Below are 235,501 nucleotides of genomic sequence, written 5' to 3'. Positions count from 1 at the left end.
AACGCTACGCGTACTAGTGGCTGTACAAGAAATGGTCACTGCTTCACAAGCGGGGATTTTTCTGGCGGGGGAGAAAGAAACAATTGCGCAGCGCGCCCCGCGGCGTTGCGCGGGCAGTTTGGGGCCATATAAATACGGGCGCACAATGGAGCTCTGCCTTACTCCGCCCGCCCTCGCCGCTGCCCTCGCAAAACCGGGCATTACTTTATATATTTACTTTATTTTCTGATCAGGGGAAGGAAGACACCAAGCCTTGGGGGCGTAATTTTATTGACATGATAAATAATTCTGCAGAAGTAAAACAGGCTTTTAAATAGGACTTAACAAATGTATAACATAGCCGTGGCTAACGCAAAGTACACGAAACATCTTAAATTGTACACCCGTAGTAAAACGTAATCTTATAGCCTAGTAACAAACTCTGCAGAAACCTAATGTCCTAATGTCTAGAATTAGCAGTGAGGCGAATGTAACAAATCTAATACTAAGTATAACAGGACACCAAAGTGAACAACATAACATAAGGGAAACCCTAGCTGGAGAATAATCAGGCGGCAGAAAACATAGTGACTGGGGAAGCCTGATATGTATTTGGAGAAGAAAATAACCCCAGGCCAGAGGCCGAGCCGCCAAGGAAGGAATTACCTGACAAGGTAGGGCTTACTAGTAGAATGTCTGTAAAGTCAAAGTAGTAGCTGCGGACAGCGGAACACTTGGGGACGGGCGCTGCACCCCCCCCCCCACCCATCCCCAGTGAAACGGGAGGAAAACGTGAGGACCAACGACTGACGTAGTCAGAACCGTGAGAACTGGCAGCCAGCAGAAAGGGGGAGGAGGGTGGGCGCTTCGTGAATCTTGGACCTGGTCGGGAGAGGGAGTGAGAGCGGGACCTGACTTCCCGCGCCTTTTATGCCACCCAGGCTGGCCGCACCACGCCTGCGGGACGCGATGCGCAATTGTCTCTTCTTTCCCCCGTCAGAAACTCCACCGCCTTTCGTCAAAAGGCAGTGGGCCATTTTCTGATCAGGGGAAGGAAGACACCAAGCCTTGGGGGCGTAATTTTATTGACATGATAAATAATTCTGCAGAAGTAAAACAGGCTTTTAAATAGGACTTAACAAATGTATAACATAGCCGTGGCTAACGCAAAGTACACGAAACATCTTAAATTGTACACCCGTAGTAAAACGTAATCTTATAGCCTAGTAACAAACTCTGCAGAAACCTAATGTCCTAATGTCTAGAATTAGCAGTGAGGCGAATGTAACAAATCTAATACTAAGTATAACAGGACACCAAAGTGAACAACATAACATAAGGGAAACCCTAGCTGGAGAATAATCAGGCGGCAGAAAACATAGTGACTGGGGAAGCCTGATATGTATTTGGAGAAGAAAATAACCCCAGGCCAGAGGCCGAGCCGCCAAGGAAGGAATTACCTGACAAGGTAGGGCTTACTAGTAGAATGTCTGTAAAGTCAAAGTAGTAGCTGCGGACAGCGGAACACTTGGGGACGGGCGCTGCACCCCCACCCCGCAGGCCAGCAGGCCGGACCCCCCCCCGAAGGGCGAGTGCCCGCTGGCCGCGAGGGAAACCTCAGGGAGGCAGAGCAACTACGCTACAAAACTAGGAAGGAAGGAGGACAAACTGGAGGAGCTCGCACATCGCCTCGACTTATGCCCCCTGGCCTTGGCCCGTGGGCGACGGTCGGTGAAGGTGGGGGGCAGGGGCGGCTGTAGCAGCCGCGGCAGGGTCTGCCTCGGTGGTTCCCATGCCCTGAAGGCTTGTGACATGAGAGGGCCCCCGAGCCTGCGCGAAGGGCGCCTGCAGCGTCGTCCAATCGTCGGCCGAAAAAGGTGGAGGCTGCGATGCTGTGCCACCCGCCGCTTTGCCGGCAGTGGCCTCTGGGAAGTGTGGTCGCCGTGCACATCAGAGCCGCCCGAGGAGGCCCCCGAGGGGGGGGAGGCGAAGCGAAGGTCGGCTGCGTCCTCACCCCACTGCGCTGTTGTCCTCACGCGACGTCGCCCGAGCCCTCTTCCGTGTTGCAGTTGCTGCGTGATCCGGCTTCTTGCTACTGCGGAAAATGAAAAAGTAAGCATCGACAGGTCTAACGGGGGAAAACAGGCAGGGAGGCCCAGCTGCCGCACCGGCAACCGGCACATACACAAGTAGACAAAAGCAAGGTAAAGTTAAGTGTCCATAGTGATTGAGAATACCGGACATAGCCAATGCTATCGTAATAAAACCAATGTAATAAACTCTGAGCAGTTAAAATAGATTAAGAGAGTAATATTCATGTATAGATTGAACAGTAATATTCATGGTATAGTTTGGTTATAATAAGACCGTATTACTCATTGTATAGTTTGTTTATATTAAGACAGTATTATTCGTGGTATAGTATAGAAGAATTCAAACAATAATAATCTCGAAAGTAAAAACAAAATTAATTGAGTATCCCACTAGAATAGTACACTGCTTTAAAACTGCAACAGTGTTATTAAGTAAATACCGGGCATAACTGGAGCTGGACTATGTAACAAATTAATCTTAGAAACTTAAATAATATAAATAACATAGCGAGGCCAAAACAGTAAGAAAGGCATAAGGCGTAAGCAGTGCTAGAAACAGAGAATAAATAGCGGAGTAAATACAAGACAAACTGAAACTGAACAAGTAAATAGCTTAAGACCGTATTATAATATACTTGTATTTAAGCTGAACAAATAAAAGATATAATATACTTGTATTTAAGCTGAACAAATAAAAGAGTAAACAGTGATAATCATGGATAATATGGGTAGATTAAAGCAGGACTATACAAGGTATAGGATGGTTAGGTTGAACAGTAATATAGGCATGGTATAGTTTGGATAGATTAAAATTGTAAAGTTCATGGGATAGATTGGTTAATTAAACAGTACTTATTCATGGAATAGATGGTCTAGAGTAAACCAATAATAGTCTCAAAAGTGAAAACAAAATTATTTGCATATCCCACGGTAATGGACACTGCCTTAACGCTGCAACAGGAATAGTAAGTAAATACAAGGCATAACTGAAAGCTGAACAAAGTAATAAAATAATTTAGGGAACTTAAATAAATGATAACATGGCGTAGCTCACCCAAACCGACAGACCGCTCTACGGCATGCGCCTACCCTGGAGGAGTAGAACAGAACAGTGAGAACGGGAGGGGAATAATATATTCTAATAATAGAATAAGACCGTAATATAATGTACTTGCATATAAGCTGAACAAAAGAAACAGTGGTAATCATGGGAAGATTTGGTAGCTTAAAGCGGGATTAATCAAGGGATAAGATGGTAGGATAAACAGTAATGTGCATGGTATGGTTTGGATAGCGTAAAACTGTAATGTTCAAGGGATGGAATGGTTATTAAAACAGTATTAATCAAGGGAGAATGGCTAGCCTAGCAATAATATTCTCAAAAGTGAAACAAAATTAGTTGAGTATCCCACAGCAATGGACACTGCATTAACGCTGCTAGAGGAATAGTAAGTAAAGACAAGGCATAACTAAGCTGAACAATGCAATAATTAATTTAGAAACTTAAATAAAAGATAATAACATAACATAGCCCACCCAAGCGGACAGACCGCCCGACGGCATGCGCCTGCGCTGGAGGAGGACAGGACAGGGAAACAGTGAGGGAACGTGTACGTGCAGGAACAACAGGCGGCTACCGAGTGGACGAGACGTCAAGGTACAAACGGGCCGGTCTACCCCGACCAGGCCAAACGGCTGGGTGAACATAACGTGGGACACCGGGGCCAGCAAACACCTGGGGACGAACAAACCGGGATACACCGGCCAGCCCAAGCGACTGGGTACGAACAAGCCGGGATACACCGGCCATCCCAGACGACTGGGTACGAACAGATCGGGCTACACCGGCCAGACTGAACATCCGTGTACGAACAAGCCGGGCTCCACCGGCCAGACAAAACGTCTGTGACGAGCAAGCAGGGCTGCGCCAGCCAGACAAACAGCTGAGACGAACAAGCTGGGCTACACCAGCCAGGCAAACGACTGGGACAAACAAGCTGAGCTACACCGACCGGACAAACAACTGGGACGAACACGCTGGGCTTCAACAGCCAGACAAACGACTGGGAAGAACAAGCTGGGTTACCAGTCAGGCAAACAACTGGGACGAACAGACTGGCTTCAACAGCCAGACGAACGACTGGGACGAACAAGCAGGCTAAACCAGCCAGACAAACGTCTGGGACGAACGAACTGGGCTACACCCGCCAGACAAACGTCTGGGGCGAACGAGCTGGGCTACACCAGCCAGACAAACGTCTGGGACGAACGAGCTGGGCTACACGAGCCAGACAAACGTCTGGGCGAACGAGCTGGGCTACACCAGCCAGACAAACGTCTGGGCGAACGAGCTGGGCTACACCAGCCAGACAAACGTCTGGGGCGAACGAGCTGGGCTACACCAGCCAGACAAACGTCTGGGACGAACGAGCTGGGCTACACCAGCCAGACAAACGTCTGGGCGAATCGAGCTGGGCTACACCAGCCAGACAAACGTCTGGGGCGAATCGAGCTGGGCTACACCAGCCAGACAAACGTCTGGGCGAACGAGCTGGGCTACACCAGCCAGACAAACGTCTGGGCAAACGAGCTGGGCTACACCAGCCAGACAAACGTCTGGGGCGAACAAGCTGGCCTACTCCGGCCAGACAACAACTGGGACGAACAAGCTGGGCTACACCAAGCGGCCAAACGTCTAGGGACGCACAGGCTGGGCTACACCAGCCAGACAGACGTCTAGTACGAACAAGCTGGGCTACACCAGCCAGACAAACGTCTAGGGACGAACACGCTGGGCAACACCAGCCAGACAAACTTCTAGGACAAACAGGCTGGGCTACACCAGCCAGACAAACTTCTAGGACAAACAGGCTGGGCTACACCAGCCAGACAAACGTCTAGGACGAACAGGCTGGGCTACACCAGCCAGACAAACGTCTAGGACGAACAGGCTGGGTTACACCAGCCAGACAAACTACAGGGACAAACAGGCTGTGCTACACCAGCCAGACTAACGTCTAGGAACGAACAGGCTGATCTACCCCAGCCAGGCAAAACGCCTAGATACGGACAAAACGAGCAACACCGGACGGACAAACAACTGGGACGAACAAGCAGGGCATCACCGTCCAGACAAACATCAGAAGAACATGCCGGACGACACCGGCTGACGCAAGTCAGCCAATAACAAGAAAGTGTTGGGCCTACCCACCGGGGCACTGCCGCCACACGGGCGTCTCCTGCCCGAGGGCGAGAAGGGAGAAGGACAGGAAGGAAGCGAACACAGCCCAAGGCAAGCGCTCCTGGAGCTCCATGCCACGTGGGTGATGCCGTCCTTGGCATGGGCCCCTAGGGTCGGGCCCTAGGGACAAAGACAACTAAAAACCCGGCCAGGAGGCGTCGCCACCAGGGTGACGCCAGGACGCTCGCAGGGAGCCTGGCCGGTCACGCACGTCCAAGCGCATCACGAACCCTGGCCCCTAGGGCCAGCCAAGAGGGCGCAACAAACCAGGTTCCGGGGAAAACGCCTGGGACGGGGAAGGAAACGAAGGGCATCCTTGGGGCGAGTGCTTCACCGAGCTCCAAGCCACGTGGGCGCCGCCTACCGTGCTTGGGCCCTAGGGCTCAGAACCCCGGGAACCGCCGCTTGGCGTCGCCACAGAGGGCGATGCCAGACCACAGAAGGAGCCTGGCCGCGCACGCACGGCCAGGCGCGGGCGAAACATGGCCCCTAGGAAACATGGCCCCTAGGGCAAGCCTAGGGGCACAGCAAACCGGGGAGGGCACACCTGGGACGAATGGTCCACCGAGCACGCAATAGGGCCGGGCCCCAGGGCACGGGACCACCGAAACCAGGCCACATGAAGTCGCCGCAGATAACCAGCGCACCAGTCCCTGACCTGGAGGAACGCCACAACCCCAGGGAGGCAAGCAGGCGGAAGGCCCTAGGGAACTAGCTAAGCGGCACGAACGGGCCGCGAGGGACGGCGCAAACACACGCCAGCACTGGGGGGAGTCCTGACTAACTTGTACAGGAAACTCTCTTACCTTAGGGTTTGCTGGGTAGGGCAGGGGGCCCCTGCGGTACCGGCCTGGGATGTGGGAGGCCCCAAAGGATCGGAGAATATCAGTTGTGGGACCATAGTAGCGGAGAGGGAGCCCGATTGCTTGAGAAATCCCGTGTACACAGTAAACAAAACGTAGAAGTGGGAAGGGTACTGGCCCACGTGTCGATGAGGCGTGGTGCTGAGCGTGGAGCCGCTTCGTGAATCTTGGACCTGGTCGGGAGAGGGAGTGAGAGCGGGACCTGACTTCCCGCGCCTTTTATGCCACCCAGGCTGGCCGCACCACGCCTGCGGGACGCGATGCGCAATTGTCTCTTCCTTCCCCCGTCAGAAACTCCACCGCCTTTCGTCAAAAGGCAGTGGGCCATATATTTTGATATAAACGTTATATATTTACTTTATATATTTACATGTTCAATATTAAGTTTAATATAATATCAACTTTGTTATAAGTCTATAATATAAACCGTGTTTAATATAGACTTTATATAATTACTTACTTTATATTTGAACTTTATATATTTACATGTTCTGCAGAATTTAATCCTCAATAAACTTTAACGCCCCATACTGCCAGTATCTTTCTCCCCCTGGTCAGAAATGTAACAACTCTTGTATATATCTAAAAAAAAAAAAAAAAAAACATAGCTGTGGCGAGGGCGTTGGCAACGTTCCATGACAGGTGGCTGCGGTCCACAGCAAGCAGCAGTAGTAGAGGTCCAGTGAAAGTCCATCGTGGCTGCGTATCGCCGAAACTCTCTGGAGTCACCAATGTAACGTACAGTTATGTTACGTTGTTGGGTTGATTAGATACACAGTGTTTAATGAGTTTCATATTTATTTAGTAGTCCTGAAGATACAGCAGTGTCGTAGACGTTGAGACGAAGCCTGCAGCAGAGCAGAGAGCTGAGTGTGGCCGGAGTCGTACGGAGCTCTATGTGGGAGCGCGTGGCGGCTCAATTGGGAATTGTGTGTCTAAACTTGGGGAGCGAGAGCGTACCTGGCGGCTCGATGCGGTCGTATAGTCTGCTGTCTGCTCTGTGTCGAAGCTGTAGCGTCTTGGGTCGATTAGAACTGCCTACGCCGAGTACTACATTCTTGACTGGAGATTGTACTGGCTTGCTATACGATTGATGATTGATTGATGAAGATTAAGCCACCCAAGAGGTGGCACGGGCATGAATAGCCCGTAAGTGGTGGCCCTTTCGAGCCATTACCAGTATCAAAAGATGATACTGGAGATCTGTGGAGGCGCAACTGCACCCTGCGTGACGGGAGATGTCTCCCGTGTTGCTATACTCAAATTGCTGGCTTATATACGGTTACTACACCTCACAGTAAGATAGGAGGGTGGAAAAACCGTTACCTGTAAATAGGGATAGGATTATAGCTTGTGTAATTAGTTATGCCATTAAGATGATGAGATAATGGAGCGAGTATAGGTTTACTCGCTACAATCCTATCCCTATTTACAGGTAACGGTTTTTCCACCTGCCTATCTTACTGTGAGCTGTAGTCACCGTATATAAGCAAGCGATTTGAGAATAGCAAACCAGTACAATCTCCAATCAAGAATGTAGTACTCGGTGTAGGTAGTTCTAATCGGCCCAAGACGCTACAGCTTCGACACAGAGCAGGCAGCAGACTACGACCTCATCCAGTTAACGCTCTCCCACATAGAGCTCCACGACTCCGGCCACACTCAGCTCTCTGCTCTGCTCCAGGCTTCGTCTCAACGTCTACGACACTGCTGTATCCAGGACTACTAAATAAATATGAAACTCACTAAACACTGTGTATCTAATCAACCCAACAACGTAACATAATCGTACGTTACAATCTTAATCAATCAATCAGCGGACAGTACAATCTCCAGTCAAGAATGTAGTACTCGGCGTAGGCAGTTCTAATCGACCCAAGACGCTACAGCTTCGACACAGAGCAGACAGCAGACTACGACCCCATCAAGCTACAATGCTCTTGCTCCCCGAGTTCAGACACTCGCAATTCCCAATCGAGCTGCCACGCTCTCCCACATAGAGCTCCGCGACTCCGGCCACACTCTTTGAGCAGAGCTCTTTGCTCTGCTCCAAGCTCCGTCTGAACGTGTACGGCAATGCTACCAACCGACTACTGTAATCAAGACTACTAAATAAATATGAAAACTCACTAAACAATGTGTATCTAATCTACCCAACAACGCAACATAATCGTACGTTACGGATTGATGGAGATTAAGCCACCTAAAAGGTGGCACGGGCATGAATAGCCCGTAAGTGCTATTCCCTTTTGAGGGAATAGCACTATTCCCTAATAGCCCTTTTGAGCCATTACCAGTAACAATAGATGATACTAGAGATCTGTGAAGGTGCGACTGCAACCTGCGTGACGGGAGATGTCTCCCGTCCCGCTATTCCTCATATCGCTTGCTTATATGGTGACTACACCTCAGCTCCCTCCAACAAGATGAGAAGAGTATTACATGTAATTGGGGAAAGGATTGTAGCTTTTGTAATTAGTGCTAATTAGTTATGCTCTTAAGATAATGAAATAATGGAACGAGTATAAAATTAACTCGCTACAAATTATATGATCAAGTGCTATGTATATATTCTTATCTTATTATCATCTTCTATTGTCATCTCTATTATCATCTCTTCTATTTCTTATATATATAAACGATCTGCCTAATGTCTCTAATATTCTCAAACCTATATTGTTTGCTGACGATACTACCCTTATCTACTCAAACCTCAACCCACATACACTAAATAATGTTGTGAATAATGAATTAAAAAAAGTCCACTTATGGATGTCAACGAACAAACTAACATTAAACATCGAAAAGACTTACTACATCTTATTTGGCAGCAAATCATCAAATGCAATTCAGCTACAGATAGACAACATTAACATCAGTAATAAAAATGATGGCAAGTTTCTTGGCCTATTCCTAGACAAGAGACTCAACTTCAGCACCCACATTCAACACATAACTAAGAAAGTCTCTAAGACAGTTGGTATACTCTCCAAAATCAGATATTATGTTCCTAACTCTGCTCTCCTCTCACTATATTATGCACTAATCTACCCCTATCTTAATTATGGTATCTGTGCATGGGGGTCTACCACTGCAAACCACCTTAAGCCCATCATCACACAGCAAAAATCTGCTATCAGAATAATAACTAACTCTGCTTTCAGACAACACTCAGCTCCCTTGTTTAAATCTCTAAACTTGCTAAATATTAACTCCCTCCACACATTCTCTTGTGTCAACTACATTTACAAAACCCTGTTCTTAAATGCAAACCATGCTCTGAAACTCTCCCTGGACAGATGTAATAGGACCCATTATCACCACACCAGAAATAAATATCTCTTTGATATCCCCAGGGTCAAACTTAATCTGTGTAAACACTCTATGCAAATTAAGGGACCTAGTCTATGGAACTCACTCCCTAGTGAATTGAAAAACTGTAAAACTTTTGCCTTATTTAAAAGCAAAACCAAAAAGTACCTAACTTCATCTATTTAGTTTCCTACACTGAGCTTTAAATTTGCTCTGTACCTAGTGGTACCCAATCTCCTAATTTTTATGTAATATCAAACAACCTTATCATTGTGTTCATTGCTGTCTTCTTTTATGTGCTAGCCATATGCTGTATTGTGACTACCAATTTTTGTCAACTACCATTCAAGCTGTCATTGCAATCAATCTTATATTGTTTCTGCTGTATTGTGCCTACCAATTTGTTGTCAACTACCATTTTAAGCTGTCATTGCAATCAATCATAGCTACCTATGTGCTTTAATATACTGTACCTATAATTTTCTCTCATCTTTTTTTTTTTTTCATTCCATGTAATCTGTTATCATTTTTTTGTCTATAAATTTTGCAAGTATTTACCTCCTTAAAATTTTCTTAGATTAAGGACCTGCCCGAAACGCTGCGCGTGCTAGTGGCTTTACAAGACTGTAATTACCATAATTGTATCCTCACATTCCTTATGTACATTCTTGTATATGCATAAATAAAAAAAATAAAAAAATTGTCTTGTTTATAATTGTATCTTGGAAGACGAGAACGGCAGCGAACTCACGCCAGCGCATATGTATATACGAAATGATTCAGTTATACAAACTTGTATGTGAACGAACTAGTTGTTTTGTGTACTAAATGCGACCACTCACCAGCTGGTGACAGTAAACACTGGACCAGGCCAGGGTGACCTGCCTCCTTCACCAGGCGCGGAGTATGTGAGACTTGTCAGGTGAGTCCCTGAGTATGTGAGTCCCCTGAGTATGTGAGACTTGCCAGGTGAGTCCCTGAGTATGTGAGTCCCCTGAGTATGTGAGTCCCCTGAGTATGTGAGACTTGTGAAGTGAGTCCTTGAGTATGTGAGACTTGCCAGGTGAGTCCCTGAGTATGTGAGACTTGTCAAGTGAGTCCCTGAGTATGTGAGACTTGTCAAGTGAATCCCTGAGTATGTGAGACTTGCCAGGTGAGTCCCTGAGTATGTAAGACTTGTCAAGTGAGTCCCTGAGTATGTGAGACTTGTCAAGTGAATCCCTGAGTATGTGAGACTTGCCAGGTGAGTCCCTGTGTATGTGAGAGTTGCCAGGTAAGTCCCCTGATTATGTGAGACTTGTCAAGTGAATCCCTGAGTATGTGAGACTTGCCAGGTGAGTTCCATGAGTATGTGAAACTTGTCAAGTGAATCCCTGATTATGTGAGACTTGCCAGGTGAGTCCCTGAGTATGTGAGACTTGCCAGGTAAGTCCCCTGAGTATGTGAGACTTGTCAAGTGAATCCCTGAGTATGTGAGACTTGCCAGGTGAGTCCCTGAGTATGTGAGACTTGTCAAGTGAATCCCTGAGTATGTGAGACTTGCCAGGTGAGTCCCTGTGTATGTGAGACTTGCCAGGTAAGTCCCCTGATTATGTGAGACTTGTCAAGTGAATCCCTGAGTATGTGAGACTTGCCAGGTGAGTCCCTGAGTATGTGAGACTTGTCAAGTGAATCCCTGAGTATGTGAGACTTGCCAGGTGAGTCCCTGAGTATGTGAGACTTGTCAAGTGAATCCCTGAGTATGTGAGACTTGCCAGGTGAGTCCCTGAGTATGTGAGACTTGTCAAGTGAATCCCTGAGTATGTGAGACTTGCCAGGTGAATCCCTGAGTATGTAAGACTTGTCAAGTGAGTCCCAGAGTGTGTGAGACTTGCCAGGCAAGTCCCTGAGTGTGTGAGACTTGCCAGGCGAGTCCCTGAGTATGTGAGACTTGCCAGGCGAGTCCCTGAGTATGTGAGACTTGCCAGGTGAGTCCCTGAGTATGTGAGACTTGCCAGGTGAGTCCCTGAGTATGTGAGACTTGCCAGGTGAGTCCCTGAGTATGTGAGACTTGCCAGGCGAGTCCCTGAGTATGTGAGACTTGCCAGGCGAGTCCCTGAGTATGTGAGACTTTGCTAGGCGAGTCCCTGAGTATGTGAGACTGCTAGGCGAGTCCCTGAGTATGTGAGACTTTGCTAGGCGAGTCCCTGAGTATGTGAGACTTTGCTAGGCGAGTCCCTGAGTATGTGAGACTTTGCTAGGCGAGTCCCTGAGTATGTGAGACTTTGCTAGGCGAGTCCCTGAGTATGTGAGACTTTGCTAGGCGAGTCCCTGAGTATGTGAGACTTTGCTAGGCGAGTCCCTGAGTATGTGAGACTTTGCTAGGCGAGTTCCTGAGTATGTGAGACTTGCCAGGCGAGTCCCGCAGTATGTACTCTCCTAATTGTACTCACCTAATTGTGCTTGCCAGCTTGTGAGTATGTGAGACTTGCCAGGTGAGTCCCTGAGTATGTGAGACTTGCCAGGTGATTCTCTGAGTATGGGATACTCGGTCCGTCTAATTACCCAAAGCTACCCAAATTTTCTCAAAGCTACCCAAAGCTTCCTAGTATTATGTAAATAATGAAGAAATATGATATATTTACTTTTTGTATTGTTGGTCGTTAAATGACTGCCGCTGCCACTATGACTTGTGCTCGCTGCGCTCTTTACTCAGAGCTGTATTACAGCCCCCAACTACCCCCAGATGATGTAGAACACCACCTACAGGCAGCTAAGTTCATGGAATCCAAGCATGTCATAACACATCGTCAGTAACCAACCCAATCAACTCATTCCATCGCAAACAAAATTCAAAACAATCCTTTCCTGCTGTGAGTACCAGTGCATGCTGCCCGCCTCCGCTCTGCCTGACACAAGTTTCAGCTACAACATATACCCCAGACCATACTCGACCAACTATGTCTTTCAAAAGCAAGGCTGTGCAGGGAAAAAAAGAACAACAAATCTCCAAACAGGGCATCTACCCTGACCAACACCAACAGCCATCGTGTTTCGCCCTCTGGGAGCTCTGGGGTCCGGGGCTGCAGCTCTGCTCTCCCCTCTACTCCACCAATGAGCCAGGGGGGGCTGTGTCCTCTCAATCTTCTCCAAGTTCCTCGCTAGCATCCCACTTTTCGCATTTCAAGTGTGCTGCTGGTCCCTCGCTGGATTTCCTAACTGGGCAGAGAATCAATGGTTTAAAAAGCTGTGTTTGGTTATTGAGGCTCAAATTACAATCATTCAGAGCCTTCAAAATGAGGATCAAGCGAACCGCGCAAACCTACATCAACAGCAACAAGACATAATTCTTCTCCGCAAGGAGGTTAGAGCTTGTCAAGCTAGCTAATAATAACTCCAGTATGACAAACGATTTCTGTGAGGAAAATACGTGGCTGAAAACTAATGAATCCATCAAAAAACAAGAGGAAGCTCTCAACAAAATTAATGTATGTATCGATACTTTCCCCGCCCAATATTCTATCTCCCAGGACGAACAAGACCAGCAAGAGCTGCTTGACTCTGTTATTGTGTCGTTTCCTTCCATTACTATGGAAAGTGAAGTTGAGAAGTGTATTGATATAGTACATACTCTCATAAAAAATTAACTGCATTATAATCTCAACGAAACGGGCATAATTGCTGCATACAGAGTAGGCAAAAAGAATCTCTCAGGACAAAACCAGAGAAAAATTTGCCTCAAGCTAGCTACCCAGTCCATAAAATCTGATCTTGTCCAGTCAGCAGTATCTTCACGTAAGGGGATTTACATCAACGAGTGCTTGACCAGAAAAAGGCAGGAACTCCTCTTCCGCCTGCGTCAAATTCGAAAAAATAACCCGGGTGTGATCCAGCAGGGCTTCATGAGAGATGGTATGATAAAAGTGAGAAAAGTGTCTTTAGGTAAAATATTTACAATCAGAAATGAGGATACTTTCAAAACATTTCTCAACCAGTGTGGTTTGACTGACCTGGCTGATCCTATCAGTTAGTCAGGCCAGACTGACCTGACATAACCCTTTCACCTGTGCCTCTTCTTATTTAACCCCTTAACTGCGCGGCCTCCAAATATGACATCCCCCAGTGTGCAGGAAATAAATTCTCTTGAAAAAATTCTTCTCTGGGGGGAGCCCCTTCGGCTTCCCGGAGCTTATCCAGGCTGATATGGTAATGTCAGGCTTTGGCATCAGTTATGTGTATGGAGTTCTATGGGCTAACCGGGGACCAGGAGCCAGAACCTGGCCCCCTCAGAGAAGCAAGGGAAGCAATGGCCTATAGAAACCCCTGTGTGGTTGGAGGCATTCTATGTCTGCTATCGACCGGGTCAGGCACCCAGAAAGGTAAGCGTCCCAAAACAAACCCCTATTCTGCTGAAAATTGCTACCGCAAGCCGAACAGGTGAATAGAACTCCACTAAAAGAAACGAGCAAACGATCATGACGTCACACGTCGCTGCGCCGCTGTCTGCGCAGCTCCTCCCTCCCTGGGAGGGGGAAGGGGGAACCCCAGACCTACCTCACCGGCTATCCACCATCAGTTCTTCGGCTGATGCTAAAGGCTGAGGTCATTTGCTCTGGCTTCGGTGGTTGTTTCAGCACTGTTACCTTGAGGTTACCTTGAGGAGCTTCCGGGGCTTAGCGGGACGCTAAGCCCGGTCGTCGACCAGGCCTCCTGGTTGCTGGACTGATCAACCAGGCTGTTGGACGCGGCTGCTCGCAGCCTGACGTATGAGTCACAGCCTGATTGATCAGGTATCCTTTGGAGGTGCTTATCCAGTTCTCTCTTGAACACTGTGAGGGGTCGGCCAGTTATGCCCCTTATGTGTAGCGGAAGCGTGTTGAACAGTCTCGGGCCTTTGATGTTGATAGAGTTCTCTCTCAGAGTACCTGTTGCACCTCCGCTTTTCAACGGGGGTATTCTGCACATCCTGCCATGTCTTCTGGTCTCATGTGATGTTATTTCTGTGTGCAGGTTTGGGACCAGCCCCTCTAACATTTTCAACGTGTAAATTATTATATATCTCTCCCGCCTGTGCTCAAGGGAGTACAGATTTAGGCTCTTTAGTCGGTCCCAATAGTTTAGGTGTTTTACTGAGTGAATTCTAGCAGTAAAGGATCTCTGCACGCTCTCCAGGTCGGCAATTTCTCCAGCTTTGAAAAGGGCTGTCATTGTGCAGCAGTACTCCACTCTAGAGAGCACAAGCGTTTTGAAGTGTGTCATCATCGGTATAGCATCTCTAGTGTGAAAAGTTCTTGTTATCCAACCTGTCATTTTTCTTGCAGTTGTGACGGCTACTTTATTGTGTTTAAAGGTAAGGTCTTCCGACATGAGTACACCCAGATCCTTTACATTGCCTTTTTGTTCTATGTCATGATTTGCCTGAGTTTTGTACGTGGTTTCCGTTTTTATATTTTCATTTTTTCCATAGCGCATGAGCTGGAACTTATCTTCGTTAAACACCATATTATTTTCTGTAGCCCATAGAAAGACCTGATCTACATCTGACTGGAGGTTTGCCGTGTCCTCTATGTTGCCTACTCTCATGAAGATCCTAGTGTCATCTGCAAAGGATGATACAGTGCTATAGGTTGTGTTCTGGTCTATGTCCGATATGAGGATGAGAAAAAGTACTGGAGCAAGCACAGTACCCTGGGGGACTGAGCTCTTCACGGTTGATGGGCTGGATTTTATTTTGTTGACTATTACACATTGGGTTCTGTTGGCCAGGAAATTGTAGATCCATCTGCCTATTTTTCCGGTAATTCCTTTTGAACGCATTTTATGTGCAATAACGCCATGGTCACATTTATCAAAAGCTTTTGCGAAATCTGTGTAAATTACATCAGCGTTTTGTTTGTCTTCCATAGCATCTAATGCCATATCATAGTGGTCCAGCAACTGCGACAGGCAAGAGCGCCCTGTTCTGAAACCATGTTGTCCGAGGTTATGGAGATGCTGTGATTCCATGTATTTTGTGATCTTACTTCTTAGCACTCTCTCAAAATTTTTTATAATGTGCGATGTTAGTGCTATCGGTCTGTAATTTTTTGCCTCTGCCTTATTTCCTTCTTTATGAAGTGGTGCTATCTCTGCTGTTTTTAGTATATCAGGAATAACGCCAGTATCTAGGCTTTGTCTCCACAGAATGTGGAGGGCCTGCGATAGTGGTTTTTTACAGTTCTTGATGAATATGGAGTTCCAAGAATCCGGGCCTGGTGCAGAGTGCATAGGCATACTGTTTATGGCTTATGGTTTATCACTCTACTGTACCTAGAGTGTGGTGACTATCTTTTATGTTTAAATGACAATGTGATGTCTTACTACAGACAAGTGTTAAAATGTAGGGAAAAACAAGTGTCTTTAGACAGATTCTTAGTAAGACAAGCAAGTCTTAGTGGTATGCAGGCAAAACGTGCCAGTGTGTGCACACCAGTGAAGTCCTCACTGCCTGATGTTATAATGGAAGGGGACTCCCCTTCCAAACAATAACACCTATCCTCCTCCTTCCTCCTCACCATCTTCCATATGCTAACAGCAGTCATCAGCAAGGGTAAGTAATAACTTGAACATAGTTTTGTAGGTTTATTTAGATGAATTAGGTAGGAAATTTAGTTTGAAGTGAGGTTTTTGGGTAGTCAGGAACGGATTAATTCATTTCCTATTATTTCTTATGGGGAAATTAGCTTCATATTACGAGTTTTCGGAATACGATCTGTCTCCAGGAACGGATTAAACTCTTAAACCGAGGTACCACTGTATAGTGTAATAACAGCAAAACTATTTGTTTATTGTTTTATGAACATAAGTGAATCACTAATATGCACACCATACTTTTGAGTATAGCGATGATTCACCCCTTTTATTATATAAATCTATCACACTACACACTATTGAATAATATTAATGCAAAAAACTAAGGAAAAATCAATCGGTGACATTGAAATAATTAGGTAATAATAGCTTTGTGGCAACTCCCACCTGATAGCTCGGGTTATGCTGACTGCCTCTGATGATTGCTCTGTCAACGCCCGCATTTTTCCAGACTTCCTTAGCTTATTGTGGCCAAAATATGTCGCCTACGATTTTTTTCCCTGTGCTCAGGAAACACAAATTAACATTCTTAGAATTTTTTTTCTTGTGCACAGGGGTGTAAATCTCCTCAGGACCCCTTAGCAACTTATGGGTTAAAAATACTACAAACTAATTGAAAACAAAAGAATGAATTTGACTGATAAGGGGACATAAAGAACAAAGAATGACAATAGTTATATGTTGTGTTAAGAACCCTTCCGTAACTGGGTTCTTTTAAAACTATTATCCTACTAAAGATCAGAGGTCCCTAACCTTAGTGGAAATGTAGTGTAATGTTTAACCCTTAAATTGCGCATCGCATCATATGATGCTTTGACCGACTTGCAGTAAATTGCGCATCGCATCATATGATGCTTTGGAGTATTACGCAAGTTTTAAACGGCCCGTGGATACACGGGGTTCACCACACCTTCATCAGGGCTCTTGTAAACAGACGCCATTTTAAAAAAAATCGTGGGCCAAATTCCCGGGTGTTAGGGGCCTCAGTATTGAGTGAGCTACCAAGCCTGATGCACGCAGCATGAGCTCACAGCACTGCTGTTCAGCTTGTGACCACAGAATTGCCTAAAAATGCCATAATATACTTGTTCATGCTTTTATGTAGTGATGATATTATTATAGAAAACCCCTGACTGTGATAAAACTGACCAGGGTTCTGATAATAGCAGGATTGTGGTGATATGTGGTGATGTACAAGAATGTAACAACTCTTGTATATATCTCAAAAAAAAAAAAAAAAAATATTTAGCGCTGTGCTCCATGGAGGGAGGAGTAATGCTGTGGGAGGGGAGGGTAGTGGCGATTGTCTTCTGACTATCTGTGTCCACCGTTTATTGACTGCACTCACCATACCAACTTAGTGGTTTGCTATGAACACAAATGTAGATACTTATATATAACGTGTGTATAGAGGGTATAAACAGCAAGGAGTAGGTTGGGAGCCGCCATTTTGGTGAGGGCGGTGGCGTTGTCTGCACAACTTATCATGTTGTTTACTGGTGACCACAATGGCCTTTGGGCACCATACCAGTTTACTTGTACAAGTATTGTGAATAAAACAGGTAGCTATTTATATATAATGTGTGTATATAGCGTAATAACACCACAAACAGTATTGTTGGAGGAGAAATATTAGTGCGTCTGGCCTTGAGGGCGGCAGCCACCAGCTGACTTTGTGTGTAGCTACGTCTTTGTGTCTTTACTCACCATACAAGCTTAGATGTACATTTATGGTGAACAAAACAGGTAAATACTTATATAAAACATCTGTATATAAAAGCAAAAACAGTATGGTGGGAGGAGAATGGTGGCAAGTCAGGTGAGGTGAGGGAGGGAGGGAGGGAGTGGCAGCCAGTGGCGGGCTGCCACTGCCACGCAGCATACCAACTTAGTGGTTCGTTATGGTGAACACGAATATAGATACTTATATATAGCGTCTGTATATAGTGAATAAAAGCAAAAACCGTATTGTGGGAGGAGAATGTGGGTGAGTCAGGTGACTTGAGGGAGGGAGGAAGTAGCAGCCAGTGGCGGGTTGCCACTGGCACTGCCACTCAGCATGCCAACTTAGTGGTTCGTTATGGTGAACATGAATGTAGATACTTATATATAACGTCTGTATATTGTGAATAAAAGCAAAAACAGTGTGGTGGGAGGAGAATGTGGGCGAGTGAGGTGTTGAGGAAGGGTGTGAGTGGCTGGCTGGAGTGTGGCGGTCACTCCTCGTTACTTTTTGACTCATAATGGCAACTTAGTGGTTCGTTATGGTGAACAAAACATGCAGATACTTATATATAACCTGTGTATATAGTGTAATAACCGACAAAGTATTTGTTCACTATTTGATGAACATAATTGAATGAACAATATGCACACCATATTTGTGAGTACAGCAATGAGTCCCTCATTTTATTATATAAATATATCACACTACACACTATTGAATAATATTACAGGAAAAAAACTACGAAAAATCAATCAGAGACATTGAAATAATTTGGTAATTATCTCTTTGTGGCAACTCCGGCCTGACAGCTGGCGAGCAGCAGACCGCCTGGGACGTACGCTGAGTCAGCGCCTGTTTTTTGCCAGACTTCCCCACCCTATAGTGGGCAATAGTCTGCGTCGTTTCGCAAACTGTCTCGTGCATTGTTTCACCTCCGGCCTGTTCATGCGCCGCCTGAGCCGTCCTGGTCTTTGGACAGAGTGCTCGCTTTCCTTTCGTCTCCTCGTTTCGTTGTGGCCCCTTCGGTCCAGGATTGTTTTTCCAAGGCTCTTTTCTTGTTGGCTTTGGCCTCTGGGGGTTGGGTAGGGGAGCTTCATGCTCTCCTCTGGTGCAGGGGTTTTTGCTCTTTTGGTCGTGGAGATTGTTTTGTTCGCTTGCAGCCGTCTCCTTCTTTTCTGGCGAAGAATGAGACTGCTGCGTTCCGGAGGAGTCCGTGGGTGTTTGATGCTTGGTTGGTCTGGCCGGGGGTGCATCATGTTTTGTGTCCGGTTGCGGCTCTTCGCCGTTATTTGCACGCCACGGCTTCTGTGTCCGGGGACGCGCTGTGGGTTGATCCGGTTTCGCTTCTTCCCTGTTCGCGGGTTCGGGTCTCCCAGGTCGTCCTGCAGGGTTATTAAGTTCAGCCAGCCTGCGGTCTATCCCTGTGCCCATGACATTCAGTAAGTTCGCGGCTCTTGCTGCCGTCTTTGGGAATATGTCTTGGTCTGATTTTCGGGCGTGGAGATTTTGGCGGTCGAACAGGGTCCTGGCTGCTTGTTACCTTGTGAATGTTCAACGCTGTTTTTTTCTTATTTCGTAAACAAATCTGCAAATTATTGCTTGGTTTTCAAAATCTCTTAATGACTGATTCTACTTTGTGACGACCATTGACCATGCGTTTTAAATTACTCTTCAAAAGTAACACCAAAAATCTTATGCTTTGCATTTCTTTAGTTCATATCATGGAATGTTGGCTCTTTTAGTTCTCGTATCATTTATGAAAATGATTGTAGTTACATAATAAAATTACTGTATATGAATTATATTTTTCAGGAAATGGACTGCAGTCGTAATGGCTTATCCACAAGTGAGGCCCTCGGTCGCTTGCATGAGGATATTGCCAGTGCTTTGGATGAATATCAGAAATCAGAAGCGGAAAAGTAAGTAATTACCTAAGTGTAGTTACGGGATGACAGCTATGCTTGTGGAGTCCCGTCTTCTCAGTACTCTTTGTCGCATAACGGTTTGAAACTACAGACAGTTTTGACCTCCACCACCACCTCGCCTAGCATGTTCCAGCCGTCTACCACTCTGCAAAGGAAAACGTTCAAATATTTTTCCAGAACTTTTGTTTCCTTAGCTTGAATCTGTGTCCTCTTGTTCGTGAAGCTGCAGGTTTCAGGAATTTCTCTTTGTCAATTTGGTCATTTCCTGTTAGTATTTTGTAAATGGTGATCATATTACCTCTTTCTGGGGGGAGCCCCTACGGCTCCCTAGGAGCTATCCAGGCTGATAAGGATATCCCTAATTTTGGCATCAATCGATGTGGCCTAGAACTCTAGATTTTATTTATGGGGAGGACACTTAGTTCTTTCTCTGCTTTACGAGTGTGGGGTGGCTTTGAGTGGCTCCGCCTCCACCTTTATTCTACACCTCATCTTCTCTGGTTCACGCATCTCTGGACATGATCCTCTAGTGTTGTTCCCGGAATGTTACACGGCTCAGCTGTAGTGACGCGATAGTGTCTATGCTTTACAGGTGAGAGTATATGTTCTGGTGACAATGTCAGCCAGGCACTGGTTCTCGTTTTTTGGACGAGTGTTGTCTGTTGCGAGTTGATCGGCTATTTTGCGTGCATCTTAACGTGGCCTTCCCATGTGTTTCTCTACATGCTTCTCTGCCCCAGGTTAAGGCCTGATTGTGGGGGAAGGGTTCCATGGAATATCAGTTGGACACTCCTTCCTCGCCTGTCTGTTTTCTTGATGCTCTTTCCTTGCTGGGCACTCGTACTTTGCCTCCATCATGGCTCTCTGGACACTCATTCCTTGACTCAGTTCTTGCTTCTGGTCACTCTTCCTTGGTCATTGTTTAGTGCTTGGCTGCACTGTATACATTGGAGTGTCTGTATATTTACTTGCTCGTGTACATTTCAGTTTTCATTGCATTCCCTACCTCTATACTACACATTGTTGTGTGTCTTAGTATGTGCTTATTGGCTATACTAGTGTTGGTGCTAGGTTGGACTGTGTACATGTTCAGTTCCCTGTGCTTGGACAGCCCCACTGTTCAGTTGTAGAACCTGGGTTCTTTCATCTTCTTGTATGTCCCCACCAGCTTCTGTGTTGCAATGTCTGCTGGTGGCTGTAGGTTCTATTCACCCATCTCCTGCCCCTCCTGCTCCTTTTTTGTTGGGACAGGGTGAGCTAAGGTTACGGCCCTGGCTACGGCCTTTTTCTTGTGTTCCTTTGCCGGAAAGTACATTTTGCCTTAGTGTCCTCACCTAGTTGTCCTCTCCTAGTTGTGCTTGAGGGGGTTGAGCTCTGGCTCTTTGGTCCTGCCTCTCAACTGTCAATCAACTGGTGTACAAATTCCTGAGCCTATTGGGCTCTATCATATCTACATTTGAACCTGTGTATGGGGGTCTGCCTCCACCGCATCACTGCCTAATGCATTCCATCTGTTCACTACACTGACAATGAAAACATGAGGTGCATTTTACGCGGACTGTTCTCGTGACTCATGCCTCAAAGTTCTGGGCCAAGCCTAGTGGCATACCTCTGTACTTTTCAAGCTTCGCCTTGTGCTTGACAAGGTACGGGCTCAATGCTGGGGGCCTGCATACTCCAAGATTGATCTTACATATGTGGTATACGAGATTCTGAATGATTCCTTACACAGGTTCCTGAGGGAAGTTCTGATGTTAGTCTACCGGAGACATGTAGTGTGGTACACGTCCAGGGTAGTTACATTTCTCTGGTACTAGCATGCGTCATTCTGCCCTGCTGGTGCCGTTTGCACTGCTCCTGCGAGTTGCGGTGTAGCTGTTCTTCACCTCATGTTTCGCGTGTCGGCTCGTGGTGCTCTCTTCTTCTTTGGCCTCTGCCTGGGCCCTGGCTCTTTGGTTTTTGTCGCCGAATTTGTCCTTGCTGTTTGCAGAGTCTACGGTTCGGCTCTTTCGGCAAGCGGCGGTTTCTCGTTCTCAACTGTTCTTGGCCTTGTTGGCCCTTTCGGAGTCCCAGGGGGTTCCTCCCGGACGGGGTGTACCTGCTCACACGGGTTGGTTCTTGCCCGGCTCACTGGGTTTGGGTTCCTGGTTCCCTGGCGGACGTTTCTTGCCAGCCTTCTTGCTTCTTCTGGTTCCTTGCCAGCTTTTGTTTTATTCGCTGCTTGCTCAGTGTCCGGTTCCAGTTTTTTTCCCTGGCTCCGCCTCTTCTCATGGTTGGTTTAGGTCGTCGACAGGGTTCTTACGTCTAGCTGGCCTGCGGTTTCTTCCTGTGCCCTTGCCGTTCGTAAGTTTGCTCCTCTTGATGCCGTCTTTGGTTACATGTCCTGGGCTGACATACGGGCAGGGGGTTTTTGGCGGTCAAACAAGGTCCTGGCTGCACGCTACCTCGTTGCCGTTCCTGGGCCTAGTCGGGCCTGTGTCGCTTGGGTTGGCGGCTACAGCCTGTCTCGGCTTTGAGTTCAGGTGTGGAGCACTGTTCCCTCCTCCTAAGGGAACGTCCCCTTCATTATTTTGTCTTTGGTGAAGTAGCTCTGGAGAGCCAAAGGAGCTCCCCCAGAAAACCAGCGTTGAGTGTAATGAAACGCCGTTTTCTAGGTGAGTCCTAGAGGCTCCCCGGCAGTCCTCCCTCCCTCCCTTCAGTCGGCGTTTTTTTTGTGTATTTTGATATCCAGCCTCGAAACTGATGGTGTGGATCGCCGGCGTGGGGGTCTGGGGCTCCCCCTTCCCCCTCCCTGGGAGGGGGGAGCTGCGCAGATATGCGGCGCGGCTCGTGTAATGTCATGCTTGTTTGCTTGTTTTCAATTGGGAGTTCCGTCCACTCGTTTGTCTATTTTTGTTGTTTTTAACCAGAATAGGGGTTTGTTTTGTGGCGCTTACCTTTCTAGGTGCCTGTCCCAGTCGATGGCAGATATAAAATGCTCCAAAATCACATGTGCATTCTATGGGACATTGCTCCCTGTGCCTCTCTGAGGGGGCCAGGTTCTGGCTCGTGGTCCCCCAGTAGGCCTAGAACTACACCCACATTGACTGATGCCAAAGTTAGGGATATCCATATCAACCTGGATAGTTCCGGGAGCCTCCGGGACTCGCCCAGAAAATGGCGTTTCATTGCTTTCAACGCTGGTTTTTATTCTATCTTCTAGTTTAACCCTTAACATGCTAGGGGTATAATATCCTTTCTTCCCCACAGGCGCATGTAATTTTGAAAAAAAAAAAAATATTTTTTCTTCCTAACCTGTTAATTTGTGTTCACTGATCACGGGAAAAATAATAAAAAAATCGTAAGTGGCATATATTGCCCGCTATAGGGCGGGGAAGTCTGGCAAATTATAGGCGCTGACTCAGCGTGCGTCCCAGGCGGTCTGTTGCTCGCCAACTGTCAGGCTGGAGTTGCCACAAAGAGATAATTACCTAATTATTTCAATGTCTCTGATTGATTTTTCATAGTTTTTTTGCTGTAATATTATTCAATAGTGTGTAGTTTGATATATTTCTATAATAAAATGAGTGAATCATTGCTGTACTCAAAAATATGGTGTGCATATTGTTGATTCAATTATGTTCATCAATCAGTGAACAAATACTTTGTCAGTTATTACACTATAAGCACAGGTTATATATAAGTATCTGCATGTTTTGTTCACTATAACGAACCACTAAGTAGCTATTATGAGTCAAAAAGTAACAAGGAGTGACCGCCGTGTACCAGCCAGCCACTCCCGCCCTCCCTCAAGTCTTCTGACTCACCCACATTCTCCTCCCACAATACTGTTTTTGCTATAATTCACTATATACAGACGTTATATATAAGTATCTACATGTTTTGTTCACCATAACTGTACATCTAAGCTTGTATGGTGAGTAAAGGCACAAAGACGTAGGACCTCACACAGTCAGCTGATGGCTGCCGCCCTCAAGGCCAGACGCACGAATATTTCTCCTCCAACAATACTGTGTGGTGTTATTACGCTATATACACACATTATATATAAATATCTATCTGTTTTATTCACCATACTTGTACAAATAAACTGGTATGGTGCCCAAAGACCATCGTGGTAACCAGTAAACAACACCTGTCATCTGCACGGTGGCGTTGTGCAGACGACGCCACTGCCCTCACCAAAATGGCGGACTCCCAACCTTCTCTTGCTGTTTATACCCTCTATACACATGTTATATATAAGTATCTACATTTGTGTTCACCATAGCGAACCACTAAGCTGGTATGGTGAGTGCAGTCAATAATAGGTGGCCACACACAGTCAAAAGACATCGCCACCACCCTCCCTCCCACAGCATTACTCCTCCCTCCATGGCGCACAGCACTAAATATCACCACAATCCTGCTATTATCAGAACCCTGGTCAGTTTTATCAGTCAGGGGTCTTCTGTAGTAATATCATCGCTACATAATAGCATGAACAAGTATATTTTGGCATTTTTAGGCGATGCTGTGGTCACAAGCTGAACAGCAGTGCTGTTAGCTCATGCTGCGTGCGTCAGGCTTGGTTGCTTGCTCAATACTGAGGCCAATAACACCCGGGAGTTTGGCCCACGATTTTAAAAAAAAATGGCGTCTGTTTACAAGAGCCCTGATGAAGGTGTGGTGAACCCCGTGTATCCGCGGGCCATTTAAATCTTGCGTAGTACTCCAACACGTCATATGACGTGATGTGCAGTTGACTGGAACAATGTCCAACATGTCATATGTCGTGATGCGCACTTTAAGGGTTAAGCCCTGAGTCCTGTGAGTGTTGCTGCTTGCTTGTGACTCAATTTACCCAATCTTCTGATGATTCTATTCAGGTACAGGCTGCGAGTGTGATGCAAGCTAGGTTTCGTCAGTTGCAATGCGCTCCGTTGGTTGCTCACCCGGATGCCCCGGGGCTGCCCCACTATGCTTTTCAAGACCCGGACTTGGGGGTGGGGGTCGCTTCGATTCTGGTTCAGTCCGCACCTTCTTGTCCTTCCCCTCCTGTTTGTTCTGCACCCCCCCCCTGCTTCCGGCCCCGAAACGTCTGAGGGTTTTGGAGTCAGAGCAGGGGTTACTTGATCTCGAGACTCAAGCAGCTTCAGGGGATGCCCCTTCTGGGGGGTAGGGGCAGCGGAGGCATTCGAGTCTTAATTGTCTCTTGGCCGAAGCTTCTGGGTCTGACCGGTGGGGCCCCCTTTCTTCCGGCTTCTACGGCTGCTCCGTCCATGTCTTGTGGGGTCGGTGCTTGGGGAGAGGACTCGGCCCTCAGTCCTGCTGTGAAGGACCTTGAGGCTGGGGAGGGGCTGACTTGGGGCCCTTGGGCCCTGCTGGACCCCGCCTGGGTTTTTCTTCCCTCTGAGCGGGGCTTGTTGTTACTAGGTGTGGGATTTTCTTTTCCCCCCTCTGCGTACGAGTTGGATTTCGTGTTGGCCCCTCCCCGGTTTGGTTCCGTGTTCCGCCGGGTGCGTCGTTTCCATCTTACTGGAAGTTTTTGGCTTATCGCATCCAACTTAGTGTGGTGTGGGCGGCTCTTGCAGCGTACCTCCTGCGTGACCCGGATTATGCCTCGGAAATGGATCCGTCCAAATTCAGGTTTGGGACTTCGTTCCTTTTCTGGCTCCATTACAAGGTTCCGGAGTCTTCCTGGCTAGTGGACTGCCTCTTGTTTGTTCTGGCCTCCTGGCATTCCTTCTGTCGTTCCTACACGCTGGAGTGGCAGGAGCTTCCACGGTGATTTAGGTTTTCCTGGGGGGCAATATTGAGTACCTGAACGAGTGTTTGTTTGCCCCTGCCCTTCCCCGCGATGTGGGCGTTGTTCAGCTCCATGTGCAGGTTCTCTCCCTTTCGGCGGCACTCATGGAGGAGGACTTGCGTGCCCGGGGCCTTTTGGCTTCGGCCTTGCGGTTCTTTTCCCTCCTGGAGCTGTCTTCGGATTGGCATGTGGAGGATGTGAGGACGCTTGGGTCCGTCCCAGGGTCCGGCGTCTTGTCCTCAGCAGCACGTTCGTCAGCTGCCTTGTTGAAGCTTTTCGTGCTGATTTTGCTGGATGTGGCTTCCCTGTTTTATGCTTCCCGTCTCGCGTGTCGGCAGGTGGTGCTGAGTTCCTCCGTGGAATCTGCTTGGGCTCTGGCTCTTAGGCTGTCTTCGCCTTTTTGTTCTCTTCTGTTTGATCAGTCGGTCGTGGCGCAGTTTATCCAGGCTGCGTCGTCGGCTTGTCGTCCGATATCGGACTTGTTGGTTTTCCTGGGGTCCTGTGGTGGGTCTTCCCGGAAGGGTCGTGCCAGGGCTCGGGGTTCCTCTTGTCGTGGTAGGCCACTGGTGTCAGGTTCGGGTTCGGCTCCTGCTTCGGACCCGCCCTCGTCTGGTCGGCACGGTGTTCGCTCTGTGCGGGGTTCTGGGTCTCATAAGGGGTGCTGGCCCTTTTGCAGTTTGCCCCATTGATGGGGCGATGGGGGGGGGGGTGCTGGAGAGGCTTGCGCTGTTCGCCCACTCCTGTCCTACGATTTGTGGGCATTTCGGGTCGTGTCTGTTGGCCTGCAGTGGCGTTGGGTTCCCCCCCCCCCCTCCGTTTTGGAGGGGGCGGGGCTGGCAGAGCAGGTTTCTTCCCCTGTGCTCTGTCAGGTTGTCTTGGAGTGGGTTTGCTTGGGCGTCGTTAAAACGACGACGTCCCTCAGATGGGTTTCCCGTCTGTTTCCGGTCCCGAAACGGGACTGTGCGAACCTGCGGTTCATTCTGAACTTGTCCCATTTGAACCTCTGGGTTCATTGCCCCTCCTTTCGGATGACTACGCTGTCTCAGGTTCGGCTCCTCTTGGAACCGGGTGCTGGGATGGTGTCCCTGGACCTCCGGGACGCTTATTGGCATTTCCCGATTCATCCGAGGTTCCGGGACTGGCTCGATTTTGTTGTGGGGCATCTAAGTTACCGTTTTCATTGTCTCCCGTTTGGGTTGAACCTGGCACCTCGTGTGTTCACGCGCCTTACGCGGGTCGTGGTGGCCCGTTTACGTCTCTTAGGTCTTCGGGTGTTGGCCGACCTCGACGACTGGCTGGTTTGGGCTCCCAGCCGGTTGGCTTGCTTGCTAGTCAGGGATTTGATTCTTTCCCAGCTCGAAGGGTTCGGGTTCTTGGTGAACCGGAGGAAGTCCCATTTGGTCCCCTCTCAGGTTCGGACTTAGCTGGGTCTCGTTTGGGACTCTCAGACCGCTTCCTTGTCTCTCCCTCTGGAATCTCTCCTGCGGCTGAGGTCCCTCGTTCGTCTGTTTCTAGTGGGCCTTTGGGTCACCCGGCGGTTGCTCGAGGGGCTGTGCAGGAGCCTGAACTTCGCGATGGTAGTCTACCCGCTGGGTCGGGTTTGGCTTCGTTGACTGTTCTGGTTCCTTCGTGGTCACCCCTTCCGCCTCTCTCGTGATCGCAGAGTTCGATACCCGGGGGCCTTGCGTCGGCTGCTGTGTTGCTGGCTTCCTCTTTGGGTTTTTCAGGGTTCAGTGCCTTGGCGCCTACCCGAGCCCTCACTCGATGTGTACACGGATGCGGCGTCTCTTGGCTGGGGCTTTGTGACCAGTGCTCACCAGGCCGGCCAGGGGCGTTGGGGTCCATCCTTCCGTCGAGCTCACAGCATGGTGCGGGAGTTTGCGGCAGTGTGGTTTGCTCTTCGGAGGATTCGGGTCACCCACGGATCGATGATTTGGCTCCATTCGGACTGCTCTCCGGTGGTTCTTGCCTGAACCATGGGGGGTTCGATGCGGTCCTTGTCTCTTTGGGGATGGTCGCTTTGGGTGACTCGTCTGCTGAGCTCTTGGGGTTTGGCTCTCTTGGTGGTTCACGTGTCCAATGTCTTGGCTGGCAGCCTGTCTCGCTTCATTCCCCTCTCCACGGAGTGGACGGTCGACGACGTACCTGGTTGATACCTGGTTGATGGAGTTCTGGGAGTTCTTCTACACCCCAAGCCCGGCCCGAGGCCAGACTTGTGAGAGTTTGGTCCACCAGGCTGTTGCTTGGAGCAGCCCGCAGGCCCACATACCCACCACAGCTCGGTTGGTCCGGCACTCCTTGAAGGAAACAATCTAGTTTCCTCTTGAAGATGTCCACGGTTGTTCCTGTAATATTTCTGATGCTCGCTGGTAGGATGTTGAACAACCGTGCACCTCTGATGTTCATACAGTGTTCTCTTATTGTTCCCATGGCACCTCTGCTCTTCACTGGGTCTATTCTGCATTTTCTTCCATGTCGTTCACTCCAGTACGTTGTTATTTTACTGTGCAGATTTGGGACCTGTCCCTCCAGTATTTTCCATGTGTATATTATTTGGTATCTCTCTCGTCTCCTTTCTAGTGAGTACATTTGGAGAGCTTTGAGACGATCCCAATAATTTAGGTGCTTTATCTCGTCTATGCGTGCCGTATATGTTCTCTGTATTCCCTCAATTTCAGCAATCTCTCTTGCTCTGAAGGGGAAAGTGAGTACTGAGCAGTACTCAAGACGGGACAACACAAGTGATTTGAAGAGTACAACCATTGTGATGGGATCTCTGGACTTGAAGGTTCTCGTAATCCATCCTATCATTTTTCTGGCTGACGCAATACTTGCTTGGTTATGCTCCCTAAACGTTAGGTCGTCGTACATCATTATTCCCAAATCCTTGACATGCTGTTTTCCTAGTATGGGCAGATTTGATTGTGTTTTGTACCCTGTATTATGTTTAAGATCCTCATTTTTGCCGTATCTGAGTACCTGGAATTTATCACCGTTAAACATCATGTTATTTTCGTTTGCTGCCCAATCGAAAACTTTGTTAAAATCTGTTTGTAGTTTATCAATGTCTTCAGCAGAGGTAATTTTCATGCTGATTTTTGTATCATCTGCAAAGGATAACACGAAGCTGTGACTTGTGTTTTTGTCTATATCTGATATGAGAATAAGGAACAGCAGTGGTGCAAGAACTGTACCTTGAGGTACAGAGCTTTTAACTGCACTCGGACTCGATTTTACTTGATTGACTGTTACTCTTTGTGTTCTGTTCGACAGGAAATTGAGTATCCAGCGTCCTACTTTACCAGTTATACACATTGACCTCATTTTGTGTGCAATCACTCCATGGTCACATTTGTCGAATGCCTTTGCAAAATCTGTGTATACGACATCTGCATTATGTTGTTCCTCTAATGCCTCAGTGATTTTGTCATAGTGGTCAAGTAGCTGTGAGAGGCATGATCTTCCTGCTCTAAATCCATGTTGGCCTGGATTGTGGAGGTCATTGATTTCCATGAATCTAGTGACCTGACTCGTGATCGCTTCCTTCCATTGGCTTTGCCAGACGTTCGGGCGCCCCGAGGTGGATCTCTTTGTGTCGGCGTAGTCGAGGCGCCTGCCTGTTTATGCGGCGCCCATCCCCGATCGCGAGGCCGTCAGGGTCGATGCCTTTCGGCTGGACTGGTCGAGGTGGGGGGTTCCTGTACCTCTTTCCCCCGGTTCGGATGTTACTCCTAGGCCTGACTCGCTTGAAGACTTACCAGGGGAGAATTGTCCTTCTGGCCCCTTGGTGGCTGGCCCAGCCTTGGTTCTAGGCGCTGCTTGCTCGGTGTTCGACCCTGAGGGTTTTCCCGCGGCTCTACCTCTTTCAGCAGATCGGGCCAGTGCGTCACGTGGCTGGTTCGATCTTCTCCTCGAGTCTTCGCGTATGGGTTTTTTGACTCGAGTCTATCATCATCTCTATGGTGATCAGGTGGCCTCCTTGTTGGTGTCCCACCTGCGGGCTTCTTCTCGGCGGCAGTATAAAGTTTCCTGGCGGTCCTTCTGTTTCTTTTTGCGTCTTCGTCATGTTAGTTCGATGTCTGTTAGGGTGGTCTTTTCCTTTCTCTCTTGGTTGTTTCAGAACCGTCATCTTATGCCTAACACTGTCGCCTCGTGTTGTGCGGCGCTGGCGGAGCCGCTGCAGCTTGCCTTCGGTATCGATGTTACGTCTGCGCCGTTTCGCAAGCTGTCGCGTGCTTTGTTTCACCTCCGGCCTGCTCATGTGCCGCCTGAGCCGTCCTGGTCTTTGGACAGAGTGCTCGCTTACCTTTCGTCTCCTCGTTTCGCTGTGGCCCCTTCGGTTCGTGATTGTTTCTCCAAGGCTCTTTTCTTCTTGGTATTAGCCTCTTGGGGTCGGGTCGGGGAGCTTCATGCTCTCCTCCGGCACAGGGGTTTCTGCTCTTTTGGTCGTTGAGATTGTTTTGTTCGCATGCAGCCGTCTCCTTCTTTTCTGGCGAAGAATGAAACTGCTGCGTTCTGGAGGGGTCCGTGGGTGGTTGATGCTTGGTTGGTACGGCCAGGGGTGCATCATGCTTTGTTCCGGTTCGCCGTTATTTGCACGCCACGGCTTCTGTGTCCGGGGTCTCACTTTGGGTTGATCCGGTTTCCCTTCTTCCCTGTTTGCGGGTTTGGGTCTCCCAGGTCGTCCGCAGGGTTATCAAATCCAGCCAGCCTGTGGTCTATCCCCGTGCCCATGACGTCTGTAAGTTAGCGGCTCTTGCTGCCGTCTTTGGGAATATGTCTTGGTCTGATATTTGGGCAGGAGGTTTTTGGCGGTCGAACAGGGTCCTTGCTGCTCGTTACCTTGTGAATGTCCCTGGGCCCCGTCGGGCCTGTGTTGCTTTGGGTCGGCGGTTGCAGCCAGTTGTCTCAACTTCGAGTTGAGGAGTGAGCGACGACCACCTCCCAGGTAAGTCTCTCTTTTTCCGTCTGTGGGTAGTTAGCTCCGGGGAGCCGATGGGGCTCCCCCCAGAAAACCACCGTTGAATGTAATGAAACTCCATTTTCTGGGTGAGTCCCAGAGGCTCTCCAGCATCCCTCCCTCCCTCTGGCCGGTGTTTTTTTTTGTGTTTTTGACATCCAGCCTCAAAACTGAGGTGTGGGTAGCGGGCTTGAAGGGTCTGGGGCTTCCCCCTTCCCCCTCCCAGGGAAGGGGGGGAGCTGCGCAGACAGCGGCGCGGCGATGTGTGACGTCTCACTAGTTTGCTTATTTTCTGTTGGGGAGTTCTATCCACTAGTTCGGCTTTTAGTAACAATTTTAACCAGAATAGGGGTTTGTTTTGGGGCGCTTACCTTTCTGGGTGCCTGATCCGGTCAATGGCAGACATAGAATGCTTCCAACCACACGGGGGTTTCTATAGACCATTGCTTTCCTTGCTCTCTGAGGGGGGCCCGTGTAACACCGTAAAGGTGTTTGGTTTAGTTTAATTAAAATATATATACTGTAGTTCATGAGTCACAGACAAGGATTTGAGAGGCGCCAGTTTGTCGGCCTGAGACTCACACCTCTAAGCGTTAATGACCTCAAGTGACCTGAGGTCAGTTCATGTGAATTTCACCTTGCTTCTGCTAATCGGATAATTGTAGCCTGGTAGCCTTCAAACATGCCGACGTGTAAGGAGTGGTTTCGTAGAGAGCCTCGGGCTATCTACTTGTGGGCGGAGTTAGCTACTAGGTTCCCCAATATATACTCGGAGAGCAGAGCATAGAGAGAAGCAATAGGAGACCAGCCAGCAGAGCAGAGCAGAGGCCAGCCGTCGAGATAGGCTGTCACCGGACGGTGGGTGACGCTGCCTGACAACTGCAGAGTCTCCCCCTCCCTCTCTATCCAGCTATAGACAGACACTTGCCGAGTTGAAAATTAAGGTGACTTGGTCGTGTTTACAAGTGTTGTGGGAGGATCAGGGGCAGACAAGTTGTAGGGTTCTCGAATTCTTGGATGATGACTCACTTTGCATATTAATCTTGAACATTTGAATTGCTTAAATTATGATACTTATGTGAAATATAATTGATGAATTTATTATTTAAATTGTCTTTAACTTTGTTCCCTAGAGTTTTTGAGTTGAGGTGAGAAAGCCTCTGCGGTTACTGGGTTCATGATTTTAATGAGTACAGGTTTAGAGTTGATACATGGTAATAACATCTTTTAGTACAGACAAGTTCCATTCCTTGTCTTGTAGGTACGGACAAATGAATGGATAGTGGCAGCATTATTTCTTCTACTCTTCTACTTCTACTATCTACTCTTCTACTTCTACCTATCTACTCCTCTCCCTCCACCAAACTCTCACTTTCAACTGACGACCCTCCTCGCTCCTCCCACCTCTCTCACCCCAAACCCTCACTAATTACTTCATTATTCATCTCTTTCCTTTCATTTCTCTTATACATTTGTGGCAGGGAAATGTATTCTAGAGTTCTCTAGGGTTTCGGGTAGCTGATCAAGTTACGGCGCCTTGTAGTCCCAGCACCTAGGTAGTCCCAGCACCTAGGTAGTCCCAGCACCTAGGTAGTCGAATACCTAGGTTACAAGGTGTTGAATGAGAGAGGTTGCTGTAGGAACTCTGGGGGGTGCTCTAGAATAGTTAGCTAACTGAGGGCGGGATAACGGACTAAAGAGAGCTGTTTCCCCCGGCTTCGTTAGTTAACTGGGGGTGGAATAATAGACAAAAGAGAGCTATTTCCTCCACCCCCATTACACCCAGTTCTGGCCGTGGGCCCCGGTAGGCCTAAGAACTCCATACACATGACTGATGCCAAAGTCTGACATTAGCATATCAGCCTGGGATAGCTCCAGAGAGCCTCTGGGTCACGCCCAGAAAATGGCGTTTCATTACATTCAACGCTGGTTTTTTGGCAGTAATATTATTCAATAATGTGTAGTGTGGTATATTTATATAATAAAATATGTGAGCAATGTTATAGTCAAAATTATGGTGTGCATATTAGTGATTCAATTATTATGTTCGTAAAACAATAAACAAATAATTTTGCCGTTAGTGCACTCTATACACACATGTTATATATAAGTATCTGCTTGTTTTGTTCACCATAACAAACCACTAAGTTGGTATGGTGAGTCAAAAAGAAACAAGGAGTGGCCGCCACAAATCAGCCAGCCAGCTACTTGCCGCCACTCCCTCCCTTAACATTTCCCACTCGCCAACATTCCTCCTCCCACCATACTGTTTTTGCTTTTATTCACTATATACCGACGTTATATATAAGTATCTACGTGTTTTGTTCACCATAACTGCACAACTAAGCTGGTATGGTGAGTTGAGGCAATAAGAGAGGTCGCCTCACATACAGCTAATGGCTCCCTCCCTCACTGGTTCCAGGCCAGACCCACTAACATTTCTCTCCCAGCAATACTGTTTGTGGTGTTATTACACTATATACATACATTATATATAAGTATCTACATGTTTTATTCACCATAACTGTACAACTAAGTTGTTATGGTGCCCAAAGAGCATAGTGGCCACCCTCTACACAGCATGTCAAGTCATGCCATCTCACTCACCCAAATGGCTCTCCCAACATACTCCTTTTGCTGGTATTTTACTAATACACATGTTATATATAAGTACTGTACCTACATTTGTGTTCACCAGAGAGAACCACTGAGCTGGTATGTTGAGTGCAGACAATAACAGGTGGCCACACAGAGCCAGCAGCCAGCCAGCAATAATGCTGCTCCCTCAGCATTACTCATCCCACCATACTACGCACAGCACTAATTATCACAACTATCTTGCAATTACCAGAATCCTGGTAATTTTCATCAGTCAGGAGTCTTCTGTAATACTATCATTGCTAAATAATACCAGTTACATATATATTTTGACTTTTTAGGCGATGCTGTGGTCACAAGCTGAACAGCAGTGCTGTTAGCTCATGCTGCATGCGCCAGCCTTGGTTGCTCAGTCAATACTGAGGCTCTCACACCCAGGAATGTTGCTCACGATTTTTTTTAAATGGTGTCTGTTTACAAGAGCCCTGAGGAAGCTGATGTGAACCCCGTGTAGCTGCGGGACTTTTATATCTTGCGTGGTACTCCAGCACATCAATAGCTGTGGTGCGCAATTTCCTGACAGTTAATCACCACAGCTATTGATGTGTTGTGCAGTTTAAGGGTTAAATTAAAGGAGGTTACACAAGGGGACATTGGTGGAAGCTGAACATGCAGATGAATCATGGAGATGTAAGGAAGTTTTTGTTCCCTGTATGGGCAGTCGGCAAGTGGAATGATTTGAAGGAAGAGGTTGTTGAAGCCAATTCAATCTAAAGCTTTATGAAAAAAATATGATGAATGTAATGTTGAAAGAGGTAAATGTGCACCAGATGTAAATAGCTAGGAGGCAGGGTATAAGGTTCTAGATGTCACTCCCTCATAGTCACTTATGGGTAAGTACATGTCACTCCCCATTGCACACTATCCATGTTTGTTAATATCTTTAGCCTTTATATCTTCTTCCCTGTTTTCTCTAGGATCATACCTCCCTACCTGATATAAATAGGAAACTGAGTAATGACAGTGATTCATATATTTCATATGAACAGATAAAAAGTTAATCATTCTATTTCAGAAACAAAGGTTTTGGAGTCAAGAGTGTTCTTTATGAAGCCTTCCATCACAAGAGTTACATCTCTGTATTTCGTTGGACATCAGCATTGGCATTAATTGTTGAGGGTGTTGTGCTGCTTGTGGCCTTTGCTGCTTGTAATGATCCAAGGTTGGTACTTTTTTAGGATTATATTATTTATATCTATGTGCACCAGATTATCTTCTTTTTATCTGTCTTTTTCATGTAATTTTCTGTTGAGTAGCCCCCTTGTGACTCCCTGAAGCTATTACACTGATTCAGTGCTATACTACACCAAACTGACATCATAGTACTATAGGAGACACTGGTGGGAGATAACTTCAACCCAAGGTTCAGCGGTTATCACAAGTTCGCCCTGCCCTCTGAAGAAAGAAAACTGGGTCTTATTACCTATGTCAGTAACACCATACCTGCACAGATTATTGATAATCTCCACATGGGGGATGAGTATGAATTCTGGGGGTAACCCTTCACTTAAACAATAATGCCCTACATATGATCAACCTATATGTGCCACAGAATAAACTTGACCTAGACACATTAGCTGAATTTACTAACAAAGAACCTATCCTGCTGGTCGGTGACCTTAATGCCAAACACCCACACTTTGATGCCAACTGTCATCAGACCAATGTCAATGGATGGGAACTGTCACTATGTTAGGGGAAGTGAAAACCTTAGGGTCCTGGGTGATGAACAACCAACTCACCTCAGAGGAGGAAGATTAGACTATGCTCTCCTGCTGAATGCACAGGACACAGATGCCAGCACACACATAGAACAGTGCAAGAAAGATATGCAACTCACTTATGCACAAGTGGCCAAGGAGAAGGAAAAAATAGAAGAAGCAGTAAAGGAAGTCAAACACTGCAGCAACCAAGATAAAACAAACATTAGGCTGGAAGTGAGAAAAGAATTGGCATCTAACCCGAAGTTGGTGCAAAACACAGTTGATCGGAGTAAGTCCCTGATCATTTTTGGCTGCAAAGAAAAGGCGATAACATCTAGGTCAGAAAGAGCTGTAGAAGAAGCTAAAGTAGTAGATAAAATTGTTGGCCTCGTGGAAGGTCTTACAACCATAGAGAATGTGTGCGACTAAAGGAGAATAGGCAGGTACGTAAAAGGGAAAGATCGACCTTTGAGGATCACCCTAAACGGTGCGAAACAGATGGAAGAAGTACTAAGGAATGCTAGAAAATTGCAAAGTGATGAGGATGGGAAAGGGTGGTCGTTAAGACGAGATCTTTCAAAAGAAGATAGAGAGAAGCTGAAACTGAACCTCGCCGAGGCAAAACATTTAAATGAGAGCAGGAATGAAGAAGAAATAAATTCTCTTTTCTACAAAGTGATAGGGGTAGGCAAACCAGTAAAGTGGTACATAAAGGCAAACCAACAAAATCAATAGAGAGAGGGGGAGTGAAGAATAAGGAGAGGGGGGAACAAGTTCCTGAAGCTTGCATACACCAACATAGATGGAGTGAGATCGAAGATACTGGAGTTAAGTGATGTAATACAGCTGCAGACACCAGACATTGTTGCACTCACGGAGACAAAACTTGAAGATGTAATTTCAAATGAGGTCATATTCCCAAGGGGCTACTCAATTTGGAGATGGGACAGAAAAATTAGGAAAGGCGGTGGCGTTGCTGTGCTGGTAAAAGAACACCTAAAGGTGAGGGAAATAATGACTGCCAATCCACAAGAAGTTGACATAATAGCACTAAAGATCTGCCATGAGGATGATAAACTAATGATAATAAATGCATATAGTCCACCGCCAAGCAGCACATGGTCAAAGGAGGAGCTAGATAGTAAATGTGAAGGTCTTATAACAATAATGAGAGAGATTATAGCGAGAGCGGATAACGATAGATCACGACTGTTGATAGTTGGTGACTTCAACTTGAAATCCATAGACTGGGAAGCATGTGAAGCTAAAACAGAAGATTTTTGGACCTGTAAATTTGTAGACCTCATCCTGGAAACATTCTTGTATCAACATGTTAAACAAGCTACGAGGATGAGGGAAGGGGACGTTCCCTCCATGCTAGATTTGATATTTACCAGGAAGGAGGAAGAGATATTTGACATTCAGTACCTTCCTCCCTTGGGTAAAAGTGACCATGTCTTTTTGGGAATAAAGTATGCAATGCATTATAAGCTGGAAGAAAATAAGGAGGTTGAAGCAGTTGAAAAACCAGACTTCAGGAGAGGACATTATGGTGACCTTAGAAATTTTTTTAGTGAGTATAATTGGACAGACTTGATGCTAGGCAAGGAAGTGAATGAGATGTATGTCAAGTTTTGTGAAATATATGATAAAGGCACAAAAAAATTTATACCAAAACAGAGATGCAGAACTAGGGAACAGGATTGGTTCAATAGAAATTGCAAGAGGGCTAGAGACCAAAAGACACAAAAATGGAATCAATACAGGAAGAGGCCGAACCCCCAAACATACCAGCGATACAAAGATGCGAGAAACAACTACACGGCAGTGAGGAGAGAGGCAGAAAGAAATTTTGAAAAAGGGATTGCAGACAAATGTAAAACAGAACCAGGTCTATTCTATAAATTCATAAACAACAAATTGCAGGTAAAGGATAATATTCAGAGGTTGAAAATGGGAAATAGATTCACGGAAGATGAAAAGGAAATGTGTGAAACACTAAACGAAAAGTTCCAAAGTGTGTTTGTACAAAATGAAATCTTTAGGGAACCAGATACAATAAGAATTCCAGAGAACAACATAGAGCACATAGAGGTGACTAGAGACGAAGTGGAAAAAATGCTCAAGGAGCTCGGTAAGAACAAAGCAGCTGGCCCAGATGGCGTTTCACCATGGGTTCTGAGAGAATGTGCATCTGAGCTCAGCATTCCACTTCACCTGATCTTTCAGGCATCCCTGTGTACAGGAATCGTAGCAGACGTGTGGAAACAGGCTAACATAGTTCCAATCTACAAAAGTGGCAGCAGGGAAGACCCCCTCAATTATAGACCTGTATCATTGACAAGTGTAATAGTGAAAGTATTGGAAAAACTAATCAAAACTAAATGGGTAGAACACCTAGAGAGAAATGATATAATATCAGACAGACAGTATGGTTTTCGATCTGGAAGATCCTGTGTATCGAATTTACTCAGTTTCTATGATCGAGCCACAGAGATATTACAGGAAAGAGATGGTTGGGTTGACTGCATCTATCTGGACCTAAAAAAGGCTTTCGACAGAGTTCCACATAAGAGGTTGTTCTGGAAACTGGAAAATATTGGAGGGGTGACAGGTAAGCTTCTATCATGGATGAAAAATTTTCTGACTGATAGAAAAATGAGGGCAGTAATCAGAGGCAATGTATCGGAATGGAGAAATGTCACAAGTGGAGTACCACAGGGTTCAGTTCTTGCACCAGTGATGTTTATTGTGTACATAAATGATCTACCAGTTGGTATACAGAATTATATGAACATGTTTGCTGATGATGCTAAGATAATAGGAAGGATAAGAAAGTTAGATGATTGTCATGCCCTTCAAGAAGACCTGGACAAAATAAGTATATGGAGCACCACTTGGCAAATGGAATTTAATGTTAATAAATGTCATGTTATGGAATGTGGAATAGGAGAACATAGACCCCACACAACCTATATATTATGTGAGAAATCTTTAAAGAATTCTGATAAAGAAAGAGATCTAGGGGTGGTTCTAGATAGAAAACTATCACCTGAGGACCACATAAAGAATATTGTGCAAGGAGCCTATGCTATGCTTTCAAACTAAAGAATTGCATTTAAATACATGGATGGCGATATACTAAAGAAATTGTTCATGACTTTTGTTAGGCCAAAGCTAGAATATGCAGCTGTTGTGTGGTGACCATATCTTAAGAAGCACATCAACAAACTGGAAAAGGTGCAAAGACATGCTACTAAGTGGCTCCCAGAACTGAAGGGTAAGAGCTACGAGGAGAGGTTAGAAGCATTAAACATGCCAAAACTAGAAGACAGAAGAAAAAGAGGTGATATGATCACTACATACAAAATAGTAACAGGAATTGATAAAATCGACAGGGAAGATTTCCTGAGACCTGGCACTTCAAGAACAAGAGGTCATAGATTTAAACTAGCTAAACACAGATGCCGAAGAAATATAAGAAAATTCACCTTCGCAAATAGAGTGGTAGACGGTTGGAACAAGTTAAGTGAGAAGGTGGTGGAGGCCAAGACCGTCAGTAGTTTCAAAGCGTTATATGACAAAGAGTGCTGGGAAGACGGGACACCACGAGCGTAGCTCTCATCCTGTAACTACACTTAGGTAATTACACTTAGGTAATTACTCACACAGTCAGCTGATCGGCGGCCGCCCTCAAGGTCAGATGCACTAATATTTCTCCTCCAACAGTACTGTGTGGTGTTATTACGCTATATATCTTATATACAGACGTTATATATAAGTATCTACATGTTTTGTTCACCATAACTGTACATCTAAGCTTGTATGGTGAGTAAAGGCACAGAGATGTGGCTACTCACACAGTCAGCTGATCGGCGGCCGCCCTCAAGGTCAGACGCACTAATATTTCTCCTCCAACAATACTGTGTGGTGTTATTACGCTATATACACACATTATATATAAATATCTACCATTTTTATTCATCATACTTGTACAAATAAACTGGTATGGTGCCCAAAGACCATCGTGGTAACCAGTAAACAACACCGTCGTCTGCACTGTGGCGTCGTGCAGACGACGCCACCGCCCTCACCAAAATGGTGGCTCTAAACCTTCTCTTGCTGTTTATACCCTCTATACGCACGTTATATATAAGTATCTACATTTGTGTTCACCATAGCGAACCACTAAGCTGGTATGGTGAGTGCAGTCAATAAAAGGTGGCCACATACAGTCAAAAGACATCGCCACCACCCTCCCTCCCACAGCATTACTCCTCCCTCCATGGTGCACAGCACTAAATATCACCACAATCCTGCTATTATCAGAACCCTGGTCAGTTTTATCACAGTCAGGGGTCTTCTGTAATAATATCATCGCTACATAATAGCATGAACAAGTATAATTTGGCATTTTTAGGCGATGCTGTGGTCACAAGCTGAACAGCAGTGCTGTTAGCTCATGCTGCGTGCGTCAGGCTTGGTTGCTCACTCAATACTGAGGCCAATAACACCCGGGAGTTTGGCCCACGATTTTTTAAAAAAATGGCGTCTGTTTACAAGAGCCCTGATGAAGGTGTGGTGAACCCCATGTATCCGCGGGCTGTTTAAATCTTGCGTAGTACTCCAACACATCATATGACGTGATGCGCAGTTGACTGGAACAACGTCCAGCACGTCATATGACGTGATGCGCACTTTAAGGGTTAAGGGTTAAATACGTACTGCAGTGCATTATGCCGTTAGCACTGTGTTGATTAAAAGTAGTTTTGCTGTATGTTGAGTACTACAATACAGTTTATGAAAACTATTGTACACTAAAATTACTGCAACTTTAATTTTAACACTGTGTACACACTTAAATTTAACACTTGTTCTAACTGTTCACGCTGCACACGATGTTTTTAGATGTTTGCATCAGCTTTGCTGGTGCTCGCTGCTGCTGTGGGTTCAGCTGCTTCTGATTGGAAAACAATCAATTTACTGCCACGCCGTTCGTCTGCGCAGCCCTCCTCTCCCCGGGAGGGGGAGGGGGGGCCCCGACCTCACCACGCCGGCTGCCTTCAATTCGCAAACTAGTGTCAACCGGGATAGACGCTTCTCTGGCCTCAAATTCCTGGGCGGTGTTTGTCTTGTGTGGCGTTCTCTGCTGTTTTTGTGTTGTGTGTGGTGGCCAAGAGTACTTCATCAGTGCCGGGGCTGCATGCGCCTAGGGGCTTCCTTCCCTAGGCGCCCTGTGAGTACTGCCCTACATGTCAGGGTTATCTTCTCTGGGGCGTTTTCGCGTTTGTTGAATCTTAGCTTCCGAACTGAAGTGCTATGTAACCGGTGCTTTGAGGTCCAGGGCCCCCCTCCCGCTCCCCCGCTCGGGAAGGGAAGGGCTGCGTGGACGAGTGGCGCGGCAGTAGTGTGTTACGTTTGCTTGTTTCCTTGGGATTGTTGAGAGTTCTAACTCTCTGTTCAGTTTTTGTTGTTAGTTTCTTACCATGTGGGGTTTATTTTGTTATGCCTACCTTTCTAGGTGCCTAACCCCGGTCGATGGCAGTTAAGGAAAACCCCCAACCACAGGGGGGTTTTCCAGGGCTATTGCTCCCTGAAACCTCTCTGAAGGGGCCAGTTTCTGGCTCATGGTCCCTGGTAGGTATCAACTCCATAGCTAATGTCCCGGTCTAATATAACATACATTAGCCCGATAAGCTCCAGGGAGCCTCCGGGGCTCATCCAGAAAATGGCATTTCATTACATTCAACACTTTTTTTTTTTTAGTCTGTAAACTACAAATCAAAATCTTGATATGATTATCTTAATTTTTCAACCACTCTTAGTGTAAAAGGTCCTTACTGCATATTAGTAGAGATGTATATGTGAATATGCAAAACACAGCAATGCAGGATTGCTAAATCATTTCATTCCAAAATTAGACATGTATATCAATGGGTTTGGGTTGTATATAAATTGAAGCTGTCTTGTGTGGGGCCAAAATAAGTTTTCTGTAGTCTTTATTTTTTGTTCGTAAAAAAACAATGGCTTGTAAACAGGGTTGTTGATTTATGGAAAAAATTATCTGGTGATAATTTGGGATGAATGTAATTTGGAGCTGCCTCATATGGGCCAGTACAGGCCATCTACAATATCATTTATTCTCATGATCTTATTTTATACATAAACATGGGAATTGATTAACAGTTTTTCAAAGATTTATGGGAGAGACGGCTCATCATTAATGTATTAATTTTCTCATTATATGCAGATACCATCACCTGCCTGCAGAGTCCTTGTTCATTGTGGTGGCAGTAATGCTCAATGTGTACCTGGTGTGGTGGGACACACAGCTGAGACACAAGGAGCTTCCAAGACTCACTCAGAATGTCTTGAATGATCTTAAAGGTACTGTAGTTCTTCATGGTGGCATAAATATGTCATTAAAGTGCATCCTCACTCTAACAAACCCCGCTCTATCGAATTCCCGGATGATCCGAACAAGTTGAATTTGGTACTAAATGTTCAATGGAACATACAAATGTTCGACTAAGTGAGGATTGTTCATCCAAGCGATCATCGAGACCAAGCGTCGGAGGTGGCTGTCATCAACTATGATTTACCAAAGTGTAAACAGTTATACAGTGTTTTATTATGCTTAACCATTGTTTCCAGGAAGAAGTGGTTGAAAGATGATAAAAGGGTGTCAGGGGTCATTTGTGAGAGTTGTTGTCAGGGGGAGCAAATGGTGTCAATAATTAAGGTTTATTGTCAGGGGGCAAGTGGTGGAAGTTATTTTCATGGGAGGAAGGTGGAATTAGTGGTGGAAGTTGTCAGGGGAGGCAGGTGGTGTCAGTGGTGGAAGTGGTCAGGAAATGCAGGGAGTGGTGTAACGGGGGTAGGAATTGTGAAAGGGGATAAAGGAGAAATGGAAAAGAAAATGAATAATGAAGTAATGGGTGAGGGTTTGGGGCAAGGAAGGTAGAGAGGAGGGAGGAGTAAGGAGTGGAGTCTGGGAGTAGCGAGGAGTGGTCAGTTGAAAAGGGAAAGTGTAGAAAGGTGGAGGGAGAAGAGAGAAAGTAGGAAGTGATCTTCTTCTTGAGGTTATCTTGAGATGATTTCGGGGCTTTTAGTGTCCCAGGAAGCAGCCTGTGACAGCTGACTAACACCCAGGTACCTATTTTACTGCTAGGTAACAGGGGCATAGGGTGAAAGAAACTCTCCCCATTGTTTCTCACTGGCGCCTGGGATCGAACCCAGGATCACAGGATCACAAGTCCAGTGTGCTGTCTGCTCGGCCGACCGGCTCCCTGTGATGGTAGAAGGTAGATGAGTAGAAGTAGAAAGGAAGGAATAGAAAGTGCTGCCATCATCCATTCTAGTCAATTACATACAAGACAAGGAATGGAACTTGTCTGTATCACAAAATTATCAAAGATGATGTTAGCATGTGTCAACCGGAATCATGTATCTTGTTCCATGCAAGACTCTTAAAGTCAGTAAACTCAAGAGTACTCTACACTCTAGTTTGCAGTACATCAGAAAATCCAAGATCTAAGGAAACAAAATTAAAGACAATTTAAACAATAAATTCACAATTATATTTAATATGATAAATATCATAATTCAAGCTTTATGGAACTTAAGGTTCACTATGTCCAGATAAATAAGCAATGTGGGTCACCACACAAGACATTGAGGACACTATAGCTGTCTGCCCCCTGATAATCACTCAACTCTTTTAGTTTTGGAAACACGAAATAAGTCACCTTAACGTTCACTCACCAAGTGTCTGCATAAGCTGAATAGAGAGGTGGGGTAGGGTCTACAGTTGGCAGGTAGAAACCCCCCGTCCGGCCGACAGCCTGTTTCGGCTGCAGTTTATTGATGTTCTGCTATGTTATGCTATGCTGTGCTCTGCTGTCCTCTCCCCTGCTCTTGAATGTACAGTTCCCTGGGTATTTATTGCGATTCTGGGAGCTAACTCCACTTACTAAATAGATAACCCCAGGCCATCTACCAAGCCACACCTTAACCGGCGGCTTGTTTGAAATACACACCCAGCTACCTGGCTGCAATTATTAGCTTAGCAAGGGCAAGGTCCTGACCACGGGTCCGGGGCCAGATTCACGAAGTAGTTACGTACGTACTTACGAATGTTTTTCTGCTTAGCCCTTTCGTAGCGACTTCGTCGGTATTCAGATATGCATTTAAGAAGGAAAATCTTCGTAAGTATGATCCGTCGCGCTAAGGTTGCTGTCGACCACTCGTAGCTTTACGTAAACTGGATATAACTAAATTTTTCTCTATTACACAATATGGAGGATTGATTTTATAAGAAACAAAACATTTTAGTTTCATCAAGAGGCGTCCTTCGTGTTAACTATTTGTGCATTCTCTGCTTGAAACTTGTAGTAAATATGTCTTTTATGATATTAGAATTAGTTTTATAATAGCAAGATTGAAGGGTTAAATTGCGCATCGCATCATATGATGCTTTGACTGACTTGCAGTAAATTGCGCATCTCATCATATGATGCTTTGGAGTACTACGCAAGATTTAAACGGCCCGTGGATACACGGGGTTCACCACACCTTCATCAGGGCTCTTGTAAACAGACGCCATTTAAAAAAAAAATCGTGGGCCAAATTCCCGGGTGTTAGGGGCCTCAGTATTGAGTGAGCTACCAAGCCTGATGTACGCAGCATGAGCTCACAGCACTGCTGTTCAGCTTGTGACCACAGCATCACCTAAAAATATCATATAAACTTGTTCATGCTATTATGTAGCGATGATATTATTACAGAAGACCCCTGACTGTGATAAAACTGACCAGGGTTCTGATAATAGCAGGATTGTGGTGATATTTAGCGCTGTGCGCCATGGAGGGAGGGTGGGAGGGAGGGTGGTGGCGTTGTCTTCTGACTGTGTGTGGCCACCTTTTATTGACTGCACTCACCATACCAGCTTAGAGGTTCGCTATGGTGAACACAAATGTAGATACTTATGTATAACGTGTGTATAGAGGGTATAAACAGCAAGAGGAGTATGTTGGGAGCCGCCATTTTGGTGAGGACGGTGGCGTCGTCTGCACGATTTATCATGTTGTTTACTGGTGACCACGATGGTCTTTGGGCACCATACCAGTTTACTTGTACAAGTATGGTGAATAAAACAGGTAGATATTTATATGTACTGTGTGTATATAGCGTAATAACACCACAAACAGTATTGTTGGAGGAGAAAGTGCGTCTGGCCTTGAGGGCGGCAGCCAGCTGACTGTGTGAGGTCCTACGTCTTTGTGCCTTTACTCACCATACAAGCTTAGATGTACAGTTATGGTGAACAAAACATGTAAATACTTATATATAATGTCTGTATATAAAAGCAAAAACAGTATGGTGGGTGGAGAATGGTGGCAAGTCAGGTGAGGTGAGGGAGGGAGGGAGTGGCAGCCAGTGGCGGGCTGCCACTGGCTGCCACTGCCACTGCCACTCAGCATGCCAACTTAGTGGTTCGTTATGGTAAACACGAATGTAGATACTTATATGTAGCGTCTGTATATAGTGAATAAAAGCAAAAACAGTATTGTGGGAGGAGAATGTGGGTGAGTCAGGTGACTTGAGGGAGGGCGTGAGTGGCTGGCTGGTACACGGCGGTCACTCCTCGTTACTTTTTGACTCATAATAGCAACTTAGTGGTTTGTTATGGTGAACAAAACATGCAGATACTTATATATAACCTGTGTATATAGTGTAATAACCGACAAAGTATTTGTTTACTGTTTGATGAACATAATTGAATCAACAATATGCACACCATATTGTGCATAATACAGAGAACATATACGGCATACATAGACGCAATAAAGCACCTAAATTATTGGGATCGTCTCAAAGCTCTCCAAATGTACTCACTAGAAAGGAGACAGGAGAGATATCAAATAATGTACACGTGGAAGATACTGGAGGGCCAGGTCTCAAATCTACACAGTAAAATATCAACATATTGCAGCGAAAAATAGGGAAGAAACGGCAGAATAGAACCAGTGAAGAGCAGGGGTGCCATAGGTACAATCAGAGAACACTGTGTAAACATCAGACGTCCACGGTTATTCTACGACCTCCCAGCGAGTATAACAAATATTACCGGAACAATTGTGGACATCTTCAAGAGAAAACTAGATCATTTTCTCCAAGGAGTGCCGGACCAACCGGGCTGTGGTGGATATGTGGGCCTGCTGGCCGCTCCAAGCAACAGCCTGGTAAACCAAGCTCTCATAAGTCGAGCCTGGCCTCGGGCTGCGGTAGGGGGATAAGAACAATTCCCAGAACCTGATCAAGCAGGTATCAAGCAGGAGATCTGGCCTGAGGTCTGGTCTGGCCTAAGGTCTAGACTGGCCCAAGGCCTGGTCTAATGCCTGGCCTGAGGCCTGGTCTTGTCCAAGGCCTGGTCTCAGGCCATATGTCTGGCCTGAGGCCTGGTCTGGTCCAATGCCTGGTCTGAGGTCTGTCTTGAGGCCTGGTCTGGCCTGGCCTGAGGCCTGTTCTGGCCCGAGGCCTTATCTGGCCTGGTATGGCCCAAGGCTTTATCTGGCCTGGTCTTGAATGAGACTTTATCTGGCCTGGTCTGGCCCGAGGTGGATATGTGGGCCTGCTGGCCGCTCCAAGCAACAGCCTGGTAGACCAAGCTCTCATAAGTCGAGCCTGGCCTCGGGCTGCGGTAGGGGGATAAGAACAATTCCCAGAACCTGATCAAGCAGGTATCAAGCAGGAGATCTGGCCTGAGGTCTGGTCTGGCCTAAGGTCTAGACTGGCCCAAGGCCTGGTCTAATGCCTGGCCTGAGGCCTGGTCTTGTCCAAGGCCTGGTCTCAGGCCATATGTCTGGCCTGAGGCCTGGTCTGGTCCAATGCCTGGTCTGAGGTCTGTCTTGAGGCCTGGTCTGGCCTGGCCTGAGGCCTGTTCTGGCCCGAGGCCTTATCTGGCCTGGTATGGCCCAAGGCTTTATCTGGCCTGGTCTTGAATGAGACTTTATCTGGCCTGGTCTGGCCCGAGGTTTGATCTGGCCCAAGGTTTGATCTGTCCCGAAGCCTGCCATTCTGGCCCCCCCCCCCGTCTTCCTTTTCTACCGACATACTACAACACCCCCCCCTCCCCTCCTGCACCTGACTACCAGTGGCTGGCCACCACCTTCCCCCACCAATGACGGCCCGCCAACAGCCCCCCTCCTCTTGTCAGTTTGTTGAGAAAATTATGTGATTTTCCTTTATTGGATTTAATAATACTCATATATGTAGCATTTCTGGGGGAGACCCTTCGACTCCGTGGAGCTTTCCAGGCTGATATGTATATTATTAGACTTTGAAATCAGTTAGTGTGAATGGAGTTCTAGGCCTACTGGGGACCACGAGCCAGAACCTGGCTTCCCCCTTCCCCCCTCAGAGAGGCATATAGGGAGCAATGGCCTATAGAAATGCACATATGATTTAGAGAATTCTATGTCTGCCATCGACCGGGCCAGGGGCCAGATTCATGAAGCAGTTACACAAGCACTTATGAACCTGTACATCTTTTCTCAATCTTTGGTGGCTTTGTTTACAATTATTAAACAGTTAATGAACTCCGAAGCACCAGGAGGCTGTTTATAACAATAACAACAGTTGATTAGGAAGTTTTTATGCTTGTAAACTGTTTAGTAAATGTAACCAAAGCCATCAAATATTAAGGAAAGATTTACACGTTCGTAAGTACTTGCATAACTGCTTCTCAAATCTGGCCCCTGGCACCCAGAAAGCACATCATGCTCATTTGCTTGTTTTTCATTTAGGGGAGTTCTGTCCACTCGTTAGTCATTTATTGTTCTTTTAACCAGAATAGGGGTTTGTTTTGAGGCGCTTGCCTTCAAAAGGTAAGGTGCCGACAGCTGGGTGGATAGCGCTTCGGATTCATAGTCCTGAGGTTCCGGGTTCGATCCCCAGTGGAGGCTGAGACAAATGGGCAAAATATTTCTTTCACCCTGATGCCCCTGATACTTAGCAGTAAATAGGTACTTGGGAGTTAGACAGCTGCTACGGGCTGCTTCCCAGGGGTGTGTAACAAAAAGGAGGCCTGGTCGAGGACCGGGCTGCGGGGACGCTAAGCCCCGAAATCATCTCAAGATAACCTTAAGATAACCAGGATACCTTTCTGGGTGCCTGGCCTGGTTGATGGCAGACATAGAATGCTCCAAATCGCATGTGCATTTCTATAGGTCATAGCTCCTTGTGCTTCTCTGAGGGGGGTCAGGTTCTGGCTCGTGGTCCCCGGTAGACCTAGAACTCCATTCACACTGACTGATGCCAAAGTCTAAAAATATACATATCAGCCTGGATAGCTCCGGGGAGCCTTCGGGTCTCGCCCAGAAAATGGCATTTCATTGCATTCAACACTGGTTTTTTATACCAAATTGTTTGTAAGTGATTTTTCTATCAAATGTCATTAGTAAAAATGAAGAATTCATAATAAATGAATTTTTTATGAGTATCCATTCGATTTAACGGTCTCTTATTTACCGATCTGAAGGTTCCATCGACCGGTTTGGTAAACCGGTATCTGGAGCCTCATATACTGGTGTGGCGGTCAATATAACGATAGGTCAGTATTGGGTTTGTTAGGGCATCGGCGGACCCTCACATGGCAACAGGCCACCGCCTTCGATCGTCCAGAGTCATAAAGTAAATATTTTTTGGATACCATCCTGAGGGAGCAAGGGGAGGCAGTAAGGGAGAGATGGAGAGTATTGAGGGAGGGATGAGAGGCAGTGACTGATGGAGGGAGGCATTGATTGATGGAGGGAAGGAGAGTGGTGGTGGTGATGAGGAAGAGCATTGGTGGTGGTGAGGGAGAGTGTTGGTGTTGGTGGTGGTGAGGGAGAGTGTTGGTGGTGGTGGTGGTGGTGAGGGAGAGTGTTGGTGGTGGTGGTGGTGGTGAGGGAGAGTGTTGGTGGTGGTGGTGGTGGTGGTGGTGGTGGTGGTGGTGGTGGTGGTGGTGAGGGAGGCGGTTGGAAGGCTCGCTGACCAAGCGATGGTTGCCAAACCCTCCCACCTATACTGTATTAAAAATTTTAATAGCTGTACATTATTTATGCCAAAATATGTTAATTTTCGTGTATTACTATATATTATTAACCCCTCAACTGCTTGGCTTTCAAATATGACACCCACCCAGTGCACAGGAAATAAATTATCTGGAAAAAATTATTTTTTGGTTTGAATGTGTGAGAAACCCTTCCCTGAGAATGGTTATAGTAACAGATCTCGGATCTCTATAGATCTTTGCCGGACATATGGACTCCTGGCCATGGACGTCTTCGAGTCGGCGTGGTCTTGGCGTCGCCCATTCTATGTGGCGCCCTTAGCTGCCTGCGAGGCTTTCTCGGAGATACCTTTCGGCAGGACTGGTCGAGGTGGGGGTACCTGTTCCTTTTCTCCCGGTCCAGCTGTTGCTTCAGGTTCTTGCTCGGTTGGAGCCCATTCCCACGAGAGTAGTCCTTATGGTCCCTTGGTGGCCGGCTCAGTTTTATTTTCAGACGCTGCTTGATAGGTGTCCGAACCCGGGGCGTTTTCCCGCGGCTCCGCCTCTTTCGGCAGGTCGGACTGGTCCTATACGTGACTGGTTCGGCCTTCTCCTCGGCTTTTCGCGTCGTGGTATTTTGACGCGGGTATCACCATCTCTGTGGTGATCAGGTGGCTTTGTTGAGGGGTTCCCCTTTGTTCGTAGGGGCTCCCCACAGAAAACCAGAGTTGAATGTAATGAAACGCCATTTTCTGGGTGAGCCCCGGAGGCTCCCTGGTAACCCTCCCTTCCACCGGTCGGCGTTTTTTTCGCGTTGGTTAAAGCTTAACTTCCGAACTGATGCTAGGCAGCCGGCGCTGTAGGTCCGGGGCTCCCCCCTTCCCCTCTCGGGGCGGGGAGGGCTGCTTGGACGATCAGCACGGCAGTAAAGTGTGATGTTTGCTTATTTGCTTGTTTCCTTGGGATTGTAGGGAGTTTCTTCCTCTCTGTTCGTTTTTTTGTTTGTTTTTTACCATGTGGGGTTTGTTTTGTTTTGCCTACCTTTCTGGGTGCAAACCCCGGTCGATGGCAGATAAGGAAAACCCCAACCAGAAGAGGGTTCTCCAGGGCCATTGCTCCCTGAAACCTCTCTGAATGGGTCAGGTTCTGGCACTGGTCCCTGGTAGGTCTGAACTCCTTAGCTAATGTCCCGGTCTAATGTAACATACATTAACATGATAAGCTCCAGGGAGCCTCCGGGGCTCACCCAGAAAATGGCGTTTCATTACATTCAACGCTGGGTTTTTTTTGGCGAAGAATGTGGCAACCAGTTCCCGGAGGGGCTTTTGCTTGTGAATGATTGCTTGGTTTGGCTGGGGGTTCCTATCTCTCTTTGTCCGGTGGTGGCTTTCCAGCGCTGCCTTTGTACTGCTGGTTTTGCTTTGGTGGGCACTTTGTTTGGTTGTTCTGGTTTTCACTGGGACAATTTCCAGGGCTCGTGTGTCTGGTACACAGTTTGTTATGTTTATCCAGTCTGCAGTCTTCCCTTGTCCTCGTGTTTTTGTATGTTTGTCACTGTTGGCTGTTTTTACATGTGTGAAAAGCAAGGTCGTAAAATTTTATGCAGTTCCCGTGGCGCAGTGGTAAAACACTCGCCTGACACTTCGTGAGGGGTTTGGCATGGGTTCGTTTCCAGGCTGGTGAGGATTGGCTAGACACCAATCCTTGACTGTAGCCTCTGTTCATCCAGCAGTGAATGGGTACCTGAAGTTTTGGACATATATTCAGGCATGAGGGTTTTTGGTGTAAGGGTTTGTTGTTGCCCCTGGTTTTTCAGTGGCTTTGTGTTAACCTGGGGTGTTTGTGTCACCTCTTGATCTCACCTTTGGGTTGTTTACTGCAGTGTTTTTGCCTCTCTGTTAAGTCCCCTGTTTTCCTTGCTCTGTGGGTAGGGAGGAGGAGCCTCAGGGAGCCTCCAAGGCTCACCCATAAACTGACATTTCATTAAATTAAATGCATTATTTTTACACATGGTCATAAGGAGTATTAAATCTGATCACATTAATGATTTATTCTGTAATATGAAAACTTTAGGAAAACATTAACAAACACAAATTATTTATACATTTATGTTTCAGAAAACCAAAGCAGTGTGTTGTGGTGTGCAGAGAACTATCCACACCTGCACTCACCTCTGTCCCCCTGCATAACCCTGCAGTGGACACGGCGCGATGGTCACACAGTCAACCTTCCTTGGTCACTCCTTGTGCGAGGAGATATCATTTTTCTGAAACCTGGACAGAAGGTGCCTGCAAGATGTAAACCCTTGCAGGTAAGACAGTAGCAGCAATTTGTAATTTTACCACAAATAAGTAAACACACATAAGGGAAGGTTGTAATCGATTGGCATATTTTGAGCTCCATTTAATTTTGTGAAAAATTATCTTTAAATCCTTCCTCTCCCCATCATATCTCAGAAATAAATTGCAATACTGTGTCAATGCAACCTTTAAAATCTGGAACTCCAAATAATCAAATTCTCTAAATAGCTGACAGATCTTCCTAATGATCGAATTCTCCAAAATTCAAATACAGCTCTGCACCCACAGAAACAATTGCTAAGAAATCTGGATTGACTCTGTTGGCTATAGTCATTTCTAGTTCATCTTATTGTTTAGTACTTTCTCTATTCATTTGTTTTTAGTACAGTAGCAAATAATAATAAAAAACCAGCGTTAAATGTAATGAAACACCATTTTCTGGGTGAGCCCCGGAGGCTCCCTGGAACTTATCGAGCTAATGTATGTTATATTAGACCGGGATATTATCTCAGACCTACCAGGGACCATGAGCCAGAACCTGACCCCTTCAGAGAGGTCGCAGGGAGCAATGGCCCCTGGAAAACACCCCTGTGGTTGGGGTTTTTCCTTATCTGCCATTGACCGGGGTTAGGTACCCAGAAAGGTAGGCATAACAAAACAAACCCCACATGGTAAGAAACTAACAACAAAAGCCGAACAGAGAGGTAGAACTTCCTACAATCCCATGGAAAGAAGGAAACAAGCAAACGTAACATATTACTGCAGCGCTGACAGGGACAGGGCCTGGACATCACCGCGCTGGCTGCATAGCACTCCAATTCGGAACCTAAGCTTCAACAAACACGAAAAAAATGCCAACCAGTGGGAGGGGCTCACCCAGAAAATAGCATTTCATTACATTCAACGCTGGTTTTCTGTGGGGAGCCCCTATGGCTCCCTGGAGATTCATAAGAAAAGGCTGACCCGGGAGGTGGCCGCCACAAACTCTGCAATACGAAGTCGAGACAACATACTGCAACCAGCGACCCAAAGCAACACCAGAATGCCCAGGAGCAGATATGCTCAGAAAATAATGGGCTGCCAGGAACTTGTACGACTTCCAAATCCCTGCGCCCGAAATGAGCCCAAGACACGTTACCAAACACGGCAGCGAAAGCTGCAAACGTCCGAACGGTACGGGCACGACGATAGACCGCAGGCTGGCTAGACTTAACCCTGCGGTCGACCTGGGAGACCCAAGCCCTGGAACAGGGAACGACGGAAACCGGATCAACCCCAGCCACGGCACGCGGGTAACGGCGAAGAGCCACAACTGGACACAACACATGACGCCCCCCCGGCTGAACCAACCAAGCATCAATGACCCAAAGATCCTTCCGGAAAGCAGCCGTCTCGACCTTCGCCAGAAAATACGGAGAAGGCTGCAAACGTACAAACCTACCACCAGAACCAAAAGAGCAGAAACCCCTGTGCCGGAGGAGAGCCGGAAGGTCCCTGACCTGATCCCCAGAGGCCAATGCCAACAAATATAGGACCTATGAAAAACAATCTTGAACAATCTATGTGGTAGCCCCAAAGGGGCTACCACATAGATTGTTCAAGATTGTTCAAGATTTTCCTCTACTCGGTTTGTGGTAGCCCCAAAGGGGCTACCACAAACCGAGTAGAGGAAAGATATACGAGTACCCTGACCAAGGACCAGGACGGCTCAGGCGGCGCATGAGCAGGACGAAGGTGAAACAAAGCATGAGAAAGCGTACGGAACGGGGCGGACGTGACGTCCACCCCGAACGTAAGCTGGAGCGGCTCCGCCAGCGCCGCATGATACGAGGCAACAGAAAGAAGCATCAAAAAATGGTCCAGAAAACCAAGAAAAGACAAGACAACCCGTTGTGAATGAGAAGACAACCTACGAAGAGCAAGAAAAGGGCGAATAGAAATGGCAGGAAACTGCATACTGTCGCCGAGACGAAGCTCGCAGGTGGTACACCATCAACAAACCCACTTGATCACCATCAATGAAGCAACTTGATTACCATTGACATGGTGATACACCCGCATCAAAAAACCAAACGTAAAGAGCCGAGGAGAAGGCCGAACCAGTCACGTACTGGACCGATCTGCCCTGCCGAAAGAGGCGGAGCCGCAGAAAATGCCCCGGGCTCGGACACTGATCAAGCAGCGTCTGAAAACAAGCTGTACCGACCACCAAGGGGCCTTGAGGACTACTCTCCATGGGAAGAACTCCAACCGAGTCAGATCCTGAAGCAACAGCTGGACCGGGAAAAGAGGAACAGATCAATCCACCTCGACCAGTCCTGCCAAAAAGCATCCACCACGAACACCTCGCAGGCGGGGAAGGGCGCCACATAGAATGGGAGATGCCGAGATCATGCTGACGCGAAGACGTCCACGTTCGGGAGTTCGTACATCCGGCAGAGCCAACGAAATTGGCGACGACCGGCCAATCCATGAACTGAGGAATGAACCGAGGCCGTCCGCCAGGACGTAGGACACTCCCCAGACATGAAACGCACGGAGAGCCAAACCCCGAGAATCCAGCAGACGAGCCACTCGAAGGGACCAATCCCAAAGGGCAAGGACTGAAGAGAACCCCTGTGGTTCCACAATGAACCACCGGAGAATATTCTGAATAGAGCCGAATGGTAAAGCCCCAAGTGACCCAAACCCTCCGAAGCGCAACCAGACAGCTACGAACTTCTGAACCCGCTGTGAGCGAACTTCTGTGAGCCTGACGGAAGGATGAACCCCACCGTCCTCGGCTGGCCTGGTGAGCACTGGTCACAAATCTCCAGCCGAGAGACGACCCATCCGTGGACACATCGAATGAAGGCTCGGGGAGGCGCCAAGGCACGGAACCCCGAAAACCCTGAAGAAGAAGCCGGCGACGCAGCACCAACACAAGGTCCCCGGAGGACGAACCCAACGATCGCAAGAGAGGCGGAAGGGGAATCCCTGAAGGAACCAAAACAGACGCCGAAGCGAAACCCGACCCAGCGGATAGACTAGCATTGCGAAGTTCAGACTCCTGCACAACCACTCGAGTAACCACCGAGTGACCTGGGACCTCCTCAGAAACAACCAAAGGCGGGACCGCAGCCGCAGCAACGCCTGTGGAGGGAGAGAAAGGAGCGGTCCAGTAGTCCTAAGCAAGACTCAGCCAGGTCCGAACCCGGGACGGAACCAGATGGAATGGCCTCTAGTTCATCAGGAACCCGAACCCGGTGATCTGGAAAGAACGACACCCCTGGCGAGCAGACAAGCGGACCGACTGGAAGCCCACACCAGCCAGTCATCGATGTTAGCCTGAAAACCGAATCCCAAGCAAACGCAGACAGGTCACCAAGATCCTGTAAAGATGCGTAAATCCACCAAGTGCCCATTACAAACTAGGGAAGGCCAATGTAAAACCAGTGTAAAAACCAACACTTAAGCATTCCCAAGGGAACAGAAGACGGGCAGAATACCCCAGAAAAGCAAAGAAACGACAACAGGAGGATAATTATACTTGGACTGACATTTAGGCATGGTGGGGGGTTTGGAGGTCGAACAGGGTCCTGGCCACTCGCTACCTTGTCAACGTTTGTGGGTCAAGTCGGGCAGCCAGTTGTCTCGACTTCGCTTTGAGGAGAGAGGGTCAATCACCTCCCGGGTAAGTCTCTCTTGTTTTTGTCTTTGTGTAAGTAGCTTCAGGGTGCTGATGGGGCTCCCCCAGAAAACCAGCGTTGAATGAAATATAATGCCATTTTCTGGGTGAGACCCAGAGGCTTCCCGGCAACCCTCCCTCCCACCGTATGGCGGCTTTTCGCGTGTTTTGACATCCAGCCTTAGAACTGTAGGGTGGATAGCTGGCACTGAGGTCTGGGGCTTCCCTTCCCCCTCCTGGGAAGGGGGTGGGGTTGTGCAGACAGCGGCGCGGTGACGTGGTGAAATCATGCTCGTTTGCTCGTTTTCATTTGGGAAGTTCTGTCCACTAGCTCGGCTTTCAGTAGCAATATTTTAATTAGAATAGGGGTTTGTTTTGGAGCGCTTACTTCTCTGGGTGCCTGACCCGGTTGATGGCAGACATAGGAATTCTTCCAACCACATGCGGGGTTTCTATAGGCATTGCTCCTTCTGCCTCTCTGAGGGGGGGGCCAGGTTCTGGCTTGTGGTCTCCAGGTAGGCCCAGAACTACATACACATTGACTGATTGCATGATCTAATTACATTCATATCAGTCCGGATAGCTCCAGTGGAGCCTCCGGGTCTCACCCAGAAAATGGCGTTTCATTAAATTTAATGCAGGTTTTTGTATTTGAGAGGAATTAGTATTGTATGATAATTTTGAAGAACTGAGAGAGAGATTTATTTTGAAGTATTAACTAGAAAGTAATTATAAAGAAGATACAAATGAGCCTAGTTAATGTTGCAGTGTATATGGAGTTAAAAGTAAAAATATATGCACAGAACAACATGCCAGGAGAGAATTTTGTAGTCAGGAGAAGACTAGAGCTGATGCTACTAAAATTATAGCATATTGAATTGGTTGTAATAAGCTACCATGCTGCATTTTGGTAAACGAAGTCTGTTAGATATTTAATATTATGTTGATTTACAGGACACCTTTACCGGGGGTGGAGGAGAGATGCACATGGGAGATATCTTTTCTCCAAATCTCGAAGGGGTCGGAGAGGGCTTCAGCTCTCCCAAGGCTAGAACTCCACTCAAAGCTACACCTTACATTGTACTAGAAACTCCATACATTACCAACCTGAAAATCTTGCTTACAGAAGCTCTGAACAGACCAGTTACTGTTTTTAACAAGCAGCGCTTCTACTTGTTCAGTTGGGCAATGGAATCAGTTATTTTACCTCTAGTTTTAGTAAGTATTATAAGTATGCAGGTTTTTTATTTAGCAAGAATGACAGGCAAAGATCATAATGCTTGTAATAACATTATAATATATAAATAAATTATAATATGTAAATAGTAATATTTAATGGTTTTGCAAGATGTTTTTGCTTGCATAATAATATTTATCAATAATAAGCCAGGACCCTGAAAGTTGGCCTTTAACCCTTACACTGTATAAATGTTATGACATTCTCCTGGTGTGCCAAAAATAAAGTGTTCCAAAAACAAAATTTTTCCTTTTTATATTGTTAATTAGTACTTAGGAAGAAAAAATCCAAGTAAAAAATCTCTACCTCGTATAGTTTTGCTGTAGTGGCCTGGAGAAGTTACATTTTTCTGAGGGGAGCCCTTTCTGAGGGGAGCCCTTTTGGCTTCTGGGAGCTGTACCGGGCTGGGGTGCGATGGAGTTCTAAGCCTACTGAGGACCAGTGCCAGAACCTGGCCTCATCAGAGAGGCATGAGGAGCAATAGCTTATAGACACCTCAGTGTAGTTGGAAGCAGTCTATATCTGCTATCTACCAGGTCAGGTACCTAGAGAGGTAGGAATCCCAAAACAAACTACAGCTGGTGAAAATTGCAAACCGAAAGCTGAACGTAAGCAGGAACTCCCCAATCAGAAAACAAGCAAACAAGCATGACATCACCACAACTGCCGTGCAACTAGTCTGTGCAACTCCCCCGTCCCCAGGAGTGGGAAGGGGGAGCCCCAGATCCCCAGCGCCGGCTACCCAACCCCAGTTCTGAGGCTATTGTATTAGGTGGCGGTCGATCGACTATGGCTCCAATCCTTGAACAGTGCTGTGCCTTGTGGTGGTGTGCAAACCAGGTGTTATTCAAGAAGTACTGGGGCTGCATGCACCTAGGGTTCCCTTCCTTAGTTGTCCTGTAAGTACTGCCCTTGCAGTTTTTGGTTACCTTCCACAAACATTCAACTCTTCCACAGCATTCCTCTTCAACTGATTTTTCAGGCATCCCTGTATACAGGAGTTGTAGCTGATGTGTGGAAAAAGGCTAACATAGTTCCAATCTACAAAAGTGGAAGCAGGGAAGACCCCCTTAATTATAGACCGGTATCATTGACAAGTGTAATAGTCAAAATATTGGAAAAAATAATTAAAATTAAATGGGTAGAACACCTAGAGAGAAATGATATAATATCAGACAGACAGTATGGTTTTCGATCTGGAAGATCCTGTGTATCGAATTTACTCAGTTTCTATGATCGATCAAAAGAGATATTACAGGAAAGAGATGGTTGGGTTGACTGCATCTATCTGGACCTAAAAAAGGCTTTCGACAGAGTTCCACATAAGAGGTTGTTCTGGAAACTGGAAAATATTGGAGGAGTGACAGGTACGCTTCTAACATAGGATAAAAATTTTCTGACTGATAGAAAAATGAGGGCTGTGATCAGAGGCAATGTATCGGACTGGAGAAATGTCACAAGTGGAGTACCACAGGGTTCAGTTCTTGCACCAGTGATGTTTATTGTCTACATAAATGATCTACCAGTTGGTATACAGAATTATATAAACATGTTTGCTGATGATGCTAAGATAATAGGAAGAATAAGAAACTTAGATGATTGTCATGCCCTTCAAGAAGACCTGGACAAAATAAGTACATGGAGCGCCACTTGGCAAATGGAATTTAATGTTAATAAATGCCATGTTATGGAATGTGGAATAGGAGAACATCACCTGAGGACCACATAAAGAATATTGTGCGAGGAGCCTATGCCACGCTTTCTAACTTCAGAATTGCTTTTAAATACATGGATGGCGATATACTAAAGAAATTGTTCACAACTTTTGTTAGGCCAAAGCTAGAATATGCAGTAGTTGTGTGGTGCCCATATCTTAAGCACATCAACAAACTGGAAAAGGTGCAAAGACATGCTACTAAGTGGCTCCCAGAACTGAAGGGCAAGAGCTACGAGGAGAGGTTAGAGGCATTAAATATGCCCAAACTAGAAGACAGAAGAAAAAGAGGTGATATGATCATTACATACAAAATAGTAACAGGAATTGATAAAATCGATAGGGAAGATTTCCTGAGACCTGGAAATTCAAGAACAAGAGGTCATAGATATAAACTAGCTAAACACAGATGCCGAAGAAATATAAGAAAATTCACTTTCGCAAAGAGAGTGGTAGACGGTTGGAACAAGTTAGGGGAGAAGGTGGTGGAGGCCAAGACCTGTCAGTAGTTTCAAAGCGTTATATGACAAAGAGTGCTGGGAAGACGGGACACCACGAGCGTAGCTCTCATCCTGTAACTACACTTAGGTAATTACACTTAGGTAATTACAAACTGTTCGGGGGCTACCTCAGCAGGGTTGTTTTGCTGCTTGATAATTGCCTGCCCATGGGGTCAGCTGGTTTTTCTGGGGGAAGCCTCTACGACTCCCCGGAGCTATCCATGGCTGATATGGATACCCTAACTATTTTGCATCAGTCGATGTGGGTGGAGTTCTAGGCCTACCGGGGACCACGAGCCAGAACCTGGCCCACTCAGAGAGGCACGGGGAGCAATGGCCCATAGAATTGCACATGTGATTTGAAGCATTCTATATCTGCCATCGACCGGGACAGGCACCCAGAAAGGTAAGCGCCACAAAACAAACCCCTATTCTGGTTAACAACAAAAATAGACAAACGAGTGGACAGAACTCCCGAAGAAAAACGAACTAACAAGCATGACATCACACGAGCCGCGCCACATGTCTGCGCAGCTCCCCCCTCCCCAGGAGGGGTAAGGGGGAGTCCCAGACCCCTGCGCCGGCGATCCCCGTCCCAGTTCTGAGGCTGGATATCAAAACCGCACAAAAAACGCCTACCGGAGGGCAGGAGGGTGCCAAGGAGCCTCTGGGACTCACCCAGAAAATGATGTTTCATTACATTCAACACTGGTTTTCTGGGGGGAGCTCCTACAGCTCCCTGGAGCTACTTCACCAAAGACTACCTAAGAAAACAAGGGGACACACCCGGGAGGCAGTCAGTGCACCACTCCTCAACACGAAGTCGAGACAACAACCCAAGGACCCCTCCGGAAAGCAGCAGGCACATCTTTTGCCAGAAAAAGGGAGACGGCTGCAGACAAAGAAACCTATGACCACGACCATAGGAGCCAAAAAACCACTGCGCCTGAGAAGAGCATGAATCTCTGCCACATGATCCCCAGAGGCCAATGCCAACAGAAAAAGAGAGCCGTAGCAAAGCAAACCTGAACCGAAGGAGCCACAACAACCAAGGAGAAGAAAAACAGGAGAGCACCCTGTCCAAAGACCAGGATGACACAGGCAGTGCATGAGCAGGTCGGAGGTCCTCCCTCCCTCTGTTGTTGGGGTCAGTGTGTGTTTTCTTGTGTGTTGGGGGTATCCCTCACTAGGCCCCCATGAGTGGACACGTCCCAGGGGGTTCAGGTTTTAGAAGTTTGTTTGGTATACTTGGGTGCTGGTTTGCAGTACCCTGCCTGGGCTTCCCTTAGCATCTTAAAATGGCTAAGGGCCCCTGAGAAACCTCGCAGGGGCTCCGTGGTCCGGTGGACGTGACCTTTGAGTCCCCTCTCGCTTCTTGCGAGTTTGAAGGTTGCTCTGTTCCTTTGTCTTTGGGCAACATTCACTAGTTGTGCCTCCGCCATGCTACCTGTTGGGTCTGTGATTCTTTTGACTTGGAGTCGTGTCCAAGGAGTCGACGTTGTTGTCTGTATATGCTCCAGTTCACCCCATGCTACTCAACATATATGGGTGCAGGCAGCTGCTGCGTTGCATGCTCGGTTTGGTTGCTGCAGCGCGCTCGGTTGGTTGTGGCCCCGGATGCCCTGAAACTGCTCCGTTTTGGTTAAAAGGGGTCCGGACTTGAGGGTGGGAGTCGTTTTGGCTCTGGTTCTGTCCGCCCCTCTTAGTCCTTTCCCTTCTGTTGTGCATACTTTCCTTTCCCCTTGCTTCCGGCTCCGAACCGTCGGTGGGTTTCGGAGTTGGGACAGGGGTCTTGTTGGTGTTGAGACTTGGGCCTTGGGATGGGGTTTTCCTGAGGGGGAGGGGGGCAAACAACTGGGGGGCTTCCTCTTCTAGGGATGGCGGTGGAGGCATTCGAGCCTGTTCCTCCAGCCGTGGTGTATGGGTCTGAGCTGTGGGCTCCCTTCCTTAGTGTTTTTACAGCTGCCCCGGCTTTTTCTTGTGAGGCCGGGGCTTTGGGGGGACGGCTTGGCCCCGGGTTCTGTCGTGGAGGCTTCCGGGGTTGGGGAGGGGTTGCCTGGGGGCCTTGGCCTTGTTTGCCCTGCTTGGGTTTTTGTGCCCTCGGAGTGGGGCTTGCAGTTCCTCAGTGTAGGGTTTTCCTTCCCCCTCTGCGTCGGAGTTGGTTTCGTGTCTGCCCCTTCCCGGGTTCGGTTCCGTGTCCTTTTGAGTTTGTCAGTTCCGTCATTCCTGTGGGTGCTTTTCACCGCTTACTTAACCTTTTTCTCTTGGACATGTCCTTTTCTCCATGTCGCAATCATGTTCCCTTCGTATCGGGATCCCTGCATGACCCTTGGTTATGGGTGTCATTGGGCCCCGTCTGTGCTTTCATGAATTTGTGCTTCCCCCAAACTGTTCCCCCATGGTTCATTGTCTCAACCGAGGTTGGGTTCCCTTCAGTCCGTGCCTCTTTGGAGTTGGTCACATCAGGTAGCTCTTCTGCCGATTTTTTAGGGTTTAGCTCTCTGTGTCGTTCATGTTCAGGTAGTGTCTAACGACCTAGCAGATGACCTGCTTTGCTTCGTTCCTCTTTCCAAGGAGTGGACGGGTAGCGCTGTTTCCTTCCTCTTGCTTTACTGGACATACAGGAGCCCAGAGGTGGACCTCGCAACGGCATAGTTACGCTGTTCCCCATCTTCTGCGAGGCTTTTGCGGTGGATGCTTTTCGGCAGGACTGGTCGAGGTGGGGGTTTCTGTACATTTTTACCCGGTCAAGGTGTTGCTCCAGGTTCTGTCTCAGCTCGAATTGGGAAGGTGATCCTCCTGGCCCTATGGAGCCGGCCCAGCTTTGGTTTCAGGCACGGGCTTGGAAGTAGGGGACCACTAATGGGGGGGGGGCTAGTTGGATGAAGTTTTGCTTTTTTTTTCTGGTGGTGTTCTTTTGCTCTTATGAGGACGTAACTTGCAATTTTCAACTAAACAGTGGTCTGTTTTGATTCTCCTACCTTTCTGAGTGCCTTCCCTTGTCAATGGCAAGTATAACTTACTTTAAATGTAAAGTGTTCATAAGCCATTGCTCTCTGTGCCTCTGAGGGGGGCCAGGTTCTGGTGCTATTCCCCAGCAGGCAACAAGAACTCTGTGACTGATGACCCCAAATAGCATGGCACACTATCAGTGGGATAGCTTTAGGGAACCTCCAGGGCTCACTCAGTAACTGACGTTTCATTACGTTCAATGTTGCGTCTCCTTTAATGTGTTTTGCTGGTGGAAAAATTTAGTTGTAGTTGTTTGCAATGAGTTGATTTCTAATCCTTACATGGTGTTCTCTGCCTCCTGTTGAGACGTAAGACAGATTGAAGACGTTCTTGTCTCAGGTGGGTTGATATAATCACATTGTGGCATACCCACATGTCATAATTATGTCATTGACAACCAAATGGGAACTATTGGGGTACTGGCCAGAAATAGGCATTTCATTACACACTATGTTCTATATCATTGTATAGTACCGTATATAATAATGTGTCCCGATGTTGTTTCCATCTGTCAGTTTTCACCTTCCGAGGTCTTAAATGAAGGTTTTTACTATTGTATATTACATTTTCAGCCTCGTATTCTGTTGTATATCTGTCATAATCCTCAGTAGACGGGCTCACCATAGCCCGTGCTACTTGGAACTTTTTGTTCCAAGTAGCAAATTTTAAACAACAACAACATCCTCAGTAATTTAGTATTGACAACATCATATTGCTTCATAAACATTTGGTGTTTCATTATACAGTACAACCTCGATTCAACGTACCCCGATTCAACGAATCTCCGGCTAGTTCGCACACTTTTCAGGCCGGATTTTCTCACCCGGTTTGACGAACAATGGTTCGCCGAAGCGGGGGATGTTCGGATTTGCTTATGATATCGAGGCAGAGTTCACAGACTGATGGAAAGCTTTCCCATTCTATCACAGATTACAATTAATAATTCACTCATATGACAAGTTTGATCACACAAGTGGACCACACAAGTGGATCGCACAAGTGGTCCACAAGTGGTCCACAAGTGGTCTACATGCTTATGATGTTGGGACAGAGTTCACAAAGTGGTGGAAAACTTTCCCGTTCCATCACAGGTTACAATTAATAATTCCTTCATATGACAAGTTGGACCACACAAATGGACCACACAAGGACCACACAAATAGACCACAAGGGGTCCACAAGCTTACGATGTTGGGACAGAGTTCACAGAGTGGTGGAAAAGTTTCCCATTCTATCACAGATTATAATTAATAATTCCTGCATAAGACAAGTTGGATCACACGAGTGGACCAGACAACAAGTGAACCATATGAATCAAACACCAGCCAGAATGATTCACACGACAAGTGACGCATATTAACCAAACACCAGCGAAAGTGGTCCACACAAGTGAACGACTGAGTCTCAATGATTTTCGTTCACCGATTTGTGGCACACGTATCTTTGTAAATTAATTTAAAGGCTGAAGCGTGAATAGCTATCTAATGTGTTGAAATCTTCTTGTATACATTTTCTGTGATGAATCAAGATGAGTGAGGGGGGACAGATAAGGGAATACTGTACAGTAAACCTCACTTTACTGTGAGGTTTCAATCACTTTTGTCTGTTGTTATAGTTCAGTGACCCATGACTTTGAACATTTAAGATTAATAAATCATTTCAAAAACTTGTGTTTTAATAACTTATTATTATCCTAATTAAACTAAATAAAATGAAAAATATACTGTAATTTGATAGATATTTGCTATTTGAGAAATTATTCATGGTTTTGGCAACACAACCCCAGTGCGAGTGGACGGGTCTGATCCATGTCCACACAACAACATGCGTGTTTTGTTCGATTTCGTCGCTACAATTCAGTGACCTACGACTTCGAAATAATAAAATTAATAAATTAGTTCTAAAATAAGTATTTTTTATAGCTCTTATTATCGTAATAATGTTGCTAAACTAAATATATAACCCAAAAATATATAATTTTATGTAAATCAAATATTTGAGAGAACTCTATGTTACTGGATCTGGCTTAAACACCAGCCTACTGTAGGGTGTACATATAGACCTAGTTTGCATTCGTACAGTATGCACCCAGTGCCCTTAGCTTTGTCTGCGATTGACATACAGTATTTATCCGCTGGTGGAAGAATAATCATGGTATTTATAATGTTTGGACTACAGCTGTATTGTTACACAACAAAATGTCTCAGGGCCTTATTAATAGTGCTTTATTAATGCCAAAAATGAAGCAATATTTTGCAAGAACTAGTAGCAGAAAATTAACCAGCACAAGCACAGCCGTACCCAGCACGAGCACAGCTGTACCCAGCACTGGTACAACAGCAGCCAGCACCAGCTCAGAAGCAGCTGAACCCACAGCAGCAGCAAGCACCAGCAAAGCTGATGCAAACATCTAAAAACATCGTGTGTGGCGTGAACAGATAGAACAAGTGTTAAATTTAAGTGTGTACATAGTGTTAAAATTAAAGTTGCAGTAATTTTAGTGTACAATAGTTTTCATAAACTGTATTGTAGTACTCAACATACAGCAGAATTACTTAATCAACACAGTGTTAATGGTATAATACACAACAGTACGTATTTACTGTACAGCATTCACAACTCCACGAGACTTCAAGATGGACTTAACTCCAACAATAAGGTAAATAACAAATGTAACACTATTTTTTAGTAGGGTAATAATAAAGAGGTACAGTATATAATATGATGCATTTTTATTGTGTACAAGAAAAAAAAGACACCAACGCAAACGCCTCCTGAAGGTCACCTCTTGCAACACATTCAACGCTCCAACGCACCGGGGTTGGTCCCATATAGTGCGTTGAATCGAAGTTGTACTGTACTGTATACCCAAAATTACACAGTAGAATTTAATGCTGTGAATAATAATAATGATATAATTGATGATGATAGGCATGTTGACTTGTGTCTATGACAGCCAATGTAACTGATGTTCTTGTTTACCAGGGACTTATCCTAGTGATCAATGCTCTTAGAGTATATTATGGAAGTTGGATTGGGGACTGGACTGAAGCACTCTTAATCGGCCCTGTGTGTGTAGCTCTTCCTCTCATTCCTCTGGGCCTGCCCCTAGCTTGGCTTGTGCTCAATTGGCTGGGCATAGCACGCATTCTTACCATGTATCACCATGCCAATAAATTGCAGGTTGGTGATAATATTATTTATATTTTGTATATATTTTAATTGATAAGGCTTTCAGTAATGTTAGTTTCAGACCAAGAATGTTTTTGACTTACATGATGTACTTACATTAGCTTTGTTGGTATATCTGCATGAAAAGGAAAATTTTGTTTAAAATTACTGGGTAAATAACAACAACAGCAATAATAATAATGATTACAAAATCAGTAGGGACCATACGAAGGATTAGAACCTTAACACTGCGTACTCTCAATCATACGTTAATGTGATTTCTTTGTGCAAATTTTGAAAATGTGATTTGGTATCAGGTGGATGCCTCAGGACCCCCTGGAGGATTCAGTTGAATCCCAGGTTATATTATGTTTGTATCATTTTGTCGTCCAGTTGTTTAACCCAGGAGTACTGACACTTCTTATAATGCAACACTCAGGTGTGCATAAAATTAAAAAAATAAATCAGCATTTTCATTCCCTCTAATATTGTTAACCCTTATAGCCGCGTACATCATATAAATGATATCAGTGACAAAACTGAAACCGTGCACATCATTTATATATGCTTTCGTGTCTAGCGCTATAATTTAAATGACCCGCATGGGATAGGGGTAGTCATCGACGAGCCTCAACCATAACCAAACCCCGCCTGGGAAAAAAATCCAGCGTGGGTCCCCTTTGTGTACAGGCCTCAGTTACCCGGCGGACGCCATGGCGAACTCATCAAGTTCCAACGACCGACCCCGCTCAGTGAGGCGTTCCTCGCGACCTCTGACCGAGGACGAAAATTAATCGTAATTTGTTCCCGGATGGTGATGAGTCTGATATAGACTGACTCAGACTTTGATCATGACTACACACAGCCCTCAGAGGTGGATACGACCGACGACAAGTGTGAACATGCTGGACTCCACCAGGGCTAGGCCTAGCATCTCGCCCATGCCTCCTCGCCCTCACTCGACCCCAATTTGTGCAAGACCACACAGTTCATGTGCTCCCTTGCAAGATATTGATGTTTTGCTCGACGAGTCTGAAGAAGATGAATCATTTTCCTGTTTTAGTGACTTAGAATCGGAAAATAGTTTCGCTAGTGCAAGTGGAGTGTGTGGTGTTGCCAAGAGACAACTTGTTGCGTCAGCAGCATCTGGCCAATTCCATGCGGCACCGCATGGCACCACATGAACAAAGACCCTCAACATCGAGTAATTTTCTGTCACCGTCCCTGCCCATCCCCAGTGTTCCTAGACCTGCTTCAGCTCCTGGTCCACGGTTTCCTCGCCGTGGTGCCGCTATTGACTCAAAAGACAACCGGTGTTTTTGTGTGGAGTGATGGGACAGATTTTGTTCCACAAATTCCTGTTTTTGATAATTCGGATGTTGGAATTACAGATATTTTCCCTGATAAAGGTGCAAATATGTGTGAAATGGACTGTTTTACTACATATTTTGATGAGCCACTAATGGAATATATTGTTCATGAAACGAACAAATATGCGACTGATCTCATTGATGATGAGGAGTTATCCGATTATTCACGTTTGTAGCGATGGAAAGATACGACTGTAGGTGAAATGTATGTGTTTTTGACACTGTGTATGTTGATGAAACATTGTGTCAAACACGTAATCGACCATTATTGGAGCAAAGACCATACTGTTCCAACACCGATGTTCGGCAAATATGTCTTGAGACAGATTTGCGATAATCCTCAGGTGTCTTCACTTTGCAAATGATGAAGACCGGAATGATGATGATAGACTTTGGAAAGGTAAGGCACGTCCTGAATGAACTTATCGGAAAGTACAGGGATTTCTACTGTACCAGCTCAGAAGCTGGTGATTGATGAATCCCTTGTGCTTTTCAAAGGACGTCTTGCCTTCAAGCAGTATATTCCCTCTAAACGCCACCGATTTGAATTGAAATTCTTTGTACTCTGTGATTGTGAAACAGGAATGGTATTACACATGATAATGTATACGGGTACAAATGTAGACATTCCTGCTAATGACCAACATGGCTTCTCAGGTAGTGTGGTGAAGGCACTGCTTGCACCATATCTGAACAAGGGCCACATATTATACACAGATAACTCTTATACCAGTTCTCTTACTAACCAGGTTCTTGCTTGATAATAAAACTGGAGTATGTGGCAGTGTAAAGCCAAAATGAAGTTAAATGCCAGTGTTTCCAGGTGCTATGCAGGTTGGTGACTGTGAGCTCAGAAAAACAGGTGGAATACTTTCAGTGTGATGGAAAGACAAGCGTGAAGTGAACATGTTGACCACCATTCACGCTGGAACAATGCTGGACAGTGGCAAGGTGAACAGAACCACAAGATATATAATCTATCAGCCAGATTGTGTCTTGGACTATAACATCAACATGCGTTTGGTGGATAAATGTGATATGATGGTGGGGGCAGTAGAGTGTGTACGGAAAACAGTGAAGTGGACCAAGAAAATGTTTTTCCACCTCGTTGACGTTGACGCCCATTTGTAATACCAACAGATTTTGGGGCCTTGTTTTGTTTGTTTCCCTTTGCCAGGGACCGCACTCTGCTGCGGCATCCCCGACACTGTGCTCTGCTCCGGGGCCTGTGACACCGCGCTCTGCTCCGGCGCCGTTGACACCGCGCTCTGCTCAGGGATCCCCGACTCCGCGCCCTGCTCAGGCGTCCCCGACTCCGTGCCCTGCTCAGGCGTCCCCGACTCCGCGCCCTGCTCAGGCGTCCTCGACTCCGCGCCCTGCTCAGGTGTCCCCGACTCCGCGCCCTGCTCAGGCATCCCCGACTCCGCGCCCTGCTCAGGCATCTCCGACTCCGCGCCCTGCTCAGGCGCCGCTGCCACCGAGCTCTGTGCCATATCTGGTTGTACCTTGGTGTCATGTACAGTTTAGTTTGAAGACATTAGAAATTGCTATGCAGGCATTAATTAGTAATTCTCTGTTTTCAGCAGGAGTTTTATCCAGGATTTCCATCATCTTCAAAAAAGTTACATCATCCTTCATCCTATCAGTATAAATATTCCTTGATATACAACAATGATCAATCAATCACCCTATCAGTCCTAGAACACACATGTATGTCTCTACAGGTAATCCAGCCTATGGTTGTAACTCTATACTTCAGTATAAATACTAATTGGCACAAAAATGGTAATCAATCACTCGCCTTTCACTGCATCTTGCACGCTAATGGCAACCAAACACTCTACCAACTCCCTACAATTTGTCAATAAAAACTTCCCGTCCACATCTGGAAGTTCACTACCTTGACATCATCAGGTTCTTCTGGGTTTATCTACCAGGATCCTCCACAGCTCTTCCAGGCTGCTACACCATGAAGTCTTCCTTGAGCAACTATGGTGCTTCACCACTGGTATCACAAAAGCATGTGAAACTTCATTCCACTACTCCTCTTCTCACAGCTTGAGGTCCTCTTCCTCACTGTATGGCTGCTCTCCCACAGAGCTCAGTACCTTCTACAACCTTGGAGTCTCATCAACCACTCCCTCTCTGCTGGCTTCGAAGTTCTCAGCAACTCCTTCCCCAGACAAACCAGCAACCCATTGACACGCCAATAAAAATGTTTCTCTATAAGCACATTAACGAAATAAACCACACAATATGTTTACACCCAATATCTCTCTGCTCTCTACATGCCGTGATAGTGGAGTTCCCTGTTTGAGCTGGTCCATCCTTTGCCTGGCGGTCACTCCACGTTGCTTTTTGACTCAGAAGACCAACTTAGTAGTTCGTTATGGTGAACAAAACATACAGATACTTTTATATAACCTGTGTATATAGTGTAACAACAGCAAAACTATTTTTTTTATATTTTTATGAACATAATAATTTAATCACTAATATGCACACCATAATTTTGAGTTCAGCGATGGTTCACACATTTTATTATATAAATATACCACAATTCACTGTGTGGAATAATATTACTGCAAAAAAACTAAGAAAAAATCAATCAGAGACATTGAAATAATTAGGTAATAATATATTTGTGGCAACTGCCGCCTGATAGCTCGAGCGGAGTAGACCTCGTCTGGCGAAGGCTCTGTCAACGCCCCTTTTTTGCCACACTTCCCTATCCTATGGCGACTAAAATATACCACCTATGAGTTGTTTGTTATTTTTTCCGTGATCAGGGAACAAAAATAAACACTTCTATAAGACAAAAGAATTTTTTGGATTTTTGTTGTTGCTCGTATGGGTGTGAATTCCATTTGGGCCCCTAGTGGTTTGAGGGGTTAATACCGTAATGGTGGGAGGGTTTGGCAACCATTGCTTGGTCAGCAAGCCTTCCCACTGCCTCCTTCACCACCACTACCACCACCACCACTCCCTCACCATCACTCCTTCACCACTACCACCAACACCAACACTCTCCCTCACCACCACCACCACCGCCACCACCACCAACACTCTCCCTCACCACCACCACCAACACTCTCCCTCACCACCACCACCACCAACACTCTCCCTCACCACCACCACCACCAACACTCTCCCTCACCACAATCACCACCACTCTCCCTCACCACCACCACCACCACCAACACTCTCCCTCACCACCACCACCACCAACACTCTCCCTCACCACCACCACCACCACCAACACTCTCCCTCACCACCACCACCACCAACAACACTCTCCCTCACCACCACCACCACCAGCACTCTCCCTCACCACCACCACCACCACCAACACTCTTCCTCACCACCACCACTCTCCCTCACCACCACCACCACCACCAACTCTCTCCCTCACCACCACCAACACTCTCCCTCACCACCATCACCACCAACAACAACACTCTCCCTCACCACCACCACCACCACCAACACTCTTCCTCACCACCACCACCAACACTCTCCCTCACCACCACCACCAACACTCTCCCTCACCACCACCAACTCTCTCCCTCACCACCACCACCAACAACACTCTCCCTCACCAGCACCACCAACACTCTCCCTCAACACCACCACCACCACCACCAACACTCTCCCTCAACACCACCACCACCACCAACACTCTCCCTCACCACCACCACCACCACCAACACTCTCCCTCACCACCACCACCACCACCACCAACACTCTCCCTCACCACCACCACCACCACCAACACTCCCTCACCACCACCACCACCACCACCAACACTCTCCTTCACCACCACCACCACCACCACCAACACTCTCCCTCACCACCACCACCACCACCACCAACACTCCCTCACCACCACCACCACCACCACCACCAACACTCTCCTTCACCACCACCACCACCACCACCACCAACACTCTCCCTCACCACCACCAACACACTCCCTCACCACCACCAATACTCTCCCTCACCACCACCACCACCACCACCAACAACAACACTCTCCCTCACCACCACCACCACCACCACCAACAACACTCTCCCTCACCACCACCACCAACAACACTCTCCCTCACCACCACCACTACCACCACCACCACCACCACTCTCCCTTACCACCACAACCATAACCACCACCACCACTCTCCCTTATCACCATCACCACCGCCACCACTATCCCTCACCACCACCACCACCAACACTCTCCCTCACCACCACCACCAACAACACTCTCCCTCACCACCACCACCAACAACACTCTCCCTCACCACCACCACTACCACCACCACCACCACCACCACTCTCCCTTACCACCACAACCATAACCACCACCACCACTCTCCCTTATCACCATCACCACCGCCACCACTATCCCTCACCACCACCACCACCAACACTCTCCCTCACCACCACCACCGCCAACAACACTCTCCCTAACCACCACCAACACTCTCTCTCACCACCACCACTGCCACCACCACCACCACCAACACTCTCCCTCATAACCACCACCACCACTCTCCCTCACCACCACCACCACCACTCTCCCTCACCACCACCACCACCATCACCACCACCACCACTCTCCCTCACCACCACCACCATCACCACCACCACCACTCTCCCTCACCACCACCACCACCAACACTCTCCCTCACCACCATCAGCACCACTACCACTCTCCCTCACCATCACCACCACCACCTCTCTCCCTCACCACCACCACCACCAACAACACTCTCCCTCACCACCACCACCAACAACAACAACACTCTCCCTCACCACCACCACCACCAACAACAACACTCTCCCTCACCACCACCACCAACAACAACAACACTCTCCCTCACCACCACCACCAACAACAACAACACTCTCCCTCACCACCACCACCACCACCAACAACAACACTCTCCCTCACCACCACCACCAACAACATTTTCCCTCACCACCACCACCACTCTCCCTCACCACCACCACCACCATCACCACTCTCCCTCACCACCACCACCACCATCACCACTCTCCCTCACCACCACCACCACCATCACCACTCTCCCTCACCACCACTACATTCTCCCTCATCACCACCAATACTCTCCCTCACCACCACCAATACTCTCCCTCAGCACCACTAATACTCTCCCTCACCACCACCAATACCTGGTTGATTTGTTTCTCGCATCTTTACCTGGTTGATGGGGTTCTGGGAGTTCTTCTACTTCCCAAGCCCGGCCCGAGGCCAGGCTTGACTTGTGAGAGTCTGGTCCACCAGGCTGTTGCTTGGAGCGGCCCGCAGGCCCACGTACCCACCACAGCCCGGTTGGTCCGGCAATCCTTTGAGGAATAAATCTAGTTTCCTCTTGAAGATGTCCACGGTTGTTCCGGCAATATTTCTTATGCTCGCTGGGAGGGTGTTGAACAACCGTGGACCGCTGATGTTTATACAGTGTTCTCTGATTGTGCCTATGGCACCGTATCTTTGTATCGCTGGTATGTTTGGGGGTTTGGCCTTTTCCTATATTGATTCCATTTTTGTGTCTTTTGGTCTCTGGCCCTCTCGCAATTTCTGTTGAACCAGTCCTGTTTTCTGGCCCTGCATCTCTGTTTTGGTATGAATGTTTGTGTGCCTTCATTGTATATTTTGCAAAATTTGGCATACATTTCATTTACTTCCTTGCCTAGCAACAAGTCTGTCCAATTACACTCATTAAAAAATTGTCTTAGTTCCCCATAGTGACCTCTCCTTAAATCGAATTTATCAACCGTTTCATTGTCCCCATTTTCTTCTAGATGATATCTTAAAGCATATTTAATGTCTAACAGGACATGATCACTCTTTCCCAAGGGAGGAAGGTAATGGATGTCAAATATCTCTTCTTTCCTGGTGAATACTAGATCCAGTACTGATGGTACATCTCCTTCCCTCATTCTTGTGGCCTGCTTTATGTTTTAATACAAGAATGTCTCCAGAATGAGGTTCACAAATCTGCATGTCCAAATGTCCTCCGTTCTTGCTTCATAGGCCTCCCAGTCTATTGCTTTAAAGTCCCCCAGTATCAACAGTTGTGATTTATCTTTATCTGCTTGTACAATAATATCTCTCAAGACCATTATGAGGCCCTCTCGTTTGTCATCCAGTTCTTCCTTTGTCCATGTGTTACTCTCTCTCACCATCACCAACACTCCGTCACTACCACCAACATTCTCCCTCACCACCACCAACATTCTCCCTCACTACCACCAACACTCTCCCTCACCACCACCAACATTCTCCCTCACTACCACCAACACTCTCCCCTACCACCACCAACACTCTCCCTCACCACCACCAACACTCTCCCTCACCACCAACAACAACACTCTCCCTCACCACCACCACTCTCCCGACCTCCATCAACCAATGCCTCCCTCCATCAATCACTGCCTCTTATCCCTCCCTCAATGCCTCCCCTCCCTCCCTCAGGTTGGTAGCCAAAAGTATTTCATTTACAACTCTGGACGATAGAGGTCAGTGGCCTGTTTCCATGTGAGGGCCCGCTGATGCCAAAACAAACCCAATACCAACCTACGGTTATATGGACCACTAGACCGGTATATGAGGCTCCACTTACTGGTCTCTTAAACCATTCAATGGAACCAGCAGATCAGTAAATAAGAGGCCGTTAAATCCAGTGGATTCTGTATATACATCAGCCTGGATAGGTCTGGGGAGCCTCCGGGTCTTACCCAGAAAATGGCATTTCATTACATTCAATGCTGGTTTTTTGGACTATCATCGTGTGTCCTAAATTTACCCTATCTGATTGTCTTCTAACTTAGCTTACATTATCGCATTCTGTGCTTATCCATCCTGTCTATTCTTTGCTGAGATATTTCACCCCCAGCATTAATGTTGCAAGTTTGTTTCTCTGTCCTACTTACTATTCTTTGCAACCTTCGTCATATAATATGGGCATTAAATTCTTGTCTGCTAAGTAATATCTTCAATTACAGAGTGATCCAGTTGAAGACCCCTTTGAGGATGCAGAGCTGGAGGCCCTGCAGTTCTCCGAGATGTCTGTCAAATGGTTGGAATTACGAAGGCACTTCATGCTTACTATTTACGGCATGGAGCCTTCTCCCATTAGAACAGCCAATGTTCTTCACGTTTTAGCATCAGTAACGGTATGGATGGTAGAAATGCACAACATGCGCAATAAACTAATTGATTCATATTCAATTCATTTCTCACTTAAATGGAGTTGGGAAAGAAAAATATTTCTTACTTTCATGGAGCTGGGAGAGAAAGACATTAAGCAGCATTCAGAAAGATATCCAATTGTTTGTACTGTACTATCTTCTACTCTCAATGTTGGTTTGGCAAATTGTTTCAGGAGGGACTTCCTGATTGCCACTTTTGTGCTGTTTCCTTCACAACCTGATGCCCAGACCATTCCCAGTCTGTGTGGATCATTAAGATTTTTGGATCCCTAACATGACCTTCCTCAATGATTGTTTGGGCTTTCAGTCATCATTATTGTCTCCTGGCCAGGGATTTGGGTTTGTGTGTACTAGGACTCCCCAATTTTTCTGGGAAAGCCCCTTTGACTTCCCGGAGCTTATCCAGGCTGATATGCTAATGTCAGACTATGGCATCAGTCATGTGTGTGGAGTTCTGTGGGCCTACCGGGGACCATGAGCCAAAACCTGGCCACCTCAGATGAGGCATGGGGAGCAATGGCCTCCCTGTGTGATTGGAAACATTATATGTCTGCCATCGACCGGGTCAGGCACCCAGAAAGGTAAGCGTCCCAAAACAAACCCCTATTCTGGTGAAAATTGCTTCCAAAAACCGAACAACTGGATAGAACTCCCCCAAAAAGGAACAAGCAAACAAGCATGACATCACACGTCGTCGCGCCGCTGTCTGTGCAGCTCGTCCCCCTCCCTGGGAGGGGGAAGGGGGAGCCCCAGACCCCCTGCCAGCTTTCCACCCTTCAGTTCTAAGGCTGATGCTAGAGGCAGAGGTCGTGTGCTCTGGCTCCAGTGATTTTCCAGCACTGTGCTTAAAGTGTGGTGGCTGCCTTCCAGGGGTGTGAGAGCCGGGAGTTATTCTACAGTACTCGGGCTGCATGCCCCTAGGGTTACCTTCCCTAGGTGCCCTGTAAGTACTGCCCTTGGGGCTTGGGGCTACCTTCCACAAGTTCCTTAGGTCCTGCCTTTGCTGGGCTGTTTTAACTGCTCAGTTTTTCGGCCACCCTTTGGGTACTTGGGTGTTTTGTCTCCCTTGTTTACCTTAGGGTAAGAGGTAGTTTACACTGGTACGGGGCACAGCGTGCTGCGTAGCTTGTTTTCACGATTCATAGCGGTTGGCTCTTCCTTTGGGTACGTTGTCCTTTTTGCGGGGTTTTGTTTTTCTTTTTCTTTTTGCCTTGTGGGGGGGGGGGGTGTCTGCCTTGCTTGCCCTTTGGTGGTTGACCTACTACGATTTTCTAATGGTGGTGCCCCCTGCTAAGTCCCTGTGAGTGTACCCGTCCCTGAGGCTCAGCTTTAGACAGTTGCTTGGTAGTTTTGGACGCCGGTTAGCAGTACCCTGCCTGGGATTCCCTGAACGTGAGTTTCATCTCAGGACCCTGGGAAACCCCACGGGGGCACCTGGGTCCAATGGATTTGACCCCAGAGTTCCCCCCCCCCCCTCTCTTCGTGCGAGTTTGAGGCTTGCTCGGTTCCCTTGTCTCAGGGTGACTCTCACTGTTTTTGCCTCTGTCACGCTGCCTGTTGGGTCGGTGATGTTTTTGACCCAGAGTCCTGCGAGTTCTGTTGCTTGCTGGTGACTCAGTTTACCTCAGTCTAATGATGATCTTCTATGGGTACAGGCGGCGCAGATGTAGTATGTGAGCTTTAGGTTGTTGCACTGCGCTTGGTTGGTTGTTCACCCGGATGCCCCGAGGCTGCCCCGTTTTGCTTATAGGGATCCGGACTTTGGGTGGGGGGTCGCTTCGACCTTGGTTCAGTCCACACCCCCTCATCCTTCCCCTGTTTTAGTTTGTTCTGGCCCCCATCCCTCTGCTTCTGGCCCGAAACTTCTGAGGGTTTTGGAATCGGGGCAGGGTTTAGAAGGTCTTGAGACTTGGGCAGTCTCGGGGGACGCCCCTTCCGGTGTGGCAACAGAGGCATTCGAGTCCGATCTTCCAGCTGAAGCCTCCGGGTCTGACCAGTGGGCCCCCTTCCGTCCAGCTTACTCGGCACCTGCCGGCCTTTTCTTTAGAGGCCGGTGCTCTGGGGGACGACTCGGCCCCGATTCCTGCGGAGGAGTATCCTGAGGCGGGGAAGGAGCTGACTTGGGATGCCTTGGGCCCCGCTGGACCCTGCCTGGGATTTTCTGCCCTCTGAGCGGGGTTCTCTTTTCCCTCCTCTGCGTACGAGTTGAATTTGGTGTCTGTCCCTCTCCGGGTTTGGATCTGTGTTCCCCCCCGGGTGTGTCGGTTCCGTCTTTCTGGAGGTTCTCGGCTTCCCGCATCCAACTGTCTGTGGTGCGGGCGGCCCTTGCGGCTTACCTCCTGCGTGACCCAGATTACGCCTCGGTAATGGATCTGTTGTCTTTCAGGTTTGGGATTTCGTTCCCTTTCTGGGTCCGTTACGAGGTTCCGGAGTCTTTCTGGCTGGCGGACTATCCCGTGTTTGCTTTGGAGGCTTGGCATTCCTTCTGTCCTTCCCATACGCTTGAGTGGCGCGAGACGTCGAAGGTGGTTCAGGTTTTCCTGGGAGGCGACCTTGAGCATCTCAATGAGTGCTTGTTTGCCCCTGCCATTACCCGGGATGTTGGCATCGTGCAGCTCCATGTGCAGGTTTCCTCCCTTTTGGCTACGCAGGTTGCTGAGGACTTGCGCGACGGGGGCCTTTTGGCTTTGGCCTTGCATTTCTTTTCCCTCCTGGAACTGTCCTTGGACTGGTTTAGGGAGGCTGTAGGGACGCTTGGGGCTGTTCCTGGGTCCGGTGCCTTGGGCTCAGTGGCTCGCTCATCAGCTGCCTTGTTGAAGCTCTTTGCGCAGGTCTTGCGGGATGCGGTCTCACCATTTTATGCATCCTGGCTTGCGTGTCGGCGGGAGGTGCTTGCCTCTCTCTGGAATCGGCCTGGGCCCTGGGTCTTAGGATGTCTTTGCCTTTTTGTCCTCTGCTTTTTGAGAATTCTGCCGTGGCGCAGTATAAACAGGCTGCTTCGGCTATTTGTCGCCCCTATGTATGCCTCTGACTTGTTGGTTCTCCTGGGGTCCTTGGGGGTGCGGGGGGCCTTCCCGGAGTGGTCGTGCCGGGCTTGGGGTTCCTCTTGTCGAGGTAGGTCACAGGGGCCAGTTTTGGGTCCGGCGCCGCCTTTGGACCCCACCTTCGTTGGTCGGTGCAGTGTTTGCTCTGTGCAAGGTTTTGGGTCTCGTGAGGGGTGCCAGCCCTTTCACGGTTTGCTCCATTGACGGGGCGATGGGGAAGAAGGCTTGCGCTGTTCGCTCACGCCTGGTCCCACAATTTGTGGGCGTTTTGGGTTGTTTCCTTTGGCCTGCGGTGACGTTGGGTGGCCCTTCCTTCTTCGGGGGGGTTTGGGGCTGGCGGGGCAGGCCTCTTCCTCTGCGCTCTGTCAGGTCATCTTGGAGTGGGTTCGCTTAGGCATGGTCGAAACAACAACGTCCCTCAGATGAGTTTCTCATCTGTTCCCAGTACCGAAATGGGACTGTGTCTGGATTTCATTCTGGACTTGTTCTATCTGAACCCCCTGGGTTCATTGCCCCCCTCTTTCGGATGACTACACTATCCCAGGTTCGGCTTCTTTTGGCACCTTGCTCTTGGATGATGTCCCTGAACCTCTGGGACACTTATTGGCACGTCCCGACCGCTTCCTTGTCTCTTCCTCCGGAGTCTCTCCTACGGCTGCTGTCCTACATGCACCTGTTTCTGGGGGGCTCCCGGGTCACCCGGTAGTTGCTCGAGGGTCTGTGCAGGAGCCTGAACTTCACGATGATGGTCTACCTGCCGGGTCGAGTTTGGCTTCGTCGGCTGTTCTAGTTCCTTCGGGGACGTCTATACTGCCTCTCTCGTGATCGCTGGGTTCGCCTCCGGGGGGCCCTTGCTCTGGCTGCTGCGTCGCCGGCTTCCTCTTCGGGTTTTTCAGGGTTCAGTGCCTTGGCGCCTGCCCGAGCCCTCGCTCGATGTGTTCACGGATGTGTCATCTCTTAGCTGTGGCTTTGTGACCAGTGCTCACCAGGCCGGCCAGGGATGGTGGGGTCCGTCCTTCAGTTGAGCCCCCAGCATGGTGCGGTAATTCGTGGCGGTGTGGTTTGCTCTTCGGAGGGTTCGGGTCACCTGCGGATCAACGATCTGGCTCCATTGGAACTGCTCCCCGGTGGTTCATTGCCTGAACCAAGGGGGTTCGATGCGGTCCTTGGCTCTTTGGCGCTGGTCGCTTTGGGTGACTAGTCTGCTGAGTTCTCGGGGTTTGGCTCTCCTGGCTGTTCACATGTGGGGAGTGTCCAACGTCTTGGCTGACAGACTGTCTCGTTTCTTTCCCCTTTCCACGGAATGGACATTTGAAGCCGACTCCTTCCATTGGCTTTGCCAGACGTTCAGGCACCCCGAGGTGGACCTCTTCGCATCGGCGTGGTCGCGGCGCCTTCCCCTGTATGTGGCGCCCTTCCCCAACTGCGAGACCGTCGGGATTGATGCCTTTCGGCAGGACTCGTCCGGCCTGCTCTTGCACCGCTTGAGCCGTCCTGGTAATTGGACAGTGTGCTCTCTTTTCTTTCTTCTCCTCAGTTTGTTGTGGCCCCTTCGGTTCAGGATTGTTTCTTGGAGGCTCTTTTTCTGTTGGCATTGGCCTCTGGGGGGTCGGGTCGGAGAGCTTCATGCTCTCCTCCGGCGCAGGGGTTTCTGCTCCTTCGGTCGTGGCGATAGGATAGGTTTGTCTGCAGCCGTCTCCTTCTTTTCTGGCAAAGAATGAGACTGTTGCTTTCCGGAGGGGTCCTTGAGTTGTTGATGCTTGGTTGGTCAGGTCGGGGGGTGCTTCATGTTTTGTGTCCGGTTGCGGCCCTCCGCTGTTATTTGCGCGCCACGGCTTCTGTGTCCGGGGATGCGCTTTTGGTTGATCCAGTTTCCCTTCTTCCCTGTTCGTAGGTGCGGGTCTCCCAGGTCGTCCGCAGGGTTATGAAGGCTAGCCAGCCTGCGGTCTATCTCTGTGCCCATGACGTTCGCAAGTTCGCTGCTCTTGCTGCGGTCTTTGGCAACATGTCCTGGGTTCACATTCAGGCATGGGAATTTTGGCGGTCAAACAAGGTCCAGGCTGCTCGATACCTCGTGAACGTTTCTGGGCCTAGTCGGGCCTGTGTAGCTTTGGGTCGGCGGTTGCAGCCAGTTGTCTCGACTTCGAGATGAGGAGGAAGCCCCCAGAAAACCAGCTTTGAATGTAATGAAACGCCATTTTCTGGGTGAGACCCAGAGGCTCCCGGCATTCCTCCCTCCCTCCGGTCGGCAGTTTTTTCGCATGTTTTGACATCCAGCCTCAGAACTGAAGGGTGGATAGCTGGTGGGGGATCTGGGGCTCCCCCTTACCCCTCCCGGGGAGGAGGGAGCTGCACAGACAGCGGCGTGGCGACGTGTGACATCATGCCTGTTTGCTTATTTCTTTTTGGGGAGTTCTAGCCACTTGTTCAGCTTTTGGTAGCAATTTTCACCAGAATAGGGGTTTGTTTTTGGACTCCTACCTTTCTGGGTGGAGTTTCATGTCTGCCATCTACCTGGTCGATGACAGACGTGGAATGCTTCCAACCACACAAAGGTTTCTATAGGCCATTGCTCCCCATGCCTCATCTGAGGGGGGCCCAGGTTCTGGCTCGTAGTCCCCAACAGGTCCACAGAACTCCATACACATGACTGATGCCATACACAAGAAAATGCAAGATTGAACCAGTGAAGAGCAGAGGTGCCATAGGCACAATCAGAGAGCACTGTATAAACATCAGAGGTCTGCGGCTGTTCAACGTCCTCCCAGCGACTATAAGAAATATTGCCGGAACAACCGTGGACATCTTCAAGAGGAAACTGGACAGTTTTCTAAGAGAAGTTCCGGATCAGCCGGGACCAGACTCTCACAAGTCGAGCCTGGCCTCGGGCCGGGCTTGGGTAGTAGAAGAACTCCCAGAACCCCATCAACCAGGTATGCCAAAGTCTGACATTGGCATAGCAGCCTGGATAGCTCCAGGAAGCCTCCGGGTCTCACCCAGAAAATGGCGTTTCATTACATTCAACGCTGGTTTTATTATGCTTTTTGGTTGATCTGTGAGCAACAAACTGCACCTTTCCTGTTAGAGAAGGCCAAATTCTGGTCTTGGCTCCTGGTAGATTTGAGTGGGTGTCGGAAGCTTGGTGCAGTTCTGTATATATTGGTGGTCTGAATGCTTTAGCTACGAGGTGCTAGTGAGTGGCCCATTAGAAAAAAGACTTTACATATATTGCTCGATTTTTATAAACATAAAATATAGTAATGTTAATTTCTACAAAGTTTAGTCAAATAATGAATGTAAATAATAATTTACATAATTATAATGAAATGAAAGTATAATGATAATGAAAGTAAATTTTGACTACAAAGTTGTATTATATATAAAACTTCAAAGACATTTATGATACATTTGGTTAAATTTATATTTTATCCTTGGCCCGGCAGAACTTGTGTTGTGTCGATAAGAAAGGTGTTCTCTCGTGGCCCAACCCTACAGCAGAAAAAGTGTTTTTCCTCAAGAACAGAGCACATAACCTTGCTTCCAGGTATGTACTATATATAAAGAATTACAGCAATATATATTCAGAGATAGAGTTGAACAAGATAATATATCAAATTGTGAACTGAATTTATTTTGAAACTTTAGGCATTTAAGAATGTTGAAGCTATTAGTATTTCGGCAACCATTTGGGCCTATTTCCAGTATTATATTTTCTGTTGGGAGCCCCACAGTCGATGTCGACTCCTTCTGTTGGCTCTTCCAGACATATGGGCTCCCAGAGGTGGACCTCTTCGCGTCAGCATAGTCTCGTCATCTCCCGATTTATGTGGCGCCCTTCCCCCGAAATGGTCGCCTTTCGGTGGGACTAGTCGAGGTGGGGTTACCTGTACCTCTTCCCCTCAGTCCCTTCTTCCTGTTACTTTGGGTCCTGGCTCATTTGCAGACTTATCACAGCAGAGTTGTCGTAGTGGTCCCTTGGTGGTTGGCCCATCTCTTGGTTTTAGGCACTTTTTGCTCGGTGTCTGAACCCAGGGCGTTTTCCGTGGATCTGCCTCTTTCAGCGGATCGGACCGGTCTGGTAGGTGGATGGTTCGGTCTACTCCTCCGCTCTTTGCATCTGGTCTTTTTGACGCAGGTTTATCACACAGGTGGCTTCGTTGATGATGTCCCACCTACGAGCTACGTCTCGGTGACATTATGAAGTGTCTAGGCGATCTTTTCACTGTTTTCTGGCTCTTTGTATGTTTTCTTCTATTTCTGATCGGGTTGTCTTGTCTTGTGGGCATACTGCCCACTCTTCTCATTAGAGGCTTTGCACTCATTCTGTCGGTCCCTTGCACTTGAGTGGAAGGAGGCTCAGACAGCATTGCAGGTTTTCCTGGGGGCGGATTTGAACATCTCGATGCATGTTTGTTCATCCCTGCCCTTCCGTGGGATGTTGGTATGATGCAGCTTCATGTGCAGGTTCCTTTCGGCTGCCTTGGTCGCGGAGGATTTGCGTACATGTGGGCTGCTGGCATTGGCCCTTCATTTCTTCTCCTTCCTCGAGCTGTCCTCGGATTGGCTTGAGTTGGATGTGGAGAAGCTTGGGGCCGCCTCTGAGTCTGGTACGTTGCCCTTGGCGGTGCATGCATCGTCTGCATTGTTGCAGCTGTTCACGCCACTCCTGTGGGATGTGGTTTTGTGGTTTTTTGCTTCTTGACTCGCATGTCGGCAGGCGGTGCTTGTTTCTTCCTTGGAATCCACTTTGGCCCTGGCCTTTAGGTTGTATTAGTGTTTTTGTCCGCTGCTGTTTACAAAGTCTGCGGTTGTGCAGTATCTTCGGTTCTGTCTGTTTCTGGTCAGCGTGAGGATTACCCTGTGCGCCGCTTAGGTTCTTGTAAAGTGCATTAGTCCTTTCGTGGTTCATCCCATTGACGGGGCAGTGGGGGGGAGGCTTGCTTTGTTTGCTCGCAAATGGTCTCACAATTCGTGGGTCTTTTGGGTCTTTCCGTGCGGCCTGTGGTGGCGTTGGGTGGCTTCTCCTCCTTCAGGGAGGAGAAGCCACATGTTAAACATGATGGTACTGTTTAAGCCACTGTTAAACATGATGTTTAACAGTGATAAATTCCAGGTACTCAGGTACGGCAAAAATGAGGATCTGAAACATAATACAGGGTACTAAACACAATCAAATCTGCCCTAGTAGAAAAACAGTATGTCAAGGATTTGGGAATAATGATGTCCGACGATCTAACGTTTAGGGAGCATAACCAAGCAAATCTTGTGTCAGCCAGAAAAATGATAGGATGGATTACGAGAACTTTCAAATCCAGGGATCATATCACAATGGTTGTACTCTTCAAGTCACTTGTGTTGTCCCATCTCGAGTACTACTCAGTACTCACTTCCCACTTCAGAGCAGGAGAGATTGCTGAAATAGAGGGAATACAGAGCACATATACGGCACGCATAGATGTGATAAAGAGCCTTAATTATTGGGATCGTCTCAAAGCTCTCCAAATGTACTCACCAGAAAGGAGACGAGAGAGATACCAAATAATATACACATTGAAAATACTGGAGGGCCAGGTCCCTAATCTACACAGTAAAATAACAGTGTACTGGAGGAACGATATGGAAGACAATGCAAAATAGAACCAGTGAAGAACAGATGTGCTATAGGCACAATCTGAGAACACTGTATAAACGTCAGAGGTCCGCGGTTGTTCATCGACCTCCCAGCAACTATAAGAAATATTGCTGAAACAACCGTGGACATGTTCAAGAGAAAACTAGACTGTTTACTAAAAGAAGTTCCGGACCAACCGGGCTGTGGTGGGTATGTGGGCCAGCGGGCCACTCCAAGCAACAGCCTGGTGGACCAAACTCTCATAAGTCAAACCTGGCCTTGGGCCGGGCTTGGGGTTCAGAAGAACTCCCAGAACCCCATGAAGCAGGTATCAAGCAGGGGGGTTCGGGGCTGGCGGGGCAGACCTCTTCTCCTGCCTTGTGTCGAGTCGTTTTGGAGTGGGTTTGCTTGGGCATGGTCGAAACGTCCTCGTCTCTCAGATGGATCGCCCGCCTGTTTCCGGTCCAGAAACGGGACTGCGCAGATCTCTGGTTCATTCTGGACTTGTCTGAACCCATGGATTTATTCCCTCCTCCTTTCGAATGACTACTCTGTCCCGGATCTGTTTTCTGTTGGAGTCAGGAATTTGGATGGTGTCCCTGGACCTCCAGGACGTGTATTGGCATGTCCCATTTCATCCGCAGTTCAAGGACTGGCGCGGTTTTGTTGTGGAGTCGAGGTTACTGCTTTTCTTGCCTTCTATTCGGCTTGAATCTGGTGCCTCGCGTATTCACTCTCCTTACTCGGGTCGTGGTGGCCCGCCTGCGTCTGTTAGGTGTTCGGGTTCTGGCCTACCTCGACGGCTAGCTAGTTTAGGCTCTCAACCTGTCCACATGTCTGCTCGCCAGGGATTTGGTTCTTTCCCAGCTCGCCGGGTTCGGGTTCTTGGTGAACTGGCAGAAGTCCCATCTGGTTCTTGTATGGGCCAATAGGACTTCTACAGTTACCTTTGTTCTTATGTTCCCTCTCAGATTCGGTCTCAGCTGGGTCTTGTGTGGGATGCTCAGATCGCTTCCTTTCTCTTTCTCCGGTGGCTCTGCCTTGTCTGCGTTCCTGCTTTTGTCTGTTTCTGTGGGGCTCCCGTAGTGCAGCGGTTGCTCGAGGGTTTGTGCCTGAACTTTGTCATGATGGTCTACCCGCCGGGTCGGGTTTGTCTTCCTTGGCTGTTCTGGTTCCTTCGGGGACGTCCCTTCCGCCTCTCTCCCGACTGCTGGGCTCAGCCTCCGGGGGCCTTGCGTCTGTTGCTGCGTCGCCAGCTTCCTCTTTAGGTTTTACAGGGTTTAGTGCCTTGGCGCCTACCTGAGGCCTTGCTTGATGTATTTACGGATGTGTCTTCTCTTGGCTGGGACTTTGTGACCAGTGCTCACCAGACTAGGGAGCCGGTCGGCCGAGCGGACAGCACGCGGGACTTGTGATCCTGTGGTCCTGGGTTCGATCCCAGGCGCCGGCGAGAAACAGTGGGCAGAGTTTCTTTCACCCTATGCCCCTGTTACCTAGCAGTAAAATAGGTACCTGGGTGTTAGTCAGCTGTCACGGGCTGCTTCCTGGGGGTGGAGGCCTGGTCGAGGACCGGGCCGCGGGGACACTAAAAGCAACGAAATCATCTCGAGATAACCTCAAGAATCAAGACTGGCGAGAGGCAGTGGGTTTTGTCTCTCTGTTGGGCTCACACCACGGTGTGGGATTTTGCGGCGTTCTGGGGCCTAGTCGGGCCTGTGTTGCTTTAGGCCGGCGGTTGCAGCCAGTTGTCATGACTTCGAGTTGAGGAGTGAGCAGCGACCGCCTCCCGGGTAAGTCCCTATTACAATTTTTCTCTGTGGGTAGTTAGCTTCGGGGGAGCCAAAGGGGTTTCCCCCAGAAAACCAGCGTTGAATGTAATGAAACGCCATTTTCTGGGCGAGTCCCAGAGGCTCCTTGGCATCCCTCTCTCCTTCCGGTCGGCGGTGTTTTCGCATATTTTGACATGCAGCTTAAGAACTGATGTGTGGACTGCCAGCATCGGGGTCTGGGGCTCCCCGTTCTCCCTCCTGGAGAAGGGGGGTTGCGCAGACAGCGGCGCGGCGACATGATTGTCATGCTTGTTTGCTAATTTTTGTTTGGGGAGTTCTATTCACTCATTCGGCTTTTGATAGCAATGTTTTCACCAGAATAGGGGTTTGTTTTGGGGCGCCTACCTTTCTGGTTGACAGATCCTGTCAATGGCAGACATAAAATGCTCTCAACCACACGGGGGTTTCTATAGGCCATATCTCCTCATGCCTCATCTGTGGGGGCCAGGTTCTGGCTCATGGTCCCTGGTAGGCAAGAACTCCATGAACATTGACTGATGCCAGAAAGCTAATATAGCCTCTGGGACTCGCTCAGAAAATGGTGCTGCATTACATTCAACATTGGTTTTTCTGTGAACGCTTGATTTTCGGCTCACCACCAGAATGCCATAATAAATGTGTTGCATTACAGAGGTTAATCAGTGTGATAGCTTCAGGGAACCTCTGGAGCTCGCCGAGAAACTGATATTTCATTACATTCAATGATGTTTTCTGTGGGGGAGCCCCTACGGCTCCCTGGAGCTTATTGGGCTAATGTATGTTATATTAGACCGGGACATTAGCTAAGGAGTTCAGACCTACCAGGGACCAGCGCCAGAACCTGGCCCCTTCAGAGAGGTTTTAGCGAGCAATGGCCCTGGAAAACCCCTTGTGGTTGGGGTTTTCCTTATCTACCATCGACCGGGGTTAGGCACCCAGAGAGGTAGGCATAACAAAACAAACCCCACATGGTAAAAAACTAAAACTAAAAACCGAACAGAGAGGTAGAAACTCCCTACAATCCAAAGGAAACAAGCAAACAGGCAAACATCACACTTTACTGCCGTGCAGCTTATCCGCACAGCCCTCCCCGCCCCAAGAAGGGGAGGGGGGAGCCCCAGACCTCACCGCGCCAGCTGCCTAGCATCAGTTCGTAAGCTAATGTCAACCGGGATAGACGCTTCTCTGGCCTCAGTTTCCTAGGCAGTGTTTGCCTTGTGTGGCATTCACTGCCGTGTGTTGTGCGGTAGCCAGGAGTACCTCATCAGTGCCAGGGCTGCATGCGCTTAGGGGCTTCCTTTCCTGAGCGCCCTGTGAGTACTGCCCCTGCATGAAAGGGTTATCTTCACTGGGGCGTTCGGGAACCATTCCCGTAGAGGTTCTTGCTGCTCGGCATTTGCCTCGCCCTTGGGGCCAGCTGGGGCTTGGGGCCCTTGTTTGGCCCTGGGTAGGGACTGGTATTGTGCTGGTTAGGGCGTCAAGGTGTTGCGCGACCTGCCACCTAAGCGGCGACCAGTTCCTGTTGCCTCTGGAGACAGTGTACTTTTGAGGGGTTTTTCTTTTGTTTTATTTTCATTTGCCTGGTGGAGGTTTGCCTAGTGTGGCTATAGTTCCACTGGTAGTGTTTGGTGGCCCTCTGCTAGGCCCCCGTGATTGTACACGTCGCAGGGGTTTTCAGTGTTGTCCTCTACCCCCTTGTTATTTTTGGGTGTTTAACCGGTTAGCAACAACTTGCTCGGGCTTCCCGTAGTTGTTACCCCTACGGGCCCTGGAAACCCATGTCGGGGCTCAGTGGGCCATTGAATGTGTCTTCCGGGTTCCAACCCGTCTTGTACGGGATCGTTGGTTGCTGTGCCCTTGTCTCCGGGTGACAGTCACCACTTTTACCTCCGTCATGCTGCCTGTTGGGTCATTGACACCTTGACCCGGAGTCTTGCGAGAAATATTCTCTGCTTGTTCCCCATTACTCTTCTGATGTTATTACTGTTCAGAGTACAGGCGGCATCCGTGTTGTAAGATAGGTTAGGTTGCTGCAACATGCTTGGTTGGTTTCCCACTTGGATGCCCCGGGGCGGCCCCATTTTGGTTAGGTGTTGTTCGCCCCTTTCCCTCCCTGTTCCCGACTCCTGACCGTCTGCGGGTTTCGGGCTCGGGGCGGGGTTTAGTTGGGGCCGAGACTCGGGCGGTTTTTAGGGGCTGCCCCGTTCGGGTTGGGGACGGAGGTTTTTGAGCCTGTTCATCCTGCCAAGGCTTCTGGGTCTTACCAGCGGCCCTTTCTTGCTGCCTTTCCCATGGACTCTTCCTTTTCTTTAAGGGCGGAGGACTTGGAGGATGGCTCAGCCCCGGGACCTCTGTTGCAGGTTCCTGGGGCTGTGGGGAATGCCTGCTAGCAGTTCTGGGGCGGTTTGCCCCTGCCTGGGATTTCTGCTTCTGGGCGGAGTTTTTCGCCCATCCAGTCTGCTTGCTTCCCACTTTTGCTGGTGTGTTTTCGTATCTTTTTCGTCGGTCACAGCCCTCTGTTCTTGTAGCCATTTTTCTTTTGCCGGTTTCCCGGCGTGGCCACCAGGGCGGCGTTGCGGTTTGTTTATATACACCTGGGTGTGCGAGTGAGCGTCTTGGGTGAGTTTCTTCACCTTTTTCAGGGGTTTTATTCTCCTGTTGTCGTTTCTCTGATTTTCTGGTGTTTTCTGCCCGTTTTCTGTTCCTCTGGGAACATTTGAGTGTTGATTTTACACCGGGTTTTCCGTTTTGTCTGTTTTGGGTCTGGGCTCTAGGGTTTGGGCTCAGTGTCCCTGTCTGTTATGCTTCCTCCCACGCCTTGTCCCTTAGTTTTTGGTCTGTTTTGACCATTTCCCTGGGGGTTCTGTCTGGGGGCTGTGCTTTGCCTTTCTGTGGTGTATCTCCGCCGGCAGATGTAGTGCTTTGGGCTCCCCTGGTTCGATTTCGGGTTCCTTTGGGTTCTTTGGTTTCGTTCCGGAGGTTTTCTTCCTCTTGGGCCCCCTTTGTGGGTTCAGGGGGGCTTTGTTTCCTCGTGTGTGACCCTGTTCTGCCTTCTGGGGTTCCGGGATTTTCTTGGCTTGCAGACTGATCTTTTTGGGTCTTGGCACGTGTTGTGGTCGTGCTTGGACTTTGGAGTTTTGTTGTTGAAGTGGGCCTTTTGATGCAGTTTTGTGCCTTCTTCGCCTGGCCGGTGTGGTGCTCTCTGCCCACTGGTTGGTGGCTTGTAATTTTCTTTACACGCGTATGTGTGTGTACACATGTACATGTACAAGTGTATGCTGTGTGTATGTGTAATTACCTAAGTGTAATTACCTAAGTGTAGTTACAGGATGAGAGCTACGCTCGTGGTGTCCCGTCTTCCCAGCACTCTTTGTCATATAACGCTTTGAAACTACTGACGGTCTTGGCCTCCACCACCTTCTCACTTAACTTGTTCCAACCGTCTACCACTCTATTTGCGAAGGTGAATTTTCTTATATTTCTTCGGCATCTGTGTTTAGCTAGTTTAAATCTATGACCTCTTGTTCTTGAAGTTCCAGGTCTCAGGAAGTCTTCCCTGTCGATTTTGTCAATTCCTGTTACTATTTTGTATGTAGTGATCATATCACCTCTTTTTCTTCTGTCTTCTAGTTTTGGCATATTTAATGCTTCTAACCTCTCCTCGTAGCTCTTGCCCTTCAGTTCTGGGAGCCACTTAGTAGCATGTCTTTGCACCTTTTCCAGTTTGTTGATGTGCTTCTTAAGATATGGGCACCACACAACAGCTGCATATTCTAGCTTTGGCCTAACAAAAGTCATGAACAATTTCTTTAGTATATCGCCATCCATGTATTTAAATGCAATTCTGAAGTTAGAAAGCATAGCATAGGCTCCTTGCACAATATTCTTTATGTGGTCCTCAGGTGATAGTTTTCTATCTAGAACCACTCCTAGATCTCTTTCTTTATCAGAATTCTTTAAAGATTTCTCACATAATATATAGGTTGTGTGGGGTCTATGTTCTCCTATTCCACATTCCATAACATGACATTTATTAACATTAAATTCCATTTGCCAAGTGGTGCTCCATATACTTATTTTGTCCAGGTCTTTTTGAAGGGCATGACAGTCATCTAAATTTCTTATCCTTCCTATTATCTTAGCATCATCAGCAAACATGTTCATATAATTCTGTATACCAACTGGTAGATCATTTATGTACACAATAAACATCACTGGTGCAAGAACTGAACCCTGTGGTACTCCACTTGTGACATTTCTCCATTCTGATACATTGCCTCTGATTACTGCCCTCATTTTTCTATCAGTCAGAAAATTTTTCATCCATGATAGAAGCTTACCTGTCACCCCTCCAATATTTTCCAGTTTCCAGAACAACCTCTTATGTGGAACTCTGTCGAAAGCCTTTTTTAGGTCCAGATAGATGCAGTCAACCCAACCATCTCTTTCCTGTAATATCTCTGTGGCTCGATCATAGAAACTGAGTAAATTCGATACACAGGATCTTCCAGATCGAAAACCATACTGTCTGTCTGATATTATATCATTTCTCTCTAGGTGTTCTACCCATTTAGTTTTGATTAGTTTTTCCAATACTTTCACTATTACACTTGTCAATGATGTGTACATGTGTATGTGCATACACATGTTTGCAGCACACCTTGTGTGTGCATGTATTTATATATGTGTGTGTATATGTATATATATATATGTATACATATATTATTAAATATGACCGAAAAAGTAAGATTAATAAATTCTAACACGAATTTTCTCTATCTTTCTTACGTTTCTTTTCACTGTTGATGGTAATTCAACGATCAATTCTCCAAAATTCATTTTTATTTCTAGTCTAGAAATTTCTAGACTAGAAATCCCACCTGCGAGCTTCGTCTTGGCGACAGTATGACGTTCCTGGTGTTTCTTTGCTCCTTTTTTCTTGCTCTTCGTAGGTTGTCTTCTGTTTCGCGTTGGGTTGTCTTGTCCTTTCTTGGGTTTTCAGGACTGCAGTTATTTGATGTTTCTTACTGTCGCCTCATTTTGTGTGGCGCTGGCGAAGCCGCTCCGGCTTGCATTCGGGGTGGACGTCACATCTGCCTCGTTCCGTACGCTTTCTCGTGTTTTGTTTCACCTCTGGCCTGCTCATGCGTCGCCTGAGCCATCCTGGTCCTTGATCAGGGTGCCCTCTTATCTTCTCCTCAGTTTGTGGTAACCCCTTCGGTTCAGGTTTCTGCTCTTTGGTACTGGTGGTAGGTTTGTACGTTTGCAGCCTTTCTCCATCCTTCTAGCGACGGTTGAGACGGCTGCTTTCCGGGGATGGGGGGGTCCTTGGGTTATTGATGCTTGATTGGTTTCGGCCGGGGGTGTGTCCTGTGTTGTCCGGTTGCGCCTTTTGCCGTTATCTGTGTACCGTGTCTGGGGATGCGCTTTGGGTTGTTCTGGTTCCCCTCGTTCCCTGTTTCAGGGCTCAGGTCTCCCAGGTCGTCCGCAGAGTTTTTAAGTCTTTCGGCCTGCGGTCTGTCCTTGGGCTTGTGCTGTTCGGACGTTTGCAGTTTTTGCTGCTGTGTTGGTGACATCTAGGGCTCATTTCAGGCGCAGGGATTTGAGGGTCACACAGGTTCTTGGCTGCCCCATTCTTTATGCACGTCTGCTCCTGTGCGTTCTTGTTGCCTTGGGTCGCAGGTTGCAGCCTGTTGTCTTGGCTTTGCGTTGTGGAGTTTGCGGCGGCTGCCTCCCGGGTCAGCCCTTTCTTTTCCTTCTCTTTGGGTATGAAGCTCCAGGGAGCCGTAGGGGCTCCCCACAGAAAACAAGCGTTGAATGTAATGAAACGCCATTTTCTGGGTGAGCCCCGGAGGCTCCCTGTCAACCCTCCCTCCCACCGGTCTGTGTTTTTTTCGCATTGGTTGAAGCTTAGCTTCCGAACTGATGCTAGGCAGCCGGCGCGGTGAGGTCCGGGGCTCCCCCCCCCCTCCCCCTCTCGGGGTGGGAAGGGCTGCGCGGACAATCGGCACGGCAGTAAAGTGTGATATTTGCTTGTTTGCTTGTTTCCTTGGGATTGTAGGGAGTTTCTACCTCTCTGTTTGGTTTTTTGTTTTAATTTTTTATGATGTGGGGTTTGTTTTGTTATGCCTACCTTTCTGGGTACCTAACCCCGGTCGATGGCAGATAAGGAAAAACCACAAGGGGTTTTCCAGGGCCATTGCTCCCTGAAACCTCTCTGAAGGGGCCAAGTTCTGGCGCTGGTCCCTGGTAGGTCTGAACTCCTTAGCTAATGTCCCGGTCTAATATAACATACATTAGCCCGATAAGCTCCAGGGAGCCTCTGGGGCTCACCCAGAAAATGGAGTTTCATTACATTCACCGCTTTTTTTTTTTTTTTTTTTGCAGTGCCCCATCTCTGTATGGAGATAATGTTATGTTTGAAGAAGTCAAGTCTGAGAGAGTAGCATCTTCAAACCCTACAAAAGGTATGTTTCATAAATTTGTTTTAAATAAAATGTTTCTCATATTTTTTGTGGGGTATTGATTGTTTCTTAATTGTTCTTTTTATAATTTTAAATTGACTAAAAAATAATATATCAATATAGATGAAGCTTTTTTTCTTTGCGAGCTGGTCACACAGTCCCTCCCATAGTCAGTATCAACAAGCCATATGAGAAGGACAGTAAACACTTGAGAATTCTCAATTCAGCCCTTCTAAGACCATCAGGAGGTACATTGCTATGTACTCAAAAGCCCTTCAAACAATAATTGAAATGACAGTACAATCAGGACAAATGAAGGACATATGAACAATTGATTGTCCATCAAAGAAAGCAGCCTTTCGTCTACTATGAATGACTTAATTTTAACGTTGGCCTCTGAGTTATTCCCTTTAGCCAAAAGTGAATGCAACCATAAAGTGAAATAAAAATAGTAAAGAGAGGGAAAAGCTGACATGTGCCACAGCAGGATTCCATGTGCCAAGGTATTGATGGGTAATGTAATCTTGAAAAAACATACATCCTAGGCCTGACCCTCATCAACGAGGAGACTAGAGACATCCTAAAATCATAGACGAATGACAGACATTGAATGTAGGGATAGTTGACTTTGTTATGTGTGAGGTTTGTTTTCCAAAACCACCAAGCACGTATAACTGAACATGTCATATCAAAGAAAAATACTGAAAGTGTTGCAGGCTATTGTTGGTCATAGTTGTGTAGGCAGGCTTTGAAAAAAAGTACTTAAGTCTGTGGGTTGATGAAAATGCATTACAAATGGGAAATGCTGAGACACCTGAAGATACATCCCCAAGAACAGCCAGCCACTGGGCACAAATCATGAAGGACAGATGACTACACAGATTAGGCCCACATTAGAATAGGGCCCTGCCAGAAAGAAGACATCTCATTGTTTGCCTGGAAGGCAGGAATCAGGATGGGTGCAAAAGAAAAAACAAAAAACAGCGATGAATGTAATAAAACATTATTTTCTGGGTGAGACCCGGAGGCTCCCCGGAACTTATCCAGGCTGATATGCTAATGTCAGACTTTGGCATCAGTCATGTGTATGGAGTTTTATGGGCCTACCGGGGACCACGGCCAGAACCTGGCCTCCTCAGAGAGGTAAGGGGAGCAATGGCCTATAGAAACCCCCGCGTGGTTGGAAGCATTCTATGTCTGCCATCGACCGGGTCAGGCACCCAGAAAGGTAAGGATCCCAAAACAAACCCCCTATTCTGGTGAAAAGTGCTACCAAAAGCCGAACTGGTGGATAGAACTCCCCTAAAAGAAACGAGCAAACGATTATGACCTCACACGTCACCGCGTCGCTGTCTGCGCAGTTCCTCCCTCCCTGGGAGGGGGACGGGGGAGCCCCAGACCTACTGTGTCAGGCTATCCACCATCAGTTCTAAAGCTGGATGTCAAAAAATGCGAAAAAATGCCAACCGAGAGGGAGGGAGGGAGGGATGCCTTGGAGCCTCCGGGTCTCACCCAGACAATGGCGTTTCATTACATTCAACGCTAGTTTTCTGGGGGAAGCCCCTTCGGCTTCCCGGAGCTAACTACCCACAGAGAAAAAAAGAGGGACATACCCGGGAGGCGGACGCCACACACTCACCAACTCAAAGTCGAGACAACTGGCTTCAACCACCAACCCAAGGTGACACAGGCCTGAATGGGCTTGGGAACGACACGAGATATCGAACAGCCAGGCCCCTTTACGACCGCCAAAAGCCCCATGCCTGAATGTCGGCTAGGACCTGCCGCCAAGACGGCAGCAAGAGCGGCGAATCCACGAACACCATGGGCACGGGGATAGAACACAGGCTGGCTAGCCGTAATAACACGGCGCATGACCCGGGAGACCTTCACCCGCGAACAGGGAAGAACAGGACCGGATCAACCTAAAGCTCGTCCCGGACACAGACGCCATGGCGCACAAATAACATCAGAGGGCCGTAACCGAACACAAAACACGATGCAACCCCGGCCTGACCAACCAAGCACCAACAACCAAGGACCCCTCTGGAAATCAGCAGCCTCATTCAATGCCAGAAAAGAGGGAGACGGCTGCAACCAACTAACCAATCACCACGACCGAAGGAGCAGAAACCCCTGCGCCGAAGAAGAGCAAGAAGCTCAATGACTCGACCCCTAGAGGCAAATTCCAACAGGAAAAGAACCTTCGAGAAACAAACCCGAACTGAAGGGGTCACAATCAACTGAGGAGAAGAAAGAGCACGCTGTCCAGAGACCAGGACGGCTCAAGTGGCGCATGAGCATGCCAGAGGTGAAACAACACATGAGACAACTTACAAATGGCGCAGATGTAACACCAAGACCGAAAGTAAGCCGAAGCGGCTCCATCAGCGCTGCACGAAACGATGCGACAGTATGAGGCAAGATGACGGCCCCGAACCCCCACCAGAAAAGCCAAGCCGATGCCAACAAACGCATCCACCTAAGAAGGGACAGAAGAAAAAGGAAGGACCACCGAAATATCCCATACTGCCGCCAAGAAGAAGCACGCAGGTGGGACGCCCTGCCTAGAGGGTAAAAAAAACCCCACGGGGTCCAATGGGGCCCGAGGGCCCCTGAAGTCAGCCCCTCCCTAGCCACAGAACCCACACAGCAGGCCCCGGGGCCGGGCCATCCCCCTAAAGCCCCGGCCTCACAAGAAAAAACTGGGGCAGCCGCGAAAATACTAAGGAAAGGAGCCCACTGGCAGACTCTTACAACACTGCTGGAGGAACAGGCTTGAATGCCCCCGTCGCTACCCCGGAAGGGGAATTCCCCGAGATCGCCCGAGTCTCAAAACCAACGACTCCGCCCCGACCCCGAACCCACAGACGGTAAGGATCCGGATGCAGGTAGGAAGGGGAGGGGGGGACCAGATTAGACCACAACAGGGGAAAGACAAGGGGGCGTGGAAGGAACCGAAGCAACCAACACTCCCAAGCCCCAACACCAACCAAAACGGGGTAGCCTCGGGGCTTCCGGGGAGCAAACATCCAAGAGCGTTGCCACCATCGAAGCTCGACGTGCAATCGCCCTGTGTTGCCTTCACCCGCATAGTCAGCATAAGACTGAGTAACTTGAGTCACAACAAGCAACAAAACTCGCAGGACTCTGGGCCAAAGTTGTCACTAACTCCACAGGCAGCAGACGGAGGCAAAAACAGAGTGTGTCATCCTGAGACAAGGGGTGAGAGCAACCCTTAAATATGCTGGAAGCAATGGGGAACTCTGGGGGCACATCCATCGGACCCGCGTGCTCCCAGGGGTTTCCCAGGGGTTTCCCAGGGTCCTAAGCATTTACTATAATAGGACTCGCGCTCAGGTAATCCCAGGCAGAGTACTGCTAATTGGAGCCGAAATTTACCAAACAACCTTCTAAAAACTGAATCCCCGGGGCATGTACACTCACGGGGACCTAGCAGGGAGAACCACCGGAAGAAGGAAGAATACTCAGTACACTGGGGACACAGGGGGGCAAGAACGAAGGCAGACCCCCACCAGGCAGATAAACAAAAAGAAAAAGAAAACCCTGCAAGAGGACAGCGTACCCAGGCGGAACAGAGCCGGCCGCCATGATTGGTGAAAACAAGCTGCACAATACCCTGTGCCCCACCAGTGCAAAACTGCCCCTTATCCTAAGGCAAACAAGGGAGACAGAACACCCGAGCACACAAAGGGCGGCCGAAAACCAAGCAGTAAATGGCCTAGCAGGAGCAGAACCCAAGGAACTTGTGGAAGGTGGCCCCAAGCCCCAAGGGCAGTACTTACAGGGCACCTAGGGAAGAAAACCCTAGGCACATGCAGCCCGAGTACTGGAGAAACACTCCCGGCTCACGCACCACCTAGAAGATAGTCACCACACTCTTGGTACAGTGCTGAAACAGTCACTGGAACCGGAGCACAGGACCTCAGCCTCTAGCATCAGCCGAAGAATTGATGGTGGATAGCCGGCGCGGTAGGTCTGGGGCTCCCCCTTTCCCCTCCTGGGGAGAGGGGAGCTGCGCAGACAGGGGCACGGTGACGTGTGACGTCATGATCGTTTGCTCGTTTCTTTTAAGGGAAATTCTATCCACCTGTTCGGCTTGTGGTAGCAATTTTCACCAGATTAAGGGTTTGTTTTGGGATGTTTACCTTTCTGGGTGCCTGACTCGGTCGATGGCAGACATAGAATGCTTCAAACCACACAGGGGGTTTCTATAGGCCATTGCTCCCCATGCCTCTCTGAGAGGCCAGGTTCTGGCTTGTGGTCCCCCAGTAGACCCATAGAACTCCATATACATGACTGATGCCAAATTCTGACATTAGCATATCAGCCTGGATAATCTCTGGGGAGCTGAAGGGGCTCCCTCCAGAAAATAGGTGTCATCACACCCATTCCTAACACATTCTGGATGAAACAGTAGAACATTAGGCTCTAGCAGCCAGTACCATAGTAACACAGTTTCCAATGGCAGATCCTGAAAGAACTTTGTACAATGTTGTGGCCTGTGCATTCTTGCCTGTGTGCTTGCATGTATTCTGATTCTTATTCGCAATGGCTGTATGACTTGCAACTCACTGCTGAAATTAACAGTGGAATGGACAACAAAACAAAATTGCCATAATAAAAATTATGCGAGTGTGAAGATTGCAGGATCTACCTTTTTTCAGGGGAACTCTTCTCTGAACTCTCTTCTTGTCTGAGCACTCACTCACTGCCCTTCACTACCATCTTCTATAGCATAGCCTTCTTCAAAATATTCTTTACATTATTTCTGTATCGTTTTAATAAGAGTTAGCAGTCTGCCACGGAATATCTCTCTCGGGTGACATGTGGCCCACGTACACACAGTTAGTCCAACCTGATCTGGGTCACTCACTTATCTTAGGTTCTAATTTTGTATGCAACAGTTATATTAGTACAATATATAGAGCCAGTCATCCTCTTACAGAATCTGAATCTGTGCTGATGTCACTAACTCATGACCATCAGACAGCATTTGGGCTTCAGTTTGATGACCCAATGTGGAGGCGCTACCTGTTATCACTCAAGCCTCTTGGCCTGAACATATTGCTGAACACCTGCAACCCTGCCACTCAGAATCACTACACACAGTTTTGTGCACATATAACATGTGAGGCAATGTATAATGAAGATCTTGTGCCAGTCTCACAAAGGAGGTAAGACTTTTGAACATTTCAAGTTTGTTTCATTATTAATTCATAAACAAACAAAAATATTATGTTTTATATGCTTGTAGTTTATTACTCTAAAACTTGATTAAAGACTAAAATATGATTTATATTTTTCTGTAGTAAAGTTCTGTTTTTCTGTGGTGAGCCCCGGAGGGACCCTGGAGCTCTCTGAACTGATATGTGCTATATTAGTTTGGGGTCATCAGTCATAGGAGTCCCTTATGCCTACCGGAGACCAAGAGCCAGAACCTGGACCCCTCAGAGAGACTGCAGGAAGCAATGGCTTATGAGCACTTTACATTTAAAGTACTGTATGTCATAATTGTCATCGACTGGGGAAGGACCTAGAAAGGTAGGTGAATCAAAACAGACCACTGTCTGGTAACACTATGCAATGTACAGTGCATCCTAAAAGATCAAAAATATCTCCCCCTAGAAAGAAAACAAACAAACAAACAAGCAACACTTCATGCAACTAGCCCTCCCGCTTGTAAGCGCTACCCCAACCCGAAGGGGTTTGGGGAAGCCCGCTCAGGCGAGCCGGCAGTTCTTGAACTGATGTGCTGGTGATCAGATCGTCACCTATGGCCTCAGTATTCCTGTTCTGGATTTTCACCCTGTGTGGCTTTTCCAGCTGTGTGTTGGTGTGGTGGCCAGGTGTCTTAGTGTACAGGAGCAGCAAGTGCCTAGCATGACCTTCAATAGGTGTTCAGTTAATACTGCCCTTGCATGCCAGGATTATCTTCCCTGGGGCATTCAGAAATCACTCCCTGTTGAAGACTTCGTTGTTCAAGGTTGTCTTTGTCCTTGGGGTGTGTCAGGGGTCTTGGGCTTTTCGTCTTGCCCTGGGTAGAGAAGTGTTATTGGCTGGGAGGGGCGCACTGCTTCTGGCATAGCTAGCTTTACTTCAACTCCACGGCCGATGTTTCTCTCTGACTGTCAGTTTGTCTGTTGTGTTTCTTCATGAATTTTGTTTTAATTTTCTGGCATGGTTTGCCTTTTCTGGACAGAGGAGGTTTGCCTAGCTTCTTATTAGGATAAGCCTAGGTTGTGTTGGTGGTTCTCCTCTGTTGCATCTGAGATTTTACAGCTGCTACTGGTGGTCAGTTTGCCTGCTAATAGACAGGGTTCTACTGACTTTACTGTCCCTGGTGCTTGGGCTTCCAGTAGGGCTTATTCACTCTGCAGGCCCTGAAAAACCCCTGTGGGCTCGGTACCATAGTTACATCTTCCAAGTCCACTCTCTCCCTATGTGAAGTTGAAGGTTGTTTGTCGCCTCTGCCTTGGGGAGACGATCATCTATCGTGATGCCTCCATCGTGATGCCTGTCGGGTCGGGAAACACCTACAACCTAGAGTCTTGCAGGACTTGTTCCCCGCTTGTACTTCAAATTTTTTATCCTTTATCTGGTATCTCAGGGATCTGGGGGCGGCCTCGTTGCATGCTCGATTCTAATGTGTGAATGTAGTGTTGGGGTTTAGACAGGATGAGGCTCAGGTGACTTCGTGGGCTGCCCTTTCTGATTCGGGCATAGATATGGTTGAGTCCGGTTTTCCCGCAGGGGCTTCTAGGTCAATCCAGCAGACACCCTTCTTCGAGGCCTTTCCCTTGGAATCCACTTTTTCTTCAGGGATGGTGGGCATAGATGAGGGCTCCACATTGGGCCTTTGTTGGGGGGGGTTCCTGGGGCTTGGGGGCAGTCTGCATGGAGCTTTTGCTTCTTTTGCCCATGCTTGGGCCCTTGTGCTCTCTGCGGAAAGGTTGTTGCCGCAGGGGAGGAGGTTTTCGTACCCTCCTTCCCTTCACTGAATTCGTATTACCATATTTGCCAGCAGTGATTTACGCACCCTTGAACCAGACACATACATCTTTTCCTTGGATTTTTTTTTAGGGGAGGGGGGGGGGGGAAATTACCACTATTTTCAAGTAGTTTCGTCTTCCATGTATTGCCCTGTTATTTTAATGTGGTTTTGGTACCCCTTACTCTTAACGCCTCTCGGATCAGGAGTTGTTTAATTTTTGGGCAAGTGTATTGCTGTACAATTTGTGAACCTTGTGTTTCAGGTTGTGGTGTTTTGTGTTGCCATGGCTAGCCACCAGGGCGGTGCACCAGGTCATGATGCATCATCACACAGCTGGGGTTTGTTGTCATCCACTCCCTGCAAATGTCTGCTGGGCAGTTGAAAGTTTATTATTCCTTTCCTGTTTCTTGGGCCATTATTCCTTTCAGTAATGATCCATTGTTCTTACTGGGAATTTAGTTGTTACCTAATGTATGACATGTCTCAGGTGTTGGTTATGTCTGCTGGTTAGAGAGGGAGTGAAATGTGAGCTTCTCTCACACCTGCCGATATGTCATCAATGGTTTTCATTAGTTTTTACTTGCCTAGTTATACTCATCTCATTGGTCTTGCAGGGGTTGAGCTTCAGCTCTTTGGTCCTCTCAACTGTCGTTCTACTGGTGTCCATATTCCTGAGTTTCTTGATCTCTGTCATTTCTACATTTGATATTGTTTATGGGGTCAGCCTCCACCACTTCACTGCCTCCTGCAGTCCATTTCCTTGCTACTCTGCCACTGCACAAGTTCTTTCTAATGTATCTGTAGCTCATTTGGGTACTCGGCTTCCACCTGTGTCCCCTGGTGAGTGTTCTGCCTGTGTTGGTTCATCCATCTTTGTTTGTATAGTATTCCCTCAGTCTTGTGTTCACAGACTGTGGTAATTCGGGTTGCTTTCATTATTTTTTTTTCATAACTTAATTTTCTGTAATATATTGGCTTGTTTGCATTGTTTTATGATTGGCACCAGTTTTGTTCCTAGCAAACTTGCACTGTAGGGTTGTCCGGCTTCCTCACCTGCGGCGCTCAATCTTTCATCTGTATTGCGGCCATTTTAGCTGATGGGCTACATTTTATAAAAAAAAATCAAAGTTCTGTATCCACGCGCTAATCCGAACTATATGGGAAGGACCCCCAGCCGGATTATCACGTTTTCTGGATTAACGTACTTTTTCACCTTGAGTCCAAAAGGGAACATTTCCAACAATTGTTATACCAAAAGCATGATTTGAATTGACAGCCCCCCACACACTAATTAGTGTGTGGGGGCTGGGTGGGTGGTTAGCCGCCTAGTTGGTAGGTGGGCAGGCAGGCGGGTGAGTGGGTGGGCAGGCAGGGATAGGTGGGTTCAGGCAGGTGGGTTTTGGATGGGTGGATGGCAGGCAGATGGGCTTGGTGGGTGGGGTATCAGGCAGGTGGGTGAACAGGTGGGTGGGTAGGGTATCAGGCAGGTGGGTGAACAGGTGGGTGGGTGGACTATCAGGCAGGTGGGTGGGTGGGCTATCAGGCAGGTGGGTGAACAGGTGGGTGGGTGGGTGGGCTATCAGGCAGGTGGATGAACAGGTGGGTGGGTAGGTGGGTGGGTGAGCAGGGCAGGTGGTTGAACAGGCAGGAGCTTAGCAAACAGATGTGGGCAGAGTTGTCTATTTTTTTTGTGAGATTGGTAATGTGTTCAGATAAGATTTCATCTCTTGCAAGGTGTGCGGGGATATCATTTTGGCCTAGGAATTTAGGCTGTGCAAGAACTGTTGAGATTTGGCTAGTCACAACATTACTTGTGTGTTCATATGTCAGTTGACTCCCGTGTGTCATGCTTGTTAATGCTCTCTAACATTGTTTTATTTTGTGGCTCCTATTGAGTCACTTTGGAGCCCTCACCTTTCTTGTCCCTTGTGACAGAATAACTTAGGCTTTGTCCAGAGCACGAGTCATTCAACCAGGTGTCTGCTTGTGATCTCTTATGTGGAGGCTCACTCTAGCACCTTATTAGCTTCTTGTCAAGTCTATAGCATTGCAAGCAGGGAATCTCTGTCTATAATGGATTATAATTGTACTTGGTGCAGTGTATAAGGTGCTGTATTGTGCTCTTTAACACTGACAGACATCTCTGCTGTCCTCAGCACTATTGCTGGATTAAGGGTCATGTGTACTTTATAACTTACATACCTGTTTAGGAGATATGAAATCTGGGCTTACCATCAAATCATCCATCCAAGCCTGTTTTAAGTTATACATGACAAAAAGAGAGAGAACATAAATATGAGCCATCCGTAGTGTGCTGACTGGGTGAACCTTTCACTGTATATTTGTCCACTAACACAGTGTACATATTTATCTTCCCAAGTATTTTCTTGTGACCTTGGTTCTGGTACTTCTCTAAATATGTCCCTCTAAGAAATATTATAGAACACCCTAACATAGAAAGAAATGCAGATGACTACACACAGGAAGAAAGGTTTCACAAATAATAAAGTGCCCACAAATGTACCAAGAAAGGAAAGCAGACTACAGATAAATAACAGGGATATGGCAAAAATTTAAAGCACTTGTATCAGAATAAAGAGTTACAAGAACAGAAAGCTATCGAAGAAAGAGGGAAAAACAGATAATACTTCTTTACATACACAAAAATATACTGTATAAGAAGTTTAGCAAGTATAGGTCTTTTACTTACGAGAAAAGGTATTTACACTGAAGATTATAAAACATGAGTACAATCATTACAGAACAATATGGATCCAGGTTTAGCAATGCAAAGAAAAAGTTTATAGTAGAGAAGATGATCCTCTGAACATTTTCATGAACTCTGCCCACCCAGAAAGGTATATTTCGGATATTATAACAAATACCACAAATTTTTATGATATGAATAATACAGTATATACAAACACTGAGTTCTGTTACCAAATTCTTGACATTGATCTCGCACACTGTGAAAACCAGACGCCACTCAAACACTAAGGAGTGGTTACATAACTTTGCACATCATAAACCACAGCACTGCACACCTGTTCATATGACAACACTGTGGTGTACAAAAAATATACAAATCTTATTTTCTTTCTACTATTGTCATAATGATTATGGAAAACTAAAAATTTTCTGGGGGAGTCCATTGGCTCCCCGGAGCTATCCAGGCTGAATGGATATGTATAACTTTCTGGCATCAGTCAATGCATGGAGTTCTTGCCTACCAGGGACCACGAGCCAGAACCTGGTCCCCTCTAGAGAGGCACGAGGAACAATGGCCTATAGAGACCCCCCTTATGATTGTGAGCATTCTATGTCTGCCATCGATCAGGATAGGCACCCAGAAAGGGTAGGCGCCCCAAAACAAACTCCTATTCTGGTAAAACTATTGCGACCGAAGACCGAAGAAGTGGACAGAACTCCCCAAACGAAGACTAGCAAACGAGCATGACGTCATCACGTTGCCGCGCCGCTGTCTGCGCAACCCACCCCCCCTCCCCCAGGAGGGGAAAGGGGCAACTGCAGACCTAACCGCCGGCGACCCAACCCACAGTTCTTAGGCTGATGGGAGTCTGGTGCGGTCGTGCCTCTGGCTCTGGTGTTTTGTTACAGTTTTGTGCTTTGTGGTGTGAGCTGTCCTTTCCGGTTGTGCATGGGCCAGGAGTGATACTCTACGGTTCTCGGGCTGCATGCACCTAGGGTTTCCTTCCCTAGGTGCCCTGTAAGTACTGCCCTTGGGGCTTGGGGCCACCTTCCACAAGTCACCTCGGGATCTACCTCGGCTGTGCTGTTTATTGCTCGATAATTGGCTGCCCTTGGGGTCAGCTGGCGTTTTTGTTGCCCTTGTTTGTCTCCGGGTAGGGGGTAGTTTTCGTCACTGGCAGGGGCACAGGGTACTGCTCAGCTAGTTTTCACCAATAACAATGGCCGGCTCTGTTCCGCCTGGGTACGTTGTCCTCTTGCGGGGTTTTTCTTTGTTTTTGTTTTCTGCCTGGTGAGGGGGGGGGTCTGCCCTATTGTCCCCCTTCTCTGTTCTTGGGGTTATTGTATCCATTTACCTTGTTTTGGTGGTCCACCCCGCCTTGGCCCCCGTGAGTGTACACGTCCTGGGGGTTCAGCTAGAGAAGTTTGTTGGTAGATTGGGCGCTGGTTCGTAGTACCCTGCCTGGGCTTCCCTTAGCATGTATCCAAGGCTAAGGGCTCTGGGAAACCCCACGGGGGGCTACGTGGTCCGATGGATGTGACCCCTGAGTTCCCCCTCGCTTCTTGCGAGTTTGAAGGTTGCTCTGTCCCCCTGTGTCTGGTGGACATTCACTGGTTTTGCCTCCGCCATGCTGCCTGTTGGGTTGGTGATTGTTTTGACCCAGAGTCGTGCGATGTGTGTTGTTTCCAGTTCACCCAGGCTATTGGGCCTGATACGCAGGTGCGGGTAGCTGAGGCGTTGCATGCTAGATTTAAGTTGCTGCAATGTGCTAGGTTGGTTGCTGCCCCGGATGCCCCGAGACTGTCATGTTTTAGTTATAGGGACCCGGACTTGGGGGTAGGAGTCGCTTCGGCTCTGGTTCCGTCCACCCAATGGGAGCCGGTCGGCCGAGCGGACAGCACGCTGGACTTGTGATCCTGTGGTCCTGGGTTCGACCCCAGGCGCCGGCGAGAAACAATGGGCAGAGTTTCTTTCACCCTATGCCCCTGTTACCTAGCAGTAAAATAGGTACCTGGGGGTTAGTCAGCTGTCACAGGCTGCTTCCTGGGGGTGGAGGCCTGGTCGAGGACCGGGCCGCGGGGACAATAAAAAGCCCCGAAATCATCTCAAGATGATCGATCTCTCTATCTCTCTATCTCTCTATCTCTCTATCTCTCTATCTCTCTATCTCTCTATCTCTCTATCTCTCTATCTCTCTATCTCTCTATCTCTCTATCTCTCTATCTCTCTATCTCTCTATCTCTCTATCTCTCTATCTCTCTATCTCTCTCTCTATCTCTCTCTCTCTCTCTCTCTCTCTCTCTCTCTCTCTCTCTCTCTCTCTCTCTCTCTCTCTCTCTCTCTCTCTCTCTCTCTCTCTCTCTCTCTCTCTATCTCTCTATCTCTCTCTATCTCTCTCTCTATCTCTCTCTATCTCTCTCTCTCTCTCTCTCTCTCTCTCTCTCTCTCTCTCTCTCTCTCTCTCTCTCTCTCTCTCTCTCTCTCTCTCTCTCTCTCTCTCTCTCTCTCTCTCTCTCTCTCTCTCTCTCTCTCTCTCTCTCTCTCTCTCTCTCTCTCTCTCTCTCTCTCTCTCTCTCTCTCTCTCTCTCTCTCTCTCTCTCTCTCTCTCTCTATCTCTCTATCTCTCTCTCTCTCTATCTCTCTATCTCTCTCTCTCTCTCTCACTCTCTCACTCTCTCACTCTCACTCTCTCACTCTCTCACTCTCACTCACTCTCTCACTCTCACTCACTCTCTCACTCTCTCACTCTCTTCATATTTACAATGATTAATTAACCTATCAATGGTATAGGTTAAGTAATAATTGTAATTAAGAAGCAATAAGATGCTTATCTTAACATACTAAGAATGTTAGGTGAGGTCGGTGTTTTCTATGAAGCTTTTCAAGGTAAACTAAATATTCACAATCAATTAGTATGTCACATATGCACTTATTAAATAAGCCAATATTGACTGTAAGCAAGTGCGAGAACGGGTTGCCCAGGTAAGTCCCTCTTTTACTTATCTATGAGTAGTTAGCTTCAAGGAGCTGACAGGGACTTCTCACAGAAAATCAGTCTTGCATGTAATGAAACACCATTTTCAGGGCAAGCCCTGGAGGCTCCCTGAACTTCCTCTGGTTGGCAGTTTTTTCATTACTACAAAGTGAAAAGGTGGGGGTGTGGCTCGCCTGAGTGAGCTCCTCCTCCAGCCCCCCCTTCCGGAGGGGGAGGGGGAGAGGCACAAACGAGCAGGCGTACTCATTGGATGACTGTTTGGTTGTTTGTTTTCTTTGGGGGGGGGGGGATTCTTTGGCTCTGTTCAAATGTAGGTTGCAATTTTTACCAGTTGGGGGTTTGTATTGTTTCATCTATCTGAGTGCTCTCCTCAGTCAATTGCAAACATGACATACTCTAAATTTAGAATGCTCGTAATGGTCATTGCTCCCGACACCTCTCTGAGGGGACCAGGTTCAGGCTCGTGGCCTCCAGTAGGCACAGAATTCCCGTGACTAAAGACCCTTAACTAATACAGCACATGTTAGCTTCAGGGAGCCTCCGGGCTCACCCAGAAAATGGCGTTTTATTACATTCAATGCTTTTTTTTTTTTTTTTAATTATTTTACATTTAAGATAAATAGTTGAACTGTGTACAAAGTTAAGCAGTATCGGGTGCTCTTCAGATGTGTTTTTATTTATTGGTTTTATGACTTGAATGTGCAAAAGTAGGAAATATATATAACTAATTTTTAATATTAGGGTTTTGTTGTTTCTCATTACCCATCTTTTCATTTATTACAAATTGAGTTAATAACTTGGTGTGAAGTTTTCTGTGTTTAATCAGTAACTAATTGCATGTTTATAATTATGTTTTACCATGTCTAATTTGTTGATTTTAACCTAACCATTTTAATCAGTTATTTTTATTAGGCATTTTTTTGGTTTATAAGTTAAATGTTTTTTCTGTTCAGAGAGACAGAAGACTAAGTTTGCCATTTCTCATTTGTGAGCAGCAATGTAGAACATGGGTGTGAGCACCGGCACGTAGTACATATGGACATTCCCGTGTGCAGTCGTGGGTAGGCTATTACTGTGTTTTAGTAGTAGTTGATGTTGGGGACTCCACCCTAGTCCTGGTAACTGTTTACAACTGTAGCCACTTCAGGTTAGAATGTCTTTCTTCACTTCAATTCACTTTATGCACACAAGCTTCTCTAAACCTGTAGGTTATGTTGTCGAGCTTATAGTTATTGCCGTCTGGCTCACAGCTTTGGTACTTAGTTGTTTCAAGAATATTAAAATATGAAGCATGTGTAATAAATTAGTATTAACACTGTTTGAATGTTTGAAGTCAATGTGAGTGTTTTCCTTGTTATGTGACATGTAACTGGTTGTCACAGTACATGAGGTTCTCTAATGGAAGATGATGATTTAGCCTTGATGATAAAACACACATACAAAGCTTACAGCATAGTGCTGACTTGACATGAATCTACATGAGCAAGTATTATGTTTTTTCCAGTACTCTTGTCATAATGTGAGTTTTATGACCATTTGTATTATTTCTATATGAATAACAGGTTCATGTTTATAAAAAATTATGATGGCTTAGGTGCTTGCAGTATTTATATCAAGCTTCTCGCCCTGTGCTCAAGTTGTAGCTTCTTCATTACTAACTGTGTGTGTGTGTGCATGGTAATGCAGGCACAGTGGCACTGTGTCTCACCTCTCAGGTGGTCAGGTGGCACTGTGCATCACCTCTCAGGTGGTCAGAGTGGCACTGTCTCTCACCTCTCAGGTGGTCAGTGGCACTGTGCCTCACCTGTCAGGTGGTCATGTCTAACTTCTCAGTTGGTTAGGTGGCACTGTGTCTCACCTCTCAGGTGGTCAGTGGCACTGTGCCTCACCTCTCAGGTGGTCAGGTGGTACTGTCTCACCTCTTGTTTAGTCTGAGTGGCCCTGTGCATCACCTGTCACCTAGTGGTACATTGTACCTGCTTTAACTATATATATGGACTTTGCTTCATTTTGATTTTGCAATCAATTTTCTCCATTCTTGTATAATGTAGCATTGATTGTGTTGTTCCACTGTAGATTAACACAAGCACATGGTTCCAATAGTTCACTGTCATTTGTCATTGAGTTATGGGGGAAGAGTTTAATGAAGGCTGATGCTTATGTGCAAGACTCACAACTTTACATTATAGAAATAATGGATATTGATACTATTGATACCAAATGTTTGTTTTGATAAATTTTGTCTTTATTCTTCTACCTCTCTTTTGTATATTTAGTTCCACAGTTGTTATGTTTGCATTTTGATAAAGCAATAAATTTACTAATATACAGTATATAAGTATATGTAAAATATGTATAATATGTATGATTTTTAATTCCCTTGTTCATGCCTTGGCATCTTATAAATGTATACTGTTCAGCATGTGTGCCTGCGTGCATGTGTGTGTGTGTGAGAGTATGTGTGTAATTATGTTCTTACCTAAGTGTAGTTACATGTTGAGAGCTACACGCGTGGTGTCCCTTCTTCCCAGTTCTCTTTGTCATAAAACGATTTGAAACTACTGACGGTTTTGGCCTCCACCACCTTCTCACGTGTAGCTTGTTCCAACTACTTACCACTCTGTGAAAGAAGACTTTCTAATATTTTTTTGGCACCTTAGCGTGAATCTGTGTCCTCTTGTTCTTGAAGTTGTGAGTTTCAGGAATTTCCCTTTGTCAGTTTGGTCGATTCCTGTTAGTATTTTGTAAGTGGTGATCATATCACCTCTTTTATCTTCTATCTTCTAGCTTTGGCATATTTAATGCCTATAGTCTTTGTGACTCTTGTTTTTGAGTTTCGGAAGTCATTTTGTACATATCTTTACATATTTTCCAGTTTATTAATGTGTTTCTTTGAGATATGGGCACCATACAACTGCTGCATATTCCAGTTTTGCTCTCACAGAGGTCATGAACAGTTTCTTTAGTATTTCATCATCCATGTAATTAAAAAGAGAGTCTGAAGTTGGAAAGAGATGCATATGCTCCTTGCACAATGTTCTTTGTGTTCCACAGGTGAATGTTTACTATCCAAAATCACCCCTAGATCTCGTTGTTTTATTGGTGTTCTGTAATTCCTTTCCACATACTTTGTAAGTTTTGTGTTGTTTATTTTGTCAGATTCCACATTCCATAACATGGCATGTGTGTTGTGTATTCACCTAGTTGTATTCACTTAGTTGTGCTTGTGGGGGTTGAGCTCTGCTCTTTCAGCCCACCTCTTGACTGTCAATCACCTGTTACTATTTTTTCTGGGGGTAGGGGGAAGCCCCTCCTCTCCCCTCCCCTGAGCTTATTGGGCTGATATGCTAATGTCAGACTTTGGCATCAGTCATGTGTATGGAGTTCTGTGGGCCTTCCAGGGACCACAAGCCAGAACCTGGCCCCCTCAGAGAGGCAAGGGAAGCAATGGCCTGTAGACACCCCCGTGTGGTTGGAAGCATTCTGTGTCTGCCATTGACCTGGTCAGGCATCCAAAAAGGTAAGCATTCCAAAACAAACCCTATTTTGGTGAAAATATTGCTACCAAAAGCCGAACAAGTGGATAACACTCCCCTAAAAGAAACGAGCAAACGAGCATGATGTCACACATCGCTGGTTCTTCTCTGGTGGTGCCCCCTGTTAGGTCCCTGTGAGTGTACACATCCCTGGGGTTCAGCTTTAGTGACTTTGCTTGGTAGTTTTGGACACCAGTTAGCCTGGGAATCCCCTTGGGGGCACGTAGGTCCGATGGATGTAACCCCGGAGTCCCCCTCCTTTTGTGCGAGTTAGAGGGTTGTTCAGTCCCCTTGTCTCAGGGTGACCCTCACTGTTTTTGCCTCCGTCACACAGCCTGTTGGGTCGGAGACACTTTCGACCCTGAGTCCTGTGAGTTCTGTTGCTTGCTAGTGACTCAATTTACCCAGTCTAGTGATGATCTTATTTGGGTACAGGCAGCGCAGGCGTTGCATGCGTGATTTAGGTTGTTGCAACGTGCTCGGTTGGTTGCTCACCCGAATACCTCGAGGCAGCCCCGTTTTGCTTATAGGGACCCGGCCTTGGGGGTGGGGGTCACTTTGACCTTGGTTCAGTCTGCCCCCCCTCGTCCTTTCTCTCCTGTGGTTGATTCTGGTCCCCCCCCTGCCTTTCCCTGCTTCTGGCCCCGAAGCGTCTGAAAGTTTCAGAGCCGGAGCAGGGTTTAGATGGTCTTGAGGCTCAGGCAGCCTCGGGAGATGCCCTTTCCAGTTTGGGGACTTAGGCATTTGAGTCTAGTCTCCCTGCTGAAGCCACTGGGTCTGACCAGTGGCCCCCCTTCCGTTCGGCTTACACGGCTGCGCCGGTCTTACCTTTTGAGGCTGGTGCTTTGGGAGATGACTCGGCCCCGGGTCCTGTGGAGGAGGATCCCGGGGTGGGGGAGGGGCTGACTTGGGGGCCTTTGGCTCCACTGGACCCCGCCTGAGTTTTTCTACCCCTCTGAGCGGGGCTTGTTATTACAAGGAGTGGGGTTCTCTTTTCCCCTCTCTGCGTATGAATTGGATTTGGTGTCTGCCCCTCCCCTGGTTCGGTTCTGTGTCCTCCTGGGTTCGGTTCTGTGTCCCCCCGGGTGCATCTGTTCTGTCCTTCCGGAGGTTTTCGGCTTCTTGCATCCAACCTTCTGTGGTCCGGGCAGCCCTTGCAGCTTACCTCCTGTGTGACCCGGATTATGCCTCGGCGATTGATCCGTCTTTTTTCAGGTTTGGGACTTCGTTCCCTTTCTGGATCCGTTACAAGGTTCCTGAGTCATCCTGGCTGGCGGATTGTCCTGTCTTTGCTTTGGAGGCTTGGCATTCTTTCTGCCATACCCGCACCCTTGAGTGGAACAAGGCTGCAACGGTGGTTCAGGTTTTCCTGGAGGGCGACCTGGAGCACCTCTGTGAGTGCTTGTTTGCCCCTGCCCTTTCCTGGGATGTGGGCGTAGTGCAGCTCCATGTGCAGGTTCCCTCCATCATGACTGTGCAGGTTGCTGAGGACATGTGCGCCCGTGGCCTTTTGGCTTCGGCCTTGCATTTCTTTTCCTTGCTGGAGCTGTCTTCGGACTGGCTTGACGAGAATGTATGGATGCTCGGGGCCATCCCTGGGTCTGGTGGTTTGGGCTCGGCAGCCTGCTCATCGACTGCTTTGCTAAAGCTGTTTGCGCCAATCCTGCGTGATGCAGTTTCCCTGTTCTATGCTCCCCAGCTCGCGTGTCGGCAGGCGGTGCTTGCCTCCTTCCTCGGAAACAGATTCTCAAAAAATGAAAAGGAAATGTGTGAAACATTAAATGAAAAGTTCCAAAGTGTGTTTGTACAAAATGAAATCCTCAGAGAACCAGACACAATAAGAATTCCAGAAAACAACATAGAGCGGATAGGGGTGTCTAGAGATGAAGAGGAAAATATGCTAAAGGAGCTCAGTAAGAACAAAGCAGCTGGCCCAGATGGAGTTTCACTAGGGGTTCTGAGAGAATGTGCATCTGAGCTCAGTATTCCACTTCACCTGATCTTTCAGGCATCCCTGTGTACAGGAGTCATAGCAAACATGTGGAAACAGGCTAACATATTTCCAATCTACAAAAGTGGCAGCAGGGAAGACCCCCCCCCCTCAATTATAGACCTGTATCATTGATAAGTGTAATAGTGAAAGTATTGGAAAAACTAATCAAAACTAAATGGGTAGAACACTTGGAGAGAAATGATATAATATCAGACAGACAGTATAGTTTTTGATTTGGAAGATCCTGTGTATCGAATTTACTCAGTTTCTATGATCGAGCCACAGAGATTTTACAGGAAAGAGATGGTTGGGTTGACTGCATCTATCTGGATCTAAAAAAGGCTTTCGACAGAGTTCCACACAAGAGGTTGTTCTGGAAACTAGAAAATATTGGAGGTGACAGGTAAGCTTCTAACATGGATGAAAAATTTTCTGACTGATAGAAAAATGAGGGCAGTAATCAGAGGTAATGTATCGTACTGGAGAAATGTCACAAGTGGAGTACCACAGGGTTCAGTTCTTGCATCAGTGATGTTTATTGTCTACATAAACGATCTACCAGTTGGTATACAGAATTATATGAACATGTTTGCTGATGATGCTAAGATAATAGGAAGGATAAGAAACTTAGATGATTGTCATGCCTTTCAAGAAGACCTGTACAAAATAAGTATATGGAGCACCACTTGGCAAATGAAATTTAATGTGAATAAATGCCATGTTATGGAATGTGGAATAGGAGAACATAGACCCCACACAACCTATATATTATGTGAGAAATTTTTAAAGAATTCTGATAAAGAAAGAGATCTAGGGGTGTTTCTAGATAGAAAACTATCACCTGAGGACCACATAAAGAACGTTGTGCAAGGAGCCTATGCCACGCTTTCTGACTTCAGAATTGCTTTTAAATACATGGATGGCAATATACTAAAGAAATTGTTCACGACTTTTGTTAGGCCAAAGCTAGAATATACAGCGGTTGTGTGGTGCCCATATCTTAAGAAGCACATCAACAAACTGGAAAAGGTGCAAAGATATGCTACTAAGTGGCTTCCAGAACTGAAGGGCAAGAGCTATGAGGAGAGGTTAGAGGCATTAAATATACCAAAACTAGAAGACAGAAGAAAAAGAGGTGATATGATCACTATATACAATATAGTAACTGGAATTGATAAAATTGATAGGGAAGATTTCCTGAGACCTGGAAATTCAAGAACAAGAGGTCATAGATTTAAACTAACTACACAAAGATGCCGAAGAAATATAAGAAAATTCACTTTCGCAAACAGAATGGTAGACGGTTAGAACAAGTTAGGTGAGAAGGTGGTGGAGGCCAAGACCGTCAGTAGTTTCATAGCATTATATGACAAAGAGTGCTGGGTAGACGGGACACCACGAGCGTAGCTCTCATCCTGTAACTACACTTAGGTAATTACACACACACACACACACACACACAATCGCACACACACTCGCACTCGCTCACTCACTCACTCACTCACTCACTCACTCACTCACTCACTCACTCACTCACTCACTCACTCACTCACTCACTCACTCACTCACTCACTCACTCACTCACTCACTCACTCACTCACTCACTCACTCACTCACTCATCCACACACTCTCACTTTAAAAGGTGACACCCCTAGTGTCAGCACCTGTATCAGAGGAGCTGCAGGATCTTTAACAATTACTAAGTATTGTAGTACAGGTTGATGATAGTGAGTGGTGTCCCAAGGAACATAAAGGTGTAGTGCTTTGGAAAAATAGGTGAGATAACACGAATGTGAAAAGTGAAGTGAAAATTAGATGAGAAAAGTTGCCCAAGTGTTCACAAAGCAGACAACAACATTCAAGATGACCGCCGGCAAGAAGGAAAACAAAACCATGCTAGATTTTTGAGGTTTTAATGAAGAAACATTGACATAACCAATTCTACATAATAAATTGTAAAAATTAGATATTACTGTATATTGAACAATCATGTAGAAATAATCAGCAAATTGAAAGAAAGTAATGAGCACTTGAGTAGCAGAGTAATAGGTCTTGAGGGGTTAGTGAAAGACTTATGCAAGGACAAGAATCAGTTGGAAACAAATTGCAAAGCCTTGTAAGAGGAAAATAAACAATTAAAAATAGCTTTGGAAGAAGTTAAAGTAAATTTAAACATAAATGACTCCCATAGGTAAGGAAATTCAACAGGAAAAACAACTTTTGTCAGTCCAGATGGAGAAAGTTACACAGGAGATAAAACAGTGCAAGAAAGTTATGCAACTCACCTATGCACAAGTGACCAAGGAGAAGGAAAAAAATTGAAGAAGCAGTAAAGGAAGCCAAACACTGCAGCAACCAGGATAAAACTGAACATTAGGCTGGAAGTCAAAAAAGGAACTGGCATCATTTCCTAAATTAGTGCAAAACACAGTTGATCGAAGTCTCTGATAATTTTTGGTTGCAAAGAAAAGGAGATAACATCTAGGTCAGAAAGAGCTGTAGAAGAAGTGAAAGTATTGGATAAAATTATTGGACTCTTGGAAGATCTTACTACCATTGAGAAAGTCTTTGACTACAGGATGATTGGAAAGTACATAAAAGGGAAAGATCGACCTTTGAGGATCATCCTAAACGGTGCCAAACAGATGGAAGAAGTACTGTACAAAGGAATGCTAGAAAATTACAAAGTGATGAGGAAGGAAAGTATGGTCATTGAGACAAGATCTTTGATAAGAAGACAGAGAAGCTGAAACTGAACCTCCTAGAGGCAAAACGTTTAAATGAGAGCAGGAATGAAGAAGAAATCAATTCTTCTTTCTACAAAGTGATAGGAGTAGGCAGACCAGCAAAGTGGTACATAAAGGCAAACCAACAAAATCACTAGAGAAAGGGGGAGTGAAGAATAAGGAGAGGAGGAACATGTTCCTTAAAATTGCATACGCCAACTTAGATGGAGTGAGATCAAAGATACTGGAGTTAAGTGATGTAATACAGCTGCTGACACCAGACATTGTTGCACTCAAAGAGACAAAACTTGTAAATTATATTTTACTCTTACTCCCAAGGGGCTACTCAGTTTGGAGACTGGACAGAAAAATTAGGAAATTTGATAGCATTTGCTGTGCTGGTGAAAGAAAACCTAAAAGTAAACGAAATAAGGATTGTCAATCCATGAGAAGTTGACATAATAGCACTAAGAGATCTGCAATCAGGATGATAAACTAACGATCATAAATGCATATATTCTGCTGCCAAGCAACACATGAACAATGGAGGAGCTAGATAATAAACGAGAGGGTCTTATAGCAAGTAATGAGAGAAATTATAGCGAGAGTTGATAAAGATAGATCACGACTGTTGGTAGTAGGCGAATTCAACTTGAAAGCCATAGACTGGGAGGCATATGAAGCTAGAACAGAGGATTTTTGGACTTGTAGATTCATAAACCTCATCCTGGAAACTTTCATGTTTCAACATGTTAAACAAGTTACAAGGGTGAGGGAAGGGGATGTTCCTTCCAAGCTGGATTTGATATTTACCAGGAAAGAGGAAGAGATATTTGACATTCAGTACCTTCCTTCCTTCGGGTAAAAGTGACCATGTCTTTTTGGGAATAAAGTATGCAATGTGTTATAATTTGTTAGAAAATGAGGTTGAAGCAGTTGAAAGACCTAATTGCAGGAGAGGTCATTATGGGGAACTCAGACATTTCTTTAACCACTTGACTGCACCAACCAAGTATTTTTGGTCAGGGAGGAAACTGTGCCAACCAAGAAAACTGTTTTTGATTTTTCCGTACCCATTCTAAATGTGTGCGAGGTTGGTTGTGTACGAAATGGACTCTTAGGACCTCCAGTGAGAGGCAGCCATCTTGGAAAAAATTCCCAGAATGCCCTAGGGCTGCTTGCTGGGTTAGTTCTGAGTGACCAACCATGGGTGACGCACGCGCCTCTGGCTCCCAACACCTGTCCGAAGTAGTGTTGAAAGATAACGCTCTGTCTATGAAATTCAAACCTTATTGTTTGAAGAACAAAAGGGTCATAATATTGATGAAGCTAGGTGCAATAAGGACCTAACACAAAGGTCGGATGCAAGTGATACAGCACCTATGAGGACGATACAGCAAGTGTATCCAGTTGTAGCTCTGAGAATCACCTTTGCAATCCTATGCTATCTCCAATTTATTTAGACAATACATAGATGAATCGTTTTCTGCGTTCAGTGATGATGCATTTGATACAAGTAGCATAGATGAACAGTGTTACCAGCTTCCATGATGGTGTTTTCCATAGATATTTTCAAGAATACCTGAATCACTTCCTAACTGACGGCACACTCTTTGAGGCTAGCTGATTCTCTTTCTGACTGACGGACACCCTTTGAAGCTGAATCTCTTCCTGTGTGGGACCATACAAAGCGATCTTTTCAAAACTACCTTACAAATTGATCTTTTCCTATAATCTTTTTAATACTACCTTATTCTTTACAAGCTTGGCTACAGACAACCTACAAGTACTAAAGCCAAGGGGTATACAGTGAGTGCGTTATTTGCAAGCACACAGAATGAAGAAACAGGAAGCGAAAATTAATGTATACCTGGTGCAACGAGAGTGAAATCGCGCTGCACACAATGGAATAAATCGTTGATTATTACGCGCTTCCGAAGTACTGAATGTGTAATATAGTGTGTTACTGTGTAAAAAGTGTGTGAAACTGTCCATATTGTAATTTTAGTGAAATTTTAACAAGTAATATTGCGACAATAAACATTTATTGTGGAAACTTTACTGACACATGTATCACAGTCCCATAGAACATTATGAATGTTCTACTGTTTACATATTGTAAAGGACACAAATATGTATCATATATGATAAAAAAACAAATAAAACCTCATTGGAAATACATAGAACAAATAAGTGAAAATATATTTGTGGCAGCACCCGGTGCTTGAATGGCCTGCACGACCGTGTCTGGGCGATTCATGCATGGGCGACCAGACCCGTATGACATCACAGCACACCTTGTCTACATTCCCACAGCTAAAGAAAGTGGAATTTGGTATTTATTTTTACATAGACATGTTAATTAATAAGGGAAGGGAATTTATAATTTTATGAAGAAAAAAATAATTTTTTGGGAACACATTATTTCATGCACACGGGGAATTTCACAATAAACTCGGCACAGCACGGTGGTTTTTTTTTAATTTGACTGGAAAGACTTGCTGTTAGGACATAAAGTAAATGAGATATGTGTCAAATTTTGTAAAATATATGATAAAGGCACAACAAGATTTATACCAATGCAGAGATGCAGAACTAGGAAACGGGATTGGTTCAACAGAAATTGCGAGAGGGCCAGAGACTAAAAGACTCAAAAATGGAATCGATATAGGAAGAGGCCAAACCACCAAACATACCAGCGATACAAAGATACGAGAAACAACTACACAACAGAGAGGAGAGAGGCAGAAAGAAATTTGGAAAAAGGGATTGCGGACAAATGTAAAACAGAACTAGGACTATTCTATAAATTCATAAACAATAAATTGGAGGTAAAGGATAATATTCAGAGGTTGAAAATGGGAAATAGTTTCACGGAAAATGAAAAGGAAATGTGTGAAACATTCAACAAAAAGTGCCAAAGTGTGTTTGTACAAAATGAAATCTTCAGGGAACCAGACAGAATAAGAATTCCAGAGAACAACATAGAGCACAGAGAGGTGTCTAGAGAGGAAGTGGAAAAAATGCTCAAGGAGCTAAGTAAGAACAAAGCAGTTGGTCCAGATGGAGTTTCACCATGGGTTCTGAGAGAATGTGCACCTGAGCTCAGCATTCCACTTCAACTGATTTTTCAGGCATCCCTGTGTACAGGAGTTGTAGCTGATGTGTGGGAAAAGGCTAACGTAGTTCCAATCTACAAAAGTGGAAGCAGGGAAGACCCCCTTAATTATAGACCTGTATCATTGACAAGTGCAATAGTCAAAATATTGGAAAAAACAATTAAAAATAAATGGGTAGAACACCTGGAGGAAAACGATATAATATCAGACAGACAGTATGGTTTTCGATCTGGAAGATCCTGTGTAACAAACTTACTCAGTTTTTATGATTGAGCCACAGAGATTTTACAGGAAAGAGAAGGTTGGGTTGAGTGCATCTATCTGGACCTAAAAAAGGCTTTCGACAGAGTTCCCCATAAGAGGTTCTGGAAACTGGAACATATTGGAGGAGTGACAGGTAAGCTACTAACATGAATGAAAAATTTCCTAACTGACAGAAAAATGAGGGCCATAATCAGAGGCAAGGTATCTGATTGGAGGAATGCCATGAGTGGAGTACCACCGGGTTCAGTTCTTTCACCGGTAATGTTCATTGTCTACATAAACGATCTACCAGTGGGAATACAGAATTACATGAACATGTTTGCTGATGATGCTAAGATAATAGGGAAGATAAGAAACCTAGATGATTGTCATGCCCTTCAAGAAGACCTGGAGAAAATAAGTATATGGAGCAACACTTAGGCAAATGGAATTTAATGTGAATAAATGCCATGTTATGGAATGTGGAATAGGAGAATATATACCCCACACAACCTATAAATTATGTGAGAAATCTTTAAAGAATTCTGACAAAGAAAGGGATCTAGGGGTGGTTCTAGATAGAAAACTGTCACCTGAGAACCACATTAAGAACATTGTGTGAGGAGCCTATGGTACACTTTCTAACCTCAGAATTGCTTTTAAATACATGGATGGAGAAATGCTAAAGAAATTGTTCACGACTTTTATTAGCCCAAAGCTGGAATATGCAGCGGTTGTATGGTGCCCATATCTTAAGAAGCACATCAACAAACTGGAAAAGGTGCAACGACATGCCACTAAGTGGCTCCCAGAACTGAAGGACAAGAGCTACGAGTAGAGGTTAAAGGCATTAAATATGTAAAAACTAGGAGGTAGAAGAAAAAGAGGCGATATGATCACTACGTTCAAAATAGTAACAGGAATCGATAAAATTGATAGGGAAGAATTCCTGAGACTGGGAACGTCAAGAACAAGAGGTCATAGATTTAAACTAACGAAACAAAGCTGCCCGAGAAATATACGAAAATTCACTTTTGTAAACAGAGTGGTAGACGGTTGGAACAAGTTAAGTGAGAGGGTAGTGGAGGCCAAAACCATCAGTAATTTCAAAGCATTATATGACAAAGAGTGCTGGGGAGACGGGACACCACGAGTGTAGCTCTCATCCTGAAACTACACTTAGGTAATTACAGTACTTCTATAAAACGAAAACAAAAATTGAATTTTTTTATTTCGTGCGCCTGGCGATGTTGAAGACTGTTAAGCCAGGAGCCTCCCAAGGTTAATACTTGCCTGTTCACCCCCGTGATCCCTTGCAATGCTTGTGAGATGAAACTCCATAGTAAGGTGCCCTCATTGTTGTCGTCATTTGTGGCATATGTGCTTCAGGCCCATCAACACTTGAGTGCTGTCGTGTGCTTTCTGTGGGGAGCCCCTATGGCGCTCTGGAGCTTATCGGGCTAATGTATGTTTTATTACACTAGGACATTAGCTATGGAGTTCAGACGTACCAAGGACCAGTGCCAGAACCTGGCCTCTTCAGAGAGGTTTCAGGGAGCAATGGCCCTGGAAAACCCCTTTGTGGATGGGGTTTTTCCTTCAACCACAACTCCCTACAATCTCAAGGAAACGAGCAAACAAGCAAACATCTCACTTTACTGCCGCGCCGTTCGTCTGCGTAGCCCTCCTCGCCACTAAAGGGGAAGGGGGCCCCCCGGACCTCACCGCGCCGGCTGCCTAGCACCAGTTTGTAAGCTAATGTCAGCCAAGAGACGCTTCTCTGGCCTCAGTTTCCTAGGCGGTGTTTGCCTTCATGGCGCTCACTGCTGTGATTTTGCTGTATTTGCACTGCTGTATAAATATCTACCTGTTTTATTCACCATACTTGTACAAATAAACTGGTATGGTGCCCAAAGACCATCGTGGTCACCGGTAAACAACATGATAAGTCGTGCAGACAACGCCATCGCCCTCACCAAAATGGCAGCTCCCAACCTATTCCTCTTGCTGTTTATACCCTCTATACACACGTTATATATAAGTATCTACATTTGTGTTCACCATAGCGAACCACTAAGCTGGTATGGTGAGTGCAGTCAATAAAAGGTGGCCACACACAGTCAGAAGACAACTCCACCACCCTCCATCCCACAGCATTACTCCTCCCTCCATAGAGGCTAAATATCACCAAAATCCTGCTATTATCAGAACCCTGGTCAGTTTTATCACATTCAGGGGTCTTCTGTAATAATATCATCGCTACATAATAGCATGAACAAGTATATTATGACATTTTTAGACGATGCTGTGGGCAAGCTGAACAGCAGTGCTGTGAGCTAATGCTGTGTGCATCAGGCTTGGTAGCTCACTCAATACTGAGGCCCCTAACACCCGGGAATTTGGCCCACGATTTTTACCAAAAATGGCGTCTGTTTACAAGAGCCCTGATGAAGGTGTGGTGAACCCTGTGTATCCGCGGGCCGTTTAAATCTTGCATGAAACTCCAAAGCATCATATGATGCGATGCGCAATTTAAGGGTTAAACATCATGTTATTTTCTGATACCCAGTCGAAAACTTTGTTAATATCAGCTTGAAGTTTTTCAATGTCTTCAGCCGAGATAATTTTCATACTGATTTTTGTGTCATCTGCAAAGGATGATATGACTTGTATTTTTGTCTATATCTGATATGAAAATAAAGAAAGGCAGCAGTGCAAGGACTGTACTCTGAGGTTCAGAGCTTTTAACTGTGCTTGGACTAGATTTTATATGGTTGACTGTTACTCGCTGAGTCCTGTTTAACAGAAAACTGAGTATCCAGCATCTTACTCTACCGGTTATTCCCATTGACTTCATTTTGTGTGCTATCACGCCATGGTCACATTTATCGAAAGCCTTTGCGAAGTCCGTGTATATCACATCAGCATTCTGTTTTTCTTCTAATGCTTCAGTGACTTTGTCGTAGTGATCAAGTAGGTGTGAGAGGCACGATCTTCCCGCTCGAAATCCTCGTTGGCATGGGTTGTGAAGGTCATTGATCTCCATGTAATTGGTGACCTGACTCCTAACCACTCTCTCTCAAATACTTTTATTATGTGCGACGTTAGTGCAACTGGTGTATAATTTTTTGCCAATGCTTTGCTCCCTCCCTTGTGTAGAGGGGCAATGTCTGCTCCTTTAAGTGCACCTGGTATCTCCCCCGTGTCCAAGCTCTTCCTCCACACTATACTGAGTGCCTGTGTTACCGGCGTTTTTCATTTCTTTATAAATATTGAATTCCATGAATCTGGACCCGGGGCCGAGTGCATGGGCATGTTTTCAATTTCTCTTTCAAAGTCTAGTACGCTCGTGTTGATATCAGTTATATTTACAGGGGTTTGGATATCCCACATAAAAAAATTGTCTGGATCTTCCACTTTCTTGTTGTTAATTGGAGTGCTAAACATGTCCCTATACTGCTTTTTTAGGATTTCACTAATTTCTTTGTCATCCTCCGTGTATGAACCTTCACTTGTACGAATAGGTCCAATACTGGCAGTGGTTTTTGCTTTTGATTTTGCATATGTGAAGAAGTATTTTGGATTTTTCTTTATTTCCTGAATTGCTTTCTGATCTAACTGCCTTTCTTCAGTTTAATATGAGTGTTTTAATTTCCGCTCCATTTCTTCAATCTCCCTATTTAAATTATTCCTTCTTTGACAGGAAATTCGTGTCTTCATAAGCATTTCCGTTATTTTTTTCCTTCTTATATAGTGTCATCTGCGTTCTCTTTCTACGTTGGATCTCTTTCTGGCTTTCCTCAAAGGAACATATTTCAGACAGACTTGATACGCTTCCGGAGTCAGTTTTCTATTCCTTCTGTAGGACTTGCATTACTTAGAACAGTTTCCCATTTTCCCTCTATTTTGTCTAGTTTTCTAATATTTTTGTTTTTCTTCATCGGCTCGTGACTTCTCGCGACCCACATCTGGCATCCCTGCCTGCGTAGGCGCCGTAGTTGTTTATTTTGATGTGGAGGGTGCGCACGTGTGCTGGTGTTCTGTGTCCTTTTCTCTCGGGTGCTTCCTCTCTCGCTCCTCTCAATTCTCCAGTCCGTGCCCAGTTGCTACTGGGGGTGTTCTGGTTTGCCGCTCTGGGTAGAATGCAGGGTTTTCCCTGCGTATGGATGTCGGGTTCCTCCTTTGCCTCTCCCCTACTCTTCTCCTGCATGTGCGGCTTTGTCTTCTTTCACTGGCGGTGCTCCCAACATCTTCTCGGCTACGTTGTGTCGTGACACGTTCGTGCCTACGTTCTGCAGGTGAATTTCTGCAGTCTGGCATCTCTTTTTGGCCAGGCATTGGTTCGTGTTTTTTGGCTACGGATATATGAACATGGGAACACTGGTGACTGCAGCAGGCCTCTTGGGCCTTATGAGGCAGCTCCCATTTGTACCCATCCAGTCCCACTCTTATGCATGTACAGCCCATGCTTGAGTCCGGCACGGGGCCCCACCTTCCACCAGGTTTCAAGATACGATGGTGGGGGTATATGTTATGAGGTACATATTTTTGTGTCAGGATGTTATAAGGTGACATTTTACTGCAGTTTTTCTTACTGTGGTTGCGTGTTGGGGATTGGTTGTGGAGTTTTGTTTGGCTCGTCTTGCAGTGTCTGGCTTAGCCTTTCCGTATACAGTGGTTTCTCTGTGCTTTCCTAGTTGTGTTTGCGGGTGTTGAGCTTTGGCTTTTTGGTCCCGCTTCTCACCTGTCATTCGCTGATGACCGGGCTTTGGTGGGTATGTAGGCCTGCGGGTTGCTCCAAGCAACAGCCAGATGGACCAGGCTGTTGCCTGGTCCACCAGGAAGAAAACCAACGTTGAATGTAATGAAACACCATTTTCTGGGCAAGACTCGGAGGCTCCCCGGCATTCCCTTCCTTCCTCCGGTCAGCGGTTTTTTGCGTAATTTGACATCCAGCCTCAGAACTAACAAGTGGATAGCCGGTGCAGGGGTTTGGGGCTCACCCTTCCCCCTCCCGGGGGAGGGGGGGGGAGCTGCGCAGACAGTGGCACAGCGACATGTGATGTCATGCTCATTTGCTTGTTTCGTTTAGGGGGGAGTTCTGTCCACTTGTTCGGCTTTTTGGTAGCAAAATTTTCACCAGAATAGAGGTTTGTTTTGGGATGCTTTTCTTTCTGGGTGCCTGACCTGGTCGATGGCAGACACACAATGCTTCCAACCACACGGGGGTTTCTATAAGCCATTGCTCCCCATGCCTCTCTGAGGGGGGCCAGGTTCTGGCTCGTGGTCCCCGGTAGGCCCACAGAACTCCATACACATGACTGAGGCCAAAGTCTGACATTAGCATATCAGCCTAGTAAGCTCCGGGGAGCCTCCAGGTCTCACCCAGAAAATGGCGTTTCATTACATTCAGTGCTGTTTTTTTTTTTTTAAGTAATATAGCTTGTTATTTATTGTGTGCATCTTTGATAATTTCAGGGGAAACCATTCAAGCTAGAGGTAGTTGCCTGAAACGCTATGCGTACTAGTGGCTTTAGGTATTGTATGTACTACCTCTATCTTTAAATCTAACAGTATGTTTGTACTGTATCGCTGCAACTATGTATGTACTGTTCCTAAATATATTATTATTTATTATTATTATTATTATTATTATTATTATTTTTATTATAGTGTCTAAAGTTCTTGTTATCCTCCATACAGGTGTCTGTGTGAGCTAGCTAAACAAATAGGTTTTAGTGAACAAGCTCAGGAACCTTTTGAGCTAGAGCATCAGCTGTCAACATTCAGGCATGTGGTAAGCTCATTATAACTTTTTCTGAAATGTATCTCATTGATAATATTTTGTCTTAACAAAATGGCTTTAAAATACAGAAGAGAGTTGTTGAAATAAGTTATTATTATATTTTCAAGCAATACTGTGATGGTACTTGTTTAGCCACCAGACATGGCGTGTAAAGATCGTTTGGCCAGGTCCCTGATGATCACCAAACTCAAGTTTCCCTTCCCCCACATGGTGTCAGTACTTGTGCGGGATCGTGCTTCACGTAAACTGGAATTAATGTCACAGGTAAATATAAAACTATTCGGTATCATTTTCATTAAAGATTAATAGTACTTTGACATTATACATGTTCTGTTAATTTCTGGGAGGTGTCTCCTTATAGTTCCCTGAAGCTACCACCTCTGATAGAGTGCAATACCACGGGGTTCTGTTGGCCTACTAGGAATCATGAGCCAGATCTGACCCCCTCCGAAGAGATGCAGAGAGTGGTGGCACTTATGGTAAAATTACCATAAATTTGTTTGCCCAAAATGCTGTGCGTATTAGTGGCTTTAGGCCACTAATACAATAATTTATTTACTATCTCTATTTAAAAATCCAACATTCTGCTTGTAACTCAGTATGTATGTACTTTTATCTAAATAAACAATTTATTATTTATTTATTTATTTACTATGAATTTATTGATGTCTGCCACCAATGGGGAGAACTCAGAGCTTTAATGAAACCAAACAGACCATTGTTAGTTATAAACTAAACTGCAGCTTCAAGAACTGCCAAAAGAACCAAAAGAACAATGTAAACAATAAAAAATTCATGGAACTAGTGCTAGCTCATTCACACCACTTCCCCATCATTTGGCAGGAGGGAGGCAGTCCGGGGTCAGCAAACTTCTCCACTTTCAGTTCTATTCTGATGGTAGTGAGTGTTGAGGTATACTCTCTCTTGCTCTGGCTCCAATGTCCTGTTTTTTCAGCTGATTGGTGTTTTGCTTTAGTGGCTGTTCCTCTATACTTCAGTGCAGTGTAAGGAAGGAGTTAGGAGTGCTTGGAGCTGTATGTGCATAGGGTTATTTTTCCTATGTTGTTCCTAGTGCTGCTCTTGCACTGCCAGGGTTGTCTTCCCTACAGTGTTCGAAGATCGCTCCCTTAGAGATCCCTCCTCGCTTGTAGTGGCCCTCACCCTAGGTAAATCAGTTGTCTTTGATTTTCTGTCTTCCCTGGGTCAGGAGTGATTATAGCTAGTGGGATGCTCTTGGGTTCGAACGACCTTACTGGCATGCTGTGGTCTGCATTTGCAGCCGTGTGATTGGATTGTGTTGGCTTACATTTCTCTCCTTCCTCCTATTCTTGGGAAGCCAATACAGTTATATAAGTGGAAACCAGTGCAGCATTCCCAGTGTCTGGGCATTCCTGCAGGCTCTGAAAAACACCAGCAGGTTAGATGGTTCTGGGGGTATTCCCTCAGAACCTGCTGTCACTGCATGTCATTTTGCAGGATGCTTGTCGTCCATGCCATGTGGCAATGTTTGGTTTGTCTGCCTCTGTGTACTGCTTGTTGGGTCAGTGACATCTTCAACCTTGAGTCATATTGGCCTTGCCTCCATCATGTTACTCTTTTTGGCCCTCCTAGTATGGTTCGGACATTTTGGACAACAACCACTTTGGTGTCCAGAAAGATCTCCTGCCCCTTGTAGAATGTAGCCTCGCTAGAACTCATATCAACAACTGGACAGGAGGAAAGAAGTACAGAAACGCCCCCACCTCGACCAGTCCTGCCAAAAGGCGTCCACCGCAATGGGCCCCCACAGTCGGGGAATGGTGCCACAAAATTGTGAAGATGCCGAGACCAAGGTGACATGAAGAGGTCCATGTCCGAGCACCCGAATGTCTCACAAACAGTGAGAGGAAGGAGGCGTAGTCGATAGTTCACTCCGTAGAGATCAGTTAGAACTGAGAGAGACCATTGGCAAGGATGGGATGTTGGACTTTCCCTGGACATTGATGGCCCAGAGAGACAAACCCTGAGAACCCAGAAAAAAGAGCTACCTGCAGCATCCAGCTTTAAATACACAAAGACTGAAGGGAGCCCCCTCGATTGAGACAGTGAATCCCGATTAATTGAATGGAGAAAAACAAGGGAACCCAGAGTCTGAATCCTTTGCAGTACATGTCACATTGAGTACCCAAATGAGCCACAGAGACCTTAGAAAGAACTTTTTCAGTGTCAGAGTAGTTAATAAATGAAATGCATTAGAAAGTGTTGTGGTGGAGACAGATTCTATACACAGTATCATTGTAGATATGATAGAGCTCAATAAGCTCAGGAACCTGTACACGTATAAATTATGTGAGAAATCTTTAAAGAATTCTGATAAAGAAAGAGATCTAGGGGTGGTTCTAAATAGAAAACTGTCACCTGGGGGCCACATAAAGAACGTTGTGCGAGGAGCCTATGCTACGCTTTCTAACTTCAGAATTGCTTTTAAATACATGGATGGCAAAATACTAAAGAAATTGTTCACGGACTTTTGTTAGGCCAAAGCTAGAATATGCAGTGGTTGTGTGGTGCCCATATCTTAAGAAGCACATCAACAAACTAGAAAAGGTGCAAAGACATGCTACTTAGTGGCTTCCAGAACTGAAGGGCAAGAGCTATGAGGAAAGATTAGAGGGATTAAGTATGCCAAAACTAGAAGACAGAAGAAAAAGAGGTGATATGATCACTACTTACAAAATAGTAACAGGAATTGACAAAATTTATAGGGAAGATTTCCTGAGACCTGGAACTTCAAGAACAAGAGGTCATAGATTTAAACTAACTACACAAAGATGCCGAAGAAATATAAGAAAATTCACTTTCGCAAACAGAGTGGTAGACGGTTGGAACAAGTTGAGTGAGAAGGTGGTGGAGGCCAAAACTGTCAGTAGTTTCAAAGCGCTATATGACAAAGAGTGCTGGGAAGACGGGACACCACGAGCGTAATTCTAATCCTGTAATTACACTTAGGTAATTACCAGTAGATTGATAGTTGCGAGGAGGGACCAAAGACCGAAGTCTAAGCTCAGCCCCTGCAAGGACAACTAGGTGAGTACAGCTGTAAACTCCTGCACAGTGCTGTGCACCTTATGAAGAGGAAAGAGACAAATGATCCTGACCAGCCCGATGATCACTGGCATAAAACCCCAGCCATGAACTGTGGCATTCACAAAAATATCGTGGACCGGAGGTGAAAGGCGCCAGGGAACCAAACTTCGAAAAGCCTGAAAAGGAAACCGGTGATGCAGCAGTAGATGAAGGGCAAGCAGGTTCCAGACCCAGCTGTATGTTCCGCTTTTGAGAGCGGCGGAAGGGAGAGCCCCAGAGTAACCAATAAAGCCTCTGAAACCATACCCTGCCCAAACCTAGTTAACAAGGGACTTGTATAGTAGTTATCCATGAATAAAATGTGGCCCTTGTCCATCCATGGTGCCATCAGTGACTTCACCACACTACCTGAGAAACCATGTTGGTCGTTACTGGAAATGTCTACAATGGTAGCAGAATAGGGAATCATGTGTAACATGTATCCTGTTTCACAATCACAAAGAACAAAGAATTTCAATCCAAATCTGTTGTGTTTGGAGGGAATATACTGCTGTAAAAGAGACAAATGTATGTGAATGCATGTGTGTGTATATATATGCATGTATATATGTATATGTACGTATATATATGTGTGTGTATGTATATGTATGTGTATAAAGTACATATGGAAGCTGATCAGAATTGCATTTCACCTTTGTAAATGCACATTAATGACACTTCGAACACTTTATGTAGGGCATACGTAAATCTATGTATTTACGTATGTAGGTTAGCTTAGCATTTTAAAAGTACCGAATCACCTTCTGTGGTTGATTGTTCAATAAATCCCTGAACTATATGTTTAACTGATCTCTAACCCTGTCTATGGAGGACAGAAGAAAATGTATATATGCTGGTTAGCATTGTAAATGTGTGGCCACATTTGTGGTAGAAAAAAAAAAAACTGCTTGAAGGCAAAACGTCCTTTGAAAAGTACAAGGGATTTGTCAATCACCAGCTTCTGTGCTGGTGCGTAGAAATCTCTGTACTTTCCAATCACTTCTTTCATAATGTGCCAGACTCTCCAAAGTCTATCATCCTCTGTCCGGTCCTCATTACTTGTAAAATGAAGACACCTGAGGAGTATCTGAAACCTGTCTCGGGACATATATTTCCTGAACAAAGGTGTTGGAACAGTCTTGTCTTTGCTCCAATTATATGTGACAGCATGTTTGACACAATGCTTCATTAACATACATAGTGCCAAAAATACATACATTTCACCTATAGTAGTGTTTTTCCAATGCTGCAATCATGAATATTCTGTTAACTCTTTTCCAGTAAGATGAGCCACATGAAGGTTTGTTTGGTGTACAATATATATTCCATGAACAGCTCATCATAAAATGCTGTAAAATAATTCATTTCACACATGTCCTCACCATTATCCGGGAAAAAGTCTGTAATCCCAACGTCTTTATTGTCAAAGGCAGGAATTAGAGGAATAAAATAATCACCATCACTCCACACAAGTACACCTGGTGTCCTGCGAGACACAACAGCGACACGACACTGTCACGGTGCTACGTGAACGCGAGGTGAAATCACATGAACATGAGGGTCTTGGTTCCTCATTTGGTGCCATGTGGCGGTGCTTGGCTGGGCGAGACACTGCTGATGCGACAAAATCTCGCTTGGTAACACCACTGGCACTAGCGACAGACATGGTAACACTATGCTTTGAATTCACTTCACTAAAACCAGAAAAAGAGTCACCTTCCTCTGACTCATTGCCCAAAATATCCTCATACTCTTAAATAAGTACTAGAACTGTGTGGTCGTTGGTGGATTGGAGTAGACACTGGGCGAGGAGGCACTGGTGAGCGTGTAGGCCTCGCCATGGGAGGAGGTTGTATCTAATTTTCACTGTCTCTACTACTATCATCGGTCAATTGTGTGTAGTCCTTATCATTGTCAGAGTCATCAAAATCCCTTTCCTCACCATCAGAAAATAATTCATTAGTTATTTGCTCTTGAGTAAGTGATTGCATGGTGTGTGCATGGTGTGTATAGGGGGCCTCCCCTTTTCCCTGCTGGCCATTCAAATCTTGCGCGGTACTCCATCATGTCATATGACGTAATGTGCAATTTTGCATTAGTTTTGCACAGTTTAACCAGTTAACTGTGCCAGCCGAGTTTTCTCGGTAGATGGGAAACTGCACCAACCGAGAAAACTCTTTGATTTTTCCGTACCCATTCTAAATGTTTGCGAGGGATGTTGTGTACGAAATGGACTCTTAGGACCTCCAGTGAGAGGCAGCCATCGTAGAAAAAATTCCCAGAATGCCCTAGGGCTGCTGGCTGGGTTAGTACTGAATGAGCAACCATGGGTGGCGCACGCGCCTCTGTCTCCCAAACTCCTGTCCGACACGGTGTTGAAAGATAACGCTCTGTCAGTGAAATTCAAACCTTATTGTTTGAAGAACATAAGGGTCATATTATTGGTGAAGCTAGGCGCAATAAGGACCTAACACAAAGGTCGGATGCAAGTGATACAGCACCTATGAGGACGATAGAGTGAGTGTATTCAGTTGTAGCTCTGAGCATCACCCTTGCAATCCTATGCTATCTCTAATTTATTTAGATGATACATAGATGAATTGTTTTCTGCATTCAGTGATGATGCATTTGATACAAATAGCATAGATGAACAGTGTTAGCGGCTTCCATGGTAGTGTTTTCCATAGATATTTTTAAGAATACCTGAATCTCTTCCTGACTCTTTGAGGCAAGCTGAATCTCTTCCTTTGTGGGACCATACAAAGTGATCTTTTCAAGACTACCATTCAAATTTTCCTATAATCTTTTCAATACTACCTTATGCTTTACAAGCTTGGCTACATACATCCTACAATTACTAAAGCCAAGGGTGTACGTGAGTACGTTATTTGCAAACACACAGAATGAAGAAACAGAAGCGAAAATTTATCTGTACTTGCTGCAATGAGAGCGAAGTCACGCCGTGCACTGTGGACTACTTCATTGATTATTACTCACTTCCGAAGTTCTGAGTGTGTAATAGTGTGTGTTACTGTGTAAATAGTGTGTGAAACTGTACATATTGTAATTTTTGTGAATTTTTAACAAGTAGTATTGCAGCAATAAACATTTATTTTGGACACATTACTGACCCATGTGCCACAGTTTCCATGGAACATTACGAATGTTCTACTGTATATAAAACTGCATTGGAAATACATAGAACAAATAATTGAAATATATTTGTGGCAACACCCGGTGCTTGAATGGCCCGCGGGACCGTGTCTGGGCGATTCATGCATGGGCGACCAGGCTCTGATGTCGTCACAGCGCACCTTGTTCACGTCCCCACAGCCAAAGTAAGTGGAGTTTGGTATTTATTTTTACATAGACATTTTAAGGGAAGGGAATTTATCATTTTACGAAGAAAAAAGAATTTTTAGGGAACGCTTTATTTCATGCGCACAGGGGGAATTTAACAATAAACTAGGCGCAGCACGCTGGTTAAGGGTTAAAGAAATGTCTGAGTTCCCCATAATGACCTCTCCTGAAATCAGGCTTTTCAACCTCATTTTCTTCGAGATTATAATACATTGCATACTTTGTTCCAAAAAAGACAGTCACTTTTACCCAAGAGAGGGAGGTACTGAATGTCAAATATCTCTTCCTCTTTCTTGGTAAATATCAAATCCAGCTTGGAAGGAACATCCCCTTCCCTCACCCTTGTAGCTTGTTTAACATGTTGAAACATGAATGTTTCGAGGATGAGGTTTACGAATCTACAAGTCCAAAAATCCTCTGTTCTAGCTTCATATGCCTCCCAGTCTATGGCTTTCAAGTTCAAATTGCCGACTACCAACAGTCGTGATCTATCTTTATCAGCTCTCGCTATAATCTCTGTCATTATTGTTATAAGCCCCTCGTTTATTATCCAGCTCCTCCTTTGACCATGTATTGCATGGCGGTGGGCTATATGCATGTATGATTGTTAGTTTATCATCCTGATTGCAGATCTCTAGTGCTATTATGTCAACTGTTTGCGGATTGTTACCCCCCCCCCCATAGTCCGTGCTACATGGACATTTTATTTTTGAGTAGCTAAATCTAAAACAACATCATGGATTGGTAATCATTATTTCGTTTACCTTTAGGTGTTCTTTCACCAGCACACAAGGCCACCGCTTTTCCTAATTTTTGTCCCCTCTCTAGACTGAGTAGCCCCTTGGGAATATGACCTCATTTAAAATATCATCTTCAAGTTTTCTCTCTGTGAATGCAACAATGTCTGGTGTCTGCAGCTGTATTACATCCTGATTGATGAACTGATCACTTAACTCCAGTATCTTTGATCTCACTCCATCTATGTTGGTTTATACAATTTTCAGGAACATATTTTGCCTCTCCTTATTCTTCACTACCCCTTTCTCTAGTGATTTGGTTAGTTTGCCTTTTTGTACCATTTTACTGGCCTGCCTACCCCTATCACTTTGTAGAAAAAGAATTGATTTCTTCTTCATCCCTGCTCTCGTTTAGATGTTTTGCCTCGACGAGGTTCAGTTTTAGCTTTTCTCTGTCTTCTTTTGAAAGCTCTCGTCCTAATGACCATACTTTCCCTTCCTCATCACTTTGTAATTTTCTAGCATTCCTTAGTACTTCTTCCATCTGTTGGCACCGTTTAGGGTGATCCTCAAAGGACGATCTTTCCCTTTTACGTACTTTCCAATCCTCCTGTAGTCGCAGACATTCTTTATGGTAGTAAGATCTTCCACGAGGCCAACAATTTTATCCTACTTCTTTCTCTCCTACAGCTCTTTCTGATCTAGATGTTATCTCCTTTTCTTTGCAACCAAAAATTATCAGGGACTTCGATCAACTGTGTTTTGCACCATCTTCTGGTTAGATGCCAACTCTTTTCTGACTTCCAGCCTAATGTTTGTTTTATCTTAGTTGGTGCAGTGTTTGGCTTCCTTTACTGCTTCTTCTATTCTTTCCTTCTCCTTGGTCACTTGTACATAGGTGAGTTGCATATCTTTCTTGCACTGTTCTATTCCCTGTGTAACTTCCTCCATCTGTGCTGACAAAAGCTGTTTTTCCTGTTGAATTTCCTTACCTAACCTTTAAGGTAAACTTTTTAAGGAACTTTCAAATCCAGGGATCCCATCACAATGGTTGTACTCTTCAAGTCACTTGTGTTGTCCCGTCTTGAGTACTGTTCAGTACTCACTTCCCCCTTCAGAGCAGGAGAGATTGCTGAAATAGAGGGAATACAGAGAACATATACGGCACGCATAGATGCAATAAAGCACCTAAATTATTGGGATCGTCTCAAAGCCCTCCAAATGTACTCACTAGAAAGAAGACGAGAGAGATATCAAATAATATACACCTGGAAGATACTGGAGGGCCAAGTACCAAATCTACACAGTAAAATAACAACGTACTGGAGTAAACGATATGGAAGAAAATGTAGAATAGAACCAGTGAAGAGCAGAGGTGCCATAGGCACAATCAGAGAACACTGTATAAACATCAGAGGTCCGCGGCTGTTCAACGTCCTCCCAGCAAGCATAAGAAATATTGCCGGAACAACCGTGGACATTTTCAAGAGGAAACTAGATTTATTCCTCCAAGGAGTGCCTGGACCAACTGGGCTGTGGTGGGTATGTGGGCCTGCAGGCCGCTCCAAGCAGCAGCCTAGTGGACCAAACTCTCACAAGTCAAGCCTGGTCTCGGGCCGGGCTTGGGGAGTAGAAGAACTCCCAGAACCCCATCAACCAGGTATCAACCAGGTATCAACCTATCATGGTCATTTAAGTTTAAATTTGCTTTAACTTCATCCAAAGCTATTTTTAAGAGTTTATTTTCCTCTCCCATGGCTTTACAATTTATTTCCAATTGATTTTTGTCCTTGCATAAGTCTTAAACTATCCCCTCAAAAACTTTGCTACTCAAGTGATCATTAGCTTCTTTAATTTTGCTGATTATTTCTACATGATAGTTCACTATAATATTTTATTTTGCCAATTTGTTGCGTAGACTGCTTATATCAATGCTTTCTTCAATAAAAATCCCAAACTCTAGCTCTGTTTTGTTTTCCTTCTTGTCGGCGGTCATCTTGAATGTTGTTGTCTGCATTGTGAACACTTGGGTAACTTTTTCTCATCCAATTTTTCACTTCACTTTGCACATTTGTGTTATCTCACCTATTTTTCCAAAGCACAACACCTTTATGTTCTCTGGGACACCACTCACTATCATCAACCTGTACTACAATACTTAGGAATTGTGAAATATCCTGGAGCTCCTCTGATGCAGGTGTTGACACTAGGGGCATCACTTTTTTTCCTTCAATGCAGCAAATTAAATGTTATTTAAATTTTCATGATTTTTCTGCAGTTTGTTACTATTGACAACTCTGATAAATGCATTGCTTTTATCTCCTGTTTAATCAAAAAATAGTTTCCCCAGGCTCATATCTTCATATTCTTTACATTCACAGGGCACAGCAGATATTATCTTGGATTCATGCACAGACTACTGGGATGGCTATGACATTTGTCCATTGACAGAGAAAGACAGGTAAGACATAAGGGTTTTGTTCTAACAACCTGCTGATTACTGCTGTCACTAAGATAACTTCCCATTACCAAGTCACATCAGTCATAGATGTCCTGTTGTCCTACTGGAGACCAGAGCCTTAACCTGGCCCCGTCATAGAGGCTCAGAGAGCAGCGGGATTGTTACAATTGCCCACACTGGGAAAGCAACTAGAAAGTAGGTGAAGCAATAAAGAAACTGCATGGTTTATGAATTTGAAGCACCAAAACTGCCAACAGACACTGCAAAGATTCACTAGCAACGAAATGGATTACTTGAAACCAGGTATAAAACACCCTCTAGTGCACAAAATTGCCAACAGGTGGCATCCTGGAGCTCCCGGCATCAAAGCCAGCGACAACTCAGTCCTGATGCTGATGCCAGATATTCCATATTTGATCTTCCCTAGTCAGCTTATTATAACAAGTCCCATTCCTTCACCAAAATAAGTGCTGGCAATCTTTTGGACTATCCTCTGGGGCCATTTTGCTAGTGTATCATTTCTAGTTTTTTATATTTGCTTCATATGCATGTTTTCAAGCCTTGCTGCTTGAGTGGACTTAGCTTAATCTGTGTTTTGAGCTCGATATGTTTAGAGCTTTCTCCCTTAGATGCTCGTTTAGTGTTGGCTCTGTACTGTCAGAGTACCTTCTCTGGTGTACTTACATGTCAGTACTTACCTATCAGTGACCATGAGGAAGTGAGGTCAAGTTCTTTATGCCCCACCCCGCCTGCTAGCCTTTTCGTATCCATTATGTTAAAGCTTCATTATTCTAATAATCAATATCTTTGTCAAACTTTTCCTTAAAGCTGTGAATGGAGGTAGCTTCCACAACTTCTTCTCTTAGTGCATTCCACTTGTTGACCACACGTACAGGGTACGAGTATTTCCTGACACTCATTCGATTCATTTGCAATTTCAGCTATCACTTGAGTCTTCTTGTCCTACTTTCTCTCAACTTAAAGAGGCTATCCTTGTCCATTTCCCTCAGTATCTTGTACGTTGTTATCATTTCTCCTCTATTTCTTCTGTCCTCCAAGGTTGTGAGATCCAGTTCCTTTACCATATCCTCATAAATTAAGCTCTGTTGTCACAAATCATCCCCTTCAAGTTCTGGCACCAATCTAGTTGCAAACCTCTGCATTTTTTCAATTACAGTTTTCTGTGGGGGAGCCCCTTCAGCTCCCTGGAGCTATTGGGCTAATATGCGATATAATAGACTAGGGCATTAGTCATTGGAGTTCAGCCTACCGGGGAACCACGACTAGAACCTAGCCCCCTCAGAGAGGTACAGGAAGCAATGGCCCTTGGAAAACCCTCCTGTAATTGGGGGAATTCCTTATTTGCCACTGACCTGGGTTAGGCACCCAGAGCGGTAGGCATAACAAAACACCCCCCCCCCCCCCACTTGGTAAGAAAATTGCAACTAAATACCGAACAAAGAGGCACAACCCCCAGTTCCCAAGAAACAAGGAAACGAGCAAATTTCACACACTGCTGTCATGCCTCTTGTCTGCGCAGCCCTCCCCTCCCTTCCCCGGTAAGGGGAGAGTGGAGCCCCGACCCTCCACGCCAGCTACTCAACCCCAGTTCGTTTGCTAATGCATTTCAGGTAACGAGCAAGCCACTTGCAGAAAATTTGTCTCGATTGACGAGCATCCTCTCGGTTAACGAGAAAACCATTAGTGCTTCCTAGTGTTCCCACTAGGTTCTCCCAAATTCTCAGACGCCTCCAACGATGCAAATCAATAACATTTTGTTTAAAAGATGCTAATGATGCTGGGATGTAAAGGGGTGACTGCTGTAATGGTGCAAAGCATTGATTTATTTTTAGAAAAAATTAAAAAATAATTTTAAAAAAATTAAAAAAGAAGAAATGTTAAAAGGTTCGTTCAGTGTATGTTGGGTAGGCTGCTCCATTTTCTAAAAAAAAATAAAAAAAAAATTTGAAAAAAAAAAAGTCAAAAGGTTTATTCAGTGTGTCAGGTAGGCTAGTCCATTTTCTACAAAAAAAAATAAAAAAATAATTAAAAAAAAAATATGAAAAAAGAAAAATGTCACAAAGGTTTGTTCAATGTATGTCAGGTAGGCTGCTCCATTTTCTATGAAAGGTAAAACAAATTGAATCCCATATTGATGTTTTTCGTTGGTGGAACGGATTAATTTTATTTCCATTATTTTAGATGGGAAAATTCGTTTCACATGACGAGCTCGGTGCCGGAACGGATTGAATTCGTTAACTGAGGCACCACTGTACATATCAGCCTGGATAGCTCCGGGGAGCCTCCAGGACTCACCCAGAAAATGGTGTTTCATTATATTCAACGCTGGTTTTTTTTAAGTCCTTGTATGTTAGGAAAGATGAATGAGGTTACTCTATTTGGGATAGTTTGACTGGGAGACTTTTTTTGGCAGGTCCATTATGCTTGGACATATTGAGATTGTTCTGACCAGTGTTGATTGTTGTAGGGCAGTTGCCTGTCATAGTTGTAGTTCCTTTTTGGTGTGTAATTATATCTGTGATTCTGGTATGCAAGTGGGTCTGGCATCCAGTTCCATCCATTCTCTATGTTCCCCCTTTTGAAATCTCTGTTGGAATGGTATAAAAAATTAAATGAGTTTCCTCCAAATTCATTATTTTGCTTGCCACTCTTTATGTAGCATTCTGTGCCTTTCACGTGAAAGTATGGGCAGCTGAGGTCATAGCATTTTCTGTCCTCGAGTCAGGTTTGGCACATATCAGGATGGCAAAACATGTTGACCAGACCACACACCAGAAGGTGAAGGGACGACGACGTTTCGGTCCGTCCTGGACCATTCTCAAGTCGATTGTGCGAATCTTACAATCAACTTGAGAATGGTCCAGGATGGACCGAAACGTCGTCGTCCCTTCACCTTCTAGTGTGTGGTCTGGTCAACATACTTTAGCCACATTATTGTGACTCATCGCCTGCGCATGGAAAAACATATATGTTGATCCAAATCGACACTTTCCTTTCCTAAGCATATTTAAACATTTTTTGGGATGGTGGTATCTGCATTCTAATCCTTTCTTATTACCAGCATTTCTATGTTTGCATATGCCCTTTACATAAAATTTGCATATGTCTGTCCTTCTGTTCTGACTCGCTCTATAGCTTTGACCATTGTAGTGTCTGTACCTATCGAGCTGTCAGTGCTGTCTGTTACACTTTCTCACCTACTGTCGTCTGCATCTAGACATACTGAATCAGAGTTTACAATTAACTGAATTTCTGTTTCAGTTTCCTCCCTGACAGTTTCAGTTTGGCGGTTCATATTTTGGGGAAAATTAGAATAAAAGACCTGCCCAAAACGCTAAGTGTGCTAGTGGCTTTACAAGAATATAATAACTGTTGTATACATAAATAATAAATACACAAATACAATAATGAATAATAACATGGGGGGAAGGAGGAACCTACTAGCAGGAAGGCTGGTTTGACAAAGTTTTAGTTTTTTGTTTTCTTTATGGGGAAGTTTTATTGATGTTTTGAGGGCATAGGTCACATTTTTCATCCAGGCAGTAGTCTGTTTTGATTCACCTACCTTTCTGGGTGCTTCCCTGGTTGATGGCAACATGATAAACTTTAAATGCAAACTGTTCATGAGCCATTACATCCTGCGCGTCTGTGAGAGGGGCCGGGTACTGACTCGTGGTCCCCGGTAGGAAACAAGAACTCTGCAACTGATGACTCCAAGTAGTATGGCACTCATCCAGTAAGCTAGCTTCAGGAAGCCTCTGGGGGCTCACCTAGAAACTGGCATCTCATTCATTCAAGGCTGGTTTTTTACATGCCTCATTGAGTTGTCACATTAAACAGTCACTCAGCCACTAAATCTGTTTAGGATAATTAGGTTATTTTGTGTGTTTCATATTCCCTAATTAGATCTACTTTGCAGGTAACTCAATAGTTAGAGGCTCATGGTATTGGGGGTGCTATATTAAGTTGGGTTAGGGCATGGCAATACCAAAGGAAACAGAAAGTTAGTGTAAATGGGGTTAAGTCAGAGTTGGAAAATGTGAGTGGAGTGCCTCAAGGCTCTGTCCTGGGACCTCTGTTATTCATAATATATATAAAGGATTTAGATTCTAGTTTGAGCAGCAATATTTGCAAATTTGCCGATGATATAAAAATTGGGAGAGAAATAAACATGGAAAAAGATTCACCATCATTTCTTTTTGACGATCCAAATATGGTTACAAAATAGTCAAAAGATTGGCAGATGCAGTTTAATGGTAACACATGTAAGATTTTGAGGCTAGGTAATGATGATAGAGTTAACACTTTCGCCCGGGCATGACGCAGCATTGCATCATCCGTTTACTGTCGGTAATGCCGGGGATGACGCAGCATTGCGTCATCCACTTTAAATAATCGCCAAAAATCAGGTTTTTATCCGATTTTTTTGAGACTGGTTTTAAAATGCGCGCTGATGTCTTCCCATTTTCTTTGTTGAGCCTCGTGGCCCTCAGGCGGCTTGGCACACGCCGTGGGCCCATTGTTTTCGCTCCACTGTTGTGACCAATGTCGCCTCCCCCTTGCATCTCAAACGTGTGAACATTTCGGCTATTTTCCGTGGCTATATTTCTTACTGCGGCTTTAGAAGCTATCTACGCTTCCTCCACGATGGATAGTGATCGTGAACAAGGCCCTTCCAGGAAGAAAATTGCGAAAGAAAGACTTGAAAAGGGCGGGAATTGGGAGTGTAGCTGGAAGGCGTTTGAGCGCTCGCTTGCGGCTAACGCACGGCCCGTCTTCAATTCGTCGGCGGTTGGAGCGTGACCAGGTTTTTTATTTTATATGCTAATGTTCCTCTAGAGAATTCTATTGCGAACCCATTGATTCCAAAATGAAAGACCTAGAACGAAAATTGAGGTGACCAGAGAAAATAGTGAAAGCATTTTATCGTGTTTGCGCGCTCCTGGGTAACTCGTTCGCACTTTCTCTGTTTGCTGCAGGTAATTAGCCGGGCTTTTGGAGTTTATATGCATTTAGTGCTGTAGAGAATTCTATTGCGAACACAATGATACAAAATTTAATCTCGTAGGACGAGAATTAAGGTGACAAAATTGAAGAGAGTATACACTTTTCAGAATTTACGCGCGTTCCCGTGACACCCTGGGTCCCATATCGCACAGTTGAGGGGTGGCGCGCAGGGTACGCCAAAGTGTTAAAAAGACACGCACTAGATGGTGTTGAGATTGTGAGAGAGATCTGGAAGTTCTTTTAATATTTTTAATATTTTAAAAACTTAAAAAAAAATTTTAAAAAAAATTTTTAATATTTGTAATATTTTAAAACCAAAAAATCAATGCATAAATGTTCGTCGTAAGGCAAATAGAACACTGGGATTTATTAATTGAAGCGTTAGTAACAAGACACCTGGTGTTTTTCTTCAGCTATATCTTGCTCTGGTTAGGCCCCATTTAGATTATGCAGTTCAGTTTTGGTCGCCATACTATAGAATAGATATTAATTTACTAGAACGCATCCAGCATAGGATGACAAAATTTATTCCGCAAATTAGAAACCTGTCAAATAAAGAAAGATTAACAAAGCTTAAATTACATTCTCTAGAAAGGCACAGAATTAGGGGTGACATGATAGAGGTATACAAGTGGATGAATGTACATAACAAAAGGGGATAGTAATAGAGTATTCAATATATCAACATAACACAGAACTCAAAACAATGGGTATAAACTGGAGAAGCTTAGATTTAGGAAAGATCTGGGTAAATACTGGTTCGGTAACAGGATTGTTGATTTGTGGAACGAATTACCACAACATAATAGAAGTAGGATCTCTTGATTGTTTCAAGTGTAGGTTAGATATATATATATATGAATGAGATTGGTGGATATAAATAGAAGCTGCCTTGTATGGGCCAATAGGCCTGCTGCAGTTAATTTCAATCTTATGTTCTTATGTTCCTAGCTAAAAATTCAGTCAATGTCCTCGCAAATATCTTAAAGTAAATACCAATAAATCTTTATTTATGTTAATATTTGTAAAAATATATAAATAAATATGAACTGTAGTCTAATTTGAATTATTAACCTAACTTTTCTTGTGGCAGATATTAATCTCCGTTTTAAAGGGCCGAGAAGGACAAGTTCTTCCTATAAGGGTCATCTCATTAAACACATTATGGTTCTATAGATTATTGGCGTTTGGTATGTCAAAGTGTAGAGTCTAGTACCCTGGTGGAGAAGTCGTGCTTCTCATCAAGGCTTAAATCTTTGTCCCATCAGGATGCTATATTTTGTGTACACGGTAAGAATGAGAATATGCTTTCTGTACTTATCTTCTCTATGAGAACGTACGAAGCCCCTTTTCTCGTAAGCTTCATACATATTCCATCAGAATGGGTGAGAAAGCCTTGCACCTGTACAGCAGAAAGAGGCATTTCTTTATATTCATTACTATCTTTTTCACTTTACTCTTGTATGCAATCCTCATTTAAACTTAGAAAATAATTTATCTATGTTCTAGAAAGAAAATATTGGACTTCTACCACCGGACAAGCCTTTCTGCTTACTGTACTGCATTTTCATATCGTCCCACTTCCTGCGTGGTTAGAGGAAATCTAACTAATATCTACATGGAACTTCCAATTGATCCTACCCATCTTTATAATGCAGCTCGCACACCCACACCACATATCAGCACAGGTTGGTTAACTTTGCATAACTGTCAATTAAAAATTTTACTGGTGCTGTAATAATGCTTAAAATTATAATGAAACTATGACAGAAATGCTTAGCATGCAGTGTGAACTTTTTTGGGGAGGGCTCTGCAATGGCTTCTTACTGATAGCTGTCTGATTAGTTCTGCTATAGGCCCTTTCTCAAATCACTAAAAGCCTACCAGGAACTAGAGGCCAAAATCTGACCTCCTCATAGAGGCAAAGAGAGCAATGGCTGCATAATCATCCTAACTGAGAAATAAGTTATAAATAAGAAATAACATTTGACTTTGTATCCACAGATGTCAGTAACGTCTGAAAGCTCGAGTTCCTCACTGTTTTTGTGGTCCACTACGATTAAGTTCCTTTGTTTGTTAGGTCTAATATCATGCATTTTGATCTTAAATATATTGGGAATGGCATTATATTGGATACTTTGTGCCTTACTATTTCTGAAAACAATCCTATCTTTGTCATCAAAGGCAATGATGAAAAATGGCAAACCAGAACTCGTCCTACCTTGGTTGAGCAGTGGATATTGATACTCAGGCTGCATGGGGCCGGGGTGGTCTCTGTTTGCCTCTGTATGGTGGCGACGTTTTGCCTCTAATCTATTTGCCTTACTGTGATGTTTACTGTCCTAGAAACCTCCATCTGGATCCTCCTCTAAGACCAGGTGACCATCTTGATCTTAATGTGTGCCATGTAACACTGGTTTCTCAAAACCCTCGATGGTATTGTGGATGTTTGTACGAGAGACGCTGTGCACACCTCCAGCCGTCATCATGTTGGTCGGTTTATGGGAATGACATTTTAAAAGATGCGCAGTGCAGGTGTTAAGGATATTCATATTGTCCAAGAAGTTGATTGTTTTGGTGTTCTTCCCCTTTCTTCTGGTCTTTGCTTCAGTTCTGAAGTGATCTTATATTTCCAAACTTTCCTAAGCCTCAATTGATGGAGCAAGATTTTGGTCATTGTCTCCTGAGGCATTTGTGATTTGTTAAGAGCCTGGTGTGGCACCTAAGGTTTGGGGGATTTCAGGTAGATAACTCAGGGAGCCACCTTGGAACCCACCAGTAACAAGCATTTAATTATATATGTACTGAATTAGTGTGCATCTGTAATTGTGATGCCCTTTTTCAGAGGCACTGTTCGGTGATGAGGAACACACTGAATATGAAGAAATTGATGATATTGATGATGCTTTTAGAATGCAGTGCAAGCAAATCTTCATAGGAATGGTTACAATGCAGTATCAAGCCAAGACAGATATGGTAAGTACTCTATATCTATTGTGGGACATTTGGGGCTTGAATCTGATTATTTAAATATTAATGTAGTAAATTAAATTACGAAGGACCACCCGCTTTTATAGTAAAGAGGGAAACTGAGAATTTCTGATCATTAGATAATTCCTAGATGAACCAGTAACTATGGATAAAATACTAGAGAATATGATCATAGAAATAATTAATGGGCTGTATAATTAAATGAATCAAACCCTCAAACACCTACATTGGGGGGTTATTACTGGAGGTAAGTACGTCCAGGAACTAGTGTGGTTCGTTCACTAATCCAAATAATAATAATCTAATCCCATGAATTATAGTGAAACTAATGTCATTACCATGAATGGGAACATAGATTATAAGTATAGTAATGAGAGTCACAATAAACACATGTTAATCCTAAGAAATTCTGCATGTAAGTAATTTCAAGAAGTTCATGAATGAATACAAAGAATCTTAGCTTAAAGACGATTCCTTTATGTAAGCCACGACGCTTCCTCTAATTCCCTGGACTCGGCTGGCTGACGAATGGGATGGATTAACATGGGAGAAGGCGGCAGGGAGAGTTCTTCTCACGTGCTGCAAGACAAATATTTACAGTAGCAACTAATTAAACTACTGAATCTCTATATTCAAGAATTTAAGAATTACAGGTGATAAAATTAATAACCTGTTGTTTGATGTTGGCATACGTCGTAACGGTCAATCACCCAGCTACTACAAAACACTTTACAAGATGCATCAAATAAAGAGAATATACTTAGCTAATATGGGCACTGTATAAGTTTTAAGATTGCCAAAATTCGCGTCCCCAGGCTCTGGCTTAGCCTATCCTGGATAGTGGCGCGCTTCACTGGCCGGTCACGTGTAGTCAAGAACCAGGTTAAAAAGGTTCCTTATATGACACCAGCACCAGTTGAAGATATTATCTGCAAGGTTATTCACGCCTCACAGTGGCGACTTTCATCTGAGGATGGATAACGTCTACCCTGATGGCTGGGCAATGGCGTCTCCTCGTGAGTACGGTACGAGTAGGTCTGCCTCAGAGCTGCTCTCCACGTGTACTGGCAAGCCTCTCCAACCCACGCCGCGTCTCGCGTTCATTAGACAAATTATTGTTATGAATATTAGTATTTCTCGCATCTACGCTTGAAATGTTGAAGACTGGACGGGTTTATTATTTAGAAGAGGATAATATTATTATTTGCCAATTTAGGGATAGTAAACATATAAGGGAGAGGAATTAATGTCTCCCCATGGCATTCACTCGTGACGTTAACTTTTATTACTAGATAATCGCTATGACTCCAACGCTCTATTCGGCTTTTAGTTGGAGGTCAATTCATCTGTAATTAATTATCATACAGAATGCCTTGGTTATAGAGAATCGAATTTAATTCTCAGATACATTGGATATAATGTGTTTATTGTAAGGAAATCTGACGCAATACTGGCGTCGAGTGACGTGAGAATTCTAGCCTACTGCACAGATGAAATTATTAGTACATGAGAATTCTACGTGGTGTTAATTTTACTTACTACAATAATTAGTAGAGTTAGTAATGAGTAATGAGAATACAACAGTGTTGTATTCGGTGTTGGAAATTCCCAACATAACTCCGGGGGGAGGATTCTATTGTCGTAGTGTACTGTGGAGTACTGACCTATCCCAAAGTGATATTAAGATTAGTACATTAGTATGTTAATATGTTAGTATGTTAGTACACACATAACGAACGTCCCGGATATATCAAGGACTTACAAGAACTTGAGTCTTGCTATTTACATGTCAAATGAAACATGTTACTTATAGCCTACACAATAATTAAAGAATTGCTCTTAGTTGAGAACTAAAATAGGCTTGTAGTTTCCCTTAGTGGAAACATGTATTAAATATTGAAACATTAAATGATTAAGTTATCGGTAATCAGGAACTCTCTAAAGCTCACAATAAACTCAACAACTAGGGTCGCAGTGACATGTAATGGTGTATTACGTAGCTGCTGAATCATAGGTAAACTCAGAATAAGTTCCTAAGAACTGATAACACTATTGTATAATTATACAGTAAAATATTATTAGTCATTTAAGATCAAGGAGACTATGACACTACAGTAAGGTCACTGTCTAGGGTCGCTGTGACTTGTAACTATTGGGTTACTAGACAATAACATCACGCAGCATCACGATCACCCCAAATTCAAATGAGGAAATTGAATTTAATGTGCACTGCCGTGCAGTAGTCATGCTGACTGATGGTACAACTAATTTGCTAACTAGCTAAAATAATAGAAAAGTAGAGAACTGAAAAGTTTATTCATTAAAATCAAGGAAAATTCTGAGTCGACAGTGAGATTAGTAGCCTAGTCATTCTGACTTATGAGCTTATAACTCGTGAACATAGTGAGCTACAGTGAGCTCGTTAGCAGTGCTAACAGGGCGAGTTACAGTGAACTCGTCAACAGTGTTGACAGGGTGAGCTACAGTGAGCTCGTTAGCAGTGCTAACAGGGTGAGTTACAGTGAACTCGTCAACAGTGTTGACAGGGTGAGCTACAGTGAGCTCGTTAGCAGTGCTAACAGGGTGAGTTACAGTGAACTCGTGAACATGGTGAGCTACAGTGAGCTCGTTAGCAGTGCTAACAGGGTGAGTTACAGTGAACTCGTCAACAGTGTTGACAGGGTGAGCTACAGTGAGCTCGTTAGCAGTGCTAACAGGGTGAGTTACAATGAACTCGTCAACAGTGTTGACAGGGTGAGCTGCAGTGAGCTCGTTAGCAGTGCTAACAGGGTGAGTTACAGTGAACTCGAATTAACGAGGTGGAGTTTTGCATCATTCAATTTATCATGACGAGCAGTGCTCGTGGCATGGGGAACATTAAAGTGTTCGAAACAAGCACTCATATTATTACATTAATTCTAAGGTGAGCTATATTAAGCTCATGAAGCATGTTAATTAACAATGCTGATGTTTAACGATAATGCAATAAACATATTATTTCTCTGTAAATTCGCTTACGTATTAGTAAGTTTGCAAGTTTGTTCGTGTTGCGCTCCTACACTAAATAAGCAGAAATGAAAGAAAAACAACTCAAACAAATTAATGCAAGTATTTATCACTAACTCTTAGTGCAGAAAACATGGTGTTAAGAAGGTTTTCTTGGCAAACCTTTAAGCGCAAGTATAGTGGACCAGTGGTCCTAGTGAATTTGTGATTACTGAAGTTGCTTGATGACTTCAAAGAATTACTAAATTCAGGAAATGCCAGTGGCATTGAGTGCTAGATTCTCTAGCCTAACATTATTAATTACCTAGGGAGTACTAGATTCTCTAGCCCAACATTACAATTTACCTAGGAAGACTGAGTGTGGTCAATTACTACTTGTCGAGAATAATTCTAGGTCTGCAGTGAATTTAATGGTTTGGTCGCTGTGACTTGTACTTGTTTGAGTACGGACCATTGGTTTTCACTGAGAGCTATGAAACATCTCGGCGAGTATCAATTGCACTACATTCAATCTGAGTTTATTACTCAGCTGTGTTTCTCCTTTTAGCTTGCTGCTGGAGAATTGATTTACTGCTGACTAATTTATTATTGTTGGCAGGCTTAGGCTTGTTCACATTCAGAACTTTACCAGTAAGTAAGTAGCCACCTGCAGATTGGAGCATATTCATTCCCAATCATACATTGATAGTACAATGTACTATCAATAAACTATATGTGTTGATGTACCCAACTTTTTGATGGGGAACATTAAACCATTTGGGAAGGCATCGGATGAGGGAGTGGGGAATGGTAGGGATGATAATAGAAATAGAAAAAATAATAATAGATAATAGAAAAAGAGGCGATATTATCACTACGTACAAAATAGTAACAGGAATCAATCAAATTGATAGGGAAGAATTCCTGAGACCCGGAACTTCAAGAACAAGAGGTCATAGATTTAAACTAACGAAACAAAGCTGCCGGAGAAATAAAAGAAAATTCACTTTTGTAAACAGAGTGGTAGACAGTTGGAACAAATTAGGTGAAAAGGTGGTGGAGGCCAAAACCGTCAGTAATTTCAATGCATTATATGAGAGTGCTGGGAAGACGGGACACCACGAGTGTAGCTCTCATCCTGTAACTACACTTACGTAATTACATATATTTACAGTACGTACTATACATACGTGCATACACATAAAGTTTCTTTATAATTATGACATCCAGTATTTTTTCTTGGTGAAATATTGATAAATATTCATTATGTAATTCATTTCTTTCGTAGGTTCAAATGATTGAGCAGTTAGATGCATCGTGTATTCGATTTGTTCACTTCAGTAAAGAAAACGAGCTTAGGTCACGAGTGTTCTCAGAAAAAATGGGATTGGAGAGCGGGTGGAACTGCCACATATCTTTGCTGTCAGATCGTACTAGGTAAGTTATGTCTAGCATTTTGAATATTTTGTATACTCTATTTTGTGTATGTGTGTATTGAATCTCCAGGTATTGTAAAGTAGATATGATTAATGCTAAATTTCTCTTGCGCACTCACCTGCTTCGCAATACTACAGCGTAGGAGCACCCGAGCCCTGCTGAAAGTTTATGTCCTGTAAGTGATTACTGTATAATGGACCAGGATCTGAATCTGGCCCTCTCAAAGAGGTTATGGGCAGTGTTGTTATCACAGATCACTGCAGTACCAAGAAAATTCCCTTAAAGCAAATAATTGCTCCAAAACAAAGTGCTCTGAATTTTGTTAGCACTGAAGATAACAAGTCAAACAAATGTTACTGGAGGAACATCACAGCCAAGTTACACTGATCTGCCACCAGATCACAGTTTGGGCTATGTCATTCTCCAGCCTCATATGAACTAGGTGCAAGGGACACAGCTCTCCTCAGTCTTCTATCACCTATCCACTTTAAGATATGTGGTGTTGGTTGGAGTATCTCAAGTGTTACCTTAATGCAACTCGACTGAAGTAGCCATAGACAGCATGCACTTTGCACCAGGCCCAGACTCCTGGAATTCTATATTCATGATGAATTGGAAAAAGCACTATCATAGGCCTTAAACATCTTTTGGAGATGGAGCCTAGATACTGGTGTTATCTTTAACATACTTTAAACAATAGAGCTGGCATCACTTCATAAAGGAGGTAGTAAAACTGATGCACAAAATTATAAACAAATAGCTCTAACATCTCACAGCATAAAAATCTTTGAAAGGGTGCTAAGAAGTAATATCACAAAACACATAGAATCACAGTGTCTACATAACCCTGGGCAACATTAATTCAAAACAGGGTGCTCCTACCTCACAATTGCTAGACCACTATGACATAACCTTAGATGCCATAAAAGACAAACAAATCACTGATGTAATATATTCCAATTTTGCAAAAGCCATAAAAAAATGTGACCATGGTGATATTGCGCACATAATGCACACAAAAGGAATTACTGGCAAAGCAGGGGAGAAAGATTTTTAACTTTCTGACAAACAGAACCTAAAGTATAATGATCAATAAATTTTAATCTGAATCATCCACCGTGAAAAAATCGGCCTCCTCCAAGGTACCGTGCTTTCTCTGGCACTTTTCTTCATCCTCACATCAGACATAAACAAAGATACAAACTGTAGCACTGTATGATCCTTTGCAGATGACATTGGAATTTTCATGAGAGTAGACAATATAGAGGATACAGGAAACCTCCTATCAGATGTTAATCAAGTCTTTCAATGGGCCACAGAATTTATCATGATGTTTAACCACTGCATTGTGCAAAGCACCTTTAGGTGCTCGATTGAGGGTACACAGAGTGCCATGTGGCAGTTTTAGGTATATGGAGCGATTTAAAACTCCCATGGGTACACAGGATTCACATCCTGTGCCTCAGGACTCCTGTAAACAGATGCCATCTTTGAAAAAAATCATCAGCATCCATGCTGGCTGTGAGATGCTTAGTACTGAGAGATCGACCAAGGCTGGTGCATGCAGGAGCTGTGCACAGCACCACTGTGCAGCTGGGGGCCACAGCACCACTTAGTAATGAGGAATAAAATAGGTAAATGAAATGATTTTCCGTTGATAGTGTTATAGATGATCCTGACTGTGATAAAGACTATGTACAATGTTCAAATGCCAGTGAAAACAATGTTAGTTATAATATTCACAGCATGAGGTAAAGAGACTCAGCACCCAGCCATTGTTACCTGCACCTCATGAAATGACCTTATTTTCCATCACCGATGTTCATTTTGTTAAGGAAATGGATTCATATTCGGGATAATAGCAGCAGTTTTGTAGCTAATCACATCGAGATAAGTAGAATATTGGAGGCATTGTATTGCATCATGTGACTGTTGGCATCATCTGCTTGTGGCCCCATGTTATGTTTTGATTTCATCTGATTTTGATTTAATTTTTAATTTCATCACCATATGCACCAGAACTACTTATTAGTATATTATGGTGCATATAAATGTTGATAGTGATATATAACATGCGTTTATAGTGTAATAAACACAGGAACAATGTTTGGTTAATCTAAGAATAAATAACACAAATTATACACTTTTGAATAATATTACAGCAAAAAAACAAAGAAGAAACGAATGAGAAATATCAGAATAATCGTGAAAAATTATATTCACGGCAATTGCCACCCCACAGGGTGGCAAAGCCTAGTGACCTTGAGCGCTCCATCACTCAGCACCCATAATATGCTCAGCTTCTCAGCTCCGTCATGGCTAAAGTATGTCACATGCAACAATATTTTCTGTGGGGAGCCCCTACGGCTCCCTGGAGCTTATCGGACTAATGTATTATGTTATATTAGACCGGGACATTAGCTAAGGAGTTCAGACCTACCAGGGACCAGCGCCAGAACCTGGCCCCTTCAGAGAGGTTTCAGGGAGCAATGGCACTGGAAAACCCTCTTGTGGTTTGGGTTTTCCTTATCTGCCATCGACCAGGGTCAGGCACGCAGAAAGGTAGGCATGACAAAACAAACCCCACATGGTAAAAAACTAAAACAAAAAAACGAACAGAGAGGTAGAAACTCCCTACAATCCCAAGCAAACAAGCAAACATCACACTTTACTGCCGCGCCAATCGTCCGCGTAGCCCTCTACACCCCAAGAGGGGGAGGGGGGAGCCCCGGACCTACCGCGCCGGCTGCTAAGCTTCAGTTTGTAAGCTAATGTCAACCGGGATAGACGCTTCTCTGGCCTCAGTTTCCTAGGCGGTGTTTGCCTTGTGTGGCGTTCACTGCCGTGTGTTGTGTTGTGTGGTGGCCAGGAGTACCTCATCAGTGCCGGGGCTGCATGTACTTAGTGGCTGACTTCCCTAAGTGCCCTGTGAGTATTGCCCTTGCATAACAGGGTTATCTTCCCTGGGGCATTCGGGAACCATTCCCGTAGAGGTTCTTGCTGCTCGGCATTTGTCTCGCCCTTGGGGCCAGCTGGGGCTTGGGGGCCCTTGTTTGGTCCTGGGTAGTGATTGATATTGTGCTGGTTAGGGCGTCAAGGTGTTGCACAGCCTGCCACCTAAGCGGTGACCGGTTCCTGTTGCCTCTGGGGACGGTGTACTTTTGCGGGGTTTTTCTTTTGTTTTTATTTTTAATTGCCTGGTGGGGGTCTGCCCTGTGTGGCTATAGTTCCACTGGTAGTGTTTGGTGGCCCTCTGCTAGGTTTATGTGATTGTACACGTCTCAGGGGTTTTCAGTGCCATCCCCAACTGGTTTAGCAACACCTTGCCCGGGTTTCCCGTAGCAGTCAGCCTGTGGGCCCTGGAAACCCCTGTCTGGGCTCGGGGGGACCATTGAATGTGTCTTCCGGGTTCCAACCCGTCTTGTACGGGACCATTGGTTGCTGTGCCCTTGTCTCCGGGTGACAGTCGCCACTTTTACCTCCGTCATGCTGCCTGTTGGGTCACTGACACCTTGACCCGGAGTCTTGCGAGAGATTTTCTCTGCTTGTTCTCCAGTACTCTCCTGATGTTATTACTGTTCAGAGTACTGGCGGCATCCATGTTGCAAGCTAGGTTAGGTTGCTGCAACATGCTAGGTTGGTTTCCCATTCGGGTGCCCCAAGGCCGCCCCGTTTTAGTTAGGTGCTGTTCGCCCCTTTCCCTCCCTGGTCCCGGCTCTGGACCGTCTGCGGGTTTCGGGGTCGGGGCGGGGTTTAGTTGGGGCCGAGACTCGGGCGGTTTTCAGGGGCTGCCCTGTTCGGGTTGGGGGACGGAGGTTTTTCGAGCCGGTTCCTCCTGCCAAGGCTTCTGGGTCTTACCAGCGGCCCTTTCTTGCTGCCTTTCCCATGGACTCTTGTTTTTCTTTAAGGGCGGAGGGCTTGGAGGACGGCTCTGCCCCGTGGCCTCTGTTGTTGGTTCCCAAGGCTGTGGGGGATGCCTGCTAGCAGTTCTAGGGCGGTTTGCCCCTGCCTGGGGTTTCTGCTTTTGGCCGGCGTTTTTCGCCCATCTAGTCTGCTTTCTTCCCACTTTTGCTGGCGTGTTTTTGTATATTTAGCGTCAGTCACAGCCCCTGCTGGCGGCCATTTTTGTCTGCTGGTCTCCCAGTGTGGCCAGCAGGGCGGCGTTGCGGTTTGTTTACATGTGACTGGGTGTGCGAGCAAGCTTCTTGGGTGAGTTTTCACCTTTTTTCAGGGGTTTTTATTCTCCTGTTGTCGTTTCTTTGCTTTTCTGGTGTTTTCTGCCCGTTGCCTGTTCCTCTGGGAACGTTTGGGTGTTGATTTTACACCGGGTTTTCCATTTTGTCTGTTTTGGGTCTTGGCCTTTGGGTTTGGGCTCAGTGTCCCCTGGCTGTTTTGCTTGCTCCCACACCTTGTCCCTCGGTTTTCTCTCTGTTGTGACCGTTTTCCCAGGGGGTTCTGTCTGGGGGCTGTGCTTTGCCTTTCTGTGGTGTTTCTCCGCCGGCAAAATGTGGTGGTTTGGCCTCCCCCTGGTTCGATTCCAGGTTCCTTTCGGTTCTTTGGTTTTGTTCCGGAGGTTTCTTCCTCTTGGGCCCCCTTTGTGGGATCTGGGGGCTTTGTTTCCTTGTGTGTGACCCGGTTTCTGCCTTCTGGAGTTCCGGGATCTTCCTGGCTTGCCGACTGATCTTTTTGGGTCTTGGCACGTGTTGTGGTCGAGCTGGGACTTTGAGGCTTTGTCGAGGTGGGCCTTTAGATGCAGTTTTGTGCCTTCTTTGCCTGGCCGGCAGCTTGTAATTTTCTTTTCAAGTGCATGTGTGTGTGTGTATGCATGTACATGTGTACACTGTGTGTTTGTGCACATGTGTACAGTGGTACCTCGGAATGCGATTGTCCCTGTATGCGAGATTTTCGGAAGGCGAGGTGTATTTACTCCAAAAATTTGTCTCAGAAGGCGAGGGTTACTTCGGGAGGCGAGTTTGGACGCGAGTTTGTTGATACGCGTACAGCCGACCTAGCGCGTTCGTCGCCCCTCCGCCCCTCAGTTTATTATTGTCTCGCGCTCAGTGACTACCCCCACATCAATTCTTCTCGCGGATTTTCAGTGTTTTGTTGGATTTTTGGTGATTTGTCTATACAATTTGTTATTATATATCTCACCATGGGTCCCAAGAAAGCCAGTGGTAAGGATAAAGGCCAGAAAGCTCATGTGAGGATGACAATAGAGGCGAAACAAGAGATCATTCGGAAGCATGAGAACGGTACACGTGTTGTTGAACTTTGTAGGCAGTACAACAAAGCCACATCAACAATATGCACTATACTTAAGAAGAAAAATAAGATTATGGGTGCTAAAGTGGCAAAAGGAGTAAGAACATTAACGGCACAAAGACCACAAATACTTGAAGAAGTGGAAAAGTTGTTATTAATTTGGATACACGACAAGGAGTTGAGGGGTGATAGTGTTTCGGAGGCCATTATTTGTGAGAAAGCCAGGGTGTTGCACGGAGACCTTCTAAAGAATACCCCTGCAACGAGTGATGCAGATAAGAAAGAGTTTAAGGCAAGCAGGGGCTGTATGTGTACTTTTTCTTTCGGAACGGGCTCTGTTCCCTTCTCTGTTGATGGGGGCGCTGGGGAAGCAGCTTGCTCTGTTGACTCTTGTATGGTCCTGTTGTTGGTGGGCGCTTTTGGTTGTCTTCCGGCTTCTGGTGGCGGCGGTGGACGGCTTCTCCCCCTTTGGGGGGTTCAGAGCTGGCGGGGTGGGCTTATTTCCCTGCACTTCGTCATGTCATCTTGGTGGGTGCATTGGCTGCTGTCAATCTGCCCCATCCTTCTGGGGTTCCCGTCTGCTCTTTGCAGACATGGGACTTCGAATCTGCGGTTCTTCTGGACTTCTTCAGTCTGCGACCTGGTTTTCTATGCCCTCCTCGGAGGACTGTTGTCTCCTGTCCGGCTTCTGTTGGGGCCGGGTGCTTGGATGGTGGCTCTGGACCTCCAGGGCAAATTATTGGCACTTGGTGTGTTTTTTTGCATCTTTACCGGATCTTGGTGCCCTGTCTGAGTCTGCTTGAGATTCCGTGTCTGGCCTACCTCGACGACTGGCTGGTGTTGGCTCCCAGTTGGTCCTCTTGTCTGCTCGCCAGGGGTGTGGTTCTTTCCAGATCGCCGGGTTTGGATTCATGGTGATCTGGAGGTTATTCCATCTGTTTCCGTCCCGGGTTCGGACCTGGGCCTTGATTAGGGCTATTGGGCCACTCCTTGTCTTTCCCTCCAGAAGTGTTACTGCGGCTGTGGTCCCGTCTTCGGCTGTGTATGAGGGGGTCCCGGGTTGCTCGAGCGGTTGTGCGGGAGTCTGAACTTCGACGTGCTGGTTTGCCCGCGGGGTCGGGTTTGGCTTCGTCGTCTGGTTGGTTCCTTCGGAGACTCTCCTTCCGCCTCTTGCAATCATTGGGTTCGTTCCTCCGGGGATCTTGTGTTGGTGCTGCGTCACCAGCTTCCTCTTTGGGGTTTTCGGGGTTCCGTGCCTTGGCACCTCCCTGAGCCTTCGCTCGATGTGTTCACGGACGGGTCATCTCTCGGCTGGGGCTTTGTGACCAGTGCTCACCAGGTCGGCCGGGGTTGGTGGAGTCTGTCCGTCCGTCGGGCTCACAGCACGGTTCGGGAGTTTGTGGCTGTTTGGTTTGTGCTTCGGAGGGTTTGGGTCACTCGGTGCTCTACTATTCAGCTCCATTCGGACTGTTCTCTGGCGGTTCTTGCCGGAACCACAGGGTTTCTCTTAGGTGTTGACCTTTGGGGTTGGTTCCTTGGAGTGGCTCGTTTGCTGGATTCTCGGGGTTTGGCGAACTGTGAGTTTCATATCCGGGGTGTGTCCTGCGTCCTGGCGGAAAGCTGTCTCGGTTCATTCCTCTGTTCGCGGATTGGCCGATCATCGCTGACTTGTTTCGTTGGCTCTGCTAGACATATGGACTCCTGGCCATGGACGTTCTTCGAGTCGACGTGGTCTAGGCGTCGCCCATTTTATGTGGCGCCCTTACCCGCGTGCGAGGCGTTCATGTTGTATGCTTTTCGGCAGGACTGGTCAAAGGTGGCGGTACCTGTTCCTCTTCTCCCGGTCCAGGTATTGCTTCAGGTTCTGGCTCGGTTGCAGCCCATTCCCACGATAGCAGTCCTTATGGTTTCCTTAGTGGCCAGTCCAGCTTCTTTTCAGACGCTGTTTGATAGGTATCCGAACCCGGGGCATTTTCCCGCAGCTCCGCCTCTTTCAGCAGGTCGGATCGGTCCTGTACGTGACTGGTTCGGCCTTCTCCTCAGCTCTTCACGTCTGGTATTTTAACATGGGTATCACCATCTCTGTGGTGTTCAGGTGGCCTTGTTGACGGTGTCCCACCTGCGAGCTTTGTCTTGGCGACAGTATGACGTTCCTGGTGTTCCTATGCACTTTTTCTTGCTCTTTGTACGTTGTCTTCTCTTTCGCATCGTGTTGTCTTGTCCTTTCTTGGGTTTTTCTGGACTACAGTTAATTGATATTTTCTTAATGTTGCCTCATTTTATGCAGCGCTGGCGGAGCCGCTCCGGCTTGCGTTCGGGATGGACGTTACATCTGTCCCGTTTCGTACGCATTCTCGTGTTTTGTTTCACCTTCGGCCTGCTCATGCATTGCCTGTGTCATCCTGGTCCTTGATCAGGGTGCCTTCTTCTCAGTTTGTAGTAGCCCCTTCGGTTCAGGTTTCTGCTCCTTGGTACTGGCAGTAGATTTGTACATGTGCAGCCTTTCTCCGTCCTGGCTACGGTCGAGATGGCTGGTTTTCGGAGGGGTTCTTGGGTTATTGATGCTTGATTGGTTTGGCCGGGGGTGCGTCCTGTGTTGTCCAGTTATGCTTTTTTGCCGTTACCTGCATACCGTGTCTGGGTATGCGCTTTGGTTGATCCGGTTCCCCTCGTTCCCTGTTTCAGGGCTCGGGTCCAGGTCGTCCGCAGAGTTTTTCAGTCTTTCAGCCTGCGGTCTGTCTTTGCGCCTGTGCTGTTCGGACGTTTGCAGTTTTTGCTGCTCTGTTGGTGACATCTAGGGCTCATTTTGGGCACAGGGAATTGAGTCGCACAGGTTCTTGGCCGCCTATTCTTTATGCTCGTCTGCACCTGTGCGTTCTTGTTGCCTTGGGTCACAGGTTGCATCCTGTTGTCTCGGCTTCACGTTGCGGAGTTTGTGGGGGCCGCCTCCCGGGTTAGCCCTTTCTTTTCCTTCTCTTTGGGTATGAAGCTCCAGGGAGCCGTAGGGGCTCCGCACAGAAAACCAGCGTTGAATGTAATGAAACGCCATTTTCTGGGTGAGCCCCGGAGGCTCCCTGGCAACCCTCCCGCCCACCAGTCGGCGTTTTTTTCGCATTGGTTGAAGCTTAGCTTCCGAACTGAAGCTTGGCAGCCAGCGCGGTAGGTCCGGGGCTTCCCCCTCCCCCTCTCGGGGCAGGGAGAGTTGCGCAGATGATCAGCGCGGCAGTAAAGTGTGTTGTTTGCTTGTTTCCTTGGGATTGTAGGGAGTTTCTACCTCTCTGTTCGGTTTTTTGTTTTAGTTTTTTACCATGTGGGGTTTGTTTTGTCATGCCTACCTTTCTGGGTGCCTGACCCCGGTCGCTGGCAGATAAGGAAAACCCAAACCACAAGATGGTTTTCCAGTGCCATTGCTCCCTGAAATCTCTCTGAAGGGGCCAGGTTCTGGCGCTGGTTCCTGGTAGGTCTGAACTCCTTAGTTAATGTCCCGGTCTAATATAACATAATACATTAGCCCGATAAGCTCCAGGGAGCCTCCGGGGCTCACCCAGAAAATGGCGTTTCATTACATTCAACATTTTTTTTTTTTTAGTTTCCAGTGATGAGTGACTACATTTTAACAATATAAGAAGACAATAATTTTTTGGATATAATTTATTTTCATTGCACCACTGGGTGTCTTATTTTAGTGCAGTGCAGCACAATGGTTAATGAGGATAAGTTCCAGTTATGTACAGTACTGTGCTGTGGAAAAAAGAAAACATCAAAGCAGATGCCACATATAAAACACAATCAAACTGCACTATTGAAGGAAAAAGCAATGTAAAAGATTTATGAGTAATCGTGTCAGAAAACCTTATTTTTAACCCATTTAAGTGCGCTGGATTATAATTTGACACTCCTGTGGTGCCCTGGAAAAATTATTTCCCCAAAATATTATTTTATCTTGTATTGTTAATAAAATGCGATCTCTAATCTGGGAAACAAAAATAAAATATTGTATGTGACATTCTTTACCTGTGATGGAGCTGAGTAGTTGAGAAAATTATGAACACTGAGTGAGTAGGTGCTCGTGATCACTCGACCACCCCATAGGGTGCCACCTATGTGCCACCTATTAACTGCCACCCCATAGGGTGGCAGTTACTGCAAATATAATTTTTCATAATTATTTCAATGTCTTTCATTGGTTTTTACTCTGGTTGTTTAGTATAATAATATTCAAAAGTATGTAATTTGAGAAATTTAAATAATGAAATGTGTGAAACATTGCTATACTAAAAAATATGGGCTCATATATACTGACACATTATATTCTTATATCAGTCAAGCAGTGTTTTTGCTATTACAGTACTATACTATATTCACACTTCATATATAACTACTTTCTTGCACACCATAGTGAACCATAAAGATCATGTGTTGAGAGTTTATTATACACTACAAAAATTCAAGATCAGGCATGCAGCCGACAGCTGAGTGTAGCAGGGGGGTTCCCCAAATACATTTTTACATGCCGGTAATTATTTCAGTGTCTGTGAAATGTTTTATATCTAGTTTTCTGTGGAAAGCCCCCTCCGGCTCCCTGGAGCTATCAGACTGACATACGCTATACTAGTCTGGGGCATCAGTCAATGGAGTTCAGTCTACCGGGGATCACAAGCCAGAACCTGGCCCCCACAGAGAGTCACAGGGGTTCAGGGACTGGCTTGGTTTTGTTGTGGCGCTTCATGCTTACTGCTTTCGTTGTCTTCCGTTCAGCTTGAACCTGGCACCTTGTGTTTTCACGCGCCTCACATGGGTCGTGGTGACCCGTCTGCAGTCTCTTAGGTGTTCGGGTGTTGGCCTACCTCGACAACTGGCTGGTTTGGAGTCCCAACCAGTCCACTTGTCTGCTAGCCAGGGATCTGGTTCTTTCTCAGCTCGCCGGGTTCGGGTTGCTGGTGAACTGGAGGAAGTCCCATCTGGTTCCCTCCCAGGTTCAGACCTGGCTGGGCCTTGTGTGGGACTCTCGGACCGCTTCTTTGTCTCTTCCTCTGGAGTCTCTTCTGTGGCTGTGGTCCCACTTGTGCCTGTTTCTGGGTGGCTCCCGGGTCTCCCAGCGGTTGCTCGAGGGTCTGTGCGGGAGGCTGAACTTCGCGATGCTGGTCTACCCGCTGGGTCGGGTTTGACTTCATCGGCTGTTCTGGTTCATTCGGGGACGTCCCTTCCACCTCAACCGCGATCGCTGGGTTCGGACCCCGGGGGCTTTGCGTCGGTTGCAGCGTCACCGGCTTCCTCTTCGGGTTTTTTGGGGTTCAGTGCTGTGGCGCCTACCCGAGCCCTCGCTCGATGTGTTCACGGACGCGTCGTCTCTCGGCTGGGGCTTTGTGACCAGTGCTCACCAGGCCGGCCAGGGTCGGTGGGGTCCGTCCTTCCGTCGAGCCCACAGCACTGTGCAGGAGTTCGCGGTAGTGTGGTTTGCTCTTCGGAGGATTCGAGTCGCCCACAGGGTCGACGATCCGGCTCCATTCGGACTGCTTCCCGGTGGTTCATTGTCTGAACCGGGAGGGTTCGATGCGGCCCTTGGCTCTTTGACGCTGGTCGCTTCGGGTGACTCGTCTGCTGAGTTCTCAGGGTTTGGCTTTCCTGGCAGTTCATGTGCGGGGTGTGTCCAACATCTTGGCCGACGGCCTGTCTTGTTTTGTTTCCCTCTCCACGGAATGGACAGTCAATGCCGACTCCTTCTGTTGGCTTTGCCAGACGTTCGGACGCCCCGAGGTGGACCTCTTCGCGTTGGCGTGGTCACGGTGCCTTCCCCTTTATGTGGCGCCCTTTCCCAACTGCGAGGCCATCGGTGTCAACGCCTTTCGGCAGGACTGGTCGAGGTGGGGGTTCCTGTACCTCTTCCCCCCCGGTTCAGCTGTTGCTCCAGGTCCTGACTCGCTTAGAGACTTACCAGGGGAGAGTTGTCCTTCTGGCCCCTTGGTGGCCGGCCCAGCTATGGTTTCAGGCGCTGCTTGCTCGGTGTCTGAACCCGGAGGTTTTTCCGCAGCTCCGCCTCTTCCAGCAGATTGGCCCGGTACATCACGTGGCTGGTTCGATCTTTTCCTCGAGTCTTCGCGTATGGTCTTTTTTGACTCGAGTGTATCATGATCTCTATGGTGATCTGGTGGCTTCCTTATTAGTGTCCTACCTTGTGGGTTTCGTCTCGGCGGCAGTATGAGGTTTCCTGGCGGTCCTTCTGGTTCTTCTTACGTCTTCGTCGTTGTACTTCGCTTTCCGTTCGGGTGGTGGTGTCCTTTCTCTCTTGGTTGTTCCAGGACTGTCTTCTTATGCCTAACACTGTCGCCTCATATCGTAATTACCTAAGTGTAATTACCTAAGCGTAGTTACAGGATGAGAGCTACGCTCATGGTGTCCCGTCTTCCCAGCACTCTTTGTCATATAACGTTTTGAAACTACTGACGGTCTTGACCTCCACCACCTTCTCACCTAACTTGTTCCAACCGTCTACCACTCTGTTTGCGAAAGTGAATTTTCTTATATTTCTTCGGCATCTGTGTTTAGCTAGTTTAAATCTATGACCTCTTGTTCTTAAAGTTCCAGGTCTCAGGAAATCTTCCCTGTCGATTTTATCAATTCCTGTTACTATTTTGTATGTAGTGATCATGTCACCTCTTTTTCTTCTGTCTTCTAGTTTTGGCATATTTAATGCCTCTAACCTCTCTTCGTAGCTCTTGCCCTTCAGTTCTGGTGCGGCGCTGGCGGAGCCGCTTCAGCTTGCTTTCGGTATTGATGTCACATCTGCACCGTTTCACAAGCTGTCTCGGGCGTTCTTTCACCTCCGGCCTGCTCATGCGCCGCCTGAGCCGTCCTGGTCTTTGAACAGAGTGCTCTCTAGTCTTTCTTCTCCTCGTTTTGTTGTGGCCCCCCTCGGTTCCGGATTGTTTTTCGAAGGCTCTTTTCCTGTTGGCATTGGCCTCTGTGGGTCGGGTGGGTGAGCTTCATGCTCTCCTCCAGCGCAAAGGTTTCTGCTCCTTCGATCGAGGCGATCATTTTGTTCGTCTGCAGCCTTTTCCTTCTTTTCTGGCGAAGAATGAGACTGCTGCATTCTGGAGGGGTCCCTGGGTTGTTGATGCTTGGTTGGTTCGGCCGGGGTGCATCATGTTTTGTGTCCGGTTGTGGCTCTCCGCCGTTATTTGCGCGCCATGGCTTCTGTGTCCGTGGATGCGCTTTGGGTTGATCCAGTTTCCCTGCTTCCCTGTTCGAGGGTGTGGGTGTCCCAGGTCGTCCGGAGGGTTATTAAGGCTAGCCAGCCTGCGGTCTATCCCCGTGCCCATGACATCCACAAGTTCGTGGCTCTTGCCGCTGTCTTTGGCCATATGTCCTGGGCTGACATACGGGCGCGGGGATTTTGGCGGTCGAACAGGGTCCTGGCTGCTCGTTACCTTATAAACGTTCCTGGGCCCGGTCGGGCCTGTGTCGCTTTGGGTCGGCGGATGCAGCCAGTTGTCTCGAGTTGACGTAGGGTTGAGGAGTGAGCAGCAACCGCCTCCCGGGTAAGTCCCTATTCTTTCCTCTATGGGTAATTAGCTCCGGGGAGCCGTAGGGGCTCCCCCCAGAAAACCAGCATTGAAAGTAATGAAACGCCATTTTCTGGGTGAGTCCCGGAGGCTCCCCGGCATCCCTCCCGCCCTCCCTCCAGTTGGCATTTTTTTTGCGTGTTTTGACATCCAGCCTCAGAACTGAGGTGTGGATCGCCGGCGCAGTAGGTCTGGGGCTTCCCCTACACCCTCCCGGGGGAAGGGGGGCTGCGCAGACAGTGACACGACGACGAATGACGTCATACTAGTTTGCTCGTTTTTGTTTAGGGAGTTCTATCCACTCGTTCAGCTTCTGGTTGCAGTTTTCACCAGAATAGGGGTTTGTTTTGGGACGCCTACGTTTTTGGGTGCCTAACCCGGTCGATGGCAGACATAGAATGCTTCCAATTACACGGGGGTTTCTATAGGCCATTGCTCCCCTTGCCTCTCTAGAGGGGGCCAGGTTCTGGCTTGTGGTCCCCGGTAGGCCCATAAGAACTCCATACACATGACTGATGCCAAAGTCTAGCATTAACATATCAGCCTAGTAAGCTCCGGGGAGCCTCTGGGACTTATCCAGAAAATGGCGTTTCATTACATTCAACGTTGGTTTTTTTAAGCAAATGCAATTAGATTTATGTCTTATTTATGTTGGTGTATCAAGTCTGCCGACTTTCTTATATATATATATGATGCAATACAGAATGAACATAAAGTAAATTTTAAGCTGAGAGGTAATAGTGGTTTAAACCATTATATAGAACAGAAAGTGGGAACTCAAGTGGAACAGGAGCAGCAGGCTCGATCAAGACCTCCGGCCTGACACTGTACAGACAATCTACTGAGGACATTACTAGCACTCATCTCTCCAAGACCCGATTCAGGTAAGCTCTACATTTTGAGAAATTATTATATAAGAAATAATAAAGAATTTGGTATGCTAAGTATATAAAGTTTCTACATCATCCAAGTTTTAAGAATATTAATATTTATGAAGAAACATAGGAAAGCCTATGTTTCATAGGCTTAGGCTTTAACATAGGGCTCCCCATATGAATACTAATTTAATTTTTTTGGAAAATACACATCCATAACTAAAGATTTTACCATTTTTGGAAGTTCACACATTTTCATTAGCTTGTTGAGTAATGAATATTTATTTTATATGGTTGCTGCCTTGACTCTTTGAAATGATTTCCTTTCTGATGGATTTTGCTTGATCTTCTCTTCATCTAACCACTCCAAAAACAATTTTTATTGAGTGTTTTGACCCCCTGGGTCAAAACATTGACCCCAGGGGGATCAATGTTTTGGGGTCAAAAACAAAAAGCCTACATTGCCAACATTACGGATGAAAAAGCCCTGATAAAACTGGACTTCAAAAATGCTTTCAATCTGGTTAGAAGGGATGTAGTACTCAGTGCGGTTCATTGCTTTTTTCCTTCCCTCTACCCATTTGTAAACTCATGCTACAGCAAGAATCAAACTCTGCTATTCGAGGAACGTGAAATTGAATCACAAGAAGGTGTCCAACAGGGTGACCCCCTTGCTCCTTTTTTTTTCTGCCTAGTCATCAAGGAAGTCACCGATAACCTGTCCAGCGGGTTGGTGATGGTCTGGTTGTGAGAAGAGATTATATGTTCCTTGATGGAGCCCTGTTGCTTATGCATTGTTAATTGCCTGGAAAGAGACGTTGTTGTCTTGCCTATATACAGAGTTCCTTGGGGCTTACAGTCCCCAAGTGGGTATTTAACCCTTAAATGGCGCATGGCTATATACCATATGACACCCACAGGCGCATAAAAAAAAAAAAAAAAAAAAAAAAAAAAAAAAAAAAAAAAAAATCTTTTTTCTTCCTAACCAGTTAATTTGTGTTCACTAATCATGGGAAAAATAATAAAAAAATCGTAAGTGGCATATATTGCCCGCTATAGGGCGGGGAAGTCTGGCAAAAACCTGGAGCTGACTCAGCGTGCGTCCCAGGCGGTCTGTTGATCGCCAGCTGTCAGGCCGGAGTTGCCACAAAGAGATAATTACCTAATTATTTCAATGTCTCTGATTGATTTTTCATAGTTTTTTTTGCTGTAATATTATTCAATAGTGTGTAGTTTGATATATTTATATAATAAAATAAGTGAATCATCGCTGTACTCAAAAATATGGGGTGCATATTGTTGGTTCAATTATGTTCATCAATCAGTGAACAAATACTTTGTCGGTTATTACACTATATACACAGGTTATATATAAGTATCTGCATGTTTTGTTCACCATAACGAACCACTAAATTGCTATTATGAGTCAAAAAGTAACGAGGAGTGACCGCCGAGTACCAGCCAGCCACTCACGCCCTTCCTCAAGTCACCCGACTCACCCACATTCTCCTCCCACTATACTGTTTTTGCTTTTATTCACTATATACAGACGCTATATATAAGTATCTACATTCGTGTTCACCATAACGAACCACTAAGTTGGTATGCTGAGTGGCAGTGGCAGTGGCAGGCAGTGGCAGCGGCAGGCAGTGGCAGCTTACCACTGGCTGCCACTCCCTCCCTCCCTCACCTCACCTGACTTGCCACCATTCTCCACCCACCATACTGTTTTTGCTCTTATATACAGACGTTATATATAAGTATTTACATGTTTTGTTCACCATAACTGTACATCTAAGCTTGTATGGTGAGTAAAGGCACAAAGACGTAGGACCTCACACAGTCAGCTGATGGCTGCCGTCCTCAAGGCCAGACGCACTAATATTTCTCCTCTAACAATACTGTTTGTGGTGTTATTACGCTATATACACACATTATGTATAAATATCTACCTGTTTCATTCACCATACTTGTACAAGTAAACTGGTATGGTGCCCAAAGATCATTGTGGCAACCAGTAAACAACACCGTCGTCTGCACGGTGGCGTCGTGCAGACGACACCACCACCCTCACCAAAATGGCGGCGCCCAACCTATTCCTCTTGCTGTTTATACCCTCTATTCACACGTTATATATAAGTATCTACATTTGTGTTCAGCATAGCGAACCACTAAGCTGGTATGGTGAGTGCAGTCAATAAAAGGTGACCACACACAGTCAGAAGACATCGCCACCACCCTCCCTCCTAAAGCATTACTCCTCCCACCATGGCGCACAGCGCTAAATATCACCACAATCCTGCTATTATCAGAACTCTGGTCAGTTTTATCACAGTCTGGGGTCTTCTGTAATAATATCATCGCTACATAATAGCATAAACAAGTATATTATGGCATTTTTAGGCGATGCTGTGGTCACAAGGTGAACAGCAGTGCTGTGAGCTCATGCTGCGTGCGTCAAGCTTGGTAGCTCACTCAATACTGATGCCCCTAACACCCGGGAATTTGGCCCACGATTTTTTTTTAAAATGGCGTCTGTTTACAATAGCCCTGATGAAGGTGTGGTGAACCCCGTGTATCCGCGGGCCGTTTAAATCTTGCGTAGTACTCCAAAGCATCACATAATGCGATGCGCAATTTACTGCAAGTCGGTCAAAGCATCATATGATGCGATGTGCAATTGAAAGGTTAACCCTTAAATGGCGCCTGGCTATTTAGCATGTGTCACTCACAGGTGCATACCCAAAAAAAAAAAAAAAAAAAAAAATTCTTCTAAACCTGTTAATTTGTGTTCACTTATCATGGGAAAATAATAACAAAATTATAAGAGGCATATATTGCCCACTATAGGGCGGGGAAGTCTGGCAAAAAACAGGAGCTGATTCACCGTGCATCCCAGACGGTCTGTTGCTCGCCAGCTGTCAGGCCGGAGTTGCCACAAAGAGATAATTACCTAATTATTTCAATGTCTCTGATTGATTTTTCGTAGTTTTTTTGCTGTAATATTATTCAATAGTGTGTAGTGTGATATATTTATATAATAAAATAAGTGAATCATCGCTGAACTCAAAAATATGGGGTGCATATTGTTGATTCAATTATGTTCATCAAACAGTGAACAAATACTTTGTCGGTTGTTACACTATATACACAGGTTATATATAAGTATCTGCATGTTTTGTTCACCATAATGAACCACTAAATTGCTATTATGAGTCAAAAAGTAAGGAGGAGTGACCACCACACACCAGCCAGCTACTCACTCCCCCAAGACCTCACTTGCCCACATTCTCCTCCCACCATACTGTTTTTGCTTTTATTCACTATATACAGACGTTATATAGCCAAATATAGCTAAATATATTATATAGCTAAATAACCAGGCGCTATACAAGGGTTAAACTGTGCATGGCATTTATATAAGCCATGAGTAACACTTCTGGAGTGTGAGTTTTCAGTTGCATATATTCCTGGGGAGCATTCAGGCTTGTTCGCATTTGTGTTCCTCACGTGTGCCCCAAAGAATGAGGTGATTTGATAAAATGCTATGCCCAAGATTACCATCCGAGTGCCAGCGGGGAAGTGGTTCAAATAGCTTCGGCTATCACTTCCTTATGTCTGGTCGTGATGGTCAAGCAGATTAAGGTGTCCTGTATATACCAGTTGCGTCGCTCCTGGCAGTATATATATATATATATATATATATATATATGTCGTACCTAGTAGCCAGAACGCACTTCTCAGCCTATGATGCAAGGCCCAATTTGCCTAATAAGCCAAGTTTTCATGAATTAATGTTTTTTCGACGACCTAACCTACCTAACCTAACCTAACCTACCTTTTTCGGTTACCTAACCCAACCTAACCTATAAAGATAGGTTAGGTTAGGTAGGGTTGGTTAGGTTCGATCATATATCTACGTTAATTTTAACTACAATAAAAAAAAATTGATCTCATACATAATGAAATAGGTAGCTTTATCATTTCATAAGAAAAAAATTAGAGAAAATATATTAATTCAGGAAAACTTGGCTTATTAGGCAAATCGGGCCTTGCATAGTAGGCTGAGAAGTGCGTTCTGGCTACTAGGTACGACATATATATATATATATATATATATATATATATATATATATATATATATATATATATATATATATATATATATATATATATATATAATATAGATAAACATTACTGAAAATTACATCTAATGCCAAGTTCCTGAGACAATTCAATATTATCTTCTTCTCAACTGTTTCAAACATCTTAGTGTCAAAATCAACAGGAACTCATCATCCTAAATTGCCCTTCAACATCAAACTTACATTAGGAGGAGGAAACCTCCCACTACACTCTACACTTTAGGGAGCCGGTCGGCCGAGCAGACAGCACACTGGACTTGTGATCCTGTGGTCCCGGGTTCGATCCCGGGCGCCGGCGAGAAACAATGGGCAGTTTCTTTCACCCTATGCCCCTGTTACCTAGCAGTAAATAGGTACCTGGGTGTTAGTCAGCTGTCACGGGCTGCTTCCTGGGGGTGGAGGCCTGGTCGAGGACCGGGCCGCGGGGACACTAAAGCCCCCGAAATCATCTCAAGATAATCTCAAGATACACATATAAAAGACACAGTAGCCAAAGCACTGATAAATTTTCCCAATCCACCAAAAAAAAAGAAAAAAAACGACCACATCTGCATAATACATGCAATTAATAACTCTGTGATTAATAATTATAAATATGTAAACATTACAACAATGGGAACAGTAGCAGTCATCCGATGTTTACGTCAGTGCTTCAAAACTATAATGAGGCCTTTCCATACTGTCCATATTGGTGCTGCCATGATGCATCTCCCATGTGATCCTCATCCCTGGACAACAGACCAAGACCATTTGAAAAGTTAAGTGTTTCAGAGGCACTGAAAGGGATGCTACTGAGATGCCACTCAGGCACTGAAAGTGACATAGGACCTTGCCTGCAAGTGGTGACCTGAGTGAACCAGTGCTCATGGCTCAGGGATGCTACTGAGATGCCACTCAGAAAAAGTTATTTAATTCCACTAAACACTATTTTTAATTTGGAGAAGAGCCAATTAATTGTTGGTATACTGTGTATGCAGTACATTGCACTGCACACACACATACACACGCACACTATACACATTGTACACATACATTGTACAGTGATAAAAAACTTTATACTCCTTGGTATCGGGTACAGTCCAGGTATACTGTGTATGTAGTACATTGGCCCTGTATGTTCAGTGATACAAAATACACTGTTCTATGGTATACTGTGTATGTAGTATATTAGTACTGTATGTTCAGTGATACAAAACACACTATGGTATACTGTTTGTAGTACATTGGTACTGTATGTACAGTGATACAAAACACAACACTCCATGGTATACTGTGTATGTAGTACATTAGTACTGTATGTTCAGTGATACAAAACTCGCATATTGTGCTGCTGTATAAATCACTTAAAAGGAGCTTCATTGTACTTCTTATGCTCTATTTTGTTTTAATTTTTCTTTTTTCTGTTATTTAATTGTTTGTATAAAAAATGATTTAGTAGTACTCGGCTTGCGAATTTAATCTGTTCCCAGAGAAGGTTCGTAAGCCAAAAATTCGTAAATTGAAGCAAATTTTCTTATAAGAAATAATGTAAATTGAATTAATCTGTTTCACTCTCCCAAAAGAATTAACTTCAAAGTAAATTTTATACCTAATTCACCCAAATCTTTAGTACTAAAGTATGTACAAGTTTTTACTTACCTTTATTGATGACTAATATTAGCATATCGAAGACAGTGAGGAGGGGGGGGGAGGAGGAGGAGAGGTGTTAGTGTTTGGAAGGGGAGTCCGCATCCATTATAACTTCAGGCAGTGATGACTTCTCAGGGGTACACACTCTGGCACATTTTGCTTGCATACCACTAGGACCTGCTTGTGGCTCACACCTTGTTTTTCTCTCAAAAAACCTGTCTATTAACACTTGTTTTTCTATGTTGTAACACTTGTCTAAAGTGAGACATCACATTGTCATTAAAAAGGTTAACACAACAGCCTACTATGGCTTGCTCTGGGTGAATTAATAACAACTTTTCAACATCCTCAAGTGTTTGTGCTCTTTGTTTCGTGATTGTTGATATGCCTTTTGCCAATTTAGCACTCATAATGTATTTTTTCTTAGCAAGTACAGTGCATATCGTTGACATAGATTTGTTGTACTGCCTAGATAGTTCAACAACCTGTGTACCATTTTCATGTTTACAAATGATATCTTGTTTTTCCTCTATTGTCATTCTCACATGTGTTTTCTTGGCTTGAACCTTACCACTGGCTTTCTTGTGACCCATGGCGAGATACATAACAATAACTTTTATGTTCAAATACCCAAAAATCTGAAAAACATAGAAATTCTTTATAAAGAATTCAGGTGCGATTGTCACAGGCGGGAGGCACTGGTAAACTGAGGCGCGGTCGCTGTACCACCACGCGCTAGGTCGGCCATACGTGTATCAACAAATTTCGTTTCCCAAGGCAACGTTCATAACCTGATTCGAATTTTACGAAGAAATTTGGCTCGTAACCTGAAAAGTTTTGTAAAGAAGGGCTTTCGTAAGCCGAGGTGTCACTGTAGTTGTGATTCCAACTTCTTGGCAGCTGATTTTTCCTAGGCCTGCTCACAACCTTACTGTGGCTGAGAGGAGTAGTAGACAATTAACCCGGCTTGTTCTTAGCAGAGTCATAAGTGTTTGTCTTGTTTTCAATACTGTACTGTAATTCTGAATATCACTTAAAAGTTGAGTGGGCTTTAAGGGTTTAAGTAGACTTGTGCTGGATTGAATTAACTCGAGTGTTCCCATGCACAAGTATATCCCCTGCAGTGGCTGGTTAAAAGTGAACCTGTGAAGCTGCTGGAAATGTTCATCTTGTTCTAGTTGTTCAGACTCGGAACTATGGACCCAGCAATAGCTTATCTTAGGGAACAGCAGTATTATTCTCAGAAAGGTGCTTTTCATCTTGAGTCAAGGCCATATTTTTGTATGCATGAGAATATTAAATGTGGTGAAGTAGTTGAATGTTCACTTTGGAGATCCCTGGTACTCAACATTGACCTTGCTATAGTGTTTTGATAACCAGGGAAATAAGAGAGAAAATTAATTGGGTCTATAATTTCTTCTAGTAATATGATTTTGGAATGCTTAGCATTTCAGATTGAGGTGAACATTAACTTAACTTTCACCAGTGAGACATGCAGGTGGAAAGGTTTAAAGTTGTGCTACCACATTTTTGCATTCAGATTAACCTATTCAGTATTGTAGTTAATGTATTCTTATAATGCATGGTTATTTAATCAGATAATTGCTTGGAATAACAATGTCTTATAAATGAAACTGCAATTTTCATTTATTGGATAATTATTTCTTAATGGCTGTATTTATTCCTTTTTCAGTATGTCAGTGCTTTTCTATAGTAATGACATGTTTCTACTAATCTTAAAATTGACTTTTCATATTGATATGCAATACAGTAGACCTACTAAACATTGTCTCTTTAAACTTAAATTAGACTAAATACTTAGCAAATTCAGATTTGAATGGCATTATGCATTTAGCTTTTGTGATTGATTGTCAGTACCAAGAGACAGACTTCAATTTGTTATTTATTATTTTTTGTAGAAATAGCATCAGAGGACTGTTGCTGATAATTTGTTAATGTGTTTCTTTACCTACCAGTCCCTACCTACCACCATGATTGTTGCCATAATACTTTGTTAAACAATATACTGTACCTGTTCTTATCACCTTGCACATGTTTTTCAATGCCTCTAGCTCCTCCTTTAAAGGGTTTCAACGTAGTAAGAGTCAGCGAAGAAAAGGGCTGGGTTTAAGGTATGTGACTGCTGCATCAAGAACATGCATATAGCCTTAAGAAGACAATTGTTTACACACATCTGTGTACACACACACATGCATGAATACACCTTCCCACAGACACATGTCATATACTGTCTAAGGTGGCTTATCCGGACTGAATGGGAAGGACTCCTCACCGAATAAGCCAGACATTCGGATAAGCAGAATTCTTACAGGGAAAGTCCAAAAATTACCAGTATTCAAAATTTTGGGTACCCTAGCCTACATAATTTGAATTTCTACACACAGTATAAATAAAAAATATAATTTACAAGAGAAAATATAGCTTATCTTGTTGTAGTTTGTTTTCTTGTTTAATACTGTAGATCTTGAAATGTGAAATTCTTGAAAATACATGTAACCTAATCTCCGGTTATCCGGATTTCTGTCTGGATATGGTGAAGTTTTGCCAGAAAATTATACGAACTTGATTTAAACTCTATGCCTGTCTGAGGTATCCGTCCAAACCTCCGGTTATCTGGATTACTATCTGGGTATTGCAAAGTTTTGCTAGAAAATTATCCAGATGCAGTTTTGGCCAATACCCCAAATATCTAGATAAGCAGAATCCGGATAAGTGAGCTCATACCTTATATACACAGCATTTGTGGCTAACTTTGTACTTGTGTTCTGGTGTAAAAATGTTGAAACATATAGAGCTAGGGGGCATTACATCTATTAATGGTAATAAAAGACCCAACAGCTGGAGCTCATTCCCTGTACTCACAGGTAAATGTAATTATGTGACTCATACTCAAAACAAACATTGCCATGACACTCAAAATAATCACGAGGGACATATTCCTGACATACAAGATAATCACGAGGGACATAACGCCAACGTAATCTGTGAGAAAAAAGATGGGTAGGGGGTGTCTAAAGCAAAATAATAAGGATAAATACAAAGCACTAAACAAAGATTTCCAAGAAATATTAGAAATAAATCTAGGTTAGCTTATTACATCATTGTGGTAACAAGGAAAGAAAATATCAATAATGAGCTATGCTTGTGGTAGTCTGTCTTCACAATGCTTTCTGTCATGCAAAACTTCGAAACTAGTGATGGTTTTGGCCTCCACCACATTCTTACTAAACTTGTTCAACCCTCTACCACTTTGCAAAAGTGAACTTTCAAATGTTTTTTCAACAGCTTTGTTTCCTTAGTTTGAATCTGTGTCTTTTTGTTCTTAAAGTTCCAGGTTTCAAGAATTCTTTTCTGGGGGGAGCCCCTTCGGCTTCCCCGGAGCTATTTAGGCCGATATGGAGAATAGTCATGTTCATCAGTCAATGTACATGAAGTTCTAGGCCTACTGGGGACCAACGGGGCAGAACCTGGCCCCGTCAGAGAGGCGCGAGGAGCAATGGCCTATAGACACAATTTACATATAATTTAGAAGTACTCTATGCCTGCCATCGACCGAGTCGGGCACCCAGAAAGATAGGCACCCCAGAACATCCCCCTCCCATTCTGGTTAAGAATTGCTATTAAAGCTGAACAATTGGATAGAACTGCTCATTAAGAAAAATGAGCAAACGAGCATGACGTCATCTCGTTACCAACGCGCCGCCGTCTGCGCAACTCCCCCCTCCCCAGGAGGGGGGAAAGGTTAAGCCCCAGTCCTTCCACCGGCTACCCAAGCCTGTCAGTTCTTGGCTGATGTTCGTGGGCTTATGTTGTGTACCTCCAGCTCCAGACTACTTCTCTGATTCTTGCTAAAATTTGGTGGTGTGCGAGCTAGGAGTATATTCACAAGTACTGGGGCTGCATGCGCTTAGGGTCCCCTTCCCTAAGTGCCCTGTAAGTACTGCCCCTGGGGCTTGGGGCCTCCTTCCACAAGTCACCTTGGGGGCTGCCCCCGTTGTGTCATTTACTGCTCGGTACTTGTCGGCCCTTGGAGTCAGCTGGGGGGGTTCTTGCTCGTCTGTTTGTCTCTGGGTAGGGGGTGCTATTCATCACTGGTAGGGGCGCAGGGTATTACGCAGCTAGTTGTCATCTCACCCAGCAGCCGGCTCTGCATCCTCTGGGTACGCTGTCCTCTTGCAGGGTTTTTTGTATCTTTTTGTTCCTGTGCATTGGCAGGGGGGTCTGCCCATGGGCTGGGTCATATCATATATCTATATATATATTTCGGTGGTACTCCCACTAGGGCCCCCATGAGCGTACACGTCCCGGGGATGCAGTCGTAATGGTTAGTTTGGTAGTTCTGGGAGCTGGTTAGTAGTGCCCTGCATGGGCTTCCCTTAGCGGAGATTGAGAAGCTAAGGGCCCTGGGAAACCCCGCGGGGGTTCTTGGGTTCGATGGATGTATCCCCTGAGTTTCTTCTCGGTTTGTGCGAGTTTGTAGGTTGCTCTGTCCCCTTGTCTCCGGGGGGAAACTCACTGTTTCTGCCTCCGTCATGCTGCCTGTTGGGTCGGTGACACCTTTGACCCAGAGTCCTGCAAGCTCTAAATAAATAAATAAAATACATAAATGTTTATTCAGGTAAGGTACATACATACAAGAGATTTTACAAAAATGGATAGATTTATAGATAGAGCTAGTACATACAATGCCTAAAGCCACTATTACACAAAGCGTTTCGGGCAGGAAAACATTAATGACTAAAACTTAAAACTAATTGAGTATAAAGAATAAAAAGTGTTGAGAACAAATAAAAATAAAAAAGGGGAGAACATGGCTGAAAAAGCAGCACAAATACAATTTGGTCGACAAACAGCGTTGTTTAAAAAAAACATACATGGGTTGACAATAGAGGGGTAAGGTAGGTCACAGGGAATTTATTAGGTAGTGCTTCGTTTTTATCTTAAACTGGTTGAGAGAGGTACAGTCTTTAACATGTTTGGGAAGGTCATTCCACATTCTGGGTCCCTTGATTTGTAGAGCATTTCTAGTTTGATTAAGTCGTACTCTTGGAATATCAAAACTGTATTTGTTTCTGGTGTGGTGTTCATGGGTTCTGTTACAACCTTCAATGAAGCTTTTGTGGTCAGGACTGGCATTACAGTTCAGCGCTTTATATATGTATAATACACATGAGAGAATGTGCAGTGACTTAATGTCTAACATATTCAGAGATTTGAGTAGGGGTACCGAGTGATGTCTGGGGCCAGAGTTGGATATTGCCCTAATAGCAGCTTTGTGTTGAATAATTAGAGGACGTAAATGATTTTGGGTAGTAGAACCCCAAGCACAAATACCATAGTTGAGATATGGATATATGAGGGAGTAATAGAGAGTCACCAGGGCAGGGCGGGGTACATAATATTTGATCTTAGAAAGAATGCCAACAGTTTTTGAAACTTTTTTGATATATTTAGAATGTGGAATATATTTAGAATGTCTCTGTTGCTTGTTAATGACTCACCGGGTCCCCCTGCCGATGCATCTTGGTCTGACCAGTGGGTTCCCTTTATTCCTGCTTGTACAGCTGTTCCGGCTTCTTCTTGTGAGGCCGGGGTCTTGGAGGACGGTTTGGTCCCAGGGCCTGCGATGGAAACCTTGGGGCTGAGGAGGGATTAACTTGGGGGCCTATTGGACTCTGCTTGGGGTTTTGTTCCTTCCCAGCAGGGCTTGTTGTTACAGGGAGGGGAGGTTTTCCTTTCTACCCTTCTGCGTATGACTTGGATATGGTGTCAGTCCCTCCCGGGTTCCATTCCAGGTCCCTTCGGGTTCGTTGGTCCCGTCCTCCCAGAGGTTTTTGACTTCCCACATTCTAGCGCATGAGGTGTGGGCAGCCATGGCTTCTTATCTCCTGCGTGACTCGGATTATGGCTCTTTGATAAATCCTGCTTCTTTCAAGTTTGGGGCCTCCTCCCCTTTCTTGGTTCGTTATGAGGTTCCTGAGTCATCGTGGCTAGCGGACTGTTCTTTCTTTATTTTGGATGCTTAGCATGCGTTCTGTCGTTCCTGCATGCTTGTATATCGGGAGATTCTGACGATTTCCTAGGTTTACCTGGGAGGCAACCCTGAACACATCAACGAGTGCTTGTTCACTCTGGTCCTTCCTCGGGATGTTGGTGTGCAGCAGCTTCACGTGCAGGTTCCTTCCCTTTCGGCTGTGCTGGTTGCTGAGGACTTGTGTGCTCGTGGCTCCTTGGCCTCTGTTTTGCGGTTCCTTTCCCTTCTCGAGCTGTCCTCAGATTGGCTTGAGGAGGATGTCGAGGCATTTCAGGCTGTATCAGGGTCGAATGTGCTGTTTTCAGCGGTTCATATGTCGTCTGCTCTGTTGCAGCTGTTTGCACCGATTCTGTGGGATGCGGTGTTTGTTTTTTGCTTCCCGTCTTACATGTCGACAGGTGGTGCTGGCTTCATCTGTGGAATTTGCTTGGGCCCTGGCTCTTCGGTTGTCTTCTCCCTTTTGACCCTTACTGTTTGGGGAGGAGGCGATCGCACAGTACAGTATATACAGGCGGCTTCACTTCTTGTCGTCCGATGTCTGACTTGTTGGTCTTCTGGGTTCCCCGTGGGGGTTCTTCCCAGGAGGGTCATGCCAGGACTCACAGTTCCTTCTGTCGTGGTAGGCAGGTGGTGTCAGTTTCAGGACGGGTGTCGCCTCTGGACCCTTCTTCTTCTTCTGGTCGGCGCGGTGTTCACTCTGTTTCGAAGTCGGGTTTCGGTAAGGGGCTCCGGCTCTTACACAGTTCACCCATTGGCAGGGCAGTGGGGAAAGCTCGAGCTGCCACTGCTGCTCGAGGTTTTCCAGGGGCCATTGCTCCCTAAAACCTCTCTGAAGTGGTCAGGTTCTGGCGCTGGTCCCTGGTAGGTCTGAACTCCATAGCTAATGTCCCGGTCTAATATACATTAGCCTAATAAGCTCCAGGGAGCCTCCGGGGCTCGCCCAGAAAATCGCATTCCATTACATTCAACGCTGGTTTTTCAAGATGGCTGCCTCTCACTGGAGGTCCCAGGAGGTAATCTCGTTACCCAACCTACCGCGTGCGTTTTGAGTCTTACAATATCTAAAAATCTTTTTTTTTTTTGGCTTGCTCAACACCTACCTCAAGTAATGTTGGGTGGTTCAGTGCAGTGGTTAAGGCACCAAGTGCCTTAGGCCCTATGTGCAGTACACTGGTATATTTCAGCATTTATTTTTTTTTCGAACATTTTTCATTGTCAAAATAATTGGTACAGTAATTAAGATTGATTATAAAAATATCTTGCGGACTCTTTCTCATGCTGATTTGGTACACTTTATGGTTCCCTTTGTCAGGGATAGGAAGTCCGTTAAGCTTATCAAAGTACTCCCTAGACCAGCTTCGGATGTCCTTTTCCAGGATGTAACCCACAACAGTTGCCTAGCTCCTGGGTGAAGAGAGGCATCAAGTAAAACTGAAACCTGACCAACACACTCTGTTCTGCATGGGGATGGAACCGTGGATTCTCAGTTGTGAGCCAAGCTCCCCAAATGCTAAATACATTATGGAATTTCTGTTCATTTTAGCACTGCTTTTCAAGGCAATAAGACTGCTGTAATTTTTATTGCCGTTTGCTCTTGGAAATTTTGCTTAACATTTGTTGCATGATCAATGGTTTACTGTGATAATTGGATATGTCTGTAGGGTTTCTAATGCACCAAGCTGAACCTGGCCTTGTTATGTTACTTGAGAGACTACATAAACAAGTATTCCTATACTGTCCATTATGTGCTCACTGTTGCTCAAAGTAATTATCATTTATTTAGTCAGTAATTATAACTGGGAACCACCATTCCAATGTTGTATTTGGCTTTTTGAGAGTTTTTCTCATTCGTTTCATTTTTATCATATAATGGATGGTTTATATTGATGCTTTGCATAATTTACATTGTCATATCCAAGGTATGAAATTAAGAGAAGTTTAATCCACCCCAGAAGCTCTCTGGAAGTGTCTCGTGCACTCAGCCACTCTGCTCCGTCAGCAATAAACTTGGAGGTGGCCCAGGTGAAGTTTGAGGAAGAGGTTTCCATCTGTTCTGAGTTCTCACAGTCTCAAACATCATACCTGGAGGATGAGGAGGACCAGAGGTGAGAGCTATATAATTCTCAGATTTACAAAAAATTATTTGGATTTTTGGAGTTGGTGGAAATCATGGAAATTTTATGAAACACAATAGAAAGTTATTCTGCTCTATTTATTCATCTTATTTTGTGAGCCTATGTTCACACACACTATATATCATACCTCAGATAACTGTCTTCTATTATTTTGCTTGAAACAGTATTAGTTTATTGCAGCTTATTTTGGTATTGCCAGCTGGAATACCATACGATCTTTTTTTACTGATGTTTCTGTATGATGTCTTGAGAATGCTGCAACACATTTAACTGATACTCTAAGCACTTGTGTATAACCAAATGTAGCTTCTAACAAAACTGTACAGTGTACTATAATGACAACTATTGTGTCTTGAGCTACAGCTTCTCTGATGTTACTTGAGTCAGAGCCCTTGTGGTCCTCCTTGGCCTCATATCACCCTGCAGGCTTTTGTTGCCAATCTTATCCTTCATCATGATTAAGAATTTCTCAGATGGTCGTGTCACATACTTATGAAAGGAAGGCAACGGTGAGTGGAACTAAAGCATCTCGCTTGCAATAATACTAGTGACCAGCATGATCAGCATGCAATGAAAGTGATAATTTGATTTGGAAGGCAAACCAGGTTATAACTTGCTAGGAAACAAAGGTTACCCCAACTGCCACCAGCTGACAGTATTCATCACTATATTGTCTACATAAATGATCTACCAGTTGGTATACAGAATTATATGAATATGTTTGCTGATGATGCTAAGATAATAGGAAGGAAATTTAGATGATTGTCATGCCCTTCAAGAAAACCTGGACAAAATAAGTATATGGAGCACCACTTGGCAAATGGAATTTAATGTTAATAAATGTCATGTTATGGAATGTGGAATAGGAGAACATAGACCCCACACAACCAATATATTATGTGAGAAATCTTTAAAGAATTCTGATAAAGAAAGAGATCTAGGGGTGGTTCTAGATAGAAAACTGTCACCTGAGGACCACATTAAGAACATTAAGAGTTTTGTGGGACTTGTTCCCCCCATGAACTCCTGGTCACTTATTTTTCTCGCTCAGGATATTCAGGAGTTTCAAGAAGTGAGGGCTTTGCATCACATGTTTTCGGTCCTGCAACACACAAGATTGTGTGCCCGGTTGGTTGCCCCAGAGCTGCCTTGTTTGTGTTTTAGGAACTCAGATTTGGAGGTGTTGGTCAATTCAACTTTGGTTCCATCTGCACTTCCTTTTCCTTTCCGGGTTGGTCTGGTTCAACCTTCTCCTCAGCAGTTCACGTCTGATCTTTTTGATGCATGTGTATCACCATTTGTATGGCGATCAAGTGGCTAGTTTGATGGTGTCCCACCTGTGGTCTTCTCAGGGACAGTATGAGGGTTTCATTCACCTGGACTCTAGGAGACTTAAACCGCGTACCCCACACGTGTGAGGCCAAAGCTCAATCAACTGGGCTATGAGTAGTCTTAATAAGGAAAGATTCTTGAGGCAACTACTGCTGCCAAGCTGGATTTTTTTACTTTCCCAGTGTGGAAGTGTGGATGACAATTTACATAGCATGAATATGGCTCACTAATTCCTCTGAACTTCAGTAGTATTAAGGAAAAGTCGGCCCAGGTGAGCTGGGCTGGCTCCTCCTCCCTCCCTCCCAGTAGGGGAAATGGAACTAACAAGCTGGGGGTTAGTTGGATGAAGTTATGCTAGTTTTTCTTTTTGGGAAGTTATTTTAGTATTTTGAGAGTGCTGGTGTCATTTTTCAACCATACAGTAATCTGTTTTGGTTTGCCTGCCTTTCTGGGTGCCTCCCTGGTTGATGGCAAGATGATAAACTTTAAATGTAAAGTGTTTGTGAGGCATTGCTTCCTGAGCCTCTGTGAGGGGGCTGGGTTCTGGCTCGCGGTTCCCGGTAGGCAACAAGAACTCTTCTACTGATGACTCCAAGTAGTATGGCACTCATTCAGTAAGCTAGCTTCAGGAGGCCTCCGGGGCTCACCCAGAAACTGGCATTTCATTACATTCAAAGCTGGTTTATTGTTTGATAATTTAAACATTCATTGAGGCACCATCTTTGGTGTTTTAATTTATTCATTAACTGAACTTCTTATTTTACAGACTTGGAGGGTTTGGTTATAATTGTCCTGGAGGCACAAGTGAGGAGTGCATGATAGTGGCTGAAGAGGAGCACGTGTGTGATGTGGGGGACACCAACAGTGAACACCACTCTCATGTATCGGGGCAGTCTCGGTCCCCTTCAAGAGGTACAGACAGTACCGAGCACTCTGCATCATTTAATTTTGATATGTCTAACCGGGTAAGAAAAAAAAAATTGTTGACTACATCATCAGTGTGAACTCTGTTGCTCTATATCTTGGTACAAAGTTCTGTATAGCAACTTAGGTATATTAGTGTAGTTTTCTGCAGAGCAACTTATATTCATTCAGTATTCTGCAGGGCATTGTAGGTATATTTGTGTAGTGTTTTGCAGGGCTACTGAGGTATACTGGGGGGTAGTGTTCTGTAGAGCAACTTAGCTATATTTATTCAGTGTTCTGCAGGGCATTGTAGGTATATTTGTGTAGTGTTTTGCAGGGCTACTAAGGTATATTGGGGGGTAGTGTTCTGTAGAGCAACTTAGGTATACAGTATTGGGGTAGTGTTGTGCAGAGCAACTTAGGTATATTTGGACAGGGTTCTGCAAAGCAACTTAGGAATACTGATGTAGTATTCTGCAGAGCAACTTAGGTATATTGGGGTAGTGTTGTGCAGAGCAACTTAGGTATATTGGGGCAGCATTCTGCAGAGCAACTTAGGTATATTGGGGCAGCGTTCTGCAGAGCAACTTAGGTATATTGGTGTAGTGTCCTGCAGAACAACTTAGGTATATTGGTGTAGTGTTCTGCAGAACAACTTAGGTATATTGGGATAGTGTTGTACAGAGCAATTTGGGTATATTGGTATATTGATCTGCAGAGCAACTTAGGTATATTGATAAAGTGTTCTGCAGAGAGGGTCCGTCTAATTACCGCAAACTACCACAAGCTACACAAAGCTTCCTGGCAATACGTTAGTAATGAATAAATATGATATGTTAGGTTAGGCTGACCTAACCTAACCTAACCTAACCTAACCTAACTTAACTTAACCTAACCGACGCTTGGATCGTCGACTTGATTTGGCGTCACCAGCTCTTTATTTTTGTCTAATTTCTTTATAAAAAGATACTTTTTCAGATTAAAATTATGTTTTTTTCGTGTTGTACATTCAGCACCAACATTATAATGAGTAAATATATCATATTTATTCATTACTAACGTATTGCCAGGAAGCTTTGTGAAGCTTGTGTAGCTTGCGGTAATTAGACGGACCGTGCAGAGAAACTTGGGGTCACAAATCAGTGTGTGCATCAGAGGAACTCCAGTATATTTCAAATGCCTAAGTATTGTAGAACAGGTTGATGACCGTGAGTGGTGATTGTGTAAACAGTGCAGACGACGAAATTCAAGATGGCCGCCAGCAAGAAGACAAGACAATAGAGCTTGATTTTGGTGGATTAAAAGAGGGAAAGAATTAACACTTTCGTCTGGCAGGGACAGATATTGCATCCATAAATAACTTGAAAGATGTCCGGCGGTGATGCATTTTGCGTCCAAAATTTAAATATTTGTTAAAATTCCATTTTTTCCTGGTCATGTGGTTGGAAGCATTCTATGTCTGCCATCGACTGGGTCAAGCACCCAGAAAGGTAAGTGTCCCCCCAAAAAAAACTATTCAGGTGAAAATTGCTACCAAAAGCTGAACAAGTGAATAGAACTCCCCAAAAAGAAATGAGCAAATGAGCATGATGTCACCTGTTGCTGCGTCGTTGTCTGCACAGCTCTCCCCTCCCTGGGAGGGGGAAGGGGGAGCCCCAGACCCCCGCCCGGCTATCCACCCTTCAGTTCTGAGGCTGATGCTATGGGCAACGGTCGTGTGCTCCGGCTCCAGTAGTTGTTTCAGCACTGTACCTAGAGTATGGTGACTCTTCTAGGAGGAGCGTGAGCTGGGAGTGATTCCCCAGTACTCGGACTGAATGCACCTAGGGTTTCCATCCTTAGGTGCCCTGTAAGTACTGCCCTTGGGGCTTGGGGTTACTTTCCCCAAGTTCCTTGGGTTCTGCCTCTGCTAGGCCGTTTACTGCTTGGTTTTTGGCCACCCTTTGTGTGCTAGGGTGTTCTGTCTCCCTTGTTCGCCTTAGGGTGAGGGGCAGTTTTGCGCTGGTAGGGGCGCAGGGTATTGTGCAGCTTGTTTTCACCAATCATAGCAGGCCGGCTCTGTTCCGCCTGGGTTCGCTGTCCTCTTGCGGGGTTTTCTTTTTCTTTTTGTTTGTCTGCCTGGTGGGGGGTGGGGGGGAAGTCTGCCTTGATTCTTGCCCTCCCTGTGCACTGAGTACTCTTCCTTCTTCCGGTGGTTCCCCCTGCTGTCCCCGTGAGTGTACACGTTCCAGGGGTTCAGTTCTTAGAAAGTTGTTTGGTAGACTTGGGCACCAGTTAGCAGTACCCTGCCTGGAATTACCTGGGCGTGAGCCCTTAAACACTCAGGACCCTGGGAAACTCCTAGGGGGCATGTAGGTCTGATGGATGTGTCCCCGTAGTCCCCCCTTGCTTTGTGCGAGTTCAAGGGTTGCTCTGTCCCCTTGTCTCAGGGTGACTCTCACTGTCTTTGCCTCCATCTCTCTGCCTTTGGCTCGGAGTCCTATGAGTTTTGTTGATTGTTTGTGACTTGGTTACCCAGTCTTATGCGGACTATAAGGGTACAGGCAGCACGGGCATTGCATGTTGCGTTTCGCTGGGCAACGCGCTAGGTTGTTTGCTCCCCGAAATCCCCGAGGCTGCCCTGTTTTCGTTGGTATGACGGGGCTTGGGGGTGTTGGTTGCTTTGGTTTTGTTTCCTTCCACGCCCCCTTGTTTTTTCCCCGCTATGGTCACCCCTTCCTCCCTGCATCCGGATCCCTTACCGTCTGTGGGTTCGGAGTCGGGACGGGGCTTCGGTGGTCTTGAGACTCGGGCGGTCTTGGGGACTTTCCCTTCCGGGGTAGTGATGGGGGCATTCGAATCTGTTCCTCCAGCCGTGTTGTATGAGTCTGCCAGTGGGCTCCCTTCCCTTAGTATTTGTTCGGCTGCCCCGGCTTTTCTTGTGTGGCTGGGGCTTTGGGGGGGACAAGTTGGCCCCAGGACTGCTCTTGTGGGTTCCCTGGGCTGGTGAGGGGCTGACTTGGGGAAGGCCTTGGGCCCTGTTGGTCCCCGCCGGGGTTTTTCTACCCTCTGGGCGGGGCTTGCGGTTACAGGGAATGGGGTTTTTCTTCCTCCCTTCTCCATATGTGCTTTTGGGTGTCGGCCCCTCCCTAGGGTTCGGTTCCTTGTCCCATGGATCCGTTGGTTCTGTCCTGTCAGTGGGTATGTTTCTCCACCCTTCTTCTTGGGACGGACTTTCACCCTCATGTTCCCCTCTTTTCGGGGTTTCTGCATGACTTTTGGTCTCAGGTGCGACTAAGCCCTATGTGCCTTTGTGCTTTACGCTTGCTTCTATATGTTCTCGAAGGTTCTGGAAGGTTTTTGCTTCTTCCCATATTATTGGAACGTCTATCGTCTTCCGGTGTGGCTTCCCGCCGGTCCTTTCTAGGGCTTGTTGGTCCTCCTCTGTCCTTCTTCTCAGTTTTCGGTCCTGTTTTGTTCTTTCGTGATTGTATCTTCTCTCCATGCTCTGTCTCGGCACTGCTCATTTTTTTCTTTCAATTTTCTAGTTGGCGCCTTCCCGCTGAGCAAATTGTGGGATTCGGCCCTCCTGTCCAGTTCACATTGGGCTACTTGTAGCCCACGTGACGAGCTATGCTAGGTATGTTTTGCTACTTACTACTTTTTTTGGTGACTGTTAAACGCTGCTCTATGTACTCTGAACAGGGACTGAATCGTTAACAACCATATTTTGTCTAGTTTTATAGTCATATTCGTGATTTTTATTTCTTCAGCTCGTGCCTTCTGGCAGCCCAAATCTGGCATCCCTGGGTCTGTACATGCGTCGTGGTAGTTTGTTTTGATATGTGTGGTGTGCACGTGTGCTGGTGTTCTGCTTCCTTTTCTCTTGGGTGCTTCGCCTCTCGCTTCTCTCCGTTCTCCAGTCCGTTGCCCCATAGCTACTGGGGGTGTTCTGGATTGCCGCTATGGGAAGGACGCCGGGTTCTCCCTGTGTATGGGTGTGGGGCGCTTCCTTCGCCTCTTCCCTACTCTTCTCCTGCATGTGAAGCTTTGCCTTTTTCCACTGGCGGTGCTCCCGGCATCTTCTCGGCTATGTGGTGTCCTGACACGTTCGTGCCTACATTCTACAGGTGAGTTTTTATGGTCTGGCGTCTCTTTCGACCAGGCGCTGGTTCGTGGTTTTGGATACGAATATAAGCCCATCGGACCACAGGTGACTGCAGCAGGCCTTGTGGGCCATACAAGGCAGCTCCTATTTATACCCATCCAGTCCCTCTCTTATGCATGTCCAACCCATACTTGAGTCCATCAGGGGCCCCTCCTCCACCAGGTTACGAGGTACAATGGTGGGGGTGTATGTTATGGGGTAAATGTTCCTGTGTCAGGATGTTATGGGGTGCCATTTTGCTTCAGTTTTCTTACTGTGGATGAGTTTTGGGGATTGGTTGTGGCATTTTGTTTGGCCCTTCCGTGCTTCTTCCTGGGGCCTTACTTGTTCGTCTGGGTTAATTGTTGCAAGGGGGTCACGGCTCCATTTTTCTTCGTCTTATCTGGGTCACTCATTCCTTGCCCATCTTACAATGCCTGGTTTGGCCCTTCCATATTCATTGGATCTCTGTACTTACCTAGTTGTACTTCCTTAGTTGTGTTTGCGGGAGTTGAGCTCTGGCTTTTTGGTCCCGCTTCTCACCTGTCAATCGCTAATGTGCAGGTTCCAGAGCCTGCAAGGCTCTGTCATATCTACGCTTGACGTTGTGTGTGGTGTTATCCTCCTCCACATCGCTTCCTCATGCATTCCGTTTGTCTCCTACTCTGATACTGCAATACTTCTTTCTGACGTCTCTATGGGACCTTTAGGCTCTCATTCCACTGGTGTCTTCTGGTGTGTGTGTGTGCCCCTGGGGTCCCGTAGTCGGTGTTTCTCTAGCCTATCAATTCCTTTGAGATTCTTGTGTTGGGACATGTCAAACAAATCTGTGTGTTGTCGGCATGGCTTGTTGGGGACATGACCAGCGGCTCTATGTTGTTGGTCGTATCCCTTTCATTCCCATTTGCTACTTGTCTTCTTCGTTCCTCACCTTCTTTCTACGCTCTTGTCCGTGGCCATTGGTGCTGGGGCGGTTCTTCTGGTCTTTTTCTTGTGTTTTTCTGTTTTCTCATTTTCTCCTACACATTTTTGTGTGTTTTGTTTGTGTCTTGTGGCTCTCCTATTGCCAGGTTTGGGTTCCTGGCTTACCCTGGCTGTTGGAATTTTCACGGTCTTGCTGTGTCTCTTCTCTAGAGTCTCACGTCGGAACTGTCGTCTCCGATCTCCTGGCGGGCTCGCTAGCGTTGGGATGTTTTTCTGTATGGCAGACGTTCCATCTCCTCCGTTTCTGGCTTAGGTTTCCGGCTCTGCTGGCTCAGTGGTCGCACCCGAGATCTTCCCGCGGCTCCGCCTCTTCCCAGGCTGGATTAGCCCATGGAGGGGCTGGTTCGGTTCTGCCTCGAGTCTCTCACCTTCTGTTGGTGATCGGGTGACTTCGTTGATTGTGTCCCACCTGTGTGCTTCTTCTTGGTGGCAGTGTTTTTTTTTTTTTGCCGGTCCTTCCTTTTCCTTCTGCCCCTTCTTAGGTAGGTGCATTGTTGGCATGGTCTTATCCTTCTCTTGTGAAGGTTCGGTGACGTCATCTTGCCCCAACCTGTTGCCTCGTTCCGTGCTGCGCTGGCAGAGCCGCTTCAGCTTGCTGTCAGTATTGATGTTACATCTGTGCCATTTCGCAGGCTGTCTCATGCGTCGCTTCACCTCTGGCCTGTTCATGCGCCGCCTGAGCTGTCCTGGTCATTGGACATAGTGCTCTCTTTTCTTCTCCATGGTTTGTTGTGGCCCGTTCGGTTCAGGATTGCTCTCCTCCGGCGCTGGGGTTTTCTGCTCCTTCGGTCGTGGCGTTAGGTTTGTTTGTCTGCAGATGTCTCCTTTTCTGGCAAGGGATGTGACTGCTGCTTTCCGGAGGGGTCCTTTGGTTGTTGATTCTTGGTTGGTCGGACTGAGGTGAATCATGTTTTGTGTCCGATTACGGCCCTCCGCCGTTATTTGCTCACCTCAGCCTCTGTGTCTGGGGACATGCTTTGGATTGATCCGGTTTCCCTTCTTCCCTGTTCGCGGGTGCAGGTCTCCCAGGTCGTCCGCAGGGTTGTTAAAGCTAGCCAGCCTGCGGTCTATCCACGTGCCCATTACATTTCCAAGTTCGTGGCTCTTGCTGCCGTTTTTGGCGACATGTCCTGGGCTGACATTCAGACGCAAGGATTTTGGCGGTCAAACTGGGTTCTGGCTGTTCGATGTCTCAGGAACATTCCTGAGCCTAGTCGGGCCTGTGTCGCTTGGGTCAGCGATTGCAGCCAGTTGTCTCGACTTCAAGTTGAGGGGGAGCATCGACTGCCTCCTGGGGTAAGTCCCTTTTCTTTTCCTCTGTGGGTAGTTAGCTCCAAGGAGCCGAAGGGGCTCCCCCCCAGAAAACCAGCGTTGAATGTAATGAAACACCATTTTCTGGGTGAGACTTGGAGGCTCCCTGTGGGAACCGACCTGTGAGATTTATATTTATTTAATTTATATGAATTTATATTTACGTTAATTTATATACTTCGATAGCAATTTGTATAATGATAAGTGGACTGTATTTCTGCAATAATCTCAATCTCACAAATCGATCCTCTACACATTAGGGGGGTTTATATTAATTTATATATATGCAGCCAATCAAACTACAGTATTAACTACACATTATTAAACATTGAAGAGGTTCCTTATCTTATAGTACAGCAGGTCTTAGTCCACCAGGTATAACTAGGGTGTAGACACCACATTTTCCCTCTTTGAGGAGCTTCCATCACCCTGGTAACTGATGCACAAAGCATGCTTCCTCGTCTTGACCTGTCAAAAGGGCGCTAGCTGTAAAGCCAGAATCCTATATATGACAGGTATATCAGAGAAAATACTGTACATGGAACAATGAAGACCTGGCTTAATTACCTTTAGTTTGAGGCTACCACGTGCTCTAACCGGATCACCCTATATAATGACATTAATGGCCATAAATGAAAGATACATGGGTTTCGGAAGAACACTTAACTTGATTTGTTGACAGGGTGTTGATAATGGTACACCTTTGGTTTCCATAACACTACGTCCAAGTAAAATTAACAGGAGCCGTATTTGCTCCCGTGAGCCTCTGTGGTCTCAATATAAACAATGGCAATGTCTAACACTCCATACTACTGACGCTTCTGGCCGACATTGTCCAGATATAATAGGAGCCAAATTTGCTCCACGCGTCTCGGAGGTGACAATAACAATGGCTGCCACTCCCTCACCCTGACGCCTGGCTTACATTGTCCAGATGACAGAAAGTGATAGAAGGGTCACATTTACTCTACTTTAATATTGATAATTAAGTTAATTTATATGAGATGTTTTTATGATGGTAAAGTCCAAAGACTAATGTATTTAAGAATAATTCCCACCAGAATAGGTGGAGAATTTATAATAGTATGTGGTGATGATATCCCGTTTTCTATAGACGGTAATTCCACTACAAGTTACGTTTTCTATGGGTTACTTGTTTATACAATACAGCAGTTATTATCTGTCTGTATGATATATTAAATGGTGTCGGATTTTCCGACACTCCCCGGCATCCCTCCTTCCTCCCCGGTCAGCGTTTATTTTTCACGCGTTTTGACATCCAACCTCAGTACTGAAGAGTGGATAGCCGGGCGAAGGTCTGGGGCTCCCCCTTCCTGGGAGGGGGAGCTGTGCAGACAGTGGCGTGGCGACGTGTGACATCATGCTTGTTTACTCATTTCTTTGTGGGGAATTCTATCCACTTGTTCGGCTTTTGATAGCAATTTTCACTAGAATAGGGGGTTTGTTTTGGGACGCTTACCTTTCTGGGTGCCTGTCCCGGTCGATGGCAGACTTACAATGCTTCCAACCACACTGGGGTTTCTATAGGCCATTGCTTCCCTTGCCTCTCTGAGGGGGCCAGGTTCTGGCTGTGGTCCCCGGTAGGCCCTAAGAACTCCATACACATGACTGATGCCAAAGTCTGACAGTAGCATATCAGCCTAGTAAGCTCCGGGGAGTCTCCGGGTCTCACCCAGAAAATGGTGTTTCATTACATTCACCGCTGGTTTTTTGCCAGATTTCCCTACCCTATTGCGGCTAAAATATACCACCTACGATTTTTTTTGTTAATTTTTTTCCGTGATCAGGGAACAAAAATGAACACTTTTATAAGACAATAGAATTTTTTGGATTTTTTTTTGTTGCGCCTGTGGGTGTTGAAGCTTTTGGACCCCTCGCGATTTGAGGGTTAAACAATGCTGCTTGTTGACCAACTTGTATATTGACTATTTTCTACCATGTTCCCCCCCTTTTGTATCTTTTATTTTATTTTTTTCAACACAATTTATACTTTAAGCTCAATTACTATTAAGTTTTAGTCTAAGTGTTTTCCCCACCTCACCTTGCCTGAAACTCAATGCGTACTAGTGGCTTTAGGTATTGTATGTACTAGCTCTATGCAGGCGATGAGTCACAATAAAGTGGCTAAAGTATGTTGACCAGACCACACACTAGAAGGTGAAGGGACTGACGAAGTTTCGGTCCGTTCTGGACCATTCTCAAGTCGATTGTGATGAGGAGGTAGAAACAGCCAATAATTAGGTAAGAGAGAGGTGAGGAGCAAAGTAAGGTGTAGTAGAGGGGATTGTAGTAGGAATAAGAACTGCAGAGGGCCTATTGGCCCAAACGAGGCAGCTCCTATTATAACCACCGAATGAGAAGAAGATAGTAATAGAAAAAAGAAGAGGATACCAAGGGAACGTAGGAGAAAACAATGAACAGAAAAAAGAACGAAGAGAGAAAGAAAAGGAAAGAGAAAGAAAGCTAAATGGAAGGGGTAAGCTGATGTTAAGGTCACGTTTGTTAGAAAGATTAGAGCATTTGAGTATATACTGTGAAAGGGAAGAGTCAACAGCAATAAAGCCAGGACTCAAGTTCATGTTGGGTACATTGTTTATAAGAGCCGATTCTACAAGACGGCGTCTGTGTAGAGTAGAGGCAGGAAAGATTATTTTGGAGGAAGACCAATCAATTGGGATGATTAGAATCCCTCACATGGCAGAAGAGAGCATTGTTAGTGTCTGCAGACTTAACACTTCTCTTGTGTTCTTTAAGTCTGTCATTCAGTGTACGGCCAGTTTCACCTAAAGTATTGGAGAGGACAAGACGAACAGGAAATAGAGTAGACACCAGCAGCATTAGAAGCAGGAGGAACAGTGTGAACTAGATTGCTACGAAGTGTGTTAGTTTGTCGAAAGGCGAGTTTATTGTCAAGAGGACGAAAGGTATTGGTAAAAGTTTTGAGTTCAGATATGAAGGGAAGGCATAGTACAGTGCTACTAGTGTTGGAAGCAGGTTTAGGATGAAAGAAAGCTCTACTACTACTAGCTCTACTAGCTCTATCTATAAATCCAACATTATGTTTGTAAATCAACTATGTATGTACTTTCCTAAATAAAATTTACTTTCCTTACTACTTACTTTACTAGGTTGTCATCAACGTAAATTACCTTTGTTGACTGTCTGGAAGACAGTAATTACATAATTAACAAAATTAATTAATGTAATTATCAAAATTGTTATTTTGATTAAAATGATTTGGGAATCAATTGTTCCTGTCTATGTGATAAGAACGGTCAAGTAATTGCAATTGTTTTGAGTTCTGTCCATAGAGACTTGTTAACTTAATTTCAGAGCATTACCAGAGACTGTCTCAGTGACCTGTCTTGCTGTGTTTGCTTTGGTGTTAATTGTTTTGCTGCAATTGTTTGATTTGCATCTTGAGTCCAAGTGAGCACCCGTATTGTTCACTCTAGTTCAGTATACAAGCCAAGAGTGGTACGGACAGGAGTCCATGGTATACTAAGGGCTGTTTGATTAGCTGTCATTAGTGTCACTCTGAGGACAATTAATGCATTGTTAAAGTTGTGCTTTGTATTAGTATTAAGTTATGTAATAAATTGTTGTTAATGAAAGAAGTGTTTTTATGTCAATACTCTTCAACGATACTTAGCCCTCGTTCATGCTGCAACAATCTAGACAAGACTATTCCTTGGACTTAATGAAGGCCTGCTTCTGGATTTGAACCTGAGTCATGGCCAGTATCACAGCATATAAATTCAGTGTGAGGACCTATTAGTTACCCCTTAACATTGCCCTAGGCATTTAAGGAGCTTAACGACCTAGTGGATAGGGGACCAAGCAATTGGACACCGGTGGCTGCTTTCCTCTTTTATTCTCAGTCTCGCAAAGTATAATCTACACATCACTAGTGAATTAGTGAAACCAAAATAAGAAAATCTCACCAAGATCTTAGGAATATTGGCACAGTGTTCTGCAGAACAACTTAGGTATATTGGTACAATGCTCTGTAGAGCAACTCTGGGTATATTGGTAGGTCTATGGAGAAACTTAGGTATACAAAATGACAATTGTAATTTTTTAATTTTTCAGGCACGCCTTCCAAAAGGAATTGAGAACATTAAGCCACATCTTGAAAATGTAGATAATGTTCCATTACTAGTATCTTTGTTCACGGACTGCACTCCACCAGCAACTTGTGCCATGCTCACCATCATGCAAGAGTACACCGAGGTTACCATGGTCATGGGATCCTCAGCAAATGCTGACAACATGAGGCTCTTTATGCAGGCTGATGCCAGGTATGGAACTTGCTGCTAGTACTTAAAGTACACTGCTTTAATCTGCAGTATAGTACCGCTACTGTATTTTAATCAAGAATTCCGGGTTTGAATCCCGGGCAGGACAGAAATAATTGGACATACAGTATTTCCCTTCCACCTAATGTGCCTTTTCACCTAGCAGTACATAGGTACTCACGAGTTAATATATAAGCCTAATGTGTATGAATAACTCTGGCTTCCTGTGTCCCCCCCATAATGCATTATAATTAAAATAACTATAAGGAAAAAATACTGTTTGTATAAGAAAGAATGTATTTGCTTCTCTGTCCGTAGTTGGAGGCTAGATGCTTGGGGATTAGCCTCATCCAAATTTGCAGAGGGAATGGTCTGGGATATGGGATTAACATAGATTGGTCAGGGTAGGCCTAAGTTAAATGATTTAAGAAATATTACCATTTATAAATGTCTCCCCCCCCCATATGATATTCATTGTATAGTGTGAAATGCATGGTGTGATTTACCTAGAGTTGTTAGTGATCATAGTGATTTTCTGACATACAATTGTTTTAGTACATCTTAATAATAAATTTTAATAATAAAGAATAAGAATAAATATGAAGAGACAGATGGCCGAGACAGGCGGCCCAAAGCCACAAATGGCCAGGAAGGTACCATAGCATTCACTAGATATTTGGCAGCCAGGATCCAATTCGACCTCCAAAACGCCTATGCCCAAATGTCTAATCAAGACATGTTGCCAAAAACCGCTGCGAGAGCATCATACATCCAAATATCATGGGTACAAGGGGTAGACTGAAGGCTGGCTGGACTTGATGACACTGCGGACAACCTGAGACACACAAGCCCTGGAACACGAAACCAGGGAAAACCAGATCCACCCAAAGAGCGTCCACCAGCACAGAACCAGTGACCTGCAGGTAGTGGTGTAAAGCTGCCACTGGACATAACATGTGATGCAACCCCGGCCTAACCAACCAATCATCCACAACCAATTGACCCCTCCAGAATCCAGCCGTCTCATTCTTTGCTAGAAAAAATGAGAAGGCTGACACACAAACATCACACACCGTTGCCACGACGCTTGTCCTCGCATCCCTCCTCTCCCCGCAGCCCTCCTCTCCCCGGGAGGGGAAGTGGGAGAGCCCCGGATACCCCACACTGGCTAGTCACACCCTTAGTCCATTGGCTGATCCGATCTGGGGCGGCCGTCAACTCTGGTCTTGATTTCTTGGCAGTGTTTTGCTGCTTTTTGCTGTTTGTAGTGTGGTGGCCAGGTGTAACATTAGTGTACTGGTGCTGCATGCACTTAGGGTCACCTTCCCTAAGTGCCCTGTAAGTACTGTCCTTGGGTGGAAGGCACTATGGAAGGGTTACCTTCCATAATGCCTTCGGGACTCCACTTCTGTAGGGAATCTTGCTGCTCGGCATTTACCACACACATGGGGCCAGCTAGGGTTTCATGGCCTTTGTTTGGCCTTGGGTAAAGGGTGGTATTGTTGCTGGTAGGGGCGCAAGGTGTTGTGCAGCTTGTCTACCAAAGCAGCGGCCTTGTTCCTATTCTTTCTGGATATGTGTTACCTTCTGCAGGGTTTTTCTTTTAGTTTTGTTTTCTTTACCTGGAGGGGGTCTGCCTTGTTTGGATCTTGGCCCTCTTAGGGTATTTTGGTGGCCTTCCTCTAGGCCCACCATGATTGTACACATCACAAGGGTTCAGTTTTTTGCTCAGTCTCCCTTGTTAGTTCTTAGGTTTAACCGGCTTTGCAGCACCTTGCCTGGGTATCCTGTAGCAGTCTGCCTGTGCACCCTGGAAAGCCCCGTCAGGACTTGGTAGACCAATGAATGCGTCTTCCGAGTTCCAGCTCACCTTGTTTGAGTTTGAAGGTTGTTCTGTGCCCTTGTTTCAGGGTGATAGTCACCAGTTTTACCTCCATCATGCTGCCTGTTGGGTTAATCACACGTTTGACTTGCGAGATGTGTTATCTGCTCGTGCTCCAATTTACTGTACCCATTCTATTGACACTGAGGTTTGGTTACAGGTGACATCTGCGTTGCATGCTCGGTTTAGGTTGCCGCAATGCACTGGGTTGATTGCCCATTTGGATGCCCCCAACGCATTCGAGTTGATTCCTCCAGTCGATGGCAGACATAAAATGCTTCCAACCACACGGGGGTTTCTATAGGCCATTGCTCCCCATGCCTCTCTGAGGGGAGCCAGGTTCTGGCTCGTGGTCTCTGGTAGGCCCTAGAACTCCATACACATGACTGATGCCAATGTCTGACATTAGCATATCAGCCTGGATAAGCTCCTGGGAGCCTCCGGGTCTCACCCAGAAAATGGCGTTTCATTACATTCAACGCTGGTTTTTCAAGACTTTCTTCGCTAATATTCTAATGTTATGTAATGTTATATAAATTAAGCGGATACATCAAATTCCTCATCTTGTACAGTCTGTCGGTGGATCCACTGTATCCCCAAGTGTGCATGCGGGAGGCAGTGTTTGTCCGTCCACCACCATCCAAGGGCCCACCCCCTACAGAAGTAGCTCGATCTCTCAATGTATTGCCCTGCTCACTGGCCTTCCAACGTGATGACAGAGTCTCTCTTGTCCATCTGATAATGGAGGTAAGGATAAGATTGTTACTATAAAATATAGTTCTTGATAGCTTATTATGTTCCATTTGCATGTTAATTTCAATATCTAGATTACTTCTCAGGATGCATGCATATTATTCCCTAACAACACAGCAGTGTGCTGGAAAAATAAATGAAAATTTTCCTGTTTAACACTTTCCCGTCCCCGGCGCACACTTTCCAGGAGCACTGATCAGTGATCGGGTTCTGGTGATCGGTTTGTTCGTTTGCGGCTGTCTCCTCTTTTCTGGGGAGGTTGGTACGGTTATTTTTCTGGAGGAGTTCCTGGGGCTTGTTGCTGCTTGGTTGGCCAGGGGTGCATCTTCTTGTGTCCAGTTGTGGCTCTTAGCCGTTGCCTGCGTGCTGCAGTCTTTGTGGCCCTGGACTCACTTCTGGGTTGTCCAGGTTCCCTTCATCCCTATCCCAGGGTTCAGGTCTCCCGGGTCATCTGCGAGTCATTTGGTGTTGCCAGTTGTTTTATTTTCAGGTTTAGGCGCGTGATTTTTGCCTCCCGAGTTTGTCCCTCTTTTCTACTTGGCTTTGGGTAGTTAGCTCTGGGAAGCCATAGGGACTCCCCCCCAGAAATCCAGCGTTGAATGTAATGAAACGTTATTTTCTGGGTAAGTCACGGAGGCTCCCTGGCAACCCTCCCTCCCTCCGGTCGGCGTTTTTTTCACATGTTTTTAACATCCAGCCTCAGAACTGCAGGATGGATTGCTGGCATGGGGGTCTGGGGCTACCCCTTCACCCTCCTGGGGAGGGAGAAGCTGTGCAGACATGCGGCATCATGCTTGTTTGCTCATTTTCATTTGGGGAGTTATGCCCTCTCCTTTGTATATTTTTGTTGTTTTTAACCAGAATAGAGGTTGGTTTGGAGCGGTTACCTTTCTGGGTGCCAGTCCTGATCGATGGCAGATATAGAATGCTCCAAAATTATATGTGCATTTCTATAGACCATTGCTCCTCATGCCTCTGTGAGAGGGTGCCAGATTCTGGCTCATGGTCTAGAACTCCACCCACATCGATTGGTGCCAAAGTTAGAAATAATCATATCAGCCTGGATAGCTCCAGGAAGCCTCTGGGACTCGCCCAGAAAATGGGGTTTCATTACATTCATTGCTGGTTTTCTGGGAGGAACTCCATCAGCTTCCCGGAGCTATCTAGGCTGAATGGATATGTACATCTTTCTGGCATCAGTCAATGCATGGAATTCTTGCCTACCAGGGACCACTAGGTCCTCTTACAGGTTTTTACTTTAGTTTTTCTTTTCTGCCTGGTGGGGGGTCTGCCGTTGTGGTCTCCCATCGTTGCTCTTGGGGCGTATATATCTGTAATTCTGTGTTTGGTAGTCCTCCCCACTTGGTCCCCATGAGTGGACACATCCCGGGGATTCAGCTTTAGCTGTTTGTTTGGTAAAATTGGGCGCCGGTTCGCAGTACCCTGCCTGGGCTTCCCGTAGTGTGTAACCATGGCTAAGGGTCCTGGGAAACCCCACGGGGGCTCCGTAGTCTGATGGATATGACCCCCGAGTCCCCTCCTCGCATCTTGCGAGTTTGAAGGTTGCTTTGTCCCCTTGTCTCAGGGTGACACTCGCCTGTTTTGCCGCCGCCTTGCTGCCTGTTGGGTCGATAATTGTTTCGACCCGGAGTTGTGCGGCGTGTGTTGTCTGTACGTGCTCCCATTCACCCACACCACAGATGATGTGCGGTTGCCGGCAGCTGCGGCATTGCATGCTAGGTTTAGGTTGCTGCAAAGCTCTAGGTTGGTTGAGAGCCACAGAGTTGGGGCCACAACTGGAAGCAACGCATCCTGTTGTGGCCCCGGATGCCCCGAGACTGCCCGTTTTGGTAAGGGGTCCGGACATGAGGAGTGGGAGTCGCTTCGGCTCCAGTTCCGTCCACTCCTCCTTGTCCTTTCCCCCTTTTGCTGTGCATGCTTCCTTCCCCTGGCTTCCGGCTCCGAACCGTAGGAGGGTTTCGGGGTTGGGGCAGAGTCTGGTTGGGTTGAGACTCGGGCGGTCTCAGGCAGTTTTCCTCTTCCGGGGTGGCACCGGAGGCATTAGAGCCTGTTCCTTCAGCTGTGCCATATGGGTCTGACCAGTGAGTTCTCTTCCTTAGTGTTTTGTATGGCTGCCCCAGCTTTTACTTGTGGGGCTGGGGCTTTAGGGAAATGACTTGGCCCTGGATCCTGCCGTAGGGGTTCCCGGGGTTGGGGAGGGGTTGTCTGGGGGGCCTAGGCCCCGTTTTGCCCCGCTTGGCGTTTTGTAATCTCGGAGTGGGGCTTGCAGTTCCTCAGAGTGGGGTTTTCCCTTCCCCCTATACATTCATGTTGGTCTCGGGTCTACCCCTCCCTGGGTTCAGTTCCGTCTCTGTTCGCGTGCTTCAAAAACTCACCTTTTTCGTGTTTATGTCGCACTGCTGTTCCTTTCATTTAGGGATTCCTGCACGTCCCTTGGTCTGGGGTATCTTTGGGCCCATATGTGCCTCCGTGTGTTTGGGCATGTTTGTCTCGGTTTTCGTTGGTTCGCAAACCTCTTCGGTACTTTGAATGTTCTTGGTTCGTATGTTGGCTTCAGTGAGGTTCCCCTCAAGTCCTTCTTTTGTGTTCACCTCGTCTCTCCTTCTCGTTTCAACATTCCTCATATTCGTTACCTACCTTGCCTTGGTACAGTGTCCACTCGATGTACAGTGTTCACAGTGTTCACTTCCTTGCCTAGCAACAAGTCTGTCCAATTATACTCACTAAAAAGTTTTCTAAGGTTGCCATAATGTCCTCTCCTAAAGTCAGGTTTTTCATTTGCATCGACCGTCATATTTTCTTCCAGATTATAACGCATTGCATACTTTATTCCCAAAAAGACATGGTCACTTTTACCCAAGGAAGGAAGGTACTGAATGTCAAATATTTCTTCCTCCTTCCTGGTAAATATCAAATCTAGCATGGAGGGAACGTCCCCTTCCCTCATCCTTGTAGCTTGTTTAACCCTTAAAGTGCGCATCACGACATATGACGTGTTGGACGATGTTCCAGTCAACTGCGCATCACATCATATGACGTGTTGGAGTACTATGCAAGATTTAAACGGCCCGCGGATACACGGGGTTCACCACACCTTCATCAGGGCTCTTGTAAACAGACGCCATTTTAAAAAAAAATTGTGGGCCAAACTCCCGGGTGTTATTGGCCTCAGTATTGAGGTGAGCAACCAAGCCTGACGCACGCAGCATGAGCTAACAGCATTGCTGTTCAGCTTGTGACCGCAGCATTGCCTAAAAATGCCAAAATATACTTGTTCATGCTATTATGTAGCGATGATGATATTACAGAAGACCCCTGACTGTGATAAAACTGACCAGGGTTCTGATAATAGCAGGATTGTGGGGATATTTAAAGCTGTGCGCCATGGAGGGAGGAGTAATGCTGTGGGAGGGGGAGAGGTGGCGATGTCTTCTGACTGTGTGTGCCCACCTTTTATTGACTGCACTCAGCATACCATATTATGGCAATAAAACATCAGTACTGTCCGAAGACACTGTGTTACGTGCATGACACTTGTGTACACATATGTTGCACATATTTACCATGTATCATGTTAATTTATGTATATATATAATCTATTTACACACTATACACTCTCACACACTATTTACATTCACCATCAACACATTCAGAACACCACTAGTGTGAGCAGCCAAACCCAGCCAGCTCTCCCTCACTCCAACATCTTACTCGCCAACCTTGCTCCTCCCACCATACTGTTATTGTTTTTATTACACTATTTACACATGGTATATATACCTATCTACATGTTTTATTTACCAGAACTATGCAAGTAAGCCGGTATTGTGTCCAGACAGTACAGTGGCCACCATACACTGCGTGAGAAATCACACAGCAGACGACGCTACGATTACGACGTCACCTCCCTCACTAAAATAGCTCCTCTCAACATACTCCTGTTGCTGTTATTACACTATAGGCACACACACTGTATATACCCATGTATATATGTGTTCCCCATAGCGAACCACAAAGCAAGTATGGTGAGCAAAACAAGAGTGCTTGCCATACACAGTGAAGCTACCTCAATTCTCTCCCTTCCTTCCTCCCTCCCTCTCCAAAATTCCTCCATCCACAATACTACGCACAACGCTAATTATAACTACAATCCTGTTCACTAATCCCTGTAAATGAATAAATGACCACAAGTTTATTTTGAAAAGGAACCTAAGAAGTCGTTTGAAGATTCCTAGATGGACGAAATTATGCTGTGGTGCTGTGGCTAGCGCTGTGAACATTGTGAACATCATGGAATCACTGATATTTGAACATTGTACACAGTCATTATCACACTCAGGCTCTTCTGTAATACTATCATGGCTAAATAATATAGGTTATATATATATTTTGACATTATTTGGCGATGCTGTGGTCTTATGCTGAACAGCAGTGCTGTGCGCTTATGCTGCGTGCACCGGCCTTGGTTGCTCACTCACTACTGAGACTCTCACACCCGGGAATGTGGACCACGATTTTTTTTAAAGATGGCGTCTGTTTACAAGAGCCCTGAGGAAGCTGATGTGAACCCCATGTAGCCACGGGAGTTTTGAATGGAAAGTGAAAAATACAAATACCTGGAGGCGCGTAGCTCACCCCAAATGTGGGCCTGCAGGCGCATTGCGCAGTTAAAGGGTTAATCCAAATTTTTCCCTGGAATATGACCCACCAAATTGTTTAACAACCAGGTACCTATTCACTGTTGTGTGAACAGAGACTACAGTTAAGGATTAGTGGCCCAGTCAATCCTCCCCGGCCAGGATACTAACCCAGGTCAAAGCGCTCATGAAGCGCCTGGAAGCGTTTTACCACTGCGCCATGGAAGCTGCTTAATGATGATGAAAGAGATGATTGACATTGGTGGTTATATGGTTTTGTGTATATGTTTCAGTCTCGGCACTACATGCAGCAAGTGATGAGCTGCGTACAGTTCTGGGCATGCTGCTGCCTCTCCCTCACCTTCCTCCAGCTGCTGGCTGCTACAGCTGCTCTTCCTCCTCTCTTGTCCTCAGGTAACTTTACACTGATTCATCATTCATTTACAGTAGTACAGGGTTAGTAAAAATCCAAGGTTTTTTCTTAAAATCTAACCCATCCAGGTTGGAGTGGGTTGGGTTTCATATATTTCATCAATAGATTAAAAATGCAAGTTTAAATTTAAATAGAGAAAACTAATTTGTCTCATATTAACCCTTGAGCGGCGATTATTGTATATACACGATTTTGTTATGACTTAATGCACAGCGCATATTGTATATTGTCATGATATGAGGCACCGTAGTCTAGGTTACTCCAATGTGAGAGTTGTTCCTGGGCTTTACCTCCACGACTGAGGGCTAATATTACTAGTGAGCATGTATAAACTGTGGAGAAAGAGATGACAAAATAATGTAGGGAATAATTAGTATTGATATTGAGAGTCAACAGAAAATTGTGAGGATGAAGAATCAAGAAGAAATCTGCTTCCTCCTCTATGTAGTGGAAATTTACAGGGAACCGGTAAGTTTAAAACGAAGCAAAGAGAGCTGGACCAATCACTGTCTTAGAAGACGGTGACGTCACGCCAAGAGAGCTGTCCGCCTGCGGGAAAACTTCACCTCCTGGATTCAAGAGAGCCAGTATGCCTATGGCTTTTCCTGTTTCCCAAGCTTGTTCATGGGGTGGAGCTTGGGGAGCTTCATGCTCTCCTCTGGCTCAAGGGTTTCTGCTCTTTTGGTCCTGGTGGTAGGTTTGTTCGGTTGTAGCCGTCTTTTCTGGGGTGAGCCCCGTTGGCTCCCCGGAGCTTTACCAGACTGATATGCTAATGTCAGACTTTGGCATCAATCATGTGTATGGAGTTCTAGGGCCTACCAGGGACCACGGCCAGAACCTGGCCCCCTCAGAGAAGCAAGGGGTCTGCCATCGACCGGGTCAAGCATCCAGAAAGGTAAGCATTCCAAAACAAACCCCTATTTTGGTTAAAATTGCTACCTAAAGCTTGAACTAGTGGATAGAACTCCCCAACAGAAAACAAGCAAACTAGTATGACGTCACACGTCACCGCGCCGCTGTCTGCACAGCTCCCCCCTCCCTGGGAGGGGGAAGGGGGAGCCCCAGACCTCCCATGCCGGCTATCCACTTATCAGTTCTTCGGCTGATGCTATAGGCACCGGTTATGTCCGAAGCATTTCAGGCAGGTGCTCCGGCTCCAGTAGTTGTTTCAGCACTGTACCTAGAGTGTGGTGTCTGTCTTCTAGGTGGTGCGTGAGCCGGGAGTGAGTCTCCAGTACTCGGGCTGCATGCGCCTAGGGTTCCCTTCCCTAGGTGCTTTGGGGCTTGGGGCCACCTTCCACAAGTTCCTTGGGTCCTGCCCCTGCTAAACCGTTTACTGCTTGGTTTTCGGCCACCCTTTGTGTGCTCGGGTGTTCTGTCTTCCTTGTTCGCCTTAGGGTAAGGGGCAGTTTTGCACTGGTGGGGCACAGGTTACTGTGCAGCTTGTCTTTACCAATCATGGCGGCCGGCTCTGTTCCGCTTGGGTACGCTGTCCTCTTGCGGGGTTTTCTTTTTCTTTTTGTTTATCTACTTGGTGGGGGGTCTGCCTTCATTCCATCTCCTTGTACCGCCTGAGTTTCGGTGGTCGCACCAGAGATCTTCCCGCGGCTCCGCCTTTTCCTGGGCTCAGAGGGGCCTTGTCGGGGCTGCTTCCGTTCTGTCTCGCCTCCGGTTGGTGGTCGGGTGCCTTCGTGGTAGGTGTCCTACCTGCGTACTTCTCTTGGCGGCAGTATGGGGTATTTTGGCGGTCCTTCCTTTTCCTGACCCTTCTTAGGTGGCTACTCTTGTTAGCGTCGGCTTAGTTTTCTGGTGGGGGTTTGGGGCCGTCATCTTGCCACATACTGTCGCCTCTTTTCGTGCGGCGCTGGCGGAGCCGCTTCGGCTTGCTTTTGGTCTTGGTGTTCCTTCTGCACCGTTAGTAAGCTGTCTCATGCGTAGTTTCCCCTCCAGGTCTGTTTGTGCGCCGCTTGCACCGTCCTAGTCTCTGGTCAGCATGCTCCGTCTTCTCGGTTGGTAGTGCCCCTTCGGTTCCGGTTTGTTTTTTCGTCTGCTCTTTTTCCTTTTGGCATTTGCCTCTGGGGGTCGGGTCACTGAGTTTTCTTGCCCCTTCGGTTTTAGTGTTTTGGTTGTTTGGTGGGAGCAGTCTCCATCTTTTCTGGCACGGGGTGGGGCTGCTGCGTTCTGAAGGGGTCCATAGTTTGTTGGTGCTTCGTTGGTCGGGCCAGGGGTGTGTTGTGTTTTGTGTTCAGTGGCGGCCCTCCTCTGTTGTTTGCGTGCCACGGCATCTGTGTCTGGGGCGCGATTTGCGTTGATCCGGTTCTGTTCTTCCTGGTTCGCGGGTGATGGTGTCCCGGGTTGTCATCCGTGTTCTTGCGGCTAAGCTGCCTGTGTTCTTCCCTCATGCCCGTGGCGTTCGTGGCTTCGCTGCTCTCGCTGCCGTCTGAGCGACGTGTCCTTGCTGTCATTTGGGCATGGATCTTGGGTGTTCATATGGGTGCCTTGCTGCTCGTTGTTCTCGTGTTGTTCCCAGGACTTTTCGGGGCTGTGGCGCCTTGGGTTGGCGTTTGCTGCTGGTTGTCTCGCTTCCGTGGTGGGTGCTTGGTGTCCGCCTCCCGGTTCCGTCCCTTTGACCTTCCTCTGTGGGTAGTTAGCTCCGGGGAGCCGACGGGGCTCCCCCCAGAAAACCAGCGTTGAATGTAATGAAACGCCATTTTCTGGGTGAGACTCAGAGGCTCTTGAGCACCCCTCCCTCCCTCCCTCTGGTGTTTCCTCATGTTTTTGGCATCCAACCTAAGAACTGAAGGGTGGATCGCCGGCGAGAGGGTCTAGGGCTCCCCCTTCCCCCCTCCCCCTCCCTTGGAGAGGGGGTTGCTCAGACAGTGGCTCGGCAATGTGATGACCTCATGCTAGTTGCTAGTTTTCATTTGGGGAGTTCTGTTCACTCGTTCAGCTTTCAGTAGCAATATTTTTACCAGAATAGGAGTTTGTTTTGGAGCGCCTATCTTTCTGGGTGCCAGATCCAGTCGATGGCAGACATAGTGGTCTCTTCTTTGGAATAGTACCGGTTGTTTCCTCCTCATCCTTGGTAAATCCTTTATTTCCTGTTCTCTGTGATTCGCTTCAGAGAGCCACCAAGAGGCTCCTCTCACAAAATCAGCATTTGGTTGTAATGAAACTGCTCTTTCTGGTAGGATCCCAGTAGATCCCTGACTCCTGCCTGTCCTACCAGGATTGTCAATTTGTTGTCTATCAGCTCTGGATTGACTGCTGGAGGCAGCTGTGGGCTGGGGCTTTGGGCTGTCTAGTGGCAACTATTGGTACCAGGATCGAGTGATTCATATGTCTTTTCCTGAATTGTTATAGAGTCATTTGGCCTTTTCAGTGCTTCACTTCCCTTGAACCTTGCAGTTATCTGCCTTTGCTGACTTTCTGGTTGCTTTTCCTGTGAGGTGACAGTAATAGTCACCAGCTCTCTGTCTCTCGGTGAGGGGACTAAGTTCTGACTATGGTCACCAGTAAGCCAAAAGGACAAAGGATTTCTGCGACTAATGTAGTAGTGGGTAGCCGTCTCTGTAAGATAACTTCATGGAGCCGCTGGGGCTCTACCAGAAAGAGATGTTTCATTACATTCAATGCTAGTTTTATATTTCTAAACTATTATTCTTCAAATAATTTTATTGCTCTTTTACAGGGGATGTTGTTTGGATAGTGAGTGTAATAATTCCTGTGATATCCGTGTCCTTGGTAGCAGCTCCAACTAATCGTGCTGTGATGAATCAGGCGACAGGAAAAAATGTTGTTGTACTTAATAAACAAGTAAGTGCTCCATATAATGCATTATCAAATATGAACTGTTCTATAAAATAATATATATCACATTTTTCTGCATGGTAGTGCACAGATGCCTCATTTGGGGCTTTGTGACCAGCAGTCACCATGCAGGTCAGGATTATTGGTTTCCACTCCTTCATCGGGTGCACAGTATGGTGCGGGAGTTTGTGGCCATGTTATGTACTGTGGAGAGCTCAGATTCTTTTAGGCTCTGTGATCTGGCTCCATTCCAACTACTCCTCTGTGGTTCATTGTCTCAACTGCAGGAGAGGGTTTTGTTTTGGTCCCTGTCTCTTTGGAGCTGGTCGCTTCAGATAGCTTGTCTGCTGGGTTCTCAAGGTTTGGTTCATGCCATTTATCTTCAGGGAATGTTCTACATTTTTGTCAAGGATCTGTCCTAGTTCCTTTCCATCTCCATTAAGTGGACCACTGTTGCTGCCTCCTTCCTGGGGATTTGCAGGACGCTCGGGCACCCAGACATGGACCTCTTTGTGCCGGCGTGGTCTCGGCACCTTCCTTTGTATGTGGCACCATTCCCTAATTTTGAGACCCCTCTCAGTAGAGGCCTTTCAACTGGACTAGTCAAGGTGGGAGTCTCTGTGCCCCTCTCAGTAGAGGCCTTTCAACTGGACTAGTCAAGGTGGGAGTCTCTGTGCCCCTCTCAGTAGAGGCCTTTCTACTGGACTAGTCAAGGTGGGAGTCTCTGTGCCTCTTTCCATTAGTCTGGCTGTTCCTCCAAGTCCTGCTACAATTTGAGACCTGAAGGACTCAAAGTGCCGAATATTATGCCAAATACTGTCTCCTCATACCATGCAGCATTAGTGGAACTGCTGAAGCTTGCATTCAGGATCGATACTACCTCAGCTTCGTTTCACACACTGTCTTGTACGATGTTTCACCCTTGGCCTACTTATGCACCACCTGAATGTGCTTGGTCTCTTGACCGTGTTCTTTCCTTCCCCTCTTCTGATCGGTTTACAGTGTGTGCCTCAGCCCAGGATTGTTTCTTGAAGGCTTTGTTTTTGGTTTCTCTTGCTTTCAGTTGTCAGCTGGGTGAGCTTCATGCTCTCCTCCTATGTCAGGGATTTTGTGACTTGACCCTGGTAGGGGGTTTGTTCATTTGCACCTGGCACCTTCTTTTCTGACAAGAAATGAGCAGGTTGGCTTACTTAGTGGTCCATTGGTGGTTGATAATTAGGCCAGGGGTGCATCATGTGTTGTGTCCGATGGTGGGTCTTCGGCAGTACCATAGTGCCACCACTTCTGCCAAGGTGAATTCCTCGTGACTTTTTCCTGTCACACTGATCCCCTGTTCCAAGGCCTGTATATCTCAGGTTGTCTGCAGTGTCATTAAATCTGGCCAGCCTGCAGTCTGCTCTTGTGCCCATGACTTGGAAATTTACCTGCTATTAGTTGAGGTAGAATATAGGTGAAATGTTGTTGCACAGTAACAGGGCCATTCAAACTGGAGAAATTGCTGACCTGGAGAATCTGCAAAGACCCTTTACTGCTAAAATCCACTTTATAAAACATCTAAATTATTGGGACCAATTAAAAATTTTAAATCTGTATTCTCTTAGAGTGCAAGCGAGAGAGAGATACATCATAATTTACACCTGAAAAATATTAAATGGGCTGGTTTCAAATCTGCACATGGAAATAACATCACACTCTTGCCCTTCAAGAAGATCTTGACAAAAAAAAAGTGTGTGGAGCACCACTTGGCAAATGGAATATAATGTAAATTACCCCTTAAATTGCGCATCGCATCATATGATGCTTTGACCGACTTGCAGTAAATTGCGCATCACATCATATGATGCTTTGGAGTACTACGCAAGATTTAAACGGCCCGCTGATACATGGGGTTCACCACACCTTCATTAGGGCTCTTTCCCATAGTAGAAAAACAGCATGTCAAGGATTTGGGAATAATGATGTCCGACGATCTAACGTTTAGGGAGCATAACCAAGCAAATATCGCGTCAGCCAGAAAAATGATCGGATGGATTACGAGAACTTTCAAATCCAGGGATCCCATCACAATGGTTGTACTCTTCAAGTCACTTGTGTTGTCCCGTCTCGAGTACTGCTCAGTACTCACTTCCCCCTTCAGAGCAGGAGAGATTGCTGAAATAGAGGGAATACAGAGAACATATACGGCACGCATAGACGCGATAAAACACCTAAATTATTGGGATCGTCTCAAAGCTCTCCAAATGTACTCTCTAGAAAGGAGACGAGAGAGATACCAAATAATATACACATGGAAAATACTGGAGGGTCAGGTCCCAAATCTACACAGTAAAATAACAACGTACTGGAGTGAACGATATGGAAGAAAATGCTAGATTGAACCTGTGAAGAGCAGAGGTGCCATAGGCACAATCAGAGAGCACTGTATAAACATCAGGGGTCCGCGGTTGTTCAACGTCCTCCCAGCGAGCATAAGAAATATTGCCGGAACAACCGTGGACATCTTCAAGAGAAAACTGGACGGTTTTCTAAGAGAAGTTCCGGATCAGCCGGGCTGTGGTGGGTACGTGGCCCTGCGGGCCGCTCCAAGCAACAGCCTGGTGGACCAAACTCTCACAAGTCGAGCCTGGCCTCGGGCCGGGCTTGGGGAGTAGAAGAACTCCCAGAACCCCATCAACCAGGTATCAACCAGGTAAAGAGACGCCATTTAAAAAAAAATCGTGGGCCAAATTCCCGGGTGTTAGGGGCCTCAGTATTGAGTGAGCTACCAAGCCTGACGCACACAGCATTAGCTCACAGCACTGCTGTTCAGCTTGTGACCACAGCATCGCATAAAATTGCCATAATATTTTTGTTCATGCTATTATGTAGCAATGATATTATTACAGAAGATCCCTGACTGGGATAAAACTGACCAGGGTTCTGATAATAGCAGGATTGTGGGGATATTTAGCACTGTGTTCCATGGAGGGAGGAGTAATGCTGTGGGAGGGGAGGGTGGTGGCGTTATTTCTGACTGTGTGTGGCCACGTTTTATTGACTGCACTCACCATACCAGCTTAGTGGTTCGCTATGGTGAACACAAATGTAGATACTTATATATAATGTGTGTATAGAGGGTCTAAACAGCAATAGGAGTAGGTTGGGAGCCGCCATTTTGGTGAGGGAGGTAGCGTCGTCTGCACGACTTATCATGTTGTTTACTGGTGACCACTATGGCCTTTGGGCACCATACCAGTTTACTTGTACAAGTATGGTGAATAAAGCAGGTAGATACTTATATATAATGTGTGTATATAGCGTAATAACACCACAAACAGTATTGTTGGAGGAGAAATATTAGTGTGTCTGGCCTTGAGGGCGGCCGCCACCAGCTGACTGTGTGTGTAGCTACGTCTTTGTGCCTTTACTCACCATACAAGCTTAGATGTACAGTTATGGTGAACAGAGCATGTAAATACGTATATATAACGTCTGTGTATAGTGAATAAATGCAAAAACAGTATTGTAGGAGGAGATTGAGGGCGAGTGAGGTAGTGTTGAGGGAGGGAGTGGCAGTGAGTGGCTCGAAGGTATGTGGCAGTCACTCCTCGTTGCTTTTTGACTCACAAGACCAACTTAGTAGTTCGTTATGGTGAACAAAACATGCAGATACTTATATATAACCTGTGTATATAGTGTAACAACAGCAAAACTATTTGTTTATTGTTTTATGAACATAATAATTGAATCACTAATATGCAAACCATAATTTTGAGTACAGCGATGGTTCACACATTTTATTATATAAATATACCACAATTCACTGTATGGAATAATATTACTGCAAAAAACTAAGAAAAAAATAATCAGAGACATTGAAATAATTAGGTAATAATATATTTGTGGCAACTGCCGTCTGACAGCTCGGGCGGAGTAGACCTCGTCTGGCGAAGGCTCTGCCAACACCCCTTTTCTGGGGGGAGCCCTGTCGGCTTCCCGGAGCTATCCAGGCTGAATGGATATGTATAACTTTCTGGCATCAGTCAAAGTGCTAGGAGTTCTTGCCTACCGGGGACCATGAGCCAGAACCTGGCTGCCTCAGAGAGGCACGAGGAGCAATGGCGTATAGAAACCCCCTTGTGATTGGGAGCATTCTATGTCTGCCATCGATCGGGACAGGCACCCAGAAAGGTAGGCGCCCCAAAACAAACCCCTATTCTGGTGAAATTATTGGTACCGAAAGCCGAACGAGTGGACAGAACTCCTCAAACAAAATTATCAAACTAGCATGACGTCATCACGTCACCGCGCCACCGTCTGCGCAACCCCCCCCCTCCCCGAGAGGGGGAAGGGGGAGCCCCAGACCCTCCAAGCCGGCGATCCAACTGGCAGTTCTTAGGCTGGATGTCAAAATACGCGAAAAACGCCGCCGACCGGAGGGAGGGAGGGATGCCGGGGAGCCTCCGGGACTCACCCAGAAAATGGCATTTCATTACATTCAATAATGCATTTGCATCTGCAAATGATGCAAATGCATTATTGCAAATGCAAATGCAATGCAGAATAGAACCAGTGAAGAGCAGGGATGCCATAGGCACAATCAGAGAATACTGTAGAAACATAAGAGGTTCGCGGTTGTTCAACATCCTCCCGGCGAGCATAAGAAATATTGCTGGGACAACTGTGGACATTTTCAAGAGAAAACTAGATAGTTTTCTCCAAAGAGTGCCGGACCAATCGGGCTGTGATGGGTATGTGGGCTTGCAGGCCGCTCCAAGCAACAGCCTGGTGAACCAAACTCTCACAAGTCAAGCCTGGCCTCGGGCCAGGCTTGGGGAGTAGAAGAACTCCCAGAACCCCATCAAGCAGTTATAAGTTTTGTGCTGTAACTCTTCAGGTGCCAGTGGATGCAGAGTTTTTTTTTTCGTGCAGGGATATTCCTGTGCAGACCCTAAGCCTTGATGCAGATTTAGTGTAGGCAGTATCAGGGCTTGCCCCATATAGGGGTTTGACTAATGCTAGGGAGGACTACTGTTCCTACCATGATTCCATGACACTTTGATATGAAAATTAATATCTAGTATAGTACAAAAAATTAAGATCCCCATAGATTTTGCAGCAAAGTTAGTACCTGAACTAAGAGACCTAAGACAGGTTAAGAGAGCTCAGGCGAACAATGCTAGAGAGAAGAACCATACGTAATATGATCATTATATCCAAAATACCATATTGAGGGAATATACACAGTGAATAAGTTCAGCCTTTTCCAACTGAAGACAAGAAAACCTGTGTGGAAGCTAGAAATGCTAAAGGGTCAAAGAGTTGTGAGGAAGGACTAGTACACAGAGCATCTTCACAAGCAAGTAGTAGTGGAAGCCACTTGTAACCACAGCTTCAAGAGCAAATATAGCAAAAAATTGAATGAAACTCAGTTAAAACACTGCAGGTGCAAATAGTAGGAGGTGGGGTCCTAAATAGGTTGATCTTGCTCCTCACACCTAACATTGATTGGTAAGCACCACTACTTCACACACATACATTCCCTTTCCCTCTCTGTCTATAGTCTAATATATAGCTGTGTACAAAAGGATGGGAAGACCATAGGTACCTGGCTCAATTAGCTGCAATCAAAATACAACATTTTGAAATTAAGAGAATTTAAAAAATGTAATACAAATTTATTTAATTTTTAACCAAATAATTATGTCTTACAAAAACCCAATTATAGCACTTCTGTATTTCCTGCTCATTATTTTTTTCTTTTGTTTCCACCCCTGGGCAGATCTTTCGTTATGTAGTGCTGTACTACATCTGCAAGTTCGTTCCTTCAGTAGCAGTCGTCTTGTTATGTGGAGGACTAACGTTAGCGAGCTTCTGCTGGGACATCACCAATCAGCATAATTCTTCTTGTATATATGTATATCCCAACGAAGTTCCTATTGTGTATAATAACAGGTAGGATGTTCATTAATGTACATGTAATTTTAGTTGAGCACAAATTTATTTGGATGGCTTCAGACTGATATGTTTGTGAGTAGTATGCAATCACCACCTTGGGAAAATAGAGTAAAGATCTGTTTTGAGGGAGCCTTTGTGGCTCCCTGAAGCTACTATGCTGATACTGTATAATGGCAGACTACTAGGTGCCATCAGTTGCAGAGTTCTTTTGGGCCTACTCGGGCCAGAACCTGGTCTCCTCTAGAGAAGTGCAGGGAGTAGTGGCATGTATGATAACATTTCTATGGATTCTTCATGTCTTCCACAGCCGGTCGGTCGAGCGGACAGCACGCGGGACTTGTGATCCTGTGGTCCCGGGTTCGATCCCAGGCGCCGGCGAGAAACAATGGGCAGAGTTTCTTTCACCCTATGCCCCTGTTACCTAGCAGTAAATTAGGTACCTGGGTGTTAGTCAGCTGTCACGGGCTGCTTCCTGGGGGTGGAGGCCTGGTCGAGGACCAGGGCGCGGGGACACTAAAAGCCCCGAAATCATCTCAAGATAACCTCAAGATAACCTCCACCGCCATGAAAGGCACCCCGAAAGTTAGCAAGACTGCAGTCTCAAAACCACCAAAAGATTTTCCCCAACAGTTTAAACTAATGAATGAAATGAAACAAACGACTCGTAAAACTAGCAAGAGCATGAACAAATCCACAAGGGCCATGATGAGGGATCGAACCACAAGGTCACGGCTCTTGTGGATTTGTTCATTTGATGCATCACGCTATTGTGATTTCTGTGTGTAGCAAGAGCATGTTTGCCCCACCTCCCCTCCTCCTTTGGGAAGAGGAGGAAGGCAGTTTGGGTTAGCCAACTGCTCCACCCTCAGTTCTTTGCTATTGGAAGAAGTGCGAGATGTTCTCTGTGTTGCTCTGGTTCCAGTGTCGCATTTTTCAACTAAAAGTGGTTTTGCCTTAGTGGCTGTTCCTGTGCATTTTGCAGTGTGAGCCAGGAGTTAAAAGTGTTTGGAGCTCCATATGCTCACAACTCTCCCTAGGTTACCCTTTCATGCTGCCCGTGCATTGCCAGGGTTGTTCAGAGATAACCCCCTCTATGGGGTCTGGAGTAGAGTGAACTCCACTCCAGATATATCACCCTGCATGCTGATATGGAACGAAATGGAGAATACTGAGCACAATATGGAAGTTTTGAACGATAGGGAAGGAAATGCAGAATATAACCAGTGAAGAGTAGAGGTGCCATAGGCACAATCAGAGAACACTATATAAGCATCAGAGGTTCACAGTTGCTCAACATCCTCCCAACGAGCATAAGAAATATTTCTGGAACAAACATGGACATCTTCAAGAGAAATCTGGATTACTTTCTTAACCACTGAACTGCGCCAACCGAGTATTCTCGGTCGGCGAGAAACTGCACCAACCGAGAAAACTCTTTTTGATTTTTCGGTACCAATTCTAAATGTGTACGCGGTTGGTTGTGTACGAAATGGACTCTTAGGACCTCCAGTGAGAGGCAGCCATCTTGGAAAAAATTCCCAGAATGCCCTAGGGCTGCCGGCTGGGTTAGTACTGAATGAGCAACCATGGGTGGTGCACGCGCCTGTGGCTCCCAAACAACTGTCCGACGCGGTATTGAAAGATAACGCTCTGTCGGTGAAATTCAAACCTTATTGTTTGAAGAACATAAGGGTCATAATATTGGTAAAGCTAGGCGCAATAAAGACCTAACACAAAGGTCAAATGCAAGAGATACAGCACCTATGAGGACGATAAAGCGAGCGTATCCAGGTCCCTGGTAGGCCTAAGAACTGTATTCGCTTTACTGATGCCAGGGTCCAATACATTCATATCAGCCCAGTTTGCTCCAGGGAGCCTCCTGGCTCACTTAGAAAATGGCGTTTCATTACACTCAACGTTGTTGGTTTTTCGCGTGGTCGAAAAGGAAAAGGGACCCCTTTTCCAAGCTTTTTTTTTTTTTGGACGCTTGCCTTTTATTTAGGAGCAGATGGTTTGGAGGACGGCTCTGCCCTAGTCCTGGCATGGAGAATCCTGGGGCTGGGGTGGAGTGGACTTGGGGGCTTGGGCCCCGTTTGACCCCACTTGGGTGTTGGTACCCTTACCTTGAGGTTACCTTGAGGTGCTTCCGGGGCTTAGCGTCCCCGCGGCCCGGTCGTCGACCAGGCCTCCTGGTTGCCGGACTGATCAACCAGGCTGTTGGACGCGGCTGCTCGCAGCCTGACGTACGAGTCACAGCCTGGTTGATCAGGTATCCTTTGGAGGTGCTTATCCAGTTCTCTCTTGAACACTGTGAGGGGTCGGCCAGTTATGCCCCTTATGTGTAGTGGAAGCGTGTTGAACAGTCTCGGACCTCTGATGTTGATAGAGTTCTCTCTCAGAGTACCAGTTGCACCTCTGTTTTTCAACGGGGGTATTCTGCACATCCTGCCATGTCTTCTGGTCTCATGTGATGTTATTTCTGTGTGCAGGTTTGGGACCAGCCCCTTGGTGCGAGGCTTGTTGTTGCAGGGAGAGGAGTTTTCTTACTCCCCCCTCCCTGTATGAATTTGATATGAGTTCTGCTTCTCCCCGGGTTCGGTTCCGGGTTCCCTTCGGTCCCTTCCTTCCGGAGGTTTTCGACTTCGCACACCCTGCCTAAGGAGGTTGGAAGCCATTGCAGCTTACCTTAATGCGTAACCTGGATTTTGCCTCGATAATGGTCCCTTCCTCGTTTGAGTTCGGTTCTACTTTATATTATTGGGTGGGTTACGAGGTGCCGGAGTGTACCTAGTTGGCAAACTGTCCTTTCTTTTCTTTAGGGACGTGGCATATATTCTGTCGGACCCACATGCATGAATGGGGGGGAAACTTCTACCGTTGTTCAGGTTTACCTGGGGAAGGGCAACTTGCAGCACTGCGTGCTTATTCGCTCTGTTCTTCCTAAGGATATTGGTCAGGTGCAACTTCATTTGCAGTTTCCCGTCCTGTCAGTGTTCCCTGGTTGCTGAGGATTTGCGCGCACGGGGGCATTTGGCTTCGGTTTTGCATCTATTTTTCCCCACTTGAGCTGTCTTCAGACTGGCTTGAGGAGGATGTGGAGGCGCTGGGTACTATGTGTCCGGTGCGCTTGCCTCAGCGGTGTTGGCATCGGCTGTCTTGTTGAAGTTGTTTGTGACGATTCTAAAGGAGGCAGTGTGTCTGTTCTTTGCTTCTTGCCTCGTGTGCCGGCAGGCCCTGTCTCTTAGATGTTTTTCACCCTTTTGTCCGTTGCTGTTTGCAGATTCTGCAGTGGTGCAGTATCTGCAGGCAGCTTCGTTTAGCTGTCACCCTTGGTCCGATTTGTTGGTTCTCCGGGGTGGTCTTGGGGGTCGATCCCAGTTGGGTCATGCCAGGGTTCAGGGTTCCTTCGGTCGTGGTAGGCCAGCGGGGGCAGTTTCGGAGCCAGCAGCATCTAGTCAGCATGATGTTTACTCTGCGCTTTAGTCGGTTTTTTGTAAGGGGCGTTAGCCCTTTCGCAGGGGGAGAGGGTGGGGGGAGGCTCACGACATTTGCTCAAGCCTGGTCCCATGATTTGTGGGCATTTCAGGTCATATCCTCCAGCCTGCTGTGGCATTGGGTGGCTCCTCTTTTGGGGGCTAGGGGTTTGCGGGGCAGGCCTCTTCTCCTGCTCTCTGTAATTACCTAAGTGTAGTTACAGGATGAGAGCTACGCTCATGGTGTCCAGTCTCCTTAGCACTCTGTCATATAATGCTTTGAAATTACTGACAGTTTTGGCCTCCACCACCTTCTCACTTAACTTGTTCCAACCGTCTACCACTCTATTTACAAAAGTGAATTTTCGTATATTTCTCTGGCAGCTTTGTTTCGTTAGTTTAAATCTATGACCTCTTGTTCTTGAAGTTCCGGGTCTCAGGAATTCTTCCCTATCAATTTTATCTATTCCTGTTACTATTTTGAACGTAGTGATCATATTGCCTCTTTTTCTTCTATCTTCTAGTTTTTGCATATTTAATGCCTCTAACCTCTCCTCGTAGCTCTTGTCCTTCAGTTCTCGGAGCCACTTAGTGGCATGTCGTTGCACCTTTTCCAGTTTGTTGATGTGCTTCTTAAGATATGAGCACCATACAACCGCTGCATATTCCAGCTTTGGTCTAATAAAAGACGTGAACAATTTCTTTAGTATTTCTCCATCCATGTATTTAAAAGCAATTCTGAGGTTAGAAAGTGTAGCATAGGCTCCTCGCACAATGTTCTTAATGAGGTCCTCAGGTAACAGTTTTCTATCTAGAACCACCCCTAGATCCCTTTCATTGTCAGAATTCTTTAAAGAGTTCTCACATAATTTATAGGTTGTCTGGGGTCTGTGTTCTCCAATTCCACATTCCATAACATGGCATTTATTAACATTAAATTCCATTTGCCAAGTGTTGCTCCATATACTTATTTTGTCCAGGTCTTCTTGAAAGGCATAACAATCATCTAGGTTTCTTATCTTCCCTATTATCTTAGCATCGTCAGCAAACATGTTCATATAATTCTGTATTCCCACTGGTAGATCGTTTATGTAGACAATGAACATTACCGGTGCAAGAACTGAACCCTGTGGTACTCCACTCGTAACATTCCACCAATCCGATACCTTGCCTCTGATTACGGCCCTCAGTTTTCTGTCAGTTAGGAAATTTTTCATCCATGTTAGTAGCTTACCTGTCACTCCTCCAATATGTTCCAGTTCAAGATGACTGTCAGGTCATCTTGGAGTGCGTGCACTTGGGCGTGGTCGAAACAACCACGTCCTTCACGTGCATTTCCCATCAGTTCCATGTCCCAAAACAGGACTGTGCAGATCTGAGGTTCATTCTGGACAAAAGGGTCTTTTGCCCCTCCTCTAGGATGACCACTCTGTCCTAGGTGCGGCTTCTTTTGGAGCCGGATGCTTGGATGGTGTCTCTGGACCTCTGGCACGCATATTGGCATGTTCAGATTCATCCAGGGTTTAGGGACTGGGTCGATTTTGTCGTGCGGCGACAAGCTTACTGCCTTCATTGCCTTCAATTCGGCTTGAATCTGGCACCTCGCATTTTCCCATGCCTTTCTCAGGTCTTGGTGACCCGCTTGCATATGCTAGGGGTTCGGGTTTTGGGATACCTCGACTACTGGCTGGTGTGGGCTCTCAGCCAGTCTGCATGTCTGCTCGCCAGGGATTTGGTTCTTTCCCAGCTCACCGTGTTCGGGTTCTTGGTGAACTGAAGGAAGCCCCATCTGGTTCCCTCTCAGGTTTGGACTTGGCTAGGTCGTGTGTGAGACTCTCAGACAGCTTCCTTGTCTCTTCCTCCGGCGTCATTGCTGTGACTGAGGTCCCACCTTCGGCTGTTTCTGGGGGGGGGGGCTCCCGGGTCACTCGTCGGTTGCTCGAGTAAATATGCGGGAGCCTGAACTTTGGTTGTGGTTGTAATGGTACTGTTAGTAGTGGTTATAATGGTGCTTATGGTAGTGGTTATAATGGTACTGATGGTAGTGGTTATAATAGTACTGATGGTAGTGGTTATAATGGTACTGATGGTAGTGGTTATAATGGTACTGATGGTAGTGGTTATAATGGTACTGATGGTAGTGGTTATAATGGTGCTGATGGTAGTGGTTATAATGGTACTGATGGTAGTGGTTATAAAGGTGCTGATGGTAGTGGTTATAATGGTACTGATGGTAGTGGTTATAATGGTACTGATGGTAGTGGTTATAATGGTACTGATGGTAGTGGTTATAATGATTCTGATGGTAGTGGTTATAATGGTGCTGATGGTAGTGGTTATAATGGTGGTAGTGGTTATAATGGTACTGATGGTAGTGGTTATAATGGTGGTAGTGGTTATAATGGTACTGATGGTAGTGGTTATAATGGTACTGATGGTAGTGGTTATAATGGTACTGATGGTAGTGGTTATAATAGTACTGATGGTAGTGGTTATAATGGTGGTAGTGGTTATAATGGTACTGATGGTAGTGGTTATAATGGTACTGATGGTAGTGGTTATAATGGTGGTAGTGGTTATAATGGTACTGATGGTAGTGGTTATAATGGTACTGATGGTAGTGGTTATAATGGTACTGATGGTAGTGGTTATAATGGTGGTAGTGGTTATAAGGTGGTTATAATGGTGGTAGTGGTTATAATGGTACTGATGGTAGTGGTTATAATGATGGTAGTCGTTATAATGGTACTGATGGTAGTGGTTATAATGGTACTGATGGTAGTGGTTATAATGGTGGTAGTGGTTATAATGGTGCTTATGGTAGTGGTTATAATGGTACTGATGGTAGTGGTTATAATGGTACTGATGGTAGTGGTTATAATAGTACTGATGGTAGTGGTTATAATGGTGGTAGTGGTTATAATGGTACTGATGGTAGTGGTTATAATGGTGGTAGTGGTTATAATGGTACTGATGGTAGTGGTTATAATAGTACTGATGGTAGTGGTTATAATGGTACTGATGGTAGTGGTTATAATGGTACTGATGGTAGTGGTTATAATGGTACTGATGGTAGTGGTTATAATAGTACTGATGGTAGTGGTTATAATGGTACTGATGGTAGTGGTTATAATGGTGGTAGTGGTTATAATGGTACTTATGGTAGTGGTTATAATGGTGGTAGTAGTTATAATGATGGTAGTGGTTATAATGGTGGTATTGTTATAATGGTGCTCGTGGCAGTGACGGCAATCTCATTTGACTTCTTAATAATATATATTAGGTCTGCATTATTTTATGTTCAACTAATATCTAGTTATCATGTTTCAGTACAAAATATGAGGAGCAGAGGTCTTCTTGGGGAGGCTGGGGTGACAAATACGCAGACTCTCTGAATGCTGTACAAAATGGAGTTGCATTTCTGCTAGTACTCTACTTCTGTAAGTACTTCTCCTCCAAATTTAGTACCCTGTATTTTCATCATAAATATTAAGTGTTATTTTCCAGTGTTTAGGTGGTTTATGCAGTTTGTGTTTGTATTTGTCACTTCTTGTTGAAGCTGCCCAAGCTTCGGCTCCCCAGAGCTATCCAGGCTGATATGGATATATTAGACTTTGGCATCGGTCATGTGAATGGAGTTCTTAGGCCTTCCAGGGACCACGAGCCAGAACCTGGCCCCCTCAGAGAGGCACGAGGAGCAATAACCTATGGAAAACCGCCGTGTGTTTGGAAGCATTCTATGTCTGCCATTAACTGGGTCAGGCACCCAGAAAGTTAAGCGTCCAAAAATAAACCCCTATTCTGGATAAAATATTGCTACTAAAAGCTAAACTAGTGGACAGAACTCCCCAAATGAAAATGAGCAAATGAGCATGACGTCACCACGCCACTGTCTGGGCAACCCCCTCCTCATCAAGAGGGGAAAGGGGAAGCCCCTAGACCCTCACGCCAGCTATCCATCTCTGTAATTCTGTGGCTGAAATGATTGGCAAATGTTCATGTGACTCTGGCTCCTGTTTTCTGTCCTATGGCTCTGTGCCTTGTGATGTGGCGCTTTTCTCTGGTGGTGTGTGAGCCAGGAGTAATCTCACAAGTACTTGTTCTGCATGTGCCTAGGGTCCCCTTCCCTAGGTGTCCTGTAAGTACTGCCCTTGGGGCCAGCTTCCACATGTCACTTTGGGGGGCTACCTCTGTAAGGTCTTGTACTGCTCGGTGATTGGCCGCCCTTGGAGTCAGCTGGGGTGTTTCATTCACTCCTGTTTGCCTCAGGGCAGGGGGGGTTGTATTTGTCACTGGTTGGGGCACAGGGTACTGTGCAGCTAGTTGTCACCTCTCATAGCGGCCGGCTCTGTTCCACCTGGATATGTTGTCCTCTTGCAGGGTTTTTCCTTTGCTTTTGTTTTCTTACCTGGTGGGGGTCTGCCCCTTGGTTTTGGTCTCACCCTCTTGTATCTTGGTCTCACCCTCTTGTATCTTTGTGGTTCCTCACTAGGCCCCCCCATGAGTGTACACGTCCCAGGGGTGCAGCTTTAACAGTTTGTTACCATCCATTAGTGTGCCATTAGTTTGTGAACAGTACCCTGCCTGGACTTCCCTAAGCGTGAGTTCCATCTCAGGACCCTGGGAAAACGTGTGGAGGCACGTAGATCTGACGGATGTGACCCCTGGGTCCCCACTCGCCTTGTGCGAGTTTGAGGGTTGCTTGGTCCCTTTGTTTCTGTGTGACCTTCACCGTTTATGCCTCTGTCATGCTGCCTGCTGGGTCGGTGACACCTTCAACCTGGAGTTCTACAAGTTTTGTTGCTTGTATGTGACTCAGTACACCCAGTCCACCGATGACTCTATTTGGGTGCAGGCAGCTCAGGCATTGCACTCTCATTTTAGGTTGCTGCATTGCACTTGGTTGTTTGCTGATCCAGAAGACCTGTTTTAGTTATAGGGACCCAGACTTGGAGATGTTAGTCTTTTTAACTTTGGTTCAGTCAACGCCCCCTCGTCCTTCCCCTGCTGTAGTTCGTCCTGGTCCTTTATCCCTGCTTCCGGCTTTGAATCGTCTGAGGGTTTCAGAATCGGGGCAGGGTTTAGTTGGTTTTAAGACTTGAGCAGTCTCGGGGGATGCCCTTCCCGGGGAGGCGACAGAGGCATTTGAACTGTTTCCTCCTGCCGAAGCGTCTGGGTCTGACCAGTGGCTGACCTGCTGTGGGAGGTTCCTGGGGCTATGGAGGAGTTGATTTGGGGGCTTTGGGCCCTGTTGGACCCTGCTTGGGTTTTGGTACCAATCCAAGCCAACAGTTGGATTTGGAGTCGGCCCCCACATGGATTCGGTTCCGGGTCCACTGGTCCCGTCCTTCCGGAGGTTTTCGGCTTCCCGCATCCCGCCTCATGAGGTGCGAGAGGCCATTGCGGCTTACCTCCTGTGAGACCAGGGTTACTCCTCTTTAACTCTTGAACTGCGTAATGCACCTACAGGCCCTCGTCTGGTTTGCGAAACGCACCTCCGGGTATTTTTATTTAGTCTTTTTTTTGCGTGTTTTGACATCCAGCCTCGAACTGACAGGAGCCGGCGCAATGGGTCTGGGGGGATCCCCCATTCCCCCTTCCGGGGAGGGGGAAGCTGCTCAGACAAGCTGCGCGGCAAGTGTGATGTCATGCTCATTTGCTCATTTTTCAGTTGGGGAGTTCTGTGTACCTTTTAGTTTTCAGTAGTAGTTTTAACCAGATTAGGGATTTATTTTGGTGCGCCTACTTTTCTGGGTGCCCGACTCTGTCTATGGCAGACATGGAATGCTCCACACACATGTGCATTTCTATAGACCATTGCTCCTTGTGCCTCTCTGAGGGGGCCAGGTTCTGGCTCATGGTCCCCGGTAGGCCTAGAACTCTATTCACACTGACAGATGACAAAGTCTAATAATATACATATCAGCCTGGATAGCTCCGGGAAGCCTCCAGGTCTCGCCCAGAAAATGGCATTTCATTACATTCAATGCTGGTTTTTTAATTATAAATTTAAGATTGAATGCTGATTTCAGTTGTCTTATTTTCTCAGAATGACTTGTCTTGTGCTTGGTTCTCATAAAATGAAACCATTTTGTAAAAATGTAGTCTCACTCCAGGCTGTAATTTCAGGTATGATCTCGATATCATTCGTGCACCGCATGTACCAGCTGTGGACCAAGAACCCTCTAACAAACAGATGGTGGGCCTCCAGCATCTTTGCTGTGTGAGTTATACTTTGAATGCCTATCTATTTACTTTTGCAGCCTCGTATTGGTAAATAAATTATTCATAATTATTTACTACATATTATGGATACAGTCCTCTTGATTTGTCCTGTGTCAAATATAGTATTTTCTGTGGAGAGCCCCTTCAGCTTCCCGGAGCTATACCGGGCTGATGTGTATATATAAGACCGTGGCAACGTACCGGGGACCAGAGCCAGAACCTGGCCCCCTCAAAAGAGGCACGAGGAGCAATGGCCTAAAGACCCCCCCCCCCACCCCGTGTAATTGGAAGCAGTCTTTGCCATCTACCAGGTCAGGCACCCAGGAAGGTAGGAGTTCCAAAACAAACTGCTGCTGATCAAATAAATTGCAAACTGAAAGCTGAACTAGCAACAGAACTCCCCAATCAAAACCAAGGAAACAAGTATGACGTCACCACAAACGCTGCGCATCCATCTGTGCAACCCCCCCCCCCCTCCCCGAGGGGGATGAGGGGGGGTCCCAGACCTCCACTCTGGCAACTCTCCACAGGTCAAGAGGCTGTTGTGTTGGTGATGGTCGATCGCTCTGGCTCCACTCTTTGCACAGTGCTGCAGTGCGGTGTTGTTGCTCTGTTTTGGTGGTGTGTGAACCAGACGTAACACAAGAGTACTGGGGCTGCATGCATCTAGGGCCACCTTCCCTAAGTGCCCTGTAAGTACTGCCTTTGCGGCCTCAGGGTTATCTTCCATGAGCCGTTCAGGAGCAGCTACCTCCATGTGGTTCTGTCGCTGCTCGGTGATTGCCTGCCCTTGGGGGTTCAGCTAGGGGTGGTTCTTACTCCTGTTTCCCATGGGTTAGGAGGTAGTTTCGTCACTGGCTGGGACTCGAGGTACTGTGCAGCTGTCTGATATATGCATAGCGACCGGCTCTGTTCTACTGGAGACGTTGTGCTTTTGCAGGGGTTTTCTTTTGTTTTTGTTTTGTTTTGCCTGGCGGGGGTCTGCCAGGTGTGGTGGTAGGACCACTGGTAGGTTTTTGGTGGCCCTCCACTAAGTCTCTGTGTTTGCACACGTTGCGGGGTTCAGCTTTTAGATTGTTTGCTTGGTAGCTCTGGGATAACAGGTTAGCAGTACCTAGCCTGGGCTTCCCTTAGCAGTCAGCCTAAGGGCCCTGGAAACCCCCATTGGGGCTCAGTGGTCCAATGTAGGAGATATCTGAGTCCCACCTTGCCTTGTGCGAGTTTGAAGGTTGCTCTGTCCCCCTGTTTTGGGGTGACATTCACCATCTGCCTCCGTCTTGTTGCTTGTTGGGGTCAGTGACACCTATGACCCCAGAGACCTGCAAGTGATGTTCTTTGCTTGTACTCCATTCACCCAGTCCACTGAGACTGATATTTGGGTGCAGGCAGCTTTAGCGTTGCATGCAAGGTTTAAGTTATAGCAACGTGCGAGGTTGGTTGCCGTTCCGGATGCCCTACAGCTGCCCCGCTGAATTATACTGTAGTGAGACTCGGGTGGCTTCGGGGATTGCCCCTTCCGGATCAGCGGTGGAGGCATTCGAGCCTGGTCCTCCTGCCGGAGCTTTTGGGCCATGCCAGCGGGCCCCCTTCATCCTTGCTTTTCCGGTGGACTTTGCTTTTTCTCCAAAGGAAGAGGGTTTGGAGGACGGCTCGGCCCCGGGTCCTGACGTGGAGGATTCCAGGGCTGGGGAGGAGTTGACTTGGGGGGGGCCCTGAGCCCCACTTGACCCTGCTTGGGTGTTTGGTACCCTCAGTGCAGGGCTTGTTGTTACAGTGGGAAGGGTTTTTCCTTTCCCCCTTCCTGTACGTTTTTGTTACGAGTTCGACTTCTCCCCGGGTTTAAGTCCGAGTTCCCTTGGGTTCTTCGGTTCCCTCTTTCTGGAGGGTTTTTTGGCTTCCCGCATCCTACCGAGGAGGGTGTGGGAAGCCCCTTGTGGTTTACCTCCTATGAGACCCGGATTACACCTCGATAATGAAGCTTTCCTTTTGAGTTTGGCTCCTCTTTTTCTTTATTGGGTGCGTTACAAAGTGTCAGAGTCTTCCTGGCTGGCAGACTGCCTTTTATTCTTTGGGGGGCATGGCATTCGTCCTGTCGGAATGCGCACTTGAATGGCGAGATTTGCTTACGGTCGTTCAGGTTTTCCTGGGAGGTGAGTTGGAGCATCTCAAGGTGTGCTAGTTCGCTCCCGTCCTTCCTTATGATGTCGGTCAGGTGCGGCTTCACGTGCAGGTTCCCTTTCGGCATCCCTGGTGGCCGAGGATTTTTGCACCTGTGGGCACTTGGCTTTGGTTCTTGCGCTTCTTTTCCCTGCTGGAGCTGTCTTTGAACTATCTCGTGCTGGGTGTGGAGGAGCTGGGTTCCGGGCCAGGGTCCGGTGTGCTTTCTTCAGCAGCTCGGGTGCTGGCTGCTTTGGTGAAGTTGTATGCACTGTTTCTGACGGAGGCGGCGTCTGTTCTTTGCTTCTCGCATCATGTGCTGACAGGCGGTGCTCGTCCAAATTTTGGAATCGTCTTGGGCTTTGGCTCTTAGATTTTCATCACCTTTTTGTCCATTGCTGTTTGCAGAGTCTGCGGTGGTGCTTTTTCTTCAGGCGGCTTCGTCCTGTGACGGCCTTTGTCGGACTTGTAGGTTTTCTGGGGGAAAGGGGGGGCCTGGAGGTCCTGCCTGCAAGGATCGTGCCAGGTTTTGAGGTTCCTTCAGTCGTCGTAAGCCAGTAGTGCCAGCTTCGGGGCCAGCACCTCTTCTGGAGCCGTCAGGCGTTCTGGTCGGCACAGTGATCGCTCTTAGCGTCGGTTGGGCTCTCGTAGGGGTTCTTGGCCCTTTTGCCGGATGCTCCGTTGACGGGGCAATAGGGGGGAGGCTTGCACTGTTTGCTCTTGCCTGGTCCTACGATTCGTGGGCATTTCAGGTGGTTTCCTCCGACCTGTGGTGGCATTGGGTCGCTCCTCTTCCTTCAGGGAGATCAGTGCTAGCAGGGCGGGCCTCTTCTCCTGTGCTCCGTCAGGTCATCCAGGGGTGGGTTTGCTTGGGTGTGGTCGAAATGACAACATCCCTCAGGTGGGTTCCACCTGTTTTCAGTTCCGAAACGGGACTGTGCAGATCTGTGATTCATACTGGACTTGTCTAGTCTGAATCCCTGCGAGTTTTGCCCCTCCTTTCGGATGACCACTCTCTCAGGTCCGGCTGCTTTTGGCACCGGGTGCCTGGATGGTGTCTCGGATCCTCCGAGACGCGTTTTGGTTATATAATTTTATTGTGTGTGTTCCGATTCATCCGGGATTCAGTGACTGGCTTGGTTTTGTCGTGGGGCGACAAGCTTACCGCATTCATTGCCTTCCATTCGGCTTGAATCTGGCACCTCCAGCGTTCACCCACCTTACCGGGTCGTGGTGACTTGTTTGCTTCTGTTAGGGGCTCAGGTTCTGGCTTACCTCGACGACTGCCTGGTGTGGGCTCCTAGCCAGTTTGCGTGTCTGCTCGCCAGAGATATGGTTCTTTCCCAGCTCACCGGGTTCGGGTTCATGGTGATCTGGAGGAAGTCCCTTTTAGGTTCCCTCTCAGGTTCGAACTTGGCTGGGTCTGGTGTAGGACTCTTGGACTGCTTCCTTGTCTCTCCCTCCTGCGACGCTGTTGCAGCTGCGGTCCCGCCTCTGGCTATTTTTGGAGGGCACCCGGGTCTCACATCGGTTGTTTGAGCGGCTGTGCAGGAGCCTGAACTTTGCTGTGCTGGTCTACCCATCGGGTCAGATCCGGCTTCAGCGGATGTTCTGGTTTCTTCAGAGTCGTCCCTTCTGCTGCCCTCGCGATCGATGGGTTCGGATCTCGGGAGCCTTGCGTCGGTTGCTGCGTCGCTGGCATCCTCTGCGGGATTTTCGGGGTTCGGTGCCGTGGCGCCTCCTCAAGCCCTCCCTCGATGTGTTCACGGATGCCTCGTCTCTCTGCTGGGGTTCTGTGACAAGTACTCACCAGGTCGGCCAGGGTTGGTGGGGTCCGTCCTTCCGTTGAGCTCACAGCATGGCAAGGGAGTTTGCGGCAGTGTGGCATTCACTTCGGAGGATTTGGGTCGCTCGAGGAGCAATGATCTGGCTCCATATGGACCGCTCCCTGGTAGTTCATTGCCTGAACCGCGGGGGTTTGATGCGGTCCTTGGTGCTTTGGGGCTGGTCACTTTGGGTGACTCGTCTGCCGAGTTTTCGGAGTTTGGCTCTCCTGGCGGTTCATGTTCAGGGGGTGTCAAATGTCCTGGCAGATGGCCTGTCTCGGTTCATTCCCCTTTCCACGGAATGGATGGTCGACGCCGACTCGTTCAGTTGGCTCTACTAGACTTACGGGTGCCCAGAGGTGGACCTATTCGCATCGACATGGTTTAATAGTCTTCCAGTTTATGTGGCGCCCTTCCCAGACTACGAGGCCATCAGGGTCGATGCCTTTTGGCTGGACTGGTCGAGGCGGAGTTACCTGTACCTCTTCTCTCCGGTCCGGTTGTTGCTCCGGATTCTGGCTCGGTTGGAGACTTGCCAAGGGAGAGTAGTCCTGTTGGCTGCCTTGGTTTCAGGCGCTTCTTCCTCGATGTCTGAACCCAATAGTCTTCCTGCGGCTCCGCCTCTTTCAGCAGATCGGTCCGGTCTGCTACGTAGCTGGTTCGATCTTCTCCTCCACTCTTCGCGTCTGGTCTCTTTGACACGGGTGTATCTCCACTTTTATGATGATCAGGTGGCTTAGTTGATGGTGTCCCACCTCCGAGTTTCGTCTAAATGGCAGTATGAAATTTCCTGGCAGTCCTTTCGGCAAATTATTGTCTCTTCGTAGGTTGTCTTCAAGTCTGATTGGGTTGTTTTGTCCTATCTTTCTTAGTTGTTTCAGGACCGTCATCTTGTGCCAATTGTCGCCTCATTTCGTGCGGCGCTGGCGGAGCCACTGCAGCTTACTTTCGGGGTGGATGTCTCTTCTGCTCCGTTCCACAAGCGTTCTCGGATGTTGTTTCACCTCCGGCCTGCTCATGCACCGCCTGAGCCGTCCTGGTCGTTGGACCAGGTGCTCTATTTTCTTTCTTCTCCTCGGTTTGTGGGGGCTCCTCGGTTCAGGACTGTTTTTCTAAGGTTCTTTTCTGGAGGGCTTTGGCCTCTGGGGGGTCAGGTCGGGGAGCTTCATGCTCTCCTCTGGCGCAGGGGTTTCTACTCTTTCGGACCTGGTGGTCATTTCGTTCGTTTGCAGCCTTCTCCTTCTTTTAGAGTGAAGAATCAGTCTGCTGCTTTCTGAAAGGGTCCTTGGATTGTTGATGCTTGGTTGGTTCGGCCGGGGGTGCATCATGTTTTGTGTCCAGTTGTGGCTCTTCGCTGGTATTTGTGCGCCACGGCCTCCGTGGCAGGGGACACACTTTGGGTGGACCTGGTTTCCCTTCTTCCCTGTTCCTACGTGTGATTCTCCCAGGTCTTCCACAGGATTATTCAGTCCAGCCAGCCTGCGGTCTATCCCAGTGCCCACGACGTTCGTAAGTTCGCGGCTTTGGCTGCTGTTCTTGGAAATATATCCTGGGCTGACATTCGGGCACGGGGCTTATGGAGGTGAAACAGGTTCCTGGCTGCACGGTAATTCATTTATGTTCCTGGGCCTTCTCGGGCGTGTGTAGCCTTGGGTCGCAGGTTGCAGCCATTTGTCTCGACTTCGAGTTGAGGAGCGAGTTACGACCACCTCTCGGAGTCAGTCCCTCTTTTTCTGTCTTTGGTTATGTAGCTCCGGGGAGCCGAAGGGGCTCTCCACAGAAAACCAGCATTGAATGTATTGAAACGCCATTTTCTGGGTGAGACCCGGAGGCTCCCCGGCATCCCTCCCTCCTTCTGGTCGACAGTTTTTCACGTTTTTTGATACTTAGCCTCTGAACTGAGGAGAGTTGCCATTGTGGAGGTCTGGGACCCCCTGTCCCCCTCCCGGGGAGGGGGGGGTTGCACAGACGGATGTGCGGCATTTGTGGTGACGTCATACTTGTTTCCTTGGTTTTGATTGGGGAGTTCTGTTGCTAGTTCGGCTTTTGGTTTGCAATTTATTTGATCAGCAGCAGTTTGTTTTTGAATTCCTACCATTCTGGGTGCCTGACCTGGTAGATGGCAAAGACTACTTCTAATTACACGGGGTGGGGGGGGGGGGGGTCTTTAGGCCATTGCTCCTCGTGCCTCTCTTGAGGGGGCCAGGTTCTGGCTCTGGTTCCCGGTAGGCTTAGAACTCCTTCGATTGACTGTTGCCACGCTCTTATATATACACATCAGCCCGGTATAGCTTGGGGAGCCTCCAGGTCTCGCCCAGAAAATGGCGTTTCGTTACATTCAACGCTGTTTTTTCCCATCCATAAGCATTCAAACATTGGCAACCAACCTGACCTATTGTTGAGGCTGCTCATTAGTCCAAGAAAGCATCAGTATCGCACTGCTTCTATTTGTGCTCATCCATCATAATTTTGACACTGTGGTTGATAGTAATTACCTAAGTAGAATAACCTAAACGTAGTTAACCACTTAACTGCGCCAACCGAGTTTTCTCGGACGGCGGGAAACTGCGCCAACCGAGAAAACTCGTTTTGATTTTTTGTAACCAATTCTAAATGTGTACGAGGTTGGTTGTGTACGAAATGGACTCTTAGGACCTCCAGTGAGAGGCAGCCATCTTGGAAAAAAATCCCAGAATGCCCTAGGGCTGCTGGCTGGGTTAGTACTGAATGAGCAACCATGGGTGGCGCACGCGCCTCTGGCTCCCAAACACCTGTCTGACACGGTGTTGAAAGATAATGCTCTGTCGGTGAAATTCAAACCTTATTGTTTGAAGAACATAAGGGTCATAATATTGGGGAAGCCAGGCGCAATAAGGACCTAACACAAAGGTCGAATGCAAGTGATACAGCGCCTATGAGGACGATATAGCGAGCGTATCCAGTTGCAGCTCTGAGTGTCACCCTTGCAATCCTATGCTATTTTTTTTGTTTTTTTTTTAGATATATACAAGAGTTGTTACATTCATGTACAACCACTAGTACGCATAGCGTTTCGGGCAGGTCCCTGGAATACGATCCCCTGCCGCGAAGAATCGTTTTTTCATCCAAGTACACATTTTACTGTTGCGTTAAACAGAGGCTACAGTTAAGGAATTGCGCCCAGTAAATCCTCCCCGGCCAGGATACGAACCCATGACATAGCGCTCGCGGAACGCCAGGCGAGTGTCTTACCACTACACCACGGAGACTGTGTAATTTATTTAGATGATACTTAGGTGAATCGTTTTCTGCGTTCAGTGATGATGCATCTGATACAAATAGCATAGATGAACAGTGCTAGTGGCTTCCATGGTGGTGTTTTCCATAGATATTTTCAAGAATACCTGAATCTCTTCCCAACTGATGGACACTCTTGAGGCTAGCTGAATCTCTTCCTGACTGACAGACACTCGTGAGGTAAGCTGAATCTCTTCCTATGTGGGACCATACAAAGCGATCTTTTCAAGACTACCTTACAAATTGATCTTTTCCTATAATCTTTTCAATACTACCTTATGCTTTACAAGCTTGGTTACATACAACCTACAAGTTCTAAAGCCAAGGGTGTACATGAGTGCGTTATTTGCAAGCACACAGAATGAAGAAATAGGAACCGAAAATGTATCTGTACCTGGTGCACTGAGAGCGAAGTCGCGCTGTGTACCATCTTGAAGTTATCTTGAGATGATTTCGGGGCTTTTTAGTGTCCCCGCGGCCCGGTCCTCGACCAGGCCTCCACCCCCAGGAAGCAGCCCGTGACAGCTGACTAACTCCCAGGTACCTATTTACTACTAGGTAACAGGGGCATTCAGGGTGAAAGAAACTTTGCCCATTTGTTTCTGCCTCGTGCGGGAATCGAACCCGCGCCACAGAATTATGAGCAATGATTTATTGAATTACGAGCTACTTCATTGATTATTACTCACTTCTGAAGTACTGAGTGTGTAATACAGTGTGTTACTGTGTAAATAGTGTGTGAAACTGTACATATTGTAATTTTAGTGGTTTTTTAACAGGTAATATTGGGACAATAAACATTTATTGTGGACACATTACTAACACGTGTATCACAGTTCCATGGAACATTATGAACATTCTACTGTATACATATTGTAAAGGACACAAATATGCATCATATACGATAAAAAACTAATAAAACCACATTGGAAATACATAAAACAAATAATTGAAAATATATTTGTGGCAACACCCGGTGCTTGAATGGCCCGCGCGACCGTGTCTGAGCGAGTCACACACAGGCGACCAGGCCCTGATGACATCACAGTGCATCTTGTCCACGTCCCTACAGCCAAAGTAAGTAGAATTTGGTACTTATTTTTACATAGACATGTTCAGGGAAGGAAATTTATCATTTTACGAAGAAAAAATAATTTTTTGGAACACTTCATTTCATGCGCACCAGGGGAATTTCTCAATAAACTCCGCACAGCACGGTGGTTAAAGGATGAAAATTACCCTTGTGGTGTCCCACCTTCCCAGTACTATTTGTCATATTATGCTTTGAAACTACTGACTGTTTTGATCTCCACCACCTTCTCACTTGACTTATTCCAACCATCTACCACTCTGTTTGCGAAAATTAATTTTCTTATATTTCTTTGGCACCTTTGTTTCCTTAGCTTGAATCTGTATCTTCTTGTTCATGAAGTCGTTGGTTTCAGGAATTCCTCTTTGTCACTTTTGGTTGATTCCTGTTAGTATTTTGTAAGTGATGTTCATATCACCTCTTTCTCTTCTGTCTTCTACCTTTGGCATGTTTAACGCCTTTAGTCTTTCCTCGTAACTTTTGTTTTTCAGTTCCGGAAGCCATTTTGTAGCATGCCGTTGCACCTTTTCCAGTTTCTGTATGTGCTTCTTGAGATTTGAGTACCATACAACTGCTGCATATTTAAATTTTGATCTCACAAAAGTTATAAACAATTTCTTTAGTATTGAAAGTACATTGCACAAATGTACTTTCTTTGGCTGCAGTGGTGTCCAGAAAATTGGGTGTGACATCACGGCTCAGTGGTCACCCATAGCAGACTCCTATAGGCGGTCGCACACCCAATTCAACAAGCACGAGTTGTCACAAATATTTTTATGTTCATTTTTTCTGCACAATTGCAAATGCATTTCTTTTCTTTTTTTTCTGGCATATCCTATGTGTATTAAACATGTATACAGTATTCAGGCATTAGAACATCCATACTGTTCAAAGAAACTGTGTTGCATGTATCACAAATGTGTCCACAAACTTTGTTCATATTTTCCATATTACATGATCAAGTATTTACATTTACAACCTATTTACACTCTGTACACTATATACAACACTATCTACACAGTACTGCACGAGTGTGTGATTAGTCACTGAAGCAGTCAACAGCGCACAAGATAACTTTGCACTCATTGCACCAAGTGCAGACAGATTTTCACTTCTGTTCCTTATGTTGCATGTTTTTGCAAACAATGTTGTCACATTTACCCATTTCATGTGTTCCTGTGCTTGGCATATAACCAAGCTTGTATACAGCAAGATAATCTTTACACTTGAGTCTGTCAGGAACTGAATAAGGCATTGTTGCTGGCATCTCCACACGTCACAACTCAGCCCTCCACCCCATATTTCACCTGTAGTTGCGACACTAGAGCAGCACTGAATGTACCGATTGGTGGTCTCTTGTCAGATTTCACGAGATACATGTTGAAAGAGTTCAGGACCCAGATTCATAAAGCAGTTACACAAGTACTTACTGTCAGGATGCTGACAGGGGCTAGCCTGTCAGCCTGTCTAGCCTGTCTAGCCTGTCTAGCCTGTCAAGTCTGTCAATCTTTTTCGCTTTGGTAGGGACGCGAGTCTTATTTTCCTCGGCGTCACCCCTTTTATATGAAAGGAACCGTCGGAAATGCATCCGAGGTGCCGTGTGGATACGGCAAAAATGAGGATCTTAAACATAATACAGGGGTACAAAACACAATCAAATCTGCCCATAGTAGGAAAACAGCATGTCAAAGATTTGGGAATAATGATGTCCGACGACCTAACGTTTAGGGAGCATAACCAAGCAAGTATTTCGTCAACCAGAAAAATGATAGGATGGATTACGAGAACCTTCAAGTCCAGAGATCCCATCACAATGGTTGTACTCTTCAAATCACTTGTGTTGTCCCGTCTTGAGTACTGCTCAGTACTCACTTCCCCCTTCAGAGCAGGAAAGATTGCTGAAATTGAGGGAATACAGAGAACATATATGGCACGCATAGATGAGATAAAGCCCCTAAATTATTGGGATCATCTCAAAGCTCTCTCGCAAGGCTCTGGGCCAAGGTGTCATTGACCCAACAGGCAGCATGACGGCGACTGTCACCCGGAGACAAGGGCACAGCAACCAATGATCCCGTACAAGACGGGTTGGAACCCGGAAGACACATTCAATGGTCCACCGAGCCCAGACAGGGGTTTCCAGGGCCCGTAGGCTGACTGCTACGGGAAGCCCGGGCAAGGTGTTGCTAAACCTGTTAATAAACCCAAAAATAACAAGAGGGTAGAGGGTAGCACTGAAAACCCCTGAGACGTGGACAATCACGGGGGCCTAGCAGAGGGCTGACAAACACTACCAGTGGAACTATAGCCACACTGGGCAGACCCCCACCAGGCAATTGAAAGTAAAAACAAAAGAAAACCCCCGCAAAAGTACACCCTCTCCCGAGGCAACAGGAACCGCTCGCCGCTTAGGTAGTAGGCCACGCAACACCTTGACACCCTAACCAGCACAGTACCAATCCCTTCCCAAGCCCAAACAAGGGCCCCAAGCCCCAGCTGGCCCCAAGGGCGAGGCAAATGCCGAGCAGGAAGAACCCCTATGGGAATGGTTCCCGAACTCCCCAGGGAAGATAACCCTGTTACGCAAGGGTAGTACTCACAGGGCGCTTAGGGAAGTCAGCCACTAAGCACATGCAGCCCCGGCACTGATGAGGTACTCTGGCCACCACACAACACAACACACGGCAGTGAACGCCACACAAGGCATACACCGCCTAGGAAACTGAGGAGGATAGAAGCGTCTATCCCGGTTGACATTAGCTTATGAACTGAAGCTTGGCACCCAGCGCGGTAGGTCCGGGGCTCCCCCTTCCCCTTCTCGGGGCGGGGAGGGCTGCGCGGACGATCAGCGCGGCAGTAAAGTATGATGTTTGCTTGGGATTGTAGGGAGTTTCTACCTGTCTGTTCGGTTTTTTGTTTTAGTTTTTTACCATGTGGGGTTTGTTTTGTTATGCCTACCTTTCTGGGTGCCTAACCCTTATCGATGGCAGATAAGGAAATCCCCAACCACAAAGGGGTTTTCCAGAGCCATTGCTCCCTGAAACCTCTCTGAAGGGGCCATGTTCTGGCACTGGTCCCTGGTAGGTCTGAACTCCTTAGCTAATGTCCTGGTCTAATATAACTTACATTAGCCTGATGAGCTCCAGGGAGCCTCCGGGGCTCACCCAGAAAATGGCATTTCATTACATTCAACGCTGGTTTGTTTACATTTTTAGATGATGCTGTGGTCACAAGCTGAATAGCAGTGCTGTGAGTTCATGCTGCATGCACCAGCCTTGGTGGCTCACTCAGTACTGAGGCCCCCACACCCGGGAATGTTGCCCACGGTTTAAAAAAAAAATGGCGTCTGTTTACAATGCCCTGAGGAAGGTGATGTGAACCCCGTGTATCTGCAGGCAATTTAAATCTTACGTAGTACTCTAAAACGTCATATGATGTGATGCGCACTTTTGGGCAAGTTACTCAACACGTCATATGACGTGTTGCGCAGTTTAATGGTTAATTGAACAATTAAGTAATAATATTTGTATGCATGTTTTATAACTTAACTAAGTTTCTATGCACTACAGTAGGAAATACTAAAATAATAAATATTTTGTTTTATGTTGGATGTATTTTACAGTTAGTCTATAGCTCTTAGTTTGGAAGCTATAGATGAGCAAAAAAAAATTGTCATCATCATATAAATATAATAATGACTGATTACAATTGTTTTTGCCATTTATTCTCCCTAGCTTGGTACTTCAAATTGTGTATGCAAGTGTATCATTGTCTGGCTCAAGGATAGCATCGAGAGGTCCGGGCCTGTCAGACATACCTGCGTGGCTCTGGCTCATGGCCTTCATGTGGCCATTTTTACTCATCCCACTAAATGAAGTCATCAAAAGAAGAGAGATCAGGTCAGTGATATTATTGCAGCTCTCTCTTATACCTATTAGTTTTCGTGGAATTGCTTTCTATTTGGGCTCTTGCTTTATAATGTTTCCTTTATACTTCACAATTTTCTTTAATACTACCCCCATGTTCCTGGCTTTTATTTCCGGTCCCGAAATGGGACTGCGCAGACCTGCGGTTCATTCTGGACTTGTCCCATCTAAACCCCTGGGTTCATTGCCTCTCCTTTCGGATGACTACTCTATCCCAGGTTCGGCTCCTGTTGGAGCTGGGCACTTGGATGGTGCCCCTGGACCTCCGGGACGCTTATTAGCACATCCCGATTCATCCAGGATTCAGGGACTGACTCGGTTTTGTTGTGGGGCTTCGTGCTTACTGCTTTCATTGTCTCCCGTTCGGGTTGAACCTGGCACCTCGCGTGTTCACACGCCGTACGCAGCTCGTGATGGCACATCTGCGTTTGTTAGGTGTTCGGGTCTTGGCCTATCTCAATGACTGGCTGGTTTGGGCTCACAGCCGGTCCTCTTGTCTGCTGGCCAGGGATTTGGAAATATGTCTTGGTCTGACATTCAGGCGTGGGGATTTTGGCGGTCGAACAGGATCCTGGCTGTTCATTACCTTGTTAACGTCCCTGGGCCCAGTCGGGCCTGTGTCGCTTTGGGTCGGCGGATAAAGCCAGTTGTCTCGACTTCGGGTTGAGGTGTGAGCGGTAACAGCCTCCCGGGTAAGTCCCTATTTTTTCCTCTGTGGGTAGTTAGCTCCGAGGAGCCGTAGGGGCTTCCCCCAGAAAACCAGCATTGAATGTAATGAAATGCCATTACAGTATCTGGGTGAGACCCGGAGACTCTGCAGCATCCCTCCCGCCCTCTGGTCGGCGGTTTTTCGCTTGTTTTGACATCCAGCCTCAGAACTGGGGTGTGAATCGCCGGTGTGGGAGGACTGGGGCTCCCCCTTCTCGCACCCGGGGAGGGAGGAGCTACGCAGACGGTGGCGCGGCAACGAGTAATGTCATATTTGTTTGTTAGTTTTTGTTTGAGGAGTTCTATCCACTCGCTCGGTTTTTCGTTGCAATTTTCACCAGAATAGGGGTTTGTTTTGGGACGCTTACCTTCCTGGGTGCCTGACCCGGTCGATGGCAGACACAGAATGCTTCCAACCACACGGTGGTTTCTATAGGCCATTGTTTCCCTTGCCACTCTAGAGGGGGCCAGGTTCTGGCCTGTGGTCCCCAGTAGGCCCAAAGAACTCCATACACATGACTGATGCCAAAATCTGACATTAGCATATAAGCTTAGTAAGCTCTGGGGAGCCTCCGGGTCTCACCCAGAAAATGGCATTTTATTACATTCCACGATGGTTTTTTGGACGCTTTCCTTTCTGGGTGCCTGACCTGGTCGATGGCAGGTATAGAATGCTTCCAACAACACTGGGGTTTCTATAGGCTCCTCGTGCCTCTCTGAGGGGGCCCGGTTCTGGCTTGGGTCCCCAGTAGGCCTAGAACTCCAATACGCATCGACTGATGCCAGGGTATAATACATTCATATCAGCCCGGTTAGCTCCGGGAAGCCTCCGGGCCTCATCTAGAAAATGTTGTTTCCTTACATTCAACACTGTTTTTTTCTGAAAATTTGTACATGTGCACCATGAGGTTGTCAGCACTTAAAAATGCCCCCTGTGCAGGGGCTTAGGTTCCAGTCAATTTTAGGTATAATGTAGCTCCATCATTCTTTAAATGTATTTGGTTAGAAAGTATCTTGTATAAGTTTCTAATTTGATTATTTATTATATTTCCAGAGTAAACGTCAGGTACCAGAAGAGAGCAAGACTAGAATTCGGAACAAAATTGGGAATGAATTCTCCATTTTAACATAAAAGAGACAAGTGTAGTTTTTGGAACATGTGCTGTTGTGTGCCATTGTTGCTACACACTTGCCTTGTACTGTGGCAGGTGTGTACCATCATTGCTACACAATTGCTTCACACATTAGCAGATGTGTGCCATCATTGCTGCACATACACTTATCTCACACTGTAGCAGATGTGCCCTAGTGTTGCTACATACTTGCCTTACACAGTGGCCTGCTAATAAAGACATCATTACTGAAAGAAACAACATTGCAAGATGTATTTTTTATATTCACTAAATGTGTATTTTCACATTCATACTCATCTAGAATAGCTTTTATTTGCAGAGCAAATTTGTATTGTGAAGAGTAGTCTGAAGTGCGTGAAGGAACACTACTCAGGTTTGGGAGATAATTATGTAACATGGCTCATAACTGTTTATTTTGGATTACCAAAGGTGTTTTCTTATTATATGTAGCTGTTTTAGTTGCCTGTATATTTCATTGTAGGTCTGTTATTTATTTACTAGCACATTTTAATGAGCTGTGATGAACATAAGGAAAGAAAAATAACAATAATGTAATTAATTTTATAAGATGTAAAGTTACATTATCAATCAGCACATACATGATTATCATGTTGTTTACTGTAGATATATTATAGCAGTAAAGTACCATTGTCATACAAGAATAGGCACACATGATTTCTTTGTTGAATGTACAACAGCCACCTTGCATAATTATGAATAGTTTGTGAATGAAAATCACTTGAAATACTGTCTGTATGAAATACCTAGCAATAAATCATAATCATTTTGCTGGTTCATTATTAAATTTAGTTTTTAATTTAATTATTAAATTCTGCGGTTGTTCAACGTCCTCCCAGCAAGCATAAGAAATATTGCCGGAACAACCGTGGACATTTTCAAGAGGAAACTAGATTTATTCCTCCAAGGAGTGCCGGACCAACCGGGCTGTGGTGGGTATGTGGGCCTGCGGGCCGCTCCAAGCAACAGCCTGGTGGACCAAACTCTCACAAGTCGAGCCTGGCCTCGGGCCGGGCTTGGGGAGTAGAAGAACTCCCAGAACCCCATCAACCAGGTATCAACCAGTTAAGTGTAACCTTGTCCCAAAACCCTCGCCATGGTTTATGAGTTACAGCCACCAATGGTAGTACTGGCTGTGGTCCATTGAAGGGCCAGCTGTAGTACATGGTAGTGCCACCTATGATGCACCATAGGTGGTGCTACCATGCACCAAAGTTGACTCAACCATGCATCACTGTTGACTCAACCATGCACTACAGGTGGCACAACCATGTCTACCTGTCAATCAACTGATGACAGCAGTTGACAGTTGAGAGGCGGGACCAAAGAGCCAGAGCTCAACCCCTGCAAACACAACTAGGTGAGTACAACTAGCTGAGTACCATGCACCACAAATGGCTCTACAATGTATCATAGGTGGCACTACCATGCACCACAGGTGGCACTACCATGTACCACAAATGGCATTACCATGTACCACAGGTGGCACTACCATGCACCACAGGTGACACTACCATATACCACAGGTGGCACTACAATGTACCACAGGTGGCATTACCATGCACCACAGGTGGCTCTACCATGCACCACAGGTGACACTACCATATACCACAGGTGGCACTACAATGTACCACAGGTGGCATTACCATGCACCACAGGTGGCACTACCATGCACCACAGGTGACACTACCATATACCACAGGTGGCACTACAATGTACCACAGGTGGCACTACCATGCACCACAGGTGGCTCTGCCATGTACCACAAGTGGCACTAGAATGTACCACAGGTGGCACTACAATGTACCACAGGTGGCATTACCATTTACCACAGGTTGCACCACAGGTGGCACTACCATACACCACAGGTGGCATAACCATGTACCACAGGTGGCACTACCATGCACCACAAGTGGCATTACAATTTACCATAGGTGGCACTACCATGCATGGTAGTGCATGGTTCACAGTAGTCTCTCTTGTCTATAGTAATGTCACCTGTGGTCCATGGTAGTGTCACCTGTGGTCTATAGTAGTCACTTGTTGTCTATAGTAATGTCACTTGTGGTCCATGGTAGTGTCACCTGCGGTCCATGGTAATGTAACCTGTGGTCCATGGTAGTGCCACCTGTGGTTCATAGTAGTATCACCTGTGGTCCATGGTAGTGTCACCTGTGGTCCATGGTAGTGTCACCTGTGGTCCATAGGTAGTGTCACCTGTGTTGGGATCTGGGACGTAACTCAAATGTAAGAATATTTAATCAAGAAAATCAATATACTCGAAGGACCACCCATTTTTGAGATCGAGGGAAAACAAAAAGATTGTAAGACTGACAGTGTGGAACCAGTGCATATGTATGTTAGATTATTTAGCAATTATTTGAAGAGCATGAATGGACTATAATAATAATTAATTGAGAGTTAAAATCCTCAAACTTTACCATTGGGGGGTTTTACTAGAAATTAATATATATCTAGGAACTAGTGTTGTTCGTCATCAGTTCATTAAGGTTGTTAGTAAAGATTATAGAATCAAAAATTAAATGAAGATTCTAAAAGATTATAATTTAGAAAATAATCAAATCTATGAAATATTAACAAATTATAGGAAATAATAGGTACAAATTTATTGAGCACTGATCAGTAAATTATTGATTTATGTTGCTTCTCTTGAATACTATATGCATAAGAAAATACATATTAGAAATAATAATGGTAAGGGTCAAATATTCTACAAAATAAGGGTTAAGGCTTAGCTGTAAGAAGACTTCACTAAACACGTTTCACTACTCATAGCCGTGATCACATTGTCCAAATAAAGGAGGAAATACCAGTGGTGAACATCGTAGGTAGAGGAAGGAATGCTTGGTTCATCCTCACCTACATGGTTGTGTTTGTGGTCGGCGGATGTTATAACGACAGGCTACCCACAGTAATAAACTATAAAATGATGCATCAAACTACAATGTATACTTATCGTAGGCATGTTAGAACACTTAGGCCAGCCGATATCACGTCTGCAAGTCCCTGACATTGACTGCTATGGATGATTAATTTCGGGACGTGACTATCTTCGTAGACGCGTAATTAAACAAACTAATGCTGTACGACCACGTGATCTTGGTGTAATGGCTGCCGCTTGCTGAGGCGCGTGAACTCGTGGCGGAGCCATATGCTTGGAAGAGGCCTCCCTCATGCCCCAACGCCCGAGCACGCATGTGCAGAGACACTCATAGTGATCCCGGACTTAAACCAATTCGATTTACTATTAATTATTTGGGGAAATGAAGTAGTACAACTTAAACTATCATCACCAATAAATATATTGGATAATAATACCTCTTCTCATAAGGCAATTGATCTAATTAACATTGCACAAATTGAACTAGAAGGGTCGACGTGTATTTACTTTACGCCACAGTTATATTTTACTGGAATAATTAATTTGATTGAATAGCCGAGCTCAGTATACATAAGCATGCGAAATGGTTATTTCTTTTATGATGAACAATATTTTTAGAAAGAAAGGATAATTAACTGAACTCTCTATATCTCCAACATGTTTAGTTTAGTTCATTCATTATGCACCCCATCTTGTGGGCGGTAGTGGAAAGGGTTACAGAGGCACATAATGGGCTCAGGGACTGAACCCCACAATTCATTTAGCTAAGCAAGTTACAGTCTTGATGAGCTAGTTACAAAATTCAATATAAGTCGTCACATCAACAATGGGTTCGAGATCGACCTCAAGTACAGGTTCTAAATTAAGCAACTGACATATGTGGAGAGCTAGTGTCAAAATTTATATGTTTGTCCTGCACACCGCCCCCCATCCAGTGGGCAGCGGTGGATAGGTTACAATCACTTAGTTACTACCTACAGTTAGCAAACTGGGGATATTTGGCTAAAATTTCTGGTAGCAGATCATTTTGAATGAAATATTGACACATCGCTGGAACATTGGTTATAGAATTGTGTCTAAATTCATGTATCTTTTCGCACTCCATCACATAGTGACGGAGGGTGTGCGAATAATTTTGTTGACACAGTTTACATTTGGTCAGGTCTACATCAGCAGATAATGAGAATTCCCAGAGATACTTGTAACCGAGTCTAAGCCGAGCAGCAGTAACGGGAGACTTCATGTTTAAGTGCTATCGACGCCTGGTGTCATGATGACTGGGAATTTTCTGGCTAAATTGTGCCTTACTATGGAAACGCTAACGCTATTAATTCTACATGTTAGTGTTATTAGTAAATATTAATATTAGGAGTTAAGGAAAAATAATCTGTTGGTTATTTCCAATATAACTCCGGGGGGGGGGGGGGGAATTCTCGAGTCGCAGTGCAATATTGAGTACTGACGTACCTGAATTCTTCTTAGGGAGCCGGTCGGCCGAGCGGACAGCACACTGGACTTGTGATCCTGTGATCCCGGGCGCCGGCGAGAAACAATGGGCAGAGTTTCTTTCACCCTATGCCTCTGTTACCTAGCAGTAAAATAGGTACCTAGGTGTTAGTCAGCTGTCATGGGCTGCTTCCTGGGGGTGGAGGCCTGGTCAAGGACCAGGCCGCGAGGACACTAAAGCCCCGAAATCATCTCAAGATAACCTCAAGAAGATTCCCAGAACTTATATATTATAAGTTAGTATGTTAGTGCATTAGTACACACAATATGGATGTCCCGACTCTGTTAGCAACAGATAAGACTCTAAGTCTTCTTAGGGAACTTATATTAAATGTTGAATGATTAAGTTATCTGTAATCAAGAACTCTCTAAAGTTGTAGACTCAACAACTAGGGTCACAGTGACATGTAATGGTTGCATTACATAGTTGCTGAATTGTAGGTAAACTCAGAAAATGTTCTCAAGAATAGATAACATTATTGTATAAGTTGTATTCCACATTATTATACAGTAATTAAAGTACTATTCATTGGGTCATTCAAGATCAAGGAGACTTAACAGTTCAGACAAATACAGGAAGAATTCCCTCCCTCATTTCACTGAGGGAGGGAACCCTGACGTAAGCCTAATTTTGCAAAAACTTAATCATGGCGAGGATCAATATGAAATATTAGACGAAGTATTTTCAATTAGAGGCCAAACTCAGACTGTTACACAGGAAGAGGTGGAAGTTCTTGTAAATTCATGGGTTGACGAAATGTCTGCTAAAATTGACGAATGTCTAAAAAATGTCCAATCCTCAAGCGTAGGAATTCATTCCATGTCGGGCTTTGCCATTAATTTTTCATATATTCGCCACCCTATGCACCTTGGATCATATGTACCATATCCTGCAAAATTAAAGGGCAAAGAATCAGTATTTAATCCTGAAAGTGAAGGAGATGAGTGTTTGTTACAGTGCATTGCAGCGTATAAAAACTTAGCATTGGGCAGGACTATAAAAAAACGTTAGAAAATATTACAAAAACCTTCGATGGTGTAGAAGATTCGTAGTATGGGCAGATGAAATCAGATTCCCTGTATCATTTGATAACCTTAAGAAAATAGAGAAGCTTAACAAAATTTCTATTTATACTGTATTTATACATTAACTCATGAAAGTAACAGATACTATCTTAGTTTAGCTAGGAAAAGCCAGGAAAAGTATGCCGATAAAGTTCCTTTGTTGTTATTAGAAGGCAAGCATCTTTGTCTGATCAAGGACTTTGATAAATTTGTAAAGAGTATTAACCATAATCGGTATAAAATTCCTAACACTCATAAATTCTGCAAAATTTGCCTTTTGCATGCTCCCTTAGATGAAATTCAGGTTCACGAAGAGTCATGCACTGTATCCCAAGTATTTTTGTTCTATAATGCTAATGATAAAATCAGTTTTAAAAATTACGGTAGGACCTATAGCCCAACTCACACCGCCTATTACGATTTTGAATGTCTTTTAGACCGTCAAAATCCTAGAGGCATGGTGGAATGTAAGCATAAAGCAATTGCTTATGCTTACATGATTTTAGACAGGGAATTCAATGTCGTAGAAACGTATTCATACGTAGGCCCAGACGCGGTCAATCATTTTATTACAAAGCTAGAAGCCTCATGGAAAGCTATTCATGCTCAGCTCCCCAACTTCCCCCATGATGGGAGACCTTGACCTACATGGGGGACCTTGACCTACATGGGGGACCTTGACTTACATGGTGGATCTTGACCTACAAGGGGGACCTTGACATACAAGGGGGACCTTGACCTACATGGGGGACCTTGACCTACATGGGAGACCTTGACCTACATGGGGGACCTTGACCTACATGGGGGACCTTGACCTACATGGGGGACCTTGACCTACATGGGGGACCTTGACCTACATGGGAGACCTTGACCTACATGGGGGACCTTGACCTACATGGGGGACCTTGACCTACATGGGGGACCTTGACCTACATGGGGGACCTTGACCTACATGGGGGACCTTGACCTACATGGGGGACCTTGACCTACATGGGAGACCTTGACCTACATGGGGGACCTTGACCTACATGGGGGACCTTGACCTACATGGGGGACCTTGACCTACATGGGGGACCTTGACCTACATGGGGGACCTTGACCTACATGGGAGACCTTGACCTACATGGGGGACCTTCAGATTCAGATTCAGATGTTTATTCAGGTAAGGTATATACATACAAGTGATGTTACATTAATGGATTGATATATAGATAGAGCTAGCACATACAATGCCTAAAGCCACTATTACGCAATGCGTTTCGGGCAAGAAAAACATTAATATCTAGAACTTAATACTAATTGAGCATAAAGAATAAAAAGTGTTGAGAACAAATACAAATAAAGATAAAAAAAGGGGGAACATGACTGAAAAAGCAGCACAAATACAATAGGTTGACAAACAGTGTTGATTAAAAAAAAAAGAAAATAACAGACATGGGTTGACAATAGAGGAGTGAGGTAGATTACAGGGAATTTATTACGTAGTGTTTAGTTTTTATCTTAAACTGGTTGAGAGAGGTACAGTCTTTAACATGGTTGGGAAGGTCATTCCACATTCTGGGCCCCTTGATTTGCAGAGCATTTCTAGTTTGATTAAGACGTACTCTAGGAATATCAAAACTGTATTTATTTCTGGTGTGGTGCTCATGGGTTCTGCTACAACCTTCTATGAAGCTTTTAAGATCAGGATTGGCATTATAGTTTAGCGTTTTAAATACGTATAATACACTTGAGAGAATGTGCAGTGACTTAATATCTAACATATTCAGAGATTTGAGTAGGGGTACCGAGTGATGTCTGGGGCCAGAGTTGGATATTGTTCTAATAGCAGCTTTGTGTTGGGTAATTAGAGGACGTAAGTGATTTTGGGTAGTAGAACCCCAAGCACAAATACCATAGTTGAGATAAGGATAGATAAGGGAGTAATAGAGAGTCACCAGGGCAGGGCGTGGTACATAATATCTGATCTTAGAAAGAATGCCCACAGTTTTTGAAACTTTTTTTGATATATTTAGAATGTGTCCCTGGAAATTCAGCTTGTGGTCAATGAGAATGCCAAGGAATTTGCCATCTAATTTGTTACAAATTTGGGTATTGTTTATTTTGAGATTTATATGACTAGAGGATTTATTGCCAAACAGAATATAGAAAGTTTTGTCAATGTTAAGGGTGAGTTTGTTGGCAGTTAGCCAAAGATGGACTTTATTTAGCTCAGTATTTACTGTGGCATTTAGAGCAAGAGGGTCAGGACTGGAGTAAATGAAGGTTGTGTCGTCAGCAAATAGAATTGGTTTGAGGTGTTGGGAGGCATTTGGAAGGTCATTAATGTAGATGAGAAAGAGGAGAGGGCCAAGTATGCTGCCCTGAGGAACACCAATGTTGATGGGTAGGGTGGGAGAAATTGTATTATTCACAGAAACATATTGGAGCCTGTCAGTAAGGTAGGACTCGAGGTATTGTAGGGAGTGTCCTCTGACTCCATAATGATGTAATTTAAGAAGAAGGTTATGGTGGTTGACAGTATCAAAAGCTTTACGCAGGTCCACAAATAACCCAACAGGGAACTCCTTTTTATCAAGAGCTGTATGAATCGAGTTAAGCATACTAATAAGTGCATCGTTAGTGCTTTTTTTGGGTCTGAAGCCATATTGGCAAGGGCTAAGTATATTGAGTTTGGCTAGATATGAGTAAAGCTGCTTATATATAAGTTTTTCAAAAAATTTTGACAAGTTAGGCAGGATTGATATAGGTCTGTAGTTGTTAACATCTGTGGGGTCACCACATTTGTGGACAGGCGTTACTCTCGCTTTTTTTAGAATATCTGGAAAGGTTTGGAGTTCAAGTGACTTGACCTTGACCTTGTAGGACCTTGACCTACATGGGAGACCTTGACCTACATGGGGGACCTTGACCTACATGGGGGACCTTGACCTACATGGAGGACCTTGACCTACATGGGGGACCTTGACCTACATGGGGGACCTTGACCTACATGGGGGACCTTGACCTACATGGGGGACCTTGACCTACATGGAGGACCTTGACCTACATGGGGGACCTTGACCTACATGGAGGACCTTGACCTACATGGGGGACCTTGACCTACATGGGGGACCTTGACCTACATGGGGGACCTTGACCTACATGGGAGACCTTGACCTACATGGGGGACCTTGACCTACATGGGGGACCTTGACCTACATGGGGGACCTTGACCTACATGGGGGACCTTGACCTACATGGGGGACCTTGACCTACATGGGAGACCTTGACCTACATGGGGGACCTTGACCTACATGGGGGACCTTGACCTACATGGGGGACCTTGACCTACATGGGGGACCTTGACCTACATGGGGGTCCTTGACCTACATGGGGGACCTTGACCTACATGGGGGACCTTGACCTACATGGGGGACCTTGACCTACATGGGGGACCTTGACCTACATGGGAGACCTTGACCTATATGGGAGACCTTGACACGGGTCAATGCTATTTCGAGGGACCGAGACGTCGTCGTGTCTTCATCTTGTGGTGTATGGTTTGGTCATCATATCTTCAGCCACGTTATTGTGACTCACAGTCTGCTATTTCTACTTTCCTGATAATTTATTGTGTTAATGTTTAAGTATTGTTAGGTTTGTTTCTCTGAATACTTTAAAAGGTGGTCAAATGTTTTAATGGGTTGTTGTGTTAATGTTTGAGAATGTTTTATTAATATAAATATCAGCATATTCACGGCTGTGTGAATACTGTATAAATAATATCTACGACACACGAAGCGAGACAAGTGATTTTACCCAACCACTTGAGCTGGACGGTAGAGCGATGGACTGGCTTCATGCAGGTCGGCGTTCAATCCTGGACAGTCCACAAGTGGTTGGGCACCATTCCTTCCTTCCCGTTCCATCCCAAATCCTTATCCTGACCCCTTCCCAGTGCTATATAGTCGTAATGGTTTGGCGCTTTCTCCTCATAGTTCATTAATTCATTCATTGAGAGATGATTGAGGTGTGTGTGTGTGTGTGCTCCGTGCTCCAGCATCTCCGTCACGTCACATTGGCTCTTGACGTTTCCGATATTCCTGCTGGTAATTTGGTCCTTCGTCGAAGCGTCAAGATGCTCATCCATCAAGACGGTACACGAGTAAGGAACGGCAACAACAAGAGGGGAAGATATGGCAGTACTTGTAACATGCTTGTAACATGGCTTGTAACGTCACCCTCACCAGACTTTGGTCAGCATGTGAGCATAACAAAGTAACACAAGAGACCAACTTACTAAAGATTATCCAGATAATAATAAAAAGCCGTTCTATTTATTGTTAAATTTATTAAATACGTCTATAATATTGTTCAATGATAACATTATGGGCCCTATTGAACTAATGTTCATAATGAAATGATGAAAGAAATAACAATGTATTGTAGAATTCGAACCCCTAGACTAAGAATTCCTTGTGACTCCACACTCCCAGTTGCTTCCAGGCCAAGCTAGGCCTATTAGTATGAGAGGTGTTGACAGGACTAGTTAGACGCGGGTCTCTGGAGGCCCTCTAGTAATACTGGAGAGGAACGCTGGCATCTTAAGAACACACTCAACTTTCACTTCTTCTCAAGACGTTATTTACAAGTTCTCTGTGGCTCTCCTCTTCCGGCCGAACGTGTGACTGAAACCAAGTCCAAAACTGTTGGACCTGTTGGAAATAAAGTTTTGCTTTAACATTTAAATGAAATAATAATTAATGAAGGTTCCTCACGAGACAAACTTTGAGCTGCGATGAAAATATCAAATGTAATCTTACGAGGAAATGCAGACTTTATAACACTTATAAACTGTATATGAATACATGACAATATCTATAGTAATGACACTGGCGGATGTTGTAATTGATCATTTGCTCATGTTTATAGAAAAGGGTGTAGCAGGTGTTTAGATTGAAGCGTGTAGCAGGTGTTTAGATTGAAGGGTGTAGCAGGTGTTAACAGCGAAGTGTGACGAGAACAGCTGGAAGAGAGGCCTACCTGCGGCCTCCACCCCGGGAGTGTTGAAAACCGGCGGTGATGGAGGTCTGCTTGTTGGGCTTGAACTCGTAACCCAAATTGGCTCCCACGTTCCTCTCGCTCCCAAGGCTGCATCATGGTATACAGATTACTACATTATCTGTGCTACTGTATAATTTATTGTACTGAATCTTTGTTTATATGATCTAGATATAGATAAATATTTATCAACAAAAAAACTGTACTAAATTAACAAAACTTTACTTGCGCATTTTACTGTTTATATATTTCAACTTTGAGTTAAAATACTGAGCCAAAGTGCACCAACAGTTTACAATAACAATGATAAACAGTGGAATATGGTTATCTTACCCGGGAACTTTGGTGCGGTCAACACTGAGGCCGCCTTGGATTGTGTGTTTGTTGAAGGTGTGACCCAAGTTGATGCTTGCGCTGTCTCGCCGAGCCCTGCAACACATGCAACACTTCATATGTTATAGTTTCCCAGACCCTTTCAACACACTACATGTCATAGTCCCTAGACCTTTACAATACAGACACACTACATATTATAGTCCCCTGAGCCTTGCAACACATAGAACACTACACACGTTAGTCCTATATTACACCTCTCTGCCTTTCTTATAACATTTACACAACTCTTCCTCCAATGATTTTATTAGCAATTCGTTACACAAGTATAATATATTAAGCTGTGAGGAGAGTCCACTTACCCACCACCCAGGTGTTCAGTGTTGGCGGATCCGGATACTGTGGTCTGTCGCTTTCTTCGTTCATGACTCAAACCATCTTCACCAGAGTTTAGGGACGGTTCTCGTCCCTCGTCTTGCACCAAATATGGATCAAGCTCCTCGTCCGACGTGTAAATTGGCGCCAGATTGGTATCTTGTGTCGGTGTGTTGGTGAGCTGCAGTGACGAGCCCTGGAGGGGGCTGCCTGTCACCACTGCTAGGAGCAGGGCGCTCACTGTGAGTGTTGTCTGCATGTTAGACTCTTGCTGAGGACAGTGGTGACGGACTCTCGGCTCCAGCAGGTTATATAGATCAGGATAACCAATGGGAATCTCCCGCACCCACTGACAGCATAAATAACCATTTCAGAATTACGGGAACTTGCCGTTGATCTCACACAATGCTTCACCGGGCACTCCGGAACCAGTTTTCCGAGAACTCTGAGTTCATGCCGCTAGTAAAATATATTTACACAATAATTGGATCCCTTCCTTATGCGTCAGCATTTTTTCTTTTTCTTTTTTGTAAATAAGAATATATTTGATCCTTTTCGTTTTATTTTGAACATTTTCATGGCTCGTTGAGATTCCTGCTCTAGACTGATGATATTCTGAAGGCGGGAGAAGGGCGGAGTGCTGGAGGATGATGACGGTGAAGGTGAGTGCTGGAGGATGATGACGGTGAAGGTGAAGGTGAGTGCTGGAGGATGATGACGGTGAAGGTGAGTGCTGGAGGATGATGACAGTGAAGGTGAGTGCTGGAGGATGATGACGGTGAAGGTGAGTGCTGGAGGATGATGACGGTGAAGATGAGTGCTGGAGGATGACGGGGCAAGGTGAGTGTACCGACCTCTTTGTATTGGTTCTGGAAGCATTTTTTGCGTGTGTTGCTGAGTGAGGGTTCTCAGCGCACGCCTTCCTGGTGTGTGTGTGACGTGTGTGAGGTCCTGTGTTATTGTGCACCCCATACTCCTCCTCTCCTTCCCTCTCTCCCACCCTCTCCATCTTTCTCCCCTCTCCATATTTCATACTTCTCGTCCCTTTCCACCTCTCTC

The 235,501-nt window shown here is 45.9% G+C and overlaps 2 protein-coding genes across 7 annotated transcripts; one reads left to right on the top strand and one right to left on the bottom strand.

Annotated features, from left to right (window-relative positions):
* The first annotated feature begins 10,276 nt into the window (after window positions 1–10,276).
* l(2)k05819 (transmembrane protein 94-like protein l(2)k05819) lies at window positions 10,277–223,988 on the top strand. 6 transcript variants are annotated; one of them, XM_045754427.2, is made up of 30 exons: window positions 10,277–10,410; window positions 19,636–19,742; window positions 34,170–34,316; window positions 41,108–41,244; window positions 50,008–50,201; window positions 54,812–55,075; window positions 63,306–63,503; window positions 71,888–72,058; window positions 78,582–78,682; window positions 88,945–89,024; window positions 93,991–94,219; window positions 102,737–102,802; window positions 119,063–119,156; window positions 119,298–119,429; window positions 128,749–128,828; window positions 135,366–135,544; window positions 136,702–136,832; window positions 141,121–141,269; window positions 154,858–154,980; window positions 168,756–168,905; window positions 171,034–171,232; window positions 181,708–181,916; window positions 184,368–184,542; window positions 189,500–189,620; window positions 193,331–193,455; window positions 199,211–199,383; window positions 206,190–206,299; window positions 208,989–209,082; window positions 221,168–221,332; window positions 223,122–223,988. In XM_045754427.2, the coding sequence occupies exons 2-30, from the start codon at window positions 19,639–19,641 to the stop codon at window positions 223,192–223,194; spliced, it is 4,173 nt and encodes a 1,390-aa protein (XP_045610383.1). In that variant the 5' UTR covers window positions 10,277–10,410; window positions 19,636–19,638; the 3' UTR covers window positions 223,195–223,988. The 6 variants fall into 6 exon arrangements, with proteins under 6 accessions (XP_045610383.1, XP_045610382.1, XP_069193300.1 ...); XM_045754426.2 differs by having other exon boundaries at window positions 168,753–168,905; XM_069337199.1 differs by lacking the exon at window positions 54,812–55,075 and having other exon boundaries at window positions 168,753–168,905.
* Window positions 223,989–233,004: 9,016 nt separating this feature from the next.
* Window positions 233,005–234,741, bottom strand: LOC138371955 (uncharacterized). Its single transcript, XM_069336995.1, has 4 exons — window positions 234,430–234,741; window positions 234,068–234,163; window positions 233,717–233,824; window positions 233,005–233,388 (listed from the first exon to the last, which is right to left on the bottom strand). Exons 1-4 carry the CDS (start codon window positions 234,699–234,701, stop codon window positions 233,319–233,321), a joined length of 546 nt encoding a protein of 181 aa, XP_069193096.1. The 5' UTR covers window positions 234,702–234,741; the 3' UTR covers window positions 233,005–233,318.
* Between the last annotated feature and the right edge of the window lie 760 nt (window positions 234,742–235,501).

This window comes from Procambarus clarkii, chromosome 37 (assembly GCF_040958095.1).
Source record: "Procambarus clarkii isolate CNS0578487 chromosome 37, FALCON_Pclarkii_2.0, whole genome shotgun sequence".
In the NCBI taxonomy this organism is placed as follows: domain Eukaryota; kingdom Metazoa; phylum Arthropoda; class Malacostraca; order Decapoda; family Cambaridae; genus Procambarus; species Procambarus clarkii.
This window is presented reverse-complemented; position numbering and strand designations above follow the sequence as displayed.

Bases quoted from the DNA above. Each gene is read 5' to 3' on its own strand.
- LOC138371955 (XM_069336995.1), bottom strand. From the start codon at position 234,701: ATGCAGACAACACTCACAGTGAGCGCCCTGCTCCTAGCAGTGGTGACA. The intron at 233,825-234,067 runs GTAAGATAACCA...ACCATGATGCAG, and splicing joins GACCGCACCAAAGTTCCCGG to CCTTGGGAGCGAGAGGAACG. The intron at 233,389-233,716 runs GTAGGCCTCTCT...TATTTCCAACAG, and splicing joins TCCCGGGGTGGAGGCCGCAG to GTCCAACAGTTTTGGACTTG.